General features: G+C 36.4%; 25 protein-coding genes, 1 long non-coding RNA gene and 4 pseudogenes across 40 annotated transcripts; 14 read left to right on the top strand and 16 right to left on the bottom strand.

The window, feature by feature from the left end:
* Positions 1–19,778: 19,778 nt before the first annotated feature.
* Positions 19,779–26,267, top strand: LOC110718523. Its single transcript, XR_002510924.1, has 3 exons — positions 19,779–20,251; positions 21,341–23,410; positions 25,471–26,267. It is a non-coding gene; the product is annotated as an uncharacterized LOC110718523 (long non-coding RNA).
* A 36,025-nt stretch (positions 26,268–62,292) lies between these two features.
* On the top strand, positions 62,293–81,068 carry LOC110718522 (annotated as a pseudogene).
* Positions 81,069–84,708: 3,640 nt separating this feature from the next.
* On the bottom strand, positions 84,709–90,432 carry LOC110718521 (pre-mRNA-splicing factor syf2-like). Of its 2 annotated transcripts, none has more exons than XM_021897367.1 (7): positions 90,078–90,432; positions 89,792–89,934; positions 87,690–87,889; positions 87,294–87,534; positions 86,545–86,681; positions 86,220–86,448; positions 84,709–85,085 (listed from the first exon to the last, which is right to left on the bottom strand). In XM_021897367.1, exons 2-6 carry the CDS (start codon positions 89,913–89,915, stop codon positions 86,221–86,223), a joined length of 930 nt encoding a protein of 309 aa, XP_021753059.1. In that variant the 5' UTR covers positions 89,916–89,934; positions 90,078–90,432; the 3' UTR covers positions 84,709–85,085; position 86,220. The 2 variants fall into 2 exon arrangements, with proteins under 2 accessions (XP_021753059.1, XP_021753058.1); XM_021897366.1 differs by having other exon boundaries at positions 84,709–85,082; positions 90,078–90,430.
* Positions 90,433–91,394: 962 nt separating this feature from the next.
* On the top strand, positions 91,395–95,515 carry LOC110718520 (transcription factor ABORTED MICROSPORES-like). Of its 2 annotated transcripts, none has more exons than XM_021897365.1 (9): positions 91,395–91,913; positions 92,464–92,566; positions 92,678–92,848; positions 92,963–93,041; positions 93,305–93,373; positions 93,493–94,125; positions 94,252–94,581; positions 94,659–94,835; positions 95,097–95,515. In XM_021897365.1, exons 1-9 carry the CDS (start codon positions 91,778–91,780, stop codon positions 95,313–95,315), a joined length of 1,917 nt encoding a protein of 638 aa, XP_021753057.1. In that variant the 5' UTR covers positions 91,395–91,777; the 3' UTR covers positions 95,316–95,515. The 2 variants fall into 2 exon arrangements, with proteins under 2 accessions (XP_021753057.1, XP_021753056.1); XM_021897364.1 differs by having other exon boundaries at positions 95,094–95,515.
* Positions 95,516–96,022: 507 nt separating this feature from the next.
* Positions 96,023–97,495, bottom strand: LOC110718427 (mavicyanin-like). The gene is made up of 2 exons (XM_021897260.1): positions 96,731–97,495; positions 96,023–96,492 (listed from the first exon to the last, which is right to left on the bottom strand). Exons 1-2 carry the CDS (start codon positions 96,921–96,923, stop codon positions 96,173–96,175), a joined length of 513 nt encoding a protein of 170 aa, XP_021752952.1. The 5' UTR covers positions 96,924–97,495; the 3' UTR covers positions 96,023–96,172.
* Positions 97,496–105,646: 8,151 nt separating this feature from the next.
* LOC110718518 lies at positions 105,647–111,066 on the top strand (annotated as a pseudogene).
* Positions 111,067–111,447: 381 nt separating this feature from the next.
* Positions 111,448–115,720, bottom strand: LOC110718517 (putative disease resistance protein RGA1). 3 transcript variants are annotated; one of them, XM_021897362.1, is made up of 2 exons: positions 112,027–115,720; positions 111,448–111,894 (listed from the first exon to the last, which is right to left on the bottom strand). In XM_021897362.1, exons 1-2 carry the CDS (start codon positions 115,584–115,586, stop codon positions 111,891–111,893), a joined length of 3,564 nt encoding a protein of 1,187 aa, XP_021753054.1. In that variant the 5' UTR covers positions 115,587–115,720; the 3' UTR covers positions 111,448–111,890. The 3 variants fall into 3 exon arrangements, with proteins under 3 accessions (XP_021753054.1, XP_021753053.1, XP_021753055.1); XM_021897361.1 differs by having other exon boundaries at positions 111,448–111,781; XM_021897363.1 differs by lacking the exon at positions 111,448–111,894 and having other exon boundaries at positions 112,288–112,625; positions 112,667–115,719.
* Positions 115,721–123,993: 8,273 nt separating this feature from the next.
* On the top strand, positions 123,994–124,828 carry LOC110718516. The gene has a single exon (XM_021897360.1). The coding sequence runs from the start codon at positions 124,076–124,078 to the stop codon at positions 124,637–124,639; it is 564 nt and encodes a 187-aa protein (XP_021753052.1). The 5' UTR covers positions 123,994–124,075; the 3' UTR covers positions 124,640–124,828.
* A 1,975-nt stretch (positions 124,829–126,803) lies between these two features.
* On the bottom strand, positions 126,804–134,877 carry LOC110718515 (probable ubiquitin-conjugating enzyme E2 23). 2 transcript variants are annotated; one of them, XM_021897358.1, is made up of 9 exons: positions 134,599–134,877; positions 132,037–134,064; positions 131,769–131,906; positions 129,831–130,328; positions 129,327–129,399; positions 129,117–129,256; positions 128,684–128,995; positions 127,577–127,875; positions 126,804–127,450 (listed from the first exon to the last, which is right to left on the bottom strand). In XM_021897358.1, exons 2-8 carry the CDS (start codon positions 134,062–134,064, stop codon positions 127,624–127,626), a joined length of 3,441 nt encoding a protein of 1,146 aa, XP_021753050.1. In that variant the 5' UTR covers positions 134,599–134,877; the 3' UTR covers positions 126,804–127,450; positions 127,577–127,623. The 2 variants fall into 2 exon arrangements, with proteins under 2 accessions (XP_021753050.1, XP_021753051.1); XM_021897359.1 differs by having other exon boundaries at positions 129,327–129,396.
* A 2,406-nt stretch (positions 134,878–137,283) lies between these two features.
* Positions 137,284–144,914, bottom strand: LOC110718514 (splicing factor U2af large subunit B-like). 4 transcript variants are annotated; one of them, XM_021897353.1, is made up of 14 exons: positions 144,698–144,914; positions 144,233–144,348; positions 143,616–143,926; positions 142,554–142,661; positions 140,683–140,744; positions 139,893–139,972; positions 139,743–139,790; positions 139,591–139,650; positions 139,113–139,173; positions 138,916–139,028; positions 138,273–138,719; positions 138,033–138,168; positions 137,695–137,762; positions 137,284–137,610 (listed from the first exon to the last, which is right to left on the bottom strand). In XM_021897353.1, exons 2-14 carry the CDS (start codon positions 144,332–144,334, stop codon positions 137,473–137,475), a joined length of 1,734 nt encoding a protein of 577 aa, XP_021753045.1. In that variant the 5' UTR covers positions 144,335–144,348; positions 144,698–144,914; the 3' UTR covers positions 137,284–137,472. The 4 variants fall into 4 exon arrangements, with proteins under 4 accessions (XP_021753045.1, XP_021753047.1, XP_021753046.1 ...); XM_021897355.1 differs by having other exon boundaries at positions 139,893–139,963; XM_021897354.1 differs by having other exon boundaries at positions 144,233–144,343.
* An 810-nt stretch (positions 144,915–145,724) lies between these two features.
* LOC110718513 (trafficking protein particle complex subunit 2-like protein) lies at positions 145,725–148,728 on the top strand. The gene is made up of 5 exons (XM_021897352.1): positions 145,725–145,906; positions 146,031–146,127; positions 147,401–147,479; positions 147,598–147,679; positions 148,357–148,728. Exons 1-5 carry the CDS (start codon positions 145,874–145,876, stop codon positions 148,495–148,497), a joined length of 432 nt encoding a protein of 143 aa, XP_021753044.1. The 5' UTR covers positions 145,725–145,873; the 3' UTR covers positions 148,498–148,728.
* Positions 148,729–148,816: 88 nt separating this feature from the next.
* Positions 148,817–151,523, bottom strand: LOC110718511 (annotated as a pseudogene).
* A 1,066-nt stretch (positions 151,524–152,589) lies between these two features.
* LOC110718931 lies at positions 152,590–154,268 on the bottom strand (annotated as a pseudogene).
* Positions 152,602–158,889, bottom strand: LOC110718510 (FAD-dependent urate hydroxylase-like). Of its 3 annotated transcripts, XM_021897350.1 has the most exons (10): positions 158,628–158,889; positions 157,959–158,077; positions 156,767–156,896; positions 156,300–156,446; positions 156,087–156,155; positions 155,806–155,971; positions 155,326–155,554; positions 154,016–155,029; positions 153,772–153,927; positions 152,602–153,290 (listed from the first exon to the last, which is right to left on the bottom strand). In XM_021897350.1, exons 3-8 carry the CDS (start codon positions 156,838–156,840, stop codon positions 154,467–154,469), a joined length of 1,248 nt encoding a protein of 415 aa, XP_021753042.1. In that variant the 5' UTR covers positions 156,841–156,896; positions 157,959–158,077; positions 158,628–158,889; the 3' UTR covers positions 152,602–153,290; positions 153,772–153,927; positions 154,016–154,466. The 3 variants fall into 3 exon arrangements, with proteins under 3 accessions (XP_021753042.1, XP_021753041.1, XP_021753043.1); XM_021897349.1 differs by having other exon boundaries at positions 153,772–155,029; XM_021897351.1 differs by having other exon boundaries at positions 152,602–153,277; positions 153,772–155,029.
* Positions 158,890–159,202: 313 nt separating this feature from the next.
* Positions 159,203–161,752, bottom strand: LOC110718509 (FAD-dependent urate hydroxylase-like). The gene is made up of 6 exons (XM_021897348.1): positions 161,625–161,752; positions 161,238–161,384; positions 161,085–161,153; positions 160,835–161,000; positions 160,106–160,334; positions 159,203–159,934 (listed from the first exon to the last, which is right to left on the bottom strand). The coding sequence occupies exons 1-6, from the start codon at positions 161,696–161,698 to the stop codon at positions 159,399–159,401; spliced, it is 1,221 nt and encodes a 406-aa protein (XP_021753040.1). The 5' UTR covers positions 161,699–161,752; the 3' UTR covers positions 159,203–159,398.
* Positions 161,753–162,405: 653 nt separating this feature from the next.
* Positions 162,406–164,551, bottom strand: LOC110718426 (FAD-dependent urate hydroxylase-like). Its single transcript, XM_021897258.1, has 6 exons — positions 164,465–164,551; positions 164,207–164,353; positions 163,898–163,948; positions 163,614–163,779; positions 163,283–163,511; positions 162,406–163,179 (listed from the first exon to the last, which is right to left on the bottom strand). Exons 1-6 carry the CDS (start codon positions 164,536–164,538, stop codon positions 162,641–162,643), a joined length of 1,206 nt encoding a protein of 401 aa, XP_021752950.1. The 5' UTR covers positions 164,539–164,551; the 3' UTR covers positions 162,406–162,640.
* Positions 164,552–167,277: 2,726 nt separating this feature from the next.
* LOC110718508 (RNA-binding protein 39-like) lies at positions 167,278–177,182 on the bottom strand. 2 transcript variants are annotated; one of them, XM_021897346.1, is made up of 15 exons: positions 177,012–177,182; positions 175,751–176,408; positions 173,774–173,855; positions 173,616–173,672; positions 173,436–173,491; positions 173,053–173,124; positions 172,554–172,773; positions 171,598–171,681; positions 171,165–171,239; positions 170,141–170,224; positions 168,940–169,004; positions 168,518–168,755; positions 168,352–168,440; positions 167,787–167,901; positions 167,278–167,698 (listed from the first exon to the last, which is right to left on the bottom strand). In XM_021897346.1, exons 2-15 carry the CDS (start codon positions 176,386–176,388, stop codon positions 167,657–167,659), a joined length of 1,917 nt encoding a protein of 638 aa, XP_021753038.1. In that variant the 5' UTR covers positions 176,389–176,408; positions 177,012–177,182; the 3' UTR covers positions 167,278–167,656. The 2 variants fall into 2 exon arrangements, with proteins under 2 accessions (XP_021753038.1, XP_021753039.1); XM_021897347.1 differs by lacking the exon at positions 173,053–173,124 and having other exon boundaries at positions 177,012–177,160.
* A 2,683-nt stretch (positions 177,183–179,865) lies between these two features.
* LOC110718507 (translation initiation factor IF3-1, mitochondrial-like) lies at positions 179,866–185,686 on the bottom strand. Its single transcript, XM_021897345.1, has 8 exons — positions 185,251–185,686; positions 185,049–185,136; positions 184,406–184,473; positions 182,501–182,599; positions 182,229–182,285; positions 182,036–182,104; positions 181,379–181,441; positions 179,866–181,281 (listed from the first exon to the last, which is right to left on the bottom strand). The coding sequence occupies exons 1-8, from the start codon at positions 185,479–185,481 to the stop codon at positions 180,094–180,096; spliced, it is 1,863 nt and encodes a 620-aa protein (XP_021753037.1). The 5' UTR covers positions 185,482–185,686; the 3' UTR covers positions 179,866–180,093.
* A 2,114-nt stretch (positions 185,687–187,800) lies between these two features.
* LOC110718506 (annexin D5-like) lies at positions 187,801–191,070 on the top strand. The gene is made up of 6 exons (XM_021897343.1): positions 187,801–187,963; positions 188,709–188,854; positions 189,173–189,385; positions 189,497–189,712; positions 189,790–189,879; positions 190,619–191,070. Exons 1-6 carry the CDS (start codon positions 187,888–187,890, stop codon positions 190,814–190,816), a joined length of 939 nt encoding a protein of 312 aa, XP_021753035.1. The 5' UTR covers positions 187,801–187,887; the 3' UTR covers positions 190,817–191,070.
* Positions 191,071–191,174: 104 nt separating this feature from the next.
* Positions 191,175–193,725, top strand: LOC110718505 (annexin D5-like). Of its 2 annotated transcripts, none has more exons than XM_021897342.1 (6): positions 191,175–191,569; positions 191,901–191,987; positions 192,221–192,433; positions 192,551–192,766; positions 192,937–193,026; positions 193,241–193,725. In XM_021897342.1, the coding sequence occupies exons 1-6, from the start codon at positions 191,537–191,539 to the stop codon at positions 193,442–193,444; spliced, it is 843 nt and encodes a 280-aa protein (XP_021753034.1). In that variant the 5' UTR covers positions 191,175–191,536; the 3' UTR covers positions 193,445–193,725. The 2 variants fall into 2 exon arrangements, with proteins under 2 accessions (XP_021753034.1, XP_021753033.1); XM_021897341.1 differs by having other exon boundaries at positions 191,842–191,987; positions 193,241–193,722.
* A 13,777-nt stretch (positions 193,726–207,502) lies between these two features.
* Positions 207,503–213,660, top strand: LOC110718503 (probable protein phosphatase 2C 60). 2 transcript variants are annotated; one of them, XM_021897339.1, is made up of 5 exons: positions 207,503–207,944; positions 208,308–208,948; positions 209,442–209,809; positions 211,816–212,052; positions 212,674–213,660. In XM_021897339.1, the coding sequence occupies exons 2-5, from the start codon at positions 208,630–208,632 to the stop codon at positions 212,920–212,922; spliced, it is 1,173 nt and encodes a 390-aa protein (XP_021753031.1). In that variant the 5' UTR covers positions 207,503–207,944; positions 208,308–208,629; the 3' UTR covers positions 212,923–213,660. The 2 variants fall into 2 exon arrangements, with proteins under 2 accessions (XP_021753031.1, XP_021753032.1); XM_021897340.1 differs by having other exon boundaries at positions 207,593–207,944; positions 212,677–213,660.
* Positions 213,661–218,704: 5,044 nt separating this feature from the next.
* On the top strand, positions 218,705–223,365 carry LOC110718501. Its single transcript, XM_021897337.1, has 4 exons — positions 218,705–221,087; positions 221,427–221,650; positions 221,841–222,064; positions 222,159–223,365. Exons 1-4 carry the CDS (start codon positions 220,013–220,015, stop codon positions 223,030–223,032), a joined length of 2,397 nt encoding a protein of 798 aa, XP_021753029.1. The 5' UTR covers positions 218,705–220,012; the 3' UTR covers positions 223,033–223,365.
* Positions 223,366–224,296: 931 nt separating this feature from the next.
* Positions 224,297–228,020, bottom strand: LOC110718502 (protein CHAPERONE-LIKE PROTEIN OF POR1, chloroplastic-like). Its single transcript, XM_021897338.1, has 3 exons — positions 227,373–228,020; positions 225,448–225,805; positions 224,297–224,651 (listed from the first exon to the last, which is right to left on the bottom strand). The coding sequence occupies exons 1-3, from the start codon at positions 227,667–227,669 to the stop codon at positions 224,476–224,478; spliced, it is 831 nt and encodes a 276-aa protein (XP_021753030.1). The 5' UTR covers positions 227,670–228,020; the 3' UTR covers positions 224,297–224,475.
* Positions 228,021–229,474: 1,454 nt separating this feature from the next.
* LOC110718499 lies at positions 229,475–234,711 on the top strand. Its single transcript, XM_021897334.1, has 13 exons — positions 229,475–229,744; positions 229,842–229,920; positions 230,521–230,627; positions 230,842–230,910; positions 231,029–231,083; positions 231,449–231,496; positions 231,622–231,779; positions 232,008–232,246; positions 232,551–232,641; positions 233,269–233,397; positions 233,515–233,668; positions 234,053–234,147; positions 234,238–234,711. The coding sequence occupies exons 1-13, from the start codon at positions 229,553–229,555 to the stop codon at positions 234,421–234,423; spliced, it is 1,602 nt and encodes a 533-aa protein (XP_021753026.1). The 5' UTR covers positions 229,475–229,552; the 3' UTR covers positions 234,424–234,711.
* Positions 234,712–235,218: 507 nt separating this feature from the next.
* LOC110718500 lies at positions 235,219–240,671 on the bottom strand. Of its 2 annotated transcripts, XM_021897335.1 has the most exons (9): positions 240,549–240,671; positions 240,341–240,439; positions 239,577–239,735; positions 239,302–239,481; positions 238,490–238,561; positions 238,206–238,405; positions 237,085–237,500; positions 236,452–236,636; positions 235,219–235,666 (listed from the first exon to the last, which is right to left on the bottom strand). In XM_021897335.1, exons 3-9 carry the CDS (start codon positions 239,656–239,658, stop codon positions 235,296–235,298), a joined length of 1,506 nt encoding a protein of 501 aa, XP_021753027.1. In that variant the 5' UTR covers positions 239,659–239,735; positions 240,341–240,439; positions 240,549–240,671; the 3' UTR covers positions 235,219–235,295. The 2 variants fall into 2 exon arrangements, with proteins under 2 accessions (XP_021753027.1, XP_021753028.1); XM_021897336.1 differs by lacking the exons at positions 239,577–239,735; positions 240,341–240,439; positions 240,549–240,671 and having other exon boundaries at positions 238,490–238,566; positions 239,302–239,473.
* Positions 240,672–244,190: 3,519 nt separating this feature from the next.
* On the top strand, positions 244,191–246,547 carry LOC110718425 (INO80 complex subunit C-like). Its single transcript, XM_021897257.1, has 3 exons — positions 244,191–244,476; positions 245,017–245,084; positions 246,109–246,547. Exons 1-3 carry the CDS (start codon positions 244,302–244,304, stop codon positions 246,238–246,240), a joined length of 375 nt encoding a protein of 124 aa, XP_021752949.1. The 5' UTR covers positions 244,191–244,301; the 3' UTR covers positions 246,241–246,547.
* Positions 246,548–250,348: 3,801 nt separating this feature from the next.
* On the top strand, positions 250,349–253,654 carry LOC110718497 (dnaJ homolog subfamily C member 17-like). The gene is made up of 3 exons (XM_021897331.1): positions 250,349–251,359; positions 251,480–251,668; positions 253,202–253,654. The coding sequence occupies exons 1-3, from the start codon at positions 250,706–250,708 to the stop codon at positions 253,238–253,240; spliced, it is 882 nt and encodes a 293-aa protein (XP_021753023.1). The 5' UTR covers positions 250,349–250,705; the 3' UTR covers positions 253,241–253,654.
* Positions 253,655–253,935: 281 nt separating this feature from the next.
* LOC110718498 lies at positions 253,936–256,681 on the bottom strand. Its single transcript, XM_021897333.1, has 5 exons — positions 256,177–256,681; positions 255,973–256,075; positions 255,731–255,876; positions 255,550–255,631; positions 253,936–254,386 (listed from the first exon to the last, which is right to left on the bottom strand). Exons 2-5 carry the CDS (start codon positions 256,048–256,050, stop codon positions 254,273–254,275), a joined length of 420 nt encoding a protein of 139 aa, XP_021753025.1. The 5' UTR covers positions 256,051–256,075; positions 256,177–256,681; the 3' UTR covers positions 253,936–254,272.
* A 1,809-nt stretch (positions 256,682–258,490) lies between these two features.
* LOC110718496 (stress-response A/B barrel domain-containing protein UP3-like) lies at positions 258,491–259,720 on the top strand. Its single transcript, XM_021897330.1, has one exon. The coding sequence runs from the start codon at positions 258,865–258,867 to the stop codon at positions 259,546–259,548; it is 684 nt and encodes a 227-aa protein (XP_021753022.1). The 5' UTR covers positions 258,491–258,864; the 3' UTR covers positions 259,549–259,720.
* Positions 259,721–262,707: 2,987 nt separating this feature from the next.
* LOC110718495 lies at positions 262,708–264,690 on the bottom strand. Its single transcript, XM_021897329.1, has 3 exons — positions 264,258–264,690; positions 263,860–263,975; positions 262,708–263,155 (listed from the first exon to the last, which is right to left on the bottom strand). The coding sequence occupies exons 1-3, from the start codon at positions 264,465–264,467 to the stop codon at positions 262,993–262,995; spliced, it is 489 nt and encodes a 162-aa protein (XP_021753021.1). The 5' UTR covers positions 264,468–264,690; the 3' UTR covers positions 262,708–262,992.
* Positions 264,691–285,128: the final 20,438 nt, after the last annotated feature.

Below are 285,128 nucleotides of genomic sequence, written 5' to 3'. Positions count from 1 at the left end.
GCGGATGAACTACCACATGTTCTCTGGGCCATTAGGACGACTGAAAAAGGGGCGACTGGAGAAACTCCATTCCTCCTAACTTATGGTGCGGAAGCTGTTCTTCCAATAGAACACTACGAGCCGACTCTTCGAGTAATGCTATATGACGAAGAGGCAAACTGGGAAGCCATGCGCCTGGCATTAGACTCACTTCCTGAAAGGAGGGGCAATGCTGTCTTGCGCCATGAAATTTACCGCCTGAGAATGACTAGATCATACAACAAAAAAGTACACAGACGTCCACTCAAAGTAGGGGACTTTGTACTTAGAAAAATGGAAGCAGTTGGTAGGGCTAATGAGTCTGGCAAACTAACTCCCAACTGGGAAGGACCCTACCGAATCTATGAGGAAGTCAGGGACGGTACCTACCGTCTGGAAACACCAGACGGACAACCGTTGCCTCGAACTTGGAATGTAGATAACCTTAAAAAATATTTCTTCTGAAAGATGTAAAGTAAAGAGCTACTTAATAAAGTTTGCACTTACTATTCAATTTTTGTATTACGAGGGGCATGCCGTCTGTACCTTTACAGTCGGCTACTCTCCATTGAGTTTTTCACTCTATCTCCAGAGGGGCATGCCGTCTGTTCCTTTACAGTCGGCTACTCTCCATTGAGTATTTTACTCACAATACTTGGCTAAAAAGATTAGGGCCTGGCCGACCCTGTGCCTAACAGGCGGCTACCCTTCTTTTACTTAGCACCTACGTTCACCAAGAACTTACCAAGGCCACCGGCCGAATGATCAGACCAGGCGCCAAGCCACCTGATCAAATCTACAAAACTAATACGACCTGTCCCAGCATCATAGCAGGCGTCCGACGGCATCCCTCCGGATGAAATTCGTCGCAGAGAGCAGCTCCCTTTTGGGTGGAACATTGTTCTATAAACTAATTACACGACACCTATACGACTGTCCCCAAGGGCAACCACGTAGCCGTTTTTGAGACAAGGATAACTCTATCACTAACCAAACCAGTGGTAGCAGTTGACATCTGAGTCAGATGACCGCCTGTATTACTTGGGATAAATGCAGGGGGTACCTATTGAGTTAATAGCCAACAAACATTGGCGAATCAAGGGGTCTAGCCGGCCTACGCCGCCTGGTACCTCTACTACTCAATCTAGATTGTGACGAAGACTAAGTAACTCCTATGTTAACTTAATAGTCACTCAAACTTAGTATGGAGCCTAAAAGGTATGAGTCGTCCGCCTGTTTTTAATAAACAGGGGCTCTCAACCACTACTCTTGCTAGGTTAACAAATTACGAGTTAAAAGCCAACATTGGCAATAAAGGGAAACAACCGGTACCCGCCGCTTGTTATCCTACTTAATTCCTTGGCGACTAGGTAATACTATTTACTTGGTCAGACCGATTGAATAAATAGTTCGAATACCGATTGAATAAATGGCCGACTGATCGTCTATCCTGGAAACAGACAACCAGTCGTCCAGGGGCATAGGCGGCGTACTTACTATTTGTACCTGTTTGCAACGTTCGGCCATGTACAACAGTCGGTCTAGTGAACAATGGGATATTAGATATGGAATACTTAGACAAATTTGAATCAAAACAAAAATTTGATTAAAAATAAGCCGGTCATTAAAGACCAGCAGAATATTCAAAACCCCGGCCCCCTGGCCGGGTAATTACAAAGCAAACGGCACGCAGGCCGTGGGAAAAATACATTAAGCTTAAGAAGGGGGCAGTTCAGTATTAGCAGCTGCCGCCTGGTCAGCACTCTTCTTGCTGGACTCGGCTTCAGCTGCACCTTCTTTTGATGCCTTACCCCCAAGTGGCACAAGCGCCACAACCGGCTCTTCCTCCTCCAACGCATCTCCCAATGCCTCTTCTTCAGCAGCCGCCAGGATCTCTTGATTATATGTTTCCGAACACTGGCGGTACGTTCTTTCCCATGAGGCAAAGTCGACACTGGGGAACAGGCGGCCCCAGGTCATGCGCTGGATTTGAGCGGAGTCTTCCACCATCTCCCGGACGAGCTCTTTCTTCTCTTGCTCGGCCTTTTCCGAGAGCTCTTGGGTAAGACTCTTCTCTTGGCTCACCAGGCGTTCTTTTACGTTGGCCAAAGATTTCTCCATGGCTTCGTAGGAGTGCATTTTTTGGCGAAGAGGTTTCAGCTCGGCCTTAAGATTTGTGACGGTCGCCTCCAGCTCGTCATTCTTCTTCTGGGCCGCCTCTAACTGAGCCCGAACAGCGGCGGTAGCCTGCGCCTGATAATAAAGAAGATCAATGGTCAGTACTTCATTTTGGGCAATTTGAAACATTGCCTTATCACAGTTGGAGGCGGCCATAGCTTTTGCGGCCTTTACCTCTTTGTTTTTCCGATCAATCGGCTTGCGAAGGCTGTTGACTCGGAGCAGGGCCTAAGTACAAAAAAAAAAAAAAAAAAAAAAAAAAAACAAAACAGGCGTCAGTTCCCAAACAAAAAAGATAACAGGCGTCCTGGAACTCAAATACTCAAAAATATGCCAAGTATACCTCAGCAAGGACCCCTGAAATCCCATCAAGGTCAAGGGTGCCGGCACCCCTGACCGCCTCCCTTTCAGATGGAGGAACTACTTTGATCATGGACTTGGCTACCTCAACCAAGTCAAGCCCCTGAGGGCCGGCTGCATCAAGCGTAAGAAAAAAAGCAAGTTAGACCTAGTCAAGAAGGAAGCAAGTGTGAAAGTTTTTACAAGTGATTGTCCATACTTCTAGGCGGCCCCGCCGGGGTTTTAGAAGATGTGGCCGGCTGCTTCTCAGCCGCCACGGTTTTCCTGGAAGACCCAGGAGAACTTGCAACAGTCGTCCTCCGGGCCTTGGGGTCCGGCTGTTGCGAGGAAGAAGCTCTTGGAGTGCCAGACTGAAAACAAAAAGAGTTAGTATATGCATAAGACAACTCCTAAAAGAGGAAGAGTTTTCGAAGCCTACCAAGGGTGCCCCCTTGTTGGGGGAGTCGGCATAAGACTGTTGCATGAGAGAGGCCCGCAACATGGCCGCCGCAGTCTTGGATGCTGTTATTTTACTCATGGCGTCAGCTGCAAAAAATAAACAGCAAAGTTAGTAGAGATCCCAAGTAAACAAGGCGTGAAAAAAAAAAAAACAGAGTATTTGTCAGACCGGCTACCTCTAGAGCACCGACTGCTGAGGCCACAGGCGGCCAAAAAGTACTCGTCATAGAGCCACTTGAAGCTCGGGACGCAGTTTAGGGGTACTTGCTCTCGTACCCCTGAAGTAGGGTTCACCCTAGTCTCTACTTTGAAGAGTCCTTTGTCTAGGATCTCTCTTTTAGCCTTTGGGGGAACAGGCGGCATGCTGCGGCCGCCTGCGAGAAGAGGCGGATCCCTATTCCACTTGTTAAAACGTTGGTTCAGCTCCGTGTCTGAACCCTCAATGATAAGGAAGGTGTTCCGCCAATCCTTCCATTTGTTCGCCTTACCTCTCGTCATGAGGTAACCCCTATGGCTTGTTAATTGATACCAGCCGGTACCTCCCGACTTAGGGGTCCGGCTGAGATAGTTCATGTGGGCGAAAGCCTCAAAGCTTGGCTCCACCCCGTACATTTCGCACCCGGCCACATAGCCGAGTACGTTTACCCAAGAGTTGGGGGCTAACTGCCATAACCCCAAATCATAACCATCTAAAATCCGCTGAACAGCCGGATGTAATGGGAAGCGCAGTCCAGCTTTGATGGCCGCCACATAGCAGCCAAAGCAGCCGTCATCATAGCTGGTACCAGCCGGCCAGACGACAGTGTCTTCTGGATCCGGCACGAACAGTAAAAATTCCGGGCCCATTCTGTGGTTAGCAATAAAGCTCTCCACTTTGTCTTGCATGGTTGCGATCCGGCCCCGGGGTACCATGCAGTAGTAGGGGGCGTTTTCCTCTCTGTAAGAGGCGGACGGCTCCGCCCAATTGTCCCCCTTCTCAACTGCATGAGAAAGTCTCGCCTCTTGTAGGCGGCTATGTCTTTCTTCTGAGCCTGGAGAACTGTGGCCAGAAGAGCTGGACTCGGACTCGTCCTCTGACGAGTCCGAAGAGGACGACTCCTCCCCTCTCCCAGAGGGGCCCGCCTCCTCTCCCTTAGAAGGAGCAGGAGGAAAATTAGACATGTCAACGGTAAGATGGGAAGGGACCACCTTGGCCCCTCTCTCAGAACTATCGGCTTGGCAGCCGCCTCGTTTCAATTCTACATCTGGCGCCTGGTCAGATGTTTCACTAAGGAGCACCCTTTGGGAGGAGCCGTCTGAGTTTGATATCATAGCAGTCTGTTTTGTTCTGGCCATCACGTTCTTCATAGACACAGATACAGTCGGACTTTGTATAAAGGGCAAAGATGGGTCCAGAAAAGGGCAGGCGGCACTCCTAGTCCTAGATTCAGCCGTCCCCGGTGACCGGCTGATCACTAACTTAGGTCGTGTCGTGTGCTTCCGTGGTGCCATTTCAAAAAATAAAAAGAAAATTAAGAGTAAGAGAACTGAGTTACCTGAACGAGTGACGGTTGATGAAGTTCTGGAAATCCGGTGCAGTCGGCTTGTCAGAACAGGCGGTAGGCAGAAAAGGTCCGAAATGTCAGAGCAAGTTCAGGGGTCCGAATGTTCTCGCAAAGTTCTCAAATGTGAAAATGACCGAAGTCAGCACTTCCTTTTATAGGCAAAGTGAGAAGGCGAAGGGTCGCTTCCAAATTCAAAATTTGGGCGGGAAAATCTCTCGGCCGTTTGCAAGGTGACACCTGTAGCGGGCCGTCGCCTGTCACCGTGCGACACCTGTCACAGGCGACACGTGACCAGTCACGTGCCACCTGTGAGGGGCAAATGATTAGGGGATTTTTATCCACCAATCACCGTCTGACAAGTGGACCAACCAGGTTCCGCCACGTGTCCTTCACGAAGGCCAATAGGAGCCTGCCACGTGTCAATCACAGATACGTCCTCTACGGACCAATTGAGACACGCCACGTGTCCACCCATGCCAAATGGGAAAACCGGCCAACAAGGCCCAATCCTGTCTAGAGGCCCGGTCAGCCCTAGGTTTACCCTAAACCTAGAGAGTGGCACGCTTCTCAAGGCTATAAATACTTAATTAATCCTCATTAATTAGGGAGATCAAGAAATCAAGAGAAGAACAGAAACATTACGGAACAATAATAACCGGCTAATCTCGCTAACGACGCAGATTACCAACATTAAACACTCTCACCTAGAGAGATCTTATTACTGTAATTTACGTATTAATTACTCCTTAATCAGGTACTAACTTGACCGTTGGAGGCGGAGCTCTCAGGAGTCTCCGTTATTTTTCAGGTACAGGCGTCCGGTTCCAGTCTCGGAATTGTAACTCTCCCGCAGAGCGGAGCGAGAGCAAAGCAAGTTTCCTGCGGTGGCTGCGCTCCAGCTCACTCAAGAATGGGACGGCAGTGGTCCGCCGGCAAGCTCGTTCTGATCTTGGACGCAGGACATCAGAAAACCCCGAAACAACATTTATGTCACTCTTAGGGGTAGTATTTAGGTCTTTTTCCTCTTATTTTTCTTAGGTTTTTCCACCTCATTATCCTCTTATGGCTTCTTTTTGTGTTGATGAAAAGTAATGCTTATTTTGATAATCTTTATGCATTATTTTATCATCCCCATGCTCTCGTGAACTTTGGTATCTTCTGCAGGTTCCGTGACGGTCCTATGCACGGTGGGAGGCCCCTTGGCCAAGCATGGAAGCCATGGACAAAGGCAAGAGGAGCAAAAGGGAAGGAGAGGAAGCAAGAAAAGGAAGTGCAAGAGGAGGTGTGGCCGAACCTCTGAAAGGTCCGGTCGAACCTTGGTGTGGTCAAACTTTTCAAAAGTTCGACCGAACCTCCAGGGTGCAGTGAAGGCAGTGTCAAACCTGTTTTCAGCAATTTTGCAGGAGAGGTCGAACCTCAAAAGTTCGACCAAACAAGGATCAGGGAGGTTCGACCGAACCTACACAGGGTTCGACCGAACCTACCCTGAGTCCGACCGAACTTACCCAGAGTTCGGTCGGACCTTTTCCCGATCTCAGCCAATTTTGTACGGACTATTTAAGGTCCTTTTGAGATCGTTTAAAAAAGGACGGGAGAAGGAGGACAGTAGCCTAGTTTTCAGAAACCTCTCTTAGTTTGAAACATTCCTTAGGATTAATTTAGCTTAGTTTTCATCAAATCAAATCATTGTATTAGTGAAATTCAAGAATTATTCTCAAAGTTGGGCAATTTGTATTCAACATTTGAAGCTTCAATTAGTAATTTCTCCAACCTTCTTCCTTTTAATTTCAGATTTCATTTGGTATTTGCATGTTATTTAAATCTTCTTAGTTCTTGGTAATTTGTTATTGGATGATAGTTATTTCAATTTTTAACCACTTTTCCCCAATTATTGAAGTATTTAGAACCCTAATTCTTGATTGCATGTTGATAAACATGAGTTGTGAGTAGTTTTCTTGCTAGGGGTTGGGTGAAGCTCGACCTTTTTGGTTAACTATGCAAATGTGGGAGAAGCATTGATGTTTGTATTGCAATTAAATTGATTATATGAGATTGCTTGTTAGTTCCTCATGATAGGTTTAGCTACCCTTGACTAAGGAGCTTGATAGTATGATATGCCTAATTTGACATGGAAGTGTTAATTGAGTACGTCATTACTTATTGTAATTTGATTATGTATCATCTATCTAAACTAATGAGGAATCTAAGTTTAGTAGTGTGAGTTGTTTTCTAATTGCATGAGGTTGATTTTACATATAGTCCTTGCTATATCTTGTCTATTTTACTCCCCGTTTGCCTATTTGCCTTGGTTGAGTGGATCTCATTCCCTAGTATCTTTAATTCATTGATTTAGAACCATAGTTTGTTTGTCTTCTTGACGAACCCCTATTCACCAATTGACTTCGAGTTAGCTTAAGTGTAAAGATCTTTGGCAATCATATCATGTTCCTTGTGGACCGAACTCTTACTTGTCATTATGCTTGGTTTGAAGGTGTTTGTTAATAAATGTGTTTGATTGAGTGTGGAATGTACGACCGTTCTAACGCCCATCACATACGGACCTGATCTTAGACGACTCGCGTCCTGACCGAACAGTCAAAGTTGGGACGACTGCTCTGACAGTCCTGGGTGACGACTTTCACAAACTATTGAAAGAATACAAGGACATCTTTGCATTCGAAGTCCATGAAATGTCAGGCATCAGTCCTGATCTGGCGGTACATAAACTAGCCGTGGATCCGAAAAAGAAGCCGGTGGGCAGAAGAAGCGGAACCATGGCGAAGAAAGAAGTCAGGCGGCAGCCGCCGAAGTTAAAAAATTACTTGATGCAGGGTTCATTCGGAAATGTTACTTCCCAGACTGGGTTGCAAATGTGGTGCTTGTTAAAAAGCCGAATGGCACCTGGCGAATGTGTGTAGACTACACAGACTTAAACAAGGCGTGCCCCAAAGACAGTTACCCTCTGCCTAAAATTGATAACCTGGTCGACTCAACAGCCGGCCATGCTTTGATGAGCTTTATGGACGCCTACTCTGGTTTCCATCAAATTCCTTTATGGAAGAAAGATCAGGAGAAGACGGCCTTCGTCACTGAACAGGGGTTATACTGTTACACGGTCATGCCGTTTGGTCTTAAGAATGCCTCGGCCACTTTCCAGCGAATTATAAACACTGTGTTCTTTGATCAGATTGGGAGAAATGTCGAGGCATATATTGATGATATGATTGTCAAGTCTAAACTTCAGAAAGATCATCTGTCGGACCTCCGAGAAACTTTCGCCACACTCAGGCGGCACCATGTCATGCTCAATCCCAAGAAATGTGTCTTTGGAGTTGAGTCTGGGAAATTTCTCGGATTCCTTATCAATCAGAGAGGAATAGAGGCGAACCCTGAGAAGGTGCAGGCGGTCATTGACATGCAGTCGCCTCGTACCATCCGAGAGGTTCAGAAGTTAATAGGTTGTCTGGCGGCCTTGGGAAGATTTCTAAGCCGATCAGGCGACAAATGCCTATACTTTTTCCAGGCAATTAAGAAAAAGGCAAGGTTTGAATGGGGGCCAGATGCTAAGGCGGCCTTCCAGAAATCGAAAGTTCACTTGCATTCCTTGCCAAGGCTGGTCAGCCCTTTGCCCAAAGAAGTACTCTACATGTACCTGGCCGTCTCTGATCATGCGTTAAGCGCTGTTCTCCTTGCTGAAAGAGACGGCTGTCGGCTCCCGGTCTACTTTGTCAGTCATGTACTGAAAAATGCCGAGTTGAGGTATCCCTTAGTGGAGAAATTTGGTCTTGCACTCTTCATGGCTGTTAAAAAATTGAAGCCCTACTTTTTGGCACATGCAGTCGTCGTGTATACAGACCAACCTATTAAGCGGCCACTGACCATCATGGAGTCGTCAGGCCGAATGATCAAATGGGCCATAGAAATACAGAGCCTCGAAGTTACTTTCGAGCCTAGAAAAGCAGCGAAGGGGCAAGCCTTTGCTGACTTTATTGTTGAGATGACTCGTCCTCCTGACTCTCAAGTTACAGACCAAGTCTGGAAGGTATATGTGGACGGAAGCTCTACTTCAAATGGTTGTGGAGCAGGCGTCATATGTCAGTCGCCAGAGGGCGACAGGTACGAGTATGCTCTACGCTTCAGTTTTCAGGCCTCAAACAATGAGGCAGAATACGAAGCTTTACTAGCCGGAATCCGCATGTGCAAGGCGGCAGGGGCAAGAAAAATAGACGCCTGTTCCGATTCACAATTGATAGTGAGTCAGTACAACGGCGAATACGAAGCAACCCATCCGGCCATGATCAAGTATTTACAGGCGGTCCGACAAGCAGTCGGCTCCCTTGAGGATTTCCATCTGACCCAAGTGCCGAGATCAGAAAACAACCAGGCGGATGCACTTTCAAAATTAGCATCATCCGCCTCCTGTGATACTCCTCGAACTGTTTTTTGGGAAGTAATGGGGAGGAGAAGCATTGAGGAAGAACCTATTGGAATCTTAGACAGAAGCTCAACCTGGATGGATCCAATCAGGGCATATCTGACAAATGGTACCCTGCCGGATGATCATCAACAGGCGGCAGCACTGAAAAAACGAGCAACCAGTTTTGAAATAATAAAGGGAGAACTTCACAAAAGGGGGTACCTTCAACCCTTCTTAAAGTGTGTTACTCCAGAAAAGGGGCGAGAGATACTGGACAATCTTCACTCTGGTTACCGTGCTTCCCATATAGGCGGTAGGACGCTTGCTCAACGGGCAAGGCAGCAGGGCTACTTTTGGCCTACTTTAGAAGCAGATGCGATGGTGATGGTGAAAAAATGTGACAAGTGCCAAAGGTTTGGCAAACTAATTCACCGTCCGGCTACTGACCTCACTACCATTCATAGCCCACTACTGTTTGCTAAGTGGGGCATGGATATTCTGGGTCCATATACGCCTGCTACAGGCGGAAAGAGGTACATACTTGTTGACGTCGACTACTTCACTAAATGGGTAGAGGCGGAGGCTGTAAAGGGAATCAAGACGAAGGATGTAATTTCATTCATTTGGAAAAATGTCATCACTCGGTTCGGGGTTCCCATGTCTATGGTTTTTTATAATGGTCCCCAATTTGAGACGCCTGTTCTCAAAAGCTGGTTGGGTGACCAAGGAATTGCACACTACTTTGCATCTGTCGGCCGTCCACAAGCAAACGGCCAGGTAGAAGCCTTTAATAAAATCATCTCAGACGGTCTCAAGAAAAAGATTGAACGAGCAGGCGGCCTATGGGCGGATGAATTACCACATGTTCTCTGGGCCATTAGGACGACTGAAAAAGGGGCAACTGGAGAAACTCCATTCCTCCTAACTTATGGTGCGGAAGCTGTTCTTCCAATAGAACACTACGAGCCGACTCTTCGAGTAATGCTATATGACGAAGAGGCAAACTGGGAAGCCATGCGCCTGGCTTAGACTCACTTCCTGAAAGGAGGGGCAATGCTGTCTTGCGCCATGAGATTTACCGCCTGAGAATGACTAGATCATACAACAAAAAAGTACACAGGCGTCCACTCAAAGTGGGGGACTTTGTACTTAGAAAAATGGAAGCAGTTGGTAGGGCTAATGAGTTTGGAAAACTAACTCCCAACTGGGAAGGACCCTACCGAATCTGTGAAGAGGTCAGGGACGGTACCTACCGTCTGGGAACACCAGACGGACAACCGATGCCTCGAACTTGGAATGTAGATAATCTTAAGAAATATTTCTTTTGAATGATGTAAATTGTCAAGGGCTACTAAATAAAAGTTTTCATACTTAATATTCAATTTTGTACTAAGAGGGGCACGCCTACTAACAAACAGTCGGCTACTCTCCATACTCAGTTTTTATTCTTACTTAAGAGGGGCATGCCGTCTGTACCTTTACAGTCGGCTACTCTCCATTGAGTATTTTACTCTATCTTCAGAGGGGCATGCCGCCTGTACCTTTACAGTCGGCTACTCTCCATTGAATATTTTACTCTATCACCATAGGGGCATGCCGTCTGGACATATAGTCGGCTACTCTCCATAGAAGAGGGCCGACTGGTTCCAAACACACAGCCACCCCCCTTATACTTAACTAAAAATGATCAGGGCCTGGCCGACCCTGTGCCTAAACAGGCGGCTACCCTCCTTTTACTTAGCACCTACGTTCACCAAGAACTAACCAAGGCCACAGGCCGAATGATCAGACCAGGCGCCAAGCCAACTGATCCAATCTTCAAAACTAATACGACCTGTCCCAACATCATAGCAGGCGTCCGGCGGCATCCCTTCGGATGAAATTCGTCGCAGAGAGCAGCTCCCTTTTGGGTGGAACATTGCTCTATAAACTAATTACACGGCACCTATACGACTGTCCCCAAGGGCACACACGTAGCCGTTTTTGAGACAAGGATAACTCTATCACTAACCAAACCAGTGGTAGCAGTTGACATCTGAGTCAGATGACCGCCTGTATTACTTGGGATAAATGCAGGGGGTACCTCTTGAGTTAATAGCCAACAAACATTGGCGAATCAAAAGGTTCAGCCGGCCTCCGCCGCCTGGTACCTTTACTACTCAAGCAGGAGTGACGGCGACTGAGTAACACCAAAGTTAACTCATAGTCACTCTCTCAAACTTAGTATGGAGCCTAAAAGGTATGAGTCGTCCGCCTGTTTTTAGAAAACAGGGGCTCTCAACCACTACTCCTGCTAGGTTAACAACCTATGAGTTAAAAGCCAACAAACATTAGCGAATAAAGGGGAACAACCGGTACCCACCGCTTGATACCTCTACTACTCAGTTACTTGGCGACTAGGTAACAATCATGTTTACTTGGTCACTCCTTAAAAATTTAGTATGAAACTAAAAAGGTGTTCATACAGCACCGGCTCACACTAGATTAAATATGGCGGGGAACAGTCGGCCTAGACGGCCTAAAGTCTCTAGCCTAAAAACATGACAAGTAGGAAACCACTTTCCTACTTGGTTAATTTTATATGACAGAATCGCCTGCCTAAAGGGGATCCAGTCTTTAAAATGGTTCGAATACCGATTGGATAAATGGCCGACTGATCGTCTAGCCTGGAAACAGACAACCAGTCGTCCAAGGGCATAGGCGGCGTGACTAACTATCCGTACCTGTCTGCAACTATCGGCCATGTAAAACAGTCGGTATAGTGTACAATTGGATATCAGAATATTCAATACTTAAACAAATTTGAAGCAAAATAAAAAAAATTCATTAAAAAGAAGCCGGTCATTAAAGACCGACAAAATATTCAGAGCCCCGGCCCCCTGGCCGGGTAAATACAAACAAACGGCACGCAGGCCGTGGAAAGAAGACATAAAGCTTAAGAAGGGGGCAGATCTTCAATATTAGCAGCTGCCGCCTGGTCAGCACTCTTCTTGCTGGACTCGGCTTCAGCTGCATCCTTCTTTGATGCATTACCCCCAAGCGGCACAAGCGCCACTACCGGCTGCTCCTCCTCCTCCAACGCCTCCTCCAACGCCTCTTCCTCAGCAGCCGCCAGGATCTCTTGATTATATCTATCAGAACACTGGCGGTACGTTTTTTCCCATGAGGCAAAGTCGGCATTGGGGAAGAGGAGGCCCCAAGTCATGCGCTGGATTTGAGCAGAGTCTTCCATCATCTCCCGGACCAGCTCTTTCTTTTCTTGCTCGGCCTTTTCCGAGAGCTCCTGAGTAAGACTCTTCTCCTGGGTCACCAGGCGTACCTTTACGCTCGCCAAGGATTTCTCCAAGGTTTCGTATGAGGACATCTTTTGGCGAAGAGGTCTCAGCTCGGCCTTGAGGTTGTTGATGGTCGCCTCCAGCTCGTTATTCCTCTTCTGGGCCGCCTCTAACTGAGCCCGGATAGCGGCGGTAGCCTGCGCCTGATAATAAAGAATATCAATGGTCAGAACTTCATTTTGGGCAATTTGAAACATTGCCTTATCACAGTCAGAGGCGGCCATAGCTTTTGCAGCCTTTACCTCTTTGTTCTTCCGGTCAAGCGTCTTGCGAAGGCCGTTCATTCGGAGCAGGGCCTAAGTAAAAAGGGGAACAGGCGTCAGTTTCCAAACAAAAAAGAAAACAGGCGTCCTGGAATTCAAATACTCAAAAATATGCTAAGTATACCTCAGCAAGGACCCCTGCAATCCCGTCTAGGTCAAGGGTGCCGACACCCCTGACCGCCTCCCTTTCAGCAGGAGGAACGACCTTGATCATAGACTTGGCCACCTCGACCAAGTCAGGCTCCTGAGGGCCGGCTGCATCAAGCATAAACAAACGGATTAGACCTAGTAAAGAAGGGAGCAAGTCTAAAATTTACAAGGACAATTTCATACTTCTAGGTGGCCCAGCTGGAGTTTTAGAAGAGGTGGCCGGCTGTTTCTCAGCCGCCGCATGTTTCCTGGCAGAACCAGGAGAGATCGCAACAGTCGTCCTCCGGGCCTTGGGGTCCGGCTGTTGGGAAGAAGAAGCTCTTGGAGCGCCCGTCTAAAATAAAAAAAAAATAAATAAATAAATAAAAAAAAGAAGAAAAGAGTCAGTATATGCATAAACACAACTCCAAAAAGAGGGTGAAAGGTTCGAAGCCCACCAAGGGTGTCCCCTTTTTGGGGGAGTCGGTTGAAGACTGTTGCATGATGGAGGCCCGCAACATGGCCGCCGCAGTCTTGGAGGCGGTAATTTTGCTCATGGCGTCCGCTGCAAAAACAAATAGCAAAGTTAATAAAAGTCATAACAAGAAATGCACGGAACAGCAGAGTATTCGACAGGCCGGCTACCTCTTGAGCACCGACTGTTGAGGCCACAGGCGGCCAAAAAGTACTCGTCGTAGAGCCATTTGAAGCTCGGGACGCAGTGCAGGGGTACTTGCTCTCGTACCCCTGAAGTAGAGTTCACCTTTGACTCTACTTTGAAGAGTCCTTTATCTAGGATCTCTTTCTTAGCCTTGGGGGGAACAGGCGGCATGCTGCGGCCGCCTGCAAGAAGGGGCGGATTCCTGTTCCACCTGTTGAAGCGCTTGTTCAGCTCTGTGTCTGAACTCTCAATGATGAGGAAGGTGCTCCGCCAGTCCTTCCATTTGTTTGCTTTACCTCTCGTCATGAGGTAGCCCCTGTGGCTCGTCAATTGATACCAGCCAGTACCGCCTGCCTTAGGGGTCCGGCTGAGGTAGTTCATGTGGGCGAAAGCCTCGAAGCTCGGCTCCACCCCGTGCAGTTCACACCCGGCCACATAGCCGAGTACGTTGACCCAGGAGTTCGGGGCTAACTGCCATAACCCCAACTCATACCCATCCAAGATCCGCTGAACAGCCGGATGTAGTGGGAAGCGCAGCCCAGCCTTGATGGCCGCCTCGTAGCAGCCAAAGCAGGCGCTATCATAACTGGTACCAGCCGGCCAGACGACTGTGTCTTCTGGATCCGGCACAAACACTAAAAAGCCGGGGCCCATTGTGTGGTTTGCGATAAAGCTCTCCACTTTCTCTTGCATGGCTGTGATCCGGCCCCGAGGTACCGTGCAGTAGTAGGGGGTATTTTGCTCTCGGTGAGAGGCGGATGGCTCCGCCCAATCGTCCCCCTTCTCAACTGCGTGAGAAAGCCTCGCCTCTTGCAGGCGACTGTTTTTCTCTTCTGTGTCCAAAGAAGCATGGCCAGAAGAGCTAGACTCGGAATCGTCCTCTGACGAGTCCGAAGAGGACGACTCCTCCCCTCTCCCGGAGGGGCCCGCCTCCTCTCCTTTAAAAGGAGCAGGAGAGAATGTAAAATTGTCAACTGTAAAATGGGAAGGGGTCACTTTGACTCCTCCCTCAGAACTGCCGGCTTTCAAGCCGCTTTGTTTCACTTCCACATCTGGCGCCTGGTCAGATGTTTCACTAATCGGCACCCTGTGGGAGGAGCCGTCTGAGTTTGAGATCCTTGCAGTCTTTTTTGTTCTGGCCATCATGCTCTGCATAGACACAGATACAGTCGGACTTTGTATAAAGGGCAAAGATGGGTCCAGAAAAGGGCAGGCGGCACTCCTAGTCCTAGATTCAGCCGTCCCCGGTGACCGGCTGATCACTAACCTAGGTCGTGTCGTGTGCTTCCGTGGTGCCATTTCAAAAAAGAATAAAGTAAAGAGAAAATTAAGAGTAAGAGAACCGACGGTTACCTGAACGAGTGACGATTGATGAAGTTCTGAAAATCCTTTGCAGTCGGCTTGTCAGAGCAGGCGGTAGGCAGAAAGGGTCCAAAATGTCAGAGCAAGTTCAGGGGTCCGAATGTTCTCTCACAAAGTTTTCAACTGTGAAAATGACCGAAGTCAACACTCCTTTATATAGGCGAAGTGAGAAGGCAAAGGGTCACTTCCAGAATTCAAAATTTTGGCGGGAGAATCTCTCGGCCTCTCGCCGAGTGACACCTGTAGCAGGTCGTCGCCTGTTACAGGGCGATACCTGTCACAGGTAACACGTGACCAGTCGCGTGCCACCTGTGAGGGGCAAATGATTAGGGGATTTTTCCCCACCAATCACCATCTGACAAGTGGACCAATCAGGTTCCGCCATGTGTCCGTCACATGGGCCAATAGGAGCCTGCCACGTGTCAAGCAATGATCCGTCCACCATGGACCAATTACGACACGACACGTGTCCTTCCCATGACACCTGGGATAACCGGTCACCTAGGCCCAACTCCCGAGGGAAGCCCAATCAGCCCAAGGTTAACCTAAACCTAGATTGACACGTTTCCCGAGGTTATAAATACCTCCCTTAATCCTCATTAAGGGAGGAGACACGCTAAAAAAGCAGATTACACACATTAAACACTCTCACCTAGAGAGACCCAATCACTTTAATTTCCGCATTAATTACTCCTTAATCAAGTACTAACTTGACCGTCGGAGGCGGATCTCCAATCATCCGGAGCATCCGTTTGTTTTGCAGGTACAGGCGTCCGGTTCCAGTCTCGGAATTGTAACTCTCCCGCAGGACATCAGAAAACCCCGAAACAGGACGCACTTTTCCCATGTGTTGTTTCGGACTAGTGCGTTAATCTCGTACTTTTAGGAGCTTCTTCAGTTGTGGTAGGAACAGATTCAGAATAGATGGCTGCATTGTATGCCCTGGCTGTCTGAGTAAGGTTTCCCTCACTTGGTCTGTCAACTGGATATTTTGACCGTTGTGCTTTGAAATCAGGATCATATCTCTTAAGTGGGACACCCCTAGTGCTTCGGTAAGGAAGATTATACTTCCCAGATTGTTCTTCATTTGGCATTTCAGGAGAGACAGGGGAGTTTCCTGATGTCACACTTCTTTCAAGAGAATCATCAGGATCAGGAGAAATATCAGAAGTGTTATGAGAGGAAATACCAGATGGAGTACATACCTCTCTTTCAGGATTCTCAGACAAGGTGATAGGATCACTAGGCATAGTATCAAAAGTGTTGTTGAACTGTATTATGTTATGAGTCGTCTCTGTGGTTTTGCCTACTTGTTCTTTCGGATTAGGATTAGTCAACTCAGGGTAAACTAACCAGCTTAGATCATCACTCAAACTCTCCCCCTGAAATCTAAGATGGGAGTAATAGTATTCAGTTTCAACAAAGTCACAATCCATGGTTACATAAAACCGGTTTGTGATTGGATCAAAACATCGGTATCCCTTTTGGTTCACCCTATATCCCACAAACACACATTTAACTGCTCGAGGTTCTAACTTATTCCTACTGCGTTTGGGCAAATGAACATAGATAACACGTCCAAAGATCCGGGGAGGCAGAGAATGGGAAATGGGCACATTTGTATGGTTTTTGAGAGTATCAAGTGGAGTGGCAAAGTTTAGGCTTTTTGTGGGAAGGCGATTGGTTAGGTAATTCGCTGTAGCAATTGCTTCGGGCCAAAAATGAGCAGGAACACATGAGTCAAACATCATGGCTCGAGTCATTTCCAAGAGGGTTCAGTTCTTTCTTTCAGCTACTCCATTTTGTTGTGGAGTATCAGGACAGGTAGTTTGATGTATGAGACCATGGGTGTTTATGAAAGAGTCTAAGTCCAGATTTCTGTATTCTCCCCCATTATCGGATCTAAGGATGCGTATTTGTGTTTGGAATTGTGTTTAGGCCATATTATAAAAGGACACAAATACATCATGCACATCAGACTTATTTTTCAGAAAATGTACCCAACTCATCCTAGTGCAATCATCAATAAAGTGACATAATATAAGAAACCATGATTATTAAATTCTGGGGCTGGTCCCCAAACGTCAAAATGGATCAATATAAAGGGAGTTTCAGTTTTACTACTACTTCTAGGATAAACATGTTTATGACTTTTGGCCATAATACATGACTCACAATCAAAAGAAATATTTGAACTAGCAAGGGAAGGGAAAAGTTTCTTTAAGTACCCTAAAGACGGATGACCTAATCGCTGATGCCACATCCATAGTTGATGTTCAACCGATCCACGAACAAGCGTTGGGCTACCCTGTTGAGACATTCGATCGACATAATACAATCCATCTTCTTCGGTACCATGCCCAATGATCTTCCCTGTTTGAGAATCCTGCACAATACACCCAGTAGAATCCATTAGAATGGTACAGTTTAGATCTTTGGTCAATTGGCTAACAGAAAGCAATTTGTGAGACAACTGAGGAATAAATAGGCAATTTGGGAGTTTAATATTGTCAGTGATATCAATAGTGCCAGAGCCTTTTGTTTCAATTTTTTCACCATTAGCTGTTTGAATGTGAGTTTTTGTGGGTTTGTTCAAGGTTCTAAAATCATATTTATCAAAAGACATGGTATCTGTAGCCCCACAATCCAATACCCACTTCTTATCTTTATGAGAAATACCCATAAGACCAATGGACTGACTTTTATTGTTATAAGAAAAAGAGAGATTTGTTGTGGGCTTATTATAAGTGGGCTTTGTCTCACAAATATTATGAGGTATGGTTTGGACTTTTGTTTCACAATTATTCAAATGCACGGTATTAAAAGAGGAATTGGAAAGGTTACTTTTCATACCTCCTTCATTCATTCTAGAAATATCCAAACCTATTTCCATTTTCTAAGGTGAAGCGGTGGCCATCATGGCACCACCTTCTTTGTCACCATTTTATGTGGTGTCTCCTGCACTATACGTCGCCTTGCTTGGTCAGAGCTGCTGACTTTCTCCCCCTTTCTTCTTTTTTTCTGTCCACCAGTCTGGGTATCCTCGTGCCTCCACAGTGAGTACACCGGAGATGTGCTTTATCATCGTCCCGCCGGAATCGGGGTTTCTCCATTCTTCCCTTGGTCGCAAGACCGCTGCCAATTCCCGATGAGTCACTTGATGATGGATTCTCGGTTTTCATGATTCCTCGGCGTGATATCTCCCGCCGGATACTTGCATATGCCTCTTCAACTGTGGGTAACGGATCCATGTGAAGGAGATCCCTTCGATCTTTGTACAGGGTTTCATTCAAACCTGCCAAAAACTGGTATAGTCTGTTTTGTTGAATTAATTTGTTATAACACTGTTTTAGCTTCTGGGCATACCATCGGATTGGGCTGCCTTCGGTCTATTTCCTTCCAAATCGAGGTAAGCTTGCTGTAATACGCCTCAATTTGGTATGTGCCTTGCTAAATTTTGTTTGCCTTGGTTGTAAGATCGAAGATCTGTAGTCCATCCCTTCCGCTGCCATACATAGTTTCGATTGCTTTCCATAACTCCCTGGCAGTTGGGTAGTCTAGGAATTGGTTTTGTAAGTCTGAATCAATATTTTCAATGATCCAGGAGATAACAATGGAGTCACGTTGTGTCCACTTAGTGTATTCTGGGTCCTCCGGAGACGGTGGGGAGGCAGTGATGTGGCTGAGCCTACGTTGCCATCCGATCCCCAGATGCATTAGTTTAGACCACTTCGTGTAATTTCCATGGTTTAATTTTTCGGAGATTTGAAAGGATTAATTTGTGGCTTCAATGGCTGGTTTATTGGTGTTTAACTGTGAAAACAGTTGCAGTACTTCCTCCATTGTAACCGGTTTCGAGACAATAGACTGATTTTTGGTTGACATGGTAGATGATGATGTCGAAGTTCTTCCGGTCACCGGAAAACGAACCTGGCTCTGATACCAAATTAACGATTAAGAATTGATTTTTGGTTTAAGGGTTTTTTCTTTATTGTGTGTATATTTGATCGACTGGTTTACAGTGTAATCCCCCGTATTTTCTTAGTAAATAATAATTATATATATTTTTATGTATACGACTATTTTAATAATTTTATATTTATACAATGATTTTATATTTATACAAAAAAATTTTGGGAAGATTTCAGAAAATAAAAACAAGAATCTTTTTAGAACCCATAATTCCATTTTAATTAAGTAATTGACTCCATATTTCCCTATTCACATTTTTTTTAAAGGAAACTTGCTCCTTATTTCCCCTTCTCAAAACCCTCATATATGGCATTTACTGCTTCCCCTTATTACTCCTTCACTACCTCCCTCATTCTCCTTTCACGACTCACAAGCAAAAAAAAAAAAAATTGCTGCTTCCTTTGTTGCGCTGCTGCTGCCTCAGCCGGAACCCACCACCACCGCAGTGCCGCCGGCGACCCTCGCCGCTGCCCTCAGCCCTACTGCCGCCGCCGGTTTCCTCTACTTCCCCCTCTCTTCTATTTTCCTTTCTTTTCTTGTTTAAATTACTTTAAAGCTTTATTTTTATACGAATTTCTTTACGATTTATAATTATCATGGTTTGATTATGTTATGAGTTATAAAAGATTGTAACTTTATGGATTATACTTTATTAAAAGTATGGGATTAAATTTCAGATTTTATTTATGCGTTAATTGGGGTTTTAAATGTTGATTTTCATGGTTTTAGGGCTTAAAAACGTGTTGCTAAAGTTGTTTAATTTGAGCATGATTTTGTTGTGATTTTGCTATGATTATGATGATGTTTAATTCAACAGCAAGTTCTTAATTTTTCGTAACTAATTTCTGAATTTCCGTTCGAAAACTTTCTTAATCACGTTTTAATCGCGTTTTGACTGTAACTCGTCTGATTTTCGCAAAACAATAGTGTTTTTCGTGTGTAAACGATGCTCTAATTAAAACTCACTACCTATGGTAGTGAGCACCACCCTCTCGTGGCCAAATTCAGCTTCTAAGTATGGTTTTTGTGCAGTTTTTTATTTTTATCGAAGGTTTAATTGAGTTTTTATGAAACTAATTAAATTATAATAATATATTTCAAGTTTAGATTGTTGTATTCATACACTTTATTATTAAATTAAATTTTCAGATTTTAATCTTAACTTTAAATAGCTTTAAGTCATGGTTTTATGATGGGTTTTCAAGTTCTCAACATACTAACGTACTATATGATAATTGTTTCAAGTGAAAATGTTTGCGAGATTGTTTTACATGCTTAAAACGAATTTTCAGATTTATTACATCACTTTAAAGTTGCTGAAATTTTTGCTATAAGCCATATTTTTGTGATTTAAGCATATAAACTCATAGTTCAAGTACTAAATTATTGACTTTGGCTATTGGGAATAATTTAAGAACATTATTTCAATGATTTAAAGGATTTTAAAATAGTTTAGTATTGTTGTAATATATGTTGCTTGGGTATTAATTGAGCTATTGTTGTTCTGTCTAGGAGAGGATTTCGTAGAGGGTGACTTCTAGCCTTAAAGTGGCCAATCAATTTGTGTACTCAAGGTACGTACAAGTATACGAAGAACCTTGACTTTAGAAGCATGTTTAAGGACTTGGAAAGACCTAGAATCATGTTAGGAGACTTGTGGATTGGTTGAAATTGTTTGGTAATAAGTTGATTGTTGATAAATGTGATGATTGCTTTAATTCATGTATGAGAAATTGCATTGATGTTTCTTATTGAGCATTATTCATGCAATATTTTGCAAAGAGAGCTTAGAAGCAAAGCTACAAGTATATATATATGGAATGAATTGTTTTAACTACTTATTCAATTGTATTGAATTGGAATGAGTAAAGAAAGAGTTAAAGTCTTATAAGACATGATTGTGGATTTGAGGTGGCTTATGCACTTAAGGTGTTTATACACCGAGGTATGTAGTTAAAGGATACAATAATAAATGTTGTTTGTCACTAATAAATTAAGAATTGAATTGGAAACTTGAATGATTAGTATGATTGATGTATGATTGGTTGTGTTGATTGCATGCGAGTCATCACCTAATCTAAATTGGTAAATCACGTAAAGTGCAAGAAGGAGAAGCAATAAAACTCTGGATTTGTGCACATCTAGAGTAATGACAAACATGGGTTGGGGTTCACGGGGTATTAGCCGTGCACTTTTCAGAGGCCGTCTGATCTACGAGTCTCTTGTTCTAAATTCTTTTAAAATTATAATGAGTTAGATGAGATCTCATACTAGCTATGGCCACGGAGTCGCGCGTCTGCCATTGGATGTTTGTTAATGTCTTCCGAAAGGAGGCATAGGATTTTCTTATTTATTGTTCCGGAATGGAGCACAGGGGGACAACCCGGTCTATTGCTTAATCCAATCAATTAATGAAGTGGTCAATGCTACTTAAATAAAAACCTTGTAATAAGTAACAATTGAATCATGTGTTCGAGTCAATGTTTATATTGAGTGTATGGAATGCTTGTTAGTATCATGCTAAGGCTCTTTACTGTGTTTCATAGCTTGTATGTACTCAGCGTTGCTGATGACGTGCTTTTGTGTGTTTCTCTTGGTCATGGCCTTCGCCTTCAATGACCCTGTAATGATCCAATTCTTACACTTGTAAAATTGGGGAGTAGATTAACCACAGGTTTTTGCATAAACTGATTTGCATAAACTGATTTGCATCAGGGTGATGGGATTTGAGTGGAGCGTTGGTTATTCACTTAGCTTATTTTATATCATAAATCGAATTTTATTTTGGTTCTAATTCCATTTACTTTCTATTTTACTGGGTTTGAATAAGAGCCGTTATGGTTCCAACTTGTAAGTCTAAATTTGGTTTTGATTATTAGTTTTGAAACTTACATTTTCTTTTAAAACTAAATTAGTTTTCCGCTGCTGACTTCTGAAACTAGCCTTAACGTTTTAACACGTGGCTGTAGCACACCAGTAATTCTCTCGCAGGTTATTAAAAGTATTTACAGGTTACTACAAGTTATTACAGGTTAAAACAGGTTTTGAAGAGAGAATTATTGGGGTGTTACAAAGTGTGGTGTTACATACAAGGACATTTATACACTAATGCTTGCCAAATTAGCAGCCTATAATCACTCCTAAATTAGGGAATGATTTGATACAATAAACTAATTATAGAAGGTAAAAATTCTAATTACAAAAAATATTCACAGAATATTCTAACAGTCTAGACCATTATTTTTCCCTACTATAAACACATCTAAGGTTTGCAGATTTGTCAATTCCCCAAACTTGGGCGGCAGATCAATGAGTTTCTCCCCAGCACCTCAAACGACGCATTTCATGAAAATTTGCTGGTAATTCTCGGATGCTAGAGTACCGAAGGTCCAAAGTCTGCAAGAACTGCAAGTTTATAATGCACTCAGGAATAGATTTAAAGAGACCAAGTCTGAGGAACCTCAAGTGTTTAAGACAACTTGTACAGTTTACGATTGACAGATCCAAGACCTGCAAGGCCCTCTAGTCTCCTAAAATTTCACCGACTTCTGGAATATTTATAAGCTCGGATGATTTGGTTTGGAGAAAAAGAAGAGTCTTCAATTTCCGTCGAGAAAAAAGCAACCATGATGGAGCTTAGCATGTCCAAAAATTTCCTTTCTCGCACCATCTACCAAACCATACTCATATCCTACCAAAAATGTTTCTTAAAACACTTATTGAATGTTTCTCTTGATCCCCAAGAATCCCATGGTACTTCATCAGCTAAACCTTGAACTTCCCAAAGCAAATTCAATTCTACTCTATCAAATCTGTAATCAAGGGGAAATAATGAAGAGTAGTTCAATAGCTGTTGTTCAGGTTTAGAGAGTTGTTGCATCAAGTCCACTGCTAATAGAATACAGCTTACTGGATATTCGACGCTTGTGAGTAGATTATCATTGAAATACTGCCATTTCTGGAGTGAAATTTCACAAGAAAGGATTGAAGCTATGAGAGTTATGACACGGCGATTATTGGCACACTTGTTAAATGAACAAAACTTAATGAGCAAATAACTCCAGGTGTACGGTCGTGGAGTAGTACCACTACTTTCTTTGTTATAGATCCAAACTAATTAGAAGTTGGGCCTTCCAGCCCAATCATTTAAGTAGGTTGTTTTTATCATTGATTGGGCTGGCTCAACTTAGGCCCATAGTACTCATTAAGGACATGAAAAGTAATTACATTGGTAAGTACTGCAACTTTGTCATAATCATGGTTAGAAAATAAAAAATTTGGTCCAAACTCCAAGCGTTTGATTAATTCACCAAAAAAAAAATGCTCTGAATTAAAACCAAAATTAATTAAAAAGTACTCGTTTTTAATTAAATATACATATATTATACGTGGGCCAATGCAGCATTAAAACGTTAATTATTAATGCCTACACCCCCTAACCACCAATTTACCTCCCTCCTAATTAAAGTCTCCCCAAAAAAAAATACAGATTATATATATCGTCATTGTTATTTTCTAAAAATCTTCAATTTATGATTTCTCTATCCAAAAACCATCATCCTTTATTTTCTCTCTCCAAAAAATTTCTTATATCCATTTTCTCTTTCCAAAAACTTTCATCCTTACTTTTCTCTCTCTAAAAACCTTCATATTTTCCATCATAGAAGCTTAATCATCATCTATTCATGTCACTTCTTATGGAAGCTTCATTGTTGACACAAATCTTTGATGAGGTACTAATTTCTCTCTCTTTTTTTCATTTCAATGATTTGATAGTTGTTAAATATTTATTTGATTACAGTAATTTTTTTTCCCAAATTGATTGTCAAATCATAGAAAAAAAATTAATTTATTGGTTGAACTATATCAATATTTGATGTACTCTTGTGTTGAATTGAATTAGTTTATGGTGTGTTATTATATTATATAATTATAAGACCTAAATAATTGAGAACATAGTGGTATTGTCCTAATTTTCTGAATAGTTTGATCTATTTTGTCAAATTATTAAGATGTAAATTTAGTTTAGTATGGAAAAAAATAATTGTTGAAGAATGTTCACTTTCGTTATGATAGATGTTCATTAACGTATTAGTAAATGTTCATTCGCATATTAATATAAGAGCATTAAATTTCTGATATATGATCATATTATTGTCATCTTCATCAAATTTTTTCTCTAATATTAAAGATTATGAGTAAGAGTTTGTGACTTAGCTTCTTATACATTTTTGTGAAGTAATTCTTATAATTGTCGTTGAACTATGTTATTGTTTGATATTCTCTAATTTTGTGTTACGGCGTGATTATATATTATTAGTTATTGACCTAAAATTTAAAAATTGTGTACAATTTGTTCTTGTTCTTACGATTGTTATGAGTAATAATGGAAATTTCTTTTTTATATCATCCATTCTCATATTGATAAATGATCATTATGATCTATATATATGTTCATTCACATATTAATTGATGACCATTCGAATTTTGATAAGTTTTCATTTGAATTGTTATATATGTACATTCTCATATTGAAAAATAGTCATTTAGATTGATAGATTTATATGCACGTTCATGCTCATGGGTCTCATTTGGATATTGATACTCATGCATGTAAATTGTTTATTGATAGTTGCTTATTCAAATATTAATACATAAGTTGTTCATCCTTGCTTGGATATATGTATATTCACATATTTATATAATGCTCATATGTAAAAATTATAAGAAATTATGAAATTATTTGCCAGTGAAAATTGAATATAGAGTATAATTGTGCTAATTTTCTCAATTAGTTTAGCTTTTGTAGAATTATTGAGATTTGAATTAGTTTATGGTGAAAATGACTTTTGGATAAATGTTTATTTTCATTTTGATAGATGTTCATTATGATATTAGTATATGCTCATTCACATTCTTATTACCTTAGATCAGATCAACTAGGGTCTAGTCTTGAGAGAAAACTACCCTAGTTGTGTTTATGAAATTCAGATATATATTAATGAATGTATAATGGGATTTAAATAAACGTTCATTTAGATTTAAATATGTATATGTTCATTCTCATATTGAAAATATTCACATAAACTATAATACTCCCTCCGTCCACAATTATTTGCAACATTTGCCATAAATGGGCGCTCTCTATTATGTGCAACAAATTTTTTTCTTTCCTCTTTTAGTAAATTTTAAAGAGTAAAAAGACCACCTTACCCTTACTTTTATTTTTAAACTTTGTTTAACATTTTTTAATTACACTCACTTTCCTTTTTCCCACTCATAAAAGGGACCCCTTAATTTTTCACCTTTTTCCCACTCACTTTAACCCACCCAAAAACAAAAAAATAAGGGACCACTTCTTTCCCTCCTTTTTCCCACTTAATTAAACTCACCCAAACTTAATTAAACTCCACTAAAAATTTTGCCTAGGAGTCCGCAAAAAGGACGTTTGATGCATATAATTGTGGGCGGAGAGAGTAATACATGTTCAACTTCATATTAAATTAATATATACATACATTTTAACTCTAATAGTGATAGATGATTATTCTAATATTAATATATAAATATTCATTTGGATACGTTTATTCACACATATATTAATGTTCATTCGTCGTAAAAAATGAATTATTATATTACTTTATAGTGTGTTTATTTTCGAATTCGTAATTGTTATTCATTCATAAATGTTCAATTTTGAATCCTTAGATTTCACATACTTTTGTTTGGAATGTGTTCATGGTTGTTCTTATTTTTATTTTGTATTTTGAAAATCGTGATCTCTTATTGATAGTCAAGTAAGGAAGTTGAAGGCGACAAATATATTGTGCTTGTTTAGGGGATTTTTCCCGCCACGTGGGCCAATCATCACCTGCCACGTGTCAGCCACGTGGACCAATCAGGGACTGCCACGTGTCATACTCCTGGAGGTCCAGCATGGACCAATTGCGCCACGCCACGTGGCTCACTATCTGCCAACCTGGAAAACGACCAACATGGCCCGAATCCCGAGGCAAGCCCAATCAGTCCTAGGTTTACCATTTAACCTAGTATTGGGCGCGTACTTTGAGGCTATAAATACAGTAATTAGCCTTCATTAAACACATTCAAAATTAATTACTCTCACCAAGAGAAGCCTAAACACACGTGCATACTAATCGCTAGACCAGACTTAGCATTATTTGCACTCTCCGATCACTCCTCCCTTCCGAGGAACCAGATCACCCTCTTTACTTTTCGCACCTTTTACTCCACACACAAGTACTAACTTGATCGTCGGAGGCGGAGCTCCCACCACCCGGAGTCTCTGTTGTTTTGCAGGTACAGGCGCACGGATTCAGTCCCGGAATTGTAACTCTCTCGCAGGACATCAAAAAACCCCGAAACAGTGCTCATCGGATTATCTTTTTCATGAAAAACACACAAATATCATATGATTAGAGGTGCAATAAGGAGGATATATCTACATAGACACTTTATTTGTACCAAATGTAACAATAAATAATGTTCATTTAACAAGACACGTATGTACATTTAGGATTTAATTGATCACTTTAATGTTTATGAAACAATTATATGAAATAGAATATAAATGTGTTATTATTGTAATTAAATTAAATTTTTTTTATAATAATTGAATTATTTTTTAACAATGTTTTATTTAAATTAATAGAATTCTTATGTGTATGTACTTGCATACATCTTATTATATTACTTACACAGTTACACATATCTCTTGAAAATGAACATTTGATGATACAATAGTGAACATCTGTCGAAATATACATAAACAAAAATGTTTGATGATGCAATACTTCTTATAATAAAAATGTAAGTTCAGTAATACTATAAATAAATTTGTTCTCAGTTTTATTTATAAAAAAATTCTAAAAATACAATTTAGAAAATATACGAAGTATTTATTAGACAAAAAGTCCTTGCTAACAAATGAACATCTAATAATACAAAAATGAACATCCAATTATAAAAAAATGAACATTTACCAATACAAAAATGAACATGTTATAAAAATTTACAGGAAATTCATAAATGAAAAGGGGAGGGCGGGACACGCGCGGAGGGTGTGGGGGTGCAGGCAGTGTTCCCTACCCGGGGTGTATGTAAAAATTTGTAATAAATCGTAGCTCAAATGTCCAAACTAAATTGGGCTGGTTTGACCAATTCAAATAAGGTTATTGGGCTTTCAATTTGCATAAATTCAGTAATTGCAGTACCCTATATTTGTCAATTTGTTTAAAGTCGTACTGCAACGATTAATATTATTGATAGTTGTACAGTTGTACTAGCTAATGGTACCGCAGTTTGTTAGTCAATCAATTAACAACCTAATTATCAGGTCCCAACCTTTGATTCATTCAATATATATACAAACCTCTAAAGTAGGCTTATAAATGCGTGTAACTTCTTACTCACAAATCTTATTATTCTATACGTAGTATATTTATACGGAGTAGTTGGTTTATTGTTGGGTATTTTTGTAATTTCATTTGATGCATCGAGAGTATGAATATAAGGTAAGACATGTAGAGAGGAAACAGGGACTACAGAGGAGATATATCAAATGAAAGACGGGAAAGAGGTTGCGCAAAGATAGAGCTACTTAACAGGTTGAGCATTTATGTTTTTGGCTCTACCTTTGCACTGCCTCTTCCCTGGCTTTCATTTCTCCTCTACCCTTATCCTTTCTTTTTCCTCTCATCCTTGTCTTATTTCATCATGGTTGAATTGCAATAATGTTTTTTTTTTTTATTATTATTTTTTGGCAACTAATAATATGCTAAGTTTGAACATCAAAAAGATAACATGTGCAATATCGAATGAAAATATGAATGATACGGAGTAAAATAATGTCTCTATCTCGTTTTACTTGTCCTATTAAATTGATTAAAATGTAATAATATTTTATCAAATATTATAGTCAGTAAAATGAGATTGAGGGAGTATACAGAATGTTATCTTTACGATCAAATATGCAAAATCATTTTGAAATTAAGGAAGGAAATAGTAAATAATTAGCAATAATTAACATTGAGGTGAGGAAGATTGTAGATATTATATTGATTCTTGATTGTCATTATCATTAGCTACTTTTCTCATCTCCTTACAATCAAACTCTAAACGGAAATATAGGTGAATGAAAACAAATTTCAAATCTAAGTATGGCATTATCTTCTATATTTATATACCTTTTGACATATTTTTGTTTCTTGACATTAAATTTTGCCCATATTAAAGCTCAAGCATTAAACTATTGAAGGGCTGTTGTTTTGTTAGACTCCGTATATACAAGATGCAATGGTTCAAATCAAGTCCATATCGGCCCAGATTTTGGTACTTTCGTGTGGGCCATAGGGCCCACAGTTGATTTTATGATTGTAAACCTGTCAACTTTGTCCGTGTTATTTGAAAGTATTTTGGAGATCGGTGTTTAATTACGCTCAAATTGCATACCTATCGTTACCCTGTAGAATTTGTTATATACACCCGGGTGTACCGTACACCCAACTAACTCAAGGTTAGTGTTTACTTTTCATTTGATGATTAAATAAAAAACAATCATCAAAATGAGAACAAAATTCTCATGAGTGTACGATACACCCGAGTGTATATAACAAGCTCTCGTTACCTGTTTCCTTTTGTATTTTTTTTAAAAATGGTAAGATAAAAAATCATTAGGAAGCCTTCCTCACGAGGGATATTCCTAATGTGTCAGTCGAAAGAATAGAATATAAACTAGAATTATTACAAACATCAATATCCATACTATCAGAAACTAAATGACCCGCATTAGCAATCCAATCCGCTGCGTGATTTGCCTCTCGATAAATATGTTGGATACTCCAGCTTCGAAACCGAGTGAGAAGAGAATGAATGACGTCTTTGATAACATGCTCGATCCGCCAAGGAGCTGTCCAAATGCCTTTTATAGCGTTGATGACTAGCAAATTATCACCTTCAAATACCATACCTATATGTCCCATGACCCATCACATATCCAAGAGTTCAAGTGCACCATTCACTCGATTCGCTAATATTTATACTCCTTCCATTCTCATATATTGATTGTTTTATTTCGATCTAATCTTTATACATTTTAATGATAATGGATCTAATACTCTTAGTTAATGTAACGTATAAAGAAAATATGTACTATTTATCGTGACATTACAATATTAACATTTTATAATCTTTATATTACGTATACTTGAAAAAATTAACGTTTAAATATTATATTAAAAGCCATGTAAAAGGTAATAAGACTATAAGTGTAAAATATGGGTATTTTGAGCAAAAATTTAGTTTATGATAACTAAATGTTCAATACTAAGTACCTAATTAGGTTTGCCCCTGAAATGTAAGGACGTATTGCACTATCAAATTAAATTTCATCACCTTATCTCCAACTCGGTCAAATACAAAGATGGCTAGTATGTCTTTACTTTGGAGATCAATAAGCACATGAGAGAACATGTACTTTTTTAATCCGTCCTTGACGTCTTAAGACTCTTAACAACAGCTAAGGTGCCTAAGAGTATGATGCGGGCATATTTGAATAAGGTTCCAATTTTTTGAGATCTTAAATAAATTTTTACCAATGGTGAATAAAATTACATGCTAATTTATTTTATGCTTTTTTTACAGTAAATTTGGACGTGCCGGGGGTGTAGAAAAAGAACAATTAAAAAGAAAAACCTAGTATTATGACTAAACATAGATTAAAATAACATTGTAATCTGATTGTAATTCAAAGCATTCATGTGTATAGTTGCATGTATTCCCAAAAGCAGGTATATACTCTGTATGCAACATCCACTTAACTTTTGACACATGAAGACAAAAATACAAATCGTATAATAGTGATTAAATAAAGCAAATTAAGGTAAAAATTGGACATTCCAAAGGTGATTAAGGAGATACAGAACCTTTTATAATATGATTACTTGGGAAAAAGGAACACTCGTCTATTAAAATCCTTATTTCTAAAAATCTTGTGTACTCTTTTTATAGCATCAATGCCTCTGTCAACACAAAATCCCATTTGTCATGTGCAACGTTACTACTGGTCTTTACCATGCTTTTGCAGGATTCTACGATGTATCATAGGATGCTTTTCTTACATGTACCGTTAAATTTTACAATTATATTTAGTCATACAATATGTCAATATGTAATACGAGTGAATACAATATAATAATACGTATTTTTTTTTATTTTTTTTAGCATGATACTCTCTCCGTTTTTAAATAGTTGCACAATTTTTTTATGTGCGCAGTTTTATGAGAAATTGAAAAAAGTAATAAAATAAGGAGGTAGTGGGATTGGTGGAAGGTAAATTGAAGGAGAGATAATCTAAAGGTAATAAAATAAATTCTATTGGGTCCCACTAATTAAGAAAAAAATTAATATTGTAAAAACTTTACAAATAGGGAAATGAAGCAAGTATTTAAAAACAGTCGAAAATGAAAAATGGAACAAGTATTTTAAAACGGAGAGAGTTTATCATTTTAAATATTATATATAATAATATTTATGAAGACGATTCTAACAATTGATCACTAGTTCACTACTCGATTATATCCATCCTTACGTATAAAATACGAAAAGAGATTAAAGAAGAGTATTTGATTAGCATAAATGAAAAACTAGGTCAAAAAGAATATGAGTAGTTTCGAATTAAAAGGCAGGAAATAAAAGGTAAACCACTAAAAACATGATATGATAAGTTGATAAAAGTCTTTGGCTTTCCGCAAAGTATTTAGATTCCTATTTCCACATGTCCAAATACTTGTGTATGCAGCTAATGCAACAGAGAGACCACATGATATGCTCAAAATGAAAAGATAACAAAAGGAGATAATGAAAAATGAAGGAAGAAAAAGAGCTAAAGCTCATGAATATTCATGGGCATTAATTTAACTTAGGCGGCGTTTAATTTATTTGATTTTTATTTATCTAAAATGATTATAAATTTGACTAATGTGAACTTATTGTAGCTGTAAATTAAATCTAAATAATTCTATTATTAATTAATTTAACGAATGAGATTGAGGTAAACAAAATTGTGCCTAAGTTAAGCAAGAATAATTCTTTTTTCCGCTAAATAAGTTATAATTAATTAAATACAAACAAGAGTGATAACATGGTTCACGCTTGTTTCCACCGAAAGAGGTCATGCTTGCTTAATGGCTTTTTTTTTTTTTTTTTTTTTTTTCTCACGTACACGCTTAAAAGTTACAGTGCTAGACTCCTACTTATTTCGAAATCAATGGACTTGCAATAATTGTTCTTTAGGTTAATTATGATGATATATAGCTAGAAATCAATTCCATATTGAAATTTGGTCTGTATCAAGGTAAATATTCTTTTTGGACCTATTTGGCATGTGTTAGTAGATACAACGCATACAAGTAATTGTTTGGTTAACATAAATCCCTTATGAATATATTGTCCATATTTGATCACGAATAGTTATGTTGAGCTTATGAGAAAACCCACATATGAGTGAAAGTGTTGTTCCACATTGAAAGAGTATAAAAGTGAAGAGGAATATTAGGATGTGTATCCCACATTGAAGAAAAGTAAAAGTCGTGTCCACTTTATAAGGCTAAGGGACTACTCCCCTTATTGCTAATGGTTTTGAAGTGGAACCTTTTTGGTTGTATAAAGAAGACACTCATGGCGGGTGTGGCTTAGGCCTGTTTTATCAAGTTACTTGTTAACCGTTTATATTAACTGATTTGACTACGTTACTTGATTAGATATTTAATATACATAATTTGGTGTGATATATTTTCCGTATTGATCTTGATTAGGGGATTTTTATCCACCAATCACCGTCTGACAAGTGGACCAACCAGGTTCCGCCACGTGTCCTTCACGAAGGCCAACAGGAGCTTGCCACGTGTCAGTCACAGATACGTCCTCCACGGACCACTTAAGACACGCCACGTGTCCACCCATGCCAAATGGGACAACCGGCCATTAAGGCCCAATTCAGTCTAGAGGCCCGATCGGCCCTAGGTTTACCTTAAACCTAGAGAGCTGCACGCTTCCCAAGGCTATAAATACTCGATTAATCCTCATTAATCAGGGGACCGAATAATTAAGAGATCAAGCAGAGAAGAACAGACTTATTAACGACCGGCTAATCTCGCTAACAACGCAGATTACCAACACTAAGCACTCTCACCTAGAGAGATCTGATTACTTTAATTTCTGTATTGATTACTCCTTAATCAGGTACTAACTTGACCGTTGGAGGCGGAGCTCTCAGGAGTCTCCGTTATTTTGCAGGTACAGGCGTCCGGTTCCAGTCTCGGAATTGTAACTCTCCCGCAGGACATCAGAAAACCCCGAAACATTTGGCGCCGTCTGTGGGGAGAGTACTTCAGAGATGGCATCCAAGTCTGTACCGATTCCAGAAGAGAGGCGTCCCCTAGACGACCCTCAAGTTCAGTCGGACCATGATACCGAAAGTGAATTTGAAGTTGAAACTCATACAGCTCCAGACGGGACCCTAAGGGCCCGCCGTACCCGTCATACTGAAATAAGGGAACGGGAGTATCTTCAAACAGGAAGCGAGCCAGCAGGCGCACCGCTTGCTCGGCAACAACCGACTGATGGGTCTGCTCCCATCACAAGGAACGAACTCATGACCTTCATGAGGGGCTTCAAGGGAGAGATCCAAGAGTTGATCAACAAAAAACCGCCTGCTTCAGTCAAAGAGCAGTCGGCCAAAAAACCTTCCACTTCACTGAAGAGGAAGCCAGTTCAAGGGCGAGAGGCGACTCCCCATCCTAAATCTAAGAAGCGGGAGCCGTCTGCTCTTGATTTCACAAAACTCCGTTATCCTACGGGAAATAGGAAACCGGTTCGTCATATTCAGGCGGACGGGTCAAAGCAAACGTTCACAGATGCTCGGCACCTGCTAGAGCAGAAGAAGAGTGACCGATTATCAGAGTCGGCTTCTACTTCAAATTTTCAGGACAGTTTGCGAAATGCCTCGATGAGGCCAACTCAGTCGTACCATGAGAGTCAGTCAGGCGGCACCTCCCGTCAGTCCGGCTTTCATAGTGCGCAGGCGGTACCAAACTTGCCATTTGTGCCGCAACAACAATATTTTATGCAGCCACCTCCATTTGGTGGACCTGCAGCAAAAAACGTCCAACCTATGGACTGGCAGCTACGGCTGCTTAGACTTGGTGAACAGCCGTCGGCCTTCTCCAAGGAAATTACTGAAGCCGCTCAGCCGGCCAAAGTAAAAAATGTTTTAGTAGGCGCCTATGATGGCACTACTAACCCGGAAGACCATCTGATGGCATTCACCAACCTGATGTACCTTCAAGGGTTGGATGATCCCACTTGGTGCAAGTGTTTCCCAGCGACTCTCAAGGGAATTGCACAGCAATGGTTCGGCAACCTGCCGACTGGTTGTGTAAACAGCTTCAGGACGCTTGCTTACTTATTTGCCTCCAACTTCGCAATGAACATCCCTGCGAAGAAAACGACCCTTGATTTGGGAACAATTCAGCAGGGTGAAAAGGAGGGGCTTCGTTCCTACATCAGGCGGTTCAACCTGATGAGAATACAGATTCAAGGGTTACCGGATGAGGTAGCTTATACTGACTTTTTTAGAGGTCTCAAAGACGGGTCTACCTTCAAATTTGATTTAGTTCGAAAAAGGGTGGCGACTCTTCAAGAGGCCTTGATTGAAGCAGAAGCCTATATACAGGCGACTGATCTGTGTACGATGAAACAGTCGGACGGGAAGAGGTTCGACAATAGAGAGGGACGACAGAAATAGTCGTCCAACAAAGATGAAAAAAGAAAAGGGGTCTGGGCGGCTGATTCCTCTAAACAGCCGGCCCAGAAAAAGAAAAAAGAATTCAAACCATACTCCCCAAAGTATGTGTTTAACAAGGATAACCAGTTTATCCTAAAAGAAATAAAGGGACGGCTCTCAATTGAGAAGCCGCTCCCCATGAAGGGTTCTGCGAGCAACCGGAACCAAGACAAAATCTGCGCTTATCATGATGACATTGGTCATCACACCAATGACTGCATCAGTCTCATGCGGTACCTAGACCGCTTGGCTGATCAAGGTGATCTTGACACTTATGTCAAGAAATCTACGGGGAATACTTCCTCAAAAAAGCAGTCGGCCAAAAAGAACCAACAGGCCGACAGTTCCGATACAGATGATGCAGTCGTCTACACCATTGCAGGCGGCTTCTCAGGAGGCGGTCCCACTATTAGGGGCAACAAAGATAATATAAGGCGGTTAGATGTAAATTCCGTTCATCAAGAACGACCGTCCAAATATACCTTTCCTGAGATTGTCATCACTGAAGAGGATCTAGGAGGAATAAGAGGGCCGCATGACGACCCTCTCGTCATTGAATGTAAAGTGGCCAACCAGAGAGTTGGCCGAATCCTCATAGATACCGGGAGTTCTTCAGATCTCATCAGCAGCAATTGTCTGTCAAAACTGAAATATCAGACGGACTGCATACATCCGGCCTCCCACCCTTTAATAGGTTTTGGAGGAGGAGTCGTCCACCCACTGGGACGAGTAGATCTACCGATCCGCCTGGGCGAAAAAGGGGAAGGACGACACATGGTAGTCCGGTTCCTAGTGGTAGAGGAACTCTCGGCCTACAACATGATTCTGGGTCGACCAACCCTGAATAATTCCAAGGCTGTTATAATCCCGTCACTTATGCTGCTTAAGTTTGAAAGGGACAATGGAACAGTCGGCTCCCTAAGGGGAGATCAGAGGATGGCCCGAGAGTGCTATCTCTCGGATGTCAAGCCCACTGTTATGACCACTGGGTCAAGTGGAGAAAAAACAGACCTTGACAATGTCAAGGAAAGTGCGCCTGTTCAAGAAACAGGCGACAAAAAGAGAAAGGCACCCCAGACTGAGTCCGCAAAAAAAGCAAGAAAATAGCAATCATTGGCAGAGGACCGGCCGGATGAGTTCCGCCCTCAGCCGGCTGGTGAGCATGAGGACCTGATATTAGACGACTCCAATCCTGACCGAACAGTCAGAGTAGGGACGACTACTCTGAGAAACCTTGGTGACGACTTTCACAACCTGTTGAAAGAATACAAGGACATCTTTGCATTTGAAGTCCATGAAATGCCAGGCATTAGTCCTGATCTGGCAGTACACAAACTCGCTGTGGATCCGAAAAAGAAGCCGGTACGACAAAAGAAACGGAACCATGGTGAAGAAAGAGGTCAGGCGGCAGCCGCCGAAGTCAAAAAATTACTTGATGCAGGGTTCATTCGGCAATGTTACTTCCCAGATTGGGTTGCAAATGTGGTACTTGTTAAAAAGCCGAATGGCACCTGGCGAATGTGTGTAGACTACACAGACTTGAACAAGGCGTGCCCCAAAGACAGTTACCCTCTGCCTAAAATTGATAAGCTGGTCGACTCAACAGCCGGCCATGCCTTGATGAGTTTTATGGACGCCTATTCTGGTTTTCATCAAATTCCTTTGTGGAAGAAAGATCAGGAGAAGACGGCCTTCGTCACTGATCAGGGATTATACTGTTACACGGTCATGCCGTTTGGTCTTAAGAATGCCCCGGCTACCTTCCAACGAATGATAAACACAGTGTTCTTTGATCAGATTGGGAGAAACGTCGAGGCATACATTGATGATATGATTGTCAAGACTAAACTTCAGAAAGATCATCTGACGGACCTCCGAGAAACTTTCGCCACACTCAGGCGGCACCATGTCATGCTCAATCCCAAGAAATGTGTATTTGGAGTTGAGTCTGGGAAATTTCTCGGATTCCTTATCAACCAGAGAGGAATAGAGGCGAACCCCGAGAAGGTACAGGCGGTCATTGACATGCAGTCGCCTCGTACCGTTCGAGAGGTTCAGAAGTTAACAGGTTGTCTGGCGGCCTTGGGAAGATTTCTAAGCCGATCAGGCGACAAATGCCTATACTTTTTCCAGGCAATTAAGAAAAAGGCAAGGTTTGAATGGGGGCCGGATGCTGAGGCCGCCTTCCAGAAATTAAAGGTTCACTTGCATTCCTTGCCGAGGCTGGTCAGCCCTTTGCCCAAAGAAAATCTCTACATGTACCTGGCCGTCTCTGATCATGCGTTAAGCGCGGTGCTCCTTGCTGAAAGGGACGGCTGTCAACTTCCGGTCTACTTTGTCAGTCACGTACTGAAAAATGCCGAGTTGAGGTATCCCCTAGTGGAGAAATTTGGTCTTGCACTCTTCATGGCTGTTAAAAAATTGAAGCCCTACTTTCTGGCACATGCAGTCGTCGTGTATACCGACCAACCGATCAAGCGGCCCCTTACCACCATGGAGTCCTCCGGACGAATGATCAAATGGGCCATAGAAATGCAGAGTCTCGAAGTTACTTTCGAGCCTAGAAAAGCAGTGAAGGGGCAAGCCTTTGCTGACTTTATTGTAGAGATGACTCGTCCTCCTGACTCTCAAGTTCCAGACCAAGTCTGGAAGGTATATGTGGACGGAAGCTCTACTTCAAACGGTTGTGGGGCAGGCGTCGTATGTCAATCTCCAGAGGGCGACAGGTTCGAGTATGCTCTACGCTTCAGTTTCCAGGCTTCAAACAATGAGGCAGAATATGAAGCTTTACTAGCCGGGATCCGCATGTGTAAGGCGGCAGGGGCAATGAAAATAGACGCCTGTTCTGATTCACAACTGATAGTGAGTCAGTACAATGGCGAATACGAAGCAACACATCCGGCCATGATCAAGTATTTACAGGCGGTCCGACAAGCAGTCGGCTCCCTTGAGGATTTCCATCTGATCCAAGTGCCGAGATCAGAAAACAACCAGGCAGATGCACTTTCGAAATTAGCATCATCCGCCTCCTCCGATACTCCTCGAACTGTGTTTTGGGAAGTAATGGAGAAGAGAAGCATCGAGGAAAATCCTATTGGAATTCTAGACAGAAGCTCAACCTGGATGGATTCAATCAGGGCATATCTGACAAACGGTACACTGCCGGATGATCCTCAACAGGCGGCAGCACTGAAAAAACGAGCCTCCTGTTTTGAAATGATACAGGGAGAACTTCACAAGAGGGGGCACCTTCAACCCTTCTTAAAGTGTGTTACTCCTGAAAAGGGACGAGAGATACTAGATGATCTTCACTCTGGTTTCTGCGCTTCCCATATAGGTGGTAGGATGCTTGCTCAAAGGACAAGGCGGCAGGGCTACTTTTGGCCTACTTTGGAAGCAGATGCAATGGAGATGGTGAAAAAATGTGACAAGTGCCAAAGGTTTGGCAAATTAATTCACCGTCCGGCTACTGACCTCACTACCATTCACAGCCCACTACCGTTTGCTAAGTGGGGCATGGACATTCTGGGTCCATATACGCCTGCTACAGGCGGCAGAAGGTATATACTTGTTGCCGTTGACTACTTCACTAAATGGGTAGAGGCGGAGGCTGTAAAGGGAATCAAGACGAAAGATGTAATTTCATTCATTTGGAAAAACGTCATCACTCGGTTCGGGGTTCCCATGTCTATGGTTTTTGATAATGGTCCCCAATTTGAGACGCCTGTTCTCAAAAGCTGGTTGGGAGACCAAGGAATTGCAAACTACTTTGCATCTGTCGGCCGTCCACAAGCAAACGGCCAGGTAGAAGCCTTTAATAAAATCATCTCAGACGGTCTCAAGAAAAAGATTGAACGAGCAGGCGGCCTATGGGCAGATGAACTACCACATGTTCTTTGGGCCATTAGGACGACTGAAAAAGGGGCGACTGGAGAAACTCCCTTCCTCCTAACTTATGGTGCAGAAGCTGTTCTTCCAATAGAACACTACGAGCCGACTCTTCGAGTAATGCTATATGACGAAGAGGCAAACTGGGAAGCTATGCGCCTGGCATTAGACTCACTTCCTGAAAAAAGGGGCAATGCTGTTTTGCGCCATGAGATCTATCGCCTAAGAATGACTAGATCATACAACAAGAAAGTACACAGGCGTCCACTCAAAGTAGGGGACTTTGTACTTAGAAAAATGGAAGCAGTTGGTAGGGCCAATGAGTCTGGAAAACTAACTCCCAACTGGGAAGGACCCTACCGAATCTATGCGGAAGTCAGGGACGGTACCTACCGTCTGGAAACACCAGACGGACAACCGTTGCCTCGAACCTGGAACGTAGATAACCTTAAAAAATATTTTTTCTGAATGATGTAAAGTAAAGAGCTACTTAATAAAGTTTGCACTTACTAGTCAATTTTGTATTACGAGGGGCATGCCATCTGTACCTGTACAGTCGGCTACTCTCCATTGAGTTTCACTCTATCTTTAGAGGGGCATGCCGTCTGTTCCTTTACAGTCGGCTACTCTCCATCGAGTATTTTACTCACCATACTTAGCTAAAAAGATTAGGGCCTGGCCGATCCTGTACCTAACAGGCGGCTACCCTTCTTTTACTTAGCACCTACGTTCACCAAGAACTTACCAAGGCCACTGGCCGAATGATCAGACCAGGCGCCAAGCCACCTGATCAAAACTACAAAACTAATTCGACCTGTCCCAACATCATAGCAGGCGTCCGACGGCATCCCTCCGGATGAAATTCGTCGCAGAGAGCAGCTCCCTTTTGGGTGGAACATTGTTCTATAAACTAATTACACGGCACCTATACGACTGTCCCCAAGGGCAACCACGTAGCCGTTTTTGAGACAAAGATAACTCTATCACTAACCAAACCAATGGTAGCAGTTGACATCTGAGTCAGATAACCGCCTGTATTACTTGGGATAAATGCAGGGGGTACCTATTGAGTTAATAGCCAACAAACATTGGCGAATCAAGGGGTCTAGCCGGCCTACGCCGCCTGGTACTTCTACTTCTCAAACAAAAGTGACGGCGACTGAGTAACTCCAAAGTTAACTCATAGTCACTCCTTCAAATTTGGTATGGAACCTAAAAGGTTTGAGTCGTCCGCCTGTTTTAAACAAACAAGGGCACTCGAACCCCTATTCCTACTGGATAACCTATTGAGTTAATAGCCAACAAACATTGGTGAATCAAGGGGTCTAGCCGGCCTACGCCGCCTGATACCTCTACTACTCAATCAAGATTGTGACAAAGACTAAGTAACTTCTATGTTCACTTAATAGTCACTCAAACTTAGTATGGAGCCTAAAAGGTATGAGTCGTCCACTTGTTTTTAATAAACAAAGGCTCTCAACCAATACTCTTGCTAGGTTAACAAATAACAAATTAAAGGCCAACATTGGCAATAAAGGGAAACAACCGGTACCCGCCGCTTGTTTTCCTACTTAATTCCTTGGCTGCTAGGTAATTCTATTTACTTGGTCAAATTAAATAAAGAGTTCGATTACCGATTGATTAAATGGCCGACTGATCATCTATCCTGGAAACAGACAACCAGTCGTCCAGGGGCATAGGCGGCATACTTACTATTTGTACCTGTCTTAACGTTCGGCCATACACAACAGACGGTCTAGTGAGCAAATTTCAAATACTTAGACAAATTTGAACAAAAACAAAATATTTGATTAAAATGAGCCGGCCATAAAAGACCAGCAGAATATTCAAAACCCCGGCCCCCTGGCCGGGTAATTACAAAGCAAACGGCACGCAGGCCGTGAAAAGAAAAAAAATACTTAAAGCTTAAGAAGGGGGCAGTTCAGTATCAGCAGCAGCCGCCTGGTCAGCACTCTTCTTGCTGGACTCGGCCTTAGCTGCACCATCTTTTGATGCCTTACCCCCAAGTGGCACAAGCGCCACAACCGGCTCTTCCTCCTCCAACGCAACGTCCAACCCCTCTTCTTCAGCAGCCGCCAGGATCTGTTGATTATATATTTCCGAACACTGGCGGTACGTTCTTTCCCATGAGGCAAAGTCGGCACTGGGGAACAGTCGTTCCCAGGTCATGCGTTGGATTTGGGCGGAGTCTTCCACCATCTCCCGGACGAGCTCTTGTTTCTCTTGCTCGGCCTTGTCCGAGAGCTCTTGGGTAAGACTCTTCTCCTGGTTCACCAGGCGTTCTTTTACGTTAGCCAAAGATTTCTCCATGGCTTCGTAAGAGTGCATTTTTTGGCGAAGGGGTTTCAGCTCGGCTTTAAGGTTGGTGACGGTCCCCTCCAGCTCGTCAACCTTCTTTTGGGCCGTCTCTAGCTGAGCCCGAACAGCGGCGGTCGCCTGCGCCTGATAATAAAGAAGATCAAGGGTCAGTACTTCATTTTGGGCAATTTGAAACATTGCCTTATCACAGCTGGAGGCGGCCATAGCCTTTGCGGCCTTTACCTCTTTGTTTTTCCGATCAATCGGCTTGCGAAGGCTGTTGACTCGGAGCAGGGCCTAAGTACAAAGAAAAACAGGCGTCAGTTTCCAATCAAAAGAGTTAACAGGCGCCCTGGAACTCAAAAGCTCAAAAAGGTGCTAAGTATACCTCAGCTAGGATCCCTGAAATTCCATCGAGGTCAAGGGTGCCGGCACCCTTGACCGCCTCCCTGTCAGATGGAGGAACTACTTTAACCATTGACTTGGCTACCTCAACCAAGTCAAGTCCCTGGGGGCCGGCTGCATTAAGTAAAAGGATAAAACAAGTTAGACTTAATCAAGAAGGAAGCAAGGGTGAGTTTTTTACAAGTGAGGGTCCATACATCTAGGCGGCCCCGCCTGGGTTTTTGAAGAAGTGGCCGGCTGCTTCTCAGCCGCCACTGTTTTCCTGGAAGACCCAGGAGAGCTGGCAACAGTCGTCCTCCGGGCCTTGGGGTCCGGCTGTTGCGAGGAAGAAGCCCTTGGAGTGCCAGACTGAAAACAAAAAGAGTTAGTATATGCATAATACAACTAAAAGGAGGAGAGTTTTCAAAGCTTACCAAGGGTGCCTCCTTGCTGGGTGAGTCGGCGTACGACTGCTTCATTAGCGAAACCCGCAGCATGGCCGCCGCAGTCTTAGATGCTGTTATTTTACTCATGGCGTCGGCTGAAAGAAATAAACAGCAAAGTTAGTAAAAATCCCAAGTAAACAAGGCGTGAAAAAACAGAGTATTCGTCAGGCCGGCTACCTCTAGAGCACCGACTGCCGAGGCCACAGGCGGCCAAGAAGTACTCGTCATAGAGCCACTTGAAGCTCGGGACGCAATTTAGGGGTACTTGCTCTCGTACCCCTGAAGTAGAGTTCACCCTAGTCTCTACTTTGAAGAGTCCTTTGTCTAGGATCTCTTTTTTAGCCTTTGGGGGAACAGGCGGCATGCTGCGGCCGCCTGCGAGAAGAGGCGGATCCCTGTTCCACTTGTTAAAACGTTTGTTCAGCTCCGTGTCTGAACTCTCGATAATAAGGAAGGTGTTCCGCCAATCCTTCCATTTGTTTGCCTTACCTCGCGTCATGAGGTAACCCCTATGGCTTGTTAATTGATACCAGCCGGTACCTCCCGACTTAGGGGTCCGGCTGAGATAGTTCATGTGGGCGAAAGCCTCAAAACTTGGCTCCACCCCGTTCAATTCGCACCCGGCCACATAGCCGAGTACGTTTACCCAAGAGTTGGGGGCTAACGGCCATAACCCCAGATCATACCCATCTAAAATCCGCTGAACAGCCGGATGTAATGGGAAGCGCAGTCCAGCTTTGATGGCCGCCACATAGCAGCCAAAGCAGCCGTCACCATAGCTGGTACCAGCCGGCCAGACGACAGTATCTTCTTGATCCGGCACAAACAGTAAGTACTCCGGGCCCATTTTGTGGTTAGCAATAAAGCTCGCCACGTTGTCTCGCATTGTTGCGATCCGGCCCCGGGGTACCCTGCAGTAGTAAGGGGCGTTTTCCTCTCTGTAAGAGGCGGACGGCTCTGCCCAATTGTCCCCCTTCTCCACTGCATGAGAACTTCTCGCCTCTTGTAGGCGGCTATGTTTTTCTTCTGAGCCAGAAGAACTATGGTCAGAAGAGCTGGATTCGGACTCGTCCCCTGACGAGTCCGAAGAGGACGACTCCTCCCCTCTCCTAGAGGGGCCCGCCTCCTCTCCCTTAGAAGGAGCAGAAGGAAAATTAGACATATCCACGGTAAGATGAGAAGGGAACACCTTGGTCCCTCTCTCAGAACTGTCAGCTTGACAGTCGCCTCGTTCTACATCTGGCGCCTGGTCAGATGTTTCGCTAAGGAGCACCCTTTGGGAGGAGCCGCTGAGTTTGATATCATAGCAGTCTTTTTTGTTCTGGCCATCACGTTCTGCATAGACACAGATTCAGTCGGACTTTGTATAAAGGGCAAAGATGGGTCCAGAAAAGGGCAGGCGGCACTCCTAGTCCTAGATTCAGCCGTCCCCGGTGACCGGCTGATCACTAACTTAGGGCGTGTCGTGTGCTTCCATGGTGCCATTTCAAAAAATAAAAAGAAAATGAAGAGTAAGAGAACTGAGTTACCTGAACGGGTGACGGTTGATGAAGTCCTGGAAGTTCGGGTCAGTCGGCTTGTCAGAACAGGCGGTAGGCAGAAAAAGTCCGAAATGTCAGAGCAAGTTCAGGGGTCCGAATGTTCTCGCAAAAGTTCTAAAATGTGAAAATGACCGAAGTCAGCACTTCCTTTTATAGGCAAAATGAGAAGGCGAAGGGTCGCTTCCGAATTCAAAATTTGGGCGGGAAGTCTCTCGGCCGTCTGCAAGGTGACACCTGTAACGGGCCGTCGCCTGTCACCGTGCGACACCTGTCACAGGCGACACGTGACCAGTCGCGTGCCACCTGTGAGGGGCAAATGATTAGGGGATTTTTATCCACCAATCACCGTCTGACAAGTGGACCAACCAGGTTCCGCCACGTGTCCTTCACGAAGGCCAACAGGAGCTTGCCACGTGTCAGTCACAGATACGTCCTCCACGGACCACTTAAGACACGCCACGTGTCCACCCATGCCAAATGGGACAACCGGCCATTAAGGCCCAATTCAGTCTAGAGGCCCGATCGGCCCTAGGTTTACCTTAAACCTAGAGAGCTGCACGCTTCCCAAGGCTATAAATACTCGATTAATCCTCATTAATCAGGGGACCGAATAATTAAGAGATCAAGCAGAGAAGAACAGACTTATTAACGACCGGCTAATCTCGCTAACAACGCAGATTACCAACACTAAGCACTCTCACCTAGAGAGATCTGATTACTTTAATTTCTGTATTGATTACTCCTTAATCAGGTACTAACTTGACCGTTGGAGGCGGAGCTCTCAGGAGTCTCCGTTATTTTGCAGGTACAGGCGTCCGGTTCCAGTCTCGGAATTGTAACTCTCCCGCAGGACATCAGAAAACCCCGAAACAGATCTTATTAGGAAAATAATATATTTATCTTTATTTATGCTAAAGATATTATTTTGTGAAAATATATATTTAGGTTTATGGTTATACTGATATATTTTTTAGGAAGATTGTTTCCTATGATGAATTATTTCCGATCCAAAGACTGCAATCTTGTTTCATAAAAATTAATTAACTATTGGCTATTTATATAGCTATCAGTAAATAGGAGACAGAGAAATTTCCTACCTAGTTTTTTAACTTAATTACGTTTTTTTTTTGTTTTTTTAATGCTATGTTCCTTATTATTAGTATAAAATGCAATTGTTATTATGTTAAATATTTTTGTAATTATTTTTATCTGGTGATCTATATAATTTTCTTAATGTATTAAAATCGTAAATGACCTGACATATATAAGGCCTCAATTAGCTCAATAAAGCATTTAGAACTACGATAATACGAAGTACTCCATAAATATATATATCAATAACTTGGGTAAAGAATAGCAAAAACATGACATATACAAATTAGAAATGCTTATATATGACATCAAATTAGATGATTAAAATACTTTTCATAGAGTAAATAAAATTAGAAGACTTTCCTCATAAAAGAAACACCCTAATATTATACTCAGTTTTCAATAGCTACATCCTAGCTAATACTCTGTGTTTCGGGTGAAAACAATGGGACCTTGCCGAAGGTCCGCTGAAACGGAGAAGGCTGGATTCGGTCCAAGTTATGTTGGGCCGAAGGTTTCCTGCACAGTAAACACACGTAAACTAGCCTCGGGGGTGTTGCCGAGGAAGGCCCCTCCGATGCTAAAGTCAGTACAATGTGTAAGAAGAGGACACTATGCAAGAGAGTTTGTTGCTTGAGGCTTTAATGGAATATCTCAGAATATATCAATGAACATATGAATGAATCTATATATGAATGAATATTGATGGCTTTTATACCTCATCATACATGGAGAGGTTGGGCCTTAGCCCAATTGGCTTGCTTTGTGGGCTGACCTTTGACTTTAGCACAATTGGAGAGTTGAACCTTGACCTTGGGCTTTTAATTGGATCATTTAATGCCTAGGCCCAATTGGACTAAATTGGACCCAAACAACTTGCCCCCCAGACCCGATTTGGAAGGATGACGGGTCGGGTTTGATTTAATTCAGAAAAGGAGGGAAGTAAATGATTTAATTAATCCAAAAATTTGAATTTAAACCGTAATTAATGAGATAACAACGGTTAAGGCGGATGATTGTGGAAGTTGGACGGATAATGGGCAGTTTAATCACAAGATCATGTGTTTAACGGTTACTTAGTGGAGTATTTAAGAGAAATTAAAACGCAGACTCCTCGTATCCCATTCCTGGAGATATAAACAGAGGCGTGTCATCTCTCCTCACTTATTCACCAACACAAACCCAGAATTCTCGAGAGAGAAACCAAGAACCCGCATCAAAACTTCGCAAATTCCCCGAGCATTAAGCTTAGAAACTGAGACTTGCCACTACGAACTCGTAAATCGGCAACTTTCGCTTCAGATTAAGGTAAATTCCTTTGATTTCAGTTTATTTTTCTTCGAATTCGAACTCCTTCCCCTTTTCTTTCGACTTTTTTCTTCGAAATAATCAATGGCAAGAGGAGTTAGAGGTAGAGCCCGTGCTCCAAGAAGAGCAAGGCCGATTCCCGATCCTAGGAACAGGATTGGGACCTGGAATGGACAAAGGCCAGAGTCTGACCCTGCTGAAGGGATTAGGGCGACTCCCCTTTCCTCGGCTCCTCCTCAGAGAACGGAGGAGCCGAGCGCTTCTGGACGGGATGATGGAGTTCCCGCTGTCCTTTGGGATATCCTCCCCGGGTTTTCAGAATGGGAGAATGCCGAAGTTGCTTCGGCCATGATAAAGAACCGCCCCTACCCATGGTGGGTGGAGAATGCCGATCAATATCGATTTGCCGAGCAAATTGAGTTGCATTACGGCATTTTTGAAGCTGATGGGTATTGGTGCCGAATGCCCTCGGCATCCGATAGAATCCATCGTCCACCCCCGGGGTATGTGGGGGTGTACACAAGACAGCTTCAGTACGGGCTGAGGTTCCCTTTGGACGTATTCGTCCGAGACTTGCTGATCCATTACAACATCTCTCTATGTTAGTTAACTCCCACCAGCATCCGAAGGGTGATGACATACTTATGGGTCTGCAAGTTATTCAAGTATGTGCAGAACCTGCACTGCTTCAAAAAGCTCCATCGGCTAGTGCCAAATATTCAAAGTGGGCACGGAAGCCATGGTTCTGGGTGGTACCAGATTGAGTCCCGGCCCCAATACCTAACCATGTGGCCAAACGACTCTTCAGACAAGGACTGGAGAGGTCAATGGATTTGGGTTAGGGCACCCACAGATCCGGGCCACCCTTGCGTCTTCAGCGCTCCCCGGTACCTCGCTGAGCCTGATCCCGAAATGGGAAGTCTAGGTCCCCCGCAGATAACGGGGAGGATCCGAACCTTGATCAGCAACATATCTTCGGCAAGCTGCCGAACCGGGGGGGGCAGTGGCCGAATGCAGCATATCCCGGAGACTTGGCTCCCCGATACGCATTACGTTTTCCAAGAGAACATGCTAGCAGCTGTTGGCCTCAGCCGAAAGTTTAAGGATGGTAAGCTTCTTCGGCTGGGGCCGAGGCTTTTTAACTATCTCTTTTTCTTCTCTCGCTTCGCTTTTTTATGCTGTGCCAACCTATCTGAACTAACCTTTCCCCTTTCCTTTTTCAGAGCAGGACGAGACCAACGTTGGCATTAACTACGCTCGTCTTGGTGTCAACCGAGAACGAGTTGTAACTGAACGGGCCCCGTCTATCACTGAGCCGAGGCATAGGGAAGTTCATCTAGACTCTTCCCACTTCCAAATTGAGGTTGTTGCTCTGTATCAGAGGCAGAAGCCTTGGTGGAAGAAGAGAGACCCCTGGTTTCAGCTGCTGGACGAAGAAGCTGAAGCTGCCCGTACAGCCGAAGAGGTTGCACGGGTTCTCGAAGCTTGCGAAGGAGGAGAAGGGTCCTCCAGAGCTGCTGAAGCAGAAGCTGCAGCTAGAGCAGCTGAAGAAGACGAGGCTTTACTGAAGACCTCGGTGAGCTTTCAGACTTAACTTTGTCTTTCTTTTTTCTTTTCGTTTTTTTTTTTTACTCACATTCTTCCTCCCCCCTGTCTGTTACAGTCTGAAGAGAGTAACAGACATAGAGAAGGGAAAGCTCCTGTTCGTCCCGAAGACCAAATACAAGGAGAGTCTTCAGACTCAGATATGGACGAGCAGCCCCTTCAGAAAAGGCGCCGAAGGATGGCCATCATCGGCCCTCATGACTTTCAGCGGAGGCCGATGACCATCGGCGTTGCAATAAGGGAACCCGAGAAAGGCAATGGATCGCCGAGGGTTCCCCGGCCACCACCCCAATCACCTCAAAAGACCCCTCCGCCACCTCCTGAGATGGAGGTGGATCAGAGAACTCCCGAATCTAAGGGAGCGGTCCAAGAAAAAATTAAGGAGAGTGCTGCTGAGCACGAAAACAAGGATGCCGTGATGTCCAGTGCTGAGGGCTTCACGGCATACATCGCAAGAGAAATTGAGGCTTTCGTCCTCACCCCTGAAGAAGAGGAGGTCATAGTAATTGACTCCTCTGAGAAGGATGATGCTGACCCATCCAAAGCTAGTCAAGCTCCATCGTCATCCTTCCCTTCCTTCCAGACTCTGCAATCTGGAGAAATGGGTTTCTCGGCCCCCCGAATTCCAATCCCAGACCACATCTGGGACCTCATATGGGGTCAGAACCGAGAAGGAGCTGCAGCCTACTTCGGCGATTTTGCTGGCATGTTCGAAGTAGATAGGGCAAGGATCTGGTCGCTGAAGGCCACTGCTGGGATGGGCGAATCCAGCAGATCAGTTCCTGACCCAGCCAGGTCTAACCAACTGCTGATGATGCAGGTAATTTTCCTTGTCTTCATTTCCTCTGAAATTCAGCTCTATTTTTATTATTATAAATATATATATATATATTTTTTTGTCTTCCTGTTTTCAGTTCGTGCACAATCAGACTCTCACTGTAGAGCTGATAGATACCCTACAAGATAGGGTAGACGCTGCTGTGCACGACAAGAAGGTAGCTGAAGAGGAATTAAAGCTTGCTAAGCTGAAGCAAGCAACAGCTGAAGAGAAGCAGCAGAAGGGTGAGGAGTACGAGAAAAGAGCTGCTGAAGCCCTCAAAACCTTCTGCGACGCTATGGAGAAGGAAGTTTTTCCCCCACTGATGGAAGGGGAAAAATTCCTCCAGGAGCATATGAGAGTGGACGTCTCCAAATTCAAGGCTGCTGTTGAGAGCCGTATTCAGGAAGGAGCTGCTGCACAAGCTGAAGTGCAGCAACGTCTAGAAGCTCTTGAAGCCAGCCGAATGGCTGCTGAAGAGCTGCTCCAGGCCAAAGATGTCCAACTCTTAGAGTCTGCTGCTGCTGCCGAAGCTCAGAGAGCTAAACTCCATGAGGCTGAGGATCAACTGATGACCAAAAAAGTTGAAGTGGCCCAGGCTCAGACAAAGGCTTCCCAAGTTCAGCAGGAGCTGAATGAGCTGAAAGGTTCCTCCTCCAAGCTCGCTGATGAGCTGAAGAAATCCAAGGAAGACTTGGAGGAGACCTAGAAGAAGCTGGCTGATGCTGAGGCTCTACTCAAAGTCCGTGTCTATACCCAAGAGGAATATGAGATGGGTTTCAGAAACGGGTTCAGAGTATGCCGAAGAGTCTGCCTTCATGCTGAACCGAAGCTGGACTGGTCTAAATGTGCTGAATGGGTCCAGAATCCCGAAGACCCTCATATGAAGTATGCAACTCCAGTCGAAGCTGAAATTCTTAAGGCTGAGGAAGCCGAAGAGGAAGCTGAGAGAATGGAGTTGGAAGCTGAACAGAGGGAAAAGGAGGCTCGGCAGAGTGCAAAGCCCGCTTCTTCTGCTGCTGGGGCTGAGGCCACCATGGGGCTCAACGTTGATCAGTCTGATCCTCACGCTGAAGCATAGGAACTCGGGCAGTCTTCTTCAGAATCTTGCGGTTCATCATGCGCTTAACTTTAGACTTGCCGCTTTCTGAATTTTTTGCCTTGTTTTTTGCTTCAGCTTGCCTTGTCGTACAACAGTTTATTTTTTTGCTTATGTACGTATTTCGGCAGCTGTTATTTTCCGCTTGTGGGCGGCTGCCGATACAGTTTAATTGAACTTGTAGCTCAATTTCTAAGCATGAATTATTAATCTGATGCTCTTTTCTTCAGTTGCTTTGTTTTTGAATGCTTTACTGTTTCTGTTTCTTCAATTCTGCCGAACATACTTCAATTCTGCCGAACATACTTGCACTGAGAGTGCTTCTTGCCCCCCCCCCCAGAAATTGAAGTATGACTTCAGCTGAATAAGCAACTTCTTCACTTCTTCAAAATGGGTATCCGAAACACAGGGCCAACTGAAGGCAATGCTTCTGGGATACAAGTCTTACTGAAGATTGACTTCATCTGAAAGTTGGATATCCGAAACACAGGGCCAACTGAAGGCAATGCTTCGGATATTAGCTTTCTGGGATACAAGGCTCAGTTAAGGCAATATCCCAGAATTGTCCATGGACTCATGTCTTTGGAGAACAAGTCTTACTGAAGTTTGACTTCAGCTGAAAGACCAGTGTTCTTTAAAAAGACGCATATCCGAAACACAGGGCCAACTGAAGGCAATGTTTCGAATAATGGCTTTCTGGGATACAAGGCTCAGTTAAGGCAATATCCCAGAATTGTCCATGGACTAATGTCTTTGGAGAACAAGTCTTACTGAAGTTTGATTTCAGCTGAAAGACCAGTGTTCTTTAAAAAGACGAGTTTTGTCAGCCATCTGAAACCCAGTTACCCGAAGGCGAAGGTTTCAGACGAGGCTGATTTAAAAATTTTCAACTGTTGCTGTTATCCTTGATTTTCTGTCTATCTTTGAAAAATGGATACCCGAAACACAGGGCCAACTTAAGGCAATGTTTCGGATAATGGCTCTCTGGGATACAAGGCTCAGTTAAGGCAATATCCCAGAATTGTCCATGGACTCATGTCTTTGGAGAACAAGTCTTACTGAAGTTTGACTTCAGCTGAAAGACCAATGTTCTTTAAAAAGACGAGTTTTGTCAGCAATCTGAAACCCAGTTACCCGAAGGCGAAGGTTTCAGACGAGGCTGAATAAAAAACCCTTAAAGAGTAGATAGAACAAAGAAAATTTTGAAAGGATAAAAAGTTGTAAACATGGTATTTCATTAATTCAAAATGTACTTACAAAGATTGTTCTGCCCCGAAGGGTTTACACATGGTATTTTTTCAGTACATCAGCGTTCCAGTGATTTTTCAACTCAGTTCCATCCAACTGCCGAAGTCGGTATGTCCCTGGCTGAAGCTCATCATAAATTTCATAAGGTCCTTCCCATGCAGCTGAGAGTTTCCCATGGATTCGGCCTTTCTGAACTGCAACAGCATTCCGAAGGACAAGGTCTCCAATTTTGAGAGGCCTTGCATGGACCCTTCGGTTATAAAACTTGCTGATTCTCTGCCTATAGGCGGCCATTCTGTCTCGGGCTGAGTCTCTTACTTCGTCGAGGAAATCGAGAGATTCCCTCATCAGTCGCTCATTCTCAGCCGAGAAGTGGTGCACTCGAAGGCTCTCAGAGCCAATTTCCACTGGAAGGACTGCTTCGGCACCATACACCAGTTCAAAAGGTGAGTGGCCCGTTGCCTCTTTTTCAGTTGTCCGAAGGGACCAAAGGGTTCCAGGGAGCTCCTCCAGCCACTTGGACTTTTGATCTTCCACCCTCTTCTTGAGGGCATTTAAGATCTGTTTATTTGCAGCTTCGGCTTGTCCGTTACTTTGCGGGTGGCATACCGCTGAATATGCCAGTTTGATGCCGAACTGATTTGTATACCGCTTCAGCGGCAAGTTATCGAATTGCCTCCCATGATCGAAGACAAATACTCTCGGGATGCCAAATCGAGTGATGATATTCTGCCAGATAAATTTTCTGACAGTTTGCTCTGTAATGGTCCCAGTATATCCAGTCCCCATTGGGCAAACGGGAGTGGATTAAGAATCGGCTGAAGATCCATTGCTGGCTGATGGATAACTGGAGCGTATTTTTGACATTTTTCGCATTTCCGAACCAGCTCCTTAGCATCTGCGATCATGGTGGGCCAGTAATATCCAGCCCTCAATGCCTTGTGGGCTAAGGTTCTTCCCCCAATGTGGTTCCCACAGATGCCGAGGTGAATCTCCCGTAGGATATAGTCTGCATTTGTTGGTCCCACGCATTTCAGCAATGGGGCTGAGAAGGACTTTTTCAGAAGTTCCCCCCTGAAGACAATGAACCTAGAGCTGGTTCTCTTCATCTTGGAGGCCAAAGCTTTATCTTCAGGAGTTTCTCCCCGAAGCTTGAAAGCTAGGATGGGGTCCATCCAACTAGGCTCTGGGTCAGCGCAGCACACTTCAGGTGCTTCGTCGACACTTCTCTCTCGACGCACTTCTACATATACAGATCTGTTCAGCTCGGTAAAAGATGAACTAGCAAGTTTGGAGAGTGCATCGGCTTGAGTATTCTGACCCCTTGGGATCAGCTGAACCTCAAAAGTTTTCAGCTCTGCAATGACTGATTTGATCTTGGCAAGATAAGCTATCATGGAGGGCTCTTTGGCCTCGTAGCTGCCGCTGATCTGATATGCAACTAGCTGAGAGTCTGTTTTTAAGCAGACATGATCGGCTTCCAGGGAGATGCACAATTCTAGGCCGGCGATTGCTGCCTCATACTCGGCTTCATTGTTCGAGGCCTTAAAAGAAAACTTTAGTGCATACTCAAAGGATTTGCCTTCGGGAGAAGTTATCACTACTCCTGCCCCTGAACCGTTTTCGGTGGAAGATCCATCCGTAAACCCGGTCCAAACTTTCTTTTCACTGTCTAGCGCTTCTTGGTATGAGCATTCGGCCAGGAAATCCGCTAGAGCTTGAGCCTTAATGGCAACCCTCGGACGGTAGCTGATGCTGAATTCGGTGAGCTCAAAAGCCCACTTGGCTAGCCTACCAGATTTTTCAACCTTGCCGAGAACTTTTTCCAACGGCTGATCAGTTAAGACCACTATCTGATGGCAATCAAAATAGGGCCTCAGCTTCCGAGCAGCTACTACTACTGCGAAAGCAACTTTCTCGAGTAGTGGATAGCGAGTCTCAGCATCCGTCAGTGTATGACTGACGAAGTAGATCGGTTGCTGACTTTTACTCTCTTCCTTCAGCAATACTGCGCTGATAGTGGCAGGGCTAACGGCCACATATAGGTATAAAGTTTCTCCTTCAGCTGGGCTAGCCAGCGTTGGGAGTTCAGCCAGATGCTCCCGAAGCTGTTTAAAGGCGTCTTTTTGCTCTTCCTCCCAAACGAGCTCTTTTGTTTTCGGGAGTTTCAGGGCTTTGAAGAAAGGTAACCCCTTATCCGAAGCTCTGGAAATGAACCTCGAGAGGGCTGCCATTCTTCCGGTGAGCCGCTGAACATCCCGCTTCGTTTTCGGCTCAGGAAGGTCGAGTGTCGCTTTGACTTTAGAGGGATTGGCATCAATCCCCCTTTTGCTGACCATGAACCCAAGGAATTTCCCTGACTTCACGCCGAAGACACACTTCTTCGGATTCAGCTTCATTTGATGCTTTCTCAAGGTGGCGAAAGTTTCAGCCAGGTCCTTTACATGGTCCTCTAGTTTTTTGCTTTTGACGATCGAATCGTCAACATAGACTTCCATGTTTCGGCCCTTTTGATCGGCGAAAACTTGATCCACCAGCCTTTGATAGGTTGCCCCCGCATTTTTCAATCCGAAGGGCATCATTTTGTAATTGTACACCCCAGCGTTCGTGACGAATGCTGTCTTTGCTCGATCGTCGGGGTGCATAAAGATCTGATGATACCCCGAGAATGCGTCCATGAAACTAAGCAAGGCATGGCCACTTGTCGAATCGACTAGCTGATCGATCCTCCGCAAGGGACAGAAATCCTTTGGACAAGCCTTATTTAGGTCCGTGAAGTCAACGCACATCCTCCAGGTACCATTGGGCTTCTGAACCATCACCACATTTGCCAGCCATTCTGGATATTGGCAAGGTTCGATGAATCCTGCCTCCAATAATTTTTTGACCTCGGTTGCGATGTCTCGGTTCTTATTGGCGGAGTAATTCCGCTTCTTTTGCTTAACTGGTCGACACGTCGGGTCAACATTAAGCTTATGGGAGATGAGGTCTGAACTTATCCCGGGCATATCAGCTGCCGAGAAAGCAAACACATCTCTGTTGTCCCGAAGGAGCTGAATAAGTTCACAACGGGTGTTCGGATCAAGGTCCATCCCGATTGTTACACATTTCTCACCGTCTCCTTCGGCCAACTCAACTGTTTCAATCTGTTGGTCCATGTCCATTGCCGATGGACTGGAATCTTCAGAATCTGGCCTGCTGCCAATGTCAGCAGGTGTCCCAGTCTTTTTGTTCTTCGGCTGGCTCTCTGAGTCTTGCGGCTCAGCTGAAGAGCTAGCCTTTTCCCTTTCGGGCCCTTTTTCTCTGGGCACAGATCCTTGGGCCGAAGCACTTAGGCCTTTTGGCTTTTTTGTGCTTGGCTCTCTTTCTTTTTCTTTCTCCTCCTCATTCTTGTCGTCATCTGGGCGACTACTGGATGGCTTGAGGTAGTTGCACCTTCGGGCGTCCTTTTGGTTGCCCTGTATCCTTTCGGGGAAGCCGGCGTCTGAGACGTAAATCATCAGCTGATGATAAGTTGAGACGACCCCTTGGATCTCGTGAATTATGGGTCTCCCCAAAATCACGTTGTACACTGAAGGAGCGTCGATGACCAGAAATTCAATCATGACGTTCCGGGCTGCCTCATCGCAACCGATGGTGACAGGAAGTGTCACCTTCCCATCTGGATAAGTTGAAGCCCCATTGAACCCGGATACCGGGTAGGGTACCGGCGTAAGGTGCTTGGGCTTCAGCTTAATTTGATTGTAGGCCTTTCGGAACAGAATGTTTGCTCCACTGCCACCGTCAACAAGGACCTTACTGACGTCGTGGTTGGCCACCGTGGCGATGATCACCAACGGATCCTCGTGAGGGAACGTAATCCCCCGGCAGTCGGCGGCTGTGAACGTCATGTTCGGCACCGGCGACTGGGGAGATTGAATGTCAGCGTTGTTCACCTGGTGAGTCAAAGCTCTAAGGTGGCGCTTGTGCTCCCTCCGAGAGTATATTCCTCCCGAGATAACATTGATCGGAGGGAATTTCCCCTCCGGCTTTTTACTGTTTTTCCGGGGGAAGTCGAGGTCCTGCCGAGGGTCCTTTGCTGACCTCTCGGATTCTTTTTTCTCGCGGTGATCCGCGATGTATTTTTTCAAGTATCCCTTCCGGACCATGTCCTCTATCTGGTCCTTCAGTTGGATACACTCCTCAGTGTTGTGTCCCGAAGACTCGTGGAACTCGCACCACTGATTTTTATTTTTTCGCTGATACCACTCTGGGAGTGGTCTCGGCTTTCGGTAACTCTGCTCCTCCTTCGTCACGCTGTAAATTTTGGCGCGTGGAAGAGAGAGCGGAGTGTAGGACTCGTATCTGCCTGTGTATGAGGCAGATCTTTCCTTCTTTGGGTCGATGGCCAAAGATTGCTCCGGGGCCTTTGACTTTCCCTTTTCCTTATGGCCTTGACCTTCAGACAAGGGTATTTGTCTCTGTTTCCCTCCCCCGAATTGAGGTTGGGTTTTCGCTTTGTTCCATTCTTCGGCTCGGATGAACTTATCCAAAGCATTAAGAGCTTCCTCCAAGGTCTGCGGGGTATGCATGACCATGAAGTCTAGGAACTTTCCGGGCTGAAGGCCATTCTGCATTGCGAAAACGGCTAGCCCCTGGTCCAGCTGGGAGTCGCTTGATGACTCGTTACTGAAACGGGTCAGGTAGTCTCGGAGGCTTTCGGTTTCCCCCTGTTGCAGACTCATGAGCTCTGCGGTAGTCTTCTCTCGGCGGTTTGCCGTGGAAAACTTGCTCCTGAACTTGGAGGACAGATCATCCCACCCTGTTATGGAGCCTTGCCTTACTCCCTTGGAGATCCACGCTTGCGCGACCCCCTTGAGAGTGGTTGGGAAATATTTGCACCAAGTCGCCTCGGATCTGGGGCAAAGATGCATATGAGTCTCATACGAGGCCACGTGATCCTTCGGATCCGTGGTCCCGTCATATGTGATGTGCGACGGTATTTTAACCGTGGGTACGCGCTCTTCCAGTATCCATTTCTCGAATGGTGAACTGGCGGGTAGCATAACGGCCTTGCCCTTGTTCCTGGCCGAAGGGACCGCGCTCCGCCCTCTTAGAGAGGTAGGAGTGGTTTTCGTCCCTGGATGGGAAGTCTGGGCCTCGGCTGCAGGGAACGAGAGGCGACTGTGCACGCTCGGTTCCTTGCCGCCGAGTCGGTCAAGGATACTTCTGCGAACAGTCCCAGGTTCTCGGTGAGTAGATTCCGGCCGAGAAGCTGAGCTGCTGCTTTTATGCGCTTCTGGTCTTGAGGATGAGGATCCTTTTAAAAATTGAGGGTTCTTTTTCCTCTGTTTTTCATTTTTCCAGGAATCCTCCTCCCACTCTTCCAGTTCCCGGAAGGAAGGAAGCTTCCCACCATCATGGTCTAACTTCCTCCGCTGATGCCGGGTATGCGGAGGAGTTCGATCACGAGGTGGTGGCATATTTTGTGCCCTCATCGCCTCCATGAGTACTGCCAGCGCTCTTGCCACCTCTTCCGAGCTGGGCCCCGTCAAAGGGGTCCTCGGCCGAGTGTGGGAATGAGGGCGCGCAGCCGATGGTTGGCTTTGGGACACTGAATGTGTCCTATGATCGGACTCACCCCTGCTAGACCGAGAGTGACCCGGCCTATAATGAGAGTCATGAATTACGGGAGATAAGGAATCCTCCTTGTATGATCCTCCCCCCGAGCCGGCACCCTTGGGAGAGTTCCGGTCCGGCGAGGGTGATGGTGTAGGGGTTTTAGGCTTTTCGCCCGCTCCTTGACGGAGGCTTTTGCTCTTGCGGTTCTTAGGCATTGCTGCTAAGATAATTGCAAGATAATCTTGGTTAGGAATTTGGCTTAATGATTTTTGAAAGTCTTCCCCACAGACGGCGCCAAATTGTTTCGGGTGAAAACAATGGGACCTTGCCGAAGGTCCGCTGAAACGGAGAAGGCTGGATTCGGTCCAAGTTATGTTGGGCCGAAGGTTTCCTGCACAGTAAACACACGTAAACTAGCCTCGGGGGTGTTGCCGAGGAAGGCCCCTCCGATGCTAAAGTCAGTACAATGTGTAAGAAGAGGACACTATGCAAGAGAGTTTGTTGCTTGAGGCTTTAATGGAATATCTCAGAATATATCAATGAACATATGAATGAATCTATATATGAATGAATATTGATGGCTTTTATACCTCATCATACATGGAGAGGTTGGGCCTTAGCCCAATTGGCTTGCTTTGTGGGCTGACCTTTGACTTTAGCACAATTGGAGAGTTGAACCTTGACCTTGGGCTTTTAATTGGATCATTTAATGCCTAGGCCCAATTGGACTAAATTGGACCCAAACACTCTGTATAACTGTATAAGTACGGAGTACTAAGTATCTAGTGGATGTATTAATTTTTGAGATTATTCCATAGATCAGAGTTGACAAAATATCATAATCTGACTAGTGCAATTATGTTCCACTTGTACGAATCTACTACTCTTCATTCATTGCCGACCTTTTCCATAAAACCACAACTTATTCTTTTTTTTTCGGTCTTTTGACTTGGATTAATTAATTAAGGACCTTAAGGTATCATTGGTATCATTAATATTGCTTCACATATCTATTGAACCTTTGAACTATTGAGTTTGCTCATTCCTATTATAATAATTTTAGTGAGACGGAGAGAGTAATCTTAAATCTTACTAAAGAACTTTCAAAGCAAGCAATACCTTACCCGCTCTTTTCAGTCACCTACACCTTTAAACAGTCTTGTTTTATTTACTAGGGTTGGATTGATTCGGGTAAGATTTTGTGCTATGATGTGTTTCTCGATCATTACTTTTCGCAAACAAATTAACTCGAAACATTACCATTTATACTTATACGACATATCGAAATAATAGAATACCTTGTACAAGTTATTGTACCCTAATCCAGTACTAGGTTTATTACTAATTTACTACTACATCCCTTTATTTCAATTTTATTGTTTTGCACCACCCACATCAACATTTTACCTACTTTTTATTTTTCCACGAAAGAGCTAGTGACCTACTACTACATACATCAATAGTATATTGTAGGGTGACCTAAAAGAATCTGCCCATAAAATAGGGTCAAACTACACCAAGAGCACTACGCGATCGTACTGTCTAGTGGCTAGTCGATCTAATGGGTAAAATGCCTACTGACACCACAATCCACAACAATTTGCACCCTCCTAAAATATACTCGTATCAAAATTACGACAAAGGAGCACTAGTGGTATCGACGTAACGTTACTTTCTTTTTTTATTTTTTACTTAAAGTTTATTTTTAATGAAGTCGGATTATAAAATCACTTTATCCTACCAAACTTCCTGCTTTCAAATACATTAGTCTTCTAAAATCGTTACATATTTCATCCGTTCCAAAGTAAATGCATGCTTCGACCTGATTTATCGTGTTAGATATATAAATACAACAAGTCAACAACTATATGGGGAAAATGAAAAGAATCAACTTGCATGGCATGGTTAATGCATGCCAAAGAAGTGCCGTGAGTACAACAAACTTTCCAAACTTGAAACTACAAATATCACACAAAGTCATAAACACGAGAGGCCAACTCAAAAAAACAAAAGCGTGTGTGTAAGTGTAAATGCTTAATCATATAAACGGATTATTTAGTTACCAATATTGCAGGCATCCGTACCCGCCATTACTGGTAATACACGTAACTAACCACCCTATTTTACTAACTAAATCATATTTTACCACCTAATTTTAAAAGATGATTAAATAATCCTTCTTTAGATTAAAAGGGGCAATTACTTGATTTAATGTGTTTGGTCGGTTTAACTTGATAACATATCATATTTGACCAAACTCAATCATCTAAGCATCTTTTCTTCAATTTATTTTTTAAATTTATTACGTATAGTACTTGTTCTTGGCTTTTTTCTGTTTTATGTGTGGCTGGATATATTATGTATCTGCTTGTAAAACAACAAAGTAATCTCCATAACATTAACCGAATAACCCCTATAACAAACTGTTCGAGTAACCCCAATAACAGTGACGAAGTACCCTATAATACTGATCGAGTAGCCCCTATAACACTAACTAAATAACCCCTATAATGACTGGCCATACGGTATTCCCACCGTTGCTCTTTTACATGGGAGCGAAATACACAATTCTTAAACTAAAAATTCTTTCCAGTATGAAAATATTTGACCACTTCATAAGCTTTTTTTTGAGTTTTTTATTTTAGTTTCTAAGATAGTGATATTTTAAGATGATTGTAATGTAGTCTAATGACTTTTGACTACCATAATTTTTTAAAATGGACAGTTGAGATTATTTGTTTTTTTTATTTATTTTAATTAGTAATTTTAACTAAAAATAATTTATTAATTATTTTAAATATATTTTTATCTTCCAGAAATTATTTTTTTAATATTTTCGAAATTTCTAGAAATAAAAAAAAATATATAAAATAATTTAAAAAATAATTTTTAATTAAAATTACTCATTAACATTAAATCAAAAGTAAAATAATCTCAGCTGTCCATTTTTTAAAAATTGTGGTAGTTAAAAATCATAAGACTATATTAGAATTTTCAGATATTTTAAGGATGTTTTTTTAAGTTAATGACAAGCTTTTAAGTATGTGTTGGGTGTTGCTTTGTCGTTGGATATTTTGTTGTAGATGAGCAAATGAACAGAATGCCGTTTTCAACTTTTCATGATCTAACTTAATTGAGATTAAAAAATTATTGCATAATTAACAATTCAACAATTGCATGTTATATAGCTACCCGTATGAGATGAACCTAATTTATATTGTACTGTACTTCTAATTTGTATTGACATTTTATTACAATAAGAATATAACTATATATATTATGTGAAGTCATAACTGTAACATGTAATCATGTATGATTGTATGCAAACACTTGACTAGCCAATTTTTCATAAAATAAAAATGAGTCCGTACGTACATATTTAGTGACTCTTGATTACTTTCATGAGTCAACACAAAAAGGCCTTTAAATATAAAGCCAGCTTGCCAATGTAATATTTTGTTTATAAGATAATGTAAGGAGGTGCAAAATTAGTAAATCATTAATTCGTTATAAAATGATTTAATTTATGAGATGATCGATATTTATTACAGGCCAAATAATTACAAACTTTGTATATACGTATTTTTTTTAAAAAGTGAAAATTAATCTTATTTTGATGCATATTACGAGCACTTTTCAATTATACAAAGGGTTTTATAATTTTGAAATATGTGGAAAATATTTTGCTTAAAAGACATATACTATATATAATCATCAAGATTTTGTGACTGAAAATTGCTACTATTATTGACAATTAAGCATGTATAATCAATAATAATACAGATTAAATACCTATCCAAAATAAATTGATTTAGTATGGAATAGTAATAACTTTCCATAATCAAGAAAATTACTTTACATACAATAATGTAGTTTATTTGTATTTATTTTTATTACCATATCTTATCTATGCCTAATATATAGTCATATACTTTTAGGGGGTGTTTGGTATGGAGTTAGTATAGGAAACGGAATGGAAATAAATTAGGAGGGGAAAAGGTAACAAAAAGTGTTACCCTTACTAGTTGTTTGGTACATCAAAGGAAACGGAAACAATTATCACCATTCCATTTCCTCTTGTTTGGTATAACAAACGGAAATGAAAAATAAGAATGAATAATATAATATTGTCTATGCTACATTTTTTTATGGTAAAAAAAAGATAAAAAAAAAATAAAATAACCTGTATTGCATATATATATATATATATATATATATATATATATATATATATATATATATATATATATATAGCAAAGTTGGCACTCATTAATTATCCAAACATTGACTAATAATAAAATAACCTATATTGCTCAAGTTGCATATGTTCAACAAAAAAACAAAGACATTGCTCAAGTTGCTACTTCTTCTTAAGAAGATCAATTGCATATTGTTTTTTCATATTAAATGGTGCTTGATAGAAGATGCGAAGCTTATGTTCTTCCGCCATGAGAATAATAGCAACCTCTAAAGCTTCGGATGGAGAAATGTCATCTAACTTCATCACCTCGTCCAATACCTTGTTCACCTTTTCATCCATTCTTTGCTCCCTTTCTTCCGCTTTAGACCATGCACTAGCCATAGTCCCGAGATTAACATTGATATTTTCAAATATCTTCCCAAAATTGTTGGAACAATCATGGAGGGAGGCCACCAAATCATCATCATCATTCCTACACAAACTCTTCAAATTTACCTTGTTCTTTCCTTTCACCTTAGTCTCCTTCGCCTTTATAGAGGGTTTTCCGGATTGAGTAGTAGAATCACTTGCGGAAGAATGAATTGTAGAAGCCTTCACTTTTGCCATTTTTGAAGGAGTTATATGATCATCCTCTATCTTCATGGGGCGTTTTCCGAATTGACTTGTAGAAGAATAAGTGTCCGAATGAGTAGAATTCACATCATCTTCTTCATCACTCTCGACATTGAATGGTTGCTTATCAATCTCTTGACCCATTTCTTCTATAGCATCAACACCCCCTTAATCTTTTATTACCATATCTTATCTATGCCTGATATATAGTCATATATATGATACTTTTAACCATTTGTTTTAGAGTGTGTTGATCGTGATGATCTTGTTGTCCTATCCAATTAACATGCATGTGATATCCATCCCCACACAATGCAAATTGCATACGATGCGATGGTGTACTAATGGAATAGTACTGAATGGTATGTAACTAACCGCGTTGTTATTAATAATAAATTCGAGTGTCGAGTTCCTAGTCAAGGAGAGTTATCATGATTCATTCACAAAATTGATTTTCATGAAAATGTACATATATAATCTTGCATTAATTATATATGTATCCAATTACACTCCATGTTTTGCTATTATAACAAAATCAAAAATTTATGTAGACAACCACCTTGCCGAGAAGACTGAATCAACTCATCACTATATTGGATACACTTTTAATTTCTTTATTTATCATCATAACTAAATATTTAGCTTATGCGATGCACGAAATCATCTTTTTATCTAAATATATGTATTTAGACCTTTTTTAATCAATTTTTTTTTTTAAAAAAAGATAATCAAAAACATTTGTGAATACAAATTGCACTTTTTTAGTAAATTAAAATGTAATAATACGTACATAAATGTAATGCAATATATTCTTAACGGGAAAAAAATACATCATATCATATGCAACATTAAGTAATACAAATTGCATTAAGCAAAAAAAGTAACTGCCAACAAATAAAATTTGGTCTTGCCTATTTATTTCAAATTTTAGCAAAAATAATATTAAAAAACACACAAAAGGTTTATACTCCATACAAGTAATTTAATTTATCACAATATTTATAATTGAGATTAAAATTGTGGAATTGCAAATTGAAAGAAAAAAGGGAGTTAAACATAGAGAAAACAAACCTTTTTGTGACAAATTTGATGAAAGTATGAAACTAATCGACACAAAATTTGGCCAAATTGTCTTACAAAATTAATCGACTCAATTGCGGTGTAAGGTTGTATAATTCAAATTAGAGAAATACTTCGTATGAAAAAAGGAAATCAACTCAATTGCAGTGTAAGGTTGTATAATTCAAATTAGAAAAATAGGAAGGAAAATAAATTTTTGACATGCAAAAATGGGGAGGAATAAGAGAATTTCTAAGTTATAATGATTATCATTTGGGATGAGAGTTGGAAACTAAAGTTTTTAGTAACTATTATTTGAGGCTATTAATTATAATAAACATTGAAAGAGTTTTCCTAAAAAAAAAAAAAATAAACATTGAAAGTACATTTATCCAAGGAAATAGAAAACTAATTAACTATATGATGAAAAGACATAAATGAAAAGGTTTCATTCAAATTAAGAAAATAAAATACTTCATATAAAAATTTATAACTACAGATGAATATTAGGAAGATGCCACATGGCACTTTGTATGACTTGCAAAAGTTCCTGTTTTAAAATATTAGTATAGATTTGTATCATATACATTAATTGTTGTATATAACCAATAACTATATATATATATACTATCGCTAATTAAGATATATATCTAACCAAAAAAGCAAATACCAATTATATATCTTCCAACAAAAAATAAAATATTTTATGAACACCTTGAAAGATGATTGAATCTCCACATTGTAAAAATTGGTTATCTCTTAACTTTTCTTTGATTCTTAAACATATTGGGCATATTCCATGGAAAATTACTTAATATTTTATTTCTTATTAAAAAAAAGAAAAATTCCCACCTTTAACATCTTCATCTTCTTAAAGGATAATGGAAAATAAAAGTTCAACATGGACTCCACCACCACTAAATTAATTTTACGAAAAATAAAAAAAAAAATCCACAAAACTCACAAAAAATAACTTATCAACTTCCTCCACAAAATATTTCCAAAAATAACATAGACATTGTATTATTTATAAAAATTCAATATTAATAAAACACTTCTTTTTACATCTCACTAATTTTTTTTTTTTAAAGATAAAAAAAAAAACACAAATTCTTATGTGGTGGTGTGGCCAACCATCGTGAGGTTACTTCGTTAGTATTATAGGAGTAGTGTTACAGGGGTTACTCAGTCAGTGTTATAGGGTTTTTAGGTTAGTATTACAGGGTTACGGTTAGTGTTATAGGGGTTACTTTATTATTTTTCAGCGGTCACATGGTATGTCTAACCACACACAGACGCTCTGACAAAAAAAAATCTTAATTTTCCTAAATCCATTTTATTTTCGGAAAAAATTACAATTTCCTCGATATTTTTTTTTTTTTTTATGAATAAATCAAGAAATTGTATAAATAGTACTAGCATCTCGTAAATATTCCAATCGCCAGTTACACGCATCTGGCGTTCTTTTTTTTATATTAAAAAAAAAAAAAAAAATCTCTTCCTACCTTCTCTCTCTTCACTCTACTCTTCTCCTACTTTCTCTCTCCTCCCCTGGTTTTTTTTTCCCCACTTTCTCTCTCCTCCTTCAACCTTCGATTTTAATGGCGGAGTATACGCCTCTACACAACGACATCGAACAACCTCCGTCGTTAACTCCGCCTCCGGCTCCTCCTCCGATGAACATTGCCGCGAAATCCAAAACCGCGCGCGTCGCTTCTCTCGACGTTTTCCGCGGTCTTTGCGTCTTCGTATGTTTCTTCATTCATTCGACATTGTTCTGGATTTTCTGATTTTTTTGTTTTTCTTTCTTGATTTATAATTCTTTTGTTTTGTTTGTATAATTTTGTCGATTTTAGATGATTTTTTTTGTTGTTTTGGAACAATGAGTGTTGATTTTGTTTGTTTTAGATTTGAGTATTGTCGAATTAATCGGAAATATAGAGAAATTTTGCATGTTGATTTCTGGATTTGGTGTTTTTTGTTGTCATTTCTGGAATTATGTAGTTTAGAAAGAAAACAAAATTTGTCGATTTGTTACTTTCTTCTGTACAATTTGACGATCTTTTTTTGTTATTTTTGATTCAATGATTACTGTTTTTTGATTTATTTGGATGCAAATATTCATATTAATATCGATATTTTATTTTTATTTTTTTAATTAAAATTTGCCAGCTGATGATGGTGGTTGATTATGGAGGATCAATATTTCCTGCAATAGCGCATGCGCCATGGCATGGATTGCATTTAGCTGATTTCGTTATGCCTTTCTTTCTCTTCATCGCTGGACTTTCACTTGCTATTGCTTACAAGGTAAATAAAGTGTTCATTTGATTTATAATGATATATTTAGCAGGTATTAAGTTAAAAGTCGATGTTAAAATCACGAGTCAGATTGATTGGTGTAATTAATGTTTGATTTAACTTAATGGTGATTTGTTTGCACATCTTTTTCCTATTATTCAATTTAAGAATTAGAACAATTGGTTTTGACGTACTATAATTTATCTTTTGGTGAATTTCAGAAAGTCGGGGACCGGATGGACGCAACAAAGAAGGCAATAATGAGGGCAGTGAAATTATTTTTGTTAGGCGTTTTTCTGCAAGGTAAATTTGAAAATACAATAATATTGCAGTTGGATTACCATGTTTGATTTGTTGAATTGCTCATTAAATTTTTGGAATTAGTTAAAACGAACTCAAATCTAAATAACAATTTCAACAAGAAGACAAGTTTGTTGTTGTTTTTACATATTTAGGATACAATAACTTTTGGAATTATGTTTTTGTATCTTTGTAAAAGTGACTTCATCCCTCAAGATTATGACTTTTATTTAGAGGTCAAAAGATGGTCTTTCATGCTTCTCCGTTTTAAGTAGTTGACTTGTTTTCTTGCTTCAATCTTTGTTAAACTGTCCTTTGCTTGACTTGAATTGTATTAACTTCATAACCTCTATCTTGTCCCCAAGTACATATTGATGATAAAAAAAATAATTAAAAAATAAAAAATAAAAAAATGACAAAGAAATCCTTTTGGTAGAAGTTATATATACCTGGATACAGTATGGAATTTATGTATTTATATTGTAGTACTGATGAGTGATGAAGCATTATGGGTCTGGATCAACTGTTTTTTTGACTTTTTAAGTTGTACTGTATATTCTAAATTTCCAACCTGTATTGTTTAGGCATTAAATTTTTTAAAAATCATATTGACCATCATGCTGTACTCTTTGTTCAATGTTTCTTTGAAACTACGAGCTACTACATCTCATTAATTGAGACCCATGTGTTAACAAATAACAAAGATGTACTGAACATATTTATTGTTGTATGCATCTTCAGGTGGTTATCTTCATGGAGCCAAGTCATTAACATATGGTGTTGATATTATGAGGATACGCTCAATGGGCATCTTGCAGGTTTGTTGAATTTATGAGAATAAACCATGTTTAGTTATGTGGCTTATACTGTATTAGGCCTGCTAAGCTTTAACAGGTTGAAATTTAAAAAGGTAATGAGCATAGGAGGTAACCACACCCAACTATGGGCTGTTATGAATAAAAGGGCCCCGTGAATAAGAAGGCATTTATTTTGCTCTACTGTTTTCTATGACTAGACTTCTACAGTAGTAATTGCCTAAGGAAGCTATTAAAACATTTAAACTATGAGGGCTAGAAATTGTAGTATCTACGGAGTATGTTATTTACTCATCTTGTAGCTGTTTAGTCTGTTGAAAAATTAAATTTTCTATTGCGTACTTAGTTGCTTGACAAATAAATATAGTATTGATTGTGCCTTTTGTCATTTGTTCAGCGGATATCAATTGCGTACTTAGTTGCTGCTTTATGTGAGATTTGGCTTCCGTGTCAAAAGTGGAGAAAGTTTGGTATTGTAAAAAACTACTTCTGGCAGTGGTAAGATTGAATATGTATTATTGATTTATCTATGTTGAACACTGATATATACAAGTATTTGGGTATTGGAAACCACATGTCTACACCACATTGTTGTCAATTTTCTTAATCTTGGGATGTATAGGTAGTGTTTCAGAATTGCTGTCCTTCATCAATTAACTTGGACCAGCAACTGAAATCTAAGTGATTGTTATGTGATCCTAGAATGTATATGCAATTGCCTTATTAAATTATATAAATCGATAGAGCTTATTGATAAGAACTCTGTTCTAACACAGAAGCTGATGAACCTAGGACTAATTATGTAACTTGAGAGTGGAATGAAGTCTAAACTGAAACTAGAGAAACTCACATTGTTATCTCTTACTGTTTTATTCACAATAAGATATGCCTTCACTGGTGCTTTGCCTTTGTCCGATGGACCTCACTAATGAAATCTGTGTAGAATGTGTACGCACAGTTACCTAATATACGCACATTGGGTCTTATGACAAGACACAATTCATTTTTCACGGGGTAATAATTTAATTTCTTAGCACATTATGTAGCAATATGCTTTCTTAGGCATAGCCAAACCCTAACATGTGAATAACTACTGTTGATCTCTACGAACAGATGTTTTGTTGGAGAGAATTCTAGTCAGCGTCACTTGGAGTTTTGGGACTTTCAAAGAGTTGTGAGTTAGTATGGGGAGCCAAATACCGGATTAATTTGGGTCTAGCAGATATATAGTTAGCTGTTCTTGTGTACAAAATTATGCATGGACATCATCCTGTGATATGGTTTTATTATGAATTGGCCTAGTTGATTGTCAGCTGTTAGTGTTCTTCGGAGCTATGTTATGTGAAGTATTTTTTAAGGTTTGCATGAATGCAACTAGTGTAGCAAAGAAAGACTGTGGAGTGATATGACTGGTTAAATTTAAATATATGATGGCATTATTTAGATTAAAAAATCAGTATTTTAAAGTAAATGTCAGTCTAAGTCAACATGATGATCATGCCTCTCAGCATGCCATATGTTTTTATTTATTAATGGTGTTGAAAGAAATTCATTGTGGCTAATATTACCGAGACTAATTTTTTATTGAGTCACTGCCTAATTTTTGTTTTAATTGAGTAGGTTAAATCTTAAAGGGTAAATTGGTATGGTACTGTGTGGATAATTTTTTTATTGGGATTATGCTGGGCAGTTAGAAGGACTGAACATATATAAATATTGTTTAGTTGAATATATATTCATTACACTTTACTGCGTATGCTGATGCAATTTTGTCTTACAGGTGTGTGGCCTTGCTTTTGTCATCTGTATATATTGGACTTATGTACTGCTTATATGTTCCTGATTGGGAAATAAATCCATCAAACTCGGGTTTAGCTTTGCCTGCTGCAAATGGTACCCATGTTTACAAGGTGAGTGCTGGTGACATAATTTTTTCTTATTATTGGTATGAAAATGAGGGAATAAATGAGTCATTTACCATGTATATGCAAGTTTAAAGCTCTCAAATGGCACTTAAAGTGTTTTCAAAATCAGAATGGTGAGTATACATAAATGGTAGCCTAACTTCATTGATGTAATGTGAAAATTGTTAATGTCAACTACAATTTAGACTGGTGAAATTTCCCCAACTGTGATAATATAATATTTTAATTAAAAAAATAGTCATAGTGATATTTCATCCTCGATAACTCTTATAGTATGCAAATCAATGATATCATGTCCTCAAACTATGGGAGGTGGAACACCTGTTATGTATGTGAATAGTACCGGCAGCCTCACATTGCTTTCATTTTAAATTCTGGCAGGTGAAATGTGGAATGAGAGGTAACCTTAGCCCTGCATGCAATTCAGCTGGAATGATTGATCGCTATATTCTTGGAATTAATCATCTTTATACGAAGCCTGCATATCAAAACTTGAAGGTACCTTATTAAGCTATCATAACTCACTGTCACTTGTGAAACGTATGGAAGCAGTTCCACAATTTGTCCTTTTTTTAGGAACGTTGTTGTTTTTCATCACAGGTATGTAATAAATCCATTGATGGCCTAGTACCTGAAGATTCACCTTCATGGTGCCATGCTCCTTTTGATCCAGAAGGGATTTTGGGGTAAATACAAATCTTGCCTCTCGTTTACATCAAATTTACCAGACCTTCCTTATTTTACTGTAGTGCTCGATTTCATTATAGAAGAATGACCTTGGTGACCACTGACCTTTTTTTTCCTCACACTTGTGGAGAGTGTTTCTTGTTTACTTCTGATTTTAAAGGTGGAGCAACTTCCATCGGTGGAGCAATGAAGCAAATTCGGAACCTGCATTAAAATTATTAGGAAATATAACACATTATTTTAAAGTAGCAATACATATTTCTCTCGGAAAGTAACTGACTTGGTTCTGGGTTATCCCATCTTCCATCATTTCCATGTTTCTTGATATAGTTTCTGTGAAGAAGAGCTGTAGATTTCTATAGTATTTTCAAATAGGATCTGGAGATATTGTTATGCAAGTACTACTTATGTAACTTTGGCCAGTCAATTTTCAAATAAAATCAACCAGAAAGGCCTTTTATTCTAATGATCTTCTGATAAGAAATGTATATCCAGAAGAACCAATATTATATAAATATCAAATTACATAAATGATCTCTGCATATCTACGGCTTTTGGCTTATCAAAGAAAACTTGTACAAGATTATGTTGTTGATATTTCGTTCTGGTTGATATTTTCTTAACATGATAAATACTGCAAGGGCTATCTAGTGCTTAATTTTTTGACTACATGTCTGACATTATCACATTGTTATCACAGATCTCTTACTGCTGCTTTGACCTGCATTATTGGACTTCAGTTTGGTCACATTCTTGTACAAACACAGGTCAGTAGGCTACTGTCTGGTATGACATTTATTAAATTAAATTAGGAGAATAAACAAATTAGATTAGGAAATTATGAACATTTGCAATCTAGTAGTCTTGTTACTATCTAATTTCAAATATTCACATTATACATTTAAACCGTTTGTATACTAAAAAAAACACACTACATCACAAAAAATTAGGACCATAACTAGAAAGAGAAATAGCCCACTAACCCATAAGCCAATCCCCCTAAAATTTAGGATCACTGGTACACTTGTTTGAGCATTCATTTAAAAACACTATAGGGTCTTGGACTCTTGGTTAAGGGACGTAGGGGTTATAATGATGAGTTGGGATGATGGACAGCTGAATTCAAAAATAGACAAATGAATTTTTCCGGTCTCTCCCTCATTTTTTGTTTGCTTGAGCATGGATATTGAGTTATTGGGGGTGGGGGTTAACATACTACAGTATGTTTGATTGTAGACTGTTAAATAAAGTATATTCTGAGTTGTCCAGTTTGTTAATATTGTATTTGAAAATTATGAATTGCATAAACTATGTGGAACTAACACTGATGTTTTTCAGGATCACAAGGAGCGGCTGCACAGATGGTCCATACTTTCAATGTCCACTTTTGTCCTTGGGCTATACCTTTCTTTCATGGGTACGCACGCTTGAATTGCCAATGGCCTTTTTTTTTGTTAGCTACATGGCCACCGGAATTTGTTGAAGGGGTTAAATGATCTGACCTCAATAGCCCAATTCTAATTCCTGGACTGTAGAATTCCTGTGCCTTTACATGTTATTAAGCCATGTAGACCACACATATTCCAGATCAATGTATTAGGATTCTTCAAGGAAAAAATTTACGAGCATATGCTTTAGACTAATTGTTCTTCTTCTAACATTATATCTTTTTAACTTTCAGGTATTCCCTTGAATAAATCGCTGTTTACAGTCAGTTATGTCCTTGTTACGTCAGCTTGTGCAGGATTTATATTTTGTGCGTTTTATTTATTGGTAGGTTGTGCAATTGTGAGGATTTTTACCAGTTTATAGATTAGTGCTGAGAACCCTTTGAGATTCTGAATTGAATTAACTATATAAAATGCTGACAAGCACGTACAATCATTGATTGGTTCTCTCAGGTTGATGTTTGGAGATACAGGTGGATGACAATTGCATTGGAGTGGATGGGAGTTCATGCCCTGAGCATTTTTGTCCTATTGACTTCAAATATAGCTATTGTTGTGTTACAAGGTTTTTACTGGAGAATACCTGAAAATAATCTTGTAAGTTACATTGTCTCGTTAACTTTTTTGGAATTATGATAAGCCAAAATTTGCATTTCAATAATATACATGTCATCTTACTGTGTACTTTGATATTCAACAGATTCATTGGGTGATAAGCTGCTTCATCTCGCAATGACATTACTTATTAACTATACTTCCTCATTCTTTACAGTAAGCCCTTATCCAAAAAATCTCCTCTGCACTTATAGTTTGATTCAAACTGAATTCAACTTGTCTAAAGTAAGACATTTACATTTGGTTTCTCTGTATAATAATGACTTGAATGTATACAAGATTTTGTTTGAAGTTTTTTTCTTTGTTATCTTCCATATTTTTATGTTTATTGGTATTCTTTTATTGCTTTACTTGTTTGTTTTTACCTCCACGAAAACTTCGGCATTATAAGCTTAATATCTTTAATTTTTTGCAGTGCGGTTACATTTCCTCCGCAGAGACTGGGGGAAGCTTGGTGTTACAAACCATTGATTTATTCAACTGCTCAATAGAAGTTCCACGATAATATACTGAAGCTTCTTTTGCTGTTTTTACTTGTGAGACACATTGCCACAGTAGAAACACAAAAGGCATGCTAATTACAGCCCTGTTGATCCAAATCTCGCGTATTTTTACCAGGGCATTTGCATCTAAGCCAGAAGAATCCCCAGATGGTTTTGATTTCAGGGGAAGGAATGAATTACAAAGCTTTATCACAGGCCAAAGGTTTATGGTCACAGTTTTCAGTTGTGCGAGTTGCAAATCATTGACCGAGCAGAGTTGAGGTGTGGGGGGTACGTACAGAAAGAATGAGGTTTAAAGTCTAATATCTAAGAGCTGCTTCTTAGGATAAAGTACACTTAATTTTAAACATTAGTGACGATGGATGTATATAAAATTATTATTACCATGATTAAACCACAGCATACACCATTCTACCCAGGTCATTGCCGAGGTATTTTTGTAGATTTATTGCCCTCTAGAGTTTCCTCCTACATATTTCAGTGTTTGATGTATTTGGTTACTACGATGATTATATGAGGAAATTTTGGGTTCATATAATGTGCAATTTTTATACTCGTATATAAAGAGAAACAATATGGATAAGAGTCTGGTATTAAGATTATTGTATGTTCACTATACCATATACTACCTCCATTAATGGTTATTTGCAACTTTGGGGTATTATTTGTGAGATATAAAAAATTCCAAAGTTGCAAATAACCATTAACGGAGGTAGTATATTTTATTTACTAAGAAATTATGTGACATTGCCATTTTTATGGGTTTCATTGTATAAAAAATAATAATTAGAAAAATATGTAAGAATAATTGGATTTCTTATTTAATCACTCTATTTTCTATTTTTGCAATTGTATATATTAATCATTAATACTTACAAAAACTTTAACGATCTCAAGCTCAAAAACTAGTTTCATGTCAAACGCCATCCCCCAAAATCATCCTAACAATTTTTATCAAAAATAAAAATCCCCCTAACATTGGTTTTCCTTTGATACTTTGCTCGCTTTGGCCCAACTTTTGGCCGTCTTGAAGAATAATTGGCCCAACAATGGTTGGACTCTAATTTCAATCAGTAATCAACAAGGTGGCTTGATGGGCTTGTGTAGTGAAGTAGTTGGGTTTTCACTCTTCAGAAAAGAAAGGAGTTCATCATCATGCGTTTCAAAGAAACACTAAATTTTGATGAAGATGAGAGAAATGTAATCAAAATTGGCCTTTTGATTGTTTATTGTATATTGGGTGAATAATATTTCATGATTAGTTTTGCGTTTTCTTGTTTTTTTTATGTTCCTTAATAACACATGTATGGTATTTGAATATTATCTTATATTTTCAAGTTTCAACCTCCTAATTGACGTGATTATCTTTCAAGTATCCCTCATTTAAAATTTATAGGACCGAAAAAATTCATTTAGATAGAGATGAATAGAATGCAACCAATAGTAACATGTTACTCTTTTCAATTGTTTTATCATGATATTAGCATGTGCTACTTCTATCAATCGTTATACCGATTTTAATACACATATCTTTCAATTGGAAAATTTGCACCAAAAATATTAATAGCTCTAAGCCTCTACACCTAGCCATATGACTACATGAGTCCAGTAATGTCCATGTCCAACAGGATTGTGATCCCAATATCATAGTTGTAAATAGTGGATTAAAAAAATAATAATTAAAAAAAAAAAAAAAAAAAAAAAGTCGCGTACGATAATATGTTGTCGACTTCTTCATCCAAAAAAAAAAATAAATAAATAAATAAATAAATGTTGTCGACTTCACCTTCGTTTATAAAGAAGAATATTGTGTTTTTGACCTATTTGTCAACATTGTCATCTATAAAAAAAAAATAAAAAAAAATAGGACAGTAGTACAGCCGCAATGCTCTGGAAATCCTCATAAAAATCATACTCTAACTTAGTTACTGCCTTTCCTTACCATGTCGGTTTTCACTAGTCAATTTATAACTCAATTATACAATACAGTACTATACTATAGCAAGCTTATGTTAAATTCGTATTATTATTAATTGATATATTCCTAGATAATATTTACTGTTATAACCCTCTAATTTACCAATTACCAAATGAATTTTCTTGGGTACCTTTAATAATATTCATGATTTCATAGTATTATCTTGGACCGATTTATGATGATGATGATTGTTGATACATATTTTTTGTGGGCCAAGTGTGGGGCGATTTTCATAATTAAGCTGTGTAATTGCAAAGAGTTGGATCTTTCTAGGCCAGGCATGCAAACCAAAACTTGTAATTTTAGTCTATACGCATCATCATTCATGAGTTATACCTCCCTCTATCTCGTATGAACTAATTTTTCATGAGCCGAACTTGTCAGACCTTATGTAAGCTTATTAAAGCTAACGAGAAACTGTAGCATTATCTTAAATATTAGATAACCTATTATTTTTTAGTCAAATTAATTTGAGCTAATCTAAACTTAATTTTTCTTGATTGGAGTTTGAGTTTAATTTACCCAAAATAACTATAAGATTAATAGAACATATGTTCATGTAAGATCTTTTGCTAGACTTTGTACTAAAAAAAAGTCTTCAATTCCAAAATAAGAATTTGTATTTAATAAAGCTGACATTATAATGTTTTTTTAATGATGAACATGTACAAATGTACAATCAAAATACAAGTTTGGTAATAAATGTCTTGTATGATTGTAATTATTGTGAGATATTTCGTTGTTAAAGGAATCCTCATCCTCAACTTGACAATTTTTATAGTGAAAAAAACAAACATTCTTAAACACATTTTCATTAAAGTCTCAAAGGTTGGTAAATTTTCATTTATTTTCTGTTTTTTAGTTAGTTCCTCTTTCTTAAAAATAGAAACCAAGAATCAAACACAAGTTGAATAACAATCACATTTGAATCCTCACCAAATGCCAAAATAATATTCTCCAAATATGATAAAATTATTTTAATGCATGAATACATGATAAGCAAATCTAATCACATGCAAATATATTACAAAATAAAATTAATCAAAACAAAATTCATACTATCATATTTGTTGAATTAAATAGAAATCATATCATATGAAAAAAGATATAGAAAGATTTGGCGGCATATTCAAACAAATTAATTCTTAGCCCAAGGCCAGAAAGTGAAGTAACCCTTTTTGGATGAAAAAATGGTGGGCCAAAATATGGGTAAGGTAGGGCAAGTTAGCCCTACCATTTAGCCATTAACAATTTGAACTTTGATGGTTTAAAGGTCACTTTTCTTCCTTCACATTTCTTTCCTCACATTTATTTGACCGTTACAAGGATGTAAAGACCAAATTGTGTTGGATCTACATGACTACAACGGCTTAAAAAGAAGTGTCGTAAAAAGTCTAGCTAGTCGTTTATGGTTTACACAATGCAACTAAAAGTTTAGCTATTTTTGGTTTTAAATGAAGGGGGATTTTTCTGTGCAGTTGGCCACATCGTGTGGCCAGAGTTATTCGAGTTACCCGGTCATGGATTACTTGAGTTACTTTTGACCGAGTAATCCCTGGCCGAGTAACCCCTCAAGTAACCCCAAACCGAGTAACCTTTGATCGAGTAACTCTACAAGTAACCCCTGACCGAGTAACCCTTGACCAAACCCTTCAAGTAAACCCCTGCCCGAGTAACTTGAGTAACCCCGGCTACACTGTATAGCCAGCCACATTTAAAAATAATTATTTTTGGAATATTTGTGCCGTAATGGAAAAAAATAGGTTGTAAATGGATCATTTAGACTGTATTAAAACTTAATTTCTTCTAAAAAAGAAAGATTCACACGAAGAAGATAGAGGTAAGAATGATGTGTAGCAAAATGTATATATGCACTTCCTCCATACTAAAAACAATTGCTTATTTCATTTTCTTCCTTTCACTTAAAATAGATAACGTTAAACTCAAGCCATAATACGTACGAGTAGTATATATAATAAGTGACTATGCAGCTATTAGTTTTGTGTGGACAAAATAAATTTTTTGAGTATAGTTTGAGATCACAAATATAGTGATGTATATGAGATACGATACCATATTTTAAGAACCAATCAATAAAAATCATAGACAATTTTACAATGGATACAATAATTTTGTGGCCACTATAACTTTTAAATCATGGCTGTATACTTGTCGATTGTAATTCCACGTCATCCATATTGAGAGGCAGTTGATTTGACAAAAAGAAATTAATTCTCAATCTTCCATCAATGGAGGGCAATTATACGATCATTAAATAAATCGATAAGAGTTTTATTGATTTTTTAATTAATTGGTAAAAGCAGTTTTTTTGGATTAAAAAAAATTATGGTTAAATAAATGAATGGATAAGATCTCCTCTAAAAAATGAAGGGTCTAGATTAAAAGTAATATAGTTGCCACAATTTTGATGTAGCCATTGAATAATCTTCATATCTAATAATAGTTTATAAAGTTGACATCTTCATATCCATCCATTATGTGTAATGTATTATGTATAATGTATGTTACCTAAATTGCATTGTTCTATTACTCTCATTAGTTATTTTATAATCAAGAAGATATACACAGATAGATCAAAGATACGTGCTGCAAAGTATAATAAAATTGATCATAGTTAAGAGTGTTAGTTTGGTTAGTGCTGCACATGGATGCCAACCGCATGCTAACTGAAAATGATGCTTCAACTTTAATAACGTACGCAAATTAAAGCATGATGAACGAGGAGTATTTTATATTGATAATGCTATGTTTTTTTTATAATATCACCCAAACACTTGTAATACAAGTATAAAGGATCTAATTATTTATATTTTGTCCTATAGAATGAAGATTGATATGCCTGATTGAATTACGAGTTGTATGACCAGATCACATTGTATGATTTGTACTTCGTATCTTTTTTTAAAAAAACCAAAACATTATGTACATAATAATTGTCAATTTTCCTACATATGTTTGCAAGGAGTAGAATTAGATAAGGTTTTTTTGAAAGTTCAAACGAAAATTTACTATTTAAACTTATAATATTAACATATTAATTTACTAATTGTACGTGTTTATGTTTATTCATCTTAAAAACATAAAAACGAGTATAACCATCGCATTAGAAGTTACTATTATTGTCCTAATTGCGGTCCTAATCGCCTATTAAACTAGTTTTTTTACATAGAGTACAGCATAAACTTAACAACATGGACTAGTTATTAATTATGCTTTTGAGGACTGCAATTCCATATAGAATGTCGTGAATCTCCTTTGGCACGACCATGGTCAATTAGGACAATTACAGATTAATTACCTAATTAGTAGTGGCTAAGTTTATAATTTTAATGTTCTCTTTTGTCATTAACTTGACAGTTTAGCCAGTTTCTTGCTGGTGCATGCCATAATTTGTCGTTAGTAACAATTTGTGAGTTGTTTTTGAGCCAGTTCACCTTGGGAAGAGATTCTTCGTTTCCTCCCTATTTTTCTTCCCTTTTAAAATAAATATATAAAATTATTTATATTTTTTTATGTTTGTTTGTACGTTACATAAAATAATTTAACATGGGACAAAGTTACAAAAGCCAAATAAAAGGTAGCCTAAAAGAAGAAGAATTATGAAATGACAAAAAGTGTATGAATATTAAAATGTAATTAAGAAAAGAAAAGAAATCACTAGACACTAGTCACTTAGTCAGTCACACTATACATTCATTAATTTGAAGACTTTAAGCTGTGATTATTATTCTCCGAGCAAAAATTTCAACATAAAATAAAGTTTCAAGATTCTTTCTTAAGTCTTAATTTGTCTTCTCTTATTTGGTTTAACTAGACACATCTCCTTAATTCTTCGAAGCTGAAATTCTCTGCAATACTCTACTTTGATAGTACTTTTTTTTTTTCTCAAAAACAAGCAACTAATTTCAATTAACATTGATAAGTTTGTCTACCAACAATTGTAATTAAGACAAGGTACAAGAAGATCTAGACATCATAGATTGACAATGGTAAACAGTTTGATCAGACCAAGTATAAATCGAGGAAAAACAAAAGGAAAAAAGTTGCCTAACTTAAATTTTTTAAATTTAATGTAAATTTACCGAGTGAGTTAAGCGATGCGTGATTTATACACTCTTATACGGAGAATGAAACTTTATAGTAATTTATGACGAATAAATCATACAAATCAAACTGTATACGTATTAAATATAAATTTGATTATAAATCATTTATAATGGCATGTGCATAATTTGTACTTTAAATACAATTAGTGATGCAGCCACGTCAACTTTTGCAAAAATAATCTATCAAGAAATTGAACATGCATGCATGGACGGTGGGAGCAAACGTAGCAACCGTTGAAGGCTTTTTGGGTAAGTACGTACATCGAAATACTGTGATTCAATAAATTTGTAGTCCTGTGACTCGATCATGTCGACAACCTCATCCTCTCATTTCTATCCACTTTACGTACAACCAATATGTAATTATGAACTTCGTACTTGGTATGCACCTGAAAGCAATGTACCCCTATAAGAAAAAAACGTTGCAAGATACTTATACGTGCTTGTTTAGTTGACTACAGTTGTCGTAATAATATGGAATTATTTAGTGACTACTGTTATCGTGATAATACGGAGTGTAAAAATTGATAATTTAAATACAAAGTAGAAGTAGTTAGTACTCGTAATTCAAATCACCACTACAATAAAATCCGATTCTTATTATATAGCAATAGTTCAAATGAGGTCAATTTTATCAAAATTATCGTAATCAGTTTGCCTTTAAACTAGGACGGACAAGGGGCTTGCTTTTATATTATTTGTTAATAAACTTGGTATTAAAAAAAATGGCATGTCAAAACACATGGAGTACCCCATCGTTTGTTCCAAACTCGAGCAAAAACGGAAGAAAATAGATAGAGCAAGAAACAATAAAAATGCAAAGAGAGAATTGAAAAGAGTAGAAAATAGCAAAACAAAGAAAGTGACAAGATAGAGGGACATAGCGAATAGCCGTTGAAGGGGTGGTATTGGCTGTATGACAGGCTAATATTTGAACCCCACCAACTCCAATCCAACCCTTAAAACCGACCCACAATGATTAGCCATCACATGGCCTAGTTGTCTTTTTGGTCCCACCTTTTTTTTTTTTAGACTTTATACCACCTCCGTTAAATATTAGTTGTAAGTTTGGAATATTTTATGTCTCACATATAATACCCCAAAATTACAACTAATATTTAACGGAGATAGTATTAATCTTAGTTATTGTATTGATTAACTCTATAGTTAAGTGTATTATTGATTAAGAGTAGTTGTTTAGAAGTAGGTGTCTCGATAATTTCCCAAAATAGTATTGTTAGAGATATCATTAATAATCATTATTATTATTGATTGTTATTAAATTGAACATGTTTATTAAATTTTAAATCCGAGCTTGAGTTGAACCATTTGGACAAGAAGACTTTTAAATTAATTTATTATCGAAGAGATTAAAGAATTATTTCATCCAGATTTTAGGTCCATTTTGAATTTGTTTCGAACACTTCAAATTGGGTCGGTTTACTACGTTTACTTATGTTGGAGTATTGATATAATGCTTTGATAAATTAATTAGAGCTTTATATTAGCATTTGGGATAAAAGCAGTTACCTTGATGAACGATTTTTGACACCTTGTTATAATTTCAGGATGCTAAGATGGTGGTTTAAACATTAAATCATCTCTTACAACTCTTAATTATGGAGAGTTTGATTTCACTGCCTCTTAATTGACAATTTAGTTGTTTAAGTACACCTATATTGTCGTGAACTCAAGGTCTCATAGGCGTGACATATATGGCCTACTAGTGACTATGTATGGTTCCAAGCATCATTATTCGACAAAAAGAAGCATTCCATACGAATATATCACTTGGGTTTTTGAATTTGAGTCTCGAAACATTAGAAACAGTTTAACGTTTAGCAAAGCCATAGAATTTAGTATCGAAAGAACATTTTCAAAATTAAAAAAGTTAGATATCAAGGTGCTTATAAGGTTTTCAAATGTCCTTAAAACGTTTATTGTACTCTGTATTGTTAAATTTGTTATTACATCATTTACTAGTATCATTTTCATACAACATATAAAAGTCATAGTTATATTTTTTCACGAAATACTCCTGAGTTTTAACATAATTCACCAAATACCACCAACATTTTTTAAATTTACCATGTATCATTCAGTTTTCACACAATACCACATAGTGCCTTTTTTGTTAACGGCCGTTAGACTACCGTTTATAAGATCTTACAGATTCACCAAATACCCACTATTTGAAAACTTATTTCACCATATACCCAAAAATTATAACGACTACTTTTTTCAAATTCACCACATACCCTTCACCAGCAAAGCAAAGAAGAAGAAACCCTAATGAAGCTAAGAAAGGGAAAAGGCACAAGAACAACAAGTACAGCCTATGCAAAGAGTTGGGGCACAATGCATTAACGTGCAAAGCAAGAAAAGAAACTGTAAAAAAGAAAGAACAAGCTGCCAGCACTTCAAAGTAACCTAAAGGAGGGGGGGGGGGGAAGAGAAAGGCTGACACTCAAGCTCTTTGAGGTTTACTGCTGCTTTTGTCATTTTTTTTGCTAACCTTTAAAAGCTTTTGTAAGAACAAATTATGTTATGAATTGTTTGGTTTGTTTGCCTAAATCAGTTTTTGGACGTGAAACTCATTATGTAAGAACAAATTATGTAGTACTCCAAGTGCATATTTATGTAGCAATGATATTTTATTTACATGACAAACTCATTTTAATGCTATAAATACAATCACTATGAACATAACTACTCCAATTTTAATTGCTACATCTACTATTTTGCTATTGTACTTGTCTTCTCTCGAGCTGCTTCATTTCTTGCTTCAACATGCTCTCATCTCCATGAATTTGTGTACCAATGCCCTCCCTACTTAGAAATTCATAATCCGAACCAACATTATTTTGCTCAGCATTTCCCTTGCACCATCTCATTTTTTCATATGCATCACACTTATTGTACAATCTTTGAGAATTTTTTGCAAAGTCAAAGCTTTTATTGCAAATTTCCTCCCACATGAACAGGCTTTGTTTGGCACTCTAACGTATGCAGATTCATAGCATGAGGATGATGAATTAGAATGTGTAGACATGTTTGCAAATGAACTTAGAAGTCTGGTTGCTTGAATCCCTCTAGGAAGGTGTTTTTATACATAAACTAACCGTTACAAAAATGGCAACGACCTTTTTTTTTTAATAAAAAACGTAGCTGTTATGATTTTTGGGTATATGGTGAAATAAGTTTTCACATAGTGGGTATATGGTGGATTTGTAAAATCCCGTAAACGACAGCCTAACGTCTGTTAACAAAAAAGGCATTGTGTGATATTGTGTAAAAACTGAATGATATATGGTGAATTTGAAAACTTTTGATGGTATTTGGTGAATCATGTTAAAACTTAGGGGTATTTCGTGAAAAAACTGTTAAATCTCTTATCCTTAATCTTTCTATACTACCCCCACATACTATAATACAATACAAATATTAAAATTCCCTTAATTAAAAATAAAAAATACCTTAAGAACTCATCCAAAAACCACAACACACCCTCCCCTCCATCCCACACATTCTAGTAACATCTTCTCTTCTATCCCCATCCTCTTTATAAACCCTCCCCACCACTCACTTCCTCCACTACTACTTCTTTTTCCACCATCTCAAACCCTAGAGAGAGAAAATCCCACCAAAAAAACAGTGTTTAACAAAAATTTTTCTGGGTTTTATTTTCTGAAAAAACATGTCAAAGGAAGTAAGTGAAGAAGGACAAGTTCATCAACATGGAAAAGACTATGTTGATCCACCACCAGCTCCATTCTTTGACATGGGTGAGCTCAAATTGTGGTCTTTTTGGAGAGCTGCAATTGCTGAGTTTATTGCAACGCTTTTGTTCCTTTACATTACTGTTGCAACTGTTATTGGTTACAAGAAGGAAACTGACCCTTGTGCTTCTGTTGGCCTTCTTGGTATTGCTTGGTCTTTTGGTGGCATGATCTTTGTCCTTGTTTACTGCACTGCTGGTATATCTGGTAAGTTTTCTTTCCTTTTCCCCTGTTTTTTCTTTTGTTGATTTCATATGTGCTTATGTTAGATTTGGTCTAGCTAGAATTGTTCGAGGCATGTGTTCAAGTGTTTGACAATTAAATTAATTAAATTTTTTGAAAATCAAGTATATTAGTATTTACTCCTGTTTGAATGTTGAGAATCTAAGTAAGATTAGTAATTATACATCTATGTTATGAAATTTCTTCACGATTTTGGTTTGAAAATGAAGTAATTAAGTACTTGTATATACTGATGTATTGAGTGTTGAGAATCTAACACGGAGGATAAGTAAAGTAGTCATACAACTATGTTATGATATACGTAGTATTTTCATGATTTAAGTTTGAAAATGAAGCATATAAGCATATTCAATTCTTATGTTTTGAGTGTCAAAAATCTTAGACGGTGACCTACGTTATGAACTACTCATGATTTTATTTTGAAAATTAAGCATAAATGTACGGAGTACTTATATTAGGGTGGTCGAGAATCTAACACGGGTACTTACTTACGGTTACGTGTTTGATTTGAACAAAACAGGAGGACACATCAACCCAGCAGTGACCTTCGGACTATTCCTAGCAAGGAAGGTGTCTTTACTAAGGGCACTAGTCTACATGATAGCCCAATGTGCGGGAGCCATTTGTGGTGTTGGGTTAGTCAAGGCATTCATGAAAGGTCCATACAACCAATTTGGTGGTGGGGCCAACTCTGTTGCTCTTGGCTACAACAAGGGCACTGCCTTTGGTGCTGAACTTATTGGTACTTTTGTTCTTGTTTACACCGTTTTCTCTGCTACTGACCCTAAGAGAAGTGCACGTGACTCTCACGTGCCTATCCTTGCTCCTCTTCCTATTGGTTTTGCGGTGTTTATGGTTCATTTGGCTACTATCCCAATCACTGGTACCGGTATTAACCCTGCTAGGAGTTTTGGTGCTGCTGTTATCTACAACAACAAGAAAGTCTGGGATGACCATGTAAGTGTCTCCTTCTTTTGTCTCCGTCTTTCCGTAATAAGGGTATTTTTGTCATTTTACCATTACATGCTCGTGTTTAGTTAAATTGGTATGAAGTAATGGGTCATTTTAGGTTACGTGTTTGGGTGTAATTAATTCAGGGACGGAGTCACGGAGAGAGTCCGTACATTTACTAAATCGGGATTTATTTAATTATGGTATGATGGGAACTAAATGCTAATATTATGATGAAACGTTAATGTATGTGCAGTGGATATTCTGGGTCGGACCATTTGTGGGAGCATTGGCAGCAGCAGCATACCACCAATACGTGTTGAGGGCAGCAGCAATCAAGGCATTGGGATCGTTCAGAAGCAACCCTACAAACTAAGGATTAAGGAAACAATGTATTAATCAAATCAGAAATTAATGGTTAAAAAGGAAAAAAAAGCAAGGGAAAATATTGATTTGTTTTTTTGTGTGCAGTATTATAAAGTATGAAGAGATTATTTAGTCTTTCTTTCTCCCTTCGTTTTTCTTTTTTACTTATTTTTTATTTCTCTTGTAATGTGAAGTAAATTATTGAGTTAGCATCAATGGTGTATTATTGCTCTTCATTTTTAAATATCCTTAGTAGTGCCTTTTCTGTCTCGTGTTCGACTTATACATTTATTAATCAAATCACATTTGAAGTGACAAAAATGCCCATACTTGAAAGGTTATGCGATAACACTAATAATACCACGTACATTTATTTGTTGAGGAATTGTTGTAATAGTTCAAATCCGATAATAAAAAATATGAGAACTATTTTGGGATATTTCAGTTTAGGTAAGCGTACTTTTAACTTTGTAAGTAGTAACATGGCATCAATTGAGCATATAATGGAGTACTAGACTAATCGTACAATATTTTTCTAGTGAAGAAAGAAGATAACACATTAACACTAGATGGAACAAATAGAGATAATTCCAAAATGGGGTGTGGTGTCAAATCACATGGAAAAACACACCCCATTAATTAACCCATTACCCGTTGTAGAATTTACTCATTGAGATAAGTATCCACGCAAATTCTGGACACCTGTCAGACAATTATTGGGTATGCCAGAATTTACCCGTTATAAAGTAAGGACACGTGTCGGTATTGCATAGGGGTAATACACAACAGTTTAAACCAAACAATCAGTGGTGGTTTGAAGGCAGAAAAAAGTGTGATGAAATTTGGTCACTTTTTGACTAAAATCCAAACCAAAAACATTGTATGAAAAAAGTGGGATAAGCCAAAAATATGAAGAAAGGATGCATAAATGTTAGCCCAAAGTTTTTATATGAAATTATGGGCTTTGCTTTGGTGTATGATTTTACAGGTGAGAGAGAATGAGAGATCACATGGGGTGGGGGTGTTAGGGCCAAATTCAATGATTCATTTTTGGAGGAGAGAGATAATGTAATGAAAAATGGAAGGAAAATGTTCATATGAATATAGGGATTTTACAAGTACACAAATTTCTTATGATTTTCTGTCACAAGAAGAAGTTTTAGTACAAGATTTGTACGTTTAGACTAATAACAATCAGACAAATTTGATTTTTTTTGTTCTCGAATCATCTACGACATGATAATTACTTATTTGCTAACTTAATTATTGATTTGGATTATTAATGACGAGATGTGTAATATATGATCCAATATTAATGTTTGAACCACAATCATTAAGCTTAGAATTGACATACACTGTAGGAGTATACACGGTATTTACTAATTAGTACTCCGTATGTGTTTACTGGACAAGGTATATTTTTAACAAATTATCATGAATCATTCATCGCAGGGGCGGAGTTAGGGGGGGGGGGGGGGCTGGCATAGGCCATGGCCACCCCCATAATACTCTATAAAAACAATTTTGCTTAACATGTCTAGTTAATTTTGATAGCCCAGTTGAAGTGAGATTCCAATTTGCATATCTAGAGTTCGAAGGTTGTTGCACTATGCTTCCGCTACTGATTCATTCTACTTAGATTGTAGACAATAAAAGGAGAATATACTCTTAAGGTAAGATGGAAACATCAAAGTTGCTAAAACTAGAAAATCTTAAACCTACTAGACTTGTACCCTTGTATAGTAAATTCCGAGTCAATTACTTTTCAAGTGGAATGCATTCTTGTTACTCCACTCAATATCAACAATACTAGGTAAATTTACCAACACTCATACAAAGGTTAATATCAAGATAACCAACCCCAAAGCTAAACAAAGAAAAAAATGTTACGACCAACCCTAAAAGTATACAACTCATGTCAAAAAAAGGATCAATCTAGTGACTTCCCCTTATTAATCCTTGTCATCAATATCATAAGATACCATATCAATGTATCATGCTTTAAGAATAAATAAAAGGTGGAAAATTGCAAATTCCAACTTGCGAACTTTTGTTCATAACAAGAAAAGAAAGGACCAATGTCAAGATTGAAACTTGAAAGAAGTAGGGACAATCTATCTTATGGACCACAAAATATAAACTTGGGCCTTCTTTTCACGCTCCATTTCTTTCTTTCTTTTTTTTTTTTTTTTTTTTTTTTTTGATAAAAATCAAAAAAAGAGTTGAGTGGTTCAAAATCAGTTAGGTCTTATCTCTAGAGAGTTCTGACAATTTTAACAGAGCTAGAGTGTCCTTTACTTTACCCTTTTTTTTTTTTTTTTTTTTTTTTATATATATTTTTGTTACCTTTTAATTTTTTTTTTTTCAAATCTTATTACAGAATTTTACAGTTAGAGAATGACGTAGATCACGTGCAAAGCATGAGTCATATAGGTGGGACCCACATACAGTCATACATAGGGTGCCGTTTACAATTTTTACCCTTTCTCCTGTAATTTTTACAGCTGGTGCAGTGGTCAGCAGCACAAAGAGCAAGGTCAATAGGCTCTCAACAGTATTAGTCAATAGTGAACCAAATTATGAAGAGCATAGCCCAATTGTAAAATTTTCATAGGGCATATAATAAGGCCTCGAGAAGAACCAAATTGTAAAGGGAGTGACTCAAGAAAGTTACTCCGTAATATAGTTGTGACTAGTGCTCTTCAACGGGCAATTTTTTTGGACAACATAGATTATGATGAAAAGTGATTAAAGTCATGGAATTTAATTATGTGTTGGATTATATCTATGGTTTTGTAATTGAAGTTTTGACACGATTGATTAAAGAGGTAATTTGTGTCCTACATTCAGTACATTGGATAGTTTGAAAATTACTGATTTGATATCTTTGTCGATTTATTCTATATTTGTATTTAAAATATTCACATTTTTATTCATTTCAAATCACCATAAATTAGATGTCATCCTCTATATTAATTTAGATGTCATTTTCTATAGTAATTACTAAGCTTAATTTTGAGTTTTCATATTTTAAATGAACTAAGAATTTAAAAAGAATTTATTTACATTGAAAAGGTGGAGATAAACATATTGTACAAAGAAATCTTGAAGTGTAAACTCTTAAACAAATGTGACATATTATAACTCTATTAACATCGAGAGATATATAATCTATCGTTTTATGCTATGCTTAATATAGTAGGAGGGTGTATAAGTGTAAAACTATGTAATTAGAGCCATGTTTTAATTTAGATACTTACTAGATTCTCTTATATTTAAAAAATAAATAAATTATTATTAGTATTAAATGGAATAATCTTCACAACCAGCACTTGCTCAATGAAGACACAAATTGTCCCAACAAAGGCTATATAGACCTATAGTTAGACTGCTAACTAATCATGATAGGATTTTTAAGGAAATTTCATAGGGTAGCCTTATCCCTCAAGCATCACCACAACTCATCTATCACCTCAAAATTTAAGACCTAATAATAATGCAACACCCTTTAATAATTACCATTGTTCCAAGCATGGTCCAAGTGTGATACAAATGTCATGACACAATACTCGGATACCCCTAAGATTAGTATCAATGGCCATAGGACATCTTATGGTCACTCAAATCATCCAAGAACTAACATATTACCTCCGTTAAATATTATGTACAACTTTTAGGTATTATTTGTGAGATATAAAAAATTCCAAAATTGCACATTGTACGTAACAGAGGTAGTAATACGGAGTAGTCTACAAGACATCTATTGGTCACTCAAATCACCCAAGAACAAAAATAATTAATACTTGTATTCTACAATAAACACCATAAAGCCATATTCATAATCTAATCTTGTAAAAGGATGAGGATCATAAAAAGGATCTTTATGAAACACGCAATGGCAAATGAATTATAACCAGCTAATTAAAATTTGCAGGGCTCATTTCTTGTGTATAGCCAACTCAAGTTAATACATTAGATCATTGTGCATTGAGGTTCCTGTTATATGTTAATTATGTACCTCAGAATGGTAGTGATGACAACCTTGAGGGTGCATGTAGCAGGGAAAACGGGGCACTCAAATTGGATATAACAGAATTGAATAATACTTAGATAGGCATTCCCATTCTTGCATACCAACACTATTTGTACAACAAAAAAAATACAAAATTACAGAACGAGCTGGTCCATCATGAAGATTCTTCTTGATGAGGCTCTTCCACAGAGAAGGCCGTCACCTTGTCCACAATCAACTTGTCCAATATACCGGCTACTGGAAGTAAAAATCTGCTGACAAGCCATAGAATGTCACCAGAAGATCAGACAAAAGAGATTTTTTCCCATGGCCACAAGTTTTTGAAAAATTGACAATATAAGCTGAAGTGTCTAATAGAAGGGAAGTATTGGAAAATTGGGTCTTTACATCCTTCATACAACAATCAAGAAATATATCATACAATGGTATCACAAAACTCAATCACAATAATACAGTATGTTACTATACTCTAGAAGAGCGATACCTAGATAATCAAGTCAAATTTACAATTTTGTTCCCAAATTCAAAGGCCGTTCAATATATAGATGAACCACAAGCTATTTGCATGAGTGCATGGCATTAGATAAAAAAGATGTGTGGCCAACTGATGTCCATTGGACAAGTTTTTCGTAGAGAAAGCTAGTTTTAGATCATACAATATGCTCTGATTTACTAAGGTCTTTAAGAGCTAGAAAGATTATTTGCAATTACTGATTTACTGTCCTTCCAAAACAATGTCACGTTTATACTTCAGTAGTTCAGTTCAGAGCAAAAAAGCAGAAATTCACATTACATCACAGCAGAAAACATGGAGAAAAGCTGTATTAAATTACTACTCTGTAACCTTAATCCTTACTGCCCAACCAATCTCGATTCCCCCTACCTTATCCTCTATTCTCCCGAGTTATATGTTTGCGATACTTTTGAAGATCAAAACTGTTAAATAAAATTTTGTACTCCAAGAGAACGATATTTCTCTGGACAAAATCTGTGTCATGACATTTCAGCAATAACAGTGTACAGTATCAACTGTTGATTTCAGATAATAATTTAGAACTGGCTTTCTTTAAATTCTCTCTCCCTCTCTCTTTACCCCTTCTTATAATGATGTTAGGAGATGTGTGAGCCTGTGGAGTGTGGGCTCATGGATAATCTTGCATTCCTCTGGACAATTCTCAGGGGAAGGAAGATAATTTAACATTCACATGATGAAAAGTACAATAGGAAGAAAGGATGATAGTTAAAAAATGCACAGAACAAAACTTATGTAGAGATCACACAAACAATTTCTGAAAGAGCAAGACATCCACAAACAGATCAAACATAAAGTTGAGATGAATAAACAGCAGCAGAAAAGAATTTTGTTCAAGCATTAATTGGTACTTAACCTCAGTCGGGCAATGCAGTTCCTCTTTCCAGATTGTTCTTGATCTCCAGTGTATATTTTCCAAATGCCCGTTCGATTTTCTTGTTGAAATGCTCATTACGGTCATTGATAGAGTCAATATCCTTCTCTTCACGGAACTTCCTCCTCCTGCTAAATGATTGCCGTTTCTCATCTCTATCCTTAAGCTCCTTGACCATTCTATCAATCTTAGCTTCAGATGTCTTTGGATCCTGTATAACCAAAATGAAAAGAATATATTATAATAAAGAACCAAAACTTTCTTTAATCATTGATGAACACCATAATTGCAACACAGCTATAAATACCTTCCCATATTGAAGGCTGGACGCCTCTCGATAAAACTCAGGGTCCTGTTCTTTCAACTTGTTGTATTCTTCAAGGTCAACTGCTATATTTTTGGTGCGCTTCTTGTATGCATTGTACAATGACTTTTGATTAAAAACTGCATCAGTAAGTCAGTACATGTAAGTTAGAGCACTTACATGTAAATGTCAAATAGGATCCTATCACCAACATTTTATTATCCAAGCACTCTACCAAGGAGTCAGTGCATCTGGACTATCCTCAAAATCTTAAGTTAAAAAAAATTACAATAATATATTAATAAAGCAAACTTTGATGGTCTTCACTTAGATTTGAACAAGTAAACTAATAAATTTGAATGGAGCAAGTTATGGTCTAAATGTTAACAGAACTTCACAAGTTGCACAAGTTGACATAAGCAACTTGCACAAGAAGCATCCCACACTGAAAAGCATGCTCGGTATCAATTTTGTTAAAAAAAACCCATGAAGGCAGTTATTTACGAAGTGCTGTACCTATCTATCACTAGATAATGAATTTTCATCCCTTAAAAATCTCTAGGAATCCAAGTACTTCAGCTTAATAACTGAGATTAAGCAGGAAATGTACAACAGCCGTAGAGATTAGAAACGACAAGGTGAAATATATAAAGATCATACGATAAACACTCTTCCTTTATAGAAAAGTAAAATGCTCCAAAAGCCAACACATTTTAAGAAATTTAATACTCCGTGATTGGTACAGGACTTACCATCCCAACCAGTTGGAGCTGGATCTTTCTCCCATTTCTTATATTTCAACTCTGCTGCATCCTGCGTATCCAACATGTATGCCTTTGTCATGTCCAAACCATTAGCTTCCAGAAGTCTGCCAACCTTTTTCTTCCTTTCTTCAAGCCATTTCTCTTTGGACACTCCCCTTGACTCAGTAGGAGCTTCCATTCTTTTCTTCTCTGCCACCATAGCTGTTTGATTGGCTTTTCTGGCTTCATTCTGCAAGAAAAAATAAAGTTGCAGGAAATGAAAAGTGAAACAGGCCACGTAAAATGTAGTACTCATGAATTCGATAATCATATAGTCATATACATATGATCATCATATGAAGAGACTCTACAAATTTCAGGCTTTTAAGGTTCCAAAATACTCACCATCTTAAGCCTTAATTCAAATAACTTCTTCTGTCTCCCTGTAAGTTTAGACAAGTCAACTTCTTCCATAGTAGCTTCTTCAGGATTGTCATCAGCATTATCAGCATCTTTATGTGTTTCTACTTCATTGTATGATAATTCAATTTCATCAGGAGCAGCTGCATCAAGCTTGGCTTGGCTCCCACTAGCTCCTGTAACCTCTAAGAACACACAGTGGCACACAGCCAGAAACATCAGCTATCATCGCAGAATGACAAGATGCAATCACCACCCACTTTCTTTAGAAAGGGTTGATTGCCACAATAATAATATAATTTCCAAAGTACCTATAACTAATACTATGGTTGCTACAAGAGGTAGACCATACAGGGAGGTTATTAATTTAGGGTGCAACATAAAAGAGGCGCATAAATAATTTTAACAGCAATATAACTATGTCAGTATTTGGTACGTGGGAAAATACCCACTAAGTTCACATGTAAAAAGAAACCAATTCAAAAGTCTGTTTACCTTGGATTGAGGATACAGATATTTTAATAACTTTCAGCCACTATATCTAAATTTCAGGCACCATATTAATATGATTGAACAAAGGCTTAAACTGGCATCTGTGTGGTTGATCACTAGCAGTTAGTAACATATTGGCTCACAAAATGACGCAATTGATAAAGTTACTGGATAACCATCGCTCTTAACTGTTATTTGCAGTTTGGTTTATAAGTAGTTCCAAGTGTTTGGACTTCTTGTAAAAGTTCCTGCCCAAAAATCTGATAATTAACCGAGAAGAGCTCTAGGGAGTGCTACAGTTTCAATGTTTTAGTGGTATGCTCATTGAAGTACTTATAGAGAGCTATAGATTGTGGATTTTGCACCCTTGATATGTCTGAATGGGTAGACCAGAACTGAAATCTTCCAAGCTCCCACCTGCTTATGCATCAATCAAGAGCAGCAGAGAAGGCAGCACACTAAAGCAACTTCCTACTCCAGTTTATATATACGTAAAGCTGGGACTTTGCACTAACATTTCTAAAATCATTACGCCCACACAGTAAAAACACAGGAAATAATTTCCAAAGCTTCTAGAGTACCTGTGCAATCTTGCCATTAGATTGCAACACACTATTCAAGAAGAAAAGAGTTAAAAGACAGCTCAATAATAAACCTGGCCTTTGTGCACAGATATTCAACATCAAAACTAAAACTCATATTAAATAGTACCTCCACAAGGTTTCTACTACGCATAATCTGAATCTTCAACAGAAAATAATCGATGGAAGAAAAAACTGACAACCATATTGAAGGAACTCTCTCGTAATTTTGTGACAATCATGGATAATCAAACACATCTAAAAAATGCTCAACTTGAGTGAAACATAAGTAAGGAAGACAATGAATCAAGAAAACTCTTTTCATTTTGTATATGTTTCTCACCCCAAACCCTCTAAATGAGGATCCCCCCATTCTAACGCTTTAGTTATTCAGCTTTAATGTTCGTTTCCAAGATTAATTCAATGTGCTTTTCACAAGATAGTAGCTTTATTTTAACTTTAAAAAAATATGATCTCTCAATTGTTCCTATCCTCCTCTATATCAAGGGAAAAATCACAATAGTTGAATGTTAAATTAAGATATCTCACAAGAAGAAAGGAAACATTTTCTCAAAGGCATTTGCATCCCCACAAGCAACTTTGTCAAATTTCTGCAATAATTCACCCTGGTATTCTTTTCAAAGGTGTATTATTTACAAGATAAAACCTTTAATTAAGTTAATAAAACCAAGATTCTTCAAGTAATCCAACGCTTGTTTGGTTCGGTAACACATAGTCAAATGACAAAGCGAAGCCCTGAATCACATCTATCTAATTTCAAACTAGATAAATGCTTTCATAAGTTCAAGGTGATGCATCATCATAAGCATCTATGTTCACTCCACTCTCCAACTTCGTACTATAACAAAACAACATAATATATGATGCTTCTATTAGCAATTTGGCAATAAATCCCTATCAATTAGGCAATAAGATGCTTTCATAGACAATTATCATTCCATTAATTCATTACAAGTAATAACCAAATTAATAAGCAAATAAAAGAAAAAATACCTTTGTCGGTTTCGGAGAAACGAGCTTTGGATTCGGCAATCTTCTTGAAGCAATACTCAACGCATTCATGGTAAGGGTTTGATGCATTTCTGCAATCTGGATGAACACCTCTTTCCCGATCCATTATTTTTATTTTTTGCAACCTAAAATGCAAAAATCCCAAAAAACTTAGGGTTTATCCACTTGAATAGTAGTAAAAAGCAATCAAATTCAATAATTGATCACAGAAAATAAAATTGAAGTGAGAATTTGCATATCAATAGGACAAAGGGAATAACGAATTTACCAGATTTATTATTGAATTGCAGAAGAGCTAAGTTTTTTGTGATCAGCAAATTAAGAGAATCAAAGGAACCCTAATCAATCGTTCTGGAATTTGGAGCTGAGCAAACAGAGAAAAAGGGGAAGAAAACGAGCCCTAGAATTTTACTTACTGGCCGAGTCGCGGCCGAATAGTGGCTAACGGAAGCGTGGTAGAGTATTAGAGTATGATGAATTTATTTGGATTATTCTTTATTTGGTTCTTCCTAGACCGCCTCCCCTGGTCTCCTGCCGAACTATATCTCAGTACCCCTTAAGTTGGAGCATTAGATTCTAAAATAACCAATTTGAAAAGGAGAAGATCAAATTGAGTCTTGCCAGGTGCCTTTGTTAAAATTTCCGTCAATTGTGATGATGTTGGAGCATATGAAGGAGATATCAAGCCTTTATTTATTGCATCACAAATATAGTGACTATCAACCTCGATATGCTTTGTTCGTTTATAAAACAGGGGATTCTTTGCTATGTGTAAAGCCGACTCACTATCACAAAATAGTTTAATTGCTTTAGGATGCTGCATACCCAATTTCAAACAACAAATTTTTTTTAACCACTTTAGTTCACAGGTGACCGTGGCCATGGCCATGGATCTCCTAGACAATTCACCCAAACACGACCATCGAATCATTAAATGGTTGTAGAAAAAACATATATCGTGTGCACATAGATATAGTAAACAACTAAACATAAACATAAGACTTGAAGCACAAAATAAGGAAGATTTGAAATTTTGTACTCGTTTTTTATTTTTTAATGTTATCATGTCATCGATACATATATCAAGGAAACGAGGAAAGACTATGTTACAATTTTACATACTTCGTATATATTGGTATCAATTACCGTACCATTACCTTCCTCAAACTCACAAGTTTAAGTGGTCCATTAAGGTTTAAAATCTTAGTGTAAATGATCAAATGTATTAAGTACTAAATGATTCATTAACTTAATCATTCATGGACTTAGCCATTTAGGTATTAAGCACCCCTTAACCGCCACCTAGTATAATCATGTACGACACACCAATCAATAGACTAAGTTTTGCTTAAGAATGGTCACTTAATTTTGCAAAAACGTCAACATAACTTAATGTGAAACTGTGTCGAAAATGTATTTAAATTCAAAAGGAATATAAAAACAAGCCTTTTATATGCATCTCTCTTTGCTTCATTTGATGCAAGTAGTTGAGTTATTTTGCAAAATAAATTAACAAAAAATGAATGATAAACTAAGGTAGTTACGCCATCTTAGCTCATGCAAATTGTACTCCCATCATTACAGCATTATTTATAAAACCTTCTTTAAATTATTATTAAATCACATATAATAAAATTTCATCCCAATTTATTTACAACAAATTTAAGTCCTACAATTCCCTCCAACCTCCTTTCAACTTATAAATATATGTTGCTTCCTAGTTTCACGCCTGTACTACACTTCACCTACCAAGTTAACAGAAACAACTTTCATTGCTAATCCCTACCTATATATACTCTCTTGTAATTATAATGATGAAATTTCTTTATTTCTTATGTTATCTTTGCATCATATAATTAATTTCCTAGAGATGGATGATGCTGGATGATCTGAGGTGAGATTACTCGAATCGTATGTCGAAAACTCTTACAAACATTGTTATCACCTCAAGAGTAGTAAGCTTATTGCATGGATTTTTGCTTCCATATAATTTGCTTTCTACTTTGTTCTTGGTTTGCTCTGCTTCTATATGTCATACTTTGTTTTGTCGTCGAAAAACGTAGCTGTCTAAGGAGAAAAAGAGGGAAATACTCTTTTTTACCAGGTATATTTGTTAAACTATTCTCTCTAATTATTTCCTTGCAAATTTGCATCATTTTCATTTTGTGAGTTAAAAGGCATGATACATTATAAGGTGATCTAGCTAGTTATATTATGAAGTCATCATGCTAAGCTAGGAAATTAAATTTTCTTCTACATGTATTTAATCATAAATCCTATTATTCCTAGTAATAGTTGGGTACTAATGACATAAACATATTATGCAGGACACAAACAAGCAATCAAAAGATCCTTAATTACTTAGATTAATTTGTATTCAGAATTTCAATAAAATTAAGTTAGCTACTAATCTGATCAGATACTCTAAGAGTCTAAGAGCATTGGTATATTGTGTTACAGATCAAAAAATTGTGTACAAAAACTTAAATATTTCAGGCAGTTTCTGATTGAATTATCGGTTTAAGTCAAATTTCGTGTCTGTAGCAACAGTATATATTCAGTTTTCTCTTTTTATGCAGATTATAATTCATTAACAACTAACATAATTCATTGCAACTGTTTCGAAAGCTAATAATCTGTTTTATATGATGAAGATAAAATGAGCATTGCGTCAAGCCCTATGGATAGTTTAAGGCAACTGGTGAACTCCAAGACTTGGGACTACTGTGTCCTCTGGAAATTAAGCGAAGATCAAAGGTACTTAATTTAATTTTCAGAAACATTGTATATAGTATATACGTACATTAATACTTCCTATATATGGTTGATCAAACTTTGATGAATGTATATTATCTGAAATTCTTTCAGGTTCCTAGAGTTTATGGACTGCTGTTGTGCTGGAAGCGAAGGCAGCATGGAAAATGGCAATACCGTTGGTGAAGAGCTTCTGTTTCCTTGCAGAGATATGACATTTCAGCACCCTAGAACAAGGAGTTGTGAATTACTTGCTCAATTGCCCTCTTCTCATCCCTGGGACGGGTACTACCTCTTTCGCTTTCATTCCTCTTTAAGCTGTCCTTCAAATGCAGACTATTTTTGTGTGTTTCTGTGACTGTACTAATTCGCCATCTAATAACTTAACTTGTAATACAGGATTAATATGGAGATCCTTATATCAAATCAGCCGAAATGGCTAAACTTCTCAAATGTCTCTGATATAAACGTAAATGAAGTAAGTCATGCTTTATTTCGTTATAAATCCACTCATATGAGCCTTATGTCAGGCTCAAATTATTTCATGCACCTAGGAATACTAAGAACGACACTCCCAATCTGGTGCTCCCCTCCACAAATGCCTATTGCATGCACCGAAACAGAAGCACCACCAAGACTAACTCTTAATGTAAATCATTACTAGTTTACTACATTAATGGATTAAAAGACTCTTTCTTTAAGAAGACTAAAATTTTACTGTACTTTATATGATTTAAACAGGTATCGACGGGTACAAAACTTCTGATCCCAATTCCTGGTGGACTGGCTGAACTATTTGCTGCTAAACAAGTACTAGTTACTAAGTATCCCCTTCTTTATTACTTCATTAAACAATATAATTATGTTATTTATTTCATTTGGCATTTAGTATAAGGTCTCTAAATAAATAATTTGTACGGGTTTTGAAGATCAATGAAGATCAGTATGTCATAGACTATGTAATGACTCAATGCACCACCTTGATGGACCAAGCAGCAATAAGCAGCTCGAGCAATGCGGGTCCCAGCTTCACGATGGACATTAACATGATCAACGAGCTCCAATCGAATCCAACATTATCTGATCAAAACAATGCTATGAGCATCAACAATGAATCTCAGTCTTCAATGAATTTCTTGCAACAATTTAACTATGTTTCAGATACAAACAAGATGTCTAGGACTGATTTTCTCGACGAAGCAAATGACTCATTTCAAGCTGAGAATCATCACCAATTAAACTCCTTCAAGTCCTTATCAGAGAATGGGTTTGAAGATCTTATGAACAATGCTAACAGTATGCATAATATGCATGTTTTGGATCATTCAGCAAATGATCATCAGCATGTAGATGAGAAGGGGCCTCCACCTAAGCATGAGATGGGCCGTGCTGACTCTGTCTCGGATAGTGATCCACTTGATGACGATGATGATCCAAAGTATCATCGACGAAAGCTCACAAAAGGCCCTCAATCTAAGAACCTCATGGCTGAGAGGAAGCGGAGGAAGAAGCTTAACGAGAGGCTTTACCATCTTCGGTCTCTAGTCCCTAACATTTCCAAGGTAAAAGCCTAAGTTATGATCAATTGTACTATGTTTACATATAATATAATGTTGGAGATATTATTAGGAGAGGAATGTGGTTAGGGAATGATCTGTTTTCTTGTCCTTTTAAATCGATCCTTGTAGTTGGATAGAGCTTCGATACTTGGGGATGCAATCAAGTATGTGCAAGAGCTGCAGAAGGAAGAAAAAGACCTTCAAAACGAGCTTGCGAGGAATTCAGATGATGAAGATCACAACAATGATATGAATATTGATCATGCACAACATCATCATCACCAACTTCATCAAATGAATTACTCACCAGAAGTTCAAAATGCACAAGGGACAAGGTATGGGCCAGATTTTGATCACGGAAAGCCTAGAAACGGGTTTCACATGGGAGGAGCATCTGAAAGCTTCAATAGAAGCAGCCATGATTTTGAAAGTGCTAGTGACAAAGCACAACAAATGGAGGTAGTCATTACACAAAATGGTTGCGATAATTTCTTGGAATGTATATACTTTGAGTCTAAATTTCTTGAATATTGCAGGTTCAAGTGGAAGTTGCGCAGCTAGAGGGGAATGATTTCTTTGTGAAGGTGTTTGGTGAGCAAAAGAGAGGTGGGTTTGTGAGACTAATGGAGGCTTTACATTGTCTTGGGTTGGAGATAATCAATGTGAATATGACCAGTTGCATCAGTCTTGTCTCTTATGTATTCATTGTTAAGGTAATTACATCTTCGCATTTGTGTTATTCATACAAATTTTTCTTATAAGAGTTTAGCTAATTGTCTAACAGTTAGGCAACTAATAGGGGGCGAAATGTTGGAAGTGACTTTACTTGACTTAAGTCTCTCTATATTATCCTCATTAAGGGTATTTAGGACATTATGTCCCTTGTCAAATTGCTTAATAGTCAGGTAAATAATTTAAAGTATCTAATAACCTTTTTTGTCCCTGCATATCTTTTGGCAAATTCATGATAGAAGAGGGACCGTGAAAGTGTACAAGCAGAGTACCTGAGGGATTCGTTGCTGGAGGCAACGCGTAACCAAGCTGGATTTTGGTCTGAGATGGCGAAGGCATCATCAGAGAATGGAAGTGGCATCGATCATCGACATCAGAATCAGATTTACGCGCTGCAGCACCACATTCACAACCGCCATATAGGACCTTTCCACAACCACTTTCACCACCTCAGTAACTAAGATACAAGGGTGCTTTTTCTGAGGCAAAACTAATAAAGCTTAAGCAGCTTAATATTCTCTTTTTTCTTTCTTTTTATGTAATACTCCAAATATGAAGTCCTAATTGTAGCATCTCTGCTGTTTTTTAACTCGTGAATAAAGATGTAAAGCAACATCTAGGGCTTAACATTATCAGCACTTGCCCTGCCTTTATTTGTTGATTCCCTTTGTTATTTGGTGTAATCAGGAAGTTTACATAAGCTACGGTGTACCTTTTTTCGTCGTTTTTTCGTAGCAAAATCGACTAGGGGAGGAGTATATGACACCAGAATGTCTGAAAGCAATTGACCTAAGCTTCATACATCAAAAGGCTTAAAGCTAAACCCCATCATAATATCATATAGAAATTTCCTGCAACTTTCATAACTAGTTGAAGACATATTCTAATCAGATTAAGGTGTTATATCATCATATTTTATTTGGGTGCTAAAGGCCAATATTATATAGACAAATTAAGTTTGAAGGAAAAATTATTGCCTTATACGAGTTATTGAAAATTCACTTACAAGTTACAATAATCCCATTAAACAGTCATAAATTGTAAATTAATCTCCTAAGTGAAAACGACCAGAAGACTAAGTCATTGGGTGTAATTGTCATGGTCAAATAGCAGCTGAATAAAGTAAATCAAGTTGAAAGAACATTTCAGCATTAGCCAAAAACAAAAAAACTAAGTCAATCTCTTAAAATTTAAGCAAAAAGTCAAACATCATTACAAGATTTTCTTCAAGAAAAAACCCACCAAATTCAATCTGCACATTGTTGTTATCACCCTTTATCTAGTGCAAAAAAATCATACAAATTAAATAAAAAATTTATCATACAATGAAGATTAACATGGACAAAATTCCAACAAGAAGAAGGTAACGCCCTGCATTTATGTGATTTCTAGCTGAAGAGTCCCCTGTTTGGTTAACAAAAGTTGTGACAGGTGCTGATACATTTATCCCAAATCTCATCCCTAGTCGACAATGCGAGTCCACGGTGCATATAAACCAATACGGCTTGGCCTCATTGAGTTCGATATGATCATCACCGGTCTCATATTTGGCATTCACTCCACTGCTATTATCACAGGATTGATATGCTGCCCTTGTTACATCTAGTACATTATGTGATCCCTTTGTGTAACTAAACACTGCACAACACAACCAATAATCACGCGTTAAAACTACTATTTTTGGATGTCCGAATACAGTTCAGTTTAATAAGAATTCAGCGCACCAAGAAGACCATCTCTAGTGGTTGACTTTATTGATTACATATGATTTGGATTAGCAAAAGCAAGAATTATTAGAGTAAATGGTATCTAAATTTTAGAAAACTAATGATTAAAATGATAAAATTAAGATGAAAAAAAGAAATTTAAATCATACCAAGAACATCACCAACAGTGAAATTGAGTTTTTCTGCCCATGAAACATAGCTAAAACCATCAGTCCAACGGTTCTCACCACCTACTGTGATAACTTCAGATTTGGAAAAAGTGAAGAACATACAAGAAATGAAGAGGAATTTCATGATATTTAAAAAGTAGTTGAAAGATTTGGGTTTTTTAGTTATACCCATATCTTGTTTTATTTGGGTTTATATTGATCGATCGGATGCTTTGAATGGAGAATAATGAATAGATAGTTGGAACGAAAAATATGATTTCTATAATATAAAATGGTGAACTGCTAAATAATGCTCCCATTTTACAAGGCATCGATCCCATTTTGTCATGGAAGGACGATATTGCCCTTTGTGTAAGTTGGACTATATAATGATCCATTATGAGACATATGGGCATTTTAATATTATTCCGACCCCTCCACTTAGTACCACGTGGTTAAAAAAATTCCCGAGCCCACCACATCCGACCCCACCACATTCGATCCACCACCAAAAATCCGATTTTTTTTTTTTAAAATTTTTTATTAAGCTTTAGCGACGGGTTTAGGACGATGGATGACGACAACGATCGTACACCGGAGGCATCGTCAGAGGATTCTGTAAGTCCTCATACTTTTTTTTTTTTTTTGAAATGAAAACATCCGCCTAAAATATCCGGAACCACCTTGGTGGATCCGCTTAAAATTTACGGATCCACCAAGGTAGATCCGAAAATTTAAGGCGGATGTACACATCCGCCCAGAATTTTTGGATCTTCCTAGGTGGATCTGGAAATTCTTGGCGGATGTCTTTTTTTTTTTTTTTTTTTTTTTTTGTATTGTATTGTATTGATTAATTAATCAATTTTTTTTTTGAAACTAATTAATCAAATTTATTAATGTAATCTTTGTATTATTATTATAATTTTTATTGTGATTATTATTATTTTTGTGATAATTTATTAGTTAATATTAGTTGATGTTGTGATATTAGTTAATATTGGTTTATTTATTATTTGCTTATTATTAGTGTTTTAAATATATTATTGTGATCAATCTTATTATTTAACTTGTGATTAGTGATATTATAGTATTATTATTGTTTTATAAATATTGTTATTAATATTATAATAAAAAAAATATTGGAGATTTTATTTTTTTTTTTAGGATTTGGAGTCTGAAGATGGCGGTGATGGTGTGAATTATAGTGTGAATTTCGTCACGGACACGTTATTTCCAACGTTTGATAATGTAGTTAAATGGGCGGATGCTGTTTCCATAAATTTGGGATTTATTTTGGTTAAATCGTCTTACAACAAAACCAGAGATGGTCGGCCGTATCGATATTTGAAATGTGATCGGGGACGGAAGAGCTAGCCGAGAGATTTTGAGAATGCAATACGAAAGGACACAAAAACCAAAGCTAATGCTTGTCCTTTCTACATCAAGATATATTATGAATTCATCACAGACAGTTGGAAGATCCGTGCAAAAAATGATTAAACTGGGACCCATAACCATCCAATTATTGTGTATCAGGAGGGTCATCGTAAAATTAGTGGCTTGAGCCCGGATGCAAAAAAGGTTGTGCGTGACATGACAAAATCCAAGGTTGCACCGCGTAACATCATGGCAACTATTGTAGAGCAATTTACTGATGATCATCCAAACATCAAACACATTTACAATTGTCGGAATGACTTGAGAGCGGATATGTCTGAAGGCAGAGGAGTTGTTCAACAATTTCTTCATTTGGCGAGACAGAGTCAGTATATTTATTAGGTCATGGCCGATGACCTCGGCGTTCTACAACATGCATTTATGGTGCACCCAATCATGGTAAACAAACTATGCAGATACCCACATGTAATCGGTATGGATTCGACATACAAGACCAACCTATACGGGATGCCGTTATTTGAGATAGTAGGTGTAACACCGACAAATCAGAATTTCCTCGTTGGTTATGTGTTCATGCGCAACAAGTGCACGACAAGCTATCGGTGGGTGTTGCAGAGATTAAGGGAGTTGATTGGGTATGATAAAGAACCATCGGTATTTTTGTCAGACCGTGAACTTGGCCTCTGTGCGGCATTGAGAGAAGTGTTTCCAGGGATGTCACATTTATTTTGTCGATGGCACATTAACAAAGATGTAGAGGCTAGGGTGACTGATATGTTCAAAAATAAGGGTGACTGATATGTTCAAAAATAAGAAGATCGGTGCGAGTTTTAAAAATGGTAAATGGAAACGTATCATGAATGCTACAACCGAGGCGGATTATAATGTTGCTGTAGATACAATGAAAGCTACGTGGGCAAGTTATCCGGCAGTGATTACTTACGTTGAGAGAACATGGCTTTGTCATAAAATCAAATTTGTGACATTTTGGACGAACCAAGTTCTTCACTTTGGTAACACGAGTAATTGTAGAGTTGAGAGCCAACATTCGGCAGTGAAGACGTGGTTTGAATCATCGACAGGTTCGTTGTTATAATGTTGTAGTGTTGTCTTTACTTCGTTTTAGTAATTTTAATTAAAAATCATAATGTTTTTTTATAATCTGAATCAACGGCAGGTTCTTTGGATACCGTATGGGCCCGAGTACATTGTCATATTGTTAATCAGATCATTGCAATTCGTAATGGTTTGGAGGCATCAAGATCGAAAATTGGTGAGAAGTACAGACAATTGCCACTATCACGTATAAATGGCAAAATGTCTCAACATTGTTTGAAAATTCTCGACGATGAGACGAGAAGGATGAGGGAGTTGAGTTACCAGGTGTATGAGCGTTGTGGATGTGCAATGCGTATAACCCATGGTTTACCATGTGCTTGTCAGATACATGATTCTCTAGTTGCACAGTGAGGCTTGTATATCAGGCAAATTCATCCATTCTGGAAGACCTTAGTTATTGGTGATGGTGTTGATATACTTGTGTTCGTTAACGATTCAACCGAGGAAGCTGCACATTTTCGTTCCCTGGTTGACGAGGTCATTGGCAGTGATCCTGCTATACTTCGAAATATATCTCGCATCATTGAAGAGGAGCTGGATCCGGATCATACAAACCTTGAAAAACCACATGCAAACCACAATGTTTGAGGTCGACGAAGGAACAATGATACCAGGCATGATCCTTGCTATTTCGAACATGTAAACCGTCGAAACACTCAACGTGGTACACAACAAACAGGTACGACCTCATGTAAGTCATGAAATTACACGTATTTGCATTTGTGAATTACACGCCTATTGTGAATTACACGTATTTCATCTTGTAGCATACTAATAAATGACCATTAATTTTGTGCAGAAGATCAATGTGACATCAGTCAATGCAGGTATTTGCACTTGTTTTCAGGACCGATGTTGCCTTACATCACGGCATGGAAGGATGTCATTGGTGATGGAAACTGTGGCTTTCGTTGTGTGGCTGACTTCTTCTTTGGTGATCAAGCGCAATGGTTTACCACTCGGGAAACAATAGCAAATGAGGTCGCCGCTCATCCAATGTTGTACGAAAGGATTTACGGGATTGGAAGGGTTTGGATGAATGCAGAACGTATTCGATGGGATGGTGGGGCGGTTGATATGCGGCATTAGATGGTTGCAATTCAAGATTTATTTCCTATTGCTACTTGGTTCAACGCAAGGGTGATTTGTCTCGGTATAGGCAGCGTACCAACCTGCTACTACCCATGCATCACGGTGTTACCGTTGCGAGCACGAAGCACGGTCAGGGCACCCGCTCGAGGGTTCGTGATCGCTACAGTTGGTGGGTCACTCCGTCTTGATCTTGAACAAGATTCACCTCTTCCCCCAATTGCAGGTTGGTGGACCGAGCACCACGAGCCAAGTGTTGATGGATGGGATCAGCAATATGAAGTTAGAAGGAGCATGTGGGATGCATTAATTAGGTAGTGAACTTATTTATGTACTTTCACTAAGGTTGATTAGTTGTAGCTATGTAATATAGATTAATAAAAGTAATTAAACTAAATTCCAACAAAACCAAATATAAAAGTGTCCAGTTCTTACATTACATGCCGAATACAAAGTAATATAAAATAATGAATACAAGTAATAAAAATGCAACCACTAATACGAATAAAGAGTAATCTACAACCCCATCATCGCCTTCCACTCAACTATCAGTTGCTCAGTCATTGCCCTTAATTCACGCGACATGTTGGGATACTCATCTAGTGCTCTTTGGTGAATCTCCATGGACCGACCCATCCATTGCAAATAAGAAAACAACATATTATAGAAATTACAATTACTAGAAGTCGGATTAATAGTATAGTAAAACACAACTACTTACATAATCCGTGTTAGTCCTCTCAGAAAGACTGCTACTCCCAGCTGATGAACCCCCAGGAGATACATGAGGGTGAGAAAATCTATACAGCCACTGCATGTAATCAGGAGCGACCGTAGGAGCTCGACGACCAAGTCTGGCGTGGGTAGCTAAAACTACACTGAAAGACGAACCAGGGGCAAACCTGGTCCACATCACAGATGTCATCTCGGTCGGAAATTCTACCCGATACATCTTCAAGTTGGTTGGTCTCTTGGCCTTCTCTTGCCTGATAATGCTCTTTGGAATGTCCTGCACGAATCCAAGTTGTCAAACCACTCGATTAGGCATGTACGGCTCAATGATGCTACGGTACTGGATGCAGCCAATAAATAAAGTGGATGGCACGTGTCGTGCAGGATCAACTCCGTACGGGAGCCAGTTAACCTCACAGTCAGTCAGCTCATCCAGTCTAGCACGAAAAGCTAAGAGGCGCTCCGTGCTCTTGTTAGGGCATCCCGATCCAACATCCCAAGCAGATACACGAGGGATATTAAGCTCCCTCGTCAAAGTACCCTGCTGAGGCCGAAAGCATGGAAAGTACTCGTAAATCCACGCTTGCAGAAGCGTGAGACAACCAGCGATCGAATCAGCATCTTTTCGTGATGCCGTACTCAACTGCCGATACAGGTAGGCTAGAGTAGCTGAACCCCAAGAGTACTCATTAATCGGAACACCTTCAACAACAAGCTCGTGGAGGAAGGAAGGATGAGTGCGGTTACCACTCTTGTCTAAAAACAGTGATCCTCCTAGTACTAACCACATGTATGCAATATAATGGACACTAAAGGGCCTCTGCGCCTCCAAAGTCGTACCAAAAATCCTCTCAGTCAGCACCCCACTACCCTGCCAAATGGTTTTAGTACCGCACTTCTTATTCAACTCTTCCGCAGTCATATCCATGGTAACCGAGCACGTGTCCCGTATGGCGTCCGTGCTAGGAGTAGTGGAAACCATAGAACCATCAACACGAAGCCCAAGAATATGGTACACATCGTGCATCATGATCGTGATCTCCCCAAATGGCATATGAAATGTGTTCGTATCTGGCTGCCATCTCTGAACAAAAGCAGAAATCAACGACCAGTCGAGACGCTTAAACATAATCCCAGGTAAGTGAGACAGACCACTGCCATCAATCAATTCGAGGTGCTCCTGTGCAAGACGACCTCGCCAATTAACCAATTCAGAACACAACTGTGTCCTACTCAAACAACGTAAAACATTTCGCTCCTTCCCGCCCATATATATGACACCACGTGACCACCAAAACTAGGGATAACAGCCCCATCCTCAGGACCACTTGGCATCGGCTGCTGCACTAACCATGTCTCTGCTGAGCTGGTAGTAGGTTGACTCGCTTGACTACTAACAAATCTCCCATGCTGACCCCTATATACCGTATGATAATCCTAAGGGTTCGACTCTTTGTCTCGATCATCATGACTTGCCCGTTCTTCGTCCTCATCGTCAGATGTAGGCAGTCCACCCGACGAGTACATGGGGCGGCTTCCTTGTGGTTGATGCTCTCCCGACCAACTACTAGGAGACCCATATTGCTGCTCATGACGAAGCAGTGCCCCCGTAATTACTGAACGACATGACTCCCTCCTAACAAATTCATTCAAACGTCGTGATATTGCATGACGAGCACCCGAACCCTCAATCTACATTAAATAAGTACAAAATCAAATATCGGTAATAATTACAAATATAACTATTTGATTAAAGTTGAACAACAAATATTAATATTAAAAAAAATCATTTCAGAACAACACCATCACCAACAACATTATTATTATTATTATTATTATTAATTAATAATAATAATAATAATAATAATAATAATAATTACAATAATTACAATAACAATAATAACAATATTAATAACAATAATAATAATAATTATAAACCACATATTTCGCATCGCAACATACTAATAACAATAATACAAAACAACAACAACAATAACAATAATAATAATATTACTAATAAAAATTACATTACTAATAATAATAATATTAATCAGTTTTTTAAAATAAATTTAAACATGAAAAAAATAAAAAAATAGGACTTCTGCCTAAGATTTCCGGATGAACCAAGGAGGATCCGGAAATTTCAGACGGATTCTCCTCGGACATGAAAAACATCGGAGATAAATTCCATCTCAAGGTAAATATTGACGGCGTCAATGAACGTGTAAATGTAAACCGTCGATTCTACGACGACAGTTAATTATTTAACACGGAAGTTTCGGCTTCGGTAACGGTACCGGAGAATTTGGCGATAAACTCCGATAACCACTAGTGACGTACAAATACTCCTTCCAAGTTGACACCGTTTACGGCTGGTGTTTCCGTTGGGCGATAAAGCCCAATGTCGCCATTATGGGCTCTAATTCTTCGTGGGTCATAATGGGCTTGAATGTTCTGTTGTACCAAATTGCTAACTTCCTTGTACACTCAATCATACATGCCTCCATTTTGTTTCTCTCTCTACTTTTTTGTTTTTTCTCTGTCTAAGTTGTTTTTATGGCGGTGGTATATATAGCAGTTTGCAAAAATTTTTGAGGGAATTGATAATTTTATTTTTTGAATTTAAGATTGGTTGATTTTATGGGTTTATTTTGTTTTTGGTGTATTTATCAATTTATGATTGAAAGTTGGAATTTTTAAATTGGGATTTTTGAAGGGGTGTTTAAAGTTTGTTGAGAAATTGAGAATTTTGAAAGTTTGGGGGTTTTGGAGGAAGAGAGAGGTTTAAGGAAGGATTATGATCATGAATTTTTCATTATAGGAAATTACTTGCTCACCAAGTGCTTTTTTTTTTTTTTTTTTTTTTTTTTTTTTTTTTACCGAAATATTTTAGGGAATTATCGGATTACAATAGTTTGCCTTTCAAAAAAAACAAAAGAAAGTTAAAAAAACAGAAATTTTGGTTTTTTTTTTTTTTTTTTTTTTTTGGAGTCTATGAAGAACTTCGTGGAATTTATACTACTCGTATTGGTGATGGTATTAGTTGTCGTATGAGCAAGTGTTTAAGAATTATTTTAGGATATTATTGTATTCACTAAATATGGAAAGTAATAAGGGAGATCAAATTATTTAAAACTTCGTGATATCACATGAGATGTCAATCAAATCTGAATTTGCTAAATTCACATTATAGAGATGGTTTTTCGCTTCATCATTAGTTAGAGTTCACAAGCAATCATCTCCCATGAAAGGACATTTCATCCCAACTATTCCTAAATAATATGATATAGACCACGAATACGATGATGAATATAAGATTAATGTGTATAGAACACATCCTAAGTATGTGAATCACACACGCACACAAGTTTGTATTTGTATGCACTGTAAGTACTCCTAAATATATAGCACAAGTCAAGTTTAGTTGAATTTATTTTACAAGTGGTTATTTATCTATGGCTTTAACAAAAAAAATGTATTACGAACATCCAATGTTCAAAACCTCATCTTGTTTCTTAAAGCTAATTACATTTGTTGTTAGTATACATGTCAAAGAAGGATTATAAAGGGTATGAAATACTCCTACCGTGATTTTCCTTTAATTTGATTTATCCCTATTAGTTTGCCTATACGACTTTTGATATGTTGTCCCCACTTATCTCTCCCTATTATTTCATGTCAGAAAAACATCCAAACATGTTCCCACTTACATACACCGAAGTCTATCACACTTGAAAATACTTGAAAATATGAAGTGTTTGTATAGAGAAATATAAGAGGATAGACCAATAAAAGAGTATAAAAGTGAGTAATTATAACCTCGCGCGGGTAGCCAAAACCCGAAAGCATAACCAACTCAAATCAAAGGAAAAGAAGGGACAATGGGTCTTGGAGTTGTGCTAAGAGACTCGGATGGGCAGATTTTAGTGTGTGCAGCAAAGAGGACACAATTTCCTATGAGCATGCGAGGCTCTTGCAGTGAGGCATGGATTTAAGGTTGCAAAGAGATTGAGTACCAAAATGTGGCATGGGAGAGTGATGCATCGACTATGGTGACTGCAATCAAGAGCAACATACAACAACAGTTTTTCTCCCATTTTTATTGTCTATGATGATGTGAATTTAAATAGTTTGTCTTTTGTTAATCTTTCTATTAATCATGTTAAATGACCTTGTAATACCATATCTCACTTCGTGACAAGGTGCGAGGTAGTAACTCAGTGTATGTTTGTATTGATATTGTCCCTTAAAATCAAAGACGGATCCGGGGGTGGCCAGCCCAGGCCATGGCCCGCCCCATGCATGATCCAAAAATAAGTATAATACATTTAAGCTGCACCCAAATACATTGAAGATAATTTGGTTGAGTTGGTAGCACAATTGTCCATTTAATTATTGGGATTAGAGATCGAAACCTGTAGATTGCTCAATGTATCTTTATTCTTATAATCCTAATTCTTTGCTGTAGCAATCTAAAATTGAACTTATGAATATGCTTTAGAAATCTGGCCCTGTCCATATTAAATTTCTAGATCCGTCCTTGCTTAAAATAATTTCACGAGACATTCATTTTTATTGTCTATGATGATGTGAAGTTAAATAGTTTGTATTTTGTTAATCTCTCTATTAATTTGTTAAAAAAAAAAAATCTCTCTATTAATCATGTTAAACGGGCTTGTAATACATAACTCACTTCGTAACAAGATGCGAGACTGCGAGGTACTAACCCAGTGTATGTTTGTATTGGTATTGTCCTTAAAAATAATTTCACAGAAGGGACATTAAAACATAGAGGTTGTGCAAGTGTGCAACTATAGTTTTGGACTTTGGTCATACTACCGAGGCCATAGTTATTGTTGATTTATATCCCCTGCCGCTATCTGAAACTTAAGCAAAGTTCACTCAAAACTCCATAAAAATGGAATCAAGAACAAAACCCATTTTCTTCCTCTTATCAATTCTCTATTTTCTCTCTCTTCTCTTCATCTCAATCACAGCAACCCAAAATCCATCTTCATCAATCATTTCCAGATTCCAAGAATACCTTCGAATTAACACTGCTCAACCAAACCCCAATTACTATGAAGCTGCTGATTTTATTCTATCTCAAGCTAAATCTTTATCCCTTGAATCTCAGACTATTGAATTTGTCAAAAATAAACCCTTAATTTTTCTCTAATGGTCTGGAAAAAACCCTAATTTGCCCTCAGTTATCCTTAATTCTCACACTGATGTTGTTCCGGTTGAATCCCAGAAATGGACTTATGACCCTTTTGGTGCTCATATCGATTCTCAGGGCAACATTTATGCCAGAGGTTCTCAGGTAATTATTTCAATCTAATTTTTAGAAATTTATTTTTATTGCAAATGAAGAAAAACTATATACGAAGTAGTACTATTATTGGGTATTTTGTGGAGATGAACTTTGTATAATTCATACTTTATACTCCACAGTGACTATGGTTTTATCAATTTTGACTCTTTGCTTTCCTTGCTGGCATGATTTTTATACTACCTTTGTCCGGATATAGTTGTCGCATTACTAGTTCAAATTATACTATCGACATGATTATTAATTCTGGTTGGAAGAGGTATAATGGCTTGAAATTGAGGGCGGTGGAGTTGATCATAAAGAAGGGATTGTGTATTTGATATAGGAAGAGGTGGGTAGTAGAGAAAGTACTGTATTTTGCAATGAAAATCTGTTTATTGTAATAGAATTGAAATTTGCCAAGTCCAAGATGATGTATCTTGTTTTTTTAGTCATTCTTGTATGGCTATGAATTGTGATGAAATACTTGCAAGCCTATAGTTGTGAAGTCAAAATTTTTGTCCTTTGAGTTATAATGGTTATACTGCATGTAGAATTTGTTGTAAGGTAACAATAACCTGCTGCATATCTGTATATCTGTATTGGTCAATTGAATACCGCCTCTTTAAGTCTTTATAATCATAGGGTAAAGCTGTGTACATGTCACTCCTTAAACTTGTTAAGGATGGGAGCTTATAAAGGTGCATAGGTATTATTGTTGTATACTCTGTAGATGGCTGATTATCTTGTGTGGGACTTTTGTTGGCTGTGTAGGATATGAAATGTGTGGGTTTACAGTATTTGGAAGCTATTCGGAAGCTGAAGGATTCTGGGTTTGAGCCCACTCGTACCATTTATTTGACCTTTGTGCCGGATGAAGAGATTGGAGGGCATGATGGGGTGGAAAAGTTGGCTGAGTTTGATTTATATAAAAAAATGAATGTGGCCTTTGTTCTGGATGAAGGACTTGCATCACCAGGAGAGAAGTACCGGGCATTTTATGCAGAGAGATCACCAATGTGGACAGTGATCAAGGCTACAGGAGCTCCTGGACATGGCGCTAAGTTGTATGATAATACAGCAATGGAGAATTTGTTAAAGAGTATTGAGATCATAAGAAGATATCGAGTGTCGTAATTTGATATTGTGAAGTCTGGCTTGAAAGCTGAAGGAGAAGTGGTTTCGGTGAATATGGCGTTTCTGAAAGCTGGCACTCGAACTCCAACTGTAAGTCTCTGCCCTGATTTTCTCCAGGCTTTATGTACTGTAGTCAGTAGTAGAAGCAGCTTCCATGTTGCATATTTCGTTCTGCTCTCGAGTCCTGTTGTCCTCTTATCTTCTTTCTTCATTTCTGAAAGCTTTGGATTGAGCAAAGAAACGTGTGGTAGAAACTACTAGTGCCAATCTAGGAAAATCTTAAAAGTAGACATAAAGTTACATAATCTGTTTGAAAACAAATAGGTGACTTTCTCCACCATGCTGGAATCATGCCTGTTAGTTCATAGTGAGACTTTCAGTTATGTACCAATTGTACACAGCAAAGGTTGCCTTTTCATCCCAGTTATCAATTTGCTTGTTGAATCATGCTTGTTCCAGGGCCTGATTTCTGGTGAAGGTCAGGGAGATGGGACAGATAATGGTTAATTATCAATATGGTACTTGATAGTGGGATGAGTGATGATGATGTCTTATGCCTTAGTTTAAGTTCTAACATGGAGTTTTTTTTTCTTTCAGGGTTTGTCATGAACTTGCAACCTTCTGAAGCTGAAGCAGGTTTGATATTCGGGTTCCACCAACAGCTGATCAAGAAGCCCTTGTAAGGCGTATCGCTGAGGAGTGGGCTCCTGCTTCACGTAACATGACATTTGAGGTTAAAATTTCTTGTCTGAAGGACTCTTCTATCAGTTTACGTGATAATCATATAATATTCCCAACCTAGTGCCCCTTCCCCTCCCAATTTCTTGAAGAATTATATGTGATGTGTATTTTATGTTTATTAGTTTGACAAAATCTCATTAATATTCCCAACAATTTGATGACTAGTCACATAGATAGCCATGAGTCGTGAGCTATGATTAATAAATGCCTGCGGGGATGGTGACTCTGGGTCTTCCTCTACGCAGTCTTCATCTAAGGAAGTTGGAGGAAAAATGGGATTTTCTTTGATGATTGCAAATGCTTGTTCTAGTTTATCCATCCTTTTGGTTCTTAGAATGCTTACACTCAACAATCATAGCATGGGAAGAGATCAAATTCAATATTTGTCCTCTAGATTATTCTTCCTAGATTTCAAACTCCCCTGAATGTAGTGTATTAAGGACATACAAATGGAAAAAGTCCCACTTCTCAACAATTCTAGATTTAGAATCCATTGAGAGTAAATCAAATGACTGAATTAGATTTCCTAAGTTGCCCAACTTATACTGTAGATGCTACAGTTGTATTAGGGTTCTCTAGCCAATCGTAGATTCGACAATTGAAGTAGATTTGAATCACTACAGTGAATCTGACTAACTAACTATGCTGTTGTTAATTGACTGTACCAAACTTAATAAAATTTCCAAAATGCTGTTCCTTTCAGCATTTCTATGGCTTAGGCTGTGATTTCAAAGTGCAGAGACAAATTTGCCTAATGTTAGTAAAATTACTATATATATTCTGATGGAAAGGTACTCAAAAGTTTGACTTGCTTCTTCCTCAAAAAATTATGTCATGCTCAACCTACAATTATGTACGTTTATTTCCTTGTATGATATTTTACATGCTTAAAATTTTATGTAGTAGTACTTGTTAATTATATGGCTACTTGCAGAAAATTTTCTACAGAATCTACTGCTGTTATCTGTTAGCTGAATAAAGTAATGCCATGTGCTTCAATTTGTGTTTATATTACTAATGATGTCTATTATCATTTTCTCTTTACCAAACAAGGCCAAGGATATGGAAGATGAAATAGTGTAATTATCTGATTTATCTTCCTTATGCCAGTTGACTAATATATGTCATATGTGTAGTATGGGCAGTTTAAGCAGAAGCAATCTGTGCTTGACAACTTCGGTAACCCAGCTGTCACTGCTTCTGACAATTCGAACCCCTGGTGGGCCCTTTTAGAAGAGGCTGTTCGCAGTGCTGGTGGAGAGCTTGAAAAGCCAGAAATTTTCCCTGCTTCTACAGATTGTTGTTACTTTAGGCGACAAGGTCTACCTGCTATAGGTTTCTCTCCTATGGAAAATACTCCAATTCTACTACATGACCACAATGAGGTACAGAATATTCTTGCCTTAATTCTTATTCTCTTCCTTGTATCGCATGGACCTAATCTACTTTTGTCTAGTTGTACGAAATTCAGTTTCTGAGACTGTTGATAAGAAATCCATGCCTGGACTCAATCCCATGATCATATAATCATATTGAGAACCCAATTTTATTGTTGTTATGAACTAGTCATCCTAGGTCTTAAAACCTGAAAGATTAAAGATCTGGCTTCCCCTCTTTGGATTCTCTTATAATCTTATTATGGGCTCGGTCTGTTTGACATCTGTATGTATTTGAGTGGGAAGGGATGACAAACTGTCTCCATCTCATAATCTGTATGTAGGGGGTTAGTGCTGGAGGAGCTTCTATACTCAAAAAGAATTAGACCCAACTGCCACCACGCTACTCTCTAAATAACTCAATCTGGAAGGAAAATGGTCACTATATCTGAACCCTGGCTATGGTCACTATATCTGGAATTAATCTTACCAACTTGTAATTCTAGTGTTCTCATTGATGGAATATATTTATTATCTCTTCTTTTTGAAGGTCGTGTGAGCAGTGAGCCAGTGGGTGGGTTTATAGGATTCACTTATGCCGATACAATACAAATACAAGAGGGAGTTGATTTTTACACTCCAAAATTGATTTTTACTCTCACACACACACAATTATGGGAAATCATATCCTACAAGAGGAGTATACAGACATGGGTTCTAGCGTATCCACTAGTTTAGGAATAAGGAGTTACACCCTATAGTAAAATGTAAGATGACATATTCTGGTGCACCCAGTAGATATCAGACACTAGAAAAGCAGTTAAAGTTTTAACATTTTGAACTTTCTCAATGTGCTAGGTTGCTAGCATAAAGACCCACCATTCCACCAATACTTGCCTTTCTTTCCATCTGTTGGGTTCTGTAACTTCTGTTTTGGAATCCAAGGCTGGTTTATCAGTTGCTTTTAGCAGTCACGAATTGTACTAACTTCTACGGAGTATATCTTATGGTCTCCTTTACAAGCAGTTGGAATACTCGATATTTCTGACACATTTTCCCTGTTGCAGCTTTTAAATCAAGCAGAATATCTAAAAGGAGTCGACATATATGTGTCTATTATCAAAGCTTATGCATCTTATGCCGAGCATGCTGAAGCTAAAGGTTCCAGCTTCAAAGATGAATTATGTGAGGTATTTTCTTTCAGAAGACCCAAGACTCTGAATCACAATTCTGTGGAGGATTGCACTCTTCCAATTTCACCTACTCGTACTACCTATTAAATAGCATGTCAGAATTGATCTGTTGCAAGAACTACACTCACTGACAGCTGTGTATAAAGTTTTCTCCTTGGCATGACTGATATACTCCATTTCAAAATAACAATTACACTCGCTTTAGCCGTTCTGTAATATATGACCCATATTATTTTATTACCCCCGTTTTCTTAATCGTTTCTTACTGCATTCCACTATACTGGGACTTTGGATGTTATAATTATCAGTTTCCAACAATTGCTCTTTCCTTCTTATCCTCCTAGGCTGCTGCTTGAAAAATGGCTACATCGGGTGAATTTAGTTTTATGTGTAAGAGGTTTAAATTCTCATGATACTTTGTTCTGAGCAAGCGACAGCACATTTTGTTAGAATGGTTGTTCGAGGACTTCGATCTCTACTCTTGAAAGTGAGAACATTGTTAACTCAAAACAATACAAGATTTGTGATGAACTCCAAGATTTGAGATGAACTCCAAGATTTGTGATGAACTAATGACCAAACCTTTCGTGACAAAATGTATGTAACATTGTAACGCAAGTATTTTAGGAAATAATCTCACTATTATATAAACTCGGAGTTTTTCATTCAGTGATTACTCTGTTAAGGAGAAAATTGAGATACAAACGATACTAAATGTTGCATTGCCGTGCTTACATGTCTAAAAGAGTCATCTGTATATTTTTCTTTTACAATACATTATTTGAAATTAACAAGCACTGCAGAGGCGCAGACTATGAAGTATTTACATGATCTTAAGTCAAATACGTTCTTGAAAGATATTTTTGCAATTCACTCTGTCAAACCAAGTCTTGCAGTCATCCACATCAAATCTCACAGCAGCTTCCTGCAGACCGTCCATAGCTACATCGTAAATCTGAATCAACATTCCAAAGATAAATGATCAAAATACCTTTTAATTATGAATTATGATAATGAAATTTTGATATCAACTTCATGCTTCAAGAAAAAATTTATTTACGCCTTCACCTGCAATTAATTACAGTACACTATATAAGTACGAGTAGTATATTCTGCACAAGCATACAAGCGTAGATAGTTGAATGGAAAACAACACGTAGTGCTTCAAAACTAAACAGAAAAGTGACTCAGAATTCTAACTTGAAGGTTGAGGACCCCGATCTGATTCTACTAGTTCTGTGGGGGATGTGTTGAATCTTGGGCAAGTCCTCCCCATCTGGTACTGTGCATCTTTTTTCTAGTTCTGGACATCCAACTATCTCAAGGTTCTGAAGGGAGGCAAGGTTCCGCATTGATTCAGGAAGTGATTTAATGGCCTTGCAAAATTGAATATACAGGTAACGAAGACAGTGTTGGAGGGATTTCCAAGGCATGCCGTCATCATCGTCCTCGTCTTCAGAGAAGCTAAGTTTATCATTGTCTTTAAACTCTAATGACTCCAAGGCAGTGAGATGCTCCAACCCCCCTCTTCCAAGTCTCCTCAAATTTGAGCAATCAGAAATTCGAAGGCTTCTTAGGTAAGAAGTGTATTTGTATTTCCGGAATACATCCCCATATTCTGATAAACTCTCCACCTTCTTATTCCGGCATATGCGGAGTTTATTGACTGGAGAGTTTATTAAGTTGAGAAGACCCACGTCATCTGTAAGCAGCTCCCTCAATATGACGTCACCTTGTGAATTTCCAAAACAGTCAACCTCATCCAAGCCCAGATCTTCGAGGCTTCCACAGGAAGGAAACGAAGTTAACTTCGGGCAATTAATGATTTCCAATTTGGAAAGACGAGGAAATGTGAAGCTACTCCTCAAGATACAATCATCATCATCATCCTCAACCAACTCCTCCTCCCTCCACCATCCTTTCAAACTTGTAAGATTACAAATACTAAGAGACTCAAGGGAGGGGAAGAATGCCGTTAAATCTTCTCCGTCATTGGCATTGTTGCTGCTTGTATTCTCCATATATTCCAGCTTTTCTAGAAAATGAACTGTTAGTGATTTCAGATTACGCAGTTTACTCAACGATGGTAATTGCTCCAAGTTGATACAACGATAAAGCTCGATCTTGACAAGAAGTGGGAGGGAGAGTGCCCAGTTATCCAGTGCTCTACCCCACCTTGGAATTGTCGTGAATATCTTGAGATTTGAAGGTGGCTCTAGCTTTTCCATCACATCTTCCCACTCTAAACATCCATCATCTTCATCAGCATTGTCAACAAATCTTATTTTAACCTGAGTGAGATATTTCAAACCCTTCAAATACTCTTCTCCTCCATCATTCTTGTAAAAGTTGGTCAGGGGTTTAAGGTCTTTGAGCTCTCCCATACATTGCTCCTCTGTTGAAACTCTCTTTTCCATACCCACCACAAACAATGGTAGCACCCTAAGATTAGTCAACTTACCCATGCCTAATGCCATACTAGTTAACTTTGGAAAAGCACTTAAATCAAAGTGTCTAAGACTTGTCAACATATCCATGCCCGAAGGCAAACTACTCAACTCATGACAATAACTTATATTCAAGTATCTAAGACTAGTCAACTTACCCATGCCCGAAGGCAAACTACTCAGCTCATAACAATAGCTTATATTCAAGTACCTAAGATTAGTCAACTTACCCATGCCTGATGGCATACTAGTTAACTTTGAACATCTACTTAAATAAAAGGGCCTAAGACTTATTAATTTATCCATGCCCGAAGGCATACCGCTCAAATTAAAACAACCGCTTAAATCCAAGTACCTAAGTTTTACCAATTTGCTAAAATCTTTTGGCAACTCCCTCAAACATTTGCAAGAATTTAAAACTAAAGTCTGCAGATTATGTAGTCTAGTAATAGAATCAGAGAGTGCCTGTAACCGATGATTCACAGACAAGTCAAGATACCTTAAATGCAGTAGCTTACCAATCGAATCAAACCTTTTTATATCCATTGACTGCAAGCACAACACCCTTAGACCAATCCAACTATCAATCTGTGCATCCACCGGATCACCCAACATCAGCTGACGGGACCACCAGCAATTATCACCCCTTGAAATCAACGAACGTATCTTACTCTTAAATAAGTAACTTTGTGAAAAAGTACCAGGAGCAAAATACACATGACGAACTTTATCACCCAATTTGATTGTATTAGAACTCACCATGCCTATTTCCTCCCTCCCCACTTCTAGAGCAACATCATGCATCAAGTCATGGATTTTCACAGACCCAATATCACCATATCTATCCTTTGCTACATCCTGAAAGAAACATCTGCGTACCAAAATCATGAAATGCTCCTCTGCTGCATCTTCTATGCTTTGATCTCTGTCCAGCGACGCAATGTAGCCTTGTGCTATCCAAAGGCTAATCAACTCCTTCCTCTTGAGTCTAAAATCTTTGGGAAACAGTGCACAATAGCTAAAACAATTCTTCAAAGAGGGTCTAAGGTTGTGATAACTAAGTTTTAGTATAGACATATTTTCATTATCACCTTTTCCAATTCCAGCAAATCCGCTGTGCTCAAATGTCTGCCACTTATTCACAGGCTGCCCAAATAGAAGGCTTCCTACCACCTTTATAGCAAGCGGGATATTGTAGCATTTTTCAACAATCTTCTTCCCAATATCAACCAAATCAGGATGACTTGCGTGCTTGTGTTCCCCTTTATCAAATGCTACAGACTCGAACAAGAGCCACGAATTCTCTTCAGATAAACCTTGCAGCTTGTGCGTATGTTTCTCTCCAATAATCTCTGCAGTCCTCTCCGAACGTGTAGTCACCACAATCCGACTACCCTCTTGACCCGTCGTTAAGAACTTGTACAGATCACGCCATTTCTCACGATTTTCATTCCATACATCATCAAGAACAAGCAAGTACTTCTTTCCTCTTAGCTGCTCATGAAATTGCTTTTGCACCAACTCCATTGAGGAGGTATCGTCAGGCCTTTTACCAGAAACTAATTCTAGAATTTTGCAAAGAATGACCTTGACATCAAACTGCTCCCCATCTTGATCGGGCACACAAACCCATAATCTCAAATTGGAATCCGAAAACTCTGCTACAACCCTTTCATCGTTATACACAAGCTGGGCAAGAGCAGTTTTACCCAATCCTCCAACTCCAACAATAGTCACAAAACGAATACTATCATGAACATCGCTCGGACTTAACAACATATTAATGACAACCTTTTTATCATCCTCCCTCCCAATAATATCCCCTGTATCCACGTAGGAACAAGTTTCCTCCCTCCTTCTACAAATAGGCTTATAGTCCACACTAAGCCCGAATTTGTGATGGTTACTGACAATAGTATCCAACTGCTCCTTAATGTCCTTAACCTGACGAGACATCCTATGAGCTTGACTCACCTCCCTTTTCTTACCAAAAAAAAAGCGGCGTACCTTTCTAAGGAATTTATCATCCCTGTTGGCATCAAGCAGCTTGAGCTCAGCAAGAGTGAAGAACTCATCGAACAGATCATCAGCATCATAAACAGCAGCCTTGAGGTCCTCGATATAGCCTCGTGTTGCGTGGGAGAGTTCACGCTTGGAGTCAGCATCAAGGAGCACATTCTTGATGGTTGAGACAGTTTTGTTGAGGTCTTCGAGTTGAGATTTGTATCCCCACATGTCACAAATCTCTTTGATGATCGCAGACCCAATAACTTCAATGAGCTTTTCAGCAACGATGATTCCGAGTTCGGCCATTGAAGATTTCAAAGAGAAGAGAATGAAGAGATGGGAAGATTTAGAAGGAAGCTGTAATTTGAATAAGGAATATGTACTTCACCACTACCAAACATATATAATCAGCTCCACTTGTTTACTGCTGGGGCTCACTTCATTATTGGACGATGTAAATTGACATGTGAATATTAAGTGTATGCAATTATTGAATCATACAATCAATTCAAAGCAGTAACTTGTAAGGTTGTTCGCATATGTTTGAATAACTTTATTTCTTTTACTTTGTCCTTTTTTTCTTCTTATATTCGAAGTAGCACTTTTATCATAATGTCTTCAAATTACAAAGTATCTACGTTAACTGAGTTAAACAAAAATAATTAAAAAAATAATGAAGGTAGTATGAAAAGAAAATTCGTTTAAAAAAAAAATTAACTTTTTGTGATTAAGCAATTACTTTGACTAATGTTTTTTATTTATACATAAGAATAAATATAGTCTTATGAGTACTTTTTGAATTTGTCTCAATGAATAGTTTATTAATATTCATGTTACATAATTTACTTGTTGATAATTAAAAAAATTATTAGTCAAAGTATTGCATTGACATACGTGCATAAGGGAAACGTTTCATACAATAAACACCAAGGGATTATTATTTAGAAAATTTTATAGAATATAGACCTTTATCACACTTTTTATACCCCTCCGTATTTTATTACTTGCTCCATTTCTCTTGGGCACGTATGCCGATGCAAATCTTTGGTCAATAATATCTTTAATTATCAATACGTGTAAATTCTAACAATTAAAAATTAATAATCTATTCATTGAAACGATTCCAATCAGTACCCACAGGACTATATTTTTTCTTATATATAAATCACAAACATTAGTTAAAGTCAGTCAAATATATAGTGTAAAATATAGAAATGAAACAAGTAATAAAATACAAAGGGAGTAAGAGAATAATTTGTAAACTTTTGCTAAATTATAAATACGGTAAAATCGTACATTGTATAGAATTTAAGCTAGTTTGAATATTAAAGAATCAAAATACGATTAAAGAAAAGAAAAAGCTGAAGAAGAGGAAAGAGGCATGATTGATTGTAGAGTGGGGCTCCGATTAGATAAGGCATCGCAGCTTCATGGCACTTAGTCACCCGCAGTACATAGTACACAACCACTTGTGTAATCTCAATTATTGCAAGTTTTACAAACTTTTCATTAAAATCAACTTTCATGAACTTATCCTTCCTCGATTTTTTATTAGATGCAATTTCTAAAAATGAAAGTTTCAATTTAAATATTCACTTTTCCTTTTAGTTAATAAATTCTCTCTTATCACAAGAGTCATCTTAATTCTTTCTCTATATCTCTTTTGACTCTAAAAATTTCATAGGAGTCCGCAATTATATAAGTAATGTAACTAAAAGAACGGAAGAAGTATAAGACAAGTTCAATTTATCCTAAAGTACTTAAAATAACCCTTATATATTACAGTATTAAAATCACTATTTTTTTTATATAACTTATGCCCTTTAAAAATACTCATAATGTATTATATTAATCATATTAGTCTTTAAAAATACACATAGAAATACAATCAAATTCATTACAAATTACTTGTAAAAGTTATCTTTAATGGGTTAAAAAATCATTATAAAAATTGTTAAAATTACCCTCAAATTGACCATCCTTTCTCTTAGCTTGGACTATTCCTACCTTGCCTACACACCTACACAGTACACATTCAATTCGTTTCCTAAATAATTGTGGAAGAAGTAGGTATTGGAATTAACTTCCAACATCACTACAAGAAAAATGCCAGATTCCGACGGATACAAAATTCCGTCGGAAATGCTATAAATTCCGGCGGATTTATATTCCGTCGGAAATTTCCGACGGAATTCCTACGGAATACAAATCCGTCGGAATATATGGGCATTCCGACGGAATTATTCGTCGGAAAATGTATATTCTGACGGAAACAAAATCCGTCGGAAGTTTCCGACGGAATATTCCGTCGAAATATTAATTTTCCGACAGAATTAAAATCCGTCGGAAATTTCCGACGGAATATTCCGTCGGAAACTTAAATTTCCGACGGAATATTTCGTCGGAAATAATTAAATAATAATAAAAAAAACAAACCCTTTAAAAAAAAAAACTCTCTTTAAAACCTAAGAAAACCCTAACCCATACACTCTTTCTCTCTCCCCGCCTCCCTTCTATTTCTCTCTCCTCTCTTCTTTCCTCTTCCCCTCTTTCTCCTTCCTTTCCTCCCTTCTCCTTTGAATTTCCGGCGCACGCAACCTTTTTCTTCCCTTCTTTCTCCTTCCTCTCCTCTTCCCTGTTTCTCTTTCCTCTTCCCCTCTTTCTTTTTTTTTTCGTTTTCTTTGGCAATCGAAGATAATTTCAAGAAATTCAATGGCAACTCATGAAAATCAAGGTTTTCATGTCAGATTCGACCATGAAAACTCTAGATGGTCGAATTTGACCTTATAAACCCAATTTCGACCTTTTTTTTTTGTTCAAATTAAGGTATGTTTCTCTTTTTTTTCTTCTAAATTTTGATTTTAATTAATTTGTTGAATTTTCTGGTTTTTTTGCAATATATGGTGTTGGTGAAGTATGAATGTTTTTTATGTTTTTTTTTGTGTTTTTGGTGGTTGTTTTGGTGGTGGTGAGGTGGGTTTCGGTGTTCTTTTGGGTGGTTTCGGTGGTGGTGAGGTGGGTTTCGGTGTTCTTTTGGGTGGTTTCGGTTAGGTGGGGAGGTGGGTTAAGATGTTCCTCAACAAGGTAAAACATCTGCCATGGAAATGTGCTTGATTGAATGTGGCAATGACATAAAAGGGTGGTCGTGGTTGGGCGGTGTTTGGGCTTGGGTCTGACACGTTGGTTGGACGGCGAGGGTTTCAGCGACTGTGGGCGGGGGTTTCGTTGCTGGTGGGGGGTGAGGGTGGGGGATGGTGGTGGCTTGGTGGGTGGGCAATGGGCGATGGCTGGTGACGAGGATGGCAGGAGGCAGGGCAGGGGGCAGGGGGTGGTGGGCTGGGGGCAGGGCAGAGGGTAGGTGGGTTAAGGTGGTAGGGGGTAGGGGCAGGGGGTAGGTGGCAGGGGGCAGGGGGTGGTGGGCTGGGCTGGTGGTGGTAGGGGTTGGCTTTTTTTTTTTTTTTTTTGTATTCAATTTTCCGATGGAAATTTCCGTCGGAAACAGTATATTCCGACGGAAATTTTCGTCGGAATATTCCCCTTCCGACGGAATATTCCGTCGGAATCCACTTCAGCAACGACGGAAAATTCCGTCGGAACTTTGCGACGAAATTTCGGTTAAAGTCAAAACCAGCTTCGACAGAACGAATTCCGTCGGAAAAGTGGCTTCCGACGGAATTTCCCTCGGAAAACGTCGAATTTCCGACAAGGGCTGTTCCGAGAGACCGTTTCCGACGGAATTCCGTCGGTATGCCGTTTTCCGACGGATTTTCCCCTGTTTCCGACGGAAAAAGTCTGTCGGAATTCAGCTGTTTTCTTGTAGTGCATAATAATGTTTCCTATAAAATTTGTGGAAGTAGTCAAGTAGGTGTTGGAATTAATTTCCAACAATAATGTTAGTTGTAAAAAAAAAAAAAAAGTATTAATGTTATGTATGTGGTTTTATCCCACATGAATAGAACAAGAAAGAAATGAAGTGTTTATATACTACCTCTGGTTCTTGTTACTCGCAACAAAAAGGTGTTTTGTGGACTCCTAGACAAAAGATCTTAAGTGTAGTTAGTGAAAAATAAGGGCATATATTTAAGTATTAATCAAACCAAAAAAAAAAACAACTAAAATTAAACTAAATAACCTACCGCCACTAGCACCACCCAGCACACCGAAACCACCAACCACCACCACCCAGCAGCACGGAAACCACCTAGCACCACCACCCAACACCACCATTCAATGAGTTGAGAATGAGAAGATGGAATAATTAGAATTATGGTCGAATTATTACTGTGTAATATTAATTATAATGAGCTCCACTTTTTACTGGCCGGGGCTCACTTGTGAAGTCACTTTCGAATACAAATCAAAAATTTCCAGTTGGTTTCCATGAAATAGAATAGAATGAACAACACAAAGTAAAGTTATGAAATAATTGAATCATACGAAGTTTTTGCATAGTATGACTGTTCGAATTAATCTGCATATCATCAATTTTAACTAAATATTTTACATTGTATGACTGTCATATTTTCAAATAGGTGTAATATAGTATTAGTTGGTAAAATAGTCATAACCTTAAAAAAAAAAATAAGTTAGTAAAAATAGTCAAGTTACTCTGTACTTTCATAATAGTTACATCACTTTTACCTTGCACGTGTGCTAAATGCTAATGAGCTTGATATACTTTAAATATCTTTAATTAAATTTCAATAAAAATCATAAAAATACACAAGTATATTTTTATCATATACTACACATAGATTAACCCAAAATCAATTAGTTAACAGTTTTTAATGTTACATATTAGTCAAGGTCAAAGTTAATATGAAAAAGTAATGTAAAAGTCTTACTTCCTCCATTTCTTTTTTATATTCTCATTTTGACTATGCATGGTCCTTAAGATGATCCTTTTACCATAAATATTTTTAGTTACATATTACCAAAAATTATTAAGTCTTGATATTATAAAACTACATATCGAAACAAATTTAACAATATAACACATGACTATATAATAAGACTATAAAAAGAAACGAGAGAAGTATAATGAAATTATGAAGTGAGGAATGGAGAAAGTAATAAACAGTGGAAAAAGTTAAACCATTTTCCTTTAACAAGGGGAAAAAAAAAGGTTAAGCCTATGTATTACGGAGTACTCCAAATGAGATAAAGAAAGTACAATCATGTGATTCATGTCCAACAATAATCAATTATCTTGCGTCAAAAAAAAAAAAAAAAAAAAAAAAAAAAAAAACAATTATCTTTTAACTTCAAGTAAAATGTTTAGTGGTTGGTGGCCCTGACTTGTGCTCAGAGTCCACAAATCCACAATGAAAAGAAATCAATTCTATTGGTATTTTTTGATGTCCCAAAGCAAGATTAGGTTTATTTAGCCAAGTGCAGAGATTTACTACTCCGTACTATTTAGCCACGTAGGTAGCTATCATCAAGTATAAACATGGAGATAAAGGCAATCAAAGATGATATATACCTTTAAAAGGACTCGTATGTTTCGTGGAAACCCTTGTTTTCACACTTGACAAGTAACAAGTAATACTAAACCAAAAATGCAAACATTATAAGAGATAATGATCCAAAAGACAATGATATGATTTAATAAATCTTTCTTCTTTGTATACTTGCATTTCTACCAATAATCATATTATTGACATTTGGGAGTGGGTTAACATCCACAACGTGTTCTACTAATGACATTTGACATTTAGAATAGTGCTGCAAGAATATGAGTAGAATGCAAACCTTCTCAGAGGTTATTAAATTACACAGTAGAAATTTCTAGCACTGCAAAATAGGTGACTATATATATGAGATGAATGTAAAGTGGCCAGTGGAGCGAAGCGGGTTTAGGTGGGTTAGGCCGTGGGTTTGTGACCTAGGATTGGGTTGGATAAGAAATTGGGCTGGACCAGTTAACATGCCTTTCAAGGGCCTGTTTGGAGCTTCATGCATACTTAGCGTTTTTGTCAATATAGAAATGTTTTACCAAAGAAGGCCAAGCCAAACCAGCTGGGCTTATGTGGGCCAGTTAGTGCCAGGCTGATTTCACAAGGCTAGGCCCATGACCCACTTACTAGCCTTTCTGGGCCCTCGTTGGGCCAGGTCTTAGCAACAGACTGGGTCAGGTGATCTGAGAACATCAGAGACCTCTGGCCACCTCCGGCTCCAGCTAGAATATAATGCTCCGAAAACTCAAAACTAAACCACAATTCAGAAGCAAGGTAAAAAATTTTGAGGGAAACAAACAAAAAAACAACTCTGCACTTGTGTGGGATAAAGAGAGTAAAAGTGTGAAGCTCCTAGAGTCCAGGACACTTGTTTCTGAGGGCACCTTTAGCAAGCGATGATGGTCGGAGATTAACGGCGTGTTTGGATTGAAGGAAATGGAGGGAAAGGAAGGGAAGAGAAATGGAGAGATGGAGTATCTTTCATTTAGATAACAAATGAGGACAGAAGGAAATTGGAGGGGAGAAAAATGGAGGTATTAAACTATAGGAAATTGATCCCTCCAACAATTGAGAGATTTGGAAGGAAAACTCACCATTCTTCCCTCCCCTCCTCTTCTCCTCCCTCCCCTTCGTTTCCCTCCCCTTTCTTTATCCAAACACACTGTAAAGGCTTGTTGAACCTTTAGCTGCAAGAAAAATGCAAGGAATGATTAAATTATTTTTTGACGAAGCAGCCATTTTGATTGTGAAAGAGCATTTCGTTTTTTGTCTATCACGTTGCGTTGTCCATGATACGAATGCACCTCACAACCTATCAATACTGAATTAGAAGTATTTCATTTTGTTTTATAAGCATTTTTTTTCCCTTTTTGCTCCTTAATTAATGACTAATATCTAAAACCAACTTAAAGAAAATCCTTGGCTTGTTGTTTTGGCAACTCACTCTTTCAAATAGTCTTGCATTCTGGACTTCAATAGAAAGCTTCAACTTCTGGTCCTCCATATCTTTCAGAAATGCTAGCAAGTTTGCATGATAGACCTCACACTGCTTATTTGTATTCAACAAACAATTCCGCTGTCAATTGCGGAATTTTCTTAGCCTTTTGTACCATAACAATTCATTAGTAAACTATCAGCAAAAGACAAGAAAGTAACATCATATTCTCGCAGCATTATTCTAAATGTCAAATGTCATTAGTTAATAATTGGTGCAGTGCTGCATTCACAAAAAAAAAAAAAAAAAAAGCTTGCTTTCCACTGCACATTGATAGTAAGATAACATTCAAAATCATAATAAGCAAGCCAGTAAGCAATGATGCTTTTGCACTGTAATGCAATTTAATCACAAGCAGCAATTCAACATGGTCATTACATTTGGACAAAGCAGGCAGATACAGATTAAGAAAGAAGACATTGAGTTAAAATGATCTATATTTCACAAATGCAAAAGTAGCAGATGTGTTACTTCGTACTTCCTCCGTTCTATTAATATTGCAACAATGGACTTTTTGCACTATTCATCACTCTTGTTTGACCATATAATATGATTTATACGTTAAGCAAAATATAGTCATGTGGGATCTTGTTGGTTTCGTCTCATAAAATACTTTCACAATATCAACTTTTTATAATTTTTACTCTTACACAATTATAGATATTTAGCATATAAAATGTGCTTTGGAATGCGTAATTTCATCCTTGTTGCAATATTAATAGAACGGAGGAAGTATATGACTGTGGGTCTATATACACTTTCAACAGCAAAAACCAATAAAAAAAAAATTCTAACCTAAAGTAACTGCAGCAAATTGCTAAAGATGTTTATAAAACTACTTTACAGCAATAATTTTCATTCCTGCAGCATGTTATGCACCCAAGCCCTTCATTTGACATATCGGGCATGTATTTTTTGATGATGAACCACTGTTTGATACACCTGGTATGGAACTCATGACCACAATTCAACTCTCCAATTTCTTCTCCTTGAGCATACTCTTCCTGTCATGATAACGTTTCAAGTCAATAAACAAAAAAGGAAAGGAAAAGAGGGTAGGTTAACCCTTGAAAGTTAGAAATGTGAAGAATTCAATTAATCAATCAAAACTTTAATTCCATAAATAAAGTCCGCTACATGAAAAATTGAATTCTTAAAAGAATATAAGTTGATTGCTTGAAAGATTATTAGTTATGTCACACTGCAAGTTTTTGTTATCCAATAAAGTCTTAGTATTGAAGATGTTTCATTAAAAAACAGTAATAATCATGCCTTAGTCGTATTATGTAATTAAATGAGGGGAGAATTGGTCATTCAATAAACAAGATGAAGGAAAAAGTTCTTATAGAACTAGTTGAACAATAAACTTAATTTGAAGATTAGCAACTATAGATTCCTCAAGAGAAGGGATCATCAATGTCATTTTGCATCATTATTCACCCTAGTTCATGGTGTATTGGCTATTAGACTATTAGTCAAAGGTTGTGTTGGTGGGTGTTATCGAGAATTATTTAGACAAATTTTTTCTAATTGTAGTATCTAGTTTTTTTGGGAAGCTCAAATACAAATATATACTTGGTATGTAATTATGGGGAAAATACAAAAAAGGATCTTGCTAATGAGTGTCTTATGGGGTGTTTGATAATTAATTAATATATCACCTAAAATACTACAGAGTATAGTATTAAATTTGAAATGTATGTCAAAATTACGAATCAATCAGTGTAATTAAATTTATTTTATTATAATAATTTCACCAAAGACGCTTATTAGCTTTTGCCTTATAACATTACTCGTCGACGTCGTAGTACTCTAAAATGTCCAAATCCTTCTAGACACACATGCCCGAAACCTCTTTCTCAACCACCTTCCTTTTCAGTCAATCTTGCGCAACAAATCATCTTAGAATCTTCTTCAACTCTTCCCCCAAATCAAAAACCCTAGAAAAACCCTTCCCATTCTCTCTCCTCCTTCAAGCTTCAACGATGGCGTCCACTGGTAGATTCCGCCAAATCCTGAAGAAATACGGCAAAGTCGGCTTAGGAGTCCACTTCTCCGTCTCAGCTGCCTCCATTTCCGGCCTTTACGTCGCCATCAAAAACAACGTTGACGTCGAAGCTCTCCTCCATAAAGTCGGCATGGGCGGCGTCAACACCAACGAACAACCGCAAATCCCAGAAAACGACCCCGAATTGATCGCCGACATTCCCTCTGCATCGCCGTCTCCGCCGCCGGAGAAGACGAGGAATCGTACGGCTGAGCTCGCGGCGTCTAGTGGCGGCGCTTTTGCTCTTGCTTTGCTCTGTAACAAAGCTTTGTTTCCAATTAGGGTTCCGATTACAATTGCTCTTACTCCTCCTATTGCTAGGTTTTTGGCTCGTCGGAATCTTATTAGAAGTGTATGATCTTATATCTCGTACTATTTTACTTACTTTTTTTGCTGATTACACAGATTTTAGTTCTTGGGAGGAATTTGATCATGATCTCTTCTTTTGATTTTGGATTGCTGTGATTGCGGTTGGTTATTTGTTACTTCTGCTACATGCCCTCCAAGTTAATTTGATCAATAAAAAAATGATTTTTATTTTTTGTCATTGCTTCAACCTTAGTGTAGTATTTCTATTGATTTGTGCATTGATGATTTATGTTGTGAAACATGGAATTGTCTTTAATTTTTATATCGTATATTGTATAGTAGTAGACAGTCATTGTGATCAAATCAAGGGTATGATTGGAATTAGTCTTGTTGTGGAGGCAAGGTTGCGTACATTTGATCTCCGTTGTTACAATTAGGGTGGGAGGCATTGGAACAATGTTGATGTTTATTTACCGTGGAACATGAATTTGGGGCATTGATTTCATGGTGAAGAAGATCCTTGAGGAGAAATTGATTTTAGTTGAATCGAGGAGATTTAGAAAAGCAGTCTAAGTGTAGTATTACTAATGATTTTTGGAACATGAAATTGTCTTGAAAGTTTATCTATTGTATAGTAGTAGATGGTGGTTGTTATCAAGGATCTGTTTGGATTGGAATGGAATTAGTCCTGTTGTGGAGGTAAGGTCACATATATTTGATCTCCCTTATTATGGATAGGGTGGGAGGAACAGGGGAAATGTTGATGAAGAAGATCTTTGAGGAAAATTCGATTGTAGTTGAATTATATTGGTATGTTGGGGGTGGGGATGTAGAAAATAGTTTCTTTTTCTAGAGTTTCTTTATGCTCCATATATGACATTAGTATTGTTGTTCAACTTTGATTTTTGGTCTTGTTGTAGACTATTGGGAAGGGTAAGTGCTCAAAAATTTGCTAAATGGGAGGAAGGGGAGTCATTTATTCCTGGGCTATTACTGCTATATCTGTTCTTTTAATGTACCTTGGTGGAGTAGAACATCGGTTTTGGAGAAAATAGTACATAGAGTTGAATGTGTGACTATCTTTTCAGAATGATTTGGTACTTTGCTCTTTGGCCTAATAAACCCTGCTTCAAAAGGGCAGATGACATTTCTCATCTAAGTTATGCTCGATTGGTCTTTTGCAATTGTGTCTGAGATCATTCATGAATGGTGCTTTTCTAATTATCCTAAAATTATTTTTTTCCTGGCTTTTGATTTCTTTGGCTTTGGTGGATCACCGACTACCACAAATGGCTGATGACACACAAATCATAGATACATGGTCTTTATGCCATATAGTGTTGCTTTCGAATTTAGCCTAATACTGCTTTCATTGATATGTAATAAGGGCTCTATTTCTGTGTAAAATTTTTTGTCCAACAGAGTTCATTCTACTGTTGAAACCTACTTTTGATATGCACGCACCACTAGATGCTTCATGTTAATTCAGTGATATTGGGGTTCATGGAAGTTACTGCATTCCAATGTGAATAGTGTGATCTTCTCAGACCTCTCCTTAACATTTCAGGGGACCTAAACTCATTGACTGATGCAACTTACCATTATCTTTTTTTGATGGCCTCGTAATTTATCATACCAGAGTATCCGATGAATGCAGTGAACTTGTTGATACCAGATGGCTGTAGTAAATTTAGCATTACGGTTCTTGGTAATTTTTTTTAAAAAATTCAACTTTTAAAGTAGACTTATTATTAACCATTAAAGATGGGTTAATTAGCCTTCAATTATGAAAATTATAATAATCTATACTTCCTCCGTTCCATAATAATTGACATTGATTTTTATTTTTTTTTATTTTTTTTCATAATATCAACTTTTAAAAAAAAATAAATAAATAATTCTTACTAATATTCAATTATTTAAAATTAGGATTAGATTATGTCAATTATTATAAAACGGAGCGAGTTATAGAATCTCCTGTATCTCCCAATCAAAAATCAATTGTTTCAATTTCTATCTTCTATGTCGTACTTTTTACTGACAATTTTTTGGCTTCTCGCTTACTTCTAAAGCATTTTCTTAGTTTCTTCCTTGCAACGGTGCCTCAGAAATTAGCAAGCAGCACAGACCTGAACCTGATGGCATCTACTTGGGATTGAGGCAATTATAAACTACCGATTGCAAACACGGTTGTATACAGTTTTTTTTTTAAAAAAAAAAACAAGTTTGTAAACTGTTAATAAGCTTAATCTGTTTCAAGATCGTCCTAAAAATTGGAAGTGAATAGAACTAACACAAGGCACAAAATTAAAGTACTACTTGTAGTTTATTTCTTCAATCAATTTCGATAAAATGAGCTGACATTACAATTCTGAGAATAATAAATCTGTAAAAGAACCCGCATAAAATTTGCATGGGTAGACTTTCTTTCTTAATGTTTTTTTTGGCTTTCTTGCCATCTTGTCACTATTTTTGGTCTACCTGAATATCAACACCAGTAAACCATCATAGTTCAATACAGAAAGAACACTTCTTCAGTAAACTGCTTACCCAAGTTCATGAATGTAAAAAATGGTATGATACCCCTTCTCCCCTCCAAAAAAAAAAAGGAAAAAAAAAAACGGGGACTAAAATGCTTTCTCCATTCGATGAGAAGTGTAAGGCATTTCTGAATTCTAACCAAAGAGCAAAGAGACTACTTATCTCCTTGTCTCTCCAATACAAAAGAATCAAGGAATGTCATTAAGCAAAAGTTAGCCAGAGCCCTTGAAAATTCAATCCTGCACATTTTGGTGAGTTAGCAGTGATTATCGCTTGACTCACACAAGTTGACCCATAGAATTGCTCCCAAAAACTCGAGCTGATACCCCAAGAAGCAGCATGTAAGATAATTTGGTTAGAATAGCATCAAATAGTGCAACACCTCAAGGTATCTTACAAGCAGCACCACTGTAACAATGCTATCTTTAGAGAAAAGGACTCTAACCTGTTAGCAGGATTGAACAATTGACAGTATAGACTTTGCAAATGCAACTAAGACTGAAGCAGGTGTTCGAACTCGTGACAATCAGCTCCTATGTTATTAAAAGTTGAGATAAGTTTGGGCACAATCTTAGCCAGCATCAGCTTGAAGCCAACGGATGTGGCATTAGCTTCACTTTTTTCCGTCAACGTAGCATCCTTTGCTAGAGAACCGATCAAGTAACCTTTCATGTATGCATCACAGGCTTTCAAGATATAGTACCCACGCTGCCCAAAATGTTCTTTCACAAGATCTTCAAAATCCTAGATATTTAACAGAAGGTATACAGTAAATATTAGTTAAGCCAAACAGCAAGAATTGTTCCAATTTAAAAAAACACACGCACACATACACATACACATACACACATAATAAAGGACTACAGCATACACTTAGAAGTTCAGATTAAAGCTTTAACATTACACTTAGTTAATATATAGCTTGGAGTTGGGCACCAATGCTATTTTTGGAAAAAAGGACCCTAACCTATTGACATTCCTCCTTGTAACTTTAATCTAGGTTTTCATCATACTCTAGAATTCTTGCTTAGAAAAGCACAAATTAAAATACAAAATAACCAATTTCTAAAGGCCTCTGATTTCTTCTTTTTATAATTACATAATCTTCAAGTCTTGAGGAATCCACATCACCTCTGCCGATAACTTATACAGAATAGGCTGATACAAATTACTTCATAGATCGAGAAATAGAGATATACTCACACACTAACACACACACACACACACACACACAAATCAAAGGAGCCAAACTGATTTTTACTTAAAACTAAATTTAAATAATCAATGCTAATTTTTTTTAACAAATGTTAATTTATAAGGTAAATTGAAAAGGGCTTCACTCCTAATTCAGAATATACCTCAATGGCTCAACGCACATCTATATCAGTATAAGCAAGATGTTAACCACTAAAGATGAAGCAAAAATATATTACAAGCAAAAATGCTTGACCCTATTGAATATTTAAGTATTAAAAATGGCGATTGATAACAGACGTTAAATACTATAGGTCTATAGTAGTACTTTAACAAAATAAAGATGTTATTATGTTACCTTTGGAGGTTTCCGTATAAGATACATTATTGTCTTGCAATTAAGCAAAAAGGTATTTTCATTGTAGGACAATGAGTTTTTCTCCCCTTCAGCTGTCCCAACTTGCTTATCATATCCAGCTTCATTAAAATATGGCTTTGAGTTCAAAACTAAGCCTTGAAGGGAAACCAAAACTTGAAGAATGCTTGAGGATTGGGGATCCCAGACTTCATTTCCTCTTCCTGTCCAGGTATTCAGCAGACTAAGGCATACCTTGCCTTCTTCGTATAGATTAGGGTTTAAGCGCCAGCCACCAGAATGATAATGAGCTGACTGCAAAAGAAAAGTCGTCTTTTTTTTACACCAGAACATTGACATTCCCCACTACATTAAGAAAGTAACTTGAAAAGTTATATGAGTTATAAAATATGCCACAGAAATGCAATATACCCACCGGTGGAACATCAGGATACTCTGGAGGAAGGTGAAAATCAAAAAAGAATAGACCATCTTGATAGGGTGTTCCATAAGCCCCCACAATTACTGCTCTCAGTAGATCCATTCGATCCTCGTATACTCGTACATATATACCCTCTACAAAGGGAAACAAGGTAAGCCATTTTACTGAGAGAGCTAATTAATGGTAGATGTGCAGACCAAATACCTGGGAGGTTGTTCTGAAGAATGTTCCAATCTCGCTGCACCATCTTGAGCCACTTTCTTCCACTGTTGCCCTGCTATCGATGTCAATGAAGATACTTTAGTTGCAAAATCATGTAATATAACATAAAAATTTATTTATTTTTTTTATAAATGTGAGGAAGGTAAATATGCCATAAGTATTCTATAAAGATAACAATAATAAAATGCCAGAAATATGACAAACGGAATGGTTTAAATAATTTTTAGCCAAGCCTAATAATTTCAATTACTTTTTATCCCTACCCTAGATCCCAGCACCACACAGCCAACACCCCCCCCCCCTCCTTTCCCCTCTCACCCCCCAGGGCATCATAAATGAGAATTCATTTCTTTAAAAACTAAGACAATATTATATCCACACCAGACAAGTTCTTCAAGAGCTGAAAGTAAATCTGTAAGACTATTGAACTCTAATATATAATACGGTACATCATATCTTTATAGAACAAGTGAAGCATAAGTTTACCTGTATATTGGTACCAAGGAAAAAATGATCCAATGGATCTTTGGCAGTATCAAAGCGCTTAAAGCTGCAGGCACTACCATCAGTACATAGCACAGCATAAGGTTCATTAGCATAAGGTTCATTGGGCGTCAGATTTCCCAAGGCTTCATCCATATTTGTTAATTTTGCAGACTCAACTTCAGCAGATTCTTCACCTTTGTTTGAGCTAGTTTGTCCACTACCACTGTCAATAACACAAGGATCTTGAGTGTTAGACACGTTGCTAGATGCTCTTTCACCGGACATACATTTTGTTTCCTCTGGTTGAACGCTGGTTTCCACAGAATCGTCTGGGCCAGATGAATCCCCATCGCTTCGCCCTCTAGAGAACATATTAGATGCAAATCGGGTAACATATTCAATAGCTGCAAGAGGAAAAGTCAATGGTCCGTTGCCTGAACTTTGCTCAGCAACTACAATGTCATGTCCTGCATCAGGATTGCCTTCTGGTGTTGGTTCCTAAAACAACATATGCCGACATTAATTAGCTATATTACGGATGCAACAAAATTTGCAAAACACTGCATCAACTATCTTCAATTGAGAACAACTGAAGTGATATAGCACAAAACGGACATATAGGATACAGCCAAAGCAGATAATATAATATAAAAAGAGCTAATTATTTTATAAAACATATACTTCTCCGTCCCCCTAACATTGCAGCAATTGTCATTTAAAGAAGTTTGTTAGTTTGTTACTCCATTCGAAAATCAATGTCACACTGTCCTGACACCTCTTATTCAAATAGTTCAACATGATTTAAGCAAAACACCAATTGTAACAATTGCATTTCCATGTTCTTTCCAACACCAAATTTAGGTGAGTATAGGTTGGGAAATTCAATTACAATGACAACAAATATTCGTAGAAAAGCTGACAACTTATCCAAACAATCCCAAGTAGTATACACAGCTCTTTCAAAAAAAAAAAAAATAGTATACACCACTGTCATTTTCCACTGGAGGGGTATGCAAGTAATGCAACTGTACAAGCACTCTAATCCAATCAATATTCATGTGACATATAGCTATGTGCAGAGTCCTTTTATTATCTCCCTTCTGATTTCCTTTCTAAAAGAATGGTGTAAAGTAAATTCCCCCACTAACCTAGCTTGTCTCTTGTCTACCTTCCTACTTGTCTCTTCCCCTGTCCACTTTCCATCTCCATCTTTCACTCCTAATCTTTTGGCACATGTAGTAACAGTTCTTTTTACTTCATATCTTTCTAAAAATCAGGAAAACTGCAGTAACAACCATGTACCGGATGGAGCAACCATAAATAGAGCAGTGGAATAGATATGGAAATTGAAAAAAAAAAGCCCAAAATACGGACCATGTAAGTCAAATACTCACATTTGCTTATTTCAGTATATGAACCCACTTAAAATATCATAGGACTATTAACTTACATAATGACATGCTGTTACGTTTTTTTTTTTTTTTTTTCTTATTATTATACTCTAAATAATTGCTATCCTATATTGTAATGCAAGAAAATTCACAAGGTGATATTGCATCATAATATGCATCTAGAATCTACCAATATCCCATTTATAAATTCATTATCATTTTCCCCATAAAATAAGAAACATAGGGAATTAATCAAATACACACAATTGGCATATCACAAATTTTTATATGTGGCTGGCCACACCTTGTGGCCAGCTATAATGGGGGTTACTTCATAAGTGTTATAGGGGTTACTTGGTTAGTGTTACAGGTGTTACTTTGTCAGTGTTATAGAGGTTATTTGGTCAGTATTACAGGGTTACTCAGTTAGTGTTGGGTTACTTTGTTCTTTTACAACCGGCCACACGGTGTGGCCAGCCACACACAAGACGGATTGTAGGCACATATGGTATAAACTAGACATTGCAATTGAAAAGGAAAGTAGAACCTTTTCTGAATTATCAAGAGCATCTTTTTCATCATCCTCAACTGTTTCCCAGCTAGCAGCATCATCACTAATCTCACTCCCAGCACCAATAGATTCATCATCATCTCGACCAACAACATACACTGCTTGAGGGCCAACCTGAAACCAAGCTAAAAGAAAATATTAATCAAGGATCGGGGAAGCAATTTGATAGAATATTTGCACACAAAATAACTTTCTAACATTAAAAATAAACATATGATCAGTGTTCAGTGTGGTGGTAAAGTACCGTAGAAATCATTCCATCAGCCCATGTTACTTCAATATCACCATTTTTTAGGCCGGTAATATTCCCAACCCATGATAGATTTGAGAGTTCATTACAAGCTGCCTCATCAGATGCATCCCCTTCTTTAGCGTTAGCAAGTGTAGCGGACTCTCTAGGGTCAGGACATTCCGCCTCCGTTGCCATGAAAGCTGGGGACAAGCGAACAACTACATCTCCATAACAATAATCATAATCAGGATGCCCTTCGAGTACATAAACACTGACAACTTCCTCATTTTCAAATTCCCGGGGTTCTTCTGGTCGGGTAACCTGTTTTAACCATTTCACACAAGCTGTCTTCTCCTTAGCATCAACACTTTTGACAACCCCCACACGTCTTATTTCAGAGGTCTCTTCACCATCATCAGCAGCTTTCTCCACCACATATTGTTCAGCAATAAAGTCGTGATCACCTGGGCTTTCAATTGGAATCAACAATGTGGAGTCTAATCCCCGCTGTACAGTTCCATCTTGCCACGCAACATCTACTCTTGTCTTAGTATTAACAATCAAAAGAGCTCTTTCATAAGTCTCTTCCTTTTTCCGGACCTTCTTATCCCTCTTAACCACAACTTTACGAAGTTTCTTTCGATGAATTTGCCAACTTTCATGGGCCGTGTCCCTAGAACTTGATTTTGGAGACAAGTTGTTTTGAGTATTTTCATCAATATTCTCTGATAAGCCTGCCTCATCATGATCCATCGATTCAATATGTACATTCAAATCCTCTGGTATGACTTCATCTGCATCAGACTCTGGATGACCAGATTCAGATTCATGAAGTCGCAACTTAGACAAATTTTTATCCAAAGGTATAGAGGAAGAAGATGTAAGGGCTGGAAGAAAACACCAGTCACCCAGCTGCCAATTAGCATGAGTAAAACAAGATAACACTTTTAGGTTTTTAGGATTCTGCTCTTCTGCTGGAGAAGTGGAAGAATCAGGACCATAGCCAGCTGAAGCTATCCAATGAACATATACCGACCCAACTGTGACCTTAATGACAGTACCCTCAAGCCGGTTAGCTTTCCATGAACCGGATAACCATCGAGCATTCTTGAAAACCGAGGAGGAGCTTGCCCTAACACGCTGACCAGGATGATATGGACAGTGCCCATCTTCAAGCAAGTTCTTTGCAATTGGTCTTAGCCGCAGAGGCTCAGCTCCCGTGACTTTACAAATAGAACCATCATTAAATAAAACAGTCACATTATCAAGAACATCATCAACTCTACCCAGCCATGGACCAGAAACTACATAGTCACTAACAACAATATCCCTCACACGCATCAAATCCCTGGAAGATACATCATTGAAAACAGTTCCATCATGGGATAGAAAATCAACAGTTATATTTACATCCACCACAAGGCCTACTTGCCCAGTGGGGTCCAAGGCAGAGGCTACATAATCACCATGTAAGAAACCCCTATCTACAACTGTCAATTCGTTTCGATGATTTGTGTTCTCCGAGTCATCCATCCACAACACACGGACCTGGTCTCCAGTAAGTTGCTCTCTTTTGTCATGGCCAGAACTTCTGTTATCATCACTGCTCTCATTACCATCCCCATCATCTCCATCATTCTCAACATTATCCTCCTCCTTTACCTCCTCACATACCCCATCCCCTTCCTCCTCCTTTACCTCCCTGCGTACCCCATCCCCTTCCTCCTCACCTTCCTCTTCTCCCTTATCATCTTCATCCGACTGATCTGAATCATCAGTAATATCACTATCCGAGTCTGAGTCTGAATCACCAGCAACTTCAGTCACAACACCAATCATACTCCCATCCCTACACCTCACAACATCTTGTCTATAAATATGTTTCTCGTTTGGTATTTTATCTATAACCAGATTACTATCGTTTTTTGCATCACGATTAGAGCTAACTTCTGCACTAACACCCTCACTTGATAAAGAATCACCACTCACACTTGTCATGCCCTCAATAGCAATTGAGGCGTCATGTTGATCAGTTGTCATCTAAGAAACAACCAAAGAACACAATAAGACTACTATGATAAATCTAAAAGAAAAAACAGAAATTAAAAATAGAACTCTTTTGCCAATGGTCAATATACCCAGCTTTCGCTCCTACTTTGAAAACCCGACATAGAAACTATATAAGAAACAATAAGCCGAGTCAATGGCTCCAAAACTATATACCAAACTCAGCTACAACTATTTATCTAGGTCCAGCAAAATGAATATAGACTTTCCTAAGGCATACCAATTATACCCAACATCAGAAAGATAAACCCAATCAATAATCTTTGTAAAATACAAAATTCATCAATAATAAAACCCTAAAATAGCAAAAAATAATCAAAAATCAGCTCAAACAACGAACATTCTTAAGCCGCCATTAGAGATACAATGCTAAAGATCGAAAAAAACCCATCAAATTCATTGTATTAATGCAAGAAAAATTGAAGCACGTAAAATAACAAAGATGATATTAACAAACCAATTAAATCTTGAATTAACAATAATATGAATTAAACAAGACGAAGTTACCTGAAAAATCGGAGGATTTTGCCAGAAAAAAAAATTAAAAGACAAAAAAGTTAAAGGGTTCAATCAAAATAAATTATACGTTGAAATGAATGGCTCTTTAATTGTTCAAATTTTTGATCGCAGGTACAAATTGTGAAAGAGAGAGAAAGAAAGACAGAAAACGAAACGTTTTTATATGGAAGTTCAGAAAATGGAATGACTTGAAGGGAGCTGAAATGTTCTTCCTTGTTAGGGTTCTAATTGTACTTTCACCGCCATTTACCAAAGGGGAATATTTGTGAATAATAATATGGAGTAGAATATAATCTAGGGTGCTTTGGAAAGAAACCTGTACACGGATTGGTCGGGTCGAGTTCTAGTTATGAGTTGACGGTTGTTTATGATGATATAATAATATTCAATGTCCTATTTACTTTGTAGTCATGTTTAATATTTGTTGTACTTTATCAAACCTAATTGAGTTTATCTCAAATAGTCCAATAGTTGGTTCGTTTACTCGAATAGCTAAATACGATTTATGGAAAGTCTTTGATTGGTCAATAAGGTTCATTTCTTTTAGTTCAGGTTTTTGTATTCATTTTATCATTGGATAAGCTAACATATAACCGACTTTAAGCAATTGTAATGCCCTTTAATTCAACTTACTTCTTGGAGCTAAAATGAGGAGTTTTGTTCAACACATAAGTTTTTTGAATCAAATACTAGCTTCATCTTCCAACTATCAATCGAGAGTTTAGGTTTGATATTTGGGAAGCTGCTTTATTACTATTGTATCCAAACAATAACACATAAAATGTGAAGGTTTCCACTATTTAGAAAGATGCATAATAAGAAACATATTTAATACTAAAAATGCAGTATTAGTTATCAAAACCTTCACCCTAATGAAGTAATAATGTCGTATTATGCCTAAATTTTCAAGTTAATTGATTTTGTTTTAAATTCGAGTTGATTTTCATGTGGCTCACAAATCTCAAGTTGTGGGCATAGTACATATATTTCAAAGGACATATTATGTTGTGTTTCAAGCATATCACAACCGTTAATTTGTTAGTTAGAGTGTTTACATCATATAATATAGGAATGAAATTATAATTGGGAACATATGGGTGGGATGTTATGTGCAATTCATTGAAAAGAATCATAAAAAAATCGTGACCTTCCCAAACAGGTAGGTCAAACTTCATATTACATGGCTTGTAATATTAATTTTGTGTATAATAATGTTTAGATGTGGCTTGATGTGTAAGCATATAAAATGATATATTCTGTTGTTCAAGCAAAGAAATGGGATGTTCCTACTTGAAAATACGAGGGGAAAAAGAACATTTTCTTGGATGAGGAAAGGAACTCTTGTTTGCTAGGGCAAGTAATGTAATTCTATCACGATTCTAGCCACAAAAATTGTGAGAGAAAAACTATTGTAATAACCAATTTTGTTTAAAAAATGTTACAACAACTCATTCCATTTTTATGTCCAAATCCGAAGTCCATATTATAGAAGATAGAAAACTAATCAAAGATTTTAAGGAAATTGATTAATGATTTGATGATGACCCTATCTCGATTTTCAGTGAGCAAAATTTGACATCTATATTCAATGTATAAATGTAGCATTCTCTTGAATACATATATACATAGTTCCATATCAACCCTGACCATTTAATGAAGTAGTCAATATCAAATTCAAAACGTCATACTTGTATAAGGTAACACCAAGAATTAACAAAGCCCAAAGATTTATATGATTCAACTTGGCAATTTTTTGGTGATAAATAATTGAAAACAACACAACTATTTGGGACTCGATAATATTATTTGTAAATTATATCTTAGGCAATGTCAAGCATTAGGGTTAGTTTATTGGGGGTTTAGAGTAGAGTGTGGAGATGAGTCTCATTCCAGACTCATGCGTTAATGTAATAAAAGACTCATGTGAGTCTTGGAGTGAGTTTGAAAAACAGAAACTCATCTCTAGACTTTGCATGGGAGACAAAGTGCTGCAATAATTGCTCATGAGCCAATCAATACTTGCCACCTCACCTAACAAAGTTTATGGCAATTCAATTCCAAGATTCCCAACGGCTACTTGCATGTAATTTGAACTACTTCCAACTGTTATATTGCAACGGCTAAAAATTAAAGATATTAACTTAAATGAATTAAAGATAATTATCGTTGTGTATTATCTCGTCCATAAAAAGTTTTATCGTAATTAATGTTATGTATTATCGTCCACCTCACCTAATTATCGTTGTGAATTATCTCGTCCATAAAAAATTTTACGATATTATCTTAAATGAATTAAAGATATTTAAAAAATAAATAAATATATTTTTGAGAAAATAAGTGAGTCTGGAGTGAGTATTGGGATAATGTGTGAATTTGAAGAAACTCTTGTATGAATCCGAATAATGAAAAAAACATTTAATAGTTAGTAGAAAGCTGATGTGGCAGAGTTTGAAGTCTAGGTCTGAGGATAAACTCACCCTTAGTATCTTTAAGCACATGATATCGTGGATAATCATGGTTTTGTGGCGCAAAGGCTTCAGAATCCACATCTTTAGCAACCTGTCTTCTTAAAAATATGCACAGGTTGTTTCTACTAAGCAATTTAATGATTCAGCTTATGCCAACAAATTACCCCTTGGCCTATATGATTATAACGACTTGACAAGGTTTGCAAAAGTCAAGCACAGTAGTTAATTGTATTATTAGCAACAGAAATATTTAACATACAGATATCAACATTTTGGTAAAATTTTACATAGGACAAATGCAAAGAAATCCAAGGATATAAGTTGCCTACAATTGTAACTAAAATCAGTAAAATGGCGCTAATAATAGTACAGGGTGTAGGAATGCAAATAAGTTCTACCCATCATAGACACCCTCTGCAAATTTATTTTCAGGATAAAACACTGCAACCACTTGGCTTCCGCCAAATTTCCTTCCGTTCATTCCTGCTCGTGCTCTAGAGGAACTTTCTGTGTCAGCATATTCCAGAAACACCTAATACATACATTGAGAAAAGACGATTAGAATTATAAACCGACTCAAGACTTTTATTTGAAGGGAAGCGGATTTGTTAAGAACCTTTCCAACTCCAGGTGCAAGTTCTCCATTTGGTCCTGGTCGTGGGATGTCAACCCTCACTAAAGAACCTACAGACAGCAAGGAATTGCATCAATAAAATAAAATAGTAGAAAAGGCCAACAAATCAAATGATATGATGCCTGAAGGAAAACGGAAACAGATAACAAGTGAAAGTTTAGAAAGAAGTTTTGTCTCAACTTATGGCTGCTATTTTACAGCATGACTACAAGGGAGTGACAGACTGACAATAGTGAATAAACGTAAAACAGAGGATAAATAAAAGAAATACTAATAGACAAAAGGGTCCAGCCCGAAAAAAAGAGACTGCAGATACATACCAAACTTTTCACCTTCCTCTTTCATGTCTACCATTATATCTTGATACTCATCATCATCTTTAAGATCATCAGCAGTAACTACTTCGGTCAAGCACACAACTTTGGTGGGAAGTGCTCCAGGTTGAAACATGAGCTTCTGCAATTCAAGATAAAGCGTAAATCAAATCCAGGATCAATGATACACACTAGTTAAAGCAAGTGGAAGAAATGAACATATAAAATAAAAAAATAAAAAATCACCTGCAACAGAATCTGCTGTTGAGCATGCTGCAATACAATCTCTTGCTCAGGCTTTGGTTGGACTGCTCCCTGATTAGCACGTCTAACTGTGAGTGTTTTATCACCCATTTTAATTCCATTCAAAGCTGCACAAGCTACATCAGTGACCGAGGGATCATTGTAAACACAAAAGGCATAACCCTTTGAGTTCCCAGTTTCTCTGTCCTTCACAAGGTCAAAACCACGAAGGGGTCCAAAAGATTCTAATAGCTCCCGAATCTGTGATTCAGTTAAGTAGTAAGGTAGCCCACCAACAAAAATGCGATCTGGGCCCTCGAGTCCACCAGCTGACCCAGGTGTCAGTCCAACAGCAGCCAAGTTCAGATTTGGATTGGGTTGACTAGGACCAAGGGTTGCAGCAAGACTTGGGTTGTAGTCACTAGGTCTTCTCACCTTAACTGGTGTACCCTAAACAAGTAAACAGCAAATCATATTTAGTCACAGCTTATGGGACTGGGACTATAAATTTAAGATTCAGGGAGTATTAGCTTATAACAATTCGGTTTTATTACATGGAAGCAGATGATATACATAAATTACTCAGTAATCCCAAGTAAAAGAAGGGTAACTAAAATGTCATCTACACAAGAGAAATGCAAAATACCTCAAATATGATACCATCCAATGCCATAGCATTACTAGCTTCCTCCACAGATCTCATCTCAACAAAAGCAAACTTCTTTTCATGATTAATATAAACGTTGACAACAGCATCACCTAAGCACAGCAAAAAAAATAAATTTGGAATCAGTTCACATAAGATTGTTTTCTTCCCAATGAAGTTACAATTTCTAGACAGACCTGGTCCGGCAGTATTTCCTCCAATCGCAGCCATAACATGGCTAAAAAAGGTTGCCACTGACTGCAGTAAAAAAATATATTAAAGTCATTGCAGTGATAGGGATAGCAGCAGGCAGCAAAAAGGGAATAGTCAAAAATCCAGAACACACAGTAAAGCACTGAAATAAGCAAATCATTATGCTGATAGAGAAAGGCAAAAAGGAGGACCTATAGAAAACCCAAAATAAGATGATGAATTAACCCAAAAAAAAAAAAAAAAAAAAAAAAAAAAAAAACAGAAGAAAGTATATATTAACAGCTCTCTCTCGGGGGGTAGTCAAGGTTAACTTCACAGGAATAGAATTGCAATCTAGCAGCTATTAATTCCCTCGTTTTTAAAATGTGAAGTGAAGACTTTCATGAGGAGTAGAGTGAACATCACTCTAAAAAAACTACTTTAAACAGATAAAAGTAAATCAACAATAGGTCTCCAGAATACCTGTTCATTGGCTGAAGGAGGAAGTCCGCCAACATATACTCGCCGAGCATGCCGAGTAGCCTGTGAAAGATCAAAAAATAAACTATTTTAAACAAAGATTCAAAAGACAAATACAGAAGATTTGCTGGTAGAAAAGGATCTACTCAGCTAACCTGCTGAGTCATAGCTTGCATAGGCATAATGGGAAGAGCTCCTAATGACTGCATGCAAAAATCAATAACAATATCAAAGACTGCATAAATAAGTTAGATCTATACCAGAACACAATTGAGGATGCAAAGGAAAAAGGCAAGGATTTATACCTGTCCTTGAGTCAATTGTAACATGTTTGGGAACATTCCAGGGATTGTTGGAGCTGATCCAGGAATCTGACCTGTGAAGGCTAATCACATAAATAAACTATTAGCAAGTGCAAAATCTAGTTCAACCTTTAAGAAAAGAATGCAGAAAAAAAAAAAGGTTATTTTTTACTCTCCATATATAATTTATTGGGTACACTTGTATACGGAATCTGAAAAGTAACTCTCACTAATTACTATTGTTTCCTTGGCTCTTGCATTCGCATTAATTATAAGAGATAAAGAGGAAAAATAATTCAGATGCAAGCGCTGGAGGAAATTGCAAGACTACCAAAAAACAGGCAATAGTTGCCGGTTGAAGACGAACTGGTGCATTGATTCCTCCTTGTATATATAAGCTACAGAAGTCGGCTCACGCCCAATGTCAGCAGAGTGGGGCAAAAGACCCAACATTGCCTTCTTATGCAAAAAAAATAAGACACAGAAAACAAAAACACCAAACACAAGAACAAACCAAAAACATCTCTCAGTTCCAGAAAAATTTCACTAAGTAAATAACATAAAAACAAGAAATTCAACCTTGAGAAAACTACAGTATAAGTAACACATGCATTGTCGAATTGAGACCAGGTGCTAACTTAAGAATAAAAAATCGCAATACAGAACGACCAACCTTTTAGGTACAAGAAGACAGCAGTGAGGCGTGGGAAAGAAGGGAAATGAAAGAGAGATGGGGGCACAAAATAAAAAAGGGATAGCTACAATAAATCATCAATTGAACCACAAAATGTACCTGCAGCTGTAGTTAGCATTGCAGAAGAAGGAGGTGCCATGTCAAACCCGCTTATCCTTTTGCTGTAACAACATATGTTAGAGTCCACCAGATAAGAAAAAATGTCATGAACAGTTATAGAAACATAAAATTATAGACCACAAATTCACAAAGATGACCAACTGAAGAGATATAAGTTGACAGACTGGAAGGAGAAGACTTTGAATAAGCCATTCAGTCTGATACTCTGATAATCTGATATGCAAAAACCATACAAGACCAATGTGGTAACAAGAGGTAGGGTAACTATTCAACAAGAAATAATATGTTGGGGAAAAGGGGTGCACATGTAAGCAACCTCAGCAGAGGAAAAATAGGCAAAATTTTCAAGGAAACCCATGAAATACGATTTAAACACAAATGACAGCAAACATTCAGGCAGAGATTTAGTTAGATCTTTTAATGCTATGGAGAACAAATTATTCAAACATCAACATGGTTTAAACAACCGGAACAATCAAGTACAGCTGCTGCTACCTTCGGAAATTATACAGAACTAAAGGCACCTAAAGGAAAAAAGAGACAAGCATCAGGAAACTTCAAAAAAATAAATATTTATAGTAGAAACTAGAAAGTATCACATTCCATCCTAATTATTGTTGACCATAAAAGAAAACCATAAACGATAATAGACAACGAAGATGTCTTGGTAAAGATTTTTCCCACTGATTGAATAATTACATCAACTTCAACATCATCTCAACTCGTACAACAAGGCTCCAATCCATAGCATAATAGGGGATGTGGGAAGTATTCATCTGTATGCTTGCAATAAGGACTAAGGAGAGACTAAACTCAAAGGTTTTAAAGGACACACCACGCAGGTGGCATGTGCATGTCCCATATGAGACACCAATACAAACAGATGTTCAACATTCCTCAAAACGTCTTAGGCACAAGAGAGCACTGTTTTTCTCTCAACAGCTTAGACAGGTAAGGGCCATATAAGGGTAGCAGTAAAACAAAAGGAAAAAGGAAAGTATCAAACAAAATAAAGAAAATAAATTTTAAAAAATTTAAATTAAAAATTAAATGAAATCTAAAAGTGATTGTCATAGTTACCTCATACATAATTAGGTCTCTTAAAATTTGATATTCCATAATAACACCTAATTACAACTAGTTTTCTTAAAATCGTCAAGAGAATTAGAAAATAGGAAAGATAACAAGAGAGAAGGGGGAGCATATTTGCATTATTCTTCTAATAACAGAAAGTTGTACAGAATAATGTAGTGCATATCGTTGTGACTGCATTGACTTTCAAGACCCCCCCCCCCCTCCACATGACCACATATAAATTGTAATTGTATATGTATCCGTTCCAATACAGCCCAAGTTTCCAAAATTCAGTTGAAGGTTGATCTGAAGTGTGAAATGCTGCTAGTTGCTACTTCACAATAACAGGATTGAACCAAGTATTACTAATTTACTAGATATAAGGAGGGGCACCAGACATGTGAATATTTTTTATGCTAAAGGGTAGAGTTGGTATTCCCATAATCAGCGCACATAAAAGCATTCTTTTAATCCATACATATTCCTCTAAGAATCTCACTCATTAAAGGAACGAGCAAGATTTAAAAAAATTATTCAAGAGTTTTTTACGACATAAAATGCTTTGAGGCATGAACATAACAAAAGACTTAAGGTATAACCATAAAATGTAGTGATTGTCACTTGATAAGTTAATATCGGATCACTAATGATTCTAATAGTTCAAATTACCATTGATATCAAACATTTTGCACTAGAATGAATATAATTCACACATTAGCAAGCACAAATATGTTGCATACACGAAATGATATGCTAGAAATTATAGCTTTACCAACCTTTTGGAGCGAGAACGAGATCGAGACCTTGACCTATGCTCAGATCTTCCCCTTGAACGAGATCTGTGTTTGTGTCTATCATCCCTATCACGATCATAATCTCTCCGCCTAAACATACAATCATCAATCAATGTGGCATCAAGCAGAAACAAGCAAGCTTCAAAGGAAAAGGGACAAAAAAAAAAAAAAACATATACAAGGAGATTCAAGGAGGTAGCAGAATACTTTTAACTTTCTATGCTCAACAAAGGCAGGATTAAAATTCGTAATATATTACCTTTTTCCATTAAATTTAGCCCTCACACAATACGACCCATTAAAGCTCAATAAATCTTGCCAAAAAAAGTCGACACATAAAATTTTATACATAACAAACAAAGCAATGTAACTCGTGAAAGCATGACTTATTAAGCTTGTATTATTCAGATAATAACCAAAACAGCTTAGAGCAGGAATCAAGATAATTAAGCTAACACGACAACGAGCAAAAAATGCAAAGGATTTTTTTTTGTTACAGTGACCTATAATGGAACATGCCTCTGAATATCAGTAATCCTCCATGCAACACTGCCATATATCATATAGCAAAGTGTTTAAAATTAATACCATGTGCCCAACCTTCTATATCACAACTTTGTAGCCACTATGTACAAACAAAAGTCAACACAACAAAGTTAACCAACTTACAATGCTGTCCCTACGATTAATAGAGACTGAATAAGTATCCTGAGATATTTCAGGCACCAAATCAAGTCAGAAAATTCCCAACCTATTACCTAACAGAGGAGACCAGGACAGCTTCCCAACATCAATTTTAAATCAAACAAAAAAGTTAAACATACAAAAATTCCTCGTCCATTCGTATGTGAGATTATCAAAGGGAAAAGGTACCATCACCATAACCTTAACAAAAACTAGAGAAATTAATAGAATGATTGAATTGTTGCATAAAACTTGAATCAATAAACTACCAAGTACCAAAGACTGCCAAAAGATATTACTAAGTACAGCAAAAACAATAATAGATGGACAACAGAAAACAAAGAAAGCTGAATTTAATACCTATCACGATCTCGGCTTTTGTAGTAATCATCGTCAATGTCTCTATCTCTGTGGCGATCACTTCTATCACTCCTATCCCTATGCCTATCTCTATGACGATCACGATCTCGATCCCGATCCCTATCACGAGACCTGTCTTTGTCTCTCTCCCTATCCCTATCCCTATCCTTGTCTCTGTCCCTATCTCTATCTCTACTTCTCTCCTTGTCCCTATCCTTCTCTCTCTCCCCATCTCGATCTTTCTCCCGTCCCTTCTCTCGGTCCCTCTCTCTACTTCTTGAAGAACTCCTCTCGTGATCACGTGAACCATGCTGCCAAAAAACACCATGTTAGCACAAAAATAAACAATATCCCTCCAAGACTACATGACAAAGCATATACTACAAGTACTACAATACCACCATCAAGGTTTAATTATCACATTGATTATCCAAATCACATTATCAAAGCCACATTAGAGGGAGTACTGCTAAAAGGGTGCATCGAGCAAAGTACAGTCTTACATAACACTGAACCAACAACTCTAACAAATTTCAAACTTATGTTATCTATTCAATCTTTCAAGCTTTATTTAATACTGCGTAAATTACATAGTGCGATAAACATAACCTATATACCTGAGATTTGGCATCATTGTTTTCATCCATGCCCCCGTGATCATTTTCTTGAGGTTGCGGAGACGAACCATTCTTATCAGGATCATCCTGGTATTCCGACATCTTTCAAGGCTAATCTATGGCAAACCGAAAACAACAATTATTAATACATCAATTACAATAACATATGACATAGGAGAATTGAATTTCCTATAATACCTTTCACAAAAACCAAATTAAGAACAAAGAACTGTTCAAATTTTGATACCAAAATTTAAAATCAACAATGCTGAGCTTGTTTCAGTAATTGTAAATTCTAAAACAAAGAGATAGTGCAACACCTCAATCAATTGATTAATGCAATTTAATTTCAATTGATTCCAAAGTATAACATCTTATAGTAGGAGACAGAATGACGAAACCAAGAAAATTGCAATTAAGAGCAAACTGTATGCTGAATTGAGAGGAGAGAGAAAGAGATAATACCTGATTGAGCAAAATTGAAGGGGATTGATTGCAGAGAAAGATTGAGCAAATAGATAACGCTTAGAATTGCGCGAACAGAAAAGGGGGAATATAAAGAATTAGGGTTCTTCCTCCCCAGTATGGAGCAACACTTAACACTCTTTCGGTCTTTCCCCAAATTTTGCTTTGTTCTTTTACGGTCTGGTTTTTTTACGGAGTACTAAGTTTACTAACCTTCTCTTGTTTTATTTTACGACTAGTCGACGACTCCGAATATCAATGTTTTGGGGACAAGGTTGTAATTTTGGATTCGTTTTTTAGTTTGTTGCAAAGAGAAGCACGGCCGCATAGGGATGAATGATATAGATGTAAATGTAACTATAATTTGATCTCAATTAAAAGAAAAAAAAAATAGAAATTTGATCTCAATTAAAAGAAAAAAAACTAGAATTTAATCTCAATCGTTGACAAGTCTTGAGTACCTACTTTATACTTTAACTGATTAAGCCAAATAATTATCTACGTAATTTTGAATAAGTGTTATCATAGCAGAAGAATGAAAGATATCAACAAGTTGCAAACCTTGCTACTCTATAACTAATAATTACTCACAAAAATCAAAATGGTACTTATTTTATCTTTTATTAACAGAAATTTATTGCACCTAGGAGCATGGCTCGAGTTATAGTTGGAGAAAAATTTAAAGGCGAAATTCCCACCCTAAAGCGGCTCTAGTGGAGTTTGATCCTATAATCTTATGGTTGTGTAAGTAGTAATTCTTTCGACTAGACGAAGCCTTGCTTGTCATACTCTATACATAACGAATGAACGACTAAAATGTGAATGACTCGAGTTATACTTGAAGAAGCATATGGGGGGCAAAATCTCCACCCAATGCGCCTCCAGTGGAGTTTGATCCCACAACCTTATAATTGTGTAATAAGGAGTAATAAACTTTTAAACTAGACCAAGTCTTGCTTATTTTTGCTCTATTATATACGGATTACGGAGTAGCGACTAAAATGTGTCGATAAGTGTGCAAGTTAAACTTGAACCAAAAAATACGTGAATATGAAACGGAGTAGTGAGCCATTGAGCTTTGAGCCTTCTGAGTTCTGTTACAAAAGTGAGATGTTTGATGTTGGTGACTTTGTCTAGTGCAGCTGAAGTGAGACATCTTTCAAAACTTCCGAAAACATGATCGTCTGTGTTGCAGTCGTCGGCCACCAGGTTATCTTTCTCTAATTCTCTCTCTGTCAATTTCCTGCATTTGTCTTATGATTTACTTTTTCTCAGTCTTTGATTTTTCTGGGTATTACGAATCAACAAATTTGAAAACATTTAATTTCTGCAGAATAATCCACTCTACATTCAAAGCTTTAATGAGGGTGATGATGCCCTTAAGCTTCATCACATCGTTCACTGCTCCCTTGATGTTATTGACGAACGAGGTCTTCTCTCTTTCCGATCTTCATTGATTTGATTTGTGATTTTTCATAGATTTCCGCTCATTTACTTGTTGGAATTAAGTACCCTTCATTTCAAGGTGTTGTCTTTGTTTTTTGGGGGAAGTTGGCCAAAAATGTGGGAATTTTGAGTTGAGATTTTGATTTGGTGGTAAATTTAATGTAATTTAATTGCCGAAACCCTAACCCTAGAGTTGATACAAGGCAATTCAAAATGAACCCTGTTTAATTGCAACATTTCACCCATTCTCGAATTTTTGATGAAGATATATATGATTACTTTGAAGGATAGAACTAAGGTTTATTTCTCTCTTTATATTTTCAAACAGAAGTAATTGTGTGATTTTCTGTATTTCTCATTATCTAGCAGAAACTAACCAATTATAGTTGATAGCAATATGTTGCATCTATATTCAATGGTGATATTTCTGTAATTCTGCTGTTTGAGAATAAGAACTGAACCCAAGTAAGAAATAATAGAATGCAGGGTGTTATTAACAATCTTTGTGTAATAGTTGCAAGCTACATTAATTAAAAACAAAATGTCAGTTGCCGAGAGGAAACTTATTGAGGGGAAGAGAAAGAAAGGTGTACTTTTTGTACATAGTAACATAAACAATAACTCCGTGATTTTAGGCATAGACCCGGTTTTCAATTCTGTGATTTGGAATTTGCCAAAGTAACCCCCATAACTCTGAAAGTTAATTGAATTGTCATTCTTCTTATGACCCATTTGTTAGGTGTGTAATGATTTTATAAGGAAATTTGTGAAGAAAATCTCTTGCCAATACCAAAAGTAATGCTAGTCCCTTCTCAAATACATCATTTTCTTTGCAAATTTCCATTACCACCCATGACCACTTTAAAGGTGGTATCGTGTGATGATAGAAGTATATGAATGAAAACACATGTTTAAAGATGGAGTTCCCTTGACTTGGTATTGAACTAGGGTATTCCTTGCAAATTTACATACAAATTCATGACCAATCTTGCACTTAATGAACACCTATTAAATGAGATGTTAGTGTTAGTGAAAACTTCCCTTGAACCAAAGGATTGGTTGGAATTAGTAGAATTTGAAAATCTTTTGATCTTTTTTTTTTTTTTTTTTTTGGTAAACGTTTTTACAATGGAATAATTTCAAATATGTACTCTGTAGTTCGTATTCCATATAACGGATGAATATTTCACCTAGTAATTGTGCAATGCATGCTTGATTTAATGTTGGGTAACTCATGTTTTCTGTTTTATATTTCAGTGAACAATCCCAAGAAATCTGGGCCAATGCTGAATGAAACATTTTTAGGTCTGCTTTACCCAACAGAAAACTACAAAGTGTAGGTATCTTTCCCCTTGAAATTTTGTTAAGGTGGGATCAGTTGTATTGCTTGAAATGTGATATTAGCAGCCTTATAAATAATGATAATGATGAAATCAGTTTACTGTTGCTTGCAGATATGGCTATTTGACCAATACTAAGGTGAAATTCATCTTGGTGACCACCGATTTAGATGTAAGAGATGCTGACGTGAGAAATGTAAGTATATAGCTAAGATAAGCTTTGGAAACTTTCATAAAATAAATTGTGCTTGCTATGGATTGTGCCTGTTGTCCTTCATGCAGTTAATGTTTTTGCAAATTTGCTTGATTTGGTATTGGAATAATTGTGAGTAAAACAATGTTGCTGTGATATTGCTGGCTTTATGTGAAAAATGAGAATGATGCTTTATCTCCCCCGGGGAATACTCCCTCTGGTTCTAAACTTTCTATTATGCAGGGCTGAGATAATGGTGGATCATTTGTGGTGCGTGTGCATCTAAGAGTCATTGTATCATTTATCTGCTCTAAGAAACTGTGCTCTTGATCTGCTTTTGGTTGTCAAGCTTTAGGTATGAGGTGATTATGAAATGATGATGCTAAATGGCTGGTTTAGGAATAACTCTAGGTGGTACCTGAATATTCAGATTGTCTGCTCTCTATTCCGTTGTTTTTCATCTTCTGGGATGATAACTATGATTGTTTCATTTCGTAATAAATGATAATAGCTGATTGAAAATGGATTTTGGTGCTTTTGAATTACAAAGGATCTATACTGACTTATTCACATGTGTGTGTGTGTGTCAGTGAATGCTGGTTATATTGTAATGCTGATTGTGTGTAACTGAATACTGGTTATATTGTAAAGCTGATTGTATGTACTTTGGGTGATACCAGTTCTTTAGGAAATTCCATGCAGCTTATGTGGATGCGGTTTCAAATCCTTTCCACGTACCCGGTAAAAAGATAACCTCTTGGACATTTGCTGAAAGGGTTAGCAATATTGTCAAGTCTTTTGGATTGGGTTCATCTGGATGAACTGTGAACATCTGCTCTTTTTTTTGGGAATTTGACTGCAGCCAAAATATGAGGTGATTTCGTTTTGTTATAGCAGAAAGGTACAAAATATATTATCATGAACTCTCCTGTTGATGACCTTATTTTTTTGAGCTTGTATCTCATAAAGAAGCCTAAAGGGTAAATCTTTTGGAGCTTGTATGTTGTCACCTGATCTTTTACATTTATTCAATAGCAGAGGTGTTTGTAGAATATCATCATCTTCATTCTTTTTTTCAATTCATAAAAGCCAGTTTCTTATTGACTTATAGACACTTTGAACTATATTAGTCACCATTCGACATTCATTAGTATAACAAGTCACCTCAAGATCAATTGGCCCTGTTAAAATGCTAAGGTGAGGCCAGGGGTAATGTAGCAATTTTATGGCGAGGCCGAAGTATTGTTGAAATGTTATGGTGAGGCCGGTTCCATGTAAGTTTATTTGAACAATTTAAGGTGTTAACTGATATTACAAGCACATGATGAATATCTGAGATCAGCAAATTCAGTTACATCAATTTGAAATTACGACACTAAACATGTTGGACATTATAGGAAAAATGAAATTTAAGAAAGCTAAGCACGAGTTTAGCAGAAAATTCTCTCCCCGAGAGCTTCAGTGCTCAAGAACGAGCTGCCCAGGATCAACATCAGCCTTCTTAGTAAAAAACCCAGTTAGATACCCAGAAAGCAGTTTTTCTCTTAGAATCCGCATCCCAAACCCATCAAACTCCTGTAACCAACTCAGCATATAACCTGTACTAATAAGATCAAATGCTCTCCACCTCCTCTTCTTTGCATAGTCGTTCAACCCCCTCTTTATACGCTTATACTCGTACAGTCGTACTCATCCTCATTTTCATCATTCTGCTTCTCCTGGTAGCTTGACTTCTCTAGCAACACATTGGCAAGGCATCTACCTAGAATGACTCCATCTTCTAGGGCTGAGCACCCTCCTTGTCCAAGGTCTGGTGTCATTGGATGACATGCATCACCTGTTACACATACATTGTCTTTGCTTATGTTGCCAAATAATATCTGCCATGGAGGTCTATGCCCTAGTGGAGAACGTACAATTTCTTCTACTTTTGTGTCTTCTATCACAGCCCTTATTTGGTCAGGTACCTTCCCAAGTTTACTCAGCAAAAATTGCTTCAGCTTCAGTTGATCAGCTTCTTGCAGTGTACTATTCTCTGTTACAACATACTACAAGTTAACAGCACATCTAACCAAATGATCACCCAAAAAAAATATTGAAAATAAAATTATGCAACTCTTTTTACTGTGGAATCTAACTACATAGTCTACATCTACATTATTAAGTAATGGTCATGTATCTATTAGTTTGGACTGAGAGTCAAATAGGAATATAGGATGGTTCTTATGATTACGTAGTAGACTTGCTATCCGGGGTTTGTGCACAAGGCAATAAGCATACCTTGAGCAGATGGCGACCAGGTGAAAAACCAATAAACAGCAGTGTTATCACAGGGAATGATACCATATCTAGTACCATTTCCGACTAAGACCTGAAATACGGGCTCAAACCCATGGCCATCCTTGTAATATGCACAGCCCCTTATAGCTGATCTTCCTGTCAGTGATGGTGGTTTGAATCCTAGCCATTTTGCCACCATTGAATTCACCCCATCACACCCGATTAATACCTGTTTGTGAAAAATGATATTAGAAATCTGTTAGCCATCGTAAGAGCTTCCTTGCAATCATGTAACCATGAAGACACAGGACATAAATGTCAGAATTTTTACAAGGATCAATAAGATAACAATAATAGCAAACCACTATAATGTTGCATTAAGTTTCTTATAAATAACTATATATGACTTCTAAACTCAACCTTAACTACCCATCTGTTGGATGGTAACAAAAGGCGCAATGAAAGGATATGAAACTCTTGTAGATGTCCTTATTAATGCTCAGTTTCAATACCTTGGTTTTAAGAATGGAACTGTCGGCAAGGTGCACAAGCTTTGAGAAGCCTGCTTCTTCTATAGAAACCACCTTGGAGGAGTACCTTATTGTACCAGTTGGTAAATCTTTTGCAAGCGCTTCTAGGAGAGCCTTCCGTCTCACACAGCGAGCCTCATGATCTCCACTGCTTTTTTTCTTTACTTTTCAGTAAGCCAAACAAGGTGAAAATAATGAAAGTAAGTGAAGACAAACTTACTATTTTCCCTTCTCTGTAAATGAAACATATGAAGTCAATTCACCCGTAACTGAGGATGTAGAAGATACCCTGCATCCAATTCATGAAGAGATATAGTTAAGAAAAACATCTTTCATGACTTTTATGGTTGAAGTTAAGGGAAGCAAAACAAAATGATGAAACCAATGTTACTCGGAGTCAGGTACCCATGTCTAAGAGTTAGACTAGCCTTTTCAACAATACATTTCTATATTTTGGTCCAAAATAAAAGTCCAAGGGTCCATAGTAGTTCCACACTCATTTTAGAGTGAGGAGGATCTATTTGACTATTTGACAAAAGTACTATAAATTGGAGAGTCCGAGTAAAATAGAACTAAACAATACTAAATCAATATTGAACTGAAATTATTTTTGTTGAACTGAAATTATTTTTACTGATTCTTAGTTAAATTTCTTCCTTGGAGTTACTGATTTTTATTGAACTAAAATTATTTTACTAAATTGAACTTATTTTACTAAACTGAACTTATTTTTACTGATTTTTTTTTTTAAGGTGAAGTAAATAGGATATAACATGACAACTAATTTAGGCGAAGTTAGTAATATGCCGAATAACACTCCATGTACCTGTGAAGAGCCAAAGCTGTAGCAAGGCCAGATATTCCAGCTCCAACAATGACAATATCTGTGTTCACCTCCATCTTCCTTCTCAATCTACTCTAGCAAAATCAAAATAAACAATTTTACAGAAATTTATATGTACAAACATGAGATGATACAATGCCAGTATATTTACAGTTATATATAAATGAAATTTAGTCAACCAAGGTGGCTCAACTTGATAAATGTAGCAGTCAGTGTTACTTCGTTACCTTCTGCTTATTGGACTAATTCGACACATGTTGCTAATTTCATCAATTAGTGATGTGAGCCATGCCAAATTCAGCAATTAGTCGACTTATGTTGAAACTTTTGACAAGTAAAAGCCCAAGGTTTTTTGTTAGAACTTTCGCACTATTTATATTCTAACCTTAACCACTTGTTGTAACTAATATTTGAAAACAAATGTCATTATTTTAATTGTTAATCTCAATGTATATTTTCAATATATCTATAATAATTAAAGTCATAGATAGTTAAAGCTGTGCGTTTGACAACCTCAAGAACTAAAATAACATGTAATTTGCACTTTTTTAGAGGTCAAATGTTGAGCAACTTTGATTTTGGATACTTCTTTCTTGAGAGTAAAAGGTTTTCTTCCCTTAATGATTACTCTATATAATGTATATCAGAGAAGTTCATAGTTTATTCATAATCTGCAGTTACTTCAAATCATCAGGAACGCAGAAATTCATAACCTGCAGTTATTTTAATGATTACTTTAAACAATTTGCTCAATTTTATTAAGAAGTAGCAAAACTTGCAGACTGAGAGACATAATTGTGGGTGAAGGTGGGTAATACAGGGATGAGTATGTTGGTATAAATATGAACAATGCCCATAAATTGGGAATTTTTGTCCCATATTATAATGAACTTATAGATTTTTTGGAAAGATTAGGACTTTATGAGCTTATAGATTATTGTTTCATGCATGTCACCTTTTTGTACAATGATTGCTATGATGCAGAGTTGTACACAATTTCCTTTGTACTAATCGTTTACAAATTTTGAGGAGTTTAATGATAGCTTATAAATTTTTAAAATACTATAATTATACGTGAATTCTTTAGGTCTTAATTGTATTGTAACTCAATAATTTAAAAAAAAATACTAAGTTGTATGTGGATGCCAACTAGCTTGGTGAAGTTTTATGAGTGATTTAAGACCTGAGATCAAATTCCGTCTACAACATTGCCCTTGCGGCTCTCTCTACACCCAAAATAATATGAAACGACACAAAGATTGCACATAATATAAAACGACCAATTAAGTTGACACTTGAAAATTTTGTCAACAGAACTAACCTTCAATGAATTCAACCAACAATCTTGAAGACAATATTATACACAATAAAAATTATAGGAAGAAAAAGGCAAGTAAAGCATGAACTTTAATGTTCGAGCACAAGCTGTCTAGGATCAACATCAGCCTTCTTAAGAAACAATCCAGAAAGATATGCAGAAAGAAATTTCTCTCATATAATCCTCATGCCAAACCAATCAAACTGCTGTATCCAACCCAGCATGGAACCTGTACTAATGAGATCAAACACTCACCATCTCATCTTCGCGTAGTTTTGTAGCCTGCTTTTTATCCTCTGATGTTGATCCTCATTTTCATGATCTACCAAGGCATCAGCGAGGCATCTTGCTAGAATGACCCCGTCTTCTAAAGCTGAACACCCTCCCTGGCCTAGGTCTGGTGTCATAGGGTGACATGCATCACCTGCTACACATACATTGTCTTTACTAATGTTTCCATATAGGATCTCCAATGGAGGCCTTTATCCTAGTGGCGACGTACGATTTCTTCAATTTTTGTGTCTTCTATCACAGCTCTTATTTGGTCAGGCACCTTCCCAAGTTTACTCAGAACCAAGTCAGGCTATAAACCATGGCCTTTCTCGTAGTATGCAAAACCCCAACAGTACCTGTTTTTGTAAACTACATCAGAAGCCAGTTAACCATGTTATTAATTTTGTTATATTTTCTCATATCTCAGATCAAGACATGTAATTAAGCAAATACATAGGAAAAGAATGTCAGTTTTAAAAAATACTGATAAACATAAGTATCATTAACCAATAACCGAAATGCATCCTAGCTTACTACAGTTTTCAGTCACAAAACCTTAGCTTCCATGACTTAAAAAAAAATACTCTTCTTATAAACCAGTTCAGACTTCAGATTGTCATTTGCAATGTACATTGAAATGACAGCATTTGACATTTTAGCTTTACCTTATGTGTCAATTTGTACTATTGTATACAATTTATTAACATTCGTGACAATCACGAGGGATAACAAGGTGCTTGTAACTTTAAAAATCAATGCGACTTATGTTTTGTTTCCGGTTCACGATAATTTTACTACGCATATAGGTGCAACAGAATTAACTATAAAGTAAAATGTGCAGCCTTAATACCTTGGCCTTTTGGGTGGATCCATCCACAAGGTGCACTAGCTTTAATAAGCCTGATTCTTCACCTTGGAAGAATATCTTATGGTGTCATTTGGTAATTCATTTGCAAGCGCTTCTAGTAGGGCTTTCCGTCTCACATATCGAACTTCATGATCTCCACTGTACATTCAGTAAGACCATCTTAATTCAAAGTGAAACAACCGCAAAGAAAAAGGAAAGACATCTAAAACAAATACTTCAAACTTACTGTTTTCCCTTGTTTGTATATGAAACATAAGAAGTCTCCTGTAACTGTAGAATGATTACTCCGTATAATGTACTACGTATATCTGAGTTCACAGTTGATTCATGATCTACGGTTATTTCAAATTAGGAACGCAGAAATTCGGATCAGGTACCAAACAATTTGCTCAATTTTATTAAGAAGTAGCACATGAACGTTGATCAGTGTCTGAGGCCCTAAGGTAAATTGTATGACCAACAACAAAAATGTCATCCATGATCCAATTTAAGTCAACAAAATACTCTTCAAACAGATTCAGCCAGCAATCAGCTAGACTACAGTTGTATAAATTGAAGATTAATCAACGAAAAGCGCGCTACTTGAGGTCAACAAAGTAATTAAGGTTCAATAAGTTCAAGCCACTAATCTTGTGAATATTACATAAGGCTTGCAGAGAATACTGTCTCCATGAAACCTAACATTCAAGCACTAGTTGTCTAGGATCAACATCAGCCTTCTTAAGAGACAACCCCGATAAATACGCAGAAAGAAAATTCTCTCGTAAAAACCTTACACCAAACCAATCAGACTCCTGTATCCAACCCACCATATAACCTGTAAAAATCAGTTCAGATGCTCTCCATCTCCTCTTTTTTGCATAATTGTTTAATGCGTTTTTTATCCTGTCAGAGTCATTCTCATTTTCACAGCCTAATCTCCTCTGAGAAATTGAGTTATCTAGAAAGGCATTGGCAATACTTCTTGCTAGAATGAGCCCGTCTTCTAGAGCTAAGGACCCTCCCTGGCCAAGCTCTGGTGTCATTGGATGGCATGCATCGCCTGCTACACATACATTGTCTTTGCTTATGTTTCCAAATAGGACCTCCAATGGAGGCCTATATCCTATTGGAGAACGTACAATTTTTTCTACTCCGGTGTCTCCTATCAACACACTTATTTGCTCAGGTACCTTACCAAGTTTACTCAACACAAATTGCTTCAGCTTCAATTGATCAGCTTCTAGCAGTTTCCTGTTTTCTGTTACATCAGTCATCAGCTACAGCACATTTAACCAGACACTCAGTTATATAAAGTGTCTCAGCTTGACCACATCTTTGAGCCTTTGGCATACATTGTCTTTTAAAGTCATTTTTAAAGCTAAGATAACTTTAAATGATAGCTTAACCATATACTACGTATTAGCTTCAATTTTATTTAATTATTTTTTTTTTTTTTTTTTTATTTTTTTTTGACAAGAAAGCATTAGCTTCAATTGATCAGCTTCTAGATAAAGATTTAAAAAATGTATATTAGGCAATACCGCCAAAAATTACCTTGAGCTGATGGAGACCAGGTCAAAAACCAATAAACAGCATTGTCATCACAGGGAACGATAGCATATCTAACACCATTTCCCATTGTCAACTGAAATTTAGGCTTGAAACCATGACCTTTCTCGTAGTATGCAAAACCCCTTATAGCCGATCTTCCTGACAATGCTGGTTTCTTGAATCCTAACCATTTTGCCACCACTGAATTCACCCCATCACACCCAATCAATACCTGTTCATTTAAAATGACATCAAAAACTAATTTGCCATCTTAACAATCTTCCCTACATTTTCTAATATCTCAATAATATTCCGAAACCAAATCATGAAACCAAATTAGAGATCAATGACCACCTTAAAATCCAAGGTTGGTTTTCTGAAATCAATTTGGAGCTATATATTGGTGGAATTACAAAATTCTGTCAATTTATGTTTGGTCCTTTGAAAATCTCGGACAAGTAAAATGTTCGGCATTATTATTACCTTGGTCTTAAGGGTAGACCCATCAGCAAGGCACACAAGCTTCAAGGAGCCTGATTCTTCAATAGAAACGACCTTGGAGGAATACCTTATTGTGTCACTTGGTAATTCTTTTGCAAGCGCTTCTAGTAGGACCTTTCGTTTGACACAGCGAACTTCATGATCTCCACTGCAGTTCTCATAGTTCATTATTTCAGTGCTAAGAAGTAAGGACCCTATTGATACAAGTGAATCAATAGGGAAATAAAAAAGGTAGATTAAACTATATATTACTTTTAACTTACTATTTCCCCTTGCTTGTTAATGAAACATTTGAAGTCAAATCTCCTGTAACTAAAGATGAACAACATATCCTGCACCCATAAAATTACAGAGATATCATCATGACCTTTTATGCTAAAAGACTGAAGTTTAGGAAAACAGATCAATTGAAATTATAAACAAACTAAGCAGCTATATCCCATTAAGCACGTGGAGCGGAACGTATATGTAGTTACCCAACGAGCTGGTCATGCTGTTTTCTAAGTGAATCACCGAGCCCAAGAGCATCCAAAGCCCTCCAAGCATTAGTCCAAACTGTAATAGTGATCCCAGCTGCTCTCAGGATATCTGCTGATTCCAACACCAAACACTTTATTCCCAGCCTGCAAATAAGAAGGGAAAAAAATCAAGTGAAGTAAAGAATGCTTTCTTCCCTTCTTTTCTTCCCCATTCATCAGACTGTATGAAACCATACAAGTGGAAATCCCCTTAAGGAGGAAAAAGCGTGGATGTTGCAATTTCGGCTTGTTTACTATTCCATATAAGGCACAAAAATTGTAAGGGTAATATATATAGATGGAACATGGAACGGCAATGTAATTTTTCATTAGCAGACCTTTTCTCAGTTCTTTCATTTTCAAAATCACCACTCGCAGATTATAATCTAATAGGTGCTTAAGAGTGATAATGAACCAATATATACCTGTGAAGTGCTAAAGCAGTAGCAAGACCAGATATTCCAGCTCCAACAATCACGATGTCTGAAACAATTTCCATCTTCCTTGTACCTTTTCTTGCAAATTAGCAAAAAAAGACAGCCTTTCGAAGATTTCCTACAGATATGAGATGATCATGTCAATGTTTCCTGTATGTACTTATATCAGTACATTAACCGGAAAGTTAAGCACAATTTGACTGAAACAATGGACGAGTTCTTTGGCAACTAAGATGGTTTGATCCAGGTCGCCATCTATTAGCACTAGCATCTTTGTATTGTATTATTAGTCTACAGAACATTATTATCTTATATATTAAACATCATGAAACAAAGGCAATTGTCTAATTTCCTATCAATTTTTTCAGTTAGACTTAATCCAGTTAAGGCAAGTGGTACTGATGAGCCATTAAACTAGTAAAGTCATAATCATAATCTAGTGATATTAAATCTTAAAATATAAGCTGATATTATTAATATGGTCAGAACTCAGAACTGGATGTTTGAATATCAACTATTTCTGCTCCTACAATAATCTAGCTTAATCACCACGATTGCAATTGTTAAATATCCAACTAAGTGACTAACTTATCAATTTTAGTTTCTATTTACGAGTATTCTACGTTTCCACAGAGTTCCATAAATTTTTCTCTAATTACTTACAGCCAGTCTCTCCTCACTTTCCACCATACCTTACAAATTGTGGAATTGTAAAATGCAAATGTTTACTTGCAATTACAGAGTATATGGAATAATATGTTTATTACTTGCACATTATTTCGAGCTTATTGATTATTGTTGTATGCATGTCATCTTCTTTTAGAATGATGTAAAGTTCTTGTACTCCCTCAACAACATGAGGTAAAATGTATGATGAACAACACAAACATCATCCACAAACTAATTGAATCTTGCACAAACATTATCATCCACGAACTAAATAGCATAAAAGTTGCCATCCCCTTGGAAAATATAAAATGTGGATGTGGGAATTTCGGATTGCTTACTATTTCTACGTATAAGGTATAAAGGCAATGATAATGAATTTAAGGGTGATTTAGAAGGAACAACTTGAATGTATTTCTTCATCAGTAGACCTGTTCTTCAATCCTTTTAATTTCACAATTACCACTCACGGATACCAACTACACAGGTGACTATAACAAACCAATAATATTACCTGTGAAGCGCCAAAGCTGTAGCAAGACGATATTCCAGCCCCAACAATAACGATTTCTGAAACAATCTTCATCTTCCTTTTACCTCGTCTTGCAAATTAGCATGTCTTTCGAAGATTTCCTAAGAATATGAGATGATCATGTCAATGTTTCCCGTACAAAGATCGGTACGTTACCTGAGGATCCAAGCTTGTAATGACTGAAACAAAGAACGCTTTCTTTGGCAAACAAGATGGTTTGATCCAGGTTGCCATCAACTAATGTTCTTGTATTGTACATTAAACATTGTTGAATAAAGCCAATTATCTCATATCTTATCAATTTCTGTAATAAGATTTTAATAATACCGCAAAGAAATCATGAGCAAATCAAAATTATTGAATATCAAATTATTGCCACTTCTACTACCAATTTCGTATAACATTCAATTAACTTTTCAGATTAATTTTAGCTAGTGTTATTTGTCGAATTCAAAGGTTAAATTGGTCTCCAGTCTTACAATTGCAGAATGAATATATGAAAAAGTTAGACCAAAATTGCTAAAAGCCTAAAATTTCTTACTAAATTAACAACTGAAATCAATTTTAAAAAATAAAATAAAATAATAATAATAATTTATGAGTAAATTGAAAGAACCCTAGAAAAATAAAAGTAGCACTAGTAGGACTTACAGTAACATAAGTGCTGTTGAAGGTGGCAATAAAGAGTTGAGAATTGGGAATTTTCATGAATTCGGATTTCTGTTGAATTTCTTTCCATCTTATTCTGTGCTCCTCTTTTGGCTTAATTAGGGTTTGTAAGCTGTAAGATTTGTCTGTCTATCAGCTTTATTCAGTGTTTGTATGCCTACAATGAATATAAACGGATTTGATCTTAGTGGCTTAGTGCGGAGAGATTTACGGATGCAATGATGTGACGAAATTTGATTTTTAATCATGATTACCACCCACAACTCCACGAGAGTTTAACCAGCCATTTTACGGAGTATGTTTTAATAGTATTTAGTAATATAATTTGAAAAATCTTCCGCAGTGTTAAAAGTTTAGTTCACTTTTCTTCCGTAGTGTTAATTGTATTTGGTAATTTTAGACTAACATTTATCATCGAATCACTAACACTTCCACTAGTGTATCTTACTGTCAAACTCGTGTTATGCTTCCTTAACAATGCTAAAAAGGAAAAATAACGAGGGGTGGACGACCCCCATGCACTAGTACGTACAAAAAAAACTTATTTAGATAAAGGGTTTAGAAACTAGTATTTTTCACCAATAAAGATGGCAAGACATAAATCTAACACAAACAATTAGGTTGACATTTGAAAAATACTGACAATAGAAGTCAACAGATTCAACCTTCAATAAAAACAGACAACAATCTTGAAGACAACATTGTAAACTACAAGTTATGCAGAATATAGTCAGAATATTCATTTCATGAACTTTAAAATTTGAGCACAAGTTGTTTAGGATCAACATCAGCCTTCTTAAGAAACAACCCAGAAAGATATGCAGAAAGAAATTTCTCTCTTATAATCCTCATACCAAACCAATCAAATTCCTGTATCCAACCCAGCACATAACCTGTACTAATGAGATCAAACGCTCTCCATCTCCTCGTCTTCGCGTAGTTTTGTAGTCCACTCTTTATCCTCTGATATTGATCCTCATTTTCATGATCTACCAAGGCATCAGCGAGGCATCTTGCTAGAATGACCCCGTCTTCTAGAGCAGAACACCCTCCCTGGCCTAAGTCTGGTGTCATAGGGTGGCATGCATCACCTGCTACACATACAATGTCTTTGCTTATGTTTCCATATAGGATCTCCCATGGAGGCCTATATCCTAGTGGAGAACCTACGATTTCTTCGACTTTTGTGTCTTCTATCACAGCCCTTATTTGGTCAGGCACCTTCCCAAGTTTACTTAGCACAAATTGCTTCAGCTTCAGTTGATCAGCTTCTTGCAGATTTTTGTTTTCTGTTAAATCATAGTCAAATTTTAAGTCTCAGCTTTTTTTTGGCAATCATTTCTTTCATATTATTTGGAGTTACGAAATTAAAATGATATCATGTGTATAGGCTAACTAAATTAACAGTGAATTTCATTATATAGCTTGTTTTGGAGTACTAATAATCATCATTTGTATACCTTCAGAAGATGGAGACCATGTCAAAAACCAATAAACAGCAGTGTCATCACAAGGAATGATGCCATATCTAACACCATTTCCCACAAATTGATGAAATTTAGGCTCAAAACCATGGCCTTCCTTGTAGTATGCACAACCTCTTATAGCTGATCTTCCTGTCAATGATGGTTTCTTGAATCCGAGCCATTTTGCCACCACTGAATTCACTCCATCACACCCCAACAGTACCTGTTTGTGTAAACAACATTAGAAGCCTGTTAGCCATGTTATTAACTTGGTTATATTTTCTCATATCTAAGATTAAAACATGTAATTAAGGAAATACAGGGGACAAGAATGTCAGTTTCAAAATAATTCTGATGAAAATAAGGATCAACCAATAATCGAAATGCATCCTAGCCTACTAAGTTACTAGAGGTTTTCAAACACAATTCACAAAACCATATATAACTGCAAAAACTACACTCTTCTTATAAACCAGTTCAGACTTCAGAGTGTCATTTGCAATGTGCATTGAAGTGACAGCATTTGACATTTTAGCTTTACCTTATGTGTCATTTTGCATACAATTAATCATCATTAACATTCATGACTTCATGAGGGATAACAAGGTGCTAGTAACTTTAAAAATCAATGAGACTTATGTTTGGTTTTTGGTTCATGATAATTTTACCACACATATAGTTACAATGGAACTAACTACGAAGTAATATGTGCAGCCTTAATACCTTGGCCTTTAGGGTGGATCCATCCGCAAGGTGCACTAGCTTTATTAAGCCTGATTCTTCTATAGAAGCCACCTTGGAAGAATATCTTATGGTGTCACTTGGTAATTCTTTTGCAAGCGCTTCTAGTAGGGCTTTCCGTCTCACACATCGAACTTCATGATCTCCACTGTACATTCTCTTAACATTCAGTAAAACAATATAATTCAAAGTGAAACAACCGCTAAGAAAAAGGAAAGACATCTAAACTTACTGTTTTCCCTTGTTTGTATATGAAACATAAGAAGTCAAGTCTCCTGTAACCGTAGATGAAGTATATATCCTGCAACCATTTTATTGCAAAGATTGAAACATGTATATGTAGTTAAGGTAAGAAAATCAGATTGAAACATGTATATGTAGTTACCCAAATAACGGGCCATGATGTTGCCTGAGTGAATCCCCGATCCCAAGTGCATCCAAAGCCCTCCAAGCATTAGTCCAAGTTGTAAACGCGATCCCAGCTGCTCGCAGGGTATCTGATGATTCCAACACCAAGCTTTTAATTCCCAACCTGCATGAAAGAAAATATAAACATACAGAAACCAAATGAACAAGTATCTTTTAGTTACTCCTCTTTCAACTTTAGTTCAGTAAAACTGCATATCTTCAGTTTGCTCAAAGGTGAAATTTCAGGAATAATAAAGAACTACATGTTTAAATTAAAACGACTCATATATCTCCATTGACAACAACCATCTATAAAGTGGCCATTTAATGCACGGGGTTGAACGAGTCACACAAAATTCATTACCTGTGAAGAGCTAAAGCTGTAGCAAGACCAGATATTCCAGCTCCAACAATGACAATATCTGTGTGTATCTCCATCTTTCACAAAATTTTGCAATTTTTGAGATAAATATTGAACTCTATATTATATATATATATATATATATATATATATATATATATATATATATATATATATATATATATATATATATATATATGTGTGTGTGTGTATATATATATATGAACAATGATTAGATATGGTACATCGTTTAGGGCGGCGCACTCACATGGCTGGCTGGAACAGTTACATACATGTACAGAAACATATTTTTTATATAGAGTAGATGCTTTTGTTGACAAATAGTCAAATATGACAACCTAAATGAATTGATTCAGGCTATCTTTTCGTTTTATTAATATGTTTATGAATAGTTTAATCTCATTTAATCACATTTTATTCGTATACTATAGTTTACATCAATCTTAATATTAAGGAAATATAATCGGTTCATCATACAGAAAAAGCAGGGGATAACATGTGGGAATGGGACTGATGAGCCACTAAACTAAGAAAAGGCAAGGCATCTTTAAGGTGGTCAAAATTAATTAATAGATATCAATATTTGATTGCTCCTATAATAGATTATTATAATACATCATATATTGTCAGAAGATAATTTTGAGTTAATTTGATGTTTTTACTGATTTACTGTTTTCTAGACTGTCAAAACATTATCATTAAAAAGGCCTTACAGTTTATGGGAGAACCAAAAATTCAACTTTGATGATCAGTCTTTTACAAGTTTTTTTTTTTTTTTTTTTTTTTTTTTTTTTTGCTACACTAATTTCTTGAAGCTAGGCAGAATATATAGAGTGCACTTTTTAAAAAATGAGGTTAACTAAAGCTCATTTCTTTTTCCATTCAATATAATTTTTTCGGAACCAGACATGTACATACAGACTCACAGATTTATTCATTTACGCGACTAAACAAACAAAAAGAGCATATAATCACATGATAAACTATATTATGTATTCTCAGAGCAGTCCACAATTGAAATCAGCCTTCTTCAACAGCAAATTAGCTAAAAATGACGCCATTACTTTGTCCCTCAAAAAACTCACCACCTTACCATCACTCTGTTGTAGGAAACCTACTATGTATGCTGTAGTAACAAGGTCAACGCCTCTCCATTTTCTATCCTTAGCATATTTCATCAAGCTTGTCTGAATCTTCTTGTATTCTTCTACTTCCAAATTCTCCTGCTCTACTGACTTGCTCACTGAAATTGCCTCAGCAAGGTATCTTGCAAGAATAATCGCGCCTTCTAAAGTAGCACACGCACCTTGACCTATGTCAGGGGTCATCGAGTGAAATGCATCCCCTGCAACACAAACATTATCTTTGCTTATATCACCCCAAATTATCTCCCATGGAGGCCTGAATCTTAGAGGAGAGCATATGATGTCCTCCACTGCAGTCTTCTCGATAATAGCCTTTATCTGGTCTTGTACTTGTCCCAAATTACTCATCACAAATTGCTTCATTTTCATGGGATTTTCTTTAATTTCTTCATCTATTAAAGTGCACATATTATAAGTGAGTGTCATATTTACCAAGGAAATGGACTTACATGAAAAATCAATTTGCTTACTGCTTACTACAGTGGAATAGAATACCTTGGTTGGATGAATTGAAAGTGAAAAACCAGTAAATGCTAGTGGGATCACAAGGGATGATCCCATATCGACAACCATGCCCAGTGAACTGCATAAATTCCGGGTTTAGGCTATGAATTTCTTGTAAATGAACGTAACCCCTAATAGCGAACCTCTTGGTGAAGGACGGCTGATTGAATCCAAGCCATCTTGCTACAACAGAATTTACTCCTTCACACCCAACCACCACCTTCCAGAAAAAGATGCATTTGTCAAGATGCTTATAATGCTGATTTAAATTTTAGACCAAATATCAAAGTAACAAGTTATGTGTTCAGCTTAAGAAATATACCTTCGTCGTAATGACTGAACCATCAGCAAGATGAAGCAGCTTTAAATGGCCTGATGTTTGGATGCTAACCACCTTAGACGAGTACCTTATTGTTTCCTTTGGTAACTCGTTTGCAAGAGTTTCTAACAAGACTCTTCTTTTCACACACCTTACTTCATGGTTTCCGCTGGCCAAACATATCATTCTTATAAGCATGTAATACAATATAAATGAGAAGCATGCAAATTATTTATGATTTTACTGACTAAATACATAGGCAGAAATATAGGATTACGAGTACTTACTATGAAAGTTGTGCTGTTGGAACCCCTGATGCTGCTGATGTTACAGTGATCCTGAACCATGTCATTTAGCAATCAATTACTTCAAACTCTTTATTTTGGGGAAAACTAATAGTGCACTTAAGAAAACCAACTGATTATGAAAAGTGGTGCACTTTAAAAAGATGGAGGTACAACACTTTAACAAATATTAAGTATGGATATGTAATCTTGATATCAAACCCATGCTCCGTTACAAAGTATAAGGTTGCGTACATTTGACTCCGTACATACACGCAAAAAGAGCAAGAGATAGAATGTTGCAGTGTTCACCTGGAGAGCCGGCAGTGTTGTGAACGAAGCAAGTCACCAACACCAAGTGCATCAAGTGCATTCCAAGCATTAGTCCATGTAACAAATGCAGCACCACTTACTCTCAAACTATCAGAGGATTCGAGAACCAAACTCTTCAATCCCAACCTTAAAAAGTTATACTATGTAAATCAAGATGTAATTATAAAAAGGTCTTTCTAAATTATAAAAAGAGTAAAAGAATTGAAAATCGTAATCGGAGATGTGAGTATGTTTTACCTGTGAAGAGCTAATGCCAAAGAGAGGCCTGCAATGCCACCTCCAACAATAACAATGTTTTCATTTACACCCATTGTTTCAGAATTCAGACTTGTGTTTTCTTGTTCTTTAAACACCTCATTATCTATAGCACGCCTTCAGACAGCAGCTGATCATTTATTATAATATTATGGATAAATTTTTCGACCAGACAATTAGACAAAGGAATTGAGAGACTGATTATCTCATTCCTGATGTCACATTTCTTTAACTGTCTACAGCTTAGTGAAGGTCTGATAGTTGATGAGGTGGCAAGGCAGGCGTAGATATTAGGGTGCATCGCTTTCATCCCCATCCACTCTGAATTCTACCAATTTAAATTGTTTCGGTTATTTAATACAAGTACTTCGTATTTAACAAAACAACTCTATGTATGAGACGGGTAAGATAGGTATTAAACGATATATATATATAAGCGGTATTAAACGGATATAAATGCCTAAGCGAGAGGAGGCCCAGAGATGACAAAGGATCACCTCATTTACAACAATAAATATGTGATACCCCTTATATTGTCAGTTACTCAGTTTATAGAACAGCCTTGAGAGAAGTAAATCAGGGGGGTGTAGAAAGCCAATTATCCTATCGGACAAAAAATTTCAGATCGTAGAAAATACTTCAAAAGTCAAAACCAATCCAATTTTTTGTATACCCGTATATATACTACTATTAATTTATGATAGTCTGTAATTTATATTGAGTATATGATGCACGACCGAGCAAAAGTATATCTATATGACTAGGGGTGGGACTTCGGTCTGGCGGTTCGGTTTGACCTCGGTTTGAGTCGGTTTCGGTTTGGAGCGGTTCGGATTGAAACGGTTTAGTTTAGCTGGCGGGTTGGTTTGGTTCGGTTTGGGTTAGTCACGGCTCGGTTTGGTTTTGGTTTATTTCTTTGCGGTTTAAATTCGGTTTGGGTCATAAGCGGGTCGGTTTATAAACGATTCGGATTATGTCGGTTCGGTTTGATACGGGTCGGTTTAAGGGGCGGGTTTACCCGGGCCAATGTCAGTTCGGTTTACAAACGGTTTGGATCAAGCCGGTTTGGTTTGAAATAGGTCAGTTTGGGAGCGGATTTACCCGGGTCAATATCGGTTCGGTTTATAAACGGTGCGAATCATGTCGGTTCAGTTTGAAATGGGCCGGTTTAGTAGAGGATTTACACAGTTCAATTGGTTCGGTTTATGAACGGTTTGGATCATGTCGGTTCGGTTTATAAGCGGTTTGGGTCATGAATTCATGATTGTTTTAAAGATCGCGTCATGACCATGATTTAATGAGTTGATACTTATAATATGATAAATCGATAATTAAGAATGTATAAGTATTCAATTAGATTGATCAACAAGTGTTTTAAACTTTTAAGTTTTAATAATCAGATATGTAAATATGTTTATCGATTGTAGTACATACCAATAATTCAATGAGACAATGATACTTATGATAGTATGATAATGATACCAACCGTACATTCGTACGATATGATATACATAATAATTAATCTATAATTACATATACATTAACAATATCGTATTGAATCAATTTCCATTTCCAAACATTGCATTTCTTATAAATTATAACTTACACGAGATTAAAAGGATTCGTTATTTAGTTTGTTACTTTATTTAGATTACTAACTCAAACAACTTAATAAGTTAAATGGACGAAATCACGAAATCACTAATTAAAGTGGTGATGAAATCATATGCAATACTAATGTACGATTACAGATTTGGGATGCCTCCGTATTTATTAAAATTCTTTTACTTAATATCTGGTTTAATTTAAGAAAAGCTAAAAAAATGTGTTTTATAAACATTTTAGTCCTCCCCTTTGCAAAATACTTGTATAAGAAAGTTTTATAAAGTGATAATGTGAATGATTGTACGCCTTATTGACTAGTACAGTAATATTCTAATGCTTATGCCACTTGTGTAACGCAATCTCATACATCTCCAATCTTATGTTATCTTTGAGGCTTTGAGTGTTATTGGATGATCATGAATATCAAGGAACAATGAAGATAATTTGGGTGGACTAGCATTATTACTGGAATGAAAATGATACAAATGATATATCTTGTAATAAAAAATAAATAAGTAATCTAAAACGATATTAATAATGCCGTTGGCCTAGATCTAGGTGATATATTTGTATAAACCTAAGCCGTTTGATTAGATCTACATTTATTAACATTAATTGTATTTACTATTTAGCCATTTAGGTTGTAAATAATTCAATTTGAATTAAGCAGTTTGTAATCGGATCAGTTTAAACAGGTTGCGATTCGAAAACAGTTCGATTTTAACGGTTTAACGGGTTATGGCAGTTCAGTTTAGACGGTTAGCGGATTATAACGGTTAGGTTTATACGTGCGGTTTAAACGGTTTCGGTCCATAAACGGGTCGGTTTAAACGGTTAGCGGGTTACAAATGGTTCGGTTCAAACGGTTTTTTTTCGATTTAAACGGTTTCGGTTTATAAACGGTTCGGGTCATTAACGGGTTTATAAACCATTCGGTTCGGTTTCGTTTCGGTTCGGATTTCCGCAGTTTGGTTTGTTATCGGTTTACGGTCCGTAACGGGTTGACATTGAGCGGTTCAATTCGGTTTCGGTTTGATATTGAACGGTTCAGTTCGGTTTTCGGTTTATATTTATCGGTTTATAAACGGATCGGTCCGTGATGGTTCGGTTTGGTAACGGGCGGTTTCACGGTTCGGTTTGAAAAGTCCCACCCCTATATATGACTAATGTGGCTGATTTGTGGGAAGGTATAAGCGTAAACAGGTATCATATAGGAAGTAACATATTGCATGTTTTTGAGACCTAAAAGGCAGTAATCCAAAATTTAAGGATAACAAAGACTTGGTTACAAGTATTAGAATTCTACAAAAATGCTTAAGCAAATTTTTTGAAAAACAATAATCGGCAACATTTTTATAACAATCCAACCTATCAATCTAATACCACTGCATTTTTGGGAATAAATAAGTACTCCTGCAGGACCTGCACTTGCTATGATACCCAATAGGCCAACCAGCCAAAGATTACCTAAAAAAGGGAAAATGATACTTAAAATCCCCCAGGCCTTCTCTCTGTACCCGTATACAACTTCAATCATCTTCCAAAGCTGCAAGTCCACGACAAAATTTCTCATCTGCTCTCCGGAAATTTAGCCTCGTAATCTTGTGGTAGCTGCGTCGAGAATACACACTAAACGTTTCAGCATTGGATTCCATGAATAACACCTAGAACAAGATCAAAGGATAACAAAAACACTTACCATGTATGTTGCACTAATCAACTTCCCTGCAAACCATCTGCCATGTAGTGCGCGTTGTGCATTCATTGCTGATTGGGTGTTGTCAAATTTCAAGTATACAAATCCTTCAGTGTTCCTGCTCCCGAAAATAAAGAAACAAAGTGAGAAAGCAGAAAGATGAAACTCATCTTGAACAAGATGCTTAATCCGCTCAAAATACTTTCAAGAAGCCATTGTTTTGAACAAATACATGCCAATCATGAAATGCAAACAGACAATGCCTAAGAAAAAAAACAAAAAACCAAAAAACAACAATGTGCGAAGACTGCTGACACTCCACTTTTAAGGCATTTTGAAAGCACCGTCAACACTACCACATTCACATATGCGTTAGTTGCATAAATAAATTCTGTGATTGTTGGCAATGGTTAAAAACAATCTATCCATAATTTAGGACCTTTAACCGCAGCTATATTTCATGCCAAGTATTATTACAGTATATAGGCAAAAGCATGACATTATCCAGTAGAGACAGAACCAAAGGTGTCAGACATTTAACACGCTCAAAAAACTTTTAAGTTCATACTTGTCTACAAAGATGTGCTTCAAAGGCCCATATTTCTCACATTCATCTTGCACATCGTCCTTTATATCAAGATCAAAATCAGGTTCAGTCTGAAAGAAAGAAAGCAAAATATCAGCAACTAAAATATTAGCAATTCCAAGAACCCCATTACGAAGTTGGTACAAACCTCTAGCTTTGGATCAAACATATTTTTCAACAATAGACACTCACTGGGGACACCTATAGTGTCAGCCATTGAAAGAGTGCCTAGGGGAGCAGAAAGACCAGCACCAGGCAATCCTCCAAGAGGAACTACAGAAGGCTGTGTGAGAGGAGAAACTCCAGGAGCAACCCCGGGCATTGGTGCAGAAACCACAGAAAGAGCTCCAGTATTAACAGCTGAAGAGGCAAGTGAACCACCAACACTGCATCACAGAAACATCGATCAGAAAACTATTATTTTGACAGTGAATATTGACACCTAATTCCCACAACGTGACGAATAAGCATACCACCAACTTAAATTGCCACAACTTGGGAGATAACGCTTAAAATTACTAGAGTTATTAAAAACTAGATTTTGGGCCAATAATACTGAAAGATACTAACCCGGTAGAATTGCCACTGCGATCCAACTTTTGCATGAGAAGCGCTCGAGAACTTGCATTTAAAGCCTTTGGAAATAGTAGGAAAATCAAATCATCAATGTCTGGTTCTAATTTGAAAATAAGGTGAACAGATGGAACATATTTTGACTGTATACAACCCCATTTCATACAAACAAATGCATAAATGATTGGTAAGCTAATATGGTTGGTACAAAGTAACTATATTAGGGGGAAAGAACAGAGAATAAGAAATGAAAAGACTACTTAGCTCTACAAGTATAAAGGTTTCACAATTTCAGGGCCTCAGACTTATTACGTCAAATATTATATGAGCATTTTGTTTTCATCTATTTTTTTTTCTTTTCAGAGGGGTGGTGGACTGGTGGGAGATTAAGTGTATAAAACAAAAACAAACAATCATACGGAGCTAAGTGATCCCAATGGCTAACAACTAAAAAGCTGAACGCTAAATGCATATCAATTCAAGCTAACACAAAACAGGTCCAACAACTACTGCATATAACTGTACACCATATGCCTAGATTACCTAGTATCCTTTCATTAACAAAAGAGAACTTTTGTTCGCCTCCATATCATTAGCAATAGACATGCAACAATCAGCTCCCCTTACTTCCAAAACCCCCTTGGCTCTCTCATCATTATTCCTCTAGAATGCAGAAACAAGCTCCTCTAACGGCAACCAAAATAGCAGAGACAGTAGATTACAGCAGCGGGATGAAATTTATACATGGAGGAAAAGTGAGCAGTACACAACCAACACAACCAAATAGATTCCAGTACTCCAGCCTACCATCCACTCACTCAAACGGTGACCATAATAGTCAGACTGACAAACAAAACCAGAGATAGAGCGGACGGGAGGGGGGGGGGAGGGGGGGATGCTGTAAATGCAGAGAGAGCAAAAAGAGAGGTCAAGACAGCAGCAGTAACAAACACAACCAAGAACTAGCTAGATAAATTTCTCGCCAGTATTAGCTACACACATAAACTGCACAGAACATGTTTAACACATTAAACATTGGTCTCAAACAAGCATTGAGCTAAGCCACTTGAGTTTCAAGATGGAAGCAACCTCTAAGAGACATCCTAAGATTCACATTTAAAAAAATTAAAAAAAAATTAATTAGCAAAAAAAACAAAAAACAAAAAGGAGCCGAAAACCAAAAAAAACAGCTACTCACCATGCCACCGCCTTCATCATCATCTAAATCACCAGTAGTTGCCCCTGCATCTTGCATTCCAGGTTGATCAGTGACAGCTGAAACCTGAAATAACAGGTAGCAAAATTTAAAATGTAAATCTAGCAGTCATCAAATAAGTCACTTCATCAAGAAACATAGTATCAGCTTAGCCTAGCATTTAACACTGCTTTTTGACGCAAAGAAAAAGAGTCATGGGCAGCTACCCATTTTTAAAGATTTAAAACAAATTCAGAAATCTAGGTCTTTAAATAACACATAATAGCAAAAACATCAGAAAATTTCAATAACATTTCTGCTTCTAGATCCGCTTCTCACAAAGGGCATTCTTCAATTTCCAAAACTTCACTCAATAGTCATACATGCCCCAATTCAAACCACCCAAATTAAGGATGTTTATCAATTTGGTTTGATTTCAAAATTTATAATATCATCAATCTAATAAGGTCAGAAAGAACTCCAAAGAATCCAGGAATTTCTATAACAAAACCTCATACAAGTATATCTAACTAAGCATGAGCCAGAAGTCCATAACACTTCATTGCCAAATGAAATAGCTCCAAACAAGAAACTAAAAATGTGATTTAAGTGCCACAAGTTGGCACTAAACTGACTGAATCTTTCCATATATGTTCCTCTAAAGATGAGAATAACAATGGGATTTTAGTAAGATAAATCAAGCACCACAATCGTCCACTCGCAACTTCAACCACAACTGCAATGCTTTGTAGCCATTCAACACATAAGGCTTACAACAAGAACAAAAACAACTTAGTATAAATCTCATTAGGATGAGGTTTGGGATGGTCCAAATGCTAAACAGCCACACTATTCATGAGGCTGCTTTTGAAAGACCCGCAAAAACATTATTTAATGTTTGTTTTTAATGATAATAAGCATGTTTCTGCATATAAATTGGGAAAACATAAAGTAAAACCATTCAACAAATAAGACATGAGATAACATTTACAACCAGTAAGAACTACAGAAGAGCTGTTAAGATTACCTTCATAACCCGACCACCAATATCCAGTTGTCCATTTAGAACTTGAGCTGCCTTAGCATCTTCAAGACGTGCAAACTGCAAAACATAACAATAACCAAAACAATATATGAAAACAAACTCAATAAGAGTCAACAAAGAACAAGTAGGAAGCAACAAGAGGAGTAATTTGAAGCATGACAATATATGTCATCTAGTAAGAGAGTGACAGGGAAGATAGGGAAAAGGTACTGCAATTGTGACCACTTTCATCATTTGAACAGGAACATAAAATTGTAAAAACGCTCATAAAGTACTAAGACATTAATAATGACACCACCATTTGTCTTTTATCTAGCATTTTTAAGCAGTCAATAGGATAAGTAACATGCTTGTGCCAATCGTTTAATAAATCAAAACAGACCAACTTTGCTATAAGTAAATAAGATATGCTCACCTGGACAAAAGCAAAACCTTTACAAAGACCTGCTTCATCACGAGGTAACTGCACCAACTCGATAATCCCAAATGATTCAAAAACCTGGCAAGAATCCAAAATGTTACACATCATAAAATAGATAGATGGTCAATAAACAAGAAAACACAAGGTCTGAATTTCAAATCTATATTAGCACCCAAAAGATACAACACGAACAAAAAACTTGTGACAACTCACAAGTACACTTAAAAAACATAGCACAAAACTGCACCTAAATTGCAAACCCTACCCAAACAAGAATAACCTGGACAAACCTAAGTAAACATTTAAAGATTATGTAAGATAATGATGTAAAAAAGCATGCCAAAACTGGAATTTTAGATTCACTGACCACAACCCGGTCTGGCTGACCTATTTGAAATGTCTAGTAATTTCTAGCTAAATGGTATTCAGTGTTTCAAACAAGGTGGTAAAATTAGCTGCTATCCAGCTGGCACAACCCAATCACCTAGCTCTCTGGTCGTCTTAAAGAGCAAGTTTTACAAAATTGGCATAATAAATCATTAAAGCATTATACTATGTACAAATTTGTGTCTTGGCAGTTGTATTCTTGCTAAATTTCCTTGATTCAGCTTAAGCTCTCAAACTTCCCATTCAATCACAAACAGTTATACCATCTTTATTCTCGTTACTCTTCATTACTATAGCAACTGCTGTCAATCAACTATCTCCAAAATTTCAGAAATATAGAAAACAAGTGAACATATACTCATGGTATAGCTTTAAAACTACAGTGTATATTCAGTTTATTACTTCTTTAAAAGAGTGGTATTTTTCTTATAGACAGAGAATTAAAAGAAGACCAAATATTACAGCAAAGAACAAGTGAGAAATCAAATAAAATATGGATATAGACCCACAACCTTGCAATAACATGAACCACAAAATACTGAAAAGGAAACTGGATTTATTACCACACGAAGTTGTTCTTCCGTAATGTTAGGAACCAAATTTCCAACATATAACCTACGTGCTGCCCCTGAAACAGTAAGACCTGCTGCTGTAGAAGATGTAGACTGGACCAGATTTTTCTCAGCTTCGGAGGGTTTAACCATGACTGGTTGTCCACGGATAAGTTGCCCAGAGAGTGCTATAGCCATGGGAACTGACATTACATCATAGAACTCTATATAGCTGCACATATGAAATTAACTGTTCATTGCCTTGTGCACCTCCCCACTCCAAACAAGCAGAATGATACAGAAATATACACTCATGAACACATCATATTTGAACTAAATATACCTTCACAACTAAGTAACTGCCACATCATTTTTAAGCTGCAAAAAATTGTTGCTATGCTTTCATTTAATTAATGGGAGATTCATAGACTATTTTAATTTAGCAGGTACATCATTTTTCAACAGCAATACCATACTTCTACAAAAATTGAACAGAAGGAATATTACATACCTCAAGATCACAACAGTTTTTAGAAATTGAACCAATAGCACAGAGATGTTCCTAAAGTAGAGAATTGATGCACTAGCAGCAAAAAAAAAAAAAAAAAAAAAAAAAAAAAAAATAATAATAATAATAATGAAGCAGTCCTTCTCACCCTTCATATTATAAAAAGCATACACAACCATTTTCCAGTAATTCAGCTTACACAACTGCAGATTGACCTTTCAGAGTATCTCAGTAAAAACCAAGTTTCAATAACTAGTTGATAGATTGATTGAAGGATACAAATCTAGAATGTCCAAGAAATATAATATCAAATAAAATAATACCAATGAGTGTTCCACAAAGATACATAATTTCAAGTTATACGGCGAATATAATAAAAAGCTTACCCAACTCCTTTGGAACGTCTAGAATTACGGTCCATAATGAGCCGTACATCTCGAACCTACAAATCATCAACAGAGCTCATAAATTAATGTGATATTGAGAAGAAATACTTTTGTAAAAATATCCAGAAAGAATCTCATGAAAAATCATGTAAGAAACATGGCACTAAATAGATTTCTCACCTTTCCAGCTCTAGAGAAAAATTCAAAAATGTCCCTTTCATCTGCCCTTAGAGGGAGCTGCCATGATCAGACAGAAGTTTCAGCTAATAAATTTTTGGGAAGATGCAACTTGAAGCATGGAAAGTGAAGACAGACAAATAACATGAACAGAAACACACCTGATAAGCAAAGACTGTTCTCTGATCCCGCTCAGGGTCAGCCTCTGGTTCTGTTGTGTCATCCTTCTTTTCCTTGTGACGTCTGCAGTAAAACAAAATAAAAAAAGTTCCAAATACCTTAATACAAGGAGAGTGAGAGGGGGAAAGACATAAACCGAGACAAACACTTCATTGGGTCGAAACCTATGAAGAAAAAGTCAAGTCCTAATCCAATTGATCATATAAACATAAATCAGACCAGCATGGATGTTTAAAACTATTATAGCAATTAAGAGATCTTGAAATAGCAGCAATCTGCTCCATTACTCGCATTAAAGTCGAACCAAGCCCTGCAGCGAACTGCAGCAAGTTACTAAAAGAGAACAAAATTTTACAGATAATTAAACTATGAATATCACAGGAGTAGAAGATGATCTGACAAACCTTTTGAAACATAATTACAGGAACATCATCAGCGCAGAAAAATTTCAAATAAATTGCTAGAGAACTAGGCATGCAGTACTTTTGTTCATGAAGTATTATATTCAGGGAGTATGAGAGGGCTGAGAAGCTATCGGCATTGTATTTAGGGTAACTATATAAATGTAAATATTTCCTCAGTCAATCCAAGCACCATTCAATCTGCTACGTAGCCTAAGTTAAATCACTTATTGAGGAGCAGAGCCAACATCATACGTAGAGAGTGAAAAATAGAAGCTCCAAGCAATACATTTATTGAGCAGATTAAATGGTGCCGGTGGTAGAACAGACAAAAATAGCCATCCAACCAGAAAATAAGGTGAGACCTATCATGAATGAAGTCCAGGAAACAACTTGCTAGTAACAGCAATGCCAATTTCAAGTCTCACAGTGGAAAACTCATAAAGCACCGACTGTATCTCTGAGCTACTTTAATGGGACAAAGATTTTAGGAGAGCCTCAAAATTAGAAAACAGCATGCAATCAATACCCTAAGGATAGTCGCTAAACATTTGGTTAGAGAATAATAGTCCTGCAAAATTATTTTGGCCAGCCTTGTTAGCCAAGTGAACACAGCTGATCCCACAGGAATCAGAAGATGAAATGCTTCTCCTAAGCAAAGCCCATCACTCCCTTAACAGCATGTCTGCAACACAATAAATGAAATTAAGCACTGTGCTGAGAGGTGGAGGATAAGAAAAAATTCTTAACAAAACATCATCCTATTTAGTCTCCAACACTGAAACCCAAGAGCAAGACTTCTCTCAAAATCCCGGGGAGTTTAGGAAGAACATTAAAACCCATAGCTTGATTTCCTGAGCCTGGCTCATTTGCCAGAATGACCATCTGAAGATTGATCTAGCATATCTGCGAGTTCCCAGAATCTAGCTTTCAATACTTGGAATATTTTTACCATCAAAAGGACAAAAAAGAACACAGGTCATTACAAAAAGTCCATTCATAGGTATATTCACATAAACATTGCTGCAGCACTTTTTGACTTTTTCAGAATTAACCAAAAAAAAAGAGAGAGAGCTCTGCATTCAGCTATGCACCAATTACAATAAAAACAAAAGAATCCTCACCAAATGACATAGTTAATAAAAAGAAGTGATTGCTAGAAATATGTAACAAACTCCAACTTGGTTCACCAACAGATGAGTTTACACCTTTACAGATAGGTCAACAAAATATTAAACAGCATCATTAGCTGCATACATCGATACAAAAAAGGAAATAAAAACATTGCACTGATGCCTGACATAACAAACAAGCTATATTTGAGACTGATTTAACAGCTTGCTATGACACCTTGAAGTGTTAGCAAGAAATCCATTATTATATAGAAATAATGAGTTTAAATTATTAGTGCATATCAAGAAGAATTAGTCAGTATCCATCACAAACTGGAAAATGCACATACATATGTCAAATCAGATATTAAAGTCTACCTCTGAAAGAAGGCAAATAAAATAACAGGAGATTAAAAAAAAAATATTAGAGGTTTTAAAACATTACCTCCTTTCTTTGTCATGGATATCTCTGTCATGACTTCTTTCTCTTTCTTTTTCCCGGCTCTTCTCAACAATCTCTCTGTCCCGGCTTTTCTCTCTGTATTCCTTATCCCTAGTTCTCTCCCCATCCTCCCGATGTCTAATTGAATGACTCCTGCTACGTCGATCACGTTCATCTCTGTCCCTCTCACCCTCCTTCTCACGATCACGTTCCTTTTTACCAGAATCACGGTCTCTTTCACGTTCTCTTTCCCTATCCCTATCTCGGTCACGGTCCCTCCCATTTCTCTCTTCTCTATCTCTATCCTTATCCCTATCTCCCCTGCTACTTCTACGCCTCTCCCCATCCTTCTCGCTCCTTTCTCTTTCCTTAGATCGTGATCGATGCCTGGATGAACGCTTCTCCCTATTCCGGTCCGGGTCTTGATCACGATCACGCTCACGTGCATCATCCCCAGATCTAGAGCGCTTAGATTTGCGATCTTCATCCTCAGTGTCCTCACCCCTACGCCGAGAACTCCGGCTACGTTCCTTCTCCCCAGATTTTACTAGGTCATCTCCCCCATTGGCAGCTTCTTTCGATTTCTGTGGCTCAGGATTTTCTACCGTCTTCTCTAAATAATCATACTCATCAAAATCCATAATGCTCACCCTTCAAATCACTGCACCAAAAAATTGCTCAGCAAGCGACAAATATATATTCTATAAGTACACAAAAGAATGAAACTCAGCAACAACAAAATCCACCAATCAATACAATAACTTATTCCTAATGGTATAGCACGAATACTCAAATGACGTAAAACCGAGTGCAAATCGAAAACTCAGGAAACGACAACTACAACTTCCAAAAATTCACAGTAATTCCTCTCATAAATGGTAAATTGGCATAAACAGATATTAAACACCAAGTTTATAGTTAAAAACCATAAGGCAGTAACTCACAGCTGAGTAAACCCTAGAAAACCTAATTCCTAACCAAGTATCAAAAACTTCAGAAATTTCCCCAAATTAACATCTTAAGACCGTCAATCCAACGAATTCATCAACGAAAACAGATTTTCAGAAAATATAACCAAATAACAAGAACAGAAAGTAGAAATTCTACATACAACATGGAAACCCTAAGTAAAAATTAATTCATTGAAGTGAGACATAGTAGGTAAGCATTACAACGGAAGAATTGAATTGAAATGGAAAATAAACAAATGTAATGCATAAATTAGTCGAATCCAGAAAATGGAGAGAATATTAATGAAGATTACCTCAGAAAATGGTGGAGAAGAGCAAGGAGATAACGAAGCAGAGGAGAGAGAGTGGTGGTTGTTTATGTTTGAAGAGGGAGAAAGAACGAAAGAAAGAACGAGAGCTGGTACTTGTTGGGATTTTAAAGAGATCTTTTTTTCGGGGGCGCCTAATTTTTTATGTCTATTTTTTTGCTTGTTTTTGACAACTTGGAAAGACAAATTGTATCCGGGTAAAATCGTTTTAGGGTAAGCACTAAGGGGGCGTTTGGTTTAAAATGAATTGAAATGAAATCTCGTATTAGAAAGGTATGGATTCTAAAATTCATACTAACTAAAAGTTGTTTGGTTTAATATGAATTGAAATGAAATCTCGTAATAGAAAGGTATGGATTCTAAAATTCATACTAACCTCAAGTTGTTTGGTTTAATGTTGGAATGGATTGAATTCTTCATTAATAGAATGGATTATGAATCTTAGTGGAGAGGTGGGTGTGGTATTCCATAGGTATGGGGTAGAGTTAGAATCCCTTAAGTATGAGATTCCATTACTAAAAAAACTCAACCAAACAAAAAAATATATGGAATGGATTCTAACTCCATTCCAATCCATTCCAAATTATCCAACCAAACGACCCCTAAGAAATATGCAACTTATCACGTCCTCCTAAACTTCCTCTGTCGCACTTTTTCATGAATAACTGGTTATACCTTGAGCTTGATATTTGACTTCTTCTCTATGATACTTTGTACTTTGTATTTACTTAACCTGAATTCTAAAAAACCTAAAAAAAATCACCCTATGAAATTCTTAAAAAAAAATTAAAAATAAAAAGAGGAGAATGTTTTAATGGGGGGAAGGCGGAGGGGGTAATGTGTTGATGTGGCTCGTGTTGCTTGTGCGTATTTCTTTGTTACGAATTCACAAATCACAATCGTTGAATTAGAGAGTTGGAGGGTTTGAAAAGCAAAAACTAATATCTAATATATATATATAAATAAATTAGCCATTTTTGGAGAGCTTCGGAGCGTCATGTAAGAAATATACTTACTTCGACCAATAAGAAGAAAGATTTGTATTTTATTTTTTATTAAAAAAATTATGCCGCCACCTAGATAAAAGTAACGAATTAGATTTAATACATCTAAAATTTTTATGACACGTAGATTATAATCCACGAATTAAATTATTTAATGAAAAAAATATAGTAAAAATATAGGAAAAGATAAATTTATTAATTCAATACTACGAGTATAAGAAATCCAAAACAAATATACTAAAAAATATTTAAATGATGAACTTATAATTAAGTTTGATACTTATCATTATAAGATAATTTTGATAGTATTTATGATAAGAAATACAAATTGTTCGTTAATTATAATTAAATTAAAATTTGTGATACCTACCATTATAAATTGATACATCATGCGACACAAACAAAATTCCGTATCAATAAAAAAAAAACCCATCAAGCGATTTTTGTGTTAGTAATTTTGTGTTAATTTTTGTTCATCAATGGCCGGGTAATTTTTAGCTTAATTTTTAAAATCCTATGTTTAAATTAGTATTTCTAATTATTACTTACATTGTATTAATTTGGGATACTCAACGATTATATGTTTATGTTTTATTTACTAAATGTTTTTTTACATGCAGATCTAACACATCATACGACACAAATAAAATTTCGTATTAATACAAAATCTCATCAAGCGAATTTTGTGTTAGTAATTTTGTATTTGTTTTAGGTCATCAATGTCTTGGTAATTTTTAAAATATTATGTTTAAATTTATATTTGTAATTATTAGTTACATTGTATTTATTTAGGATACTTAACGATTATTTGTTTATGTAATGACATACGATTAGATGTTGTATACTTAATATATGGATGACTTTGGTTATTTTTGGAGATGATGAAAGAATTCCAATGCATAGATTTGATTTTATATCGTGACAATTTTTCATTTATTGCTAAATATATTGATTTATTTTATATAAATGTAAAGATTTAATTTATATCAATTTCAGTTTGGCTAACATTTCACGGTTCAATTTATCCATTGATGTAGTAGGTTGGTTGTGGACGAGGTTGGTGATTCTATCGAAATAAAAGATATGGTAAAACAATGAATAATGATTTAGGATTTAAATTATTAAAAATTTATCATTTCACATTAAAGATTTTATATAACGGAAAAAATATAATATTTACAATTTATTTATATTTAATAAATTCATTATAAATTATAGTAAAAAAAAAATAATAATAAACTTTTGTTATTTTGTCTGAAATTATTAAATACGATAAATCAAATAATTAAAAATCTTAGATGAAAAAACCGTGATGCACGGGTTTCCATCTAGTGTGTTAATATGTAAAGGTAATTTTAAGGCATTTCGTCATTTGACACAAAACCTTATAGCAACAATTTGTTGAGTGTTACCATGATACCATATGAAAATGAGGAATGGTAATTGGTAAACCTATTTTTATTGTTTTGGAGGCTTAGACGCTTAGTATATTCCCAAATGTATAGTTTTTTTCATATTCGACGGGCAGTATGCGAAGAGACTAACCATGTTTGGAATCCATGAACATGACCCCATCATTCCATCAAGGCATCAATCTTAGGGACTTCATTTATGGAAGGTATTGTATTACATACGGTGTAGCAATACTAGATACTTGAACAAGGATGCAACGATATCAGTATGAATCTTATTGTTCTGAGGATCATGGAGTGGAGGGATGGTTTGTCCCTCCATCTTCTCCAGGAGTGACCTGGGTTCGATTCTCATCTCACCCCTCCCGTGATAGAAGAGGCACCCCCCGTATCTTACTGTGTAAAAAAAAAAGAAAAAAATTATCATACTCAGAGAAAATACAAAATTTCTTGCAGCAGTATAGTGCTTATACAATACTAGTATTAGTAGAAAAAACTTGCCCAACTCAACAAGGGTTTATTACACGGAAAAATTTAAAACAAATATATGAATTTATGATCCCAACTTAATCCAAATTGGAATGAATAATACTACTCCGTATTGGTTGTTTCTTGAAACTGGTGTATTCCTCCCTGACACAGAATTGAGCTCTATTTACTAAATATTCCCCATTTCTTATCAGTAGACTCTGATTTCTGAGGTCCATCAGATCTTGGTATAGGTGGCTTCAAACCACCTGGAGCAGAATTTCTAGTAACATCTGAAGGGCCAGCAATATTGGGGTTAGCATCTCCCGTTGTACTGCTAAACTTACCAAAACCTATTGATTGGGATCTAGGGCTACTCGTATTACTAGGTGGCTGCTGGTGTCCAATGCTGCCCGATGAGTTAATATTAGGTTGACTTGATCGATTATGAATTTCACCCCTAGGCTGAGTCACATCTGGAGGAAGATGGAAATTTGTGGGTCGAGAACCTTCAAGTCCACCTTGCCTGGGGCTTTTAAGTGCATCTACCTTTGTGCTGCTAAATGTACCAAATCCCGTTGACTGAGATCTAGGACTACCAGTAGTAATAGGTGGCTGTGGGTGTCCCATGGAGCTCGATGAGTTACTATTAGGCTGACTTGATTGACTTTGAAACTCGCTCCTTGGCTGAGGAATATCATCTGGAGAAAGACGGAAATTCATAGATGGAGAACCTTCAACTCCACCTTGTCTGGGACCTCTAGGTGGAAGAGCACTAGGGTGGAGTTGAGGATGAGATTGGCGCTGAGTTTCACTATTAGGAAATTTCGTAGGATTCCTCACAGCTGAAGCACTCTTTGCTGCGCTTCCGGCGTATCTATTTTCAATTTCTTGTGCGATTGGCCTTACATTTGGACCAGTAAAGTTGCACACTCCAGGAGGCGTGAATCCTGCAGCATTATTATTATTGGATGTTGCAGCTGCTGCTTTGTCGTCAAACCTGATTTGCTTCTCCTGAATGCTGGTAGTCCCTTTCACATTATGGCTGAGGTCAAACATTTCAGCAAAATTTTGGTCTGCACTAGAAACTGAAGTAGCTGGCCATGTAGGCTGTTCTTGACATTGCAAGGGTGCTTCCACATCATCATCCACATTGTCCATATCAGATTCTTCACAGGAAGATGCTTCTCCCAAATCAGCAGGACTGTCACTGCAAGTAGCAGCAGCGTTATGGATCTCTGAGCTGGCAGCAGTTTTGTCCTTGGAACTGTTGGAAGACTTCTTGCCTCCTTTCTTTGACACACCAAATTTGACATGCCTAACTATTAAATATGCTGGTCTTTTTTCTTCAACAAACGCATCATCTTCAATCTACACCATTTCAGAAGGCATAAGAACAGGAGAACAAGAACAGATGTAAACCAGAGCTCTGAAAACTGGTAAAATACAGAAAGTACAAGGTCTCTACCAAAGCAGAAATTTGAGAAAGAATTCCACTTAAATCTTGGTCTTCAGTACCAGTAGCCATGCACTGATTGAGATCAAAAAAAAAAAAAAACCAATTAGTGACTGTGAAATAAAGCCAAGGTTTGCATAAATAGAAAATTGCAGGAAAATAATTGATCAAAAATCAATAATGCAAAGCCAAGCACTTCACATTCATGCAGTAATATTATGAGAATATCTTTCAAGTTTCAACTAATCATGAGTGTTTCTACACACTAAGGTAACCTTCAACATATTGATGTGCCATCACATTGGACTCAAAAGCTTCCTGTTTATGCAAAGTTCTGGGTTCAACTATGCCTTTTTCTTAGCAAGCTGGACTCTAGTTTGTTTTTATATATCTTATTCCAAATTTCCTCAATTTTTATTCCAGCTTTTATTTCACAAAAAAAATTATAGTTTAATAAGAAAAGGTAGGAGATATTGTAGTAAGCTTTATGTGGGAAAAAATGTATCACCAACTTAAAAGAACAGAGGTAGTATACATACAAATATCAAAAAAAAAAAAAAAATCTCACCACATTTTTTTTTACTTTGTGTGTGTGTGTGTGTTGTTGGGGGGGGGGGGTTGCCAAGCATTTTAACCTAAACAGAAAATATTAAATTAGGTAAGAATTACCTTTACTCGGTATCCACGTTCCATCAATCTCCTAATTGTGTCTGCTTTCATCTTAACATCCTTCGATTCCTGGAGCAAGGAAATCAAGAAGCTGATTACAAATAACAAATCTATCAGAACATAACAGTCAACCTTCAGCATTAGAGGTGGTTTACATTAGCATAAAGCAATATTCTTGATTGCAAAAACTTACAGACTTCGCAGAAACACGAATTTCTTTGCAACCTCCTCTCTTAAGACTGCCAGCAGACTGCAGAAGAAAAGCACGCACATTCAAATATTATAACACTGGTTGCTAGAAAAATATTAATAGAATAAGGTCCAAAACAATATACGGCACCAGAGTTTCTTATAATAAAGAAGAGGAATCAAACAACTAAGATAAATTTATTTAAAACGAAGAATCCCGGGGGGGGGGGGGGGGGTGAGAGTTAAGGGACACCACCTCCAACAAGAATCTCCTACCTTTATCTTAGCACGCTCTTTTTCTCTAACTTGTTTCTTGTACCGTTCCCGGTTATAGTCCATGATTTTGCAAACAGGAGGCTTTGCTACTTGGTCAACCTGTGAACTCACAAACATATCAGACCTTTATAACACCAGCAATATCAGAATATTGAAAAATGAACCAACCAAGTTGATAAAAATAGAATAAAAATAAAATGAAAAAATTACTAAACTTCCCAAATAAAAATAAAAATAAATAAACAAATATATAAAACCCCATTAAGGTCTATAATGATTAATAATTAATGACTAAATCTCAGTAAGACTAATCAAGGTCTTCAATCAGAAAAAAAGGTGGTGGTGAGAACTGGGAGATTGCGGACAAGTGAAGATTGGAACTTTCAATGCTCTTCCAGCATCATCGTGGGGAACAATGACATTTAATGCTGATTGTCCATGATACTAGAAGGCATAGTGACTTAAGAATGCAAACATACAGAACTGGCTAGAAATTGTCAAATAAGGAGATGGATGGCTTAGATAGGAACTCGAGGAAGCTTTTCGTCAAAGAGATGTGCACACTGTACAGTAAGCAATGATTATTTCCGCTAACAACGAAAGATGTATGGTGGTTGTAACTCTTGCAAGGATGATACTGAAGCTCTTTTCTATTTGGTTGAGCAGAATGGGAGTGAGGGTGGAGGTGGGGGGAGTAATTGAATGGTAAGTAATCAGCAGGGATAATTGGATGGTAAGTAATCAGCAGGCAATGCAAGGTAGGAAGCTTGGAGACAAACAATCAAAGGCCGGGTACGTCGTTATCCACAAATTAGTTTACTAATTTGCCACCAATTAGATTGTTTGAAAACTTAAACCCGGAGACAAGTTGCAAAATAATAAGCCATTAAACCAACATCTTATAAATTATCAAGGATCATGGGGGGTAGAGTGCTTCTCGTATGGAAGGTGTGCGTTAGTGTGACTACAAAGTGTTTGGGTTCCTTTGCTTTGAGGTCCAGCAAGAGAAACACATATGAGAATAGAGAAGAAAAGAAGAATGACATTGATAAGCTTTACCTATGGTCTAAACATGTATAAAGATACAAAAACTCTAAGTCAATCTTAGACTACAGTTTAACCATAAAATTGAAGTGAGTTAAGCTTTAATAGCTGCAACCACCAAACAAGCATAGAGACAGCCACCAGACCATGCAGTTCTAAATTCTGGCCAACAAAATTCTAGATCTCCAATCACCTAAGTATTAAGCAAGAACAACAAGGGCTAGATACTTCAAGGGAATTGATTTATCACTTACAGTCCTGCAAGGCTGCAAGGTGCCGAGGTGGATCATCACATGTCAACACGGTACCTTAGCCATGGAAATGAGAGATAAAGAGAGAGGGAATGGTTCTTAGCTAAATGATACATGAAAGACAGGAAGGATCAATGATGTAGACTGATCAACAGTTTAACACTAGATCCAAGAGGGTCAATAATGCAGAGTCCATAAGATAAGTGGGATCTTTGGGTGATGATCATAATACGGGGGAAAAAAACTATCTTTTTCACTTTGGAAAATACAAAAGAACCTTTGGACGCCATGACCATTTTAATATCATTACAACAATTTGAACAATTTATGGCTATCATCTCCGGATATATCGGTGCTCCTATGATGATGAAGCTAAAGCTAAGTATGTGAATTCTGAAGCATGGATTTGCATTTAGATAGCAAATTATTTCAACTTTCAAGTCAAAACATAAACAGGAGAAGTTTTTTAAAAAAAAAAAGGAAAATCCACTGAAAACATATAGGTAGTCAACAATGCTTGCCACAAAACATGTTATAGACTTTGTTAGAGCTTAGAAATCATATTACTTCTCCCTCATAATTTTGTAGAAGCAATACTAAGAATATTTACCTCAACTAGATCAAGCTTGAGACTTTTTGCACGCTTCAGAGCTTCCTGTCTTGAGATAATATTATGTCCTGCAGGCATGCTCAACACAAGAAATCTCAACCACCAAAAACCCTTTGGATTACTTTCTGTGTTTTCTTAAAAAATTTCTAATTTTCACTCTCCTCACCCAAAAACATGACAATGTTTAAGGTAAATTCTTTTTGTGTTTTCATGACCGATGAAGGCAATAGGTGGTCAATATCAGTTATCACATACGAATTACAAACAAAGATGTTAAGAGCTTAGGGCAATAGGCAAACAAAGGTAATTGGAAAGAATACAAGCATGACTATGTATCAGAAAAGCAACAATCATTCTATATGAGTTAACATCAAACATTATTTTTTGGGACAAAATAAGCAAAAACCTCCTTCCATAGCATCCACATAGATACACTATCACTCACATACGAAACATGACGATCCTTGCGAAACCCTCAAAGTTTAAACATCAACACACTTGTACATTTATACAATGTAGAAAGCAGTCCAATATAATTCAATTGACCAAAATCTTCAAAATCTAATCAAACAAACAATGCACTTATACAATTTTATTGTATTCTTACAATCTTAACAATAATTAAGCACCCAAATCAACATACCTTCATCAGTAACAACCCTTAAAATATCCGCTTTAATCTCTTCATTAAGCCGCGGTCGACTAGGAGTAGTAACCTTCTCCTTCTTAATCTAACAACATACAAATTCAACAACCATTAATTAATTTCAAAATAACCCCAAATTCTCAAGATAATACTGAAATTTTTTCCAGAAAACTAACCGAAATTGAATCACGAAATTAACCTGAACTGGGGCCGCATAGAATCGAACCCTAGAATTGAATAATTCATCCCGACGTTGAAAATTAGGGCTAATTTTCGGAGAATTAGATAGAAAATAATAATCCGATAATCTAAGCGAAGCTGCTGTTTGATTGACGAACTGAGGTACAGGAATCTGGAAATGATATCTTCTGAATTGGTAGATGAATTTGTTCAACTTCGTCTCTTTAATTCGACAGAAAATCGCCGTCATTTTCGATTAATTTGCAGTTGAATGATCGAAAATGGGGCAATTTTAGAAGGAAATTTGCGGCATTTAAAAGTGTTCTTGAGCTCGCAGCTTATAGGGGCAAGGTTTAAGAATTGGCACTGAAAAAAGGTGTAAAGACAGGAAACTAGAAAGAAGCAACTATTGTAGCAAGAAAGATTTTAAGCCCTAAATTCAACTACTTGTGCAAAATTTGGAGAAGCTCTAATTTAAAAGTGTGAGATGTAAATTTTGGCATGTAAATTGTTAACGTGATGGGAAACACTTGGAATCTTTTATTGACGTGGTTGATAAAAGAGCGAGTCTAATTTTTTATATTGAAAAATATGGGGTGTATCTCAAATCACAATTTCGTTATTATTTGCATTGGGAAAACATTTTATACATATTTTATTGTTTACCCTTGTTTTAGAGGTGATCATAAATTCGGGCCGGACGGGGCCTTGACATCAAATGTCATGTTGGGCGGGCTTGTCGGTCCAAAACGGGATTTTTCGGGTCAAGGTCGGGCTTTTAACTAAAAAATGATTTTAAGCTTGTCCAAACCTGCCCTATTTTCGGGCCGGGCTAGCGAGCCGGGCCATTGTTGATCACCTCTACCTTGTTTATTGTTATTTCAAGTGAGATGTGTGTTACTTTGACGTTGTGCAACGGTGCAAAAAGTAGTCATTATCGTCGTTAGCTTTGGTCACCATTTGTAAAACTAAAACCCTAAGACAAAAAGGAGAAGAAAAAAAAAAGACCGTGATCAACCCTTAAGGGTAAGGTGTAATGTTCCTCCATTGAAGTAGCCCTTGAGCTTCTGAAACTCCATTGAAGATGCTCTTCGAATTCACGGTGTTATTCATGGAAAATACAGACCTTTTGCTACATAAATTTCAACTACCATGCTCGAAAAACACCATCAACAGTTGCCTAACGTTATAACCACCAACGGCCTTGTATATCTACGATTCCATAAATATAAGTTCAATAGATGATGAGAATAGGAGGAAGAGCGAAGAGGGGAGAAGCGTTAAAGAAGATTCTACAAAGGTTGGACTGTTGGAGTAAATGGGACTAACTAGGACTCAAAGGGAGTTACTTTGCTAACATCTTCAACAAAATTCCGTTAACCCAGCCATCTATTCCATGTGATATCATAGAAAGATGATTGTACCCCCCAACTAGCAGCCTGAAAATACAAAATTACCCTCAATAATTTTTTATTTTTTTAATTTGTCTATCTATTGTTTTAAAAAATTGTATTGTCCCCATTTTAAATAAATGCATACCTGGTTAATCCAGAGCTTATTAGACTCTGAATAATATCCTAATTCGAGCCAATTTAGGGTTCAATTGGGAGGAAAGTTTTCCCAACAAGTGTTGTTGTGTTCCTAAGTCTCAAATTCGAGACCTTGATGAAGTTAGAAAATCTCTCTTACTATTTGATCTAAGCACTTGTTAGCAAGATTATAAGAGCATTCTCCTCATATAGTATTATTTTCATTATCCCTTTAATTTTCTAATAAAAAGTATTCATCCATCCATTTCTCTTTCCCCAACTCCACTACTTATAAAGAATCAATTAGGTAGTATATTAACATATTTTGTATAATTTTTAGTTGACTTTCAATTATCTTATAATACTCCCTCCGTCCCCTTTTGTTTGTCATTTTTGTCATTTTAGGTGCTCCTAAATGTTTGTCACATTTCATAATTTCATAATTATTAAGATATATAAAAAGGCTTTTATACCCTCAGTTTTTTGTCCTTCCTCTTCCTAGTTTACCCTAACATTTGCCATAAAAATTGCGCCAACTTTTGACTAATTTAATGTTTTACACTCTTGAATATCTCAATTTCTCTTTTCCATGTACTTTAATTACTTTTTTTAATTGGAAATGTCTCTTTCTCATACACTTTTATTATTTTGTTGGTTGAAAATTTCACTTTCCTATATACTTTTATTATTTCACATTCTCCACTTTAATTCCCGTAATTTTCTGTGATTTTCCTTGTGACAAACAAAAGGGGATGGAGGAGTACATCATTACTTTTTTTTTCTTTTGTGGTTTGGAAGAAAGTAACCCAGAGAGTATATTAAATTTTTATCTAAATTTATCATTTTGTTTATCATTAAACTTTAACAACTTAATTAACAAGTTAGATAGCCCAACACTATAACGTCTATTAAAACAAGAGATACATGTTGTTCACCACCTGAAAAAAGAGATTTATCCCCTGTTTTTTCGCTAAAAGACACCAAATTACGTGTTTTAAATTCACGTCACAGTCGAAATATTGAATATCCGTAAATTCTTTTTTTTAATTCATCGCAATCATATCTTTCTGCATTATTTACAAAGAAAACGCAAATAGGAGAGAGAAATAACTTCGGAGAAGACGAAGATGTCCACTGTTAATATTCCTCCAGTCCCGCTTTCTCCTCGCGACGACGTCGTTCAACTTTACAAGGCCTTCAAAGGTACTGTAATTAATCTCTCTCTTTCTCTCTCCTTTGACTCCTTTTTTTCAGTTTGACGATTAATCATTCGTTTTACTGTTTCGACTGAATTCCTGTGTTAATTGCTTAAATTTTCTTGAAATTGCAGTTGACGAGGAAAATTTATGATATTTAGGGTTTCTTAGGATACATTCGCGTTATTTTCTTTGTAATTTTCTGATTTTCATTTGAAGGATTTAGTGTTTTGTGTGAATTTTGTATTAGAGTGAATTAGGGCTATTTTATTTGGTATTATGTGAATTTATGAAATGTTTTACAGAATTATGCAATTGTCGAACTTAGTGCTGTGATCATAGTGACGAATGATAGCTTACTTTGATTTTGTGAACAAAAATTAAATTAGATAAAATACAGTAATCTATATTTGATTATTGATCAAAAACTTCTCTGCGTTAGTAGGTTCTTGTCTGGAATGTAAAGAGTTCTGTTCGTTATCGACGTTTGTATCGCAACTGTGTATCAAAGTGTCTTAGCGTAGTAATCAATGGAAAGTTTTAAGAATTGTTGTAGGATGAGTTATGCTGATGGAAAGGTAGGTTAAATTTTCCAAGTAGGTTCTTGGATTCTTTTGTTTAGTGGTAGTATGGGAAATTCTTTTGTTTTAAGCCCCAAGATGGAAACTAGGTCACTTGTTTCTTAATTGCATAGATAATTGGCTTTTGATCATCTTATAGCCTTTTCTTATGTTGAATACTTTTCCTTCTAGGGTTTGGTTGTGACACTGCTACGGTGATCAACATTCTTGCTCATCGTGATGCTACACAGCGTGGATTTATCCAGCAGGAATACAGAGCTTTGTATTCTGAAGATATTCTTCAGCGGTTGTCTAAGGAGCTCAGTGGTAAACTTGAGGTATGAGATGCCAAGATAAGGCATGGTTTTCTTTTTTAATTTTTTTTAAATTATTCATACTCTCAACTCCATTATTACTTTTACAAAGTTACTGACACTAGATTGCATTGATAATAAATCATGTTTAACTGAGTTTCCATACATGTAACTTGATTGGTGTTCTTACCATAGCTAATGTTTTCACATGACGAATAGCTTTAATAGATCTATGGAATTGTCTTCCCCCCTTCCTCTTTGGTCTTCCTCCCCCTCTATCTAAGCTTCACCTTTTGTGAATGGAAATGGCAAACAACCTTAACCTGCATGCTGTGTGTTCAGAATGCAGTTTTGCTCTGGATGCAAGATCCAGCATCGCGTGATGCTGTTGTTTTGAGGCAGGCACTGATTGCAAATGACCTCAGGGGTGCCACTGAAGTTATATGTTCTCGTACACCTTCCCAGATACAAACCTTCAAGCAGATCTACCATGCAAAATTTGGGACCTACCTAGAGCATGATCTAGAAAAGCATACCTCCGGAGACCACAAGAAGGTAACGCCTTTTTTTACTTTGTCAAAGTGGCGAATTTCAATACCTTGTGATCTGAACTTAGTTTTAAAAGCTGTTTGATGCTGACAAGGTGTATTACCACTGTTGTTTCAGCTTTTGCTAGCATATATATCCATACAGCGTTATGAAGGTTATGAAGTAGATACAATGATGGCTGAGAATGATGCAAAGACACTCTATAGAGCTGGGGAGAAAAGACTAGGAACTGATGAGGACATGTTCATAAGAATTTTTAGTGAGAGAAGCAGAGCACAGCTAGCTGCTACAGATTTAGCCTACAATAGAATGCATGGTCACAATCTTGAGAAGGTATTCTTTTTGTTTGAATTTTTTGTGCAAAATTTTGAGATACTCAACTAATAATTTTATTGCCTTTTTTGGTGCAGGCTATAAAGAAAGAAACGTCAGGGGTCTTTGCATATGCTCTTTTGACAATCGTAAGATGTGCTGAGAACCCAGCAAAGTACTTTGCAAAGGTGACTCTTGAATATTTGATGATCAAGTATTTCTTTATATTACTAGTCATCATGAAATCAGCTCTTGTTTGAACAATGCTTCACTAGTTCACTGAATGGACATGAGGATTCTAGTTTAAAAATGACCGGCAACAGACTTATGTTGATTAATTCTGTTTGGATGGTTATACATTAATACATATGGAGTATATGATTTGTTATATGCTGTGTAAATTTTAGAATGGAAATTTTAGAGTATTTGCAGTTGTTAAGTCACGCTTATTCTTTATTGATTTATCTTACAATGATTAAATGGATTCGAGGATCTGCAATCTGTGTGTGTGTGTGTGTGTTTTTCGGTTTTAGCTTTTCATCTTTCAAACTAATTGCATCACTGCATCCTAGTAATGGAATGAAGTAATTGGTCTTTTGTGAGAAGCATGGGGGTGATGCTATATATATATTTTTTTTTTCTGCAATATGCTCTTTTATTTAATTGTTATAGCTTATCATCTTTCAAATTGAAGTGCATTCTAGCAATTGTATACTTTAATTGAGTGATTCTTTCTCTGCTCTATAACTGTGCCCTTTCATGTAGTTCTGCCTTTTGGTTAACTATAGGGGTCTTCTGCATGAACTTTTAACTAGTTTCTGTCCTTGTGGTGGTTCATGATTTTTATTTTTTTTTTCTTTTGTTTTGCCATGATATGTCAATAAATAATGCTTTTAACTAATGACGACCTCCCTTGTTGTATTGCAGGTACTACGAAAAGCAATGAAGGGTATGGGAACTGATGACACAACACTCATCAGGGTTATTGTGACAAGGGTGGAGATTGATATGCAGTACATCAAAGCTGAGTACCAGAAGAAGTATAAGAAGTCATTGGTTGATGCAGTTCACTCGGAAACTTCTGGCAATTACAGGAAATTTCTTCTTGCTCTCCTCGGTCCATAATATTGAGGATGTGTGTGTGGGTGTTTGTATGTATTTTATGTTAGAGAGTTATCAACATTGAACTTATTATTGTGTGAAATGAAGACTTTATTCAGCATTATTAGGTTGGCTTGGCTATGTGATATAAGTGAAGATTCTCCGAGTTTCTTTGAATTATTGAGTTCAGTCAGCATCTTGACATTTTATTGCGAGTAATATGTACTTTTATCTGACAGTAATACCAGCATTTGTAAAGAGTATTGGTTGGAAATAAACATCAAAATCTTTAGACCAACTTTCTAGTTTTTTTTTTTCTTTGACATTAGTTTTTTGACTGTCGTTTTTTATTATAACAGTCGTGATTAGATAAATACAAAGTATATTTCAATCATTAGATTGTGCTCTTGAGTAAAATATGCTAATATCCATTAAAGAATGAAAACTAACATAGCTTTCATAAACCTACTTTTTTAGAAAATTAATGGCATCGTCTTCATAGTTGAAAATCCTCCCATCATGAGTCTAAAGTCTTAGATTGTTTGTGTGTTGAAAACTCTAACGTCTACTCAACCTAATTTGAACTTGTTATAAATTTAAGCCGTATTTGAACATTGAAATTGCACCCAAAAAAATATATTTGAACATTGAAATTTGCTTTTGTAATCCAATCCCGGAGAAAACTGTAATTAGGGACGGAAATGTCTAGTCTGAGTGTTCCTACAATGCCGGTTTCAACTCGTGATGATGTTGCTAAACTCTACAAGGCCTTCAAAGGTAATAAAAAAGTTTCTTTTTATTCAATCATTTCACTGTTTCCACTGATATTCAGTGCATTATCCTGCTGATTGTACTTAATTATTCAAGAACAATGGCTTATCAGTGCCTGAATTGTATGCGCTAGAATTTTCATATCAGCGCCTGAACTGTGCATCTTTAACTTTAACATTTTACTTCAGCAGAATATCAGAATCTCATATGACTGTCATTTTAACTGAAAGAAATCCGACTCTTAGTCTTATCTTGAATACCCTTCCCCTTCCCCTCAGGATTTGGCTGTGATACTTCAGCAGTGATCGATATTCTTGCTCATCGTGATGTTTCTCAGCGAGCAGCTATTAAGCAGGAATATGAACCTTTGTACTCTGAAGAGCTTCTCCATCGGTTGTCAAAGGAGCTCAGCGGTAAACTAGAGGTATTATGTCACTCATAATACTTATAGCTGAATTTATGTCCATTTTTCTTGCCCGTGTTTAGTCCATTTCCTTTCCAATATTCATGTTGAAGAGTAAGTTGAATTGGGCGATCAAATGACTGCGTGCGGGCATTTGCTCTTCCTCCCAACCCTCCTTTTTTCTATTCTCAGCTTCACCGGTTGTAAAAGAAGTCTAATACGGAGTAACTGTAACATGTATGTCTTTTTTTCAGGATGCGGTTTTGCTCTGGATGGAAGATCCAGCAACACGCGATGCTGTTAGTGTGAGGGAGGCATTGGTTGCAGATGATCTCAGAGGTGCCACTGAAGTTATTTGTTCTCGTACACCTTCCCAAATACAGATCTTCAAGCAGATCTACAATGCAGAGTATGGGGTCAACCTAGAGCATGATCTAAAATATTATACCTCTGGAGATCACCAGAAGGTACCATTTCTTTTACTACGTATTTTACGTCCTGGTGATTTTCAATAACTTATGATGCGAGTCCTAGTCATAAAATCTGTAAGAAGCTGACGAGGCAAAGCATCACTTCTGGTGCAGCTTTTGCTAGCATATGTAAGTGTACAGCGTTATGAAGGTTTCGAAGTTGATAGAACGCTTGCTGATAACGATGCAAAGACCCTCTATAAAGCAGGGGAGAAGAAAATAGGAACTGATGAGGACAAGTTCATTAAAATTTTTAGTGAGAGAAGCAGGGCACAATTAGCTGCTGTGGATTCAACCTACAATAGTATGTATGGACATTCCATTAGAAAGGTACATTTTTTTTCTTTTCTATGCATCTTCCTGAACAAGTATTTGAGGTGCTCTACTATTTTTTTCGGCAAATTCTAGAATGACACCCCTTAATCTCTATGTTAACATAAAGGTCATCCCTGTCTTACCATACACCCGTCTCACTTGAGAGTTTCTCATTGTTCTTGCAGGCTATAAAGAAAGAAACATCCGGGCTCTTTGCATACGCTCTTTTGACAATTCTAAGATGTGCAGAAAACCCAGCAAAATACTTTGCGAAGGTAACTTAAATTAGTTGATGACTATGGAGTATTCTTTTTGTTTGTCCCTAGCCAAGATGAAGTCTCTACTTGTTTCAATTTTCAACTAATGGACAAATTTTGATTGTAACATGTTTAATTCATATAATCATATTACAAATTTGGATTGGAAAATGTTTAACATTACAAATGATTACTATCCAAACTTATTATGACCACCCTTGCTGCAATACAGGTACTACGAGAAGCAATGAAGGGCTTGGGAACCGATGACACGACACTCATCAGGGTTATTGTAACAAGGGTGGAGCTTGATATGCAGTACATTAAGGCGGAGTATGAGAAGAAATATAAGAAGTCACTGGTTGATGCAGTCCACTCAGAAACATCAGGCGATTACAGAAGTTTTCTTCTTGCTCTCCTGGGTCCGAAACATTGAGGATAGTAGAGGATACATTTGTGGCTCTGTGCACGCGTGCCTGTATAGCGCGCATTAAGCTAATTAACAAAAGCATGTGCAATAAATATATTTACTTCCATTCAGCTTATTAACAACATTGAAATTTTCAGTCTTATAGAGTACTTCGTATAATTTAAGCAAATTAAGCCATTTTTTAATTTCAAGCTCGACGAGTAACAATTAGCACTCTTAAGTTCCTCCATTACTTATTAAATGTCAATTTTGCTTCTTGAACACGAGCGTTGTCCCAGTAATCTCTTAATATATACGGAGTACTTAGTATACAAAGAAGAATTTTTTTTTTTTTTTTTTTAGATTAGATTACAAGAAATATAAAGTTAGATTTATAATCATAATGTTTGTAATTTAGGGGGGAAGAACATAAATAATAAATAAGCAAATATTAGAACTAAGTACCCGTATTCAAAGGGGGTGGTGACTGGTGATGATTCGGATCTAAGATTCAAGTCAATAATAAAGTCCAATGCCTTTAGCCCTTTACCAAAATTAATATACAGAATAAAAATATTTATTAATTTAATGACCATTAAAAATTGACAAAATAAATAAAAAATGATATCTTACCGAATTACTCTTGTGGGTTGACAGATATGAGTCAGCTCGGGTTCATGTTATCAAACTTATCATTATTTAATTTCTTGTTTTGACTAAATTTTTGGATCATCTTGCAAATTCTAGCTCCAAATTGGAAGGGAACCTTCCTTTAGTTTTTAAGTTGCCCATGCATTAGGTGCATGTTAGTGTATGAGGGAAATCGTTTGATTATTGTTTCGTGATATTTAATATGTTTATCTATGTTATTGCTTTTGCGGCATCCCATATATTTAAAAATAAAAATATAATTTTTTTTAAAAAAAAATACTCATACGATCTATAGTAGGGGTGTGAAATCGAATTATGAGAATCTAAGAATTAAATTCCAAGTTTAATTTGAGTCATTATTGAGTGATACCTTGTTTGGATTCCTTCATTCCTTGAGTTCATCAATGAGTTAAAATGTGCATACAATATTGTACTATTATTGTACTCTTTTGTTGTCAATTACTGTATTTGTTGTCAAATGTAAGGGTATAATTAGAATTATTAATTAATAATTTAGATATTTTGTTATTTTTTAAATCTGATTAACTAGTTCTAGTACTATGGATTAGATATTGTTTTGTAACTTTTGTTCTATTACAAGTAATAATGTAAAATAACTCAATTTAGGGAAGAAAGTTGATTCAAGCAACTATATAGCTAAGATTTTATAGTAGCGAAAGGTGTTGATTAAATTAGGAGAATGGTAGGGGCAACTAGGAAAATAAGGAACCACATGAATAGAAAACGAATTATGCTCATTAATTTGTCTTGTTTGGACCATTTTGTACTACTATTTCAGAGAATTGATGTCTCATTGCATGCCTAGTACGGTTGACAATCACATTTGATTAGCATTTGCATGATTAGGTACTTATTACCACTCTTAAGAGAAAATAGACACATCAAGCCAATGAAATTTTTTGTTATTACCATACCTTGCAATTCATTACATTATCTTGTCCTCTTATCTGGATGAACTCATCCAAGTCTCTCTTTTCGTATAGATGAAAATAAAGTTCTTTTGTTTAACGAGCTTAGCAAGTTAAGGAGTGACAAGTAAACTATTATAAATGAAGTAAGCATATGTATTATAGCGGATCTACATAGGTATATATGTTTTTTTTTTTTTTTAGTTAATGGTTGATGAATACTTTTATGTGTAGGTGAGGCATTATATCTACTACTTTCCAAGTGTAACAATAGAAAGTCAAAAAAATCTTAAACAGTAACTTGACGTCGACGTGATCACCTCATACACCACTACTATATACACACGAGCGATCCAATGTCAATAATGGCTACCTCGATTCTTGATTTAGTTTTTGATGTACTTGACTAGTTGATGGCTGATAAAATGAATCCAAGTTCATATGAAATTGTGAATGTCCTTTGTATCTCAAGGATAAGATATGCTAAAGATGTTACAAGTACGTTCAAATGGTTAGTATAGATAGTAAATGCATGTAGTTAACTATGTAGGTCTAAGATATTAATGATTTTTATCCTTATTATCCCAATCATTGAGTAATAAGTCCATTTCCCTTTCCCAGATGAGATTTTGATGTGATGAAGGAAATTGCACGAGTGGCAATTATCTGTCTACTACCCTAAAGTCCAAGGCAAAAAACAACCCACATGCTTCATTGTCCCTCTTATTAATTAATTAGCTACTTGTTACCCTATACCCTATAGCCTATAGGAGTTAGGATTAGGATTTTATATATTATTAGTCCAGCTAATTACATTATTACACATACAATCATAAAAATTTAAACTTGATGATAATTATTTAGTGGCTTAATTGATTACCCTCTTATCACTTACTTCTAAAATTGACGAGGATCTTGAAAAGGAGTAGTAATAAGACAACCTACCTTATATTCTTGATGTAAGAATTCAACTGTTATTGAGACATGAAAAAGATTAGATAAAGTTTATATGTAGTTACCCTAAAACTTAAATGATAAAGGTGGTTAAGCGGCTTAAGCCTCTAAGAACCACTAGCATTTTATTTTGATCCTTAATAATATTTCTTATAAGGGTTTTATTTTTGTTTTAAAATTAATTAGAGTGGTTTAGAATGATTCACATTAACTACTAAGACTAAATTAGTTATTGTGATGATTAATGATAACTCATGCTTTGTATTGAATCTTTTAGTTGTGTTGACCGTTAGATTTTTCACAAATATGAGGGTCCCTTTAACTGTCAATTGTAAATTTGTAATTGCAAAAATGATATTAATATAAAACATTATTATTGGCCAAGTTTGGCGCGTCCTTTTTGTCTGGATTGCCATGATAAAGAAAGGGGTATAATTTGAGGAGATTAGAATGAAAATGAGATGGCATCATTGTTTAACTATGTACTGCTATTGGAGCAAATTAAGGGGCTCTTAATTTTTGCTTACTGATTATTGATTGGTTTGACCCTTTTTTTTTTTTTTTTTTTTTTTTTTTTTTTTTTTTTTTTGAAGAATGATTGGTTTGAGCTTAATGCATGGTTTTTAGTTATTAACTTTCTTATCTAGGTTAATCATGACATGTTAATGTTATGAGATAATTTTATCTATACAATGATTCACAAGTACAATTACATAGCTTTGGAAACAACAAGAATGATGTTCGTTAAGTTGTTGGCATATGCCAATATGTGAAAAAATGTACTCATGTTAATTAAATATTAATTGACATGAATGATGGTAACGATTAAAGCATAAAAGTATTATGATTGTCTAAATAATGTTCTGTACAATAATTCACGTGATTCAAAATTATAACCGTAAACTATAAACTTTTAATCTTAACTTAATTGGTGTTAGAGCAAAATCGCACTATCAAATAGCACATCAGATTAATTTGTCAAAGAAGCAAGGGCAAATCGTTATTCAAGTGAAAAGATAGGGAGGCAATGACGACTAGGACTCCTGACTAATTCTTGATAAATTAGGATTTGGTGGGTAACAATAGTCAATAGCAATGATGGTTAATCTAACTAACTTAACTACTAATCTATGTTGATTAAAGGCAAATTAAAGTTAAAACATATATATCTTATCTTGTCTAGTCCAAAGGCAATTAACATCTAGTTTTGGATTTGTAATAAATAGTGGAATATATTATATACTTCTTATTATGATAGTGGTAAAACCTTTCATCGGATCGTGCCTTTTTCTAGATCCTAGGTAATAACGCAGAGTTGTAATAGTAAAGAATGAGAAATATATACTACAGTATATACAATCTACGTTTTTTTTTTTTTTTTTTTTATGATAAAAGGAAGATATTATTGTTAATGATGATAAGGTAAATAATAATTTCACTCGTAATTTGCCCTTAGAATGATTTAATACTACAAAGTACCTTTTTATTTAGATTAAGGGGTAATCTAGTTATACTCCATAAAATTATTTCATAGTTTTACTGTTTTAGGCACCTTAATTGTCTAATTAGTTGAAAATACAAAATATATTATTATTATATATAATAGATAGATATATATTGAAAATTAATAATAAAAGCTTGAGATAGGGGTCAAAAATAACAACTAAAAAAAAGTAATTGCAGGGTTGTCCATATATTACTAATTTGATTACTCTTTAGTTCCGAGTATATATATGATACAAAATAAAGGACACGGGGAGGGGTCCATATTATATATTACTTGTGGAGAAATTATCAAATAGTGTGAAATAACCTTGACATCTATTTGTAATTTTGATAATCTATTCTTCCTTTGTCTAGATATATATATTAGTCATCCCAAATGTTTTAAATTATTAATGAAAATTTTGTCACATTATTTTTTATGTATACTCCTAATACTATAACAATGTGACAAATATAATCTTAAAAGGATAATATGTAAAGCAATTATATAATTTTAACATATAACGCAACGAGATTATTGTGGATTATGTTGTGCTCCCATTCAATCCCTTGTAATTGCATTGTAAGAGGAAATAGTGAATTTTAGGCTCGTTACTAAAGTTAGTATATCATATGCAACACTTCACTATAAATTATTTTTAAATATATAATGGTCGAATTATATTAACGATGAGCCAATGGTTTTATAAAAGTTGTGATAAGCCATCGTGCACTTTTCTTAGCTACTAGTGCTTGTTCTACGTCACTTAAAATTGAGAGGCTCATTTACTTGTAATTTGTTGCATTGTGAGGAAGGTTATTCAACCTTTATTCGCATAAAATATTCTGAAAGCAACTCGTTCATTACATGCATAATATACATATTATGCATGCTTTCATCACCGTACTCTTTCTAGTTCCACTATTTTTGCTTAATTAATTCCTTAATAGGAGGAAGAATTATTGCCAATGTGGATGACAATACGTCTTAGTATATATATGTCACAAAATTGAACAAGTGATACATATATCGTCATTTTATCTGGATCTCAGCATTTAGTTTTACAATTTTAAAATAGTTTTACTAAGTTAAAATAATCTTGTTTGGCAAGCTTGAGGAGTGTAAAGAGTCAAGTTATCAACTCGAACATACTCAAATCATGTTCAAACTTAATTTTCTATTTTGGTCAGTGTAGAATTGGGGTTCAAACTTTCATTTAAACTCTAAAAATTTATATGATCAAACGACTCAGTTTAATTAATAATTAAAAAACTTATTACATATTTATACTATTTATCAAATAAGATTTCAGTCATGTTCAATTCAAATTCAGCTAACCAAAACGAGTTAATTTCATTTAACCTAAGTTTGTACATTTCACATCTATATATACATACTGCTATAATTTTTTGGGGGGCTACATACTCCATATCATGAAAAGGGGAAAATAGTATTATTAGGGTTTGACTTCTTATAATTAAACAGTAGACCAAAATATTACTGTATTACAAAGACAAAAAAAAGATACGGCTACATAAACTACTGTTCTTCCTAAAATCTTCCAATGAAAAAACAAAAAAGGATGGTTAGCAAAGCTCCCCCACCACTACATTACGGATGACATGGTGACTTTAATGCACTGTTAGAAATAGACTAGGTACATCAATCTTATTTAATGACACATTATAATTGTCTAAGTTAATCTAGATTATCTTTGATAATTTCCATACGACAGGTTAGTTAACTGCAGATTTCAATTGTCAATTAGTATAATTAATCGGTTGATCCCACCAAATAAGATTGGATATTATAGAGATTATTAAGGTAGTGTGGCCTAGTATCTCTTTATATTAACGTTATCAACTCAAGATTCTCTTTTAGTTTTAAACTACATAGCACTAATTTAATAGATATACTATTGATAATTGAGAAGCAGTGTAGCTCAGATGATCATAAGGTCTTTCACTATTTAGGAGCATGTTTGAAATTGACTTTTGAAAGGGTAGGACGGTGCTTCTAAATGGATTGGCATCGGCTATACGCCTATACCATACCCAAAATCACGTATCCTACTTGATCTCAATTAAATTGATTATATATAATTACTAGCTACATACTTTTTAAGTTACGTGTATAGGTAAATTATTATTCTGTCTAGGATTCATGGATCGAGTCTCTACAAAATTGAGGAAAGGAGCGGGGAGGGGGTTATGTGCAAAGATTTTATTAGGCTAAGCTAGCTAGCTATATGAAATAGTTGCATGTATAAGATATTTAAAACCTTGGTGCACCTCTTGCAATGCAATAAGAAATAATTGAACCAAAAATAGAAACATGAGTAAATCAATGGTTTCCAGCAAGAGAATCTCAAGTCATATTCCAAATGGGACCCTAAAAAATATGTATCAAACGTCATATAACTCTTAATTAAACCAGATTCATGCATATATGCAATGTGCTTTCCCCTCTCCAATCACCCCTCTGAATTTTCAGAACCTATAACTACTAGCAGAAGACTGGGAGGGCCCTAATTCAACTCCTACATACATCGCATGCACTCCGTCCGTTTAATTAACAAATATTATCACATTAAATCAAAAAAGTTCGATCTCACAACAAATTTTAAATAATGAGAATATCTTAGTAGGATAGGTGAGTACACATTAATAATAACCTAATATAAAGTCGATACATTTTGTTGTCGACGATGCAAATCATTGCATATTAATTGGTATATTACCTAATATTATTCAAATTTGGTCAAAATATCATTTCTTTGATTTTGTATGGTACTTTGTATAATATAATCATCATACAATCAACTAATTGTTAAATAATGGTATATATGGACAATATGGTTACTTTCTATAAAGTGAGATACCGAGAATATAATCGATACTTTGTTTGCATGATCTGGGGAAGGTGTTTTATGTACATATTTGCTCTTTGGTCAAAATATTAATTGTTTGATTTTGAAGACTAATCATATATATAATCTCAAACTAATTTGTATTTATTTATTTATTTATTTTGCAAAGTTTGAGGTGAGTTATATTACTTTGTTTGCATGTACTGGGGAAGGTGTATTATATTATGTGAATTTTTTTTATCTTTCAGGAGATGAGAAAGTCAGGAAACTTCTGAATCATTTGAATTAGATTATAAATTGCATTGCCAAAGTGCTTATCTCATCTAATTAGCTCTTTTTCCTTCTTGTTTCTTATGAATTATTATTAAGTATATTCTTACAATTCATGCTTAGAAACTTGATAATCAATTAAACTTCTAGATACCTTCATTAATATATAGGAATAGATTCAAATGTTCTAGAACTAACGAGTTTTTGTTTAAAAAATTGCACTTAGTAAAGGTTTTGGTTTTGATCATTTCGCGCAATGTACTCCGTATAATACTATTATTATAGATTTTCTATGGAGTAAAATGCAAGTCTCATTCACATGATTGGTGTTTAAGGGAACTTAGAATTCACTTTAATTAAAACAAAAATTTTATGATGAGAAGATCAAACAAAGGTAAATGATTAGCAATGGTGTTCACATTTAGGTTTTGGATACAACCCGCTCCGGATTAAACTTCTATTGAAAATATACCTAGTTGTCCCATATTGAAAAAACAATATCAGTTAATTTTAAGACTTTAAGACTTTTCAATGAACAATGAATTTTTGAACCGAAATTATTATATTGGATTATAAGATTGCAATGAAGTACTACTTGAAGTTATCATTGATAATCAGTTTTGTAATTAGCTTCAAATTTATGTAGATCACATATTTGTGTTAACTACGTACTCTAATTGTCAATTATTAATAAATGTACTCAATTATAGATAAGGATGTATAACCAATTATTATCCATGCAAAAAAGTATATTCAACAATTTGTAGCTCAGCGCCTCAACTCAATCATATAGCAGGCATTCAATCGAGATTTCTTTACAGTACATCGTGCGTTCTAGTCAATCTATACTGTAAAGCAGTGACACTATCGCGGAAAATAATTTATCGATTTAATTTTCCTTTGCAATTCTTCCTTTTTTACTTAATTAATGAAAATTTCTCATTCATGTACGTACAATCCTTTTATTCTCTCCAGTAATTAACTAGAACATCCATCACCTTCATCCCCGCGCCTTCAAATAATACAACGCAATATTAAATAGACCGTCCAATTACTCGAATATGTCCGTCCCTATCAGTGACGGATTCAGGATTGTGGGGATGGGGATACGAAATTCAGCTCGTTAATAAAAAAAATACGAAACTTGACAAATTAAAATTTCAATTATTTATTGTTTATTTCCACCATCTTATTACATTGATATATCCCTTACTCCTTAATTATGTGTTGTCCATAATTAGACCAAACAAATTAAATAAAACTAATACAAAGTAATATAATTATAGACCATACAATTACACTTTTATAAAACTCTTAGACGAATTTTTATTTTAATACGTTAACAATTGTATAAATAAACTAAAAAATACTTCTAGTAATTTAAAGTGTAACTAATTACACTTACTTTAATTCCTTGTCACAATCTAATATACGAGTACTCAAATTGAGGCATACTATTTATCAATAATCAATAGTAATTAAAATATGTAAGTTTTATTTGAAGGAAAAAAAAATAAAAATTAAAAGCATATGTATATCAATGAACATACTATTTATCAATCATAATAGTAAAGTCTTAGCCAGGTAAAAAAATTAAGTGTTTTGGAATTTAAATTAAAAAAAATAGGAAAGGATAAAATATAATTAAAAAAATAAAAACGTATCACAAAGCAAATACTTTCGTATTGACGTATTTGGTAAAGTGAAAAAAAAAAAGAGAACAGTTGTTTAGTAGGCAGTCTCTTTCCATATACTCAGCAAAATTACATGTCAGACTTGTTGTCAGTTTGTATGACAAGACTTAAGAGACTGCCTATAACAAAAAAACACGTCTTTAATCAATATTTTTTTATTTTTTTTTTAAAGAATGGGGGTACAACTGTACCTCTGTGTACCCGCTGGATCCACCATTAGTCCCTATGAGAAATCGAACCTCAATCCTCGAATAAGGACAATTGGACAAATAATAGATTGCTTGCCTAACTAAAAAGATAACGAAACTATGGTTCACATTTGGAACCCCTTTTTTTTTTATATGTACACATTGTAATGGTTATAATAATAAAATAATATAAATAAAAAAAAAAAACCTACTCGTAATAAAATGTCCCAATCATCAGATAAATAAAAGAGCTGAAAAAAAAAATTGCATTATTTTGATATTTTCCTACAAATGTAGTACTCGTATTCTTGTTGATGGAGACGATTTAGTAGAGATAGATTGAATGAATCCAACACAAGTTTCAGAGATGCTCTTTGCCATTCGTGCTCACTGCTCAGCTTTAGGTACAAGAGTTTTGTCACCACACACATTTTACTCGGGGGAATTATTGTTTTATCACACACTACTCTGTGTACAAGTACAACTGCACAAGGTTTCCTAATTTATTTTTTTTGTTTGGGGCAGAACGACCAGCGCAAATGGTGTAGACAAGTCTTGATGACCACCCTTCAAAACTTTAATTAACTAAACTAGTTTATTATCCACTATAACGTACCCTAGTTGAATAGTTTAAATTCGTAGTAATTTTTGATCTTAACAAATAAAAAAACCTACATTTGTAGATATATGCTTTGAAGTATATTTGATACGATCGAGTTTAATATTTGGTCGGCTGAAAATGATTATTAAGTAAAATATTAAACTGCATACATGTCAATCAATTAATGTTTTAGGAATACTCAATGGAACATACTTTTAAGATAGGATGGAAGAACTCTTGGCTTATGAAAATTACGAGTATTATTATTATAACAAGATGTTAAAACTTTGAATTGGATCTATGTAAAGAAGAAGATAATTTGTTTCTAATGTGACGTAAATTTGATTCAATTATAAGCTACCACAAAAAATTAGATTCAACTAAATAACCCAGAGTACATAAAAAAAAAAAAAAAAAAAAAAAAAAAAAAAAAAAAAAAAATCGATTGTGAAGCATTATTGAATTCAACAAAAATGGTTTACAATACGTACGTACTTATTTAGGGATTTAGTGTAGTTGCGTACTTGCATTTTATGAACAAGGGCTACTTTGGTTTTAAAAAAATAGGGTCATTTTTATGACAAAAATCCAACTAAAATTTACGAGAACTCACGGTAATTAAGATAGATATAAGTAATTGGATATTTTATATAAGTTTTTAAACATCTCAACTTTTGAAATTTAAATACTAGTATAATTTTTTGGACACTTTACATAAACTTTTGAAAAGTATATTTGTTATTGCATTGGACATATTAGTTTTTGAAATTATATGTATTAGATGGGTAGACTCGAGGTGAAAATACTTTGTGAAATTGTATAGGTTTTCTTAGAAGTCGGCTCTTTAAGTTGTAGGTTTGGTCCAAGGTCATAGTCCCCTCTAGGCACGATAAAAACCTGAAGAAATTAACTCATGCATAATATACAACACTGAATATGACCCTAACTCTCAAATATTGCAGGTTGTATTACAATTCAAGCAAGTAAATGAGCAAAGGTCACAATCTGATTGTTATTTCTCAAGTCATCGTCGGACTATTTTAGAAATTATAGATTCATGGATATAGAAAAGAAATTAATTGGTTAAATATATATGGATTAATTAACCAATCAATTTCATCACTAGCGTAAATTGTATAAAACGCTTAAAAAATGAAATATTGAGAATAAAGTAACATTAATTACACCAATCTGTGCGTGATTTTGTCATGAATTTCCAACTTAATTCCATTTTAAAAAGTATATTTAATGCTTATATATCGCCCTAAGGGCTATATATCATTACCCATGTTTCAAATTAAACCTTTTTCCTTTTTAAATCAGAGATTTACAACTCATTCTCAACTGTCTATAACTTCCTAGCAATAAATAGTAGACTTAGTAGTATTATCATAATCTATAAATTCCATGTGCATGCATATATGTTAATAAAATAAAACCTACAAAAGCTAGGGGACAATCAATTAGGTGATAAAGAGAGTTATGTAAATTCCTAGTTTAGTTTAAGCCGATTAAATGGGAAGACCTACGTATATAAATAGCATTTACAAAGATGACAGAACTATATAAGGCAATTCGATTATTCTATAGTACGGCCATTTTTTTTTTCTTTTGAAAGCCAATAGTACCGCCTTTTAATTGAATGACAATGCCAAACAAGGGGTGTTGCTATGTGTTTCATGTGATACAATAACGTAATTATACATTGATTTATAGTACTTTCTCCATTTTAAAATATTGCAACAGGGTGGAAACAAAATAATTATTAAAGTTTTTCTTAAACTAAATATTACAATGTCAATAAAACTTTTTTAAGATATAAACATTAAATTTTTTGAAAAGGGAGGATGTTTATTACCTTTCTTTAATATCGTGAATTTCAAACTTATTAGGATAACACGTCTAACACCGTAAATTTGTTTAGGCAGGCAATGTGGTAGCTACCAAATGCATGCATAAAGTGTCTGTTTGACTAACTAATAAAAGTGGCCATTCTTAATTTTCTCCATCTCCATTTCCATTTACTTAGCTTTTACCGTATTGATATACATAACTAATCAATAGAATTACAAATCAACAGAGTTACAAACTAGGATTAAAGCTCAGTACCTTATTGCATTGAGCTTCGTTTGCTCGTACAATTCAACAAGAGAAAAATTAAACAAATTAAATTTAAAATCTTTGTCTTCAAGAGTTCTTGGCAGAATTATTGCATAAACACTTAATCACCCTTCACATTTGCGTTGCATTGTATAGTGATTACTGATTAGTGATGCAAGTAGTTTATGCCAAAAGTTAAGAATATTCATTTTGAGGATGAAAATAGTAATTGAATATTCCTCATTTTTAGAAAAAACAAAATTTATCTCTCACAACTATATCTAGTCAACAACTATTTTATCGTAAATCAACTAACAACACAAGACCCTTCTATTTTCAAAAGCAGTTTGTTACGAGTATTTATTTCTATATCTGCACTCCGTTATAACAATGGAATAATTGATTACGAATAATTTATCGTACAGTCAATAGCTAACAGCTACAACCTCAGCAGCATTTGTCAAACTAAGGCCAATATCATGGAAACTAAAATTAATTGAGAGGTCAACTCAAAAAGCTAGATCATATTCTTGAAGTAGTAGAATAAAAATGAAAGGTCGGCGGTCCAAAAAGAGCTCCCAAAAAAAGCAACAGAAAAGCTCAGAATGAGCTGGTTAGAGAGGTTGGTTGGTACCTAGGAATTGGAGAGTTTTATGTCCTCTTCTACTATTGTACTGCTCCCTATCTAGTCCCTACATACCATGTCTTTCTTACCTCCATGCATTATTCATCACTGCATTTTCAACACCATTTTGGGTAGATAGCCGGCATAGCCCCAAGGAAATGATATCATTTTTATTTTATTTTTGTATAAATGATGTGCGAAAATTCTTTGGATGTAGATTAGCTTAGCTGACTAAATCATTTCAAGGGCGTGATGTGTTAAATATTGATATCCAATAAGAAAGTACGAGTGAATGAGATTGAATTCTGTTTACTTAACTACGCACTTTTAAAACCTTAGCAATTTAATGTTTTTATTAACTGACATTTAGCATATTAAATATTGTATTATGATTAACAAGACATATGGTACTAGATTTTGTAAAATGCTAACACATATGTTTTTTTAACGAACCATGGATAGTCATAAGTTTTAAGTTATCGTAATTAATTTGTTTGTGCAGCTATAGTAAATGCTTATGATGAGACTGTCATGCCCAAATCCTACAAGTAGAAGATTTACAACCTACTATATATGTGCTCTATAAGTCTATAACGCCTACAAGTGGACATCAATCTAAACATACTTTGATTCTTTGAACAATAAAGAGAAACTTTACCACAAGTCTTACCAAAATTGAAAAATGAGTGTGGACTTGTTTAGTAATCTAAATCAAAAGTTATGCATAAAATGATGAAGTCCACAATATTAAAAAGCACAAGTCTAAGGCTGCTACAAGAAAAAACAATTACTCCATCCGTATCTTCTAATTGAGGCATAAAAGTCACCAAATATAAAACAATTACTCCATATACTCGACTATTGTTATCTCATATTCTAGAGGTTGATTCTCCTACTATTATGCTAGTTCTTTATTTATTAAATACAACTATTCGATCTTTAAGAGAGCGATCCAAATTTAATATTTAAACTCTCCTAGATAAAAACCAAAAAGAAAAGAGTTTTCAATCACCGCCTTCCCAACTGTTCATTTATGAACATTACTTCTACTATACTACCAAACCTCAATTTTTTTTTTGCTATCATCAAAACTTTACCATTATCCACTGAAACTTCCTTCTGCTTAACGCTGACCTTGAAAAGCCAACTCTTTTCTTTGATTTTTATTTTTATAATCTTAAATATAAGAAACTAAAAGGGAACCAAGGGACCGAATGAACCTTCATTGACTCTTCCCTTCCTATTTCCTTTTTACATTAATATAATAATAATCTTTATAGTTTTTGCTGTCAAATATAAAACCTTCATACTTGTATATAAAAATTTGAAAGAAAGAGTTTGATATATGCAATCCCAAGGAATGGTTATCAATTATAATAATTATACTAGTATTATTTACAATTTTATCTTTCTATTTTATTAATGTTTATAAATTGTTTAATATTTTTACTTTCAACTTTTGTATAGTCGGAGTTTAGAGGAAACAATCATAGTTATAATTTCAAAAAATTAATTATCAGACATGATTTTAAAACATAACCGGGACATTTTATATTTTTTTGATTCGTGTTAATATAAATTACAAGAGGACTTACTCTTTTTTTCATCTCAGTTAATTATGCTATTTGACCTTGAAAAAAAATCACAAAAAATGATTAAAATATAACAATTAATTTAGGACAAAGCGAGTATAATCTATCTTAAAATAAGCTTATTTCAAGTGGGATGTGGAGCCCATAGTTGGTCCTATGCTTTGCTGGCTTGAAGCTCTCCATTGTTGATTTTTAATGGGGTCTGTCTGCTAAGAAGACCCCTCCAACCCAACCCCAACTCCCCTTCAAAAAAAGAAAACTAAAACAAAATTCAATTCAATTCACCTCTTTTCTGGAAATGCTGATACCTCATTTTCATTCTCTTCTTCAGTCTCATCACTTTCTTCCAACTACTCATACCAAACAAAGCTCAATTTATTAAAAAAAAAGTACCCAAAAAATAAAAATACAATCTTTCTGCAATTTTTACTGGTTTTGATTTTGATGTATCTTTAGATCTGAAAGTATTTGCAGCCACAAGTAGTATTTGTTTGTTTTTCTCTTTTTTCTGGATCTTTGCTCAGCTTCTGGGTACCCCAACAAAGAGTGGGAGTCCCCCAATTATAAGGTCAGTTTTTATTAATTTGTTTTAAATCTTGGGTTTGATTTTTTTTTTTTTAATTTTTAATTTTTTTTTTTTAATTGATGATTTGTTGGTTGATAGTAATTGAAGTGTTTGTGACTTTGTGGGGTTGAGTTAAAATTTGGAATTATGTCATCTTTGTCTTTAATTTCTTCTTTGTGAAACTTCCTTTGTTGTGGGTTTATCTATGATATATAGCTTCAAAGCACTATTTGTGGCCTAAAAATTTGGAGAGAGAAAAAGTTGGAGTTTATTACCTCTTTGCAACTGTTCTTATTGAAATTGATTAATTTTCTGTTTATCTTTCGTGATAGAAACTTTGTTGATATGTTGATTATTATGTTTCAGGGAGAATTATAACTGGGTTTCGGAGCTCGAATCAAATAAAATCAAATCAAATTGAAAATTTGAGACTAAATTAGACTGGAATATGATCTGTTAGACATATTGATCAATATATATGTCAATATTGTAGAATTTAGGGTGTGTTTCGATTTTATGGTGTTGTAGACTAGACTTGTAGGGGTGATTTGCGTATTGTAAGAAGGGTGGAGTTGCAATTTTTAGGTGGAAAAAAGGGAGGGTGTAATATTGTTGGGTGAAAAAGTTGTTTATAAGTGTCCCATATGAAATGTGGGGAATTAGGAGGGTGGTTTGGTTGAGATGAGGTATGCTATCAGGGTTCATGAATTTTCTGAGGGCCTGTTTGTGGCCAGTTTCGGATCCTTCAATCCACGCGGGTTCGGATTCGATTGGGCGTCAAGAAGGGTTACTATGGTACAAGGACACTGGGCAGCATGTTAATGGTGATTTCTCAATGGCTGTTGTGCAAGCCAATAGTTTGCTTGAGGATCAAAGTCAACTTGAATCAGGCAGCTTGAGCACACTTGATTCTGGTCCCTTTGGTACTTTTGTGGGCGTCTATGATGGGCATGGTGGCCCGGAGACTTCGCGTTATATCAATGATCACCTCTTTCGTCATCTCCGCAGTAAGTTTCTTCAAACTGCTTTCAAATTGGAACAACAATTCTGTGCTTCTTGTTTGGTTTGTGGAATTAAAATGAAGTAATGAGTGAATGGAAGAATTAATTTGTTCCTTATGTTTTTGTACGGACATGGGGATCAATTGGTGTACTCTCTTTATTCCAATAACTATTACCCACTGCTAATCTTGTTGAAAGTTCCTCTAAGTTTGGATAAGATAGGTTCTTTTGGAAGTTATGAATTTCACTTTATCAAATTACTTGACTCCAAAGTCCATCCTCTGTCAGATTTCCTCTAAATTAAATTTTTGTTTCTTTTGTTGTTTTCTTTGAGACTGCATGTATGTATAAAATTTTCCATTACGTCTTGTTAAAAGAACAGGAAACCAAAGAAATTGTCAATTCTTGTGAAAGATCCTGTTGTTTGTATGCAATGGGCTATGAATTTTGAGTTTGGGGATTAAGTTCACCAGAGTAAATTATATCAATTATTTTGCAGGATTTGCTACTGAACACCAGTGCATATCTGCTGATGTAATTCGGAAGGCATTTCAAGCAACAGAAGAAGGATTTTTATCTGTTGTTACTAGGCAATGGCCAATGAAACCCCAAATCGCAGCTGTTGGATCATGCTGCTTAGTAGGAGTGATATGTAATGGGACTCTTTATATCGCAAATCTTGGTGATTCTCGAGCTGTATTGGGGAGACTTGTCAAGGCAACAGGAGAAGTTCTTGCAGTCCAGCTCTCAACAGAGCACAATGCATGTTTAGAGGCTGTGAGACAGGAGCTGCGGTCAATGCATCCTGATGATTCACATATTGTCGTGTTAAAGCATAATGTTTGGCGTGTAAAGGGCCTTATACAGGTATAATTTGTGTCCAGAATTGCTGTTACTTGCATCGTATTGGTTATTGTCCTACTTCAATTCGAATAACTTCCTGTTGTCAATTATCCTCACTTTCAAGTAAGCTAAACCATGAAATCACTAGACTGCGTTGAAAATCCTGTTTATGCAACCAGTGGAAGGAGTAGCTGATAAGTTACTTGATATGGGAGTGTGAATGGGGTCTAATTATAATTTAGTTTAGTTTGATAGCTATGTGCAGTGGATAGTCATCTTGTAGCTTCTTCAGTTGTCTCTTAAAGGAGTATTGATCTCTTCAAGTTTTCCTTATCTCATTTTTGCTCCTGCTGCTTGCATTAGATTGTCATTAGGATGTAAAAAGAATTAACTACTGCTCTGAAACTGAGGACCAATCCAATGTTTTTGTGATTTCTATCTTGCTAAATTTTCACTAGTGTCTGGATAAAATCTTATGTCTGTTTGTGATGTAGTTTCTTCCGGTAAGCTCAATCCCATAAGATAATTCTGAACTGTACTGTCAATTTCAATGTCAGCCCAACTTTGTTTCCATTGTCCTGTATTGTATCCTTCATTAATCGCTCTGTCCCACATAATTGTCTGGTTTTTGCTTTCTATGAATGCGAATTGTAATTAACTAATATTGGAGATTTAACCAATTAGGCTATGGCATAATGGATTAATGGTTATGGGGAAAAAATTGATTTGGCAAACTGGCATTCTTTTACTAAAGAGGACAACAGTTTCGGACTAACTAAACTAAAAATCGTTCTTCGTATAATAGTTCTGGGACTGAGGGAAACTGTTTAGGCATACTACTGAATGAATATTTCTCTACTCATAACCATTTATGGTGGGTTGGCGGTTGCTGTTATTAGAAAGTACTTCTATTAGTAATTGATCTAATGTAATATAGGCTGTGTTGTAATATAGTGTGGTTGATAATGCTCGAAATTTATATAGGTAGATTCACTCCCCTTTTCATGTAATTAACCCAACTGTAAGAATTTTGCAAGATTATGGGGAACTAAATGGGCCCTACAATAGAAAGCTACTTCTTGACTTCTCATTGATTCAAAATTGTGTGTGAAAGTGGTTGTAGACCCCATCAGTTAGACCAACTTTTGGATAGCAAGATATATCTCTTGTGATGTTGCAGGCTTGCAGCTTTCGGATACAACCCTGAACTAGTGATATAGTGATATTAAGTTTTAGGATTTTAGCTGCTTCAATTGAAAGAAAATGTTGGGTTTGTATCTTGCTTTAGCATATGAAGTGATGGATTGTATTAACTTCTATGCTGCTTCACTGCAGTAAATGTGATTTTTTTTTTTATTATTTTTATTATTATTTTTTTTTTCAACATATATATGTAAATTGAGGATTGATATACGGTGCAAGTTTATTCTTCTCGAAATATTGAATTTCATGGTCAAATACATAGAGACTAGAGTCACAATACGACAGACTTTGGAATAATTACTGCACTTGAGTTTTGGCTGCAATTTGGATGTACCTTATGGATAGGCTACAATATAGGTTTTCCTCTGGCATTTACATTCATATTGGCTCTACGAGTTTATACCTTTTCCTACGGTAGAAATTAAAAAGTTTCTGTCTTTAAGTTGTATATGACATGGAATTATGAGCATTATGTCATCCTTTTACACTGGACCCCGATACCAGAAAACTTCCAAAAGTTAGGGCAAACTGTGGATTCCATTTTGAAGTGCATTATGCATTTTGGCAAGCACTAAGCCACAAAATGTTTTTTCCCGTGGATTTTGTTTTGTAAATGGTGTTTAGTAGTTTTGGCTGTTCAAAAGATCTGCTTTTGAATTTACTGTATCAATGTTTTAGTGGATCTTGTGAAGCTGGATTTATATCAACTTAAGATGAGTGAGGGTTGATAGATTTGTTATTTTGTAATTTGTTCAATGCATCCATTTCATGTTTTATCCCTATGGCAAAAAAAATGTGCTTAACATTTATGAGTTTCTCAACTGCAGGTTTCTAGATCTATTGGAGATGTATATCTTAAGAAGGCTGAGTTCAATAGAGAACCTCTATTTGCCAAATTCCGACTCAGAGAACCTATCAAAAGACCGATATTGAGCGCAGACCCATCAATTATAGCTCATGAGCTGCAGCCACATGATCAATTTGTAATATTTGCTTCTGATGGATTGTGGGAGCACCTTAGCAATCAACAAGCTGTTGATATTGTCCAAAATAATCCACGTAATGTAAGATTTAAGTAGTACTGATCAGTAGCTTTTATTCTGCTACGTGGCATATTTAGTAGATCTGGAATATCCTCTTTTGCAATGTTAAACTTAATATATTAGTCAAAATTTGAAATGTTCTTTCTTTCTTTCTTTCTTTTTTTTTCTTTTTTTTTTTTTTCTTTCTTTCTTTCTTTTTTTTTTTTTTTCAAATTCTAGTTTGATTTTATGCTTCTGCGCCTTGAGAAATGTCTAATATGTAGATTTGCTAAGTACTCTGTAGTCTGTTATAAGTAGCTGTCTAAGCACAGCTTTACCTTTTATGAGGTCAGTTATATGTGCTTCTGTTGTTGAGCTGTGCATCTGTCACTGAATTCTTCTCCCGCTCCTTAATGTTTTTCACAATCTCTTGATTGGATGTCTCAAAATGCCTTCACATCTTTTGTTTGGGTAAAAAAAAAACACCTATTCATGCACAATAATGTGGAGGAAAGATAAATGTGTCTTGGTTCTTGTTTCCTTTGTCTTCGGTTTATCCATAGTTTCAAATTTTCAATATATCATAGTATTGTTATTTGTATTAAAACTGTTTTCTTTGTCTTTCTACGACATGCATATCTAATCTATTACCTTATGTTTTAGCAGGGAAGTGCTAAGAGACTGGTTAAAACTGCACTTCAAGAAGCGGCTAAGAAGCGAGAAATGAGATATTCGGACCTGAAGAAAATTGACCGTGGGGTTCGCCGTCATTTCCATGATGACATCACTGTGGTTGTGGTGTTCCTCGACTCAAATCTTGTGAGTCGGGCTACGAGTGGATCTAAGGGTCCACAAGTATCAATTAGAGGAGGTGGGATTACCCTGCCTTCGAATACTCTAGCACCCTCGTAGATGCTCACTTGTCATGCTAAATGGCTTTCAGAAAATCAGGTGCGTTTTTGAAGAAGGGGAGAGGCAAAAGGAGAGGGTACTATAACGTGTTCTCATGATTTATGCCGTAGCTACTTTTAACTTGGAACTGACAGTGGATTTTAAAGGTCTGTCGTGGAATCGAGAACAGTGTTATATGGAAATCAGAATACCTCAGGTGATGGTTATGGTAGTTAAATTCCTCATATTGACTAGTATCTTTTGTTACGAGGATTTTCCACTTTTACCCTATCTATTTGTTTAATTCTATTGTTTTACTTAATATATCCGAAGGGTGCTTTTAGGCCCATTGTATAAAAAGAAAGGGAAAGAAAAAGGGGCCATTTTGGCTATACTCTTCAGTCTGAACTTCTTAAGAAACTTTTAGCTAAGATGCTAACTGAAAGGGGCTTTAAGCTTCTTCAGCCTAGCACGAATTTGTGATTTCGCCTCCTTTGGTTCAGATTTGGAGTTAATTTGCTCCCCACTTGGGGTTTGTAGATATGGGTTTGGATAGTTTCTTCGCTTTTATTGCATAAACTGTCTTTAAGGTAGGCACTAGGACATTGGCTTTAGGCTGGACCCTTTTGAATTGTTTTTCCTTGGAGGAACTTGTAATATACGAAGTATAAATTGGCTGTTAACTTGTTGAACGATGATGTTTGCTATTCGAGCTGTCCATCTGGTTTAAGGATAGGGTTGTATATATCTTGCCATTTACCTGTTTGGTTGATGCCTTGGTGAATTGATTTCTATAGCATTGTGGTTGTGGTATTGCCTTTTGTTTTAAATCGCCTCAGTCTTAGCAGGGGATGTGGCCATTGTTCGTGATGGCCTTTCTAGCTATACGAGTACAAGTTGTCTTTTAATCTGAATCAAAATATGTCGAAAAATGTTGGTGAACCAGTCAATGTAGGCTAACTCACCTGGTTCGATTAGACTTGAAACGGACTGGACGAGGATTATACATCTTGGGTCAAATTGTCATGCTGTTTTTTATGGGGTCAGGCCAATAAAGCGAAAACAATTGCAGCGTTAGGATAACTTTAGGGGTCGTTTGGTTGGATCATTTGGAACGGATTGAAATGGAGTTAGAATTCATTCCATCTAATTTTTTGTTTTGTTGAGGTTTTTAGTAATGGAATTTCATACCCAAGGGGTTCTAACTTCTCCCCATACTCATGCAATCCCATACCCACCCCTCTTAATAAGATTCACAATCCATTCTATTAATGAAGGATAGAATCCATTCCAACGATAAAACCAAACAACATTGGACTAGTATGGGTTTTAGAATCCATACCTCTCTAGTATGAGATTCCATACCAATCTATTCCAACTCGATGAACCAAACACACCCTTAATGGGTTGAGTTGGGTTGCAAGAACTCAGTTAACCAAGATGGTCAAGGATTGCAGATTGTTTCTTTCCTAGTAGAGCTGATATGCAGCGATGAACTGAACCAATCCAGCCTCGCCTGATTCATAAAAGAATTGGCAACTTGTAGAACCATGTTGGTCTAAAGGCGAAAAACAGCTTAAGCCTGAATCAGTTTGCCTTGTGAGTCGTGAGTTCGTGACCACCTTCAGATCTATAAGAAGACTACAATACTTGTTCACATCAAAATTGTCCATACGTCGCTAGTGGCACAGACTAAGCAGGTGTATCTACTGTCTAGGGGTGAGCAAGATCGAGCTTCCGTTTGAAGTTTAGGAGCCCTGTTACAAGTTTAGACCTCGTCGCCCTGGTACAGATTCCCGAACCTTTTGCTCTTCACCAGTCAGTACTACACGTCTAAACAATAGCTTGTTCTGATTGCTGAGTTTGTGATCAAGACATCAAGTAAAACTTTGAGAAACTTAAGTCGTTTGTTCAAGTCTCGGCTATTTTGATCAACCCCATTATCCCAAAAGGGTTACACTTTCTGACACTTCATTAATAAAATTGAATTTTTCTTTAATAGGAAGGCCCATCGAAATAATGAAGAGAAACATCACTTATTGGAGTTATTGGGAAAGCAGCTTTTTTTTAATTTTTTTTTTTTTAAAGGGGGGGTAATAGACTCATCTTACAAGAAAAGGGAAGGTTTTTACAATTAAGGCATTCCCTCCTATAATGATCTTAGTGAGAATGCCCCTAGCCCTCCTATAATGATCTTAGTGAGAATGACCCTAGCCCTATACCTGATAGCGCGTTTGGTTAACTGTTATAAATAGCGCGTTTGGTTAACTGTTATAAATTGTGGTAATGGTTATGAATATGTATATAATCTTGCAATGAAGGTCATTACTATGTCAAGGGAACTCTTACCAGCCAGCATGTGATTTTTTTTTCCCCCCACAATCTTCATTACCACACAATACCACCCCTAAATTGATTATGAAAATTTGGAAGAAAATGAGGTATTTGAGGAGAGATTAGTTTTACACTTTTACCTTATGAATTGACATGAAATCTTTTCTACAGAGTTACTTATAAAGCCATTATCATTATCATCGTTTATTATCAAAGTCGTAGAGCTAGCCGATAGGCCCGCTACACTAACCTCCTACGACGTATTGTAAAAAATGGCTAACCACCAGTGAACCTATTTCCCAGATTATAAACCTAGAAGGCTACAAATGAATGGGTCTACAATTGGATGGGTGCAATTTTTTGTGGACCGCCCGTTTGAGTGGGGCCTGTTTCATCAGACTCTTCGACCCACCATTTACCAAATGGCCCAGTTGTATGGGCTTGATATGACAATTATACTGACACAAACATGAGTATTTCGTTTTACCAAAATAAAGGTAAACTGTAGTCTTTATTGCTCTTATACCTTAGATGGTTTAATTTTAATGATTACGGAGTATTTTTTTTTTTTTTAGGTAGATATTTTAATTATAGAATGTAATATAGAAGAACGGTAAATAATCCTCAAATCATTAACTTTAGATTGGTAGTAAATTTATCCCTTAAGAGAAGAAAAAAAAAAAAAAAACCCCCTTAAGAAGTAGGATTGGTAGTTAAAAGGCCGAATAATTTCATACATATGTCACTTAAATACTTAATAACTTTAGTTATAATTTTAGAAGTTGAGATAAGATTAGAGAGATGTAGATTGTAATGTCATATCTTCCCACCTATCACACACAAGTGTATGTGAAATCATAATGTCTAAAGTTCAAACAAGTGTATCTTAAAATTGTATAGAGTATCTTGCGAAGTCCAATTACACTTGAGGAACACGTAATAATACTCTCTTTATTTTACGTCAATTGCTATTGTTTTTAATTTCAATGTTTCCTATTAATTGCTACCCTTTATATTTGAATTAGACTCTCTATCATTATTAGTTTATTACACTATGCGAAGTATAATTGTTTTACTAATTACTCCGTGTATCACAATTTATATTACTCACTTCATAGCCCCCCATCTTCACCCTATATTCTCCACTCAATGCTCATTCTAGTGTAGCGATTAATAACATAATGCAAGGTGTAAGACTTTTTTCTTTTCACCTCTATAAAGAGGTGTTTTGGTATTAATATTATAAGTTATAGTATGGTCTGTTTTTATATCTAATCTAATCCGTTTTCATGTTATCACTATAATATCGTCTAGTTTTATTTGGTCTAATTCTAACAAAATGAGTAATTGAAGTGGAAGAGAATAGAACCTAATTATTTACAAACTTTGTCCAAAAAGAATAATTAAGAGAATAGAAACATCAAGATAAATTTAACTAAGCTAACTTTTTCCTGATTAAGGTTATAAACCGTAGAATAATTAAGCTAATTTAATTCTTAGCCTTAACACGTAACACCATAAAAAAATTTAAAAAATAAGAAATGAAGCAAGTTGTTAGTGAGAGAAAGAAAGAAGAAAAGAGAATTACGAGGTGTAATTGTTTAAGAGAAAATAAAAATCTTGACTATTTTGGCCCTTAATATATGTCAGGATTGTCAGAGCATATTCTCACTCTCCCATAAAAACATTTCTTCAACCTAATTAAGTTTAGACTAATACTCTAATTAACAACTAATTTAAGGTTTTTACTTGTACTAACTTATTTGTAGTAAGTAGTAATTACTTTAACTATTCTTCTTCATGATACTAGTAGTAGTAATATTTTAACTACTCCACCAGTACATTTTATTTTAACAGTTTTTGAATGGCTCATATTTCAATGTCACTTTGCTGTTAAGAAAAATGCTTCTGTTATGCTAAAATTTAAAAAGTTTAATTTTTATACAAGTACCATTTTCATGTAAATTTGGCACTAACCATTTAGCAGTTAGATGCAGCATCACAGCATCACTAGTATGTTCTTGTTCTTTTGAGCTGTTGTGGTATGCTCGTCTCTGCTCTGCTGAGTATAAATTAGCTGCTCTCTACTCTGCTAAAATCTGCTATGCTTTGTCATGCCATGCTCTGCTTAGCCAAAAATTTGCTATGATCTGCCATGTCATGCTCTGCTCTACTTTGCCAGAAGCTCAAAAGAAACAGGGCCTAAGAGTTGAGTTATAACAACCTATGACACTAGAAATATACTTGGATGTGTAATACTTTGACATACGACTCTACTACATTTTCACCATAAAATGTGTTTGTAACATAATGAAGTGTCTAAATGCTAAATTTAGAAAACAATTCCGGTATAAGAGGTTTGAGTGCAACGACATGGAAGTGATGGAAATATGGAAGTTTCAAGTATGAACTTAAGATACATTACATACATACCTTGGGTGTAAACTAACAAGACTATTGTTTGGTAAATGTTCTTATACATTTTAGATATGTGTAGACACTAACAATTCGGAAGGGTTGTTACAATTTAAAGTTAGAGAGTGCAAAAAAAAAAACTCCACATGTTGAATATTAATACATTTCATGACCATCTTTAAATAGAGGAGAGCATTATGGATAGAAGCAAGAAACCTCCGCCAAACAAAGTGAAGCTACACACTTCCTATGTCTCTTAGTTCCCATTCTGCTCAATTTTCAAAGAGGGGTTCGATTAAATTGTAAATAAAGTAGTTATTTTGATGATTTCCGTATGTTCTCATGCCTTTTTTTCTTTATAGCAAAGGACTAACGACCCTAACTTTCATCATTAGCTAAACAAAAATTAACAGCAATTACATCTTCAATAATTGACGACGTCTTCTACCCCACACTCTACTAGAATACTCTATAATGCTAAGAACTTACGATGAGCTAGAGTGTGAGTCGCTTTATTAGCTTCCCTAAAAGCATGTTTAAAACAAGCTCTAAGAACTTAACTAGCTCATGCTTGAAGATGTTTTTTTCGCAATTACTTTGCAAGTTAATGAAAACAAAAAATAAACACTCTGTAATTACAATGGACAAAGAGTTCACTCCTACACTCCTATTCTATTCATTCAATTAATGTCTCAAAAATCTCTCTTTGTTACAAAATATTTTGTTTTTTTGATGGGATCTCTATGATACTGATAGTCTCATTATAAATCTTCTTGAAGAAGAGGGTAGGAACAGTACATTAAATTTAATACAACTAATTTAAGTAGCAACATTAAATTTTTCATGCCTAGGAACACTTATATTCTCACCATTTTTGAGTATTACATTTATTTTTTTCAAGCAGGAGGTGGGTGACAGTATCATACCCCTATAATTACATGCTAATAAATTATATTCCCTTATTGGGTATTACCCCATATCTTAAAATAAAATAAAATCACATAGATTACTTAAAATAAAATAATAAAAAATAATTATAAAATATTTTATTAAAATGGAAAATGATAAACATAGCCCTAAGGACTATGTATAAGAAGCTAAATAAGGAAATATTGAAGATAAATTAATATTAATTACACCAATTTGCGCATTATTTTGTCATGAATTCCCAACCTAATTTCATTTTAGGAAGTATATTAATGTTTATATATAAATTTAAAGGCTACATATATCATTATCCTATTTAAATAAATAAAAATCATCCAAGCATAGTACAAGTACACTAGCACCCATGAGCCAAAATCTAAACCTCTAACACTTCTGACTCTCTTTCTCTCTCTTCCTCTTGAGCTGTGACAACTTTTTGTCAGTGTTTTTGACTCCTCTTTTCTCACAAACCTCTATTGAGTGACCAGTCCAAATTTGTGATCTTATATAGATATAGTTTCATACTGTACATTTCTTTGTTTTTCTTTGGTACATTACTTGACTCTTTTTTCTGTTACATTATGTCATCTTATCCTACTTGTATGTTGTTATTATTAGTTTGCAACTTTGCATGCCATATCACATTCTGTTTATGTCACGTTTAACCGCGGAGTTCTGATGGGGTTTGAGGCATTAGTAACGATTAATTAATCGATAACAGAACACAACAGAGGAAATAAAAAGGGAAGAAAAAAAGAAAAAAAAAAAAAAACAGTGTTTTTTCTCGAGCCCCTTGCCACCCTTACCGAGCTTTGATTCTTCCTGCTACCCTCTTTCTGTTTCTCTCTCCTCCCCTACTATTCCTATTTCCCTCCCTTATTTTCTCTCTCTTCTTTTTTCCATATTCTTCTTCTTCTTCTTCTTCTCCTGTATTTCTGCCAAAGTAAAAAAGAAAGAGAGAAAGAAAAACTAGCAGAAACTTCAAGTCTGTATAATTCCTCTGTTTTTTTTTTGTTTTTTTTTTGGTGTTTTTTTGCTACTCTCATTTTTTGAGTTTGTGTAAAGTTTTAATTTTTTAAAACTATTAAGCTTGTATTTTGCAAAATTAGGAAAAGAAATGAGTTTTTGGAGAACTTTTACAAGGCTGAGTTTGCTTCTCTTAAACCCCAGTTGAGTGAAAGAGTGTTCCCAAACAAGACAAAAAGAAGAAAAAAAAACACCATTTTTGGAAGAACCTCAGAAAAAACCCTAAAGCTTTCATCTTTTTTACAAATTAATGATAAAAAAGAAGAAAAAAGGGGACTAAAATATGGTGCACATTCCTCCAAAATTCCACCTTTTTTGATTTTCTTCTTCTTCTTTTAAAAACCCACCATTTTTTTTGTTCTTTTATTTAATTTTTCTTTTCCCAAACTTTAATTTCTATAAAAGAATAATGGGTTGTGTAGCATCAAAATTAGAGGAAGAAGAAGTTGTTTCAATTTGTAGAGAAAGAAAGAAGTTAATGAAATTAGCAGTAGAAAAAAGGTATGCATTAGCAGATGCACATTGTAGGTACTGTCATTCACTATATGCAGTTTCAGCTGCTATTAAGCTGTTTGTAGCTAGACATTCAACACCTTCTTCACCATTTTTAATCACTTTCCCACCTCCTAATTGCTCTCCTTCGTCCCAAGCCCCGGTACCGGAAGCCGAAAAGGTAATCACAAACCCCATGTTTCTGCAGCAGAACCACCCATCTCAGCCTACAACCACCACTCAAGAAGCACTCCCCTGTTGTGAATCCCCTGTTTCTTCCTCCTCGTGTTCCTCCGATTCTTCTTCGGAGGAACATTTGGAGGAAAGAGAGCGGAAAAATAATGTTGATTTACAAACTCAGCAGCAGAACCAGCAAAAACAACAGCAACAGCAGCAGCAGCAGCAGCAGCAGCTGCCGCCTTATGGGTATTATTACATGAGTAATATGAGTATGCCAATGTCAATGTCAATGCCACCACCAATGCCATCCCCTCAAAGGGATTATGGTGGGTGGGATTTTTTTAACCCCTTTGCCGGGGTTCGGACCGATGTCATGGATAGTAACGTTAGTGGTGGGGGTGGTTTCGGAGGCGGGTTTCAACGACACCCGGATGATGAATTGAGGGCAGTGAGGGAGGAAGAAGGGATACCTGAATTGGAAGAGGAAAATGTGGGTGAGAGGGAGGTTGTGAGTAATGTAGTGGGAGAAAATGATGGTAGTGGCTGTGGCGGGCGAGGCGAGGGCAATGTAGAGCAAATGGTGGGAGGTGGAGGAAGAGGTGATGTTGTTAAGACAATGGATGGTGGAAATGTGAGAGAAAATGAGAAAGGGTTGACAGTAATTGATACACCAGTTAAAGGAAGAGAGTTGTTGGATGCATTAAGAGATATTGAGGATCATTTTATTAGGGCTTTTGATTCTGGTAAAGAGGTTTCTAAGATGCTTGAAGCTAACAAAATGCATATGCAATCTGGTCTTGATGAAATTAAAGGTAATTTTTATTTTTGTAAGTTCTCTTCTTTATGGATTTTGTGATTGAATTAGTTTGCATTCTTTGATTGATTTGATAGAAGGATAAATTATGGTATGTGTTGAATTATAATTATCCAGGAAATTATGATGGATTTTAAACCCCTGACATTATTTGCTGCAATTATATAAAATTTCCAGCAAATTTGAAAGATCTTAACTAGAAATAGGAAAATGGGGAGATTTGTATTACTGGATATAGCTTTATTCACTGCTTTAGAAGCATGTGAAGTTAAAGTACTGTTCCTTCTATTCTTTGTGCAAAAAAGTTTCTCACTAGGTTCCTGCTGTTAAAATGCAGAAAACTCAACAAAACTGATTCTGGCTATTACATGGCACCGATCGAATACAGCACGGTCTTCATCTTGTAAGAGTTTAGTGGCGTCGAGCTCTAAGAACTCCTCCTCATGGACGGAGTATAAGAATGATCTCTTTGACGATTATGGTGGCATGTCCGCTGGAAGCCATTCACTTACCCTAGGAAGGTTGTATGCTTGGGAAAAGAAGCTCTATGATGAGGTCAAGGTAAAGAATCTAAATTGGAAAATTTCCCTTTTAATGATAGGTACCTGCATATTTAAACACCAGCATTTCTGCTTGAAAACAGATTATATGAAAATTTAGCCAGAAAGTTTTGAGCAGTTTAGATGGTAAATTTGATAGGATAAAGTGTAGATTCTCATATAGTTGTATTTCTTTTGGTCTGTGTTTCTAGGCTGGAGACAACATCAGAAAGTTGTATGAAAAAAAATGTGCACATTTGAGAAACAAGGATGTTAAAGGGGATGACTCGTTATCAGTTGACAAGACCAAAGCATCAGTGAAAGATCTCTACTCCCGAATTTTGGTTGCCATCAGACGAGCCGAGACAATCTCTGAGCAAATTCAGAAGCTTGCAGATGACGAGCTTCAGCCACAGATTATTGAACTCTTGCAAGGGTAAGAAATACAGCCCCCCTAATCCAATAATACTGAATCCTGTAGTGGATTTTCTCACTTCTCTGTGTGCTTATAATCCTTTCTTGCTCTGCAGTTTAACTCAGTCATGGAAGATTATGATGGAATCCCATGAAACCCAGAACCACATAATCTATGAGGTTAAGACCTTTGACTGCCCAACATATGGAAAATTCTGCAATGACTCGCACCGGCTTGCAACCCTGCAGCTTGAGGCCGAAATTCAGAACTGGCGGGAATGCTTCACAGAGTATGTTGCTGCACAAAGATCTTATGTTGAGACTCTTCATGGATGGCTGTCCAAGTTCATTGTCCCAGAGGTTGAATATGGCTCTAAGTCTAAGCGTTTTAACCCACCTCCATATCGAGCTAAAGGTCCCCCCATGTACATGATATGTCGTGATTGGCTAACTTCCATGGAAAATTTGCCTGACAAGGCTGTTTCTGTGGCAATGAAGAGTTTTGTAAGGGATGTGAGGGCATTATGGGTTCAGCAAGGGGAGGAACAAGAGCAAAAGAGAAAAGTTGACAAAATGGCTAAAGAACTAGAGAAGAAGATGATTGCATATCAGAAACTCGAGGGGAGAATTCAGGAGACTACTAAGCTTTTAGAGTATAATCCTTCAGAAAAGGATGCAGAGAGTCGAGAAGATACCCAACAACAACATCAAACTGATTCTTTAGCAGAGAAGAAAGATGCATTGGATAATTTCAAGCGTCGATTAGAGTTTGAGAAGGAAAAACATCACAATTACATGGAAGAAACTCAAAGGATTACTTTGAATGGATTCCAAAGTGGATTCTCTTTGATTTTTGACTCCTTGGTGCACTTCTCAAAAGCTTCACTTAAAATGTATAACGACTTGGTGAATGACCGCCAAAATTTGGAGAAGGGTGAACAACAGACAAGCTTCCAAGAAGGTTCCTATGTCAATGAGCTCCTAAGGTAAAAATGAGCCGAGGTTGGGTGAAAAGACCTTGAGTATTTTAACAATCAAGGATTCTAGAGTCAGTTTGTACATTAGACTTGCATCGAAGCAGCTCGCTGAGGTGCAGGTTTGAAGTGATTATTAGTTGTTTGCCGTAGGATTGTTTTATTTTTGCGACTTAATTGATAGGAGTGATGATTGCCCACAATTTTGCTGTAAGACCAAAGAATTCCTGATGTGCACATGTCTCTTTGGCCTAGTAATTTTAGGTTGTTTGTGGCTCCAGGAATTGTCAGGTGGGCATTCTTTGTATGTGTATGTAGACATGTAGTACGAGTGCATCTTGGCGTTTTAGTACAAATTGTTACAATCCAACTTTAGCAATGCCCCCATAATGTGTGTCTAAGATTATGATACGTAACAGAAAGTTTATCCACCAATCTAACAAGATTTATAACAGCACAAATCAAAATCTAATGACTACGGATCGTATTGACCCATTTGCACCCCTCTAGGTCCTAGCCCTCAAGACTCGGCTACGATAATGTCAACCAGCATAGACAAAGACTCAGGTGAAAGGTAAAACTGTTAACATTCTTTTTCTTAGAGAAGGCTCAGGATCCAAAAGGGACAAAAGGCAGACCTTTTCTTCTCAAGGACCATTCTATCAACACATCTGAAATCATTGAGAAAATATCCCAGTAGCAATAAGGGACGCAAACCATTGGGAATTAAATGACTCAAAACAGCAAGAAAACAAAGTTGAAACACTCCTTTCTTTTTTTACTGCTTGGTAAAAAAAAAAAAAAACCAAGTGTGGAGTAAAACTTTTGCTTCACCCAAAGCTTCAGAGTTTGTGGTAAACAGATGAAGATTGAAGGTGGTCAGATGGTTCTTGGGTTTTCCTAGGTAAGAGAGGGTCAAAGTTCACATGACTAAGTTGGGTAACCAAGAAATGTTTTTCTTATCATAAGATAATTGATTTTAAACAATATTTGAAACAAAACAGCTATCCCCAAGTAGAAGAAACATCACTCTTTTTTTTAATTTTCTCTTCTAATTTTGAATAACAGAATCAACATGCAATTTCTAATTTATAATCCTTTGGCGCACAACCAGATTCGAGTAAGCTTACTACAAATCTCATGCCTCAGCAATGCATTTCAAAACCATAAGTGTACATAATGAGGCTGATATTCATTATTCTGCACATTATTCTGCACTATGTAACATTTATATGAAGTAACTTACATGATGCCAGGCTTTTCATGCACAAAAGTTCTAGTATGTAATAAGTAAGAAATCCATAGTATTTACTATAAATAATAAGAATTTCTGCTACATTTCCTTTGTACATAACATGAGCTACACATCCTAAAAATGCAAGGATATGTTCGAGCAAAAAGTAAAAACTAGGAGTCTGTAATTATAAACTGCAAGGAATAATTACAACTTTGTTAGAGCCTACCTAAGATATAGAGAGACCAAAAACTGGGAGAGGATGATAAATTCACTGATTACTGCAGCAGGAGAGTGCAGACCTAGAAACGGAACAATATCTACCTGCAGCCAATTTTCAACAGCTGAACCAACAACTGCACCAGCAACAAGACCACCCGCGGTTATCAGAGTTGCTTTACCTGAACACACACCAACTTCCAATCAATACTTATAATAACCACACATGAAATAAGTATAGTATTTACTCCGGGGCATTCGGTAGCAACATGGAGGATGCATTCCCTATAAGCTAAAATAGTTTAAATTGTAATCATATTCTTGATAAAATCCAGATAATTCCCTAACAATTAGGCAACAACAGCTTTACCCCGGGGGGGGGGGGGGGGAATATTTTCAATAGAGTCCTAAACGGCTAAATCGATGTGTAACTACAACATGTTCAATTAAAACATTTAGGACAATTTGCCCTTGTTAGTTCCCCAATGGCCCAATCATCCCTAACTAAAAGACAAATAGGCTACTTAATTTTTAATCCAAAAACAACAAATGCTTTGGGAACAACATAATGGTAATTGGGTTCAACTGGAAAGATGTGGGCCAAGTTCCCCAACATCAATTTCTTAATGTGCTTTCTTTCTTTTTAGGGATGAGGTAGGTAATGCAGCACCAACAAAAGAAATCTCCTTTATTCTTTCTTGAATTATTTTACATAATTATGTGCTGCATTGCATCAACTATGTTGACCCTTCAATACAACAATCCAGAAACAGGTGACTTAGTCTCAAGGTCTTACCCTCCAAATGATTTGAAAAAATGTTTTCAAATGAATCTAGAACAAGATATTAGTTACATGTGTTGCAGAAGAATATAACAGTTACATGTGTCGCAGAAGAGTATAACAGTTACATGTGTCGCAGAAGAGTATATCAGCTACATGAATGAAAATTGAGAGTTAAGAGTCACAGTGAGCCATACCTAACTTCACATTCTTTTTCGTCATGAAATATAGGGATGCTCCAAAACTGGTAGCTAGGATAAACCCCGGAACATCTGCCCCAGCCACAGCTCCAGCAGATGATGCCGTTCCATTGATATAGGTCAAAACCATCATTGCGCCATAAACACCAGCCTGTAGTCCCAGGTCTGATGCAGCAGGTGTTTCAACCGTAACAGAAGAACCTTTCATTGATGATTGCAGCCACTGAGGCATCGTCCCCATACTAGGAGAGTTAACAGGTTTAACATCAGCAAAGCGAACACTGTTGTTAACAACTTTTCCAGCTCGGCGCTGTGTTAAGCTCTGCATGAGCAACATATCATATGCAGCTTCTACCTAAAAAAACATGAATGAATAATCTCAATTATGGGTTATAATAGACATTTGCGGCAAGACATGTAAGTGACTCATAAGGCATAAGAAAGGTCCTTGTTCAGTTTACCGTACAAATGATAAGCAGGTAAGGATTTTCAAATAAGTTCAAACAAGTCACAGTAAAAAGTTAAAAACAAGTCCAGGTGAATTGACAAAGGCTTCCATATTTATTTTGCATCTAAAAAGTGTAGTTTAAAAAGAAGTTTTCAGGCGAAAAGAATGAAGCCTAAACGTCTATGAGGAGCAACATCAAGGAAAGTTGGTCATGCTTATAGTACTGAGCCAGTGCCAAAATTAACATCAGTCACTCAGGTGGTTGGAGAAGTGGGTAGAGAGAGGATGTAGTGTTCTGCTACAACATTATGGTAACAGGATTAAGAAAATCTAAACAGATAAACCCAATTATTAGTGGTCCAATATAATAAACCCAAGTATAGAAATATACAGTACAATAAGCATCCAAACTATCAATTTCATTAGTTGGGTTTATCTATATTAAATCTTCCTGAATAAAACCCTAGGCAATGAGTGGAAACACATTACGCTAAACATTCATGATCTTGTATGGAAAGGAGAAACATCTATAACATTCATCGCCGTCTCACAAATAAATAGCCAAAAGCAAGAAAATGCCCCCACCAATACCAATTCTTTATTTTGTTTTCATCACCACCAAGCACCTGAATCTAGTTTCTATTATCTAATTAGTTAGCAACAAAGCCCTCCACTCTCTAAACCAAAACCAAAAATTGAAACATGTTTCATTTCCTAGCTACCTGGCTAAGGACTACCTAAAGAAACATCAACTAAATTGGATTAAATCGGAAATCTTCGAGTCAACAAGATGAGGAAACCAAAGAACATCTTGTTTATAAAAAGACAAATATATCTCCACCACTGTCCACATAGCATATTACATTATCACTTCATCAATGAACTCCAGAAACATTATAGAAAGTTCAATAGCAACTCATCACAAAAACGGCGAAATCAAGTACTACTTCCAAGCTCTGTAGAGAAAATCAGAATCATTACATTATCACTTCATCAATGAACTCCAGAAACATTATAGAAAGTTCAATAGCAATTCATAACGGCGAAATCAAGTACTACTTCCAAGCTCTGTAGAGAAAATCAGAATCTAGCTCGCCTCATCTCAAAAGAATTTTATCACAAAAATGGCGAAATCAAGTACTAACTGAATTTATGCAATATATATGCATTAAAGATCAAAACCCATCAACAATTAACAACCACATACACACTCCCAAAACATCACCCTCAAAATATAAGGAGCAAAAATTCATCATCGTCATTGAAACTAATCACATGTAACAAAATTTAAACTAATTATGATCAACGTTATCCAAAGAAAACCCAGAATCAATAAACATAATCCAATCATCCAAACAACAAATTATTAATGAATCCAAACACCCAAATCAATAATTTATTCATATAACAACATAAATTAAACAAAAAAGAAATTGAAATAGTAAAGGTGCTGAAAAATTTACACTTGTTAAACCTGAGCAACAGTTTGAGGGTCATCTTTACAAGAAGCAATGATTGAATTTTTGGCACGCAAAATATCATCAAAGGAAGCTCCTTCCGAAACACCCAGAAGCTTCAAAGCGTTCTCCACAGACATCCCAAACGGGGCTGAATCATCGGCCCGAGAACCGGCCCGAACCAAGGTGGTGCCCGGTGCTAAGGTCCGACGGGAGGGTATAGAGACGGCCCAACAACGTCTGGGCCAACTGGGCTGGGCCGTGGTGCGATGAAATCCGGGGCTAGTGGGCCGCACGGAGAGAGAAGCTGACATTTTTGGTGGTGGATGTTTTTGGCCAGAGAAATTTTGCGAGGCTATAAATAATATTTTTTATTTTATGTATTTACTTGTATTTGTTTAGATAGTATGAATAAAAGGGTTGAAGAATATTAAAAAAAAATAAAAAAATGTTGGGATTTGATGGAAAACAATGTAGTTTTGTTTTGGATATTGTTGGTTTGGTTGAGTGTTGTGAGAGGATTCTGCTATACAAGTGTTTGTGTTTGAGAAGGGAAGAGAGAGAAAAAATAATGGTGGTCAGTTTCAGCTTATTTCTTTGTGGACCAGCAAATGAAGTATAGTTGTGGATTTATTTTTTTAAGAATGATTATCGGAAATAAAATTTTGGTTCATGTGGCCAATCACATTCTTTTGGGATAAAGGTTTTGACATTGTTGTCGTGTTTCAGCTAATATATGATTAAAAAAAGAGACAGAGAGAAAAATAAAAATAAGGTTTGGAATTTTATTTTATTTTTAATTTTTTTTTTTTCTGGTTTCACTTTTTGTGTGATTAGAAAGAATCCAAGTTGCTTAATTTAGTAGAACTAGTCTAGAAAATGAGGACAAGATTTGCTTTGAAGGAAAGGCTAAAATAGCCCAAAATGCAAGGTATTCAATCATTCTACTAGGATGCATTATGGATTAACAAATTGACAAGAATGAGGGGTGATAGATTTCTCTGGGGTTGGGGGTATTTTGGAGTTTTTGATTGTATGTTTAGGATGATACTTATGAGGTGGGGACATCTTTAGGTGAATAATATGTAGTAATATTATTGCAACTTTTATTTTTCTTTAGTTTATCTTTATAAATGTACCCAATAGTATTTTAATAGATTCGTCTTAATGTATATCTTTAAATTAAACCATAACTTTTCTCTACTTTTTAATAGTTTGAGTTAACACTTATGAATAGTATTTGAACGATCATACCTTATAAAATGTTTATTTACTTATCTGTCCTTATTAATGTTAATTGCCTATTTTTTTCTAACACTAAAGTGTGTTTATATTATTTATACCCCTAAAAACAGTAGTTTATATAATCTTCCTCATTAGTCTTACCAATAACTAAAGTTATGGCATAAGGCTAAATCGAAAAAACTTCTCATACATAACTAGCTATGGCCTGCGCATTGTGCGCGTTAGCCACTCTAGTTAACATATAATTATAGAACTATAAAGTTGAAAGTATGCATTGATTAGCGTAAAAATATAAGCATATGAAATATGTAATTTCACTCCACGATTGTCAATTTTAAGGGATATTGAATGATTGATTTAAAGTTATCAATTTTCCTTTTTATACCGCAAATTTCTAATACGGAGTATGATAACTTATTTCATGTTTGTCTTGTACTGTATGTATACTTTTGACCATTAATATCAAACATATATTAATAATTAAAACTAATTTGATGTGATACCTCAAATATATACATTGAGACAAGCCCATAACATTTTATGTAGTAGTAATATTTGATTTAATGTACTCTATACTAATTTGAAAATTATGATAAAGTTTATTTTATGTAGTAGTTTTTTAATGTACTCCATACATTTATTCTGGAATGTAGGTAATATTAAATTGCTCATCTACACCTCTTAATTGTCTTACGGCTCTAATGAAGAAAGTAGTGATCTATGAGCAGTGAACATCAGTGGTGAGGATTGAAGGAAATTAACATAACATAACAATTATTTTTAAAACAAAAAAAGTGTTCATATATATATATATATATATATATATATATATATATATATATATATATATATTTTGAGGGGAAGTGTTCATATATATAAATATTCCAATTATAAACCCACCATAAAAAAACTAAAAAGTGTTCATCTGAAAAAAGAAAAGAAAAAAAAAAAAATGTTGTCTTGCTTGAAGATTACCCCTTTATTTGTTTCAAATTCATGTAAACATAACAGGAGTAGAAGATTTTGTTGCAGGGCAGAAAGTTCCCAAAATCAAGGCCCACAACCCAAAGAAAGCATGAAGAGAGTTCTGGTTGTTGGGTCGGGTTGGGCTGGCCTTGGTGCGGCCCATCATCTCACTAAACAGGTCTTTCTCTCTCTAAATCTTCTTCATTGAGTGACTTTGACTTCTTTTTTTGTGTTGAGTTTGATGGATTTTGGATTGTGGTCAATTGAATTTTCAGGGGTTTGATGTTACTGTTCTTGAAGGGGGTGTGGAATCTGGGTTTTCTACTTATACTCCTGATGAAGTTGGAATTCAAGGTATCATGACAAAGTTTTATGATTGTTTATTTGATTGGCATTTTTGCTATTGCAAGTTGTTGCATTGTCCAAACCATGATTGTTGTATTAGGAAAGGCCACAACTTTTTCTGGAAATTCTTCAAATATAATGAATGAGTTGCAATTGATTCTAGGCAAATGGAGGGAGAACCAGGGAGTACATTGACAATCAAGTATAAAATTCTATTGTTTCCAAAAAAAAAACAAAAAAAAATAAAGTATAAAATTCTATGCACATCTTGTGTATAGATTGCACAAAAATAACGTACATTGGCACTATATTATTGTTTGAAGTCGAAATTTGGCTAATGCAACTTGACAGTATGCACATTATATTGTGCTTTTTGCAATATCAGTGTTGAACATTGTAGTCAGTCAACCAGTATATAACAATGCCTACTAAATATGTCAATAGGGTGTTAAATTGAGAGATATATTCAAATTATTGGTGATTTTGTATTATTAGGTACACTTAATATGATTGTCCATATCAGAGAGGTGCTTAAGGATTTAATGTCTTGCTATCCAGTTGGATGATGTTATATAATACTTCTCGAGCCTAAATTGTTGTTGATTTCAGGTTTTTGGTACCCCTACCGCAATATATTTAGCCTTGTTGATGAGCTTGGCATCAAACCATTCACAAATTGGTTGAAATCTGCACAGTACTCTGAGGAGGGATTGGAGGTACTACTGCTGCCACTTTTCATGTGTTTACATACATTACACCAAAAACTGTATTGGTTTTTGTAAGGAAGGTTTAAAGTATTTGAGGCCAAAATGGACTAAATTGTTTGTTGGTACCAGTAAGAAAATCAAACCAAATAAACTGGATATGTGTATGTATTCGTGGCTTCAGTCATGTGGTCATCTTCTTGATCACACTTTGATTGTTCTGCAGGTGGAATTTCCAGTCTTTCAAGATGTGCCTCAACTGCCTACTCCACTGGGACCTCTAACACAGACCCAAGTATGTCTCAAAGAAGCTGCTATTACATAATTATTGAGCAAATAAAGTTTCTGATTGCATTATGGTGGACAATGCTAAGTTTCACGCTTTCAACACGATTTCTGGCTATTATCTGCAGTTCACACGGCTACCTCTGGTGGATCGTTTGACATCACTTCCTCTATTGGCTGCAGGTAAAGCTCGTTTTGATACGTTTATACAATTACTGTGTGATAGTGTGATGTATGGTGTAGCTGGTTTCTAATGTTAAGTTATGTATCAGGTTTTTTAATTGCGTTTTGTAAGGCGGTGAAAAACGTATTAGGATACCGTTCTCACTAAGGAGAATCCTAAAAAGTATTGAGAAAGAATTTAATCTTGATCTGAGACTGGTTTAAGAACAATACCCATCTCCTACTAACAAGATTTTGACAACCAATCAGCTGCACAATTTTCATTCTGTATCTGGAACCTAGTCAACAAAAATCTTATATCCGCAACCAAAATTGCTTTTTAAAATTGCATTTTGACTTATATGTATGTCACATATGTTTTGCAGTGATAGATTTTGACAACACTGATTCAGCATGGAGAAAATATGATCCAAGTGAGAATACCTTTGGTCCTCTGCAAGTACTAGTAATGTGTTGCAATATCTTGTTTCCTTCGCACATGAGTATTATAGGATGCTCTCCAGGTGTCTCAATTTGGTGTTTTTATTTTTTAACTCAGTTACTGCAAGAGAGCTTTTAAGACAGTTTGGATGCTCAGAGAAGCTGTACCGAAATATTTTGGAGCCATTGCTTGAAGCGCGTTTATATGCACCAATTGAGCAAATCAGTGCAGCTGCCACTCTGGCTGTGCTCTACTACTATGTCATTGCTCATCAGGTTTGATTTCTAAAGTTCAATAGAAACAATATGTTATATGCTTATATCCAGAACATGCTCAGCTTATTGAGTTAGGAAGAACATGATCATATTATATCAAACATGTTTATTACAAATTTATATTGCTCCTTGTACTGTAATTACTATTGGAACTCACTCAGCTTCTTTCTTTTCTTTTGTTGTTGATGACTTGTTTGTGCTTCTGAACTCTTCTCTGAAATGAGGCAGGAAAATTCTGACAAGTTGCTGTGTCGTGGAAGTGTGAAAGAAAGAATATTTGAGCCATGGAGGGAGTTGTTGAAAAGCAACGGGTGTGAATTTCGTAGAGGCAGAGGAGTTACAGATTTCTTCTTCAGTGAAGAAACAGGTTGTATTTCAGAAGTACTTTGCGGGAATGACAGGATAAAGGCTGATGCAGTGATCTTGGCTGTGGGTATTTCCAACCTTCAGGAAATCATACAAAGAAGGTCTGTTATATACTCCCATAACCTGCGCTCAGATACACATGCTGAAATGTTTCATTATGAATGCTCTTACTTAGATTTCAATCCAGATATATCTGTGGTGACTGATGGGGAAATCCTTTTTGGAGGTGGTTCATGTCCAGTTAATACTTTAGCTGTATATTACAAGCATTTGTGTTCAAGCAGTTAAATTATACTCAAGTATTTTGCAAATTTGACTAAATCGAATTGTTCTGCTTCATTTACTATCTGTACTGTAAAGATTTGCAGTATTAATTGTTTAATTGGCTTCCCCATCTTTTTTTAGTTCAGCATTATGTATGAGGGAGGAGTTCCTGAAAGTTCTGGACTTGGCTTGTGTTGATGCACTTTCTGTTAAACTACGTCTTGATCAAAAGGTACAGGCCACACTATTCCATTCTGTATCAACCTAATTCTTTCTTTTTCAAGTGTGTACCGAGTAGCAGTTCGGATACCCTTCAACTCTGTTGTTTCTAGGGCCACACAATTTTAACAGAAATTGAACATACATTACATTCCCTGTTAAACAAGCATGGGCTATATGGCTTTGAGGTGGAACCTCCGGACTTATAAAATGGACGCCCCCTCTCCAAAGTAATAGCCACATTGTCCCAATCCGTCATGTGTAGTCTATGACACAACTTTACTGTCAAAAGATCCCTTATATAGGACCATCCCATACTTACCCTGTTACTTGATAGGGGTATAATGGCAAGACTAACCACAAACCAATAACATTCTAGGAAATGTGACATTTACCAAAAATCCTAATATGTTAAAATGTACTGTACATGATATTCCTCGCAATCTTGCTTAGCAGAAGTAAGACTGTACAGGGAACCTTGTGCATTGGTTGTGGTGAATGTCCTGGAGTATATAAATTTCTGTCATCATTATTGTCAATATGGTATTGTTCTGATGTTCATTATTTATTTATCATACTGATTGGTGCTATATAAACTTATGTTCACAGAGACTGATCTCCTTTTCTCACATGCTGCTAGATTACCATTCCGAAAGCATGCAACGCCTGCTCAGGATTTGATGCATTAAGTGGGTGGACTTTCTTTGACTTGAATGCTATCTATGAGGAGCATGAAAATTATGAAACAACAATCTTACAGGCTGACTTTGTAAGTATATATATAACATAGTTTTCTTTACCACATCTTGAGCAGATACATTTTCAGAAAATTTATCTAGTAATATGCAAATATTATAGTCTGCGCTTATAATGCTACTTGTTACAGTATCATGCAAATGCACTCTTGCCCCTGACCGACGAACAAATCTCTGCCAAAGTCATGTCTTACCTTTCAAAATGCATTAAAGAACTTGCAGATGCCCGAATCATTGACAAGGAAATTAAACGATTTCCTAACTCCTTGACTCATTTTTTCCCAGGTTAGTTTCTGAAGCTAGAACTTAGAAGATACTCAGCCCGTAGGTTATAGTCACATATACGGTAATACAGTAGTACAGTGGACAATGGTGGGGAAATTTTTTTGTCACATTTCCTAAATTTATTTGGTTTGTGATTGAATTTAATAATATGGCGTAAAAAGATAGAAACAACACAGCAATTGTAAAGGGTCCTGTAAGATCAAATGATATCGATTATTATGACTCATGAGGGGATGAGATAATGTGATTACTAATTCCAGCGGATGAAGTAAACCGTGCCTCTATTTCTACCGTGTTAGAGAAAAGTTTTATGTTCAAAGATTTCCTGTCAAACCAGTCTTGCAATGGCTAATGATTGGTATTTTCTGCTCAATCGATCAAAAGGATCTTACAAGTACTCTATGCGTGGGTCAACTTCTTTCCCAAATTTGTTCATGGCAGGAGATTGGATAATAAACAGACATGGTTCATGGTCACAGGTATAAAATCCACCACACATGTAACTCATATGATTACGAGTAATTGAGTATAGGCCATTATATAGTTCTTTTTTACTAATCTTTTGGCAGGAAAAATCCTATGTGACCGGACTTGAGGCTGCCAACAGGGTGGTGGATTATCTAGAGGATGGAAGTTTTGCAAAGATTATTTCGATTAAGGAGGATGAACCTCATATAGAAACACTTCGGAATCTGAACAGAAGTATAAATGATTTCAGAGCTCAGCTTCCTTGGTCCAGTTATCTCCTTCAATGAGAAGATTATCCCTACATAGTACAATAAGCTAAAAAGTTATATACAACCATACCTTACCTGTTAATAAATTCTCTCATGTTTGTCCTGATGTACAGGTTTTTAAATTGTGTTGAATAATTTGTACATGATGTAAAAAAAAAAAAAAAATAAAATAAAATAAAAAAAAAAAAAAAAAAAAAAAAAAATAGAATACTGTCATTGATAATAGTGCAGCAATTGAAACATATACTGTAAAATAAGCTTTAAGTACTTTTAAGAGTTGAATCATGGGAACGAACATTGCTCCAATACTTCGGGAAAAGCTTCTGTTCAAGGTAAGATACAGGCAAACCGGACATACTGTACCCAGTTAGCCACAGCCTTACCTCTGAATGACCCTTGATCATGATACGAACAGTCTTCATCAGAATAAGAAGCAAAAGAGCTAAATGAGCCATTACTGTTTCATTCATTGACATCAAAAGCCAAATAAGACTGAAACTTCCAACATCATTTGAAATAAGACAAATTAAACAAGAATAAGGAGAAATTTAGCTAGCAATCTAGCATCATTTCGAACTCAAAGCCATAAAATTGGGCATATAACCATTACTCATTACTTCAGACTTCTGTAGTTCCTTATAGGTTGCCTAACCTACTTGCCCTGTTGCCCGCCAATTACAAATAAACCATATTCTTATCAAAGCTTATGTACCATCATTTCTCTATTATAATGAAATGAGAGTTTCACTAAACCATTTATTGCGTAATTGAGAAACATTACTCTTAATAATAGAAATAGGAAACACAAGTACATAAAACAGGAAAAATATTGATCATATAATAATTACCAGAAAAAAGGAACAAAATCAGAGATCGTATTCAATTCAATTTCATCCAGCTTTCGATGTTCTTACAACAGTAGGCAAAACAACTTTACTAAGATCAGCAGGGTAAGGAGTCCACAAACCGAATCCTCCTCTACTTTCTCTCAAGGCACTATTTTTCTTGAACTCACTCAAAGACTTCACCCACTCAACCTTTGAGGAATGCTCTCGAGTGTGGGGATGCAAGATAAATAGTGCATTATACTCACAATTTGGGAACATATAAAACTTGAACTTATCTTTCAGCCTATAAACAACATAGCCAAAGCTCAACTGGTCTCTTGGTGTGAAGAGATGAACCTCATTGAACCATAAGCAGCTAAATAGATTGTTCAAAGCAGTATGCTCCCGGATGATAATTGCTCCTTCAGGCACATCTGCAGAGTGTAAGCACAAGTCAGCAAGAAAATTTTCTTCAGTAGACAAAACCCGTATATAAGGCTAGATTAGTAGATTTCCATTCACTAACTTTGTTAAATTAAACTACAATTTTAATTGAAATTAATACTCCCTCTATCCCAATATAATTGTTCACAGTTACTTTTTGTGTTCACAATAAGTGAAACCTTCTTTTCTCCGCACATAGACCCTCCTCTTTTTCTTTCTTCATTCTAAAATCAAAGATTCCCATCTTTCCCTTCTTCCTTAATGATCGTGCCAAAAGGTGATGCTTCAATTATATAAGGATATTAGGATGGGAGGAAGTAGCCAACGTGAAAAAACAAAAGAAAGAGAACTAAACTATAGAGTTCCCATATATTTTGTGTAAAAACAGGGAACGACTGCAGTTATATTGTATCTATATAATCGCATCATTAACAGATATGATATGAACTGCTTTTAAGAGAACACATTATAATAAAATAGCTAAATGATTTAAACATATAATAACAAATTTGAGCTATGTGACGCTCAAAATCATCAAATGACTCAACAAGGCCAAATAAAGTTCATGTAAAGTGTATATTTCAGTTGATTCATTCAACTAAGTATTTATCTTTAGTCATGAGTGTTTTGAACATATTGCTCATGGCACATATTAAATTAATGAACCCTTTTTGAAAAGTACTCCGTATATCAAGGTATGCACCCAATACAGCGTATCCAAGAAGAATCAAATACAGGTGAAAGACATGACAAGTCTTTATGGTTTCATTCTTACCACTAGGATTTCTTTTCAATGGATTCCAAGGCTCCATTCCTTCATAATAGTAAATTTTCATATGAAGATTAATAAGTGGTCGAGCATATCGCTTCCTACGCTTGTTTGCATCAGCTTCCTCAAATACATTACGATGATGCTTGTGCTGTGCAATAGCATATGTATTCTTGCCTCGCCACAAGTATCTGCAAATGACAAACAAAAGACTTAAAAGGTGCATCAGTAGAATTTCCAATAATAATTTACAACCCCGCCCTTTTCCAAATCACCACATAAGCATGCAGAAAGTCCAATATAGACATGCACAGTGCAATGCAACCAAATTAAGCATTTTCTAGCTATAAGGAATGGCATAAAACCTTCAGATTTCATAGTAAATTAGCAAACTATCTTAGTTGATGACAGAAAGTGATCTCAGATCGGCAGATCAACTACTAATTGCTAAACCTCACATCACCAATACAGCTAGATTTTTTCTTAAAATTATTATGTCGTAAATTACACTCGAACAAGAACTCCAATTACTTGTTTTCTTTTGGTATTAGCAGAGACCTCTCAGTGAGACCTAGTAAACTACTAGAAATGACTATGTTTCAAAGAGCCAGTTACTGTATGGTTGGAAAAAAGCTATACCTCTCCAACATAAGTAGTGGATCGACTATAAGCTCCATTTTACCATCAATCCAGATGCTATACTGCGTCTCTGGAAACAATCTGTGTACTAATATTTTAGGAACCTTCCCATTTCTCCTGGGTTCATCGTATGGTTGATGCTTCAGAAGGACAAGACGCCAGATCCCTACCCAATGGCCCCCATCATTATCCACTCTTACAGAGACATTTCTCTTGATGAAGTCAAAGGACTTCTCATCGAGCACCATAAGAAAACAGAAGAGCTTTTGTGATCGAGCACTTATATTAGAAGGTTGATGTGGTGTATCATATCCATCAAATATACCGGATGCAACTACAAACCTACACTTCTTGGCATACTCTACATCTTTTGGATCCATATCATCACCACCATTATGCATAAACCCACAATGGACCTGAAATATAAAGTGTGATCAATAATTGGAAAAAAGATCAAAGTTATAAGCTTATAAATTAATACAATTGACAGAAAATTATCAGTGCCCTTTCTCTATACAACTATATTCCAGTTATCAGCTCACTTTAGATGCTTCTATTTTAGCACTGCCATAAAGGGAGAGAAGTCTAAAACTAAAAGCTTCAAAGTTTAAACACCATGCTCTATGCTTCATTTTCTTAGTAATGGATTTTTAAGAGGATATGAAAAAGGAAGTGATTCCAGGAAACAGAGAAAAGCTCCTTGGCCAAAAAATCCACTTAGAAGTTGTACTAACATGGTCCACTGGAGCCTATATATCTGAGGAGTGGCTTTATATCTTCAAAAGAGGATACTCCAACAAAGATCTATGGATTAAGATTAGGGGCTGAAACCCATCAGTCTTTGGATTTCTGAGTCAATTTGCAAACACCCTCCTCCCCCCCCCCCCCCCCCCCCCCCCCCCCCCCCCTCCACCAATAAAAAAAGTTCAAACAACAAAAAAACTGAGCAAGCAACAGGGCACCAATTAAGCTAAGCATCAATTCTTTAATATTATCAATCTTTTTCCTTTTCATTTAAAGGGTTGAAAAAAGCAAATATTTTGAATTAAAAAACATTTTATCCAAGAAGTGAACACAATTCACCCAACAAACTAGCATTCATGCATATCAATCTAGCTCACCTTCATTTTTGGCTTCAATTTAAAACTATCATGTCTCTGTGCCCAACTTATATTCCCTCCAAATAAAGGGGTTGAATTTGATATACTATCCGTTTCTTCATCCTCCACAATATAGGTTAGGTTTTGCACAATGGTATCAGGTGTCTTCACCTTTGGTATAACTATTGCATCAGGGTCATCGGCCACAGGAATAGAACAGCCTAATAACAGAAGAGCATGTCAATTAAGTTAATGCCAAGTTAATAATTAAACGAACTCCAATAAGAAGATGGCCAGACACTTACGATGTGGCGGTCTTGGTACAAATCCCATTGAGTCTAACATGATAAATACTTTTCCCTCTCTATTACACATAGCTGCACTTTAAACAATAAAGGACTCAGCAAAATATGAAGAAAGGGAAAGCATGGTTATGAAAATACCAAGGAGAAGCCAACACATGCTCCATTTAACACATTTGTTTGCTAAGATGTGTTAAAGTCAAACAAACCCCACCTCCCCCTTCAAATGTAAGTCCTATGCAGTTCTTTTGAACTTTGCATGCAAGCTAACACCTTTCCTAAAAATAGTGGACTGATAGAGAGAGCGAAGGTGTGACCCAACTATCATAAAGGGTATTCAGTGAATATGTTATGAAGGGTTGCCGCAATATGAAGATTATTCTAGCATCAACAGCTCATCCTGCAACATGCCACCCTTCCATGCTTACCCGGCATATCTCATAAGTTACAGGTGAAATTACTTCCTTAAAAATGCAAAGGTTTACTGTAAGCAAGCACAAAATCCACCTGGGCCAGTAAAGTCCTTGCCTTCACTCTTGTGAAGTCTTAATTGAGTGCCATGAATGACAATGCAGGTCCATATGATCAGTAAAATTCTATATTTACCTATCTTCCGAGTCAACTCTAATCTCCAATGAAAAAATGAACTCCTAAATTACTAAATCGCATTCTTAACAGCTACCATAAAAAAGAGCTAATTCCTGAACTACTACAAGCAAGCAATTTAGCAAGAAAGAAACTTCAAAAAGATGACATTCGAAACATAAGTGAACCGTTAGCTTTAATCAATCCATAACAATAAAGCTGGATGATACCTGAAAAGAAAGCAATGGAAGATTGACATGACCATATATGAACTAACAGTACAGAGAGAATGAGCATCATCCAAACCACGGCTCCAACAAGTAGCAACCGAATAAAACCCTTTTTCCACAACATCCTCATTGGGTACTCAGCTGATAACCTCCCGGATGAAAAGAATCCCTCTTCAGGATCTGCAACAACAAGCAAATCACCAACTTTTCACAATGAAAAAGATTCATAATCGATAACAATACTTAAAGCTAACACAAAACAATGCAGAAATTACCCTTATCTTTCTGATTAAGAGCCTCAGGGTCAGCCCTACGGCTTGGCCGCTGTGATACTGATCTTTGATAATTAGCCTCCATTGTTATTTTCCCTCAACTTCTTACCATTCCCCCAGAAACAGTGGCGTCACCAGGATTTTCGAAGTGTGGGTTCGAAACTTCGGAAATTTGAAATCGTAATTAACAAAAGAAAAAAAAATATAATAATTAAATATTCAGTACATAAATGTCCTTAGCCGACCCCCTGCCCTCCCCCACCTGCCTTATTCTTCTTTTCCAAAATTAAGCCACCCCTAGGAAAGGCTAAAGAAAGACAGCATGCCAAGCACATTTCACATAGATAGAGAGAACTCAGAGAAGAAAACTCATCCAACATACCATAGCTACTTAAACTATCTAAAGCCACATAAGGAGAAAAGAGGATTCATCCAACATTCCAACATACCACGATAGTGCAAGGTACAAACAGCATATGAAATCAGAAATCCAGTTATCCAGAAGGCAGAAAACGAAATAGCATATGAAATTCAACAAAGACAACAATGTAACATAAAAAATCCCCAAATTGAGAACTTGAGAAGTAAATTAGCAAATTATAACCAATCTTCAACGATTTACAAAAAATCCTTAATTCGTAATGTATATTAGCATAATAGCATATGAATTTCAAGTATTCAACGATTAAGCAAAAAAAATCCCCAAATTGAGAAGTAAATTACTTAATTACATTAGCCAAATTAAAAAAAACCCCAATTTCACTTACGTAGACGATGCAGGGATATGCAGGGATGTGAAGCTCCGGTTGCGGCTGACGTTGGGGGCTCTGTTGGCTGCTGCAGTGCTGCGGCGCCGCGGCGGTGTGCTGCAAGAGAAGGAGCCAAGGAGGAAGAAGTTAGGGTTTTCAGATTTTGCAATTTGGGGGAATGAGGAAGAGGAATTGAGGGAAGCTGGGTAATTGGGTAAACCGTAACTGAGGAAACAAGAAGTCAGGAAACAAAATTGAAAAAAAAAGTGTGAGTTATGGGTTTTGAACCCACAACCTCTTACTGCCCAGAAACCCAGATCACCAAAAGCACCCTGAGCACAATCTGATTTAAAAACAAAAACCTCAAAATTTTACTTACTTCCAGACAATAGAAGATGAATTAACCACTTCAATCTAATCACATACTGGGTATTGTACTAATATGTGTGAGGAAAAATAGAATTTAATTAAATTTTATAAATATTACAGGTAAAAGTAAGAAACTTTATTGGTTTTATGTTGAATGCTGATTAATTTTCAATCTTCAAGAAAAGAATGATACACCCAATTCATATTTTCGTGCCATTTACAAACCCATAAATTAGGCATTGCCATTGTTATGGGCAAAGAGCAATAAATCAATTAATTCTAAGGGTAAAAAGCATGCAATTTAATCTAGCAATTCAAATAAAAAAATAAAATCTTTAAATGATTACAATAAAAAACTAATAATGAATAATTAAACCCCACGAATGAAAATAATAAATTATATGAGAATGAATGATTTTATCATTAGAACAGAATCTAAGTAACAAACCCAGATCTGAGGACATATAAAGTGAGAAGTTACTTACAAGAAGTATGAATGTCGAATATTACGCGATAGTTTAGAGAAACTGGGGATCCAAGACTCTTTAAATCGATTGATAGTGTAATTTTTAAAGAACTCATGCACTCCTCACTCCGCAGGTGAAATTTCCCTTTCTTTTCTCTTGAATGTATGAAATTTTTTATCTTTCCCCTTTTTGTCTTCTTAATTTTACCATTGAACAATTGATTTTCTATTAGAGGAAATGGGCCTAATGACCCTAACCTTAATAGAATAAGATTTGGATTCAATATTTTGGTGGTAGACATTTATTTGGTGCACATATTTAAAGCTGTATAGAGTGCGATTTAGACCGTATCAAACTGCAATTAGTTTTTTGATCTTGCAGCTTTTAAGCTATTAATTTTTTTTTTTTTAATATAAAAAGTCGAAAAAGGTCTATTTTGAGCGTGTTCATGTTCCTCTCGTACGTTCATGATATTGCTTTCACATGGCTCTTAAAAGCTCAAATAAATGAACTCTAATGGACTTAGCTTGCTCGTTTCATATCACACTTGACAGCGCCTTGACTTCACATTTTGCGGTTTCGTGAGATTTGAAAATTACGGTGCGGTTTTTGAAAATGACCAAATCACGATTTGCGGTTCTTGCGGTTTCAAAAAATATTTAGACCAAACCGCACTTTAATGCGAGTTACGGTTTTTATACTATATTTTTATAAAAAAAATATATAAAAGAACTAAAATATATGAGCTAATCTTTGACTATTAGTTAATTAAAGGTTAAAAAAAAGAGTTTAATGTTTGAATTATAAATTAATAATTACAAAATAAAATAAAGTTTTGTTTTATAAAGAATAATTATAACTTTTAAAAAGTATGGTTAAATCGCAAAGCACACCGCACCAAACCGCATTTTGCGGTGCGGTTTCTTTAGAAGTGTGGTTTGGTGCGGTTTGAAAAAATTACAAACCGCAATTTTGCGGTTTGGTGCGATTTAGGTTCCAAACCGCACCGTAAACACCCCTACACATATTTGTTGTAAATCTTTATCATATTTGCTCTCTACAATTATTGATTTTTACGGATTTAAATTTATTTTTACTAAACTGAACTTGGTGAATTGCAATAAGTATAGTCATGAATTTTGTGTCAACAAAGGTACCAATTCATACTTGATTTCTTACTTAATAAATAAATCCTTCAATTTATCTATATAATACATATTGTTCGCTAAAAGAAAAACAAAATTGGAAGCATGCCACATAAAAAATTATTGAAATTTATCTATTATGATCGATATTTTATTTTACCTTTAGAGGGCGTTTGGCAGGTGAAAATGGAAACTTGGGGATTTATGGATGGAAAATTGGTGTTGGGAATTAACGAAAGGGAGTAATAATCCATTGTTCGGTAGTTGTTAGAAATACGTTGATATTCACTAAGAATTACATCATTGCCTTTAATGGCAATTTGGTCATTTCATATCTTTCTTTTCAATTACCAGCCACCTTAGGGCTCGGGTAATAGAAATGTGGGAATTAAGTGGGAGTTTACTTCTCATTTCCTTAAAACAAACAATAAAATTAGTTATATTGGGATATAAATTTTCATTCTCACCCTCTTAATCTCACATACCAAACATCCTGTTGATACTTTATTTTGGTTTGAATTCATCTATTTAAGTATTAAGTATTCATATAACAAAATAAACCCAAGACTAGCAACACAAAGATGGTACACATATTACTTTGCAATGGTATAAAAGGACAAATTTACCTTTGAATCTTAAAACTTCTAACTACAAGATTGTTTATAGTTATTGTTTATGCCAAAAATCGATTAAAGAGACGACCTTTGGTTGGGATGCTGATAACTAGATTAAAAGAGATTGCGAAATGTAACCGATGGAAATAAAAAGAAGATAGACACGATATGGTGACGCGGAAAACCCCAATGAAGATGGGTAAAAACCGCGGGTGGCTACTTGTCTACCAATTCACTATGAAACGAGCGTTACATCCTTTATTGATACAAATACAATGAATATTTGGGCATCTAAGGCCATAGATAGTAAGGAAATACATAAGAATAAGAGATTAAGTATACATTATAGCTATTGAGAAAAAGCATAAACGGTGGGTCGATCATTGTAGCTTGTAGAACAATCGGATGAGACATGTCGTCCCGTAGATCGTCGAATAGAGCCTCGTGATGTACCTTTTGATGATGTATTTAGAAGTGTATTCTCTATGGGTGTTTATTTTATGCTTGGAATATGGTGTGTATAATCTATATCATCTGCCTTTATGGCTGGTCGTTGCCCTCCTTTTGTAAGGCTTTAAGTGGTAGAAATCGCTTGAGGAAGATAAGGGTGAATCCCTTGATTTTAGGAAGTAGTTGGTTGACTTCAAGACTTGGTCTCTTGATGAATGTAGATTGATTTAGGCTTCATATTCATGATAACAACCTCCTTGACTAGTTAAAGGCTAGTAAAAATGCTCTCCTTATTTATGGGAACCACTAGCAACAACCTTGACTTGTTTCGCAGCTTTTTAGTGTCGCAATATGATGCGCGTCCTGTTCGGACGTCGGGCGTCGGCGTCGACATCGTGGGTCGTCGGAGGCCACTGGAGGTCGACGGAGGTCACTGGAGGCCTTTAGAAGTCACTATAATTGTCGGGTGTCGAGTATTGATGTCCGTCATTGAGATGCGCCGTCACTAAGATGCGCCATTGGCGTCAGTTTTTGCTTGGACATGGAGTGTAATACCCCTCATGATTGCTTTAAAAGGATTTGATATACTATTCATATCAGTGCATCTTTCTTTTAGGGAACTTATATGCTAAGATACTTCTCAGTTAAGCGTGCTTGTGTTGGTCTGTGAGGACCGACCCTTGATGCGCATTTTGTGACAATAGGTCCTTTTCTAATTTGTTTTGTCAGTGAAGACTGAAGAGGAAGCCTCAAGGGGCAAAGCTGTCTTTTCATATGAACTTTAAAGATACACCCAAAAATCAGTGAAATTGAGAAAGAAGAACATAAACTGGTGAATACCAGGACGAAGAACTCTCTGGAATGTTAAAGTTAATGGCATTATATGGTAAAGAGAGATCATAATGGTGAGTGAGAAAGAAGCAAGAAAGCAACAATGGAGAAAGAACTTTTGGAGGCTGAATTAGTTTTACCTACTCACTTAAACTTCAAGAAAGTTCAGATGTATGAAAAATACCCAAAAGGTCAATCCAGAGGCAGACATTGGAAGCATCTTAAACACATTCTTCAAGCTGAAAATTACCAAAATTACCCTCCTGATGAACCCAATTGTAAGATTTTTCCTTTTTGAATTTATTAAGCGTTTCTGTTAATGGTGATTTTTTTATTTTTGATGTTGTTTCTGAATTGGGTTTTGTTGCAATTATTGGTTTATGTGTTAATTTTGTTGTTTTGAATTGTGATTTTTGCTTGGGAAGAACAAAAAAGGATGAGTTTTTTACGGGTATGGAGGTTGTAATTAAAAAGTTTGGACGTTTATGATCATTGTGAATGAATTTCTTTTGGGCGTGTAGATTAGAGTCATAGGGAAAATGATGTAGACGGAATTCAATTTGAGGAGGGTACGTGTAATCGTACTCGTACCCCTAGGAGCCTTAATTAACTAAACTATGTGCTATCTACCATCTGCCATCTACATTGTGATTTGTGGATGGATTATAATGGAGAAATTATGGGTTTTAGCTTTCTGTATTGAATTCATTGTGAATTGTGTTTTTTTTTTTCTTTTCTTTTTACCTCCAAGCTATTCAATTTGTTTTAATGGAATTAACACTGATTTTCTTACCCCTATTGGGTATTTGCTTTCACAGATATGAACATTGAGGCACCACCTTCAATGCATCCACCCAAGAGAATTTGTGATATTACTGGATATGAGGTGAGACACTACAATGTTCTCATGTTAACTATACTATGACTCCATATGCTAATAATACTATGACTCCATAAAAATACCACGAGCAGTAGGATGTCGTGGTCTGAATTTCAAAGTGAAAACTTTGATCTGTGTTTTAGTTGTCTTGGGCAAAAAGGAAGGATGTAATAAAGAGATTATTCCCTAAGAGCTTGTAGTATTGCTTGCTGCATGAAAGTATCACTGCTTCAGTACTGACATCTTTAAGCTAATACCTTTGTTTGCTTACCATAGTTAAGTTTTAGGGTTGGTAATTGCGATTTACAATACCTTTTGTTTGTGCTCATCAAAAAGGTATGGTGTTGCCGTGTTGTATCATTGTTTTGATGAAGTCTTTTATTTCTTGAGCCTAACTATATCCCTCTGAGTTGTGAAGAGATAAATCTCAAATCATGTTCATAAGGGCAAGAAATAGGAAGCGAGTTTTGATAACGATACATAAGGAAATATTCTCATATAATATAGCTGAAGCTCTCTCATCATTTTACACAAGTCTAAGGGTTCCTATTTGTCGATCTTTCAAGGGATCAAAAAATCATGCTAAGGCTATACAACTTCTATGTCACTCTTCTGAATGCATCTCTCATTTACTGTTTTTGGGGCTCAAAAGTTTTGAAAAGTATAGCTCTTTAATAGCCTCACTAACCTTGAAGCCTGGTAAGAGAAGTGGAACACAGTTGAATATCTGCTTCTCTGATAGATTTTGTGTAATACTATGTAGATAACTAAACCTTTCTCCTAGATCTCTTCACCGATGTATATTGATGTTTTTAGTAATAGGTGTTGTGTGATTTTTAAACCAATTTTTGTGAATTGTGATACATGATACATGAGCTACTGACAATACTCCCCCCATCCCTTCCTGCTTCGAACCATCATTAATTTGTAGTATTTATATATATCAGAGTATATATATGCAAATTAGAGTTGGTTCTTCATAGTTTGATTTTTCTGATGCACTAGAAATTTTCTGTGCCATTTTATGCAGGCACGATATTATGATCTAAGGACCAAATTGCGTTATGCCAATGCTGAAGTCTTTAAACTCGTCAGGTCACTTCCCAATGATTATGTGCAACGGTATCTGGCTCTGAGGAATGCTGCTGTCATCCTTAAGTAGTTTTACCTCCCTCAAACAACGTTCTGCTCAGCTACCTGGCAAATTCTATCATTGAATTCAACGAAAAACTGCTTTTGCTCCACCATGAAATCTTGCAATGTGCAATCTGAATCAAGCTAGGCATCTAGGTCATGCTTCTGATTTTTAAGAACTTGTATACTTGTATTAGTTAGTTGGCTAATTGGGTTTTGTATGTTGCTGAATTGATAATGAGCTTGAGTGTAGTTTTGTATGCAATTTCTTAAACACTTGGTCAGTGTTTCCAGGTTTTTATAAAAAAATATATGAAAAAATTTGCTTATGTAAATGGAGATTACACATTTACGCTACCAACTTTCCATTGACATTCTCATCTGGCATCATACCTAAAACTTACCTCAATTTATTACTATCATCTTAGAGCTTGCTTGGATTATTTCAAGAAATAGTTTTATTTCACATCTAATTGCATTTCTTAGAAATTGCATAGTGGTGTTTGATTGATCATAAAAAAAATTTAACTAAACATTCCATGAGAATGAGAATCTTCACAACAATCACAACTTTAGAAAATTATTAATCTTCACAAGTTTAGTCCGTTCAGTATCATTATTTTTGTTTTTTTTATAGTTACAAATAGAATGAAAATTTATTCAAATATACTAGTACAATATAACATTTATGAAAAGAAAAATGAAAACAAAATAGATTGTGAACTGACTAAGTTATGATTTGAATCTTAAATCAAATCTCGTCTACATCTATCTATCTATCTATCTATCTATATATATACACTAAAACGTAGGGCACTCAAACTGTACTTTGACACGTGTCGCTCTATGGTTAAAAAATTTCCCTCCTTATTTTCTTGCCTAAATATATCAACTAAATCAAGATTTTATCTGATAAAATAATATAAATATTTTATACTACTTATTATTTACAAGTTACCATAATATACCTACTTCCTTAATATAATTACACATATGAAATCACGGATATAATCTCTGATTATAATTGCTTATAATATCATACATCAAATAATTTGTATTATCTTTTTGACAAAGTATTTATTCAGACTATTAAAATATGAGTATGTCTAAACCTTTTAACACGTGGAATTTCATAATATAAGAATTATAATAGTCTATACTATACAAAAAAAAAAAAACAAGCATTTAAAACCAAACTAACAGTTACTGACTTAACGTTAAAAATAATTCGCTTTTTCCCCCACCCTAGCCTTAAATAAAAGACTTTATTTTATAAATATCATATTATTAATGGATAATGATAAATTAAATAACTAATGAAATTTCAATACTTTTTTGTTAGCCATAAATGACTGCCAAAATATTTTGTCAATAAGATATTCCAAGATTATGGTAATATATACCAAAAAATTGATCTTTTAAGGCTGAAATTCATGCTGCAAAACATTATTTATATCAGACATATATGATACACTTAGTAAACAATTTTGTTTTAATGTAATTATTAATAATTTATGATAACAATATGATATTATTAATAATAAATTGAGATTCAATAAATTAAATACTACCTCCGTTTATTATTATTTGCAACATTTACTAAAATTGGGCGCTTCCTATCATTTGCAACAAACTTTTTTATTTCCCTTTTTAGTAACTTTTTGCCAACAAAATGCCCATATTACCCTTACTTAAACAACTTAGACATCTAATTAAATCACTAACCTAATTTAACTTTTTACCTAATAAATCTAATTATTGTAATCATTTTCACCAAAAATCATTCATCTTCCCACTTTCTCTGGTTTTCCCCAATTTTCTTCCTCCTTCAATTTTCTCTCTCCTCTTCATTTTCTTCTTCTTCTTCACCACATCTTTCAATGGCAATGGAAAATCAATGGCGTGAGTTTCGTGGGGGTGGCATGGCTGGTTTCGTGGTGGTGGCTGGGTACGTCTGGTTTGTGGGTTTGGTTTCGTGGGGTGGCGTGGGTCTGGTTCGTGGTGGTGGTTGTGTGGGTTTGGTTTCGTGGGGTAGCGTGGGTCTGGTTCGTGGTGGTGGCTGAGTTCGTCTGGTTCGTGGGGTGGCGTGGGTCTGGTTCGTGGTAGTGGCTGGGTGGATCTGGTTTCGTGGAGGTGCGTGGGTCTGGTTCGTGGTGGCAGCTGGGTGGATCTGGTTTCGTGGGGGTGCGTGGGTCTGGTTCGTGGTGGTGGTTGGGTGGGTCTGGTTTGGGTTTGGTTTAGTAGGGCTGGCGTGGGTTGGGTTCGTGGTGGTGGCTGGTTCGTAGGGTGGTTGTAGGGGTTCAGATCTGATTCGTGGTGGTTTACGTACGGTCCGGTGGTGGTGGTTTACGGTGGGTTCAGTGGTGGTGGTGGTGGTGGTTTACGGTGGGTTCGGTGGTGGTGATTCTGGGTTTTAGTAGTTCTGGTAAATTTTTGTTTTTTTTTAATTGGATTAGTGTTTAAGGACATGCCCTTATATTTTAATAATCATGCTTAAAAACTTTTGCCTTGGCCTCCGTGAAAGGTACGGTTGTTGCAAATAACAAAAAACGGAGGTAGTATATTAACGCATTTGTTACAGTATATGAGTATATCTATATTTATGATAATAGTATTATTATTACCAATGAATATAATAAATTATCTTTTCATAATTGGATGGTTAGGACTTGAATCTTAAAAATAAAATGACATTATTTTAATATGGTTTGGGGTACATTCATAGTAGCTAGTTACTTACCGTCGCTTTACCATTGGAAGAAAATTCATAGATATATAAAAGTATTTTTAGTTGGAGATGGTAAGTTAAGGAGAGCCAAATTACGGTGAAGGAAGAATAATAATAATAATCCCTAATGAAAGAACAATTTTGAAAGCATCTAATTTAGTTAAAGCTATTGTAGAAAGTAGTTATTCTTCTATTTTGCAGAATTTATGGGATACAAAATACATTCAAGAAATAGCAATTTTTGCCCCAACTCATGATATATAGGTATTATGAATAATTATTTACTATCAAGCGATGAGAAAATATATTTGAGTTCTAAAGTATATGCAACCCGAATGCAAGCATGGAGATTAAGGACCTCTATTTAGTTCAATTCCTAAATACCCTCAGGTGTTAACTATTTTTTTCTTAATACCAAAGTTATGTTTGGTTCAATTTTGGAATGAGTTTTTTCTTCTTTTATTTAATACGTACTTGAAGTACTGGTTTTGGTCAAATCCATCTATCCCTTTAGATTTCCAAACCCCATACCTTGGGCGATTGAGGTATGAGTTAAAAATTTATAAAATTTATTTAACACAAAGTTTCATATGTGATTAACCACACCGTGTGGATGAGGTTAATTATTCAAGGGTTACTCGGTCGGTCAAGAGTTACGCGGTTAGGGGTTTCTCGGTCAGACATGGGTTACTCACTTGGTCAAGGGTTACTTGGTCATGGATTACTCGATTGTTCAGGGGTTACTCGGTCGATCAGGGGTTACTAGGTTGGTCAGGGGTTACTCAATTGGTTGAGGGTTACCCGTTTAATGATTTGGTGTATGTCAGCCGGCCACACAAAATATGTGTTGTTTATATAATTATCAACCAAACACATGGTATGAGTTTACACCATTTGAAACCTATACCTCATTCATATATTTCATGAACCAAACGGCTCCTAAATAGATATTCGTAACTTTTATTTATATTGGTGTAAGTAATTTTGATTATTTAATGATAAAGATATACAATATGGAAAATATAATTGTAAACTTGATTTTTACGTTCTATGACAACATTATGGGAGTGAGAAAGTATATTTTTATAATTAGCTTGCTTAAAACAAAAATACACATGAAGGATGTTGCATGAGATATGTAAATGGACATAAATCATTTTGGTCTAAAAGGTCAAATTTATCAATAAAGAGCATAAACTTTATTAATATCTTTGTTTCTGTATATTTTCTTAAACATTAAATTGCAAATATGGTAATAAGTATTGTGATAAATGGGTAGACATTAAGTTAATTATGTCTTTCACTATTGTGCATTAAACAAACTATAACTTTAAATTGTTGAGACTTAATATTTGAACTTTTAAAGATGTGCAATTGCACGGGTTTTATACTAGTTACTTCCTTATTCGTGAAATTTAGGCGCAAAAAAGAAAACCAATAAAATTGAAGATGAAATGACAAAAGTACCCTAAAACCCAAATCCCCAAACCTTAACAACCGAAACAACTTCTCCTCTTTCCTTCTCCCTGTTCCCTGTTCCCAAATTCCCTGTTCTTCTCCTTCTGGGCTCTCTCTGTGCGCAGCTTGCCTTCCGCTGCTGTCGCCGCGCATTTCAGCCGCCGCAGCCGCAACCACAACCACAACCGCAACCATAGTCGGCGTTAACGCGTAAAACGCGATTCTTTCTCTCTCTTCAAATATAACTATCGAAATTAAATCCCTTTTCCCCAATTAAATTTTTTATTTTTAGGGTTTACAGATAACAATGGAGGAAATAGACCATTACATAGTTCTTGGGTTAGTTACAGGAGAAGAAGGATCAAAGCTCACTGAGAAAGAAATTTCCACAGCATATCGAAAAAAAGCTATTGAATTACACCCAGATAAAAATCTCAACGACCCAGATGCTCCAGCTAAGTTCCAGAAACTTCGAGTTTCTTACGAAATTCTCAAAGATCCTAAAGCTAGGAAAGAATTCGATGATTTACTTAGGGTTAGGAGAGAGAAGAAGGTTCGGGATAAGCAATTCGATGCGAAACGACGTCGGATGATGTCGGATTTGGAGGAGAGAGAAAGGGCATCGTTTGTTGATCCGGAGAAGAAGGCTCGTGATGAAGAGGAGGCTATTATGAAGAAATTGGCTGAGGAAATTGCTAGAATTAAAGCTAGTTTGGCGAAGAAACCAGTTTTTGAGAAGGAGGAGAGGAGAGAGAATGTGGGTGGTGTTGGTGGGGTTGCATTGGATAAGAGTAAGGTGTTGAAGGTGAGTTGGGAGAAGGGTGATTCCGAATATAGCGCGAGTCGATTGAGGGAATTGTTTGAGGAATTTGGAGATGTTGAAGATGTTGTGATTAAGGGTTCTAAGAAGAAGAGTTCTTGTTCTTCTGCACTTGTTGTTATGGGATCAAAAGAGGATGCTGTAAGTATCGAAATTTATGTTTAATTTGCTTATTTTGATTGATTTAAGTGTTGGATTTTATTGAAATTTTGTTTTAAGTGATGAATTTGAATAATTGATTGTTTGTGGTTGTTTTGATAGGTTGCTGCTACTGGAGTTATGATTGGGGATCTATCAAATCCATTGCTGGTTTTGCCTCTTGAACCAACTAAAGCAATGCCTTCTGTAAGAGCCCAAGCGCCGGTGGAGCGAGACGAAGCACCCATGGGGAATGTTGTTGGGGCTGGATTTCAGGCGTTTGAGGATTCAGTTCTTGATAAACTCAGAAAGGTTAGTTATTTATTTTATGTAATAATGTGATTGTTATAGTGTTATTCTCTATCTGTAGTTTGTATGAGGATTGTGAATAGAGGAAAAGGAATTGTGTAGGGTTAGTTGATTAATAGCTAAATGCTTAGCCTGCTAATTCATTCACTTATAAGTAATTAAGCTAAAGTAGGGCTTTTGGTATTATGAAAAATTTGTTGTTGGCGCTCTTTATCTGTTAATCTGTTATATATGTACTTGTACAATGGTAGAAAACTACTATGGCGCTCTTTATCTGTTAATCTGTTATATATGTACCCTGTACAATGGTAGAAAACTACTATTAACTGCCTCCAGAGAGATAAATGATATGCAATTTGAGGATAATGTCACATCTAATCCATTGCTGACTTGCTGTGTGGATAACATCGCATCCTCCTGAAATAGAAGGGGGTGAGGAGCTCAAAGTGTTAGCTCCTCTGTCATGATCAGTTGAGGGTGAGCTGGTGAGCAAGAGACAGGAAGGGAGAGTGAAACAAATACTGGGTGTCTCTGCTGATTGCTGACTATGGACATTTAAAACCCACTGCCAATAATGAATATAGTGTCCGTAGATTTGAGTTTGAGTTGTTGACTGTGGAGATTGGTGTTGGCTCATGATGTTGTAACAAAATTTCCTCTGGGTACTATGTTTCCTGCACATGTGGACTGTGAAAATCCAAAGGGAAAGGGATATAAATGAAAAAGAGGGTAGAAAAGGGGGGTGGGGGGGTGGGGGAAGTGAATTTTCCTCCAAATCTCTCTAACATTGGAGGGATTTGGTTTATAGAAGGGTAACGGAATACGGATTCCTTCATTTCCTTTCCTTTCTCTTGTCCTATTTCTTATCCAAATAAGGAAAATGTATCCGTCCCTCTCCTCCCTTCCCCTCTCAATCTTCATATTCAAACATAGCGTTAAGGCAGAGGGACTGAGGGAGTGTTACCGGAAGTTGTTTCCATAGGTCTTTAGTTTTGGAGTTTTTTTATGAATGTTGATGCTGTGAGCTATGTTTTGCATCAATTTAGTGCAGAAGCAGAACAGAATAATAATGAAATGTCATATCTTTTAGCTGTGTGAAATTGATGAACTCCCTTTGTTTAAGGTCTCTGATTTTTAGGCATAAAGCTCTATTGACTTTTTAGGTTTTGGATCATGAGAAAAAAAAAAAAAATAGCTACTCCATTTTGCTTCATGGTTCTTGTTTCTTTAAAATGTATCTAACGACTTCCTATTAGTAAACAACCCATGGTGTACTGTGGAAACTGTTTATCTTATGTTTTGGCATCTCTTTGTGGCTCTACTATCTATCTAATGCTAGTGCTGTTATGTGGCTGTTGGTTCTTCGGATTACTAGACTACTGATGATGATGTTGTGTTTGTTTGAAGATTTCTTTATTTTATTTTCATGATTGCGATTTATTGCATGGTTTTTAATTCTATCATAATGTTGACTACCATGAGTTGTTATATTATTGAATTGTTCCTTATTTCTTTTGTTCCCTTCTTGCTGAACAGGCTGCAGAGAAACAAAAAACAAACAAGAAGGAAACTTAAGACAAAAGTGCTATTGATTTCACTGCAGAAGCTCCGGGCTTCACCCGACAGACTGTCGCTTTGGATGACTGCTTCCTCTTGACAGAAGCAAAGTTTATCTTCTGAGGATCCCATCAGAACTGTATGAAGAACCATTTTCCATCACGAGTGTGTGCACAACAATGGCCCAAAGGTCATGGAGCTACAAATTACCTATCAGAAGCTATTCTAAGCTTGCAAACTTGTAAAGTTGTAATGCTTTGAAAAATCTTTGTATATTTATACAAGTTGATTGTCATCTTAGAATTATAATTCGGTCACGATTGTATGTACATTTACTTACATAAGAGCGTGTATTCGTTTTAAATTTGCAACAATGAATTGATCTGAAATGTACAATACCAATGTAGTATAGCATAGCAAATTATGACATCACTAGCATAATTATGATAAATAATGCATTGGGTATAACTAATTGATAATTCAATGAAGATGAAGGATTCATGACTACCTATGTATGTAACATAATATTGAAATAGCCCTGTAGTTGAATCAAACACATTCTTGGGGTCTTTATAGACAAGTTGATAAGTTTGTTATAATTCCAAATCAACTTATATGACCTTAGGGGATACCCCACACATTCACTTTAATTTTGGAAAAAAATCTCAAAATTGGCCCGAAAACAGGCTGGAAGATACAGGTTGGTTTGAAGGTAATACAACATTAACACATCATTCAATGATACTTCTGTACTAAGGGCAGTACACAGGCTACACACTTCATGTGCCATAAGATATTAAACCAAATTGCATAATAATGACGAATCAAAATAATAGGCAAACAAGACTTAACTTCTATCATTCCTTTTACCAAAGCCTTTTGTCCTAGTTGACTAGTCTGTACTCTACACTGTATACAAATCTAAATATATCATGATGAGCCTCTCAAAAATGAAATGATGTGATCAAGCAATGAATCTGTGTCAAAGCTACAGATATGTTTAGTGTTTCTCTGTGATTAAGCTAGTGTCGAGCCCAAAAACAGTTTGCATTATGCAGGTTTTCGCAGAAGCAGAGCCAACACATAAGAAAGAGCTGCATCAATTGAGGACAAAGCAACAACAAGCCCAGCTACAAGTACAAGGGTGAGGGTGGCAGTTCGCAGCTGCAACAAAAAACAGAAAGAGGAAAATATTAGATTTTCTACCCCCTAGTGAAATACACAAGGCAGTGACGGCCAAATATTAGACATATTATCCTCTATATTCATCAATTACTGCTTTCCATGGAACAATCCATAGCAGTTCAAACAAGGACTAGGCATTAACCTTAAAGGTCTTTGATATACAATCTAGGGTGCCACTAAATGGGACTTGAATGAAGGACAGCTAAAAAAATCAGTTATCACGATTGGGAGAGATTATAGACATTATACATCTCTCTAACCAAATCAACATATTCAACCACTTCAAGGTGTTCATTAAGGGGTTGAAATGATATGGGCACTTATACAGGATCATTCTTATAGTCAATATAAGATGAGATAGTGTCCTATAGATCTCATGTCTTCATGAAAAATGACACTGATAGCATCAATGAAATACAGAGTAATGTACTGATAAACCTTGTACCAAAACTCAAAAGGGTACAAGCAATTACTTTGTATTACTCCCATGTTTCATCTGCTCTTAGGTTGGAAAGAGAATATTCCTTGTCCTCCATTCACGCTTATTTGTCAATACTTGTGAAAAAAAAAACACACACACACACACACAAATAAACTTTGGGTTTTTGTTCTATCCCAGCATGGCTTAAATCATTTCACTGCGGCAGGAAATTTCTGTATACATAACAACATTCATCTATGATTAGCCAAAGGATCTAGGAGATTTTATGTCCAGGATACTCCATCATCTATGCACTTCCATATATACAAGACACTAGACTATGTTAAATGGTACTAAGCATCTAGGTAGCCAAATCAACATATTGAGCTGACAGTTACGTATTCTGATTCAGAGACTTCTGTTTAAAGTCAGATCATATAAGCAATTCTGCTTTCATCAGTCTAATTATCATCAAAGACAATATACAATGAGAGTTTCCATTGTAAAACATCGAGATAAAGGCAATTTTTATGGAGAGGGGACGCAAGTCCAATCAGAACTCTAGTAGCATGTTTTCACGAGCACAAACAAGCATATACAAGTATTTGAAGTTTAGACAAGAATTATTTCAACCTGGAAAAGGCTTACATTAATCAACAGCAGTAGAATATTGCAATACACATAAACAAATATGCATCCAAAAGTTAGGCAAAGGCGGTACCGTGTCCTGAAAACTCGGCCATTCTATGTATTTCAGCTGCCCAGGTTGTTGAGCAAGGAAAGCAAGCAAAGACTTCAAAGCCCTGAAAAGAATATAGCACAAAAAACCACTCAGTTGAATAACAAGCTACTACTCCCCCAACCTCAATAAAGTTCCACACAAATTCTTCTAATCCTAATACCTGATTGTTTCCTTAGAAAAATGCACCCAAAATGGGTCCTCATCACTCTCATCATCAAACTTTAATCCATAACTTCCTCCCCTAGACATCGAAAACCGAGGTCGAATCTGCCTCTTGTTTGAATAATTGATCTCTGACCTTAAATTCTACCAATATATAAGATGTGCAATTCAGAAATTCTATACAAAACACTAATATGCTTAGAAATAAAAAATCAATAGAACAAGAAGACAATTATTTACCCATTTTGGTACAAAATTACAAGCAATCAAGTCTCTAGAATTGGCTTCAGTAGACAATCGATATCGAAACGAAAGCATTGGATTCCATTTTTATGACCCAAAACTACATCAATTGAAAAGGCAGTGAAAATTTTGATTAATATCTTCAATACAACAATTCAATTAAAAAAAAATAGTGAATAGTAGAGTAAAAGAAATTGGTACCGGAAGAATTTAGCAGCAACCCATATAAAGTAGTCATTTTAGCAGCAACTCATCAAAATACTTGTAATTTCCTGAAAAAAAGCAACTACATAGTTACATAGTGTTAATTGATATTAATTGTAAACCCTAATTAGAACATATGGATAGATAGTTCATGGTTTACTGTTACTGTAGGAGAGAGAAAGTTGAGGGAATGGAATTTGGATAGTTGAACGAGGTCTTTGGATTTTTTTTTTTTAAATGAAAATCGATCTTTATATTACCTGAAATTGAAAAAGACTTATAACCACTCGAGCTATACCTCACTCTCACGAGTCTTGGATAGTTATTTTTTTTTGAAGCCAAGTCTTGGATACTTAAACAAATAGAATAATTTTTTTTTTTTAAGACAACGAATAGGATAATTTAGTGAGTGTAAAGTTGTAAACTAGATTTCTTGAACAGTAATTTTGGCTAATTTATTGGTGTTTAATAATTTTAATTATCAACAAATATATGAAAACATAATGATAATTTTTCAGCCCTTTTCCTAAGTTAACAAGATAAAATAAATAAATAAATAAAATTATGGCTTAAAAAAAATTAACATAATTTTTTTTTTAATTAACGTTTTATATGAGTTGTTACGGTTTGATAATACTAACCACTTTATTTTATCTGTGTAACAAACTTTAAATTTATCTTTTAATAAAAAAAAACTTGGTTCTTTATATTTTTTCATCCGTAATTCCATATTCCTAATTCTACTCAAATTCTTATTGCCTCCAAGGCTCCAAAGCCCCACTATATATACATATACCCATATAATTTTTTACACCCAAAAAAATTATTCCACTCTAAAAAAAAAAAATCTACTCAACAGAGATATTCTACATTATTCTCTTCATCATGTCCTCAAAACACCTAATAACAACCATCGGCGTAGACATGAATAACGAGATGCAATCACCAGTTAAATACTCGTACACGAGTCTTCGTGACTTAATGCCGCCAAGTTTTGAAGAGTTACGTCGGAAATCCAGTTATGAAGATATTCAGAAGATAAAGAATCCCTTAAATAGACATGCTGCCTTGGCTTACCTTAAACCGATGCCAATCCCGCCACCGAAGGATCATGATCACTGGTTGAAGAAGCTTTTAGTTAGTTTTACTGGAAAAAGTTGTGATTCCGATAATGACAAACAAGGAGATGTCAAAGACAAGCTAGGGTGCATTGACTTTATTAATAAACTCGTTTTTGGGTAATTCTTTGAGTTTGTTGTTTTTAGATATATTCGAGATTAAAATTTCTTTCTATCTTTTTATTTTAGGGAATTAGGTTAAATTTTAGATCAACTTTGTAGTTTGTTAGAGTTCTAGCAAGTGTAAATAAACCCTCGTGATCTTTTTGTTAATATATTTTACTGTTAGTTCAAAATTTCAGAATTAATGCTGCATTTGTTTTGTTGAATCCATTCAAATAATGCATGATAGAAAAAGTAATTTACTTCATAATATCATTTAAATATTTGGTAATATATTTTATCTTCATTAAAAAGACTGCCATAAGACCAGTGTGATGTTGGATTTCAAAAAAGGATCACATTAAAAGGATGGAGGTTACCGAAATGCGCATGTTAAGGTGGATGTGCGGGAACACTTTAAGAGATAGAATTAGAAATGAGGTTATTCGCAAGAAAGTAGGTGTGGCAGGCATTGCAGACAAATTAGACCTAAAGGTGTACTGGTTCGAATAGTGGAAGAGTGGGACCATGGAGGGGTTAAACGAGGGAGAGGGAGACCGAAAATGACTTGGTTGGAAGGAGTTAGGAAAGATATGAAATATATGGATTTGCATGAGGATGAAACATTGGATCGTAAGGGATGGAGGAGGAAGATTTTGTGGATGATTAAACAGAATAATCAAATTTGGTTCATGTAACCGACCCTGCTTATGGGATTAAGGCTTTGATTGATTGATATTTTATCTTCATTATTTATGAAATTTTGATATGCATTGGATTTGATCATAACTCTATAATTAAATTCAGCTAAATTCAATTGATCATAACTCTATAACCCTCACGTCCCGCGGTCACTTGTAATTGAGAAAATTTGACATCGTGTCTTCAAACTTTTGATAGGGATTCTAATCTTGATTATTTTAGTCACAAAATTTCAACCTTGTTATATTCAAAGTTCAAACCATGGTTGTAGTTTCTTAATCCTAATCATCTAAACGGTCTTGTGACTTTAAACCTCTTTTAATATATACTGAATGCGACTTACAAAATTTAAGATACTCTATATAGTTTTTTTTTTTAATTAAAAGTAAGATACTCTGTATAATAATGTAATAAAACACGTGATATTCCCTTTCTTTAAGTGGCCCACTATCTCAAGATAGCATTAACATTCTACTCCGTATGTATTATCCCCATTTTTCCCACATGAAACAAGGTCTCTTAACCTACCCCAAAACTACAAAGCATCTACTCCGTACCATCCCATATGATATCCCATTTTCAATTTTTCACTAAAATCATCCATTAAAAAATAATTAAACCAAAAAAAATGTCATAAAAACTATAGTATAAAAATAAACCTTTGTCCATCCAAACACCACCACTCAAAACTCTCTCACATCTTCACCCTTCATTCTCTCTCCTCTTTCTCTCTCTAACCCCCCTCCCCCCCAAAAAAAAAACCATGGCAAATTCTCCTTCATCAGAAAGCGAGATCATCGAACACGTGGTACTCTTCAACATCAAAGACGAAGATGATCAAGATCCATCAAAAGTCAATGCAATGGTCAACGGTCTGAACGGCTTAAACTCACTCGATTCAGTGGTCTACCTTACCGCTGGTCCAATCCTCCGTACTCGATCCCTCCCTTCTTCCCTCAAATTCACTCACATGCTTCACGCTCGTTACCCCACTCGTGCGGACCTCGAAACCTACTCTCTCTCCGACCAACACGTGTCTGTCGTCAACTCCTTCGTCAAACCCATTTGCGACGACGTTTTTGCCATCGATTGGGCCGTCAATCTTTTGGGCCCAACTGTCCCAAGGCCCGGTTCTGCTATGAGGTTCACTTTCCTGAAGGTTGAGGGTGAAGATGAAAAGGAAAAGATTTTGGAGGGTATGAAGAAAATTAAGGAAAGTTTAGACCCTTTTGTGCAAATAAGTTTTGGGGAGAATTTTTCTGATCGTGGGAAAGGATTCAGTGTGGCGGCACTTGTTGTGTTCCCTGATTTGATTGAATTGGACGGTGGTGAAGAGTATGAAGATCAAATGAGATCGTTGATTGAGAAGTTTAAGGTTTCTGATGATGAATTTATAGCCGTTGATTATGTTGTTCCACGTATTACTCCTGTTGCTAGTGTGGAGTAATTTTTGTTTGTGGTTTTTTTGTTTTTGGGTACTTTTTTTGTGTTGCTTTATTATAGTATTGTGTTTATTTGATTTTGAATTCTGGATTTATTTTATGTCTATTGATTTTATGAATAAGGAAAAATCTAATAAACGCAACTACGAAATAAACAACAAAATTTTCGACTACCAACTTCATTGCCAAATAATACATGCCATTGTCACGTAAAGAATTAAATGGGGATTTTTAACGTGTATCATTAGAATAAAACCTGCAAAACTGTTGTTAATTCAGAGTAGATTTTTTTATAACTTATCCGTAGTAAAATAAAATTCATTTTATTGATCTTTTCCTTAAAAAAAAAAAAAAAAAAAAAAAAAAGCTTGATGTTTGCACTAACATATTTACTCCGTGTTTTTTTAAACAAAAACATGCGCCCTATTAGACAAACCAACTCTTAATACATCGTATATCATTTTAGTAGGTTGATAATTGGATTCATTCTTTGTCAAGGCACATACAATCGGGTGTTTGTTTGGTTCATTGGTTGTAGGAAAATTACATAGGAATTGAAACCTTGTAGGGTTGTAATCTTGTAGAATATACAATTTGTTTCGAATCAATTTTAAATCAAATAGCCTATCATTATAAGACCACCTTTGACAAATGAACAACTGGGATAGGGTCAGTGACTCGCAACTATGGTCTTATAATAATACTCCCTCCGTATTTTATTACTTGCTCAATTTCTCCATGCGCGGAGTTTTAGAAGAAATAATATAAAGTGATTAAATATGAAGGAAGTGAGACTGGTGGAAGAATAATGTATGATACTCGTAGTTGGGAGGAAAGAGAATATGGAAATATTAAAATATGATAGTGGGAGATTCCACTATGAGAGAGATTAGTAAAATATTATGAAAGATTTCCAAAAATAATGAAGCAAGTAATAAAATACGGTTGCAAGAGAAAAAAGGAGCAAGTGATAATATACAAAGGGAGTACAGAGGGTTTTACACTTACATTTCCCCTAAATTTATTGGCATCAAATTTTCGAACAATTTATCATTTGTACATAAAGTTAGGCAAGGAACAGCTTGGGCCTTGGGCTCATGGAATTAGGGGTGGCCCCTCCTATACGTGAGAATGGTTATCATGTGATCTAGAACTTGAGGTCTAATAGGGTTCAAAAGGGAGATATCAATGTCTTTTTTATTTACCGCATTTATTTATTTTAATGATTAATAAGTTTTGCTTTCTGTGTAATATGGAACTTTATAAGATGCATGTCATATTGTCATGAATGTGTCAATTTTATGTTTCCTCAAAATAACTGTGGATAAACTAGTAGATTTGATCATGTATACAATGATTGAGCTTTTGTTTATGTGATGAGCTTATAATATATAGTATAATTTTAAATTATGAACTGTATTATTGGTCTAAAGATAACATATTTTAGTTTATTCCTATCTGGATATAGATCACAATCTGATCCACATGTAATAGAGCCAACTTTGTACGCTGTTTGAGATTATGCCAATGAGTTTGGTAGCCAATCTTTTCTTCTACTACGTATATAGTTGAGTTGGTCCAAGTATCATATTCAAGTACTCTTTTATTTCAATTTATTTGCCTATAATAATTTGTACAAGAGAAAAAATTTTGGCTAGCGATTGATGTTAAATTCAAGAAAATAATGATAAATATGAAATAACAAATTTCTTAATTAGGAAAAGGAAAAAAAATTAGGGCACACCAAATATAAATAAAAATATGGGTCAAATAAATTAAAACGAAAATAGTATTATTAATGAACTACATGTACTCGTCCTATATTGGCCTATGGTTGTCTAAAGAAGAATTGGTGCGTGGATCATTGACTTTTGGTTTAAATAAATTTATAGTATAAGCGAGATTTAATCTTAAATACCCTTCAAAAAATTTTAACTAACCAATTTAATTGGTAATTATAGAGTAGTACATTATGATTACATCTAATTCGAATCCGTTATTCTCAAGTCATACAAAAGAAAATCAGCTACTGATTCTACTCCTACCACATACAATATCTATGCTGTCTTTATTAAATCGTCTCAAATTAAAATATTTAATAAACATTGCCATTCCTTGATTTGCCAGTCATAAACCAGCTGAAAGGATAGTAACTTAACAAAAAAAACATTGAAAAATATCATGGAAATTTGATGAATGTTACGTGAATTATCCTCCCTAAACAATGGACCCACCATTGTAGAAAACAACATTTTTAGTCCTTAATCAGTTGATTGGTCTAATTTGCAGACTATTCTTCTAAAAATAAACTTTTTGAATGGATTTTTTTTTGTATTAATTAAATATTTTTATACGTATTATTAATTAACAATTGAAATTTTATGATTAATTCATTCCAGATAGGCTACGGATGTAATTGACATGATCAACTGGACGGTGCCGTTTTGTTTTTCTTAATTAAGCTAATCTAATGAGTACTGAAAAATTAATTTAACACTTAAATAACTAGCTGGGTTCAAATCGACCCAGTTTGGTTAAAACGGGGTCATATTTTAGGATTGTAAATTTGTAATTAGACAATTAGTGGAAGCTGGACCCGGGTCCAGCCCAAACATGATTACACTACAGAAAAGTGGGCCTAAAGGTCCTAAACCTAATGAATCACCGTTTCGAGCCCGATTAAGCCCACATGAATCGGCCCATTCTTAATCATAGTAGACAATTAAACACTGGTTCTCAAACATGTGTTTTATTATCTATATCTTGACCTAATTGTTTAGCTTAGTTATGGTTTAATTTCATGTCTTTAGTTTTGCAATTCCTATAATTATTGTTTTTTTTTTAATTTTTTTTTATATCAATTTAACTTTATTACTTGTGATTTCTTGTAATTTATTATGAATTTGAATGGTTTTGAGAAAAGTCGTAGAAAAAAATCATGAATCTTTAAATCGATATGGAGTTTTTTTTTTTACTTGAGATGATTTTGAGGAATAGCCCCAGTGGTGATTAGTGGAAGGTATTTCATCACAAAATTGGAAAATATTAGAAACATGGATGACATATATAGTTGGAAGCTACACCAAGCAATAACTTTAATCAACTTAATTTGAATTGACAGGTATAGTTGGAAGCCAAATGCTCTCATTAAATGAAGAACTAGATGAATAAGATGATAGATGACACATTAATTAAAGCATAATTATATGTACATCAACATGAATAAGCAATGTTGTAATAGGTACATCTGATATCCAAACTAACAACTTCATAATTACAGAGAAAATCAATATAAATTGCATTTCATGCTGATCAAATCCATGGCAATTAGCTAGGATCACAATCACAGATCAAATTTTACAATTCTTTCCAAGGTAAATAAGACATTAATTAAATGATCAATCATAGTATTGTACTATTGTTGCATGAAACTCGGAAATATGCTTCAATTAAGCCCCAAGATAAATAGCTTCAGCTGAGGCTGTGGCAGTTGGGAATGACTTCTGGTAGAACCAAATGATACTGTCTGGTTTGTAATATGCCCGTCTGCTTGGACGACCCACGTTTCCAATTACTGGTTGATTCAAGTACGCATATTTACTCTTTGTCCACCTACACAGATAAGATACTTAAAATGTACGGGAACTACCTACTATATTATACCACTTTAAAAATTACACGAGTTTAATTGTTTTGGACAAACTAGTTACTAACTAATGTTTAGATTCCGTTAAGGTACTATCAAGGTGCCCAACAAACTCAAATCTTTTTACAATTAAAAATAAATTGCGTGGTTTCATCTTATAATATAAGTATGACAATACAATAACATATTCCTTACTTGGTTACTTAGACAAGACATTATAGTCTATTCACTATCAATTGCGACACTTTTACCTTAAGTATATATACCAAAAAAAAAAAGGCAAAGCAAAACAAAAGTTACAAAACTAAGTAACAGAACAAATTCCAAATCAAGCAACTAAGAAAAGTAGATTAGATTTATGATCGATTTAGTTAAAGTTGGATCAATCTTGTTCAATTCGAGCTATTGTGACTTTAAGTTAAGTTTGGAAGTAAAATTCGGGTTAATCCGAGACTTGAATCAAATGATAAAAGCCAAAAGCCCGATTCGAAATTACTATATCAATCACCAACTCCAAATGACATATACTTGGTGTATATTATTAGTACAATCACTTAAAATCTGTAGAACTAAGGAAACCTTTTCAATGGTTAATTACATTAATTAAAAAGAATGAGGGGCTTATTAAGAAAAAAGTCAACAATTAATTGATTACAAAAAGAACACTTACCAATCCGTAATTCCCACACGAATCTCTTGATTGTTTCCACAAATCTTCTTTTGAATGATGGTGTTAGCATCCTCTTCTTCCTCTAAACTCTCTATAAACAACAAATAATCCTCTTCCTATAATAACACAAAATCATTTAATCAATACTCGATAAACCATGCTATTTCAACCCGATTCCTTAAATGACAAAAATGCTATTTTCAAGTAAAATCCAATCCATGAAATAATTTGATTTATAGACAGTGTCGTATATAAAAAATAACTGCGAATCAAATATGACTTAAAGGACTAATAAAATGGGACGGATAGAGTATAAATATTACGCGAAACAATAAAATTAGTCAAGCTAATTAAAATTTTAATTAGTGGATGAAGGACGATATGATGAATTAAATTACAGAGAGATGAGTAGCTCTGAGACGCGCAGCAGCTTTGATAGCAGCAAGAAAGTGTTCCTCTTCCTCAAGTCTTTTTTTCCTCCAAAACTTCTCAATCTCCCTCCTTGTATAGCTACTCCACCTCGGCCGAGGCGGTGGTGGTGGTGGTGTTGGAATTGGTGGACGTTTTGTAGATTTCATTACCACCTCTGCCCTTTTCATCACTCCCATATATTTTTCGGACACTTTTTTTTTTGTTGTATGATCAATTTCCCTAGTTAACACTTTTATTTGATAGGTTGAAAGCTAAAGATAAGAAAAAACAGTATTGGTGGTAGTGGAACTTTGTTGTTCAATTTTTGTGTTATTTTAGATAATCCAACTACCTTTCCAAACTAACGTTCCAAAGATTATAATAAAATCTTTGAATATCAAAAGCATAGGTTATATGAAAATTTTGGCGAGTTATATGAAAAAATTTACATGAATTAAAGGTGAACATCAAGAAAAAATGCGTGAAGTGGACTGACGGATACATATGACAACGTCATATACGTGGAGTGTGTGCCCACATAAATTCATATAATAATGTTGAGTGTTAGGTACTTAATATTTATATAATTGACTATAGATTAGAGTCTCTAATTTCATATTAAACCATAACATTAAGTAGTTAAGTGTGATTATCATACAAATATGAGATAAGGACGCAATTCAGCTGAATCAGAATAATTAATTAGTAATTAGCCATTTTAGTCAAGTTGCTGAAAAATACAAAAAGGTCAATTGTAGAAGATTCTTTTCCTTTTAAGGGTAGTAAGGTAATGCGAAATTAAAAAGATTCAATTGGTTAGGAGTACGAAAATTTTGATTCGAATACTTGAGCTATAGCATACAAAATTTTAGGGTCTTAACACAATTTTAGTCATATTTATATTTATTTTGTGATATGTAATAAAGTTTGGAATTAATCGTCTTATAAGGTAATCCATATATTATCACAGTTAGATTTAAAACCGACAGTTATGGAGTATGATAGAAGATAATTAGTTGAACTTAGTTTAAAAAATTTAAAAAGAATAATACTCACAATCTAAGATTTAGTCACGTCTGCATCACTATTTTCAATAGCCCTTGTACTAAACGAAAAAACACACTAGGGTCAAGAGTTGGATTCAATTTGGTGCATCCGTGATGCAATTGGCTCAATCACCTTCAATCAAATTGACAAATTGACATGTACATCTTCCATAACCACATTGTGACTTGATTATGGCTTGACCCCGGGATTTGTTAATTGTTATCTTGATCGATTACTAGTTTACTACTAATTGGCATCCTTAAAATACTAACAATTACTAATTGATTTGCTAATTTTTTACTAAATAAATAATATTCCGTATAACGGTTGCTTAATATTTTTGGCCTTCTAACCGATAAAGACCACAAATATTGAAAAACAACTTGCATTATACGAAGTATTAAATGTATACTTCGTATTTGATTATTTGCAATATCTTTATCATAGTATAGAAGGTAATCTGTCTTATGATGATCATAAAGCAAACTTTTGGAAAACTTTTATATTCCGATGATAGTACGATAATAATCAATATTTTGTTGAATGGTTAAAAGAGTTTAGAAAATGAAAATGCGACAAATTTGCTGACACATGTCTAAATTAGTCAACAAAATTACAAATTAATAAAGACCTTAATCAAAATTAATAAAATACTCGTACCAAAGATACAATGTAAAATTTCAGCCCAACAAGACCTAAGTGGTCCATTAATAGTAGAGCTGCACCACCCAAAGTTCCCGTTTATTGTCGGCCCACAAAGTGGACTTTCGATGGAAAAAAGATTGTTTCACTGTTTGTTTGTTTGTTTTTTCTTTTTATTTTATTTTGAGGGGATTTTTTTTTTTAAATGACTCTATTGTAAGGTACAGTATCGTTTTTCAAAAAAAAAAAAAAAAAAAAAAAAGGTACAGTATCGTTTACATAATGGATAAGCAATAATGAATAGTGGAAGAAGTACTTTACTTTTACTAGGTAAAAAAAAATTCAAAGCACCACCTTCTCAAAAGAGTTCTTGAAAAATCTAAATTTCTCATTTCATAATGACAATTATCTGAAAATAAAAACGTCAAAAATACATATGTATAAATTTCATCATGTGAGACCCATTCTAATGACCGTGTTGTAACCAAATATTTTTTTACCATTTAATTTGATATCTAGAGGATTGATATACCAATCTTCCCTTAGATTTCTACCTTATGGGGTTTGAGGTATGAGATTAGAAATCAAAATTTTCTTAGAAATTGGGTATGAATTTTAACAATTTCATACCCATACCTTTATACCTAATATATACAAACTAAACGTTCCTTAATTCATTTTATAGAATGTAATTTTACAATGTAAAAAGAAATAACGCGGCGTTTGGCTTAACTCACTTTACTAAAGAAAAACCTTATCCAACTTAATAGAAAAAAGAAAAAGGCAACATGTTGCCCAACAAAGTTGCCATAGATGTCTTTGATAAAGTTGATGAAAGCCACTATCCACTAATCAAAAGATTCAAAACATATTAACTTAAATCATTTGTAATTGGGCTCCCGCGTTTAAGTATAACAAGTTAATAAATTTTCTAAAAGAAAATTACGAGCTTAGGAATTGCTAATTTGTGTTTGGGCCCTTTTAGTTAAGTGGGCTTACTTTTGCTTCTAGTGTCCTTAACTAATGTCGTTATAACTCAAATGTGTTTTTACACTACGTATTTTTTTTTTCCAATACCAAGCATTCGATAAGGGTATATTATATTTCGTAAAATATACGAAGTACTTTGTATTCCATATTACGGATTTACCAGTAATATTATAGTTTAGTGTATTGTATTATGAAATCCAAAAAAAGAAATATGGAGTTAAAGTTAACTATGTGGAATAAAGTTCTACTATAAGATGTTATCTTTCCAACACACTATCATATTTGTCTGATTTAGCTCCACGCTTGAGTTCAAATTGGTTGAAAGGGCGCTGATTGAACATGTAGTCATAAATATAACGGAGTATCATTTTCTAAGTACTCGTATATGAGTAACTTTTTTCCTAAACTCGTGAATAGTGTCATATCTAGATGGTATGTTTATAATTATTATAATTATAATGCGAGAGAAGTGGAAAAAGGGGATTTCTCGAGAATATTTAGATGATGAAATATAACACTATTCAAAATTTTAGATGTAAGCTTATTCTCGATCCTATTCTTTAATTAGCTTAAGCTTGATGAATATACTCTTGAAGCGGCTAAATGTCCCATCCTTAATGCTAGCTAAGATACTCGCTTTGGAAATTGTCTTCTTTTTTTTGGTTCATTATCGTTTGAACTTTTCCGAGTAGCTTCGTTCGTTAAAAACTAGTCATATGTTAAATCACTTTTTGTCTCCACTTTTTTCACATCATCCCTTTAACTAAAGACTCCTTTTCATGATCAAATGATGAAGTGATTAAACAGCGTTTTATACTCAAGTTAATGGTATCCCATAATCAAGGTCCCTAATAAAATCTTACAATGATGAGTGATAATAAAGGAGTTTTTTTTTTTTTTTTTTTTTTTTTTTTTTTTTTTTTTTTTTTTAACAGGATGTTTGAGGATACAATACTAATTTCATCGACTTACATAGTTACATTACACCTTTTATGCATAATTACCCTATTTGACCCAGAGTAGTCATTAAAAATGAGCCTTAGGGTTTTACAAAATATTGTCCATCAAACTAAACGTATTTTAATACTTTTTTTTAAACAAAAAATATGACTTTAAATATGACTCCCTCATTATAATTATGTAAGATGTTGACATACAATTCAATGGAGTACGTATTCTTACATTTGTAAATAAAAAATTTGCTTGGTACTCGACTAAAATATATCATTTATAATTAAACATTTAAATTTGGCAACATTAATTAATTTGTTTTGAATTCTTCATCATTGATTTGAACTCTTCATGATCAATAATTGGTCATAAAGAAGAATAAAAATTACTTCGATATAATTATATTTTTGTTGATCTGATCTGATCGATTTGAGTACATATTTTGGCTAAACTTTAATCTTATATATAATGTAATTCATATATAAGAAAAAAACACCAAATAGGGTATTATTAGATTAGTATTAATGTGTATTTTTCGAATATTTAGTTCATAATTATGTTCTGATTTGAAATAAGTAACAAGAGACTTTAATAAGGTAAACTAAACATTTGTAATAATAATGGCAAAGTAGGAGAAAAATTCTAATGCGTTGATGAATGAAGCACAATAGACAAGTAACATAACCAACCAATGAAGCTAATTAAGGAAAAAAAATCCATTATTATACATGATGAATAAGAAAAAAAAAAAAATGGATAAATTACATCACACAACTAAAATAACCTGTACCAGGTTCAAGTAACCAACATCCCAACAAATTGGGATGGAAAAATGGGTGGGAATACAAAGTAAAAAAAAAGGGGAAAAAAAAAAACATATTGTAGCCAATGCAAGTTTCTAAGAACTTGGGCCAAAAATAAGTATATATATAAAAAAAAAGTTATCTAAGTAGATAATTAATGTACCAATAATTACATAATTATTTTCCTCAAATAAAAAAATAATTATATAATTATCATGTTAATTACTTAACAAACCTCAGGAATACTTTGAAGAGCAGGCCTCCAAGAACAAGATTTGTTACCCTTAGCTATAGCATTAGCCTTCTTCCTTCTCATGAGATCATACAACCTCCGCTCCATAGAAGACGACGACGACGATGACAACGATGGCGATGATGAAGCTTTATCGTTATGGCTTGGACGCTGATCACGTACAGGTCTAGCTGCATTGTTCATAATGTTTTTCAAATCTTGTTTTTTGACCAAAATCTTCATCTTTACAGTTCCATCTTCAGCAGTGTAAGAAGCAATGCTTCCTCCTTGTGCAAGAACTTCTGCTAAAAGACTTGATCTTGAGAATTTCTTACCCTTTGTGTTTTTTAATTCTCTCTTTGGAGATGATTTGAATTCTTCAACCATAATTCCCATTTTTCTCTCTTTCTTTTTTGTGGGATATGAAATTTCTTTCCTGATTGTTGAGTTTCTTATACTAATATGTATATATTTGTGGTTTTAATAATAATGTTTGAGACTTGGTGTGGATTTGTCTCTCAATGAGCTGAATTAAGGTTGGACCATTGATGAGGTATTTATATAGGGAATGTCACCTAATCTTTGTACTATATACTTGTAATATCAAATAAAATAAAGTTAGGTGTATAAGATACACGTATTTCAAATCTTCTATACAAATTGGAATGTTGTACGTAGGGGTAAAATGGTCAAGTCACCTCAAATTCTCTCTCTTTTTTTTTTGGCTAAAGAACTATACTCCCTTCGTCTCGGACACTGATTTAATTAGGTACACCTGATTGATTTTGGCACACCCATTGTAAGAGCACGGTTTTCAATGTTTTACTCAATTGGAGGTGAGCCAAAATCAATAGTTGGTTTGCTTAAATCATTTCCCCTTCATCTCTGATAGTATATATGTTACACTTCTACTTTATAATTTTCGTATTAGCTAGCCTTAATGATCTGATAACATCGACTACATACAGTCTATGTGAGACTAATTAATGAATTTATGATATAGTTGAATGTTGAACGTTAAAAACATAAATTTTTCAAGTGATGAATAATAATAAAGCAAGTTCAACTCAATTTCTATAAAATAATTTCAAATCAATCTTGTAAGATCACACATTCACGCCATTGCATGTCCCGTATTATAAGTCCAACTCTATTAATTTCATTATTGTGCTATTACCTCAATACACCCAATTCACACAAGACCTGCTCATCACAAAAACATTGCCCCTACACATTCGTGCTAAACGAACTCTTATAAAATCCCGAAAATGCCCTTTCGTTCATAATGTCAACTACAATTAGAGAAAATAAGTCTAAATAAAGAAAGTCAAAAGGGGAATTAATAGGGTGAACGACCTCTCGCCATACCAATTATAACACAATACACAATAATTATGTGTTAGCAAAGTATAACACCGACTCCACAAGAAGTCCTCACATGTAATGGGACCGAATGTCTCCGAGAAAGAAGAAAATATAATATTCTTTTTCTTATTCAAGGCCGCGTTTTAATTGTACAGCAAATTAGCCAAAGAGTATAAGTACAAAGTAGTGGACATTTTTATTTTCTTAATTATTTTTTTAAGTAGGTAACTTAATTATTAGTACACCCTAATTATTAACTAGTAGTTCAACGCATACCTTAATTTGTTGGAGTGGAGAAATTTTCAGATTACTTCATATTTTAAAACTTTGGGTTAAAATAAATATACATATATTACGTTGAAATTAAATGGAAAAATGTAATTATAGTGTATAATATATAGTTTATCAGGTGTACAGCTTAGTTTCTCTGCTCCAATAGGTATGTTGCGTCTAAACATAATTTCAAAGCTAGCTAAGCTAGTTAGCTTAATCATAAGTTGAAATTGGTATTTTTTATGAGTGTGAAAGCATACCAAACTAAAACTTACAAGAGAAAATGACATTTAGATTTCCCTCAATAATATGGTTTAACTGACCGTTACAAAAATATTAATTACTTTCATTTGGAGGGCAGATTAAATGAGTATTTTTTTGTAATTAAGCTAAGGTGTCATATAATCTGACAGATACCATAATTTTTCAACCTAGACCTTTAGTCCTTTGATTCAACATTTCAATTGCGAATCACTAATTAATAATTTACTTAGTGGATATTGCAAATAATTTCGGTTAGAGACTATTTCAAATTTTTAAAAATATTTCTTAAATCTGATCTTATAATCTCTCTATACATAATACCCCTTGCATTGCCTATTTTGCTAACATTTAAACTATCTCTTATCAAAACTCACAACTCAGATCACAGAAGAGAAACACACGAAGACTTGCGCAAATTTTACCCATTCTAAAATACGGAGTAGTTGTTATGTTTTAACTTTTAAAACTATTCATCAACTCTACTTTGAATTTTGACACTATTTGAGATCTTGTTAGATTCCTCTAATATAAATATGTATTGTCAAATAATAACTTTTACAATTATTATTCCGATTTATTAATAATCAATGATATTATCGTCAATTAATACATTGACTAACGTGAATTAAAACAAAGGAAAGTATTTTTCCTTAACATAATTTTCAAATCTCACATATATGGAGTTATAAATTTTGATATGTCGTCTAATTAATTAATAGAAGTACGTACTCCTATAAGATACGATGACTAAGTACATAATTTTGGTGTGGATGACGGCGCAGTTGCCTCATAATGACGACAGCAAATAGGAGGAGAAAGAGCAGCAATAAAATCTGGGGATAACATGAACTAGTAGTTATTTTATTTTTTTTTTTTTTTTTTTTTGGGGGAAGGAATGACATGAACTAGTTTAGTTTCATGAGATTTAAATGTCGGACCGTTGAAAAATGAAAACCAACTAATTTAATTACAGTTGAAACCTTAATCTCAGGAACACGCTATAACTTAGCTGGATTTGATTTGTGCCCAGGTTCATTGTTTTCCGTGTACGTGTTTCTACATTAATGAGTATGCAATGATGCATGATATGATATATACGTACCTAATTATCGGATTAGGTTATCTCTATTTAACAATCTTTACCACAAATCATGGCAATCAATAGCTTTTAATCTCAAGCTCTACATAATTTCTTACATACATTCAAATATATTATGTCGTGGAACGAAGAACATGCGGTTTTAGACTTTTAGCATAGAATTTGGTTCATTTACGTCAAATTAAAGTTTCAAATGCCATGTATCATGTAGAATTACATGATAATTAAGATGATTTTATAAATGTTCGTAATCATAGGGATATTATTATGTTATTTTGTGGCTTTGTGCTTATTTATATTATACGAAAAATTGTTTACCTTAGGCTTCTTGCAGTTTTTGAATTAGATTTAGAGCTTCAAGTAACGTCGCTAAGCACAAGTAAATATTCCATGATAAAGAAAATAGATTTCTTTTTTGCATAGCATATTACTAAATAAAATTCTGTAAAATTACTAACCAGTAACTGAAAAAGATTCAATAATATAATTAATAAAGTTCATTATCAATGCTTATTATTTCTAAACCTAATATTATTGTAAGTTGAATTTGATTAGCTATTTAAGAAATCTATATTATCATTATGTGACTCAAAGTACAATCAAGTAATGAATGATGTACTTGTACTACAGTAGTCTCTAAATGCTAAAATTAAACTTGTTAATTAAATTAAAGCTATAAATCTCTATTATTATTTGGAAATAATAATCATATATTACCACATTCATGTTCACACACATCGAAAATTCCACATGCACCTAGCTAAGTGACGCAATTTTTTAGTTTAATTTCCATATTATGTCTTTAATTAACCATCATGATGCTATGCTGCTATAGAAAAAGATTCTAGCACATGACCAAGGGAAATTCTCACATGCTAAGAGGTTGCATTTAATCGATTAAGCCTAATTATGTCCTTTTCCTTAACAATTATTTAAACATGTGACATTGTGATAGTATGTATGTAATACGTGACAAATTAACAAGTGTATGTAGATTAGCATGCAATAACAGAGCCATCCAATTATTATTGCTAAAAAAAATAGTTATCTCATTATGAGGCTATGAAATTTCTTAAATATATTAGATTTTGCTATGAATGCAATGAAATGTGAATATAATGCATGTGAATATGTGATGTAGTAACACTTTGAAGAAAGACAAATATCACCCAACAGTTCAACGCCAAAAGACCCTTGTTGTAATTTTATGAATTAATCGATGACAATGTAATAATGTCCTTAAACTATACGTGTCGATGAGAGAAAACATCCTTATATTATTGATGATTTTTATTTTCGAGTCTAAGTGACTAATAAATTATTACCCGCAATTATATACTTCATTTAGCTCGCTTGCAACACAAACAGCATGCTATTATCCTTTGCGAGTACATAAATTTTTTAATTGTACTTTGTACCTATATATAGCTTTCTAACATTTAAAACCATCTTGTTAAGTTTATACTTGTATCATCATTCATGGGTTTTAAGAGATAATGGGCATAGCTGTCATATTCCTTCAACTCTCATGAATGTGTAATGTGCCTTTTCAACCCTTATAATTGGGGTATGACTTCTAAGAAATATTATAGCAAATACACTAATTAAATGATGAGTTTTATGCTTCAATTCTTTAATACAGGACTTTTTGTACGCTCATAACTAACTTTCTGTAAATGTGTATTATAAGAGAGATAGTTCGTTCGTTAGTTGGAGTTTAATCATAGGAATGATGTGAACTTTTGAACGCCTACCTAATCCAATAATTTCCCCAAATCTCCGATTCTAGGAAGTAGTGCTAGTGCAGTTCTTTAGACTAATGTACAAGTATATCTATCAAATTTGATGCCATGCATGATGTGATGTCTTCCTTGGACAGATTGCATATCAAAATTAATAATCATATGATTTTTAATGTTTATACACATGGCCTTCTTAGCAAGTTTTGGTGAGTTCTCTATCAAAATTATGATCTTCAAGATAACAAATCCAAATCCAACAAATATTACATTGATATTATGCTCAAATGATAATGCAAAACTACCCTAGCTACCTCATTATAATGTAGGCATGTATGTACCTAATCATTTGCCTTAATTAAGCAATTTTGGAATATAGTTGCTTTGACATATTATATGTAAGACCATGGATTTTAGTTAGTGTAACTAGTAACGACTATGATAAGTTGACACAATACGTTACACATTGCGTTTATCATGCTTTCTTATTGTTCTCCTTATTTTTTGTTCATCTATGTTTAAATTTATTTAGAAGTTGAATCGAGCTTATAAAAATTGAATCAAGTTGAGCTTATTAATTAAAAGTAGCTTGTACAAAACCTATTATTTGAAATGGTGCCTTCCCATAAATAAACAAAGAGAATAAACTAGCTATAGGCTAACGATGGAGGAGTATTATAGAGAGGGGTTGATATTGTTCAATTCATATACTTCTCACAAACAATACAAGTATAAAGTTAACGGAAACAAAATCTATTAGTATGCACGGTCTGTTCAATTCAAATACAACCTATAATATTGTAAAGAACACGTAAAATTGTACATTTATCTGTTTATATTACATGTCTACACGAAAAATGACATTAATTTTTTTTTTTTTTTTTTTTTTTTTTTTTTTTTTTTTGTGTAAACGGTAGTCGTAAATGACATTAACTAATAATCAATATATATGAAGTAATCAATATACGCAGTAATAAGCTAATAACACAAAAAATTGATCAACAAAAAAGAGCCATTTCCTTTGATTTTTATTAATAAGTCATTAAGACACTGAAAATAGGAAGTAGTACAAGCACAACTAAAACTAATACAAGGCGAAGAAATAACAAAGCAACCACTTAGCTTGGAGATCATCAATTGAACCCTATATGATAGTTCTTTGAAAAAAAAAAAAACCAATGACCTCTCTTAAGAAATATACTTATACAAAAAAAATCATAATTATTTTACACAAATGATTTTTTCTAGTTAATTCAACTAAGCTACTAAAGAATTTTTGTATAAATGTTAATGTCTAAGGCTTTGAATGATCAATGCTCCTCAGGAATGCTTTGAAGAGAAGGTCTCCAATTGCTAGACTGTCTCCCCTTAGCATTGGTAGTTCTCTTCCTCTTCATAAGATCACGCAACCGCCTTTCGACTTCTGGCAATGGTGATGCTTTTGGCAATAATACCTTGCTAGTACCATCATTATCATTATTCATGGTCTCAAGCAATTGCTTCAAATCATGTTTATTCACCAAAATCCTCATCTTCACCTTCCCGTCTTCGGCTTTGTGCGAAGTTATGTACCCTCCCTTGACAAGAGCTTCAAGAAGATTCGTATTTTTATCAATCTTGATGACATTGTTGTTGCTTCTAGTTTTCTTCGGTGAAAGAACCTCCTTCTTAGGAAATGTTACGAGTTTTTTCATCATAACCAAAGCCATTTTTTTGCTCACTGATTAGATGTATGTGCTTGTAATATAATGTGTTAATATTTCTATTTTTGTTTTGTTTTGTGTTTGTGAGATGAGATCTTGTACCCGATGATGCCGTATATATAGAGAGATGTGTTAGTGTTACCTAACCATCACATTGCTAAAGTATAATTAACGTTCGGTCAATTAAATTATTGACTCCATCATAAAAAAAAAATTGCATGAAATAATTTGCAGATATACTGCATCTACTAGTTTAAAGAAGCAAATAAGTTGTTAGGATTCCTAAATTGGGTTCAATCTAAGTTGATTCGGTTTGAGTCATATGTGAAAATGACGAGTCATTATTATCAGTTTAACTTTTTTTTTTTTTTTTTTTTTTTTTTTACAAAATTAGTTCACATTATATAAAGTAACTCTGTATTAAAAGCTAAATCGTGACATAGATCATAAAATAAATTAGATCTTATTTTTAAAATACCACTATGTATTAAAACTAACTAAGATAGTTGACATCAAACACCCATTATTAATAGTCTCATATAAGCCGTGGTACAAATTGAGATACTTGATAGGGAGAATAGTCTTACGCCTCCAATTTAATTACTTCCATAGTCCAAAATCCAAATTAAAGGATAGTCGGGTATGAACGTAAGATACGATGACATAATGACACCGTCTCATTCTCATAAAGTGTTGACATGAAACCTGGAGCTTGTTTCGCTGAAGGATGTAATTTTAGCGTATGTTAGACCGTGTTTACAGCAAATTATAGTGGAATCTATTCATTTCTTAATTCTAAATAATTAAATCCATATGTACTACTCCAAGTATTATTGTTTGGCCTATTATGCAATATTATTTTTATTACGTTTCGATGATTGCATTTCAAGTTGGTGGGAATAAATTATACATAATTCTATATTAAAGAGATTGTTACTAACTACTAAAAAAAAAAACAGAGATATTCAAATGAAATGGGAGAAAACAAATTCGTATCTATGCAGTGCACAGCTAATATTTCTAAATTATACGGAGTAATGAATAGTGTATGGATTTTGTTAGAGGACCAAATCAACCAAAAGTTTAAGCTAATGGTTGAAACCTAGGATCGATTTATATACTCTATCAAGTTTCATCACCGAATTAGCTCGTTAGTGGAGTGAGATTCGAAGACTACAATGCTAAAGTAAATTAGGACATCCAAAAAGTAAAAAAAAAATATGACATGTAAGATGAGACAAAAGTTATACTTTAAAATACATACGTATAAACTAATTTCATAGAAAATTTATGTGTGTACCTTGTAACGAACCAAATGTCATGGTGAATTTTGTTCTTAATTCATAAGTTTAATACTCATAATTTCGTAATTAATTATTTGATTACCACATCATAATTTCGTATATAATTATAATTACCCATTAAATTATGATATGACACTCAATTCGTCATAAAACCTAACATTTTTGTAACAAGAGATAATTGATAGTATTATCACATACCACTCCAATATAGACAACTAATATAATGATCAAAATTTAAGTGTAAACTTGTATTATTTTTCTTTCTTCAAAGTCTACTCTGAAAGAATGTGCTGTAGTACACATACTTAGCTCGTTGCAGCGTCCCTATCCTAATTAAGCATGTCAAATACTAATTTTTTCTTAATTAATAAATGATCTCAATTTAATTAGATTATTGCTCAATAGAAAGTACAAAGTATGTATGTAGCTAGAATCGCAATACCCAGAATCCCACCACTAAATATATGTAATACGCGTAGGTCATCTATTAATTATATAATTTAACTAGTCAAATTTAATTACAATTGACCATATATTTTGTTATTATATCACATAATTGTGAAATTATAGCTTTAAAAATTAGGAATATAAAGTTTATATATAATCAATTATTATTATTATTATTATTATTATTATTATTATTATTATTATTATTATTATTATTATTATTATTATTGATTAGGGGATTTTTCCCCACCAATCACCATCTGACAAGTGGACCAATCAGGTTCCGCCATGTGTCCGTCACATGGGCCAATAGGAGCCTGCCACGTGTCAAGCAATGATCCGTCCACTATGGACCAATTACGACACGACACGTGTCCTTCCCATGACACCTGGGATAACCGGTCACCTAGGCCCAACTTCCGAGGGAAGCCCAATCAGCCCAAGGTTAACCTAAACCTAGATTGGCACGTTTCCCGAGGTTATAAATACCTCCCTTAATCCTCATTAAGAGAGATTACGCAAAAAACGCAGATTACACACATTAAACACTCTCACCTAGAGAGACCCAATCACTTTAATTTCCGCATTAATTACTCCTTAATCAAGTACTAACTTGACCGTCGGAGGCGGATCTCCAATCATCCGGAGCATCCGTTTGTTTTGCAGGTACAGGCGTCCGGTTCCAGTCTCGGAATTGTAACTCTCCCGCAGGACATCAGAAAACCCCGAAACATTTTGGCGCCGTCTGTGGGGAGAGTACTTCTGAGATGGCATCCACGTCTGTACCGGCTCCTGAAGAGAGGCGTCCCCTAGAAGACCCTCAAGTTCAGTCGGACCGCGATACTAAGAATGAATTTGAAGTTGAAGCTCACACAGCTTCAGACGGGACCCTAAGGGCCCGACGTACCCGTCATACCGAAAGGAGGGAACGGGAACATCTTCAAACTGGAAGTGAGCCAGCAGGCGCACCGCCTGTTCGGCAGCAGCCGACTGATGGGTCTGCTCCCATCACAAGGAACGAACTCATGACCTTCATGAGGGACTTCAAGGGAGAAATTCAAGAGTTGATCAACAAGAAGCCGCCTGCTCTGGACAAGGAGCAGTCGGCTAAGAAACCCTCCACTTCACGGAAGAGGAAGCCAGTTCAAGGGCGAGAGGCGACCCCTCATCCTAAATCTAGGAAGTGGGAGCCACCTGCCCTTGATTTCACAAAATACCGTTTTCCTACTCCAGGAAATAGGAAACTTGTTCGTCATATTCAGGCGGACGGGTCGAGGAAAACATACACAGACGCTCGGCTACTGCTAGAGCAGAAGAAGAGTGACCGATTGTCAGAGTCGGCCTCTACTTCAAACTTCCAAGACAGTCTGCGAAATACCTCGATGAGGCATACTCAGTCGTATCATGAGGGTCAGTCAGGCGGCACCTCCCGTCAGTCCGGCTTTCATAGCGACCAGGCGGTACCAAACTTACCGTTTGTACCGCAACAACAATATTTTTTACAGCCACCTCCGTTTGGTGGACATGCAGCAAAAAGTGTCCAACCTATGGACTGGCAGCTACGGTTGCTTAGACTTGGTGAACAGCCGTCGGCCTTCTCCAAGGAAATTACTGAAGCCGCTCAGCCGGCCAAAGTGAAAAATGTATTAGTAGGCGCCTATGACGGCACTACTAACCCAGAAGACCATCTGATGGCATTCACCAACCTGATGTACCTTCAAGGGTTGGATGATCCCACTTGGTGCAAGTGTTTCCCAGCGACTCTCAAAGGAATCGCACAACAATGGTTCGGCAACCTGCCGACTGGTTGTGTAAATAACTTCAAGACGCTTGCTTACTTATTCACCTCCAACTTCGCCATGAACATCCCTGCGAAGAAGACGACCCTTGATTTAGGAACAATTCAGCAGGGCGAGAAGGAGGGGCTTCGTTCTTACATCAGGCGGTTTAACCTGATGAGAATACAGATTCAAGGGTTACCGGATGAAGTAGCCTATACTGACTTTTTCAGAGGTCTCAAAGACGGGTCGACCTTCAAATTTGATTTGGTCCGAAAGAGGGTGGCGACTCTTCAAGAGGCCTTGATTGAAGCGGAAGCCTATATACAGGCGACTGATCTTTGTAGTACGGTAAAACAGTCAGACGGGAAAAGGTCCGACAAAAGAGAAGGACGACAGAAACAGTCGTCAAACAAAGATGAGAAGAGAAAAGAGGTCTGGGCGGCTGATTCCTCTAAACAGCCGGCCCAGAAGAAGAAAAAAGAATTCAAACCATACTCCCCAAAGTATGCGTTTAACAAGGATAGCCAATTTATCCTAAAGGAAATCAAGGGACGGATCTCAATTGAGAAGCCGGTCCCCATGAAGGGTTCTGCAAATAACCGGAACCAAGAAAAATTCTGTGATTATCATGAAGATGTTGGTCATCACACCAATGAATGCATCAGTCTCATGTGGTATCTGGACCGCCTGGCTGAGCAAGGTGATCTTGACACTTATGTCAAGAAATCTACGGGGAACACTTCCTCGAAAAAGCAGTCGGCCAAAAAGAATCAACAGGCCGACAGCTCCGATACAGATGATGCAGTCGTCTACACCATTGCAGGCGGCTTCTCAGGAGGCGGCCCCACTATTAGGGGCAACAAAGACAATATCAGACGGCTAGATGTAAATTCCGTTCACCAAGAACGGACCTCCAAATATTCATTTCCTGAGATTGTCATTACTGAAGAAGATCTAAGAGGGGTAAGAGGGCCGCATGACGACCCTATCGTTATTGAATGTAAAGTGGCCAACCAGAGAGTTGGCCGAATCCTCATAGATACCGGAAGCTCCTCAGATCTCATCAGTAGCAAATGTCTGTCGAAACTAAAATATCAGACTGATTGCATACATCCGGCATCCCACCCTTTAGTAGGGTTTGGAGGAGGAGTCTTCCACCCAGTGGGACAAGTGGATTTACCCATCCGCCTGGGCGAAAAAGGGGTAGGACGACACATGGTAGTCCGGTTCCTGGTGGTAGAAGAACTCTCGGCCTACAACATGATTCTGGGACGACCAACCCTGAATAATTCCAAGGCTGTTATAATCCCATCTCTTATGTTGCTCAAGTTTGAGAGGGATAATGGAACAGTCGGGTCCCTAAGGGGAGATCAGAGGATGGCCCGAGAGTGCTATCTCTCGGATGTCAAGCCCACTGTTATGGCCACTGAATCGAGAGGTGGAAAAATAGACCTTGACAATGTCAAGGAGAGTGCGCCTGTTCAAGAAGCAAGCGGCAAGAAGAGAAAGGCATCCCAGACAGGGGCCGCAAGAAAAGACAGAAAATAGCAATCATTGGCAGAGGAGCGGTCGGATGAATTCCGCCCTCAGCCAGCTGGTGAGCATACGGACCTGATCTTAGATGACTCGCGTCCTGACAGAACAATCAAGGTTGGGACGACTGCTCTAAGGGACCTGGGTGACGACTTGCACAAACTATTGAAAGAATACAAGGACCTCTTTGCATTCGAAGTCCATGAAATGCCAGGCATTAGTCCTGATCTGGCGGTACATAAACTGGCCGTGGATCCGAAAAAGAAGCCGGTACGGCAGAAGAAGCGGAACCATGGCGAAGAAAGAAGTCAGGCGGCAGCCGCCGAAGTTAAAAATTACTTGATGCAGGGTTCATTCGGCAATGTTACTTCCCAGACTGGGTTGCAAATGTGGTGCTTGTTAAAAAGCCGAATGGCACCTGGCGAATGTGTGTAGACTACACAGACTTAAACAAGGCGTGCCCCAAAGACAGTTACCCTCTGCCTAAAATTGATAACCTGGTCGACTCAACAGCCGGCCATGCTTTGATGAGCTTTATGGACGCCTACTCTGGTTTCCATCAAATTCCTTTATGGAAGAAAGATCAGGAGAAGACGGCCTTCGTCACTGATCAGGGGTTATACTGTTACACGGTCATGCCGTTTGGTCTTAAGAATGCCCCGGCCACTTTCCAGCGAATGATAAACATTGTGTTCTTTGATCAGATTGGGAGAAATGTCGAGGCATATATTGATGATATGATTGTCAAGTCCAAACTTCAGAAAGATCATCTGTCGGACCTCCGAGAAACTTTCGCCACACTTAGGCGGCACCATGTCATGCTCAATCCCAAGAAATGTGTCTTTGGAGTTGAGTCTGGGAAATTTCTCGGATTCCTTATCAATCAGAGAGGAATAGAGGCGAACCCTGAGAAGGTGCAGGCGGTCATCGACATGCAGTCGCCTCGTACCATCCGAGAGGTTCAAAAGTTAACAGGTTGTCTGGCGGCCTTGGGAAGATTTCTAAGCCGATCAGGCGACAAATGCCTATACTTTTTCCAGGCAATTAAGAAAAAGGCAAGGTTTGAATGGGGGCCGGATGCTGAGGCGGCCTTCCAGAAATTGAAAGTTCACTTGCATTCCTTGCCGAGGCTGGTCAGCCCTTTGCCCAAAGAAGTACTCTACATGTACCTGGCTGTCTCTGATCATGCCTTAAGCGCTGTTCTCCTTGCTGAAAGAGACGGTTGTCAGCTCCCGGTCTACTTTGTCAGTCACGTACTGAAAAATGCCGAGTTGAGGTATCCCTTAGTGGAGAAATTTGGTCTTGCACTCTTCATGGCTGTTAAAAAATTGAAGCCCTACTTTTTGGCACATGCAGTCGTCGTGTATACAGACCAACCTATCAAGCGGCCACTGACCATCATGGAGTCGTCAGGCCGAATGATCAAATGGGCCATAGAAATACAGAGCCTCGAAGTTACCTTCGAGCCTAGAAAAGCAGTGAAGGGGCAAGCCTTTGCTGACTTTATTGTTGAGATGACTCGTCCTCCTGACTCTCAAGTTCCAGACCAAGTCTGGAAGGTATATGTGGATGGAAGCTCTACTTCAAATGGTTGTGGAGCAGGCGTCATATGTCAGTCGCCAGAAGGCGACAGGTACGAGTATGCTCTACGCTTCAGTTTTCAGGCCTCAAACAATGAGGCAGAATATGAAGCTTTACTAGCCGGAATCCGCATGTGCAAGGCGGCAGGGGCAAGAAAAATAGACGCCTGTTCCGATTCACAATTGATAGTGAGTCAGTACAATGGCGAATACGAAGCAACCCATCCGGCCATGATCAAGTATTTACAGGCGGTCCGACAAGCAGTCGGCTCCCTTGAGGATTTCCATCTGACCGAAGTGCCGAGATCAGAAAACAACCAGGCGGATGCACTTTCAAAATTAGCATCATCCGCCTCCTGTGATACTCCTCGAACTGTTTTTTGGGAAGTAATGGAGAAGAGAAGCATCGAGGAAGACCCTATTGGAATCCTAGACAGAAGCTCAACCTGGATGGATCCAATCAGGGCATATCTGACAAACGGTACCCTGCCGGATGATCATCAACAGGCGGCAACACTGAAAAAACGAGCAACCAGTTTTGAAATAATAAAGGGAGAACTTCACAAAAGGGGGTACCTTCAACCCTTCTTAAAGTGTGTTACTCCAGAAAAGGGGCGAGAGATACTAGATGATCTTCACTCTGGTTACTGTGTTTCCCATATAGGCGGTAGAACGCTTGCTCAACGGGCAAGGCGGCAGGGCTACTTTTGGCCTGCTTTAGAAGCAGATGCGATGGGGATGGTGAAAAAATGTGACAAGTGCCAAAGGTTTGGCAAACTAATTCACCGTCCGACTACTGACCTCACTACCATTCATAGCCCACTACCGTTTGCTAAGTGGGGCATGGATATTCTGGGTCCATATACGCCTGCTACAGGCGGAAGGAGGTACATACTTGTTGCAGTCGACTACTTCACTAAATGGGTAGAGGCGGAGGCTGTAAAGGGAATCAAGACGAAGGATGTAATTTCATTCATTTGGAAAAATGTCATCACTCGGTTCGGGGTTCCCATGTCTATGGTTTTTGATAATGGTCCCCAATTTGAGACGCCTGTTCTCAAAAGCTGGTTGGGTGACCAAGGAATTGCACACTACTTTGCATCTGTCGGCCGTCCACAAGCAAACGGCCAGGTAGAAGCCTTTAATAAAATCATCTCAGACGGTCTTAAGAAAAAGATTGAACGAGCAGGCGGCCTATGGGCGGATGAATTACCACATGTTCTCTGGGCCATTAGGACGACTGAAAAAGGGGCGACTGGAGAAACTCCATTCCTCCTAACTTATGGTGCGGAAGCTGTTCTTCCAATAGAACACTACGAGCCGACTCTTCGAGTAATGCTATATGACGAAGAGGCAAACTGGGAAGCCATGCGCCTGGCATTAGACTCACTTCCTGAAAGGAGGGGCAATGCTGTCTTGCGCCATGAAATTTACTGCCTGAGAATGACTAGATCATACAACAAAAAAGTACACAGGCGTCCACTCAAAGTGGGGGACTTTGTACTTAGAAAAATGGAAGCAGTTGGAAGGGCTAATGAGTCTGGAAAACTAACTCCCAACTGGGAAGGACCCTACCGAATCTGTGAAGAGGTCAGGGACGGTACCTACCGTCTGGAAACACCAGACGGCCAACCGTTGCCTCGAACTTGGAATGTAGATAATCTTAAGAAATATTTCTTTTGAATGATATAAATAGTCAAGGGCTACTTAATAAAAGTTTGCATACTTAATATTCAATTTTGTACTAAGAGGGGCACGCCTACTAACAAACAGTCGGCTACTCTCCATACTCAGTTTTTATTCTTACTTAAGAGGGGCATGCCTGCTGACAAACAGTCGGCTATTCTCCATGTTTAATTTTTATTCTTACTTAAGAGGGGCAGACCGCCAATACATTTACAGTCGGCTACTCTCCATTGAGTATTTTACTCTATCTTCAGAGGGGCATGCCGTCTGTACCTTTACAGTCGGCTACTCTCCATTGAGTATTTTACTCTATCTTCAGAGGGGCATGCCGCCTGTACCTTTACAGTCGGCTACTCTCCATTGAATATTTTACTCTATCACCATAGGGGCATGCCGTCTGGACATATAGTCGGCTACTCTCCATAGAAGAGGGCCGACTGGTTCCAAACACACAGCCACCCCCCTTATACTTAACTAAAAATGATCAGGGCCTGGCCGACCCTGTGCCTAAACAGGCGGCTACCCTCCTTTTACTTAGCACCTACGTTCACCAAGAACTAACCAAGGCCACAGGCTGAATGATCAGACCAGGCGCCAAGCCAACTGATCCAATCTTCAAAACTAATACGACCTGTCCCAACATCATAGCAGGCGTCCGGCGGCATCCCTCCGGATGAAATTCGTCGCAGAGAGCAGCTCCCTTTTGGGTGGAACATTGCTCTATAAACTAATTACACGGCACCTATACGACTGTCCCCAAGGGCAACCACGTAGCCGTTTTTGAGACAAGGATAACTCTATCACTAACCAAACCAGTGGTAGCAGTTGACATCTGAGTCAGATGACCGCCTGTATTACTTGGGATAAATGCAGGGGGTACCTCTTGAGTTAATAGCCAACAAACATTGGCGAATCAAAAGGTTCAGCCGGCCTCCGCCGCCTGGTACCTTTACTACTCAAGCAGGAGTGACGGCGACTGAGTAACACCAAAGTTAACTCATAGTCACTCTCTCAAACTTAGTATGGAGCCTAAAAGGTATGAGTCGTTCGCCTGTTTTTAGCAAACAGGGGCTCTCAACCACTACTCCTGCTAGGTTAACAACCTATGAGTTAAAAGCCAACAAACATTGGCGAATAAAGGGGAACAACCGGTACCCACCGCTTGATACCTCTACTACTCAGTTACTTGGCGACTAGGTAACAATCATGTTTACTTGGTCACTCCTTAAAAATTTAGTATGAAACTAAAAAGGTGTTCATACAGCACCTGTTCACACTAGATTAAATATGGCGGGGAACAGTCGGCCTAGACGGCCTAAAGTCTCTAGCCTAAAAACATGACAAGTAGGAAACCACTTTCCTACTTGGTTAATTTTATATGACAGAACCGCCTGCCTAAAGGGGATCCAGTCTTTAAAA

Source organism: Chenopodium quinoa, unplaced genomic scaffold (assembly GCF_001683475.1).
Source record: "Chenopodium quinoa cultivar QQ74 unplaced genomic scaffold, ASM168347v1, whole genome shotgun sequence".
Taxonomy (NCBI): Eukaryota; Viridiplantae; Streptophyta; class Magnoliopsida; order Caryophyllales; family Amaranthaceae; genus Chenopodium; species Chenopodium quinoa.
This window is presented reverse-complemented; position numbering and strand designations above follow the sequence as displayed.

Excerpts from the sequence above, each read along its gene's own strand:
- LOC110718498 (XM_021897333.1), bottom strand. The coding sequence starts at position 256,050 with ATGCTTTCGTTTCGATATCGATTGTCTACTGAAGCCAATTCTAGAGAC. Across the intron at positions 255,877-255,972 it reads GTAATTTTGTACCAAAATGG|AATTTAAGGTCAGAGATCAA; the intron begins GTAAATAATTGT and ends ATATATTGGTAG. Across the intron at positions 255,632-255,730 it reads TTTTCTAAGGAAACAATCAG|GGCTTTGAAGTCTTTGCTTG; the intron begins GTATTAGGATTA and ends TATTCTTTTCAG.
- LOC110718427 (XM_021897260.1), bottom strand. The coding sequence starts at position 96,923 with ATGGGTATAACTAAAAAACCCAAATCTTTCAACTACTTTTTAAATATC. Across the intron at positions 96,493-96,730 it reads CACTGTTGGTGATGTTCTTG|TGTTTAGTTACACAAAGGGA; the intron begins GTATGATTTAAA and ends TGTGTTGTGCAG.
- LOC110718499 (XM_021897334.1), top strand. The coding sequence starts at position 229,553 with ATGTTGTCTTGCTTGAAGATTACCCCTTTATTTGTTTCAAATTCATGT. Across the intron at positions 232,247-232,550 it reads CAGGAAATCATACAAAGAAG|TTCAGCATTATGTATGAGGG; the intron begins GTCTGTTATATA and ends ATCTTTTTTTAG. Across the intron at positions 232,642-233,268 it reads AACTACGTCTTGATCAAAAG|ATTACCATTCCGAAAGCATG; the intron begins GTACAGGCCACA and ends ACATGCTGCTAG.
- LOC110718503 (XM_021897339.1), top strand. The coding sequence starts at position 208,630 with ATGCTATCAGGGTTCATGAATTTTCTGAGGGCCTGTTTGTGGCCAGTT. Across the intron at positions 209,810-211,815 it reads GTGTAAAGGGCCTTATACAG|GTTTCTAGATCTATTGGAGA; the intron begins GTATAATTTGTG and ends TCTCAACTGCAG. Across the intron at positions 212,053-212,673 it reads TCCAAAATAATCCACGTAAT|CAGGGAAGTGCTAAGAGACT; the intron begins GTAAGATTTAAG and ends CTTATGTTTTAG.
- LOC110718507 (XM_021897345.1), bottom strand. The coding sequence starts at position 185,481 with ATGACGGCGATTTTCTGTCGAATTAAAGAGACGAAGTTGAACAAATTC. Across the intron at positions 184,474-185,048 it reads AAGGGTTGTTACTGATGAAG|GACATAATATTATCTCAAGA; the intron begins GTATGTTGATTT and ends GCATGCCTGCAG. Across the intron at positions 182,600-184,405 it reads TCAAGCTTGATCTAGTTGAG|GTTGACCAAGTAGCAAAGCC; the intron begins GTAAATATTCTT and ends GTGAGTTCACAG.
- LOC110718509 (XM_021897348.1), bottom strand. The coding sequence starts at position 161,698 with ATGGAGATACACACAGATATTGTCATTGTTGGAGCTGGAATATCTGGT. Across the intron at positions 161,001-161,084 it reads TATACAAACAAGGGAAAACA|TGGAGATCATGAAGTTCGAT; the intron begins GTAAGTTTAGAT and ends GAGAATGTACAG. Across the intron at positions 159,935-160,105 it reads ATGGTCTCCATCTTCTGAAG|AAAACAAAAATCTGCAAGAA; the intron begins GTATACAAATGA and ends ATGATTTAACAG.
- LOC110718510 (XM_021897349.1), bottom strand. The coding sequence starts at position 156,840 with ATGGAAATTGTTTCAGACATCGTGATTGTTGGAGCTGGAATATCTGGT. Across the intron at positions 155,555-155,805 it reads GGTCTACCCTTAAGACCAAG|GTATTGATTGGGTGTGATGG; the intron begins GTAATAATAATG and ends TTAAATGAACAG. Across the intron at positions 155,030-155,325 it reads CTGGTCTCCATCAGCTCAAG|AAAACAGGAAACTGCTAGAA; the intron begins GTAATTTTTGGC and ends CTGATGTAACAG.
- LOC110718426 (XM_021897258.1), bottom strand. The coding sequence starts at position 164,538 with ATGGGTGTAAATGAAAACATTGTTATTGTTGGAGGTGGCATTGCAGGC. Across the intron at positions 163,949-164,206 it reads CAACACTGCCGGCTCTCCAG|GATCACTGTAACATCAGCAG; the intron begins GTGAACACTGCA and ends GACATGGTTCAG. Across the intron at positions 163,512-163,613 it reads GTTCAGTCATTACGACGAAG|GTGGTGGTTGGGTGTGAAGG; the intron begins GTATATTTCTTA and ends TTTTTCTGGAAG.
- LOC110718502 (XM_021897338.1), bottom strand. The coding sequence starts at position 227,669 with ATGTCAGCTTCTCTCTCCGTGCGGCCCACTAGCCCCGGATTTCATCGC. Across the intron at positions 225,806-227,372 it reads ACCCTCAAACTGTTGCTCAG|GTAGAAGCTGCATATGATAT; the intron begins GTTTAACAAGTG and ends ATGTTTTTTTAG. Across the intron at positions 224,652-225,447 it reads GAAAAAGAATGTGAAGTTAG|GTAAAGCAACTCTGATAACC; the intron begins GTATGGCTCACT and ends GTGTGTGTTCAG.
- LOC110718496 (XM_021897330.1), top strand. The coding sequence starts at position 258,865 with ATGGCAAATTCTCCTTCATCAGAAAGCGAGATCATCGAACACGTGGTA.
- LOC110718517 (XM_021897361.1), bottom strand. The coding sequence starts at position 115,586 with ATGGCCGAACTCGGAATCATCGTTGCTGAAAAGCTCATTGAAGTTATT.
- LOC110718506 (XM_021897343.1), top strand. The coding sequence starts at position 187,888 with ATGTCCACTGTTAATATTCCTCCAGTCCCGCTTTCTCCTCGCGACGAC. Across the intron at positions 188,855-189,172 it reads AGCTCAGTGGTAAACTTGAG|AATGCAGTTTTGCTCTGGAT; the intron begins GTATGAGATGCC and ends CTGTGTGTTCAG. Across the intron at positions 189,386-189,496 it reads CCTCCGGAGACCACAAGAAG|CTTTTGCTAGCATATATATC; the intron begins GTAACGCCTTTT and ends CTGTTGTTTCAG.
- LOC110718515 (XM_021897358.1), bottom strand. The coding sequence starts at position 134,064 with ATGACAACTGATCAACATGACGCCTCAATTGCTATTGAGGGCATGACA. Across the intron at positions 130,329-131,768 it reads CTCTTGATAATTCAGAAAAG|GAACCAACACCAGAAGGCAA; the intron begins GTTCTACTTTCC and ends ATGTTGTTTTAG. Across the intron at positions 129,257-129,326 it reads TCTTCAGAACAACCTCCCAG|AGGGTATATATGTACGAGTA; the intron begins GTATTTGGTCTG and ends TTCCCTTTGTAG.
- LOC110718497 (XM_021897331.1), top strand. The coding sequence starts at position 250,706 with ATGGAGGAAATAGACCATTACATAGTTCTTGGGTTAGTTACAGGAGAA. Across the intron at positions 251,360-251,479 it reads TGGGATCAAAAGAGGATGCT|GTTGCTGCTACTGGAGTTAT; the intron begins GTAAGTATCGAA and ends TTGTTTTGATAG. Across the intron at positions 251,669-253,201 it reads TTCTTGATAAACTCAGAAAG|GCTGCAGAGAAACAAAAAAC; the intron begins GTTAGTTATTTA and ends CTTGCTGAACAG.
- LOC110718513 (XM_021897352.1), top strand. The coding sequence starts at position 145,874 with ATGATCGTCTGTGTTGCAGTCGTCGGCCACCAG. Across the intron at positions 147,480-147,597 it reads CCAACAGAAAACTACAAAGT|ATATGGCTATTTGACCAATA; the intron begins GTAGGTATCTTT and ends TGTTGCTTGCAG. Across the intron at positions 147,680-148,356 it reads GAGATGCTGACGTGAGAAAT|TTCTTTAGGAAATTCCATGC; the intron begins GTAAGTATATAG and ends GGGTGATACCAG.
- LOC110718516 (XM_021897360.1), top strand. The coding sequence starts at position 124,076 with ATGCCCGAAACCTCTTTCTCAACCACCTTCCTTTTCAGTCAATCTTGC.
- LOC110718521 (XM_021897367.1), bottom strand. The coding sequence starts at position 89,915 with ATGGATCGGGAAAGAGGTGTTCATCCAGATTGCAGAAATGCATCAAAC. Across the intron at positions 87,890-89,791 it reads TTTCTCCGAAACCGACAAAG|AGGTTACAGGAGCTAGTGGG; the intron begins GTATTTTTTCTT and ends GTGTGTTCTTAG. Across the intron at positions 87,535-87,689 it reads TTGAATTAAGGCTTAAGATG|AATGAAGCCAGAAAAGCCAA; the intron begins GTGAGTATTTTG and ends TTTTTCTTGCAG.
- LOC110718500 (XM_021897335.1), bottom strand. The coding sequence starts at position 239,658 with ATGGAGGCTAATTATCAAAGATCAGTATCACAGCGGCCAAGCCGTAGG. Across the intron at positions 239,482-239,576 it reads TCTTAATCAGAAAGATAAGG|ATCCTGAAGAGGGATTCTTT; the intron begins GTAATTTCTGCA and ends TTGTTGTTGCAG. Across the intron at positions 237,501-238,205 it reads AATTGAAGCCAAAAATGAAG|GTCCATTGTGGGTTTATGCA; the intron begins GTGAGCTAGATT and ends TTTATATTTCAG.
- LOC110718520 (XM_021897364.1), top strand. The coding sequence starts at position 91,778 with ATGGATTTTTGCTTCCATATAATTTGCTTTCTACTTTGTTCTTGGTTT. Across the intron at positions 92,567-92,677 it reads AAATTAAGCGAAGATCAAAG|GTTCCTAGAGTTTATGGACT; the intron begins GTACTTAATTTA and ends AAATTCTTTCAG. Across the intron at positions 94,836-95,093 it reads CTTATGTATTCATTGTTAAG|AAGAGGGACCGTGAAAGTGT; the intron begins GTAATTACATCT and ends AATTCATGATAG.
- LOC110718495 (XM_021897329.1), bottom strand. The coding sequence starts at position 264,467 with ATGGGAGTGATGAAAAGGGCAGAGGTGGTAATGAAATCTACAAAACGT. Across the intron at positions 263,976-264,257 it reads TCAGAGCTACTCATCTCTCT|GAAGAGGATTATTTGTTGTT; the intron begins GTAATTTAATTC and ends GTGTTATTATAG. Across the intron at positions 263,156-263,859 it reads CGTGTGGGAATTACGGATTG|GTGGACAAAGAGTAAATATG; the intron begins GTAAGTGTTCTT and ends TTATCTGTGTAG.
- LOC110718425 (XM_021897257.1), top strand. The coding sequence starts at position 244,302 with ATGGAGAAAGAACTTTTGGAGGCTGAATTAGTTTTACCTACTCACTTA. Across the intron at positions 244,477-245,016 it reads CCCTCCTGATGAACCCAATT|ATATGAACATTGAGGCACCA; the intron begins GTAAGATTTTTC and ends TTGCTTTCACAG. Across the intron at positions 245,085-246,108 it reads GTGATATTACTGGATATGAG|GCACGATATTATGATCTAAG; the intron begins GTGAGACACTAC and ends CATTTTATGCAG.
- LOC110718505 (XM_021897341.1), top strand. The coding sequence starts at position 191,494 with ATGTCTAGTCTGAGTGTTCCTACAATGCCGGTTTCAACTCGTGATGAT. Across the intron at positions 191,988-192,220 it reads AGCTCAGCGGTAAACTAGAG|GATGCGGTTTTGCTCTGGAT; the intron begins GTATTATGTCAC and ends TCTTTTTTTCAG. Across the intron at positions 192,767-192,936 it reads ATGGACATTCCATTAGAAAG|GCTATAAAGAAAGAAACATC; the intron begins GTACATTTTTTT and ends TTGTTCTTGCAG.
- LOC110718501 (XM_021897337.1), top strand. The coding sequence starts at position 220,013 with ATGGGTTGTGTAGCATCAAAATTAGAGGAAGAAGAAGTTGTTTCAATT. Across the intron at positions 221,088-221,426 it reads TGGTCTTGATGAAATTAAAG|AAAACTCAACAAAACTGATT; the intron begins GTAATTTTTATT and ends GTTAAAATGCAG. Across the intron at positions 222,065-222,158 it reads ATTATTGAACTCTTGCAAGG|TTTAACTCAGTCATGGAAGA; the intron begins GTAAGAAATACA and ends CTTGCTCTGCAG.
- LOC110718514 (XM_021897353.1), bottom strand. The coding sequence starts at position 144,334 with ATGTCGGAATACCAGGATGATCCTGATAAGAATGGTTCGTCTCCGCAA. Across the intron at positions 140,745-142,553 it reads TCTCGTTCTCGCTCCAAAAG|CAAAAGGATAAGCGGGTTTG; the intron begins GTTGGTAAAGCT and ends ATGTTGTTACAG. Across the intron at positions 138,720-138,915 it reads TGGATGGTATCATATTTGAG|GGTACACCAGTTAAGGTGAG; the intron begins GTATTTTGCATT and ends TTACTTGTTTAG.
- LOC110718508 (XM_021897346.1), bottom strand. The coding sequence starts at position 176,388 with ATGGATTTTGATGAGTATGATTATTTAGAGAAGACGGTAGAAAATCCT. Across the intron at positions 171,240-171,597 it reads AAGGTTTTGCTTTTGTCCAG|TTTGCACGTCTTGAAGATGC; the intron begins GTGAGCATATCT and ends TATGTTTTGCAG. Across the intron at positions 169,005-170,140 it reads ATGATGAAGGCGGTGGCATG|GCTTTAAATGCAAGTTCTCG; the intron begins GTGAGTAGCTGT and ends CTATTTCCAAAG.